Source organism: Cucumis sativus, chromosome 4, assembly GCF_000004075.3.
Source record: "Cucumis sativus cultivar 9930 chromosome 4, Cucumber_9930_V3, whole genome shotgun sequence".
NCBI lineage: Eukaryota > Viridiplantae > Streptophyta > Magnoliopsida > Cucurbitales > Cucurbitaceae > Cucumis > Cucumis sativus.
In genome coordinates, this window is record NC_026658.2 from 5518948 (window position 1) to 5774792 (window position 255845).

At 32.9% G+C, this 255845-nt stretch overlaps 30 protein-coding genes, 2 long non-coding RNA genes and 1 pseudogene across 54 annotated transcripts; 18 read left to right on the forward strand and 15 right to left on the reverse strand.

Moving 5' to 3' along the window:
* Positions 1 to 1987: 1987 nt before the first annotated feature.
* LOC116403331 lies at positions 1988 to 8707 on the forward strand (annotated as a pseudogene).
* Positions 8708 to 16113: 7406 nt separating this feature from the next.
* LOC101214864 (60S ribosomal protein L10) lies at positions 16114 to 18353 on the forward strand. The gene is made up of 2 exons (XM_004137201.3): positions 16114 to 16285; positions 17518 to 18353. The coding sequence occupies exon 2, from the start codon at positions 17539 to 17541 to the stop codon at positions 18199 to 18201; it is 663 nt and encodes a 220-aa protein (XP_004137249.1). The 5' UTR covers positions 16114 to 16285; positions 17518 to 17538; the 3' UTR covers positions 18202 to 18353.
* A 722-nt stretch (positions 18354 to 19075) lies between these two features.
* LOC101214623 (anaphase-promoting complex subunit 5) lies at positions 19076 to 31913 on the forward strand. 3 transcript variants are annotated; one of them, XM_011654976.2, is made up of 21 exons: positions 19076 to 19232; positions 19345 to 19610; positions 19754 to 19913; positions 20113 to 20234; positions 20525 to 20771; positions 23297 to 23474; positions 23660 to 23738; positions 23838 to 23923; positions 24346 to 24475; positions 24612 to 24644; positions 24866 to 25114; positions 26088 to 26165; positions 26360 to 26622; positions 27536 to 27595; positions 27710 to 27777; positions 28854 to 28959; positions 29035 to 29176; positions 29529 to 29627; positions 29975 to 30239; positions 30860 to 30927; positions 31512 to 31913. In XM_011654976.2, exons 2-21 carry the CDS (start codon positions 19440 to 19442, stop codon positions 31671 to 31673), a joined length of 2766 nt encoding a protein of 921 aa, XP_011653278.1. In that variant the 5' UTR covers positions 19076 to 19232; positions 19345 to 19439; the 3' UTR covers positions 31674 to 31913. The 3 variants fall into 3 exon arrangements, with proteins under 3 accessions (XP_011653278.1, XP_031739826.1, XP_031739827.1); XM_031883966.1 differs by having other exon boundaries at positions 19083 to 19232; positions 19389 to 19610; XM_031883967.1 differs by lacking the exon at positions 19076 to 19232 and having other exon boundaries at positions 19470 to 19610; positions 19722 to 19913.
* Positions 31914 to 42304: 10391 nt separating this feature from the next.
* On the reverse strand, positions 42305 to 54849 carry LOC101214382 (mitochondrial inner membrane protease subunit 1). 3 transcript variants are annotated; one of them, XM_004137199.3, is made up of 5 exons: positions 54659 to 54837; positions 54330 to 54554; positions 54077 to 54187; positions 53430 to 53503; positions 42305 to 42699 (listed from the first exon to the last, which is right to left on the reverse strand). In XM_004137199.3, the coding sequence occupies exons 1-4, from the start codon at positions 54767 to 54769 to the stop codon at positions 53465 to 53467; spliced, it is 486 nt and encodes a 161-aa protein (XP_004137247.1). In that variant the 5' UTR covers positions 54770 to 54837; the 3' UTR covers positions 42305 to 42699; positions 53430 to 53464. The 3 variants fall into 3 exon arrangements, 2 of the variants coding, with proteins under 2 accessions (XP_004137247.1, XP_011653280.1); XM_011654978.2 differs by having other exon boundaries at positions 54655 to 54822; XR_004216062.1 differs by lacking the exon at positions 42305 to 42699 and having other exon boundaries at positions 53462 to 53503; positions 54077 to 54221; positions 54659 to 54849.
* Positions 49637 to 50185, forward strand: LOC116403332. The gene has a single exon (XM_031884119.1). It carries the CDS (start codon positions 49637 to 49639, stop codon positions 50183 to 50185), a length of 549 nt encoding a protein of 182 aa, XP_031739979.1.
* Positions 54850 to 55900: 1051 nt separating the features above from the next.
* Positions 55901 to 60964, reverse strand: LOC101214140 (solanesyl diphosphate synthase 1, chloroplastic). Its single transcript, XM_011654979.2, has 6 exons — positions 60285 to 60964; positions 60049 to 60176; positions 58150 to 58277; positions 57946 to 58049; positions 56905 to 57032; positions 55901 to 56735 (listed from the first exon to the last, which is right to left on the reverse strand). Exons 1-6 carry the CDS (start codon positions 60511 to 60513, stop codon positions 56187 to 56189), a joined length of 1266 nt encoding a protein of 421 aa, XP_011653281.2. The 5' UTR covers positions 60514 to 60964; the 3' UTR covers positions 55901 to 56186.
* Positions 60965 to 61977: 1013 nt separating this feature from the next.
* LOC101213897 (mitogen-activated protein kinase 19) lies at positions 61978 to 66706 on the reverse strand. Of its 3 annotated transcripts, none has more exons than XM_031884369.1 (10): positions 66228 to 66705; positions 65098 to 65506; positions 64787 to 64914; positions 64655 to 64714; positions 63927 to 64076; positions 63650 to 63805; positions 63338 to 63549; positions 63131 to 63232; positions 62744 to 62886; positions 61978 to 62339 (listed from the first exon to the last, which is right to left on the reverse strand). In XM_031884369.1, the coding sequence occupies exons 1-10, from the start codon at positions 66249 to 66251 to the stop codon at positions 62326 to 62328; spliced, it is 1398 nt and encodes a 465-aa protein (XP_031740229.1). In that variant the 5' UTR covers positions 66252 to 66705; the 3' UTR covers positions 61978 to 62325. The 3 variants fall into 3 exon arrangements, with proteins under 3 accessions (XP_031740229.1, XP_004137245.3, XP_031740230.1); XM_004137197.3 differs by having other exon boundaries at positions 61978 to 62546; positions 66228 to 66702; XM_031884370.1 differs by lacking the exon at positions 62744 to 62886 and having other exon boundaries at positions 66228 to 66706.
* Positions 66707 to 73897: 7191 nt separating this feature from the next.
* On the reverse strand, positions 73898 to 76847 carry LOC101213654 (ribokinase). Its single transcript, XM_004137196.3, has 4 exons — positions 76068 to 76847; positions 74829 to 75014; positions 74432 to 74627; positions 73898 to 74234 (listed from the first exon to the last, which is right to left on the reverse strand). Exons 1-4 carry the CDS (start codon positions 76704 to 76706, stop codon positions 74143 to 74145), a joined length of 1113 nt encoding a protein of 370 aa, XP_004137244.1. The 5' UTR covers positions 76707 to 76847; the 3' UTR covers positions 73898 to 74142.
* A 1050-nt stretch (positions 76848 to 77897) lies between these two features.
* Positions 77898 to 80212, forward strand: LOC101213419 (ABC transporter G family member 10). The gene has a single exon (XM_004137195.3). It carries the CDS (start codon positions 78211 to 78213, stop codon positions 80050 to 80052), a length of 1842 nt encoding a protein of 613 aa, XP_004137243.1. The 5' UTR covers positions 77898 to 78210; the 3' UTR covers positions 80053 to 80212.
* LOC101213174 (cold-responsive protein kinase 1) lies at positions 78991 to 86183 on the reverse strand. Of its 3 annotated transcripts, XM_031883937.1 has the most exons (9): positions 86000 to 86183; positions 85763 to 85919; positions 84649 to 84766; positions 83618 to 83733; positions 83294 to 83507; positions 82973 to 83210; positions 82059 to 82209; positions 80664 to 81080; positions 78991 to 79125 (listed from the first exon to the last, which is right to left on the reverse strand). In XM_031883937.1, the coding sequence occupies exons 3-8, from the start codon at positions 84719 to 84721 to the stop codon at positions 80709 to 80711; spliced, it is 1164 nt and encodes a 387-aa protein (XP_031739797.1). In that variant the 5' UTR covers positions 84722 to 84766; positions 85763 to 85919; positions 86000 to 86183; the 3' UTR covers positions 78991 to 79125; positions 80664 to 80708. The 3 variants fall into 3 exon arrangements, with proteins under 3 accessions (XP_031739797.1, XP_011653284.1, XP_004137242.1); XM_011654982.2 differs by lacking the exon at positions 78991 to 79125 and having other exon boundaries at positions 80406 to 81080; XM_004137194.3 differs by lacking the exon at positions 78991 to 79125 and having other exon boundaries at positions 80406 to 81080; positions 83297 to 83507; positions 86000 to 86182.
* A 2753-nt stretch (positions 86184 to 88936) lies between these two features.
* On the reverse strand, positions 88937 to 94383 carry LOC101212934 (protein DJ-1 homolog A). Its single transcript, XM_004137193.3, has 8 exons — positions 94132 to 94383; positions 93816 to 94016; positions 93237 to 93386; positions 92953 to 93135; positions 92649 to 92729; positions 91455 to 91655; positions 91243 to 91383; positions 88937 to 89468 (listed from the first exon to the last, which is right to left on the reverse strand). The coding sequence occupies exons 1-8, from the start codon at positions 94270 to 94272 to the stop codon at positions 89262 to 89264; spliced, it is 1305 nt and encodes a 434-aa protein (XP_004137241.1). The 5' UTR covers positions 94273 to 94383; the 3' UTR covers positions 88937 to 89261.
* A 6549-nt stretch (positions 94384 to 100932) lies between these two features.
* On the reverse strand, positions 100933 to 102435 carry LOC116401666 (epidermis-specific secreted glycoprotein EP1-like). The gene has a single exon (XM_031884838.1). It carries the CDS (start codon positions 102417 to 102419, stop codon positions 101097 to 101099), a length of 1323 nt encoding a protein of 440 aa, XP_031740698.1. The 5' UTR covers positions 102420 to 102435; the 3' UTR covers positions 100933 to 101096.
* A 2959-nt stretch (positions 102436 to 105394) lies between these two features.
* On the reverse strand, positions 105395 to 106979 carry LOC101212696 (epidermis-specific secreted glycoprotein EP1). The gene has a single exon (XM_011654983.2). It carries the CDS (start codon positions 106921 to 106923, stop codon positions 105601 to 105603), a length of 1323 nt encoding a protein of 440 aa, XP_011653285.2. The 5' UTR covers positions 106924 to 106979; the 3' UTR covers positions 105395 to 105600.
* A 10935-nt stretch (positions 106980 to 117914) lies between these two features.
* UBC13 (ubiquitin-conjugating enzyme E2 35-like) lies at positions 117915 to 121941 on the forward strand. Its single transcript, NM_001280631.1, has 8 exons — positions 117915 to 118072; positions 118279 to 118306; positions 118512 to 118598; positions 119123 to 119181; positions 120849 to 120890; positions 120981 to 121054; positions 121366 to 121463; positions 121674 to 121941. Exons 1-8 carry the CDS (start codon positions 118037 to 118039, stop codon positions 121709 to 121711), a joined length of 462 nt encoding a protein of 153 aa, NP_001267560.1. The 5' UTR covers positions 117915 to 118036; the 3' UTR covers positions 121712 to 121941.
* A 1407-nt stretch (positions 121942 to 123348) lies between these two features.
* On the reverse strand, positions 123349 to 127209 carry LOC101212208 (uroporphyrinogen decarboxylase 1, chloroplastic). Of its 2 annotated transcripts, XM_004137190.3 has the most exons (6): positions 127008 to 127209; positions 126758 to 126900; positions 125005 to 125390; positions 124623 to 124907; positions 124138 to 124373; positions 123349 to 123753 (listed from the first exon to the last, which is right to left on the reverse strand). In XM_004137190.3, exons 1-6 carry the CDS (start codon positions 127031 to 127033, stop codon positions 123585 to 123587), a joined length of 1245 nt encoding a protein of 414 aa, XP_004137238.1. In that variant the 5' UTR covers positions 127034 to 127209; the 3' UTR covers positions 123349 to 123584. The 2 variants fall into 2 exon arrangements, with proteins under 2 accessions (XP_004137238.1, XP_011653287.1); XM_011654985.2 differs by lacking the exon at positions 127008 to 127209 and having other exon boundaries at positions 125005 to 125406; positions 126758 to 126896.
* Positions 127210 to 127961: 752 nt separating this feature from the next.
* On the forward strand, positions 127962 to 132089 carry LOC101211968 (tubby-like F-box protein 7). The gene is made up of 4 exons (XM_004137189.3): positions 127962 to 128504; positions 129073 to 129160; positions 130450 to 130579; positions 131253 to 132089. The coding sequence occupies exons 1-4, from the start codon at positions 128163 to 128165 to the stop codon at positions 131833 to 131835; spliced, it is 1143 nt and encodes a 380-aa protein (XP_004137237.1). The 5' UTR covers positions 127962 to 128162; the 3' UTR covers positions 131836 to 132089.
* A 1049-nt stretch (positions 132090 to 133138) lies between these two features.
* On the forward strand, positions 133139 to 137365 carry LOC101211733 (alpha-1,3/1,6-mannosyltransferase ALG2). Its single transcript, XM_004137188.3, has 8 exons — positions 133139 to 133284; positions 134198 to 134314; positions 134979 to 135172; positions 135248 to 135353; positions 135460 to 135607; positions 135785 to 135924; positions 136473 to 136639; positions 136715 to 137365. Exons 1-8 carry the CDS (start codon positions 133227 to 133229, stop codon positions 137006 to 137008), a joined length of 1224 nt encoding a protein of 407 aa, XP_004137236.3. The 5' UTR covers positions 133139 to 133226; the 3' UTR covers positions 137009 to 137365.
* Positions 137366 to 144787: 7422 nt separating this feature from the next.
* Positions 144788 to 146379, forward strand: LOC101211488 (pathogen-related protein). Its single transcript, XM_004137187.2, has 4 exons — positions 144788 to 145111; positions 145206 to 145338; positions 145578 to 145876; positions 146005 to 146379. Exons 1-4 carry the CDS (start codon positions 144944 to 144946, stop codon positions 146167 to 146169), a joined length of 765 nt encoding a protein of 254 aa, XP_004137235.1. The 5' UTR covers positions 144788 to 144943; the 3' UTR covers positions 146170 to 146379.
* Positions 146380 to 149595: 3216 nt separating this feature from the next.
* On the forward strand, positions 149596 to 151889 carry LOC101211238 (pathogen-related protein). Of its 2 annotated transcripts, none has more exons than XM_011654986.2 (4): positions 149596 to 149876; positions 150289 to 150421; positions 151112 to 151410; positions 151496 to 151889. In XM_011654986.2, the coding sequence occupies exons 1-4, from the start codon at positions 149721 to 149723 to the stop codon at positions 151664 to 151666; spliced, it is 759 nt and encodes a 252-aa protein (XP_011653288.1). In that variant the 5' UTR covers positions 149596 to 149720; the 3' UTR covers positions 151667 to 151889. The 2 variants fall into 2 exon arrangements, with proteins under 2 accessions (XP_011653288.1, XP_011653289.1); XM_011654987.2 differs by having other exon boundaries at positions 149741 to 149876; positions 150274 to 150421.
* Positions 151890 to 152876: 987 nt separating this feature from the next.
* LOC101210988 (ras-related protein RABA1b) lies at positions 152877 to 155585 on the reverse strand. Its single transcript, XM_004137185.3, has 2 exons — positions 155171 to 155585; positions 152877 to 153738 (listed from the first exon to the last, which is right to left on the reverse strand). The coding sequence occupies exons 1-2, from the start codon at positions 155389 to 155391 to the stop codon at positions 153306 to 153308; spliced, it is 654 nt and encodes a 217-aa protein (XP_004137233.1). The 5' UTR covers positions 155392 to 155585; the 3' UTR covers positions 152877 to 153305.
* A 5601-nt stretch (positions 155586 to 161186) lies between these two features.
* LOC116403459 lies at positions 161187 to 162471 on the forward strand. Its single transcript, XR_004216214.1, has 2 exons — positions 161187 to 161561; positions 161953 to 162471. It is a non-coding gene; the product is annotated as an uncharacterized LOC116403459 (long non-coding RNA).
* A 2489-nt stretch (positions 162472 to 164960) lies between these two features.
* Positions 164961 to 168386, reverse strand: LOC101210747 (protein GRAVITROPIC IN THE LIGHT 1). 4 transcript variants are annotated; one of them, XM_031884435.1, is made up of 4 exons: positions 168228 to 168386; positions 167759 to 167863; positions 166531 to 166651; positions 164961 to 166463 (listed from the first exon to the last, which is right to left on the reverse strand). In XM_031884435.1, the coding sequence occupies exon 4, from the start codon at positions 166433 to 166435 to the stop codon at positions 165251 to 165253; it is 1185 nt and encodes a 394-aa protein (XP_031740295.1). In that variant the 5' UTR covers positions 166436 to 166463; positions 166531 to 166651; positions 167759 to 167863; positions 168228 to 168386; the 3' UTR covers positions 164961 to 165250. The 4 variants fall into 4 exon arrangements, with proteins under 4 accessions (XP_031740295.1, XP_011653291.1, XP_031740294.1 ...); XM_011654989.2 differs by having other exon boundaries at positions 164961 to 166651; XM_031884434.1 differs by lacking the exons at positions 167759 to 167863; positions 168228 to 168386 and adding an exon at positions 166787 to 166927 and having other exon boundaries at positions 164961 to 166651.
* An 11463-nt stretch (positions 168387 to 179849) lies between these two features.
* Positions 179850 to 184776, forward strand: LOC101210502. Of its 2 annotated transcripts, none has more exons than XM_011654990.2 (7): positions 179850 to 180420; positions 180604 to 180684; positions 180800 to 180967; positions 181710 to 181880; positions 182270 to 182479; positions 183167 to 183255; positions 183811 to 184776. In XM_011654990.2, exons 1-7 carry the CDS (start codon positions 180336 to 180338, stop codon positions 184450 to 184452), a joined length of 1446 nt encoding a protein of 481 aa, XP_011653292.1. In that variant the 5' UTR covers positions 179850 to 180335; the 3' UTR covers positions 184453 to 184776. The 2 variants fall into 2 exon arrangements, with proteins under 2 accessions (XP_011653292.1, XP_004137231.1); XM_004137183.3 differs by having other exon boundaries at positions 180604 to 180681.
* Positions 184777 to 185422: 646 nt separating this feature from the next.
* LOC116403301 lies at positions 185423 to 187521 on the forward strand. The gene is made up of 2 exons (XR_004215985.1): positions 185423 to 186099; positions 187075 to 187521. It is a non-coding gene; the product is annotated as an uncharacterized LOC116403301 (long non-coding RNA).
* A 2764-nt stretch (positions 187522 to 190285) lies between these two features.
* LOC101210253 (ubiquitin domain-containing protein 1) lies at positions 190286 to 193998 on the forward strand. The gene is made up of 4 exons (XM_004137182.3): positions 190286 to 190481; positions 191682 to 191804; positions 193401 to 193520; positions 193601 to 193998. Exons 1-4 carry the CDS (start codon positions 190445 to 190447, stop codon positions 193666 to 193668), a joined length of 348 nt encoding a protein of 115 aa, XP_004137230.1. The 5' UTR covers positions 190286 to 190444; the 3' UTR covers positions 193669 to 193998.
* Positions 193999 to 201231: 7233 nt separating this feature from the next.
* On the forward strand, positions 201232 to 204952 carry LOC101210002 (BES1/BZR1 homolog protein 4). Of its 2 annotated transcripts, none has more exons than XM_004137181.3 (3): positions 201232 to 202012; positions 203558 to 204315; positions 204404 to 204952. In XM_004137181.3, the coding sequence occupies exons 1-3, from the start codon at positions 201797 to 201799 to the stop codon at positions 204405 to 204407; spliced, it is 978 nt and encodes a 325-aa protein (XP_004137229.1). In that variant the 5' UTR covers positions 201232 to 201796; the 3' UTR covers positions 204408 to 204952. The 2 variants fall into 2 exon arrangements, with proteins under 2 accessions (XP_004137229.1, XP_031740179.1); XM_031884319.1 differs by lacking the exon at positions 201232 to 202012 and adding an exon at positions 202852 to 203004.
* A 2903-nt stretch (positions 204953 to 207855) lies between these two features.
* Positions 207856 to 211619, reverse strand: LOC101209023 (cytochrome c oxidase assembly protein COX15). Its single transcript, XM_004137177.3, has 7 exons — positions 211343 to 211619; positions 210593 to 210888; positions 210044 to 210269; positions 209717 to 209962; positions 209520 to 209630; positions 208762 to 208893; positions 207856 to 208301 (listed from the first exon to the last, which is right to left on the reverse strand). Exons 1-7 carry the CDS (start codon positions 211508 to 211510, stop codon positions 208131 to 208133), a joined length of 1350 nt encoding a protein of 449 aa, XP_004137225.1. The 5' UTR covers positions 211511 to 211619; the 3' UTR covers positions 207856 to 208130.
* A 1493-nt stretch (positions 211620 to 213112) lies between these two features.
* On the forward strand, positions 213113 to 216516 carry LOC101208780 (trifunctional UDP-glucose 4,6-dehydratase/UDP-4-keto-6-deoxy-D-glucose 3,5-epimerase/UDP-4-keto-L-rhamnose-reductase RHM1). The gene is made up of 3 exons (XM_004137176.3): positions 213113 to 213267; positions 214062 to 215638; positions 215739 to 216516. Exons 2-3 carry the CDS (start codon positions 214076 to 214078, stop codon positions 216186 to 216188), a joined length of 2013 nt encoding a protein of 670 aa, XP_004137224.1. The 5' UTR covers positions 213113 to 213267; positions 214062 to 214075; the 3' UTR covers positions 216189 to 216516.
* Positions 216517 to 224680: 8164 nt separating this feature from the next.
* LOC101209512 (NADH kinase) lies at positions 224681 to 228758 on the forward strand. Its single transcript, XM_004137179.3, has 5 exons — positions 224681 to 224942; positions 225771 to 226016; positions 226763 to 226843; positions 227905 to 228056; positions 228162 to 228758. The coding sequence occupies exons 1-5, from the start codon at positions 224838 to 224840 to the stop codon at positions 228568 to 228570; spliced, it is 993 nt and encodes a 330-aa protein (XP_004137227.1). The 5' UTR covers positions 224681 to 224837; the 3' UTR covers positions 228571 to 228758.
* Positions 228759 to 228945: 187 nt separating this feature from the next.
* LOC101209267 (E3 ubiquitin-protein ligase CCNB1IP1 homolog) lies at positions 228946 to 233294 on the reverse strand. Of its 8 annotated transcripts, none has more exons than XM_011654998.2 (9): positions 233046 to 233291; positions 231544 to 231669; positions 231356 to 231428; positions 231018 to 231063; positions 230864 to 230894; positions 230414 to 230669; positions 230152 to 230315; positions 229705 to 229942; positions 228946 to 229320 (listed from the first exon to the last, which is right to left on the reverse strand). In XM_011654998.2, the coding sequence occupies exons 2-9, from the start codon at positions 231611 to 231613 to the stop codon at positions 229314 to 229316; spliced, it is 885 nt and encodes a 294-aa protein (XP_011653300.1). In that variant the 5' UTR covers positions 231614 to 231669; positions 233046 to 233291; the 3' UTR covers positions 228946 to 229313. The 8 variants fall into 8 exon arrangements, with proteins under 8 accessions (XP_011653300.1, XP_011653297.1, XP_011653296.1 ...); XM_011654995.2 differs by having other exon boundaries at positions 229705 to 229972; XM_011654994.2 differs by having other exon boundaries at positions 229705 to 229972; positions 231544 to 231718; positions 233046 to 233287.
* A 1006-nt stretch (positions 233295 to 234300) lies between these two features.
* On the forward strand, positions 234301 to 237423 carry LOC101209756 (B-box zinc finger protein 22). Its single transcript, XM_004137180.3, has 3 exons — positions 234301 to 234748; positions 235609 to 236040; positions 236701 to 237423. Exons 1-3 carry the CDS (start codon positions 234566 to 234568, stop codon positions 236977 to 236979), a joined length of 894 nt encoding a protein of 297 aa, XP_004137228.1. The 5' UTR covers positions 234301 to 234565; the 3' UTR covers positions 236980 to 237423.
* A 628-nt stretch (positions 237424 to 238051) lies between these two features.
* Positions 238052 to 239374, reverse strand: LOC101211650 (protein ROOT INITIATION DEFECTIVE 3). Its single transcript, XM_011656042.2, has one exon. The coding sequence runs from the start codon at positions 239372 to 239374 to the stop codon at positions 238052 to 238054; it is 1323 nt and encodes a 440-aa protein (XP_011654344.2).
* A 9545-nt stretch (positions 239375 to 248919) lies between these two features.
* On the reverse strand, positions 248920 to 252930 carry LOC101208540 (protein transport protein Sec61 subunit alpha). Its single transcript, XM_004137175.3, has 7 exons — positions 252686 to 252930; positions 251632 to 251989; positions 250809 to 251036; positions 250341 to 250695; positions 250125 to 250252; positions 249853 to 249988; positions 248920 to 249683 (listed from the first exon to the last, which is right to left on the reverse strand). The coding sequence occupies exons 2-7, from the start codon at positions 251973 to 251975 to the stop codon at positions 249444 to 249446; spliced, it is 1431 nt and encodes a 476-aa protein (XP_004137223.1). The 5' UTR covers positions 251976 to 251989; positions 252686 to 252930; the 3' UTR covers positions 248920 to 249443.
* Positions 252931 to 255845: the final 2915 nt, after the last annotated feature.

The window sequence follows — 255845 nt, forward strand, 5'->3', positions numbered from 1 at the left end:
TGCGGGTGTTTTTTATAAACAAAAAAAGAAAATTAGAAAATAGAGATAGGTAAGATAAAAACAAAGTATAATGCAAATAAAATTAGTTATATTCACATAATATTATGTTTTTTCTGTGATAAAATTCTATATTTAATTTATTACACACTTTTATACTTAAAAATTTAGGATGTAGTAATAGCATAAATAATTTAATTTATATTAATCTGTTTTTTTGTTTACTTATTATATTGTAATCTTCAAAAATAAAATATATATAAGGATTGTTATAGATAGCAATATATATATATATATATATATGTATATAATATAACAGTTTAGAATTGTGTAATTATATTTACATATAAATGTAAATAAAACGTACTTGATCCTTTTCTATTTTAGAGAAAGATAACTTTCAATGTTGTTTCTTTAACATATTTCAAACTCAATTTTTTTTAAGGAATATAAGACTATTCATATTCTATAAGTTTCTCATATTCCTTTCATTTCTCAATAATGATGTGTATAATTTTTTACAACACGTTTAAATTTCAATTAACTTTTGATATTTCAAAACATTTAAAAAAAATTTGAAATATTTTATTATATATATACAAATTAAAACAACTATGGAAGGTATGTGAGTGAGAAAATGATATATAATATAATATCAATTTCGAAGTCAAACACAATAAAAAATTGTTGTTATTTTTATGATCTTTTCTAATAGAAAGTTAACTGATCACCTAACGAAACTAGTAGTAAATTCCTTACTAAATATATTTTTATACTAATTCTTTTTTCTATATCTAGTAATTAACACATGCAAATGCACGTGAAATGTCACAGGTTAAATTTAAAATGGTTTTAAAATAGTATTTGATTATATTGTCTAAAAAAATCTAAGAAATCTTCTAAACATTTGCTTGAAATATTATGCCTCAAATGAATATTAATCAAAATTAATAATAAAAACAAAGTAAATATTAAAAAAAACAAAAACAAAAACGAAAGAAAATAATGAAAATTTTCAAAAAAATTATTTATGAAAGATAATGTAATTAATATTATTTTAAATAAATATATATATAATATAGTAAAAACGTGAAAAATGATATTTTTTTAAGAAAATATTAGAGGAATGGAAAGAATAGATAGAATTTATGAGAAGGTTAAAAGTGTCTCAAAATCTTGTTGAAGTGTGGTTAATACCAAATATTAGTGTGAAATATTATTAATATAATATCTGAATTTTCTAGAAATTAATAGTTTTGATACTCCACATTAAATTTTTAAATAAATTCAATGTAGAAAGTATAAAAAAATTTAAACCTCTAATTCCAAACTACATTTCAATTATATCTAAGCAATTGAATATTATTTTGAAAGAATAAATATTACAAATTTCAATGGAATAAATCACATATATTATCAAAGTAAAATAAAAAATAATAATAAAGGTCCATTGGTTTTGATGATGAAAAGAAAATAAAAGTAGAAGGTAGAGTGGTGATTTAGCACAATATTGAAGGATTAGTTTAGCACAAAGAGTATTATTTGTATGGTTCAATAAACATTTATTATATAGTACTATTTGTGCGGGATTTAGCTTTTTGGATTTTGTCATAAATTCAAATGAACCACCGAATTTCACTATTTTCTAATTAAAAAAAAATTAAACTTTTTTTGAAAGCTCAATTAAGCTCAAAATCTAATTAATTATTAATTAAGCACAAGAGCCACTAAGACTAAATTGAATAGATTGACTAAATTTGAAATCTAACCATAACTTTAATTTTAAAATATACGAAATTCACTTTCCCTTTTCCCTCTTTGGTTTTGGTTTCTCTATTCCTTTTAGGAGAAGATAAAAATAATTTTTTTAATTAATTAATTATATCTAATAAATATATATATTTCCTATTCCTTTTAGGAGAAGACAAAGAACTTTATAATATAAGAAGGAAGAGAGGGAATGTAAGGATCACATCCAATACTTTCGAGAATGGCAATGGAAATAGCGATTACAGTGATGGAAGATGAAGAACTCCAACTCAACAACAATAATGAAAATCTAAAAAATGTGGATCGCAAACTCATTCTTAATAAGGTTTTGACTACCCATCATCAAGATAATTTCAATCTCCTTTCTCAAATCAAACACCGTCTTCATAGGTATGAACATTACTATCAAACAATTTATAATATAGTTAAACTCTTACAAAATTCTTACACTAAAAACTATTTTGATCTTTGATTTACCGTAATAGGGCGGGAGTGGAAATAGATAAGGTTCAAGTGAGATTTGAGAATTTGAAAATAGGAGCGGATGTTCAAGTGGGTTCAAGATCTTTACCAACTCTAATTAATTTTGGATACGACGTGATTGAGGTGGTACTCGTTTTGTTTAACATTTTGAGTAGTATAGTATTGTTTTGTGTCTTAAGGTACAATATGTTATAATTATGCAGAATGTAGTAACAACATTAGGAATTATGAAATCAAAAAGATATCCATTGACCATTTTGAAGAACGTTAGTGGGATGATCAAGCCTGGAAGGTACGAAATCACATACTCACATACACACTTTAGTAAATAAAGCAATATTATATTTCATACATTTAATCATTAATATATGGGTGAAATTGTAGGATGAGTTTGCTGTTAGGTCCTCCAGGTTCCGGAAAATCAACTTTGCTTCGAGCTCTTGCCGGAAAACTTGACGGAAACTTGAAGGTTAAAACCCTAATTTCACTAATTATTTGATTTTTTTTTTTTAGAATTTCTTCAATTTTTTAAGTCTATAAAACTCTAATAATAACTAAGGTGAAATACATTATTTTTATAATTAGAGTATATTAATTATTATTGTTTTGAATACTTATGTTACAGAAAAGTGGTAACATTAGTTACAATGGACATAATGTTGATGAGTTTTGCGTCCAAAGAACATGTGGCTACATAAGTCAATCCGATAATCTCTTAGCTGATTTAACGGTTAGAGAAACTCTTGATTTTGCTGCTAGATGCCAAGCTTCAACTGAACCCTTTGCAGGTTTCTCTATTTTCATTTTCTTCTTAATTTCATTTCATATTATTTGGATATATATATATATACAAATTAACTCTCTAATCTATTCCTGTAGAATACATAAAACAGTTGGATTACTTAGAAAAAGAAATGAACATACAACCTAATCCGGATATTGATGCATTCATGAAAGTGAGTATAGTACTCTTCCTTAAGGATATGTTTTATAATTTAGTGTTTAATATATAACAATAATTATATCTATATTGGATATTGCAATCTAATACCTTTTTTTTTTTTTTCTGTTTATGATAATTTGTTCAGGCAGCATCAATTGGTGGAAAAGAGGAGAGTATTTTAAGTGATTATGTATTGAAAATTCTTGGTCTTGATGTATGCTCAGAAGTAATAGTCGGTGATCATATGGTTCGTGGAATCTCTGGCGGTCAAAGAAAACGAGTTACCACAGGTCTGTTTAATGAAACATTAAAAATTCTGGGTCGATCGTTTACATTTTTCCAATGTTATTAAACTTTTCTTTTTGTTGGTTGGGTGTTAGGAGAAATGGTTGTTGGTCCGAGAAAAATTCTTTTGATGGATGAGATATCAACCGGACTTGATAGTTCAACAACATATCAAATAGTAAAATGTATAGGGAATTTTGTTCGTGAAATGGAAGCAACTGTATTAATGGCTCTTCTACAACCTCCTCCTGAGACATTCGAACTATTTGATGATATTCTATTGTTATCTGATGGTTATTTGGTGTACCAAGGCCCTCGAGAAGGAGTCTTAGATTTTTTCAACACTTTGGGTTTTCAATTACCACCTCGTAAGGGAATTGCTGATTTTTTACAAGAGGTACGTAGTTGAGAATTAATACTTAATTTCTATTGAATTATATGTTTAGATATTTAAAATCAAATCGTTGTTAAACGGAACAACAATCACAGGTGACATCAAAAAAGGATCAAGAGCAATATTGGGCGGATCCATCTCGACCGTACACTTTTGTATGTGCTTCAGAATTTGCTGAAGCATTCAAAAATTCAAAGTTAGGAAAACATTTGAAGTTAGAGCTTAATGGTTCATATGACAAATCTCAAACACATCCTTTAGCTTTGGGAAAAACCAAATTTGCAGCCTCAAAATGGGAGCTTTTTAGAGCTTGCTTTGCTAGAGAAAGGCTTTTGATTAGCCGTCATAAATTTCTTTACGTTTTTAGGACATGTCAGGTGGCATTTGTTGGATTTGTGACATGTACAATGTTTTTAGGCACAAGAACACACCCAAAAGATGAAAATAACGGCAACCTTTACTTATCTTGTCTCTTCTACGGGATAGTCCATATAATATTTAACGGCTTCTCTGAGCTACCTCTAATGATATCTCGGTTGCCTGTATTTTACAAAGAAAGAGACAATTTGTTTTATCCGGCATGGGCATGGTCCATAAGCAGTTGGATTTTACGTATCCCTTATTCTATACTTGAAGCTGTGGTTTGGTCTTGTGTTGTGTATTATACGGTTGGTTTTGCTCCAAGCATCCGAAGGTACGTGTATATCTAATCCCTTCCTTTTGAGTATTTCAGAATCATTTGCCTAAAAATAATATTACTAACTTTATATTAAAACGATGATTAAAATTTTCAGGTTCTTTCAATTCATATTACTGCTCTTTTCGGCTCATCAAATGGCATTAGGGCTATTTTGTATGATGGCATCCATAACAAGGGATATGGTGGTTGCCAATACATTTGGTTCAGCTGCCTTATTAATCATATTTTTGCTTGGTGGATTTATCCTACCAAAAGGTAACATTATCTTAATTAGGTGAGATCATTATATATGTAATTAATTAATTGAATTAATTTTAATTTCAGGGATGATTAAGCCATGGTTGTCATGGGCTTATTGGGTGTCTCCATTAACTTATGGCCAACGTGCGATTTCTGTCAATGAATTTACTGCTACAAGGTGGATGGAGGTAAACACACACACATATACATGTATTAATTAAAACTTTATAATATAATGTTTTTCTATAATTAATATCTGACTTGATTTGGTAAATAATTGATATTTTGCAGAAATCAACATTATTGTTTGGAAATAATGAAACTGTTGGATACAACATTCTTCACTCACTTAGTATCCCTAGTAGCAACTATTCCTATTGGTTGGGTGTTGGTGTCTTATTCCTTTATGCAATTCTTTTCAATGTTGCCCACACTTTCGCTTTGGCTTATCTTCGTCGTATGTATATCTTTATTTTTCAAAATTATTCTTCATACAAATTCTTTAAAATTTTGTACCAAATGTTTTCCTAATTTTGTTGTCCTTCCATTATTTGCAGCTTTAAGAAAAGTCCAAACTATAATCCCTCTTGAAGATGCCAACTTTGCTGAAGCTAATGGTAAGTCATAATTCCAATACGTATGCGTCTTGAGAGACTTTACCTTGTTTATATACCAGTTCTGTGTATGTGTGTTTTTTTTTTAACAATTAAGTGGTTAATTTAATTTGTTAAGGTTCAGAAGAAGACAGTAAAACACCATCGGTTGCAGCAAGGAAGAAAGAAAAAGGAATGATTCTTCCTTTCAAACCATTAACAATGACTTTTCACAATGTTAGTTATTTTGTTGATACCCCAAAGGTAAGTCTATAAGGTTTAAAAACCCTTAACTACATTCATATGATATGTTTATTTGTGTATCTTAGGTCCCTTCATTTTCATTTTCTTCTTTTTTTGTTATAACAGGAAATGAAAGAAAAAGCTGGATCATCAATAGGAGAAAAGAAGTTGCAGTTGTTATCAAATGTGAGTGGTGTGTTTTGTCCTGGCGTTCTAACAGCATTAGTTGGTGCAAGTGGAGCAGGAAAAACAACATTAATGGATGTTCTAGCTGGAAGAAAAACCGGTGGTTATATTGAAGGTGATATTAGAATTTCAGGTTATCCCAAAGACCCAAATAGCTTTGCTAGAATATCAGGATATGTTGAGCAAAATGATATTCATTCTCCTCAACTCACTGTGGATGAAAGCCTCCAATTTTCCTCCTCTCTTCGTCTTCCTAACAAAATTACTAAACAAAAACGACAGGTAAATTTGATTTCACGACTCTTTGTTGTCCACACTTTTCTTGTTGACTTTGTAATGTAACGTTAGATTAATCGGTTCAGGAGTTTGTTGAAGAAGTAATGAGTTTGGTTGAGCTAGACACACTTAGACATGCTTTGGTTGGCATTCCTGGTAGCACGGGTTTATCAACGGAACAGAGGAAACGTTTAACCATTGCAGTTGAACTTGTTGCAAATCCTTCCATTATCTTCATGGATGAACCTACATCTGGACTCGATGCACGCGCCGCTGCCATCGTAATGCGAGCTGTTCGGAATACAGTTGATACTGGAAGAACAGTTGTTTGTACTATACATCAACCTAGTATCGACATATTTGAGGCATTTGATGAGGTTAGTTGGTCATAATCTCGTTTGAATCTTTTTAGCAGCATACTTGGGAATGTAGTAATTGGCATATTTTATGATTTTGCATTATTCTTGTGCAGCTAATTCTTATGAAACGGGGAGGAAAAGTTATATATGGGGGAAAGCTAGGAACACATTCGCAGTCAATGATCGACTATTTTGAGGTAAACATTTCAAAACTAACTCGTCTCAAAGAGAGAATTACTTTGTTTCGGTTTCAATTTTGATCTAATGGACTATTATTGGTTGGTTTTTGTAGGGAATTAGTGGAGTTACTCAAATACCAAAATCATACAATCCAGCTACTTGGATGTTAGAGGTTACAACACCAGCTTTTGAGCAAAGAATTGGGAAGATTTTGCTGACATTTACAAAAACTCAGAGCAATATAAGGATGTTGAAGCTTCCATAAAACATTATAGTGTTCCAGCTGAGGGTGAAGAGCCATTAAAATTTGAATCAACTTACTCTCAAGATAAATTATCTCAATTCATGAGTTGCCTTTGGAAACAAAGAACTATGTATTGGAGAAGTCCTCATTACAATGCAATGAGACTAGTTTTCACATTGATCGGTGCATTAATATTTGGATCAGTATTTTGGAATATTGGTATGCAAAGGAATTCAACTCAAGAAGTGTTTGTTGTAATAGGAGCTCTTTATACGGCATGTTTATTCTTAGGAGTAAATAATGCCTCTTCAGTACAACCAATTGTTTCCATTGAAAGAACAGTATTCTATCGAGAGAGAGCAGCTGGAATGTATTCTCCAATTGTTTATGCACTAGCACAAGTAAGTAATTCATTAATTTACTCTAAAACTGTTTGTTTATAACGACAACCAATTCGCTAATTAAGTTTTCTAACCCCTATTATTCAACAGGGTCTAATGGAGATTCCATACATTGGTGCTCAAACCATAATCTTTGGAGTTACCACATATTTAATGGTTAATTTTGAAAGAAGTTTAGGTAAGATTTGATTTTGTTGTACTAATCGAAGTCTTGCAAAATTATGTTAAGTGTTGGTTATATATATATATATGATTTTGGAATATGATTTGTTTTTTGCAGGGAAGTTTCTACTTTACATCCTTTTCATGTTCTTGACATTCACATACTTCACTTTTTATGGTATGATGGCTGTTGGACTCACTCCTACACAACATATGGCAGCCATTGTTTCTTCTGCATTTTACTCTTTATGGAATCTCTTCAATGGCTTTCTCGTCCCTAAAACGGTAAGCAATGACTCATCTATTAACGGAAAGATTGTCAAAAGTAACCTTAAAAACTTTTCGTTTTTCCTGGCCAGCACCCGTTTAATTTGGTTTTTGATTTTTTTTTTTTTTTTTTTTTGTTTTTGGATGGTAAATCAGAGTATTCCAAGATGGTGGATTTGGTTTTACTATGCTTGCCCTGTTTCATGGACACTAAGGGGAATTATAAGTTCACAGCTTGGTGATGTAGAGACAATGATTGAAGGACCTGGTTTTGAAGGAACTGTGAAGCAATATTTGGAAGTAAGCTTAGGATATGGTGATGGAATGATTGGAGTTTCAGTGGCTGTGCTTTTTGCTTTCATCTTCCTTTTCTTCTCAGTCTTTGCAACCTCACTTAAACTCATCAACTTTCAGAAGAGATAGATAACAACCTATTCCTTTTCTTCTCAATCATTTTAGAACAAATGATTGGATTCTTTTAGTTTTACATGTATTGATTTAATCAGAGTTGCAAAGGAGAATATTATTCTTGTATTATTAATTTATTGCTCTTTGAAAGGTTATACATTCTTAAAATAAAAATTAGTGTTATTGTTATCATTAACTTAGTGCTTCGTCATACTAAAGTAAATCTTGTCATCCTCTCTTTAAAAAAAGAAAGAAAAAAAGAAAAAAATATACTCAAGCTCACACACTTTTAGGATTAGTAAATAGTCAGTTGCCTTAGGTGATTAAAACCATTGGGTTCAACTAATTCCTAAGTTACAGGCAAAAATCATTCCTCCAAGATTCATGTAAAAAAAAGTTGGAAAATAATTAAATTATGGGACAAAGCACTCTTGAATTTCCTTGTAAACTAAAGTGGTCAATCTTTGACAAAAATAGCAAAGTATCCTTTAAGTTGCAGGGGATTTGTACCTTACAGGAAGTATCATCATCCCTTTTGGAATAAACCAGATGGCCACTTTCATCTTGATGTTACAGTAACCAATTCTTTGTCTGCTGCAGAAATGTTCTAGCCTATAAAATGTTATGTTAGCACATCTTGCAGGTTACGTAAGTTCGGTAGTTGCGGGGGGAAATGGTTAAAGATGCTTTAAAATTAAAACACATAAAAATGAAGTGGAAAGGAAAATGAAGAATAAAAACATACACTTTTGCATCAATATTTAAAATAAAGGACAACATTTAGAAACTATTCCAATAAAACACTTTGGGAATACACACGAAGCTTCCATCATAAACATGTTTCTAACTATGTACCACAAAGACCCAAGTAATTTGGAAAATTACATAAATACAGTATTAGATATTGAAATTAGACACACAATGTTGACAGGTGGAATGAAAAATGTCAGTCATATCACCAATCATCAAATCACCCCTCTACCAGGCATTACAAGCTATGTTTTAACCATCACTTGTAAGAAAAAGTCTTGTAATTAATCAGTAGTTTGAATATAGAACTTAAGTACAACTGAATTCTCGCAATTATTTGCAAGATATAACTTTTCTGCATAATTTTAAGGTCAACTAGCCTATCAGGTTGACTTTAGAAAACTCAAGTACATGTACCTTAAACAATACAACAAAAAATTAGATAATTCAAAGAGCAAGTGAGAACAAAACCAATCTACTCTTTCTTCTTTTTTTTCTAACAATTTGATACCATAGATTCTTCTAAGTATAAGAATTGCAATAGTTTGAATCATTAAAATGTCTAAACCACTACCAACATGTACAAAGAATAAATGATAAACTTACCTATGAGGAAGAACCGCTTTTAAGAGAGATTACCATCACGAAGATGAAGATGCCAATCATCAGGCTGGGTGCGTGTGGGCTGCATTTTTGGCCCTTGACGCCTTATGAACTTAACCCCTTCAAACTTTTGTGCAGGTGATTTCAGTGGCTACCATCAACAATGTAGCGATCAGTGAAATGAAAGCAGAGATCCGAATTTAAGTTTAGTAAATTGTTATTGGTTAAGGAAACTATGAAAATATCACACCGACGATGATGCTCAAAGTACATCCTACAATGCTTCAACTATAAAATGCCACATGAACGTTGCTCGAAGAAAAGTTGATGACAGACAGCAAAATGAACCAAATACAAATTGAATATAAATAGATTGGATTTTATTGATAAAGCATATGTAATAGGATCGGAAGGACCGGAGTCTGTGTCATAGTAAAATCCAGAGACAACCTTGAGCCTTCTTTAAAACGATTTTTCTTCTGTTCAAATGAAAATATAAAATCAGAATGCACAGCCAAGCGCCGCCGTCGTTCATATGTTTTCGTAGGTTACCTAGCGCCACTATAGCTTGTTGCCAAGAGAAGAAGGAGAAGAAGAACTGGGAGACGTCGCACGAGCTGTTCGTGGGTCACTTGCAGTTGTAGGATGAGTCACCACGGTCTGGCTCTTTGCGATTGAGTTGGACAACCTGAGGATAGCCGGAGAAGATGGATTCGCCGTCAGGTGCTTAAAGATGGGATGGGTAAGAGATTGAAGAAGGCAAAAAGAGATTGAAGAAGAGAAATGAAAAATGAGCACGAAAATGGATATGGTGTTTGAGTTGACGCCATGGTAGGAACGGAACATGCGCGAGCTATTCTCGGCTGTGTACTTAGCATGTTCTTCTATAGTTGACGAACGCATGGTGAATGATCGATTATGAATTTTCGTGAGCTTAGACTAGCCACATCTTTCCTTTCGATCATATTTGAGTTATTCTTGGCAGTAGATTTAGAGAGTTTTATTGTGATGGACTTGGATATGACATAGGTCCAATGTACTTATGTTTAAGCTAGGTGTGGCCCTTGTTGACATGGGACGTACGTGAGCTCGATCACATATTTGCCATAGCACATTATGTTGACTTAGATATGAACTAGTTTAAGATGTTTTTATAGCTTGTTAAGATTTAATTATAATATGTGTTAAAGATCTCTAATCATGCTTTATATATCAAACTATGTTCAATAGTTTCATTGTTAATATGGGACATCGTGTGCTATGCTCAGCATAATTTGTCATAGCATGTTGTGTTTGACCTGGATATGAACTAGTTTAAGATGTTTTTAGACAGGCTTGTTATAGTTTTATGGTCGACCGACTTTAGTTTGGTATATTGTTTTTATCATTTAGGGGCACTTTCCAATTAGTTTATCCTTTTAAAATTAAGTCTAAAAAACTAACTGCAATAGTTTATTTTTTCTTTGTTGCCACCCGTTCATGAGTGCTGGGAAAATTGTGCCAATGTCAATGATCTAGAAATTAGGGGGAGATGTATACTATATTTTTAATATTTATTTGCTAATTTTGAAATTTTCCCTTTAAGTTATTAACATATTTAATTAATATTTTTATTTTATTTTATTTTATTAACATATTTAATTAATATTTTTATTTTATTTTATTTTATTAAATTAATTTAAAACTATAAGATATTTAAGAGATATTCATTCAATATCATTTCAATGGAATATTAATTAAATATGACTTAATTAATTAATAGATTTAAAATTTATGTTAATTTAATATGTTTTTAAATTAATAAATTCTTATGATTCTCTTTTATTCTCTCGGAGAAAAGGATTTATAAATATATAGAAGAAAAATAGTTTTTCTGAATTAAGCTATCTCTCCAAAAATAGTTTATGTCTAAACTTTTTTCCATCTCAATTAGTTGTCACAAGTCAATCACATCTCAGAAGATACGAAGGTCTCCGTGTGTCTTAATTTGGAGTTTTAATAGATTCAGATGCGTCAAACTCATCAAGTTTTTATTCATCTAATTTATAATTAGAAAGCATTGTTAGCCTTTAAGTTATAATAAAAAAATTAGTTTATGTATTATCTTGCAAATATATTGGTATTTTGGAATTCTTAAATTAAATTGATAAATGATTCTGTAAAATATTCTACTGCCTAGGACTTTTATCCCTTTCGTTTCAAGATTTATTGAGCATTCATTACCACTTAAGGTGTTTTACGCTCTACTTTTCCATCATTTAGCTTACTTCTATGCCAAACGTGGCTATCTGGAAGATAGCGTCGATGTCCCATAAAAGCTATTTTTCTTCTTATCCTGAATGACGATCTATCCTCTATACAAGTGGAACATGCATGATACTCCTTCGTACTCTAATAAGATAGATCATCATATGTCAGAAAGTTGTTAATTGTCCACAACAAGGCTGCATACAACTGAAAATTCTAATTTGTAACACAATCATGCGTACGCACACCATAAGTCCATAGATTTTTTAGTTCCTCAATTAATGGTTGTAAGTACACATCAATTTTCCTACCACGAGATTTTGGATCAAGAATGAGCAATGACATGAAGAAGTTTGACTTTTCATGCATTTTCATGGTGGCAAATTGTACGGAATTACCACCACATGCCACATACTGGTACTCATATGATCGAACAGATTAAATCTATATGAAGCTAACCCCAAACAAACTTTTTATCGCTCTAGAGAGCAAAATCAGAAAATTCAGAATCAAAGTGCTTCTATCCCTCTACATCACTTGGATGTCTCAACACATCCTCTGTTCCCACTCGTTTATCCTTATGTCATCTCATGTATGCTAAGCTTTCTTGTGATACAAACAATTGTTGTAATCTCGACACCAGCAGATAGTAATGCAATACTTTTTGTGAAAATCTTTTCATGATATGTTATAACTGACCTTGAATCGAGACTCATGACAAGTCAGACATTCTTGCAAGTCCCCAAACTCTTTCGAGAACAATATAAAGTCATATTTACAGGCATGAACAGTCTCGTATCCCAGGCCCCACTCATGCAATTTTTTGTTTGGCTCCATATAATGAGCTAGGGATGTTGGTAGCACATATTAGAAACACATGTTTTATTATCTCCAATATCATGTCGAACAACTTGTTGCTCCAACCATTAAGAACCTTTACATGCATCATTGTAACCAAAAAGTTTAGCGATCAAAATTCTAAATAGTCGGGGTATAACTCACGACCTGCTTGGTTTAACAACTCCTTAAACACCATGTTTGTTTTATCTTCTTCTAAATCTACCTTATTTTTAAACGGTGTTTCACTATCTAAACCTTCCTCCATCTCTTCTACGTGTTCAAATACCAGTTTGTAAATCATGCAGTACACCCAACATTTCGATTTATTGAGGAAGTGGGTTACTGCTAGTTTCTTCATCAATTTTTTGCATACCTCTGTGCAAGTTCACGAATTCTCCATGATACATCCAATCTATATAGGAGGAGGCTATTTCAGTGATTATTAAATGTTGCTTCACACCCTCTGATGAATCCTAATTTGAATATATACATTTCTTGCATAAACACCTTATTTTTCTATAGTTATTAACGTGATATTTTACAACCTCTAACAATTGGAAAACTCCTTCTCTGTACTCAACAATAGAAAACATATGTCTAAGTTTCATCAAACTCTTGTCTCTCTCGTTAAAAGCCTTAACAAATAAATATCTTTGATTAGTTTTATATTACTCATCACAAATACTCCAACTTACTCTATGAATAAGCTATGTTCAATCTCTCATTAATTATAGCTGGCTATGTGACATTTAAAACACTCTTAATCTCAAACTCCATGTTGTATGAACACCCCTTTAATTATAGTCTATCTAACATTTTCAAAAATTCAAATTCAATTTGAAATTAAAATTCACATTCACATTAAATATCAATTTCAAATTCAATTTCAAATTGAAATTAAATAACAATCTCAAATTCAATGAACACCCCATCCCAATCTCAAATTCAATAAACATCTTCTTCTCCAACCTTCAATTCAATAAACAATCATCCTAAATTCAATATAACCCCACAAATCTCAACAATCACACATTCAATAATATTAGAAAATACTCAACAACAATCTTAAATTCTAAAACCAATTCAATAAACAAACACCTAAATTTAATGTGAACTCACAAATCTCAACGATCACAAATTCAATAATATTCGAAAATACTCAACATCAATCTTAAACCCTAAAACCAATTCAAATTTAATACTAAAATCTAAAATTTCTACAAAATTGTATCATATACATTCATTGTATCAATGCTTATCATATTCAAAATTTGAATACATACATGCATTTTTTTAATATTTAACAAATACACATTTGAATCATTTTTCTAATATTTAACAATCATACATTTGAATCTAAATCCTAAAAACATTCATTATATTATATACATTCAATTTTCTAATTCTAAAAAACAAATAAATAAAAAAGAATAACAACCTTGATTAGAGCCGTGGTGGTGAACGACAATGAAAGACGATGGATGGCAGTGACAACAGACGATATGAACGACGACAGCGATGACAAATGGCAAGCTCTCTCCCTAATCTCTCTCGACCATATTTTGTTTTGTGTGTGTGAAGAAACAAAGAAACAAATAGACCTGACAATCCCCAACGTTTTAAAAAACGTCGTAGGACGTTAAACCCTTCCCTGACATGCCACTAATGGTGTATGAGAAATGTTACATTTCAAATTTATTAGATACTTTTTCCCAATGTGGTCAATGCAACGTCAATCAAAGGGGACCTAATTTTGACGTGCCTCTACCACACGTTGAAAAAAGTTGACATATGTAATAATTGTGTTCCACTTTTTCTGATGACTATTAGGGACACATCGAGAAAAAGCGAAACAATTATTTAATGTAATAATTTTGACGTGTCTCTGCCACACGTTGGAGAAAGTCGACGTATTAAATAATTATCCCCATCTTTTCCGACGTGTATCTCTTGCACATTAGGGAAAGTGGCCTAATAAAATAAAAAATTTCACTTTCTCCGACGTGTATTTTCCAAAACGTCGGGAAACATCTCCAAAGCCGACGCAAGCAACGTTGTGCGAAATTTGGTTGGTCAAGGCCGACACCGTTTCTAGCTTCGAAATTCTTCTTATTCCTTGTAGTGACCCTTAATCCCAACTATAAAAAGAAATTGTGTACCAGACAAATCTTTTATATTTAGTACATGATCATTTAGATTTGGATATACCCAAATCTAAACTACCAAATATTTTTTTCAAGAAACAATATCGTTTAATGATGGTGTACATATATCTATTTTATATTTATGATTGATTGAAAACAAAACAAGAATCATGATTTCAAAAAAGTACAAAAGAAAAAATGGAGGAAAAGAAAAATTGCTGAAGATGAAAATGAAGTGTAAGCCTAAAATATTTATAAAATCACCGACTTCATGTCCTTTTTTTATTTTGTTACACGTATCCATCATTATTTTGATGTTATGTTATATTTATGAAAACTATTCATTAAAACAAATATTATAATATATTGTCGTTCTACTATATTTAGAAATAATTATAATTTTTTTTTTTGTTTAAAATAAAGTTTTGATAATAAATATATTTAAAAATATTTATGAATATATTTGCGGATGGATTAGTAATAAATTACAAAGTTTTTCTATATTTATTAATATTATAAACAATAGTTTTAGGAAATTAAAGCAATTTTACTTATTTATAAGTAATTTTAAAAATCGTAATAAAGAAAAAAAATGTATAGTATTAGCTTCACACGTTTGGTGGCGTCACTGCAAACGTGTGTATATGAGAGTCGGTTATGTGTTTCTGTTGTGTAGTTTGAATAATTATATATATATTCTTTATTCCGAAGTTCCCTTAAGCAAACATCCAATTGGAACAAATATAATCGTATTAGAACTTAGTTTGACCATAAATTAACAAAACCAACTTTTACTTTTCTACAAACATGTTGAATTTGGAAAACTATTTAATTGTTCTACAAACCAAACATTCACGTTAGGAGTTCTTTTACGTCGATTTTATTGTTTTTCTTATGATATTTATAGTTTTCTACTTATTCTTGTAGTAGTGACATGAGCTTGTGAGGTGTTCTCAGCTCGTGAAATCTTTTATCGATTAAAAGTGGTCAGTTTTTTTAGTGGGATTGTTTTGAATCTTTTCTTAGGGCTCATTACTTTCGGTTGATTACATCCGATTTGAGTTTCGTCTCTTTCACATGTTAGACACAGTCAAAATTCACAAGTGTATTCCCTCGCAAATTATGGTTTGGCTGAGTATACCTTGTCACTTTTGCTTCTTCCTTACTCGAAACGACTTGTGTTTGCTTGTTTCCATGAATAATATTTTAAATAATAATAGCATTTATAGATTAAAATAGTCGAAAACACTAATTATTATAACTGTAATTCTAAACCTAACGTAGAAATTTAAAAAACAAAATGAATGGAAGAACATAAATATTAAAAAAGGATTTAAACAAAAATGGTAAAATTAAAATTGAAATAAATGGAGTGTGAAATGAATTAGGTTGGGATATCAGCGTTTGTTCAAGCAGGCAATTTCTTTGACAAATTTAACCATTGAAAAAGGGTATTTGGCCCAACTTCTTCGTCAAAATCTACTATAAAAAGGGTTACATCCGCAACAGATCGTGAATCTCGTCGCGCCGCCGCCACTTCCACAGCTCATCTCCCCATCGCCCCTTGGTGGTACGAAAGCTTCCTTTATCTTTCTCCCTTTGTTTTGCAGCCCTTATTTCGTTCATAAATTTGTTTTATTATTGTTATTATTCTTTTTTGCTTTTTAAATTCATTTACCCGAAAACTAGCCATTGTTAGGGTTAATGTTGCCTGCGGGAAATCATAGTTTAGTTCTCATATAAAACAAAGAAAAATCTCATGAATTGGATTGAGCTATAATGATTAACGAAGATGAAGATGTTTGTCTAAAAGATGAATCAAACGACTTATTCTAAGTGAAAATGAAAAGGGGTTTCTATGGTAGCATTTTTTTGGCTTCTATTTCATAGATTGAAGGGAGGACCGTGAAGAATGAAATTGACAGATTTAGTGCAATCCATTACTGCGCAGATTTGTACTGCCGGTGGTCATATTCACTTGAACATGATGTTTGCCTTACTCATCTGAGTCTATTCCCAACACAATAGTAGACTTGAAAGCTTAATGTTTTATATGAAAATTTTGGCTTTAGTTATGGTAGGATTATGCTTTCGATTTGTCCTGAATCTGTTCATGTATTCCCCTTGACTTTAACGTGGGGATTTGAATGTTGGATCAGGGAATTATGTTAAGACATTAAAGTTTGGCTAGTGAGTTGACTAAATTGTGAGTTTCGTGCTATATGAATCCACTTAGCGTCATTAAAATCTATAATTATTTCCAACAACTTTTACATGGTTGATTCTGGGTCATAAGATTATGGACGAATAGAAGATGATGACTGAAGCAGGTACTTATGATAATCGGGCTTATCTTACTGTTCTCATGGTGCAGCTAATTGTAGTAGTGTGCCGAGTTTCAAGGATATGTCTGTATGATTTACAAGACTGCCGTCTGATTCATTCTCTGTTCATTATGTTTAATGGCCAAGAAATAGATATACCCCTTTCTGTACAAGCCCTATTGGTTATAACTTTAATGACCAAACTATAAGTTGGGCCACCTGTTGAATATTAGTTGATTTTAAGTTAAATCGAGATTTATATCTCTCAAGCTGAATTTCCTGTTCATCAACTGTTTTAAGTTATGAGGTTGAACGAGCAGCATTTTGATGTCACAAGAAAAGGGAAATAGGCTAGGTTTTGACAACAGGGAGAGAGAGAGTCGTGAAATTTGGGAGCAATTTCAATTAGTCATCTAGTTTTGTTTTTTTTCATATGAACTTTTGTGTCATATTATATATTTTTTCTACAACCATGCAGGTCAAATTCATTACATTCATAATGGGGAGAAGACCTGCTAGGTGTTACAGGCAGATTAAAAACAAGCCATACCCGAAGTCACGATTTTGTCGGGGTGTCCCTGATCCTAAGATCAGGATCTATGATGTTGGAATGAAGAGGAAAGGAGTTGATGAATTCCCATTCTGTGTCCATCTCGTGAGTTGGGAGAAAGAAAATGTGTCCAGTGAGGCTTTGGAAGCAGCTAGGATTGCTTGCAATAAGTATATGACCAAGTTTGCTGGGAAGGATGCATTCCATTTGAGGGTTCGGGTTCACCCCTTCCATGTTCTTCGGATTAACAAGATGCTTTCATGTGCTGGAGCTGATAGGCTTCAAACTGGTATGAGAGGTGCATTTGGCAAACCACAAGGAACCTGTGCGAGGGTGGACATTGGTCAGGTTCTCCTTTCAGTTCGCTGCAAGGACAACAATGGACAGAATGCACAGGAGGCTCTCCGACGAGCTAAGTTCAAGTTTCCCGGTCGTCAGAAGATCATTGTTAGCAGGAAGTGGGGCTTCACGAAATTCAGCCGAGCTGATTATCTGAAGTACAAGGCAGAGAACAAGATTCTTCCAGATGGTGTTAACGCTAAACTTCTTGGATGCCATGGGCCTCTCGCAAACCGTCAGCCTGGAAGAGCTTTTCTATCTCAAAATGCCTAGATTCATTTTGTTGTGTTTTATTGTTCTCTTTATTTGGAATCATTGTTGACATTATTACCTTGGTTGTTTAAACTCTTGTGAAACAAAGCAGAGATTCCTTTTCTATACTATTTTGATCTTTCATCCAAGTAAATCGTTGTCTTCTTTTGAAACTTCTCCAATGATTAGACATTTAGTTGGGGCCAGGTATGTTGATTGTTTTCTAAATTTCTTTTTACTGGGATACTGCTGGAAGTTAGAGATGGATATCATAGCTCACAAAAATTCATTGATAAGAACAATGCGGTTTGACACCTAAATATTTTTCAGTGAGATTAGTCAAAGGGCCTGTGATTTGAAAGAAACTTATTGAAACGAAAATAGGTTAAAAGTCACAAATCGATTCAACCAAACTCATTGACAGTTCATCAATTCTTCAACGAAATTGAGTCTATGAGCTGATTAGAGGTTGGTTTGGCTTGCCTACACAATAGAAAAGATCAACAGTTTTGCTGGATTTAATTGTCCACATGGTTGTTTTTGGACGGAATTAAACTTTCACTTTAAAACTAATTTACTTGATTTAAGTTCATGCTTTCCAATCTCATTTAGCATTTTTTAAAAATTTTTTGAATTATAAGTCAAAATATCTGTTTATTTAATATGAGTTTCGTTTCAATGTAGTTTAGATATTTGTCCCAACTTGGTTTGTATGACAATTTTTTTTAAATGGTCCATAAATGTTTAATTATAATGTAATTAGCTAATGCAGAAGTAGAGAAATTATGTCGACTAAAATGTAAAAAGAATATAAACATAAAAAATCAAATCGTCGGTAACAATGAAAAAGAAGAAGAAGAAGAAAAAATTGAAATTACCTTTGAGACCAAATTTGTAATTTCACATTGTTTTTCTTTTTGAAAACTCTCCTTTCTCCCTCTTCATCTTCTTCTTTTTCCTTCCCGCCGTCCTCCACTCTCCACTCTCCCCGGCGGTTCGGTTCGTTCCGAACATCAAAATTAGCTTCCACGAGCTTCGTCTCAGCTCTCAAGGTGCTAGCTTGCACTTGATACCCTCTTAAGGCTATACCTGCATTTGAGTTTTGAACTTTGTGGCTATCATTTTCTGTGAATTTTACCGTGAACATTTTGGTGCTGGTTGTAGATGGTGCACCTGGACTAACAATGCTTTGAAATTTATTGCCTAAGAGAAATCACATCTTCTTCAAGGCAGAGAAAGCAGGAGAATTTGGCTCTAAAATGGCTGGGATTTTCAAATCGCAAGGAGGATTTGCGGTTACGCCGCACAAAGTTTCTGTCTGCATACTGCTTCAGATTTATGCACCGCCAGCTCAAATCTCAGTACCCTTTCCTTTCTCTTCAGTGACTCAGCATAATCGTCTTGGTCTGTTCTTGTTGGCTCTCACTAAGGTACTTCACTAGTTCCAACGTTAACCTCTGCAAATCTTGGTTCTTGCCTTCATAAACATGCTCATATTTCCCGTGAATGCTTGTTGGTAGTATTATAAATTTTTGTTTTAGATTGTTATGCAGTGGAATGTTTTGTTTTCCAGTCGTGTGACGATATTTTGGAACCCAAACTTGAAGAGCTCATAAATCAATTGAGGGAAGTTGGTGGGTTACTAGATCACTGGTTGATTGATCACTTAACAAGTAGGCTGTCATCTTTAGCTTCCCCCGACGATCTGTTTAACTTCTTCAGTGAGATGCGAGGTTAGTTCTGCAAATTTGTATTGTTGTTTACCTTCAACCCTCGTTCATTTCTCATCAAACTTTCTAGTTTTCTTCCTTAAGTTCTAATTTATGGGGAATATTGTTCTCTTACGCTGTATAATGTGGTAATTTTTCTCCCGTTTTCTCAATTTCCTCAACCTTGCATTGCAATAATGTAGTTAAACGTCGATTTAATCAGGAATCCTTGGAGGTCCAGATTCAGGTGTTGTGGAAGATGACCAGATTATTTTGGACCCCAACAGCAACTTAGGAATGTTCCTTCGTCGCTGTGTTCTTGCTTTCAATGTATTATCATTTGAGGTACTCTAGTTTACATACTGTCTTAATAGTTAGTTAGTACCCCCTTCCCTCTTAACATCTTGAAAATTGGTTTAATGTATTGGTAGTTGTTTTTAGTGTGGAATCGGAGCTATGGAACAAATGGATAAAAGAACATTGAGTTTTGTTTTTGTTTTTAACTTTCTTGTTACACAATATCACCAAACATCATTTGATTCAAATCTCAATTTCTTTGGTCACCAGAAAGTATTGAACTTGTGTTTTAATGTTGCTTTACAAGTTAGATGTTCATTTCTGAAAATTCAATGCAGGGTGTTTGCCATCTTCTTACAAATATCGGAATGTATTGCAAAGAAACTCTTTCAAGTTGTCCTTATGGAGCATCTGAATTAGATGATACCAGGAATGATTTGGAGACATTGCCAGAATATGAAAGTATGGACCTGGAGAATCTTGTTTTTGAAAAGGTTAGTGAAGAAATTGAAGCAAGAAAAAGGACCGCTCAGAGCATCCCTTTTCATTTTCATGTGCCCGAAGCACTTTCTGGATTGGTTGAAGGTACAGGCACATGTTTACTCATTGGCTTGTTAGATGAAAAACAACTTGGAAAATTAAATAAACCATGTATATAATAAATGATCACATTTTTTTTTCTTAGACCATTTGATTAATTTTCTTGAGAGATTAAAATCTATGTATCATCTTTTGTTTCCATCATTAATTCCTTCGTTTTATAGTGGGGAATGAGGTACATCAGTGCTATAACATAATTGATTCGGAATGAAATAGCCCACTTTTAGATGAAAAAAAGGGAAAAATTTCGTCAGGAACCAAGTTGGATTTTCTTTATGTTAAGTTATGAGTTTTTTCTTTCTTACATTTAATTTTTCAGTTTAATCTTTTTATTTCTTTTTTCCTTTAAAGTTAGATCTAACATTCACTTTTTTTCTTAGTTATGAAGTTTATGTTTTTAGTGTTGCTTTTAATTTGTAAGTTAGTACTATTAACATTTTCACCTCTTCTACTTCAATAAGAAGTTTATTTGTGCTCTCTTTTTATTTAATTCTCCTTGTTTAACAAACATTGAGACATTGATTTGCCACTGCAGCACTTAATTTTTTTGTTGATTTCATTTTTTTCAAAACTTTAAGATTTTGGCTTCTCTATGGTATGCTCTCTTAATTTCTTTTTGTAATATAGCCTCAACCTGAGCTCCATGCCTTGACCAATTACAAATTACTGAATGGTTGGGTTAGGTTAGGATATATGTAATAATTTAGTCTAATTTAGAACACTTTATTTAGAGAATCAAAATGTGAAATAACAAAACAGAATGAGGAATGTGATTATTGTGCGGCAAGGTTTTCAACTTAGTATTGCTTTTTTGATTAACATATTACGAATTAAAACTACAAGATCTAGTCCCAAGCTTATGATAAATTATATTCTTTTTTAAATGGTCTCAACATTTGGCCTCAGTGAAGGGGGAGGTTAACTCTTGCCGATGCAGTTCTCTCAAGTATCCCCCTCTATTATTTATTTGTTTCTAAATGCCCGACAAAGGTTGTGAAAAGTCTTGAGAGGATCATTGGAGAATTCTTTGGAAGGAGCTAACCTTGAAGTGGGATCCCACTTTGGGAAATGGGATATTTCTTCTATGCCTATTTTGGAAGGGGGTTTAGGAGCTACTAGTTTGAAGCTAGAAACACAGCATCCTTGCAAAATATGGGTGGTGGTTCATGAATGAAAAGATTTTCCTATGAAGGAACCTTATATGGCTCTCATTACCTAAAGCTGGGCTCGTAAATTCAAAGGTTCTTCAGTCTTCATTGTTAAGAGTTGCCTTGTTTCTGAGGTGGCATAAGATTGAAATTGGTAGAGGCATTCCTTCCTTTTCGGAAGAAAATTGGCTTTCATCCCAGCTAGCTTGGACTTTCCCAGGCTATTTGCTCAGCCTCTTTGTCCAGTTTAGAAGGAAATTGGTTGATGCTGAAATCGAGGATGCACTTTGCCTAACCTCCTCTATTCCCTTTTCTCAATGACAGAGAAGACAAGATTTGGCTGCTTGAAGAACATGAAACTTTCCATATAAGCTCCTTGGTCCCTAAGGTCTTGGCCGACCAAGCTGGTATGTCATGTGTAAACTGAGCCGGGTTTTCCTGTGGATTTTTTTCTCTCTTCAAAGGTTGAATTCATGCTGTGAGTTGTTGGAAAGAAAACTTTATATGTTTTTGTCTCCCTTTTTTAGCTGGTGTGCCATGTGCAAACAATAAACATGGGGAGGAAGATCAAGGCCATCTCTTATTTGGTCGTTTCTTTCTTCTGGTTGCTGAGTTAGACTCCTCAAGTCTGTCAATACATGTCAGGCTTTCTCAATAACAGCGCTGATGTCTTCTTCCAGGTTCCAGCTTATTGCTGGTGGTCCCTTCAAAGATAAAATTGGTATCTTATGGTCATTGGGAAGGCTATTGTTTGAAAGGAATGCTAAAATGAAAAATCTTCAATGGAGAAGAGACAAGCTGGGAATTTCTTTTGTTCCTCTCAACGTCTTCCTGCCAAGTACTTTTATAGTTATCTTTTAGCTAAAATTTTCACCAACTGTGCAATTGGGAAGGCTTCTTGTAAACCCTTGGTGTGGTGGGAATATTTCATCTCCCCTCTCCTTTTATATTTTTTATATATCTCAGTTTCTCATTAAGGAAAAGATACATTTGTTTTCAAAGAGTATTTCCAAATTCTCCTCAAAATGTATAGACTTGGTTAACAATCTAAAGAGATAATTGGTAAACTGAAAACTTAGTACTGAATTATTAAGATATAAGGAAGAGAATGGTTACAAAATTCCCATACCATTTGATACTATGAGACTCGGTGCCTATATCATTATCTAAATAGTCACGTAACTTAGGGTCGGCAGGCCCCCTTGAGCTTCCTTGGATACTTGAACTTAATCTAAGATGCACTAACTCTATCACAATCTTATGTAAGTTGCTACTAATTTTGCAAATCCTCAGTTTTCCCATAGAATTAAATAATTTAAGCCTCTTATCATAGTGATTGATTTGTATTTGTCAAAAGTACAGATGTTGATGTTCCATCATTCCCAAAGTGCAAAAGTACTAGTAAAGCTAAAGAAGGTTATTCCTACTCCAACTCTCTTTCCAATACCTCGAGAGATATTGATCCCAGTGGTAGCGCATTCCTGAGGACAAATTGGCAGATGCAAGGTTACTTAGATGCACAAGCTGAAAAAATTGAGAAGTAAGAGTAAATAGTACTTAGTTGGAACTTGGAAGCTCTTTCTTTGGGGCATTTTTGTGGGCTTGGCTATGTTTGTATGCCCTTATATTCTTTCATTTTTTTTCTCAATGAAAGTAGTTGCATAATCAACCCAGAAAATGTTGTTCCTTGCTACAACACTAATCAGCTTTTTAAAATTGGTGCAGGTTTGGAAGCTTATTTTCTCTCAATGCTTTTGAATTGGTCCTCAAACAGCTCCAAAAAATGGCACCGGAACTTCATCGAGTAATTGGATCTTTTTCCTTTTATGTTCATGATTATTTATTCTATTAGATTCCATTTAACATTTAATGCGGTGCTTATCTCTTTGTTGTGCTGATGCAGGTTCACTTCCTGCGTTATTTGAACACCCTTTATCATGATGATTATTTTTCTGCTTTAGAAAATGTCCACCGGTATTTTGACTATAGGTAAGTGGCTAACCATACCTTTTCCTTTCATACGTTGGTTGGTGATTTCCCAAGCCGATATGGATACCCTTTCTCTGAATGAAGAGATATGCATTTTCAAATATTGTAATATGGAGAACTATTATCGATAAAACGAACATTTTCTTTCACATTTCTCTTCTATTATCTTTTCTCAACTTCTAGCCTCTAGACTTCTGGGGGATGGGGGAGAAAGTTATAAATGTTAGGGAGTTTCAACTATTAAAAAGGGTGTGATGTGTGTGTGTCTTGGTGGGGGTCGGGGGAATTTATCAAACAACACTTAGAACAACTCAAGGACACAGTTGCCTATAGAATAGATCCTGTTCAAGTAAGTTCTTAACATTTGATTACTATGTCTGAACTTTTTTCTTATTGTTTTCCCTTGATTTTGTCCACAAAAGTGCAGGGACTGAAGGATTTGATTTCATCCCTCCTGGATCTGGCTGCAACAGCTTTGGAAGATATGAAATTGCTTTATTATGTTTAGGGATGATGCACGTTCACTTTGGTCATCCAAAACAAGCTTTAGAGGTCAGTTTTTCTTTTCTACCAATTACCACGATTCAGTTCTCCTCTCTAATCATGAGGTTAGAATTTTGGAAAATGAAAATTTCTTGTTGCTCTAGTTAATTAATTGTTCTTCATTCTGTTTTTGGATAATTGTCAGGTTTTGACTGAAGCAGTCCATGTATCGCAACAGGTAAGTTTTGTATGCAATTACATTGTACTAATATGGAGGAAAATGAACTTGGAGCTCTAGAAATCGAACTAATGCTTTTCTTTCCAATGATTTTGGAGTCATTATCTTAATCTTTAGCTGCTCTATATTAGGACAGATATTAAAACCCATGATCATTGCTAAACTTTGAATTTGATTTTTTTTACTATTGATTCTTTTTTTTTTATCAATATTCTTTACAGCAAAGCAACGATACTTGCCTCGCATATACCTTAGCAGCTATAGGGAACTTATTATCTGAAAGTGGTTTCTCACGCACTAGTGGTATACTTGGGTCATCCTATTCACCTTTATTGAGCATGGGAATTTCACTATCTGTCCAGCAACAATTGTTTGTGCTTTTGACGGAATCACTAAGAAGAGCAGAAAGTTTAAAGCTGAAACGATTAGTAGCCTCCAACCATCTTGCTATGGCTAAGTTTCATTTGATGGTAAATATGGGTACAACTCTGCATTTTATAAAATCTTTCCGATAATGTATGTTTATTTTTACACTTGTGTGTGCATAGTTTCCCCCCCCCTGAAGATTAGTAATTGCGTATTAACAGTTCACTTCATGTTTCTGCCTTCATGACTTTCAGAAACCAAAAGAACCACCCAAAAATTCAAATACAAAACCACTTTAACCAAGACAACAAAAGCTGACCCAAGCCGAATAACTGAAGTGTTAGTACTTTAAAACTAATAAATCTGAATTGACCGTCCTACTTAGCCAAACTAACTAAATTGTATTCTTTATGTTTGCAACCACACTGGAATAATTCTGAACGGTAAGGAAATTAAAGTAGACATAGAGTGGTTTAAGTTATTTCTTTACGAGTAGATTCTCAACATTTGTGGGATTGGCTACTGGAATTTGAGATTGAGATGAAATCAAAGAGATTCAGAAATTGATCAATTTGGAACTCTCATTCAATGCTTGTCACGATTTCCTTATCCCATAGTCCTGTCAAAGGATTATGGAAGGTAGAACGTAATGGTATCTTCTCTAATAGTTTGTTTTGACAGCTTAAGAAATTGACAACCCTCCCCCCTTCCCATGTGCAAATATTGATAGATGATTTATTGCTTTACTCATAACCTCACTGTTTAATGCGTGAAGTTGTAGTACTCTTGTATTTGTTAGACTTATGCAAGAAGAAAGTCAGGATATCGTATTTAATCATTTGTTGGTTACTGTTAAGTTCACATGCTTTAGTTTCTTCATCGCTAAGTGGGGAGTATTTTTTTTCTGATCTACAGCAACTGTATGGATCCTTTATACCTATCTGCTGTGACTGAAAATAAAATCAGTGTTTGAAGTGTTTGATTGGAATGGAAATTTTAACCGCATGTTGAACGTACTGAGAGAGCAGGGAAATCTTTTTATTCATTAATTATTGACGGGTTGTAAATTGTTTGCAGCATGTGCAAAGACCTCTTCTATCATTTGGTCCGAGAGCTTCTGCAAAGCTTAGAACTTCTCCAATAAGTGTCTGTAAGGTAATGCCGAACAGGATGACTATCTTTCATTGTTTCCATAATTAAATACTATGTTGAAATTATTATTTTCATTTTTGATTTATTTCTCAAGTAGGAAAAAGGGATCATCTTCATTGTAGATTTATGTGGAGTATCTATATGTATTAGGGAGTTATTTTCTATTCTTTTCTGATACTTGCATTTAATTCTTATAGGAGCTAAGGTTGAGTACTCATTTAATTTGTCAATACGGCACTGAAAGTTCTACAAAGACAACAGATGGATCCTTCAGTACTGCATGGCTTACGAATTTACAAAAGCCTGCAGGTTCACATGTATTGTGCAGAGACAATGAATCAGGGAATAACTCCAGTGAATTACCATTTTTTGCACAACCCACCTCAATTCCTGGATCTGTCTTACAGTTATTAGGCTCTTCGTACTTATTACGAGCAACTGCATTTGAGATATATGGCAGGTGATCTTGAGAAGATTCTCTTTTTCATATAGTTCTTTTTCATGTGTAGATATATATTTTTGGACAATTTAATATGAACAACTAAACTAAGCAATTATTTGTAGATTATTTGTTACGGACATAACATTTCATATAAAGGGGGAATACCATAGAATTCTTTGTTTGGTACTTGTACTACATCTGTATGTTTAAAAATGGGGCACTTGCTTTACTGTAAAATGCCTTCTCTGATGTGAGTTACTTCATGTTTTCTTTTCATTAGCCACTCGATTGTCGATTATATACAGGACAGCTTATTTTTATATTTTGTATCCATTTGGTTTGTGCTCCAAAATGCATGTTTGATATGGGATAAACATTTTTTTTTTAAATACTGCATGTTACTGTTGAAACCGGTGTAAATATTTTATGTTGGGTGGCTTCTTTTGTTGACCCTACCTCCTACTACTGTCTGGAGAGAGAAAGTCATCTCAATGTCTTTTTTAGGCAAGAATAGCTCTCTGAGTAATAGTCGAAATGTTTCATGAGGAATAGCACATTCTTAAAGGGAATCATGTTATTATTCTATGTTCTAACAGTAGTTCCCTTACTCTTGAGCCAATTTTTGAATCACTCTCACGTTTGTTTTTAGAGTTTTGCAAATGCTTTCTTTCATTCTTTTTAATGAAAAATGAAATTCTGATTTCTTATTAGAAAAAAGTTACAGTCCTGTAGGTCAATTTGCTATACTGAGAATATCATCTCTGCTCTTGTACTTTTATTTTTAACTACTGTTTGTAATTGGAATTTAATTTTAGCTATCTATGTGTTATTTTAATTTTTCTCTTACGGGTTTTTCCCCAATCCCTCGAAATAATAATTGAGCTTGCAATTGTTTTACTGCCTGACCATTTTTATTCCCTGGCCCTCTCAGTGCTCCTCTTGCACGAATAAATGCCATTCTTTATGCAACTTGTTTTGCAGACACATCAAGGTAATTTCTAACTTATATGGGTATTTTTTAGTATTGAATATCTCTAAGATATTATAAATTATTCTAGACTAATCTTATTGTAAGAGCTTTCGTTTCTTTTATGGGAACATACAGTTCATCTGATGCATCATTAGCGTACGTGAAACTCATACAACATTTGGCAATTTTTAAAGGATATAAAGGTCAGGGAAAATGCTCTCATGACACATTTCATTTACTATTTCTCTACCTGCAATATGACACCAAGTTACTATTATGTCGGTGAGGTAGCTAGCTTAGCCACTTGTCATTTCATTCCTTATTAATCTCATGATCATAATATTTGTTATTATTTATTCTTTTCTATGCTGCTTGGCTTTATGTATTTTGGCTTTCATCACTCCTTTTGTTGTCAAGGAGTTCTGTAAAATAAGTAACGTCTTGAAAGATTTTCCAAGGATATCTTATGTTTTTTGCATGTGAAATTTCTGCTATTAAATTACGTGAAAGCGAGTACTTTTTTGTGTAACACCATATCTTGATAGAATGTTTCTTCAACGTTTCAATATTTTTTTTTTTTTTGAAAAGGAGACAAGCTTCTTTATTATTAATAAACTCAATGTACAATAGAGCTATACAATGAGAATAACAGAGAAGCCAAGAAATGGGGAAGAGAGAGAGATAGATAGAGCAAGGATCAGTAGGTGCACCCAGACATCTCAACTAGGTTGACAACCCTAAACCCTAAACCCAAAATACAAAGAAAAGACCAAAGTACAAAAACAATACTAAAGTCATAAAAAGATCAAAGTAACAACCAAAATTACAACAGAAGCTACCTACGGTAGATAAAAGCAAGGCTGAAAAGTAAAAACATAACGGCAGAAATTCATATCCAAACTACAGAAGCACTACACGTTTCAATATTTTTAGATAGTATTCTGTTAACTGTTAAGAAAGAACTTTTCAACAGTTAAGCCGGGCTGTCAGCCTTGTTATATATGTGTTTAGGGTATTATTATTTGTAACATGGCTATGCTGTTCATCCCAATCTGCCTCTTTCACGGGATCTATCTCTTCCAGGGGTGGAGGTTGGAGCCATAATCTTTCAATTTTGGAAGTTAGTGGATAAAGTGAGGGGGGCTTCCTCTTTTGCTATATACCTGACCGGCCCCACAATTTGATTGCACGTGCACCAACAAACTGACACTGGAACATGCACTTCCCTACCTTAAAATATGGTTGTCATGATTTATAACTCTGTTTTTTTCTTTAACAGAGGCTTTTTCTGCACTTAAAATAGCAGAGGAGAGGTTTTTATCCCTCTCGAAGTCAAGGATTTTACTACTAAAGTTACAGCTCGTTCACGAGCATGCTCTACACAGGTAGTCTATAGAAATATGATGAATATTTATGGTTTGCATAGTAACATTGCTAAGTTTCTCGTGTTCTTCTATCAGAGGTTGTTTGAAGCTTGCCCAGCAGGCTTGTAATGAACTTGGAGTTTTGGCCTCATCTGTTACTAGTGTGGATTTGGATCTGAAGACAGAGGCTAGTTTTCGTCATGCTCGGACGCTGCTTGCAGCAAACCAGTTCAGCGAGGTTTAAACTCCATTAAAACTAAGTTGATGTTTTCTTGTTTGGATGTGCGTAAATAGTTCTGTTTCATTTAATTGTGGGAACATATCATATTATTTTGTTGCATCTAAAAGTGAGTAGGAACAAGCGCATGATCTTCTAGAGTTACGAGGTAAGACAGATGAAAATAGAACTAAGATCTAGTTCATATAGTTGATGATTGAGATGATGTACGTTTTAATGTTCGGTGTTCAGGAGGGTAATATTCTTTCAATTTGTTTGCCGAAGGGACAAGGGACAAGGGAGTCAATTTCTAGATTTTTTTTCTCCCTAACTCTTCTTACAAATGACTATTATTGTTATATTATTTATGCAGGCAGCACGTGTAGCACACTCTCTTTTCTGTTTGTGTTATAAATATAATCTACAGGTCCAGAATGCTTCGGTTCTTCTTCTGCTGGCTGAAATACACAAGGTAAACTTAAAGATATAATGTAGGTAATGAGAACCAAGGCTTATGTTGGCTGAAGATTGTGTGGTTTCTATATGACACATATCCTTCCGTCTTGCCTGTTTGATTTGGATATCTCATGACACATGTAGTAAAATAACTGGGGCAACAAAAGACAAAATGGAAAAGATAGTAAAGGATCCTTGATAGCTAGCTAAGGGCACTGATTTTATTTCTAATTCATCTCTAAAAATTTGCTTGCTTATTATCTTTTTGGAATAAGAAGGAAATTCTAATTTCCTGTGTCATGTACGTTCATTTTCCTTTCATTAGCCTCCAGTATTGAAGTTTTTATTGCCCTCCCCCTCCAGAAATCGGGAAATGCTGTTGTAGGTCTTCCTTATGCTTTGGCAAGCCTTTCCTTTTGCCAGTCATTTAACCTTGATCTCCTAAAAGCATCAGCCACTCTGACAATTGCTGAGTTATGGCTCTCCCTTGGACCTAGCCATTCAAAAAGGGCTTTGAATCTTTTACATGGAGCATTCCCGATGATTCTTGGTCATGGAGGTTTGGAGCTCCGAGCTCGTGCTTTTATAGTGGAAGCAAAATGCTACCTCAGTAGTCCAACCTTTTCAGGTACTCCAGTTATGGTTTTGATCGTTCTTATGAAATTCTTACCTGCAATATTTATTTTTTTCCCCTTATAGAATCAGTCTCTTCTAAATTAAAGGGAACATACGGGATAATATTACTTCAGTATGAACCACTTAAATATATTTCAACTGTCCAGTTTTATTAATAAAAGCATTGTTGTTTTATAAAGCTAAATCTCATAGTGGAAAATGTTCAATAGAGGTTGAAAGTCAGTAGCTTTCCTCTCTATACAATCAATTATGTTGATTAAGGCCACATTCAGTAATCATTTGGGTTTTGGTTTTTAAAAATTAAATTCATTTCCTCTCTTTTTATTTATTTGATTTATTATGGTTTTTTATCTTTCTTAGTTAAAAAGGTTGAATTCTTAGCCAAATTCTAAACACAAAAACAAACTCTTAAAAACTTTGCTTGATTTTTTTAATACACTGGTAAAAAGTTGATAATAATGCAAGAAATTTAGGAGGGGCCAAAATCTTCCGCACTTTTAATGTGTTGAACATTTTAAACGTCTTAGATATTTGAACTTTGAACGTTCCTGTATACGATCTTGAATATTTGAAAAAATGAATTTACTTCTGGTTGAATTTCATCATGAACAGTTTCTGAAGATCCGGAGGTCGTGCTGGATCCTCTGAAGCAAGCGTCAGAAGAGCTTCAGTTATTGGAGGTATGTTCTTAATCACAACAGGATCCTCTTGGAAATCTCTTGATCGAGTTTTCGTCTCTGTTCCCTTCTGGATGTGTCAAAAAGACATGTTCTTGTAGTGCCATGTTTGGAAATATTGAATTTACAGGACTTGGGCTTGACAATTCTTTCATTACACTGAGGAATATCAAAGAGATATAATCAGTAACTTAAACAGAAGATTTGGGTTTGATTTTCAATTCTGTCATCAGGAAAGCCTTATCGATCAACTTCTTATATCACTTTGGTCCTTGTACGGTTGTACTTTCAAAATATTCCATTTCGTCCCTCTAGTTTTAAAAAATAAACGAGTATTATATAGTCTCAATCTTTTTTTCCCTAAACTTTATGTTTAAAATTTGGAACTTATGACCAGATTGGTGATCAAAATGGACATACGGAGAGTTTAAAGAACAAATTGAGCAAAATTTGGAAGTATAGTGACTAGATTGAACATTTTAGAAGTTCATAGATCAAATTGAACAAAAGTCAAAACTACAGGATAAAGTAGTATTTAAACCTATTTTATGTCCATGTTATTGATCAGAAGATCCTCTGTTTGTCAGTATCATGAAATGGCAGCTGAAGCTTTCTATTTGATGGCAATGGTATACAACAAATTGGGGAGGCTTGAGGAAAGGGAAGAAGCAGCAGATTCTTTCAAGAAACATATTGTGGCCCTCGAGAATCATGAGGAAGGAGAAAGTTCTTTGCTCAATATATCATGAAAATAAGTACTATGCTTAATGCTATTTTTGTATATATTTATGTTTATTTTCTTACACCATTTTGTATTTCTTCCTTTTTTAAAAAACTTTTTTTCTTCCAAAATTTCACCTCAGATTTACAGTTTCTGACAATTAGCACAGTTTAATTTCCACAGTGGCAAGAAAAAAAGAATCGTTTGTATGAAAGTACTAACACATCCATTATGTATTTTATGAAGTATTCACATACATCTTCGTTAATATAGATAAATCAGTAGAGGTTGGGAGTAGCTGTGGAAGTATGGACCATAAAAAATGGGGAAAAAGAAAAGATTTTCTGACCAAATTTGACTGATTGTAAAGAGATGATTCAGATGTTTATTACAAACACAGACATCATTGATGAATACAAATATGAAATAGAAATTCATGTCCACTGCTTATAACTGAGAGGATAGAGGATAGAATTTTCAATCTTAAAGAAAAGAAGTTACAATAAATATCGTCTTATGAAATGAGTTATGTTAAATATCGTTAATTTTAAAGGAAATGAGTTATGTTAAATATTGTTGAGTTAGAACTTAGTTATGGTAAATATCGTTGAGTTAGAACTTTCAATTTTTAAAGAATCTCGTTGAGTTAATTTCATTTTATTCATAGGTTGAAATCATGTTTTATTGGTAGGTTGAAATCTGACATTTTTTCATGTCATTAAAGTTAATCTATTACAATTTTTTTTCTTGGAATCAAAAGTAAATTCAATCTTTTTCACAAGTTTTGTACAAACTGTTATAATAGCTGTTTCAAGTTTTGTTGGATAAACAGTAGATAGTAAGAAATCTAGAGGTTGAAGAAGTCTTCGTAGACTTAAGTTTTTATTTTGAAATAGTTCTGAAACGAAGTTTAGTACGGTGCATCTATATTTGACTAGTTTTTCCAATAAAGAAATGAAACTTGGAGGTGGTTTCATTATTTTGGAGCATTGGCGTGTTGATGTTCTCATCACTCTATCCCCACAAAATCAAACTTATTTATAACATATCTATTTATTTGGGTTTGGAATAATTAGTTTGACCTTGTCTTTAACATTAATATTATTCTATTGAATAACCCATTATACTTTAATCTTATACATTATAATCAATTTAAACAATATTTTAAAAAACTTTATACATGTATGTACACATCATTTCAACCTTTCTTAATTTGTAGGAAATTCCTTAGTTTCTTACCAATAACGTGATCAATATCATAGACTTTGACAAAAAAAGTCGACCAAATATATATATATATATTTGTAGAGGTTGATGCCACAAGAGTTAATATCCACATGGAATTTTTTTTAGTATGGAGTAGGTGGTTGCATTTGGAAAAACTTCCATTTCTGTCTTTGAATAATAACTCTGATATTAAGTGGAGATGAGGGAATAATATTACCCTAATTATAGAAGCTGCCTGTTCATTGAAAAATATCTATCTTTTTATTTCCTTTAAATTAAAGGATGGAGATTAATTAGCAGATGTATAAACATATTATATTATAGAAGAAAACATATCTATAGTATAGGGGATATCCCACATCTACCTCTTTCAATCTTTACATATTATCCATTCCTACTTCCTCCTCACCTCAATTAGTTTTCATCTTATTTTAATGAAAAAAAAAAGCAACAAAGAGTATTTATCTTAAACGAATTATCATAGGTATGTGTGATTAAAATCAAAACCTTTCAAAGTTTAGGGGAAATAATTGAAAAACCTACCTACCACAAACTAGTATAGTATTTCGTATAATTTTCAATCTATTTTAAAGAATAATAATCTTTTTTTAGTTAAGCAATTATTACAAGATTGTAGATCTCCAAACCATGGACATTCAAGATAATAATGGAGTGTTTTATACTAGAATAAATAATAGCTTATGTCAAGTAATTGACTAAGAATAGAAAATAAAAAACTGACAGTGTGTTAACTACGTGATTAGGCTTAAGGGTAAAGAGGAAATACTTTAATATAAAGGGAATAATTTAGAATGGGAAAAGCAACCGTATAGAAATATGAAAGAATTTATATATATTTTTTGACGTCTGTACTTGATCATTCTTCAAAAAGCCAAATAACTTATTCAAGACATTCCAACCGTTTATTTAGAATCGAAAAGATTGTAGGGAGGAAATCACACTCAAATAATGATCCTTCTTCCCATATTTTCCTAGAAATTAAAATGAAACTCCCAACCCAATTAGAATAATATTTGGTTTTCTCTCAAGACTTATTCATCATTTTAATTCTCACTAATTAATTAATTAAACTTCCTCATCACTCAATCATTTAATTTTCGTTTTGACTTTTTTTTTTTTTTTGGATTTGGTATTCACCATTTGATATAAAAGGCAAAGAACAAGTTCTGAAGAGAGTACTTAATTGTAATTTAGTTTGAGTGTTATTAAGATCGTGATAATTTTGGAAGGAGAGACATGAAAACTTATGCCATCGTTCTTATAGCCGGGGGGTCTGTGATAGGGGCTGTGATGATTTTATGGTGTGTTTGTAAGTTCGGAAGAAGTCGTAAAAAGAAGACAATTACATATAATATGCCCAAACGCACTCCACAAAGGAACCTTGACATTGAACGTGGCCAATTACCTAAGAACAATAATAACGGTGGGATGACTATTCTCGGTGGAGCAGCTGCGGGTTTAGCTACAGCTGCTGTTGTAACCACTTTAAGCAGCAGTGGTGGTGGAGGTGGAGGTGATTCTGGTAGTGGTGGTGATGGCGATGGCGGTGGAGGTGGCGGCTGCGGAGGTGGCTGTGGCGGCTGCGGAGGTGGATGTGGAGGTGGCTGTGGATGAGGTGGAGGTTGATATATAAGTGATCAACAGAAGCTATTCATACACACTACATGACAATAAGCTAAGTTTGATGTAGAAGTGTTTTAGTTTTTATACTCTTTCTTTCTCTAATAAGAAAATAGGTGTGTGTATATACAATTTGGAACAGTACTTAAATGTTCTATATACTGGAGCTTCGCTCATCTTTGTTCAATTGGGTATTCCAATTGCACAACAAATAAACTGTCACATGCAGTAAACTGTACTTAGTTGCATGTACGCTTTAGATAATGGAGATGTAAAAAAACTGATACAGCGCCTAAAAGAATGCACTTCACTATTTCTCTTTATTTTCTAGTTAATTAATTTAGGTGTTTTAGACATATGGCTTTGTAGAGTGTGGTATTGAGTCGACAATTATAATTATTTCCCCCAATTGGTCATTTCAACTATCAATATGATTAAAAATCACATGTTTAGTCCATAATTCAACTTTGATATATGTTATGGTTGATTTTGGATTGAAAAGTTACCTAAAGAAAAGCATAGAAACGAGGACAAGAACGTAATTCATGATTATATAATAAAACTCTAACATTATATATAACAATAAGTGTCAAGATGTTTGAACTAGATGATTTTACAAATTAAACTAGATAAAGAATCATATACCTTAATCCATGAATCATCTTCTAAAGGATTGTGTTTCTCTCACTTCTTCTTTTAATCTTAATTTTAGTTTCTTGATGGAAAGAATAAACAACTTAATAAAGGCGGTAAGAAGACCAATTCCTAAGGTTCTATTTATAGACATTACCGATGATGGTGTTTAATTAGGGCATTATCTTTTTACCTAATTGGCCTAATAAAATAATAGACCCAAAAGAGATAAAATATGATTGATATAATACATATGGGCTACATTAATAATATTATATTTAAAAATAAATCTAACATTCTCTCATTTGGCTCATTGACATAATTTATCATATACGTTTATAGACATAATGCGAAAAATTGAACTTCATAACATATCATATTAAGTCAAAGAAACTACTAAGGAATCATGACGGTTATACATCATTGCATTAACATACTCCCTTTCATATATCACTGAAATAGTTCTTCTATTAACATGATCTATAATAAAGATAATCAATAACAGTCCAACAATAAGTGTTTTTATCAAAGACGATGTTATGTTTAACATCTTTAATTTATGTAGATACTAACCATAAGAACATAACCATGCGATAAAATCAGAAACAATAAATAAATGAGCTCAAAGTGTCAAATAACATAATCTTGATTTCAATAATGATATCTACTAAAGTTCATACGTTTAACATGATCATTGAATATCTTTAGTAGCAATCCTTTAGTTAGTAGATCTGAAAGCATAAGTTTAGTGTTAATGTGTTTGATTGACACTCTTTGTTTATGAACTTCTTCTTTAACAACAAAGTATTAATTCCATAAGTTTAGCACCTTTAGAATACTTGTTGTTTGTTGAGAAGAAAACTACTACAAAATTATCACAATAAATTCTCAACGGCTTGACAACACTGTCGACAATTTCAAGCCTTGAGATAAAGTTTTGTCACTATAAAACATGAATTATAGCCTCAAAGCATGCTACAAATTCAACCTCCATAGTAGATGCAGAAACAATACATTGCTTCACACATTTTCATGAAATTGCTCCTTTAGCTAATAGGAACAAATAGCCAAAAGTGGATTTTCGTGTATTCCCACATCTGATAAAATCTGAATCTGTAATCACCTTAAGATGATAAGATCTCTTGTAAGGAACTGCATATAGAACAAGAATTATAATTAAACTTACTCCCACTAATCCTTAGGTATATACATCGATCAACAACGTTTTCTTTAGAATTGAAAAATGTGATGGTATCAATTACACTTAAGATACCATTGTCTGGAAGCCTATTTAAGTCCATATATATTGACCCCTTTAATTTACACACCATATGTTCCTTTCCTTCAACCATAAAACTTCTTTTTGGTTGATCCATTAAGGAATAAATCCAAGTCTTGAAAAGGGGTCCCACCCTCTCATTAGTCCGAGAGTGATTCGGTTTATAAGTTGGACCTAAAACCAATTGTTCAATACTGAATCAGTGTGTAGTATCAGGGGTAAAACGGTATTTTGATCCAACTGAGGTTACAAACAACCTGTGAAGGTTTAAACTAAGTACGATCATGGTTATAGTAGATGGACACAAATATATTCATAGTGAAGGGAGTGCAACTACGAAACTTTAGTGGAATTACCTCTTAGTACGAATGTTGATTAGCTTGGCCTAAAATGATTTAGCTAGTTAATCTCATATCATTGGTGTCCATGATCTATAGGTCCATTAGGTTTCCCTACTAGCTCATATGGAATTAACTTTCAACAATATGTTGGAATCATTCGAATTGTCTGAATTAAGCAAAGAGAGAGAAATAGATGAATATATGATGTAGATGTCGGTTATAAGTTTGAGATAGAGCTTTATGTTTAAATATTAAAAATATGAATACTGATTCATATTCAAAAGCTTTGATTGATGAAAATGGTCAAATTGTAAAAAGTGAAACTTTGACCAACTTTACATTCAGATGTTGAGATTTTATAAATAAATTCCATGCATTTTTTTCATGTAATTTTCTTATAAATAGACATTACTTCAAATGGGTGAGAACTTTTTGGTAATTTTTGTAATTTTGAATTGCAAAATAAACCTAATATTTATTTCTCTCCCTAATCTCAAACCTAAGTTCTTCCTTTCAATTTTCATCACTCTCTCCTTATTTCCTTCACTTAACAGGTCCAACAACCTGATTCTAAGTTCAAAAAATAACGGGTAAATTCTAGTGGTGGTCTCCGATTTGAGTTCATGAGGAGATAACAAGGAACGGGAAGCTACGAAGGTAAGTTTTTCTTCAAATCCTAATTTTGTTTAATTATGGTAGTTTATGCATGTTAATCACTAAATAGTTTAGTTTCATTTAGAGTAGAATTTGATATGTAATTTCATTGCTTGGTCTCGTTTTTTCATCATACAATACATCATAAAGTTTAGAAATAGAATGAAAAGATTTGTGCCAAGCCACAGAATGCATTTCGTTTGCATTCCTTTGCTCTTTAATTTACAAGTTATGGGAAATAGTGGAAAAACTTCTCTCTCTTTAATCTCTCTCTAAAATCTCACTTAAATGTTCACCAAAGAGTGGAGGAAGAAATACTACTACAAATAATTAAGGTCTCTAAAACTAATCCTTCATTGGCATCCTTAAGGGATGGCCTCCTCTATCCATCTCTTTTTTGGTAGAGTTGGCTTCTTTTATAGGCATACTTTAGACAAATAATTAATTATGCTATGTTGCACATCCATCCTTGTCTATGTTGTACAATTGTCCTTGTCTACAAATATCAGTGCAGAAAGTAGTTGTTTCTTGTCACACCAGCCTCAACTACCACTCTTGTCTTCTACTGAATCATCTTGCATAATGATATGTTGGCATCTCGCCTTACGACTAATGAATTGTTAGGCTTCTATTCATCGTTGAGTGATGCGTTCGATCCTTGCTTCATTTCTTCTTTTCACTATCCTGCATAGAAAAACACTTGAAAGGATAGTTAATCGGGCATGATGACTTATGTAAAGTGCATTCTCTTGATATTATAATTTTGCACTAAAAGTTATTTGTTTTGATCATTTATCTCGCATAATTTTAACTCCATTGTTTTATCTAAACGGCTACAATAACTTCTATTTCTACAAGTTATCAATAGACACCTAGAGCTTCTTCACATTTGCAGGCCTATGTATTTTTTGAAAACAATTTTGGTCAGGTGAGGTTTTTTTCTTTTTTGCATTGTTTATTGTGGCTATTTTTCTTTCAAGAAGAGTTTTGTAAGCTTTACAATGTGAGTATTTTTGTCGAGAGAAAAGTGAGAAATCATTTCAAAGTTTTGTAAACTTTTGTACTAATTTCCTAACTATTTTAGTGGAGCTTTGCATCAGTGGCAAAAATTGGATAGCCCATATTAAGTGAACCAGTATCAACTAGGTGTCACCTCTCGTTTCTTAAACTTGATTTCTTATGTTGATTTATCTATTATTTTAATTAGATTGATGTATTATTACACCATCCATAAGTGATATGGTATTGAATCAACAATTATTCAATTTTCAACGACTAATTAATAAGATTATATATATATATATATATATTCAAAACAATCTATTCGTTTAATCTTTGATTTATAATTTGAAGCATAAAGTATCACAAAATTTTTAATTAAATAAACTTATATGAGTTGTGTTATAAGATGATTGGAGCACTAACATACTTAAAAAATGTAGCTAACTAATTCAATTATTTTATTTTCTCCAAATTCGACTCAATCTATCCAATACTTTCTTAAAACAATGAATAATCTTGAGTCGAATCTCGTCCTTTCTTATATCATTATTTTTTTTTCCGTTTCATTAATCAACATGGTATTAAGTTTGATTTTCTCGTTAAAAGAATTATAACAATCAATTATTTGATATCTAAGTCTCTTAACTCACAATTTGGAATTTTTTTGGTAGGCATAAGCCAAAATCTAACAGACATACATAAAACAAAACCAATGGAATAATCCTTCCCCTTCTTTTCCTATAAAGCTAAGGAATGAAACTTTAAAGTGGGATTCTTTCTAAATGCCAAAAACTTATATCCTCTCCACTTTTTTCAAGAACTACATACAATATTAAATTATTGGCTTATAAATATAGCAAAAAGAAAAAAACTGAAGAGTGTTGTTTGGCCAAGAGATATTGTACATATTATACTGCTAAAGTCCCAATAATGTTATTGGATTTGAAACCTTCCATCCTCATTGTCATAATTTGCACTTCTTTAGTAGTTGTTGCTGCGATTTTATGTTGCTTTTGTATAATTGGATGTGGTTATAGAAAGAAAGATGCAAATCAATTGCCTACTCCAAGTGTAAGTATTGGACGTTCAAGGCCATTGCAAACGTACCGGGATATTGAATTTGGACAAGGTATTCGAACTTATAGACAAGACTCGACTCCAAGAAGCGAACGAAGCATTTCTTCGGACACACGAGGTTCTCAAAGAGGTGAACAAAGCATTTTTACTGACGCACGAGGTTTTCAAACAAGTGAACAAAGCATTTTCCCTGACACACGAAGTTCTCGAAGAAATGAACGTAGTATTCTACCGGACACACAAAGTTCTCGAAGAAGTGAACAAATCGACCGACAAGATACTCGAGAAAGCAGAATCAAGGACGGTGGGATGGCCATCTTAGCTGGAGCAGGCGCTGCTATAGCTACTGCAGCTACTGTTCTTGGTTTAAGTAGTTATCAAGGGGGAGAAGATATCGATGGTGATTATGTCGATAACTGTGATGATGGTACTGATGGCGGTGGCGTCTATGGTGGTGGTGTTGGCAGCAACAGCTATGGCAATGGCTCTCAACTTTGAGGTTTCATGTAAAGCAAAACAAGGTGTGCAACACCACAAAACTCCTCTATTATTCCTTTTTGTTGCTTGGTACTTCTCTTCCCATTGTTCTTCTTTCCTTTTCCAAGGCCTTTCATCTTTTAGAAGGAACCGTATAACTTTTACTTTTATCACCACCTTATTGGTCACCTTATTTTCAATATTTCAGTGATTATGTAATAAGTTTCAAATCATAACGTTTATTGAGTATAACTCAATTTAACACATAATGTTCCAAGAGATTTAATCTCAGTTCTCATATCTTATCCAACTCAAACTATAATACAAAAAATATTGATAAAGTTATAAATGGTTTATAAGTTATAATTTAAATCGACATTTTTAAATATAGTAAAATAAACTAAAATATTTACGAACTAAAGCAAAATTTTGAATTCTACGCTAATGATAAAATTGGATAAACTTTTATTAATGTCTGTTAATGTCATTGATAAAAGCATATCAATGTCTATCAATATCTATTATAGATTTTTTGGTACATGATCGTTTAGATTTGACTATTTTTTTTGTACACAATCATTTTGATTTGATAGTTTATATTCGGATACCCAAATTTAAATGATTTTTTTTCAAGATTTTTTGTTACACAATCGTTTAAATTTGGGTATGATTCGTCTTGAATGAAAGACCAAAAAATGATTTTTAACGGTTTAGTTACTGAATCATTTACCAATGATATGGACTTGGCTATTCAATATCCAACGATTTTTTTTTGGCATACAACAACCAAATAACAGTTTTAAAAAAGAAAAATATTACTTGAAAAAGAAAATGAAAATGAATGACAAACCTGAAATATTTAAAAAAGTCGATTTCATGTCCATTTTAATTTTATTACAAAGCCTGTACTTTGATATTTTGGTTATATTCATGAAACTTAACCATTAGTTTATCATTGATTAAATAGAATTGATTAAATATTTTATTAATTAATACATCATAATTACTTACTTTCATCAAACTTATCCTATCAACTTACTAATTTTATTCTCTGTATATTTCATTTTTAAAATTATTCATAAAAACTCTATAAATTTTTAATATATTAATTGATAAACAATAAACGTAATTCAAATTGTTTTAGAAAAATTAATATGTATTTTTTAAAATAGCAAAATAAATTAAAATATTTATAAATTATAACAAAATTTTAGATTCTATCAAGGATAAAAACGGATAACATTCTATCACTATCTATCAATATCACTGATAGAAAGATATTAGTATCTATCAATATCTATTAGTGATAGAATCTAAAAATTTTGCTATATGTGGTAAATATAATCAAATTTACTATTTTTTACAATTTTCCAAAAAATTAATTATTTAACAACCAAATTATAATATCAATTAAATTATTAATTGCTAGTATTGATAAAATGAGTAATTATTAATTAAGTAATAATACGCAAATAATTCATTCTCGTACATATTCACATGCATAACCTAACAAAAAAGGATTTAGTCTCAAACACATTCTTATGCACAACAAAACATAGATATCTTTAATTTCGACCAAACTTATTTTCAAACTTATTATTCCCAACTATCCTTAATTTCCATTCTCATCTCAATTCTCTCAATCCAAACTTAATTTCCATTCTCATCGCTTCTTATAGTGTTCTTTTGTTTATATGCTGTTAATGTATGATAGAAGGAACATATATTTTAACATATATTTGTATAATAAAACTTTTTTAGAAGATATAATGAGTTTATGATTTATGACTCACCCTTCACCTTACAAAAACACTTATTTATAACCATTTGCTTCAACTTAAGTCATAACAGACCATCTCATTTTGTTAACATATCGTGTTAGAGACGGTCTCCCTAATATGATGACCATTGTTATGACAGTCTTTATTTTTCTTTTTTATTGTGTTGGTCTTTAGCACAAAGACTACATAATCACCCTTAACTCAATACATTATAAAACATTTGTTGTATTTCCTTATTTTTCTTGAAAAAATGAAGATCCCAGTAGAGATGGTCTCATCTAATTAGGATGATGATACATAGTCATTCTTAACACTATACATTAAAACAAATGAAATGATAGGTTGACACAAGAAAATGTTATATACCATAAATGTGAGGGATGAGTCATCGATCATAAAGATCCTCTCGAGATGAACCACCATACAAAAACTCCTTTAAAAATACCATGTCAAAACATGTAACTAGATAATTTTAACAGGCGGTTAAATCAATTATCATACAGTATGTATTAATGGCACAAAGATCTGTTTCTTTAAAAAAAAAAAATTAAGAAAAGACATTCCCATTCCATTAATATACACAACAAAGATTAACCTTTCAAAAACAAAATCAAAATGAAAAATTAGTTATGATTAGTACCTCATACACTGCTGGTGATTTGTACACAAAGTGCACTTTTTTTTTCTTCCAAAAAAAAATTCTCTAAAATAAACCTAAATTTATTGCCTTGAGAAGAAAATGAAACATCAAATTACACCTGTTGAATGAAAATGGTTGTAAATTTAGTCTGTAAAATCTGCAGTTCTATATCCTTCAGATAAACTTCAACCAACTAATAAGTTAACTAACACCTATTGAAGTACAATCAATGGCAAAGATGTATATTGGACTGGGGTCAGGTCTCAGCAATAGCTCATTTAGAATAGCCACAAAATGAAGTCCTGAAAATTTAAAAGCGAACTATGTGAATGGAAAAAAATATAGATCGCTAGCAAAAAGGGTGAAGTAAAAATGTGATAGACCTCCTATCATACACCACAGCAGAAGAAATAAAAAAAGAACATGAGAGTAGCACGTGCGTAATGAAGTAATGAAGTCAGTTTGTTAGTGTTGTGGTTAAGTGTTATTTTTGTAGTATAAATACTTCTTGTTTTTAGGAGGGAAAGTTAGTTAGAAATTTGGAAAATGAATAGAGGTGTTCTTTGTACACCTTAGGGTTACAGAGAAGGAGGGTTAGGAATTGAGATTTCTAACATTGTAGCGGATCGATTGCCAATTTGTTCTCCAGCAATAAAGTCTACTGATTGAATTCAAGGTTGAGTCCCAACATATAGGTATCAAAGCACGTTCATCCTAGGCAAGCGAAGAAAAATGGCAAAGAAAGTGGAAGAGAGATTTGAAATCGCCAAACAAGAGATCTCTAGTTTGCGAGAGGATTTGCAGCGGTTACCTGAACTTGAGGCGAAATTTACGAAGCATATGGAGAAGGTTGATTTACAGAACGAAAAGAATCAGCAGCAACAACAGTTAATTTTGAAGTATGATGAAGAAGCAGTCGATGACAACATGTGAATCGGAAGGATCAAGTAGTAAAATGAAATCGAAGGTGATAGAATTGATCGATGATTCGAAATCAAACGAAAAGAGTGACAAAGATAAAAACGGAGACCGAAACAAGTTTAAGAAGGTTGAGATGCCAATATTCAATGGTGAAGATCCGATTCCTAGTTATTTTGGGCCGATAGATACTTCCAGATTCAAAGAAGATGATCGTTGCGGCAAAGGGAGAAGTTCACGAATTGGAGTAATTTGAAGGAAAGATTGGCCAGGGAAGGATCAATTTATGGTCAGTTCCTGAGAATCCAGCAAGAAACTACGGCGGAGGAGTACCGGAATTTATTCGACAAACTCATGGCACTTTTATTGGATTTGCAAGATAGGGTGGTTGAAGAGACCTTTATGAACGGGTTGTTATCATGGATTAAGACGGTAATTGAATTCTGCCAACCGGTCGGTTTAGCCAAATGATGCGGCTGGCCCAACTCGTTAAAACCGGGAAATTATACGAAATGAGGCTAACCTAAAAGGTTACTCAGGAGGTAAGTACTCTTCTTATAATTCCAGTAGTGTAAAAACTAATGTAGTGGCAAACACTTTTGATACTAAGAAAACAATATATCCAATGAGAACAATCACATTGAGAGCAGGAAATGTTGGGGAGAACGAGAAGAAAGGTCCCACAAAAAGATTACCTGATGCCAAATTCCAAGCCAGGAAGGAGAAAGGTCTCTGTTTTAGGTGCAATGAGAAATATTCTCATGACCATAAATGCAAAACCAGAGAGCAAAGAGAACTTAAAATGTTAGTTGTTAAAAGCTGATAATGAAGAACTGGAAATTATAGAAGAGATTGAATATGAGAACAAAGAACTGAAAAGAGTGGAAATATTAGAAGAACAGGCTATGGTGGAACTATCCATTAATTCGGTAGTTGGCCTAACTAATCCTGGAACTACGAAAGTAAAAAGAAAAATCAGGGATAGAGAAGTAGTGATTCTGGTGGACTATGGGGCTACTCAAAATTTTATGTCTGAGAAGTTAGTGGGAGAATTACAAATAGCAACCAAAGAAACAGCACATTATGGAGTTATTATGGGTTCAGGCACATCAATTAAAGGCAAAGGCATATGCGAAGCCGTTGAAGTGATGGTCAAAGAGTGGAAAATAGTGGCTAATTTTTTGCCAATAGAACTAGGAGGAGTGGATGTAGTGCTGGGTGTCACAATCGTAATCCTTCAAACACGATGTGAACGATTGTGAGGCACTTGTTCTAGCTCGACGAACAAGTCAGCCGATCAAAATCCGCAAATCGCGGACAACTTTAACATATGCTTCAACCTCCCCTCACGTTCTTGGAAAATATTTTTAGAAAACGTGAAAGATGATTAAATTGATTGAAAACATTGTTAAAACAAGCATTGAAGACTATCAATTGCAATAAGAAAGCATAGGTTGCAAAGAGTACGACAAGGCTTGGGCGGGGATTCAACAGGTATGATTCCCCTATAGTACATTTTTAACATTTTCATATCTGGCAGGCTTGCATATGAAAAATGCCGAAACGTCACACCCAAGTATATCGACTTGAAATTGAAAACAACTTCCTAAACTACATACAAGACATAAAGACAAGATAAATTGGGGCTAATCGGAGCATACGGCCATAGGTAAACACACCTTGGACAAGTATGTCCGTTACACTGGGTACGCAATGGTTATATTCACTGGAAATTACAGAGGTAGATTGGAGAAATTTAACCATGACATTTATACATCAAGGCAAGAAGATAATCATCAAGGGAGATCGATCCTAGTCTGACTAAAACTAGAGTGAGTTTAAAGAAGATGATGAAGACATGGGCCTCATCTCATCAAGGGTTCCTAATAGAATGTCGAGTCATGGAAGGAAGTATAGAGTCTGAAGAAGATTATGAGATGGAGGAAGTATTGACAGTTGAAGAATCTGTATCAGTAATTTTAAAGAAATTTGAAGATGTTTTTACTTGGCCTGAGAAATTGCCACCCCGAAGAGATATTGAGCATCATATTCATTTGAAGAACACTGATTCGGTGAATGTACGACCCTATCATTATGCATTTCAACAGAAGGCTAAAATAGAGAGATTGGTTGATGAAATGTTGACAGCAGGGATAATTCGACCCAGTAACAGTCCCTATTCTAGCCTTGTATTATTGGTGAGAAAGAAGGATGCCAGATGGCGTGTGGATTATAGGGCTCTCAATAACGTAACCATACCAGACAATTTTCCCATTTCAGTCATTAAAGAACTGTTTGATGAGTTGAATGGAGCATCGTGGTTCTCAAAGATTGATTTAAAAGTTGCGTACCATCAAATTCGTATGTGTGGGAAGATATAGAAAAAACAACCTTCAGAACTCATGAGGGTCACTACGAATTCATGGTCATGCCTTTTGGGTTGACTAATGCACCTTCTACTTTTCAAGCCTTAATGAACTCGATTTTCAAACCTTATTTGAGGAGGTTTATATTGGTTTTTGTTATGATATACACTAATCTACAGCAAGGATTTGGAGGCCCATTTACAGCATTTGAGTTTGGCGTTGCAAATTTTGAGAAAAAATGTATGGTATGCTAATCAGAAGAAATGTAGTTTTGTCAAGGAAATGGTGGATTATTTGGGACATATAATCTCAGGCAGGGTGTTGAAGTTGATCTTGAAAAAATTCGGGCTATTAAAGAATGGCCAACACCTACAAATGTTGGGGAAGTGAGAGGCATTCTTGGCTTGACTGGTTACTACCGTAAATTTGTGCAACACTGTGGCTCTATAGCAGCACCAATGACCCAATTATTGAAGATTTGAGGGTTTAAATGGGCTGAGGAATCTCAAGAGGCTTTTCACATATTGAAGCATGCTATGATGACATTACCTGTGTTAGCCCTTCCGGATTTCAGTGCACCATTTGAGATAGAAACAGATGCATCCGGTTTTGGAATAGGTGCAGTTTTGATCCAGTCCAAGCGACCAATTGCCTACTTCAGTCATACATTAGCTGTGAGAGATAGAGCCAAACCAATGTATGAGAGAGAGCTTATGAGTTGTTATGGCAATACAAAGGTGGAGATCGTACTTGTTGGGAAGGAAATTCATGGTGAAAACTGATCAACACTCTAGTTTTTTATTGGAGCAACGAGTGATACAACCTCAATATCACAAATGGATTGCTAAGCTTTTAGGCTACTCTTTTGAAGTCATATACAATCCCGGCTTAGAGAATAAAGTAGCAAATGCTTTATCGAGGATGCCACCTTCAATCCATTTATGCCAGTTGACAGCTCCAAGTTTAATTGACTTCACAGCGATTAAGGAGGAGGTTGAGAAAGATGAACATTTGATGAAGATAATATCTGGGATAGAAAAAGGAGAGGAGGGCACTAAGCAGAAATATTCTATTCAACAAGGTATGTTGTGATACAAGAATAGATTGGTGGTTTCCAAGATATCATCTTTGATTCCAGTCTTATTACCTACCTATCATGATTCTGTCTTTGGAGGTCATTCTGGATTCCTAAGGACTTATAAGAGATTGACTGGAGAGTTATTTTGGGAAGGAATGAAGCAGACAGTGAAGAAATATTGCGATGAATGCTTGGTGTGCCAAAGAAACAAGATGATGGCTTTGTCACCTGCTGGATTATTAGTTCCTTTAGAGATTCCAAGCAAAGTTTGGAGTGATATTTCCATGAACTTCATTGAAGGGCTGCCTAAATCTAAAGGGTATGAAGTCATTTTTGTTGTGGTAGACCGCTTTAGTAAATATGGGCATTTCCTTCCATTAAAACATCCCTACACAGCCAAGACAGCGGCAGACTTGTTTGTCAAAGAAATTGTAGTCTCCATGGATATCCTAATTCAATTGTGTCGGATCGTGACAAGGTGTTCCAGAGCAGTTTTTAGAGAGAGCTGTTTAGATTGGCTGGAACTAAATTGAATCGGAGTTCAGCGTATCACCCTCAATTGGACGGCCAAACGGAGGTGGTTAATAGAAGTGTGGAGACATATTTGCAATGCTTTTGTGGAGAACGTCTGAAGGAATGGGTAGAATGGTTGCATTGGACTGAGAACTGGTATAACACCACGTACCAGAGGTCTCTGGGTATAACACTGTTACAGGCGGTATATAGGCGGTTACAACCCCCTTTGGTGTACTATGGAGATCGAGATACTCCTAATTCCACCCTTGATGAACAGCTGAAGGAAAGGGATGTAGCCTTGGGAGCAATGAAAGAGCCCCTAAGAATAGCACAGGAGAAGAAGAAAAAAAGTGCAGATTTGAAATGCAGAGAAGTAGAATACAATGTTGGAGATATGGTTTTCTTGAAAATCTGAACTTACTGACAGGTGTCCTTGCAGGAGAGAATGAATGAGAAACTCTCACCAAAAAATTTTGGTCCTTATGAAGTTATAGAAAGAATTGGACCTATGGCTTATAAACTGAAACTTCCGGACACTACATCTATTCACCCTGTATTCCATGTTTCACAGCTAAGGAAGATGATGGGAGAACATCAACAAGTGCAACTGGAAATGCCTTATATTACTGAGAATCATGAATAGCAGGCATGAAAACGATAGCCATTAAACAACCTAATTTGAGGCTGAAAATTAAACAAACCAGCAGGAAAACTAAAAAAGTAATGGGGTACAAATATGTTTAATAAATACCACAAAGAACAAAGGGGCATAGAAACTCCTGGGTTGGAAGAAGCAAACATAGTAAGAAAAGCTCTCAAACTTAACTAGGGATATGGGATACAATTGAAAAAACAGATGAAACCAATCAAATAGAGATGATAACTAGAAGAACAGGAATTTGAAATAGTGATACTTTTAGTTATGGTAGATTGTAATAATTGGAAACATTGACTATTATACTTGGACCCCAAACATGAAGTAGATAAATAGCCACCCACTTGAAGTTGGTAGCCAAAACACCAGTTATATGTTTAAGGGTCAAAATGACTGTCGCTTAAGAATAATAAAAATGTTTCCTACTTCAAGATTTCAAACTCTAATATGAAGTTATTTAAACTTTACTTTTAGATCTCAAGATCACCAGAGCCACCACAGCTCTTCATATACTTTTTCACAGAAGCCTCAATACTTAACTCCACCACCACGGTCCCATCCACCAAGCACCAAAAAACATATAAAGAAAATAAAAGAATAACAACCAGTTTGGCTGGACCAGCATATTTCTTCAGCACCTCTTTGCCTAAGAAAAGAAAGAGAAACTCCATTACTTCCTCTGAGATCCCTTCTATTGAAAACCATCACTGCTACATAACAGGATAACCATCAACACCCTCAATATCTAAGAGAGCCAATAAGTTTCCAAAATCCAGAGGTTCTGTGAAGCATTGAAGCTTCACCATTAAGGCTCATCATAACCAATTCTTAAGCCTTAGCTGTATCTCTACTGTAATTTGTACTTTTTGTTCCTCATAAACAGATTACAAAAGCTTCTTCCAGATTGTAGACCATCTAATCTAGCTCAATATTTGCACAAGCCAAGCATTACCCTCTTTCATAAGAACCTTATAAATTCCAAAAACACAAGTCACTAGCCATCCTAAAAGTATAAATGTAACGTCACAGATCCAAGATTCGAACTAGAATTTGAAATCCATATTTTGTAATTGATGGCCCCACATTCCCCTACATACTTGAAACCCAACTACATCATTCTTACTTGTGTTAAATTTTTCAAAGCGTGAAAGTTATCCCCACAAACCAACATAGGTCCTCTCAGCATGCTTTCTCCTCTCTCAAATGCATTCTAGGAAAATTCTCAAAAAGTCACCCAACTAGGATTGCTCGAAACTAAGTACGCTTAACTTTAAAGTCTTTATGATTGAGCCACCGAAAAGGAAGGTACACCTTGTTAGTATAGATAGTGACTTTCAATTCTTTCAAGAATTTCTTAATTATACTTTCATGTCCTCAAAATCTCTCTCATTCGAATATGATCTCGGTTCATTTATGACCCCTTCCTAAACTCGGGATGTTACGATAAAAGAAACCTCCCCGATTTGAAAAGGTAACCCAAAAGGAGTAGATTAAAAACCTTATCTGTGGAAGCCCACCGAGAATTATTATATTTAGCAAGATCAAACACCTACCTCCATTCCTTAGAAATACCTTTAAACATTGTACCCTTTCCTTTGAAGAAAGAAACGTACAAACACACAAAAGCTGCATGATTCTCTTCTTCTTTTTAATAAAATATAAATCCCCCAGGCTCCGATGGTGATCTATGTTAATTCTCTCCTGGAATGGAAGGGGTCACAATGCTCGCTACAAAAGCGGTTGTGAAAGAGTTGCTTGTGAAATTCAATCCAGATGTGGTTATTCTCCAGAAGTCTAAAGTTAGTACTGTCAATCGACATTTGGTGAAGTCAGTTTGGAGTAGTTGGTTTGTTGGCTGGGCAACTTTAGAGGCTTATGGTTCTTCGGGTGGTATTCTTATTTTGTGGAAAGAGGACTCGATCACAGTGGTTGACTCAATTCAAGGTCAGTTCTCTATTTCTATTCACTGGAAGTTTAATGCTGGCTTCTCTGGTTGGATCACAGGTGTGTACGGTCCTTCCTCTTATAGACTTAGAGACCAATTTTGGTGGGAGCTTTCTAGTTTATATGGCTTGTGCAACGAAAATTGGTGTGTTGGGGGTGACTTCAATGTAGTTAGATGGTTAAATGAGAAGAGCTCTGACGCTTGCCCTACTAGAAGTATGATTCGCTTTACTAGCTTGATTGAGGAATTGGATATGGTGGATATCCCCTTTCGAAATGGTAGGTTCTCTTGGCCCCCATTCAGGGATTAGGCTGGCTGCCTCAAAGCTCGACAGATTTCTTCTATCCAAGCTTTGGGTTGAGTTCTTTAGAGAAGTGGGGTCCTACCCCTTTTAGATTTGAAATTGCTTGGTTGTATCATCTTTTCCTAAAAAAAATTGAGAACTGGTGGGGCAGTTTGGTTGTTGATGGCTGGCCTATCTTTTCATTCATGAAAAAATTAAAAGTCTTGAAAGTCATCTTAAAGAGTAGGAATAAGGAGACATTTGGCAACATTTTCTCCCAAAAACAGGTGCTGATTGATAAGATTAACTCTTTTGATTCGCTTGAAGGGTCAAGTTGTTTCAATGAGAAAAATACGGCAGAAAGAGAACTTTGTAGAGGGGCCCTACTTGATTTGATTGTTAAAGAACAGATTCTGGATTCAGAAATCAAAGCTTCATTGGCTTAGATAGGGGGAGGAGAACTCAAGCTTCTTCCACATATGGGTTTCGGCTCGTAAAAGTAGAAGTCTTATCTCTTCTTTGGTTAGTATCGATGGGAAGGCTCTTGTCACAAAGAAGGAGATTGTGGATGAGATCCTTAGTTTCTTTTCCAACGTATATGGCACATGGATCTCCTCGCCGTTTATTTGTGACGGTCTCAATTGGAAAGGCCTTAGCTCACAGGATTCTAGCTTACTTGAGGCCCCCTTTATCGAAAAAGAAATTAGAGAAGTTATCTTTGAGATGGGTTGTCTTAAATCCCCTGGCCCTGATGGCATGACCGGAGAGTTTTATAAAAAATCTTGAAATAATCTGAAGTCCAACCTAGTAAGGGTGTTCCAAGATTTTTTTAAAAACAAAGTTATTAATAGAAGATGTAATGAGACTTATATTTGCCTTATCCCCAAAAAGAAAGAGATGGCCCGTGTCAGTGATTTCAGACCCATAAGCTTAGTTACCTCCTTGTATAAAGTTATCTCCAAGGTACTTGCAACAAGACTTAAAAAAGTCCTTCCTTCGATAATTAATGATTCTCAAATGGCTTTTGTGGAGGGAAGGCAAATTCTTGATGCTATTTTGATTGCTTCTGAGGTTGTTGACCAATGGTCTTCAAAAGGCAGAAAAGGCGTTCTTTTGAAGCTTGATCTGGAGAAAGCTTATGACAAGGTGGATGGGTCTTTTCTTGATATGGCCATGAAACTTAAAAGGCTTTGGTAAGAAATGGAGGAGATGGATATGGGGCTGTTTGTCGACGACTAATTTTTCCATCATTGTCAAGGTAGGCCTAGAAGAAAGATTCTTGCTAAAAGGGGCATTCGTCAAGGTGATCCTCTTGCCCCTTTTCTTTTTACAATTGTGGGAGATGCTCTAAGCTGCCTTATTCACTACTGTAATGAGAAAAGGAGTTTAAAAGGCTTCCATTATGAGAAATTGTCAGATGATTTAACCCACCTTCAGTATGTAGATGACACTTCTTTTTTCTTCCTGGGAGGATGGAAACTTGGAGACTTGGTGGAAGGTGATCAATATCTTTCTTCTAGGAGCCGGTTTATCCCTTAATAGATCCAAAATGTCCCTAATCAATATTAACCTTAATAGTGGTGACTTGACTCCTTATAGTAACTCTATGGGGTGCTCGGTTGATAGTCTTCCCTTTAAGTACTTGGGCTTTTCTATTGGAGGGGGTCGTAATAGAAAAGAGATGTGGAACACCCTTGAAGAGCGATTCAGGTATAAAATCGACAGGTGGAGGAATGTGTCCCTCTCTAAAGGGGGTAGGCTAACTCTGGTGCAATCAGTTCTTAATAGTCTTCCTTGTTAGTTTTTCTCCCTTGCTCAAGCTCCGGCCGGTGTTATCAATAGATTGGAAAAGATGATCAGGAATCTTGTTTAGACAGGAGGGTCTACTAATTCAATTGCCCACCTCGTCAAATGGGATTGTAATTCCCCCAATCTGTTATGGTGGTCTTGGGATTGGCTCGTTTAGGCAAAAGAACATTGCTCTTCTCACTAAATGGCTTTGGAGGTTTAGCTAGGAAGAAGCCTCCTTATGGAGACGTTTAATTGTGGTCATTTACAGCTTAGAGGAGAATGGGTGGTCTACTAAAGATCCGAACAGGGGAAAATCTTACAGATTATGGGCCGTATTTTGAAGCACAAGGAGACATTTAAATTTTCAGCTTTCGTGCTGAGAAAAGGAACCAAAATCAGATTTTGGAAGGACAATTGGTGTGGCGTGGAGCCACTTGCAGAAAAATTCCCTAACTTGTTCTCCTTGTCATTGAATAAGGATGCTTATGTGGCTGAATGTTGGTGTATTGTTACTCATTCGTGGAACTTGAGCCTTAGAAGAAATATGCTCAATAACAAGATTGTCAATGTGGCCTCAATTTTAGAAATTCTTCATTCTTGGGCCCCTCAGATGGGGATGATTGCCTTAAATGAACTCCTAACATTGATGGCAGCTTTACTACGAAGTCTACTTTTCTCAAATTAACCAAGATCCCTTCCATTGTTGTTCATTTGATTCGTCATATTTGGAAGACTAAAATTCCAAAAAAATGTGAAATTTATCTTATGGTCGCTCGCTTACAGAAGCCTTAACACTCCTGAGAAGCTACAAAAAAATTTCAGTACACAATGTTTAGCCTCTCGATGTGTTGCCTTTGCTTCAAAGAAGAGGAAACCTTGGACCATTTATTTATGCACATCTTTAGTAAGAAAGCTTGGAACACTTAGTTTAGAATTTTTTATTTGGAGCTTTGTCTTCCTGATAAGGTTGATAGTTGGATGATTGAAGGGCTCAACATTAGAGGTTACAGCCCGAAAGGAAATATCTTACGTAGATGTGCTACTCGGTCCCTTTTGTGGTGCATTTGGAAAGAAAGGAATAGTATAATTTTTTAAGATAGCTATAATTCTTTTGATTCTTTTTGGACTATGTTGCAACACACAGCTTCTTGGTGGAGTACGAATTACACCAAACACTTCTGTAATTATAGCCTTTCAATGATATTTAACAATTGGAAGGCCATCATTTTTTAGTTTCTTCTAGGGAGGGTCCTCTTGTCCCTTGCCCTTAGGTTGTTCTTTTTCATTATATACACATGTTTCTTATCCAAAAAATATACATATATATATAAATAAATAATCTTTTGTTTTTATCGATTATTATCACAAAAGCTGTCTATAAAGGATCTAATGTGAAGTGAGTGGTCAAAACGGCAATGTGTAAACTAAAAGGAAAAACAGATAGCCATATTGAAAAGGAAAACTAAGCTTAACATAATACCAGCAATTTTTCTTTGAAGTCAGGCCTATCTGAGTTCATTGATCCAATCGTCCAAAACAATCTGGTGGCCAGACCTAACATAACAACAAAGAAAATATTAAAGTAAGCAAAAGAGAGAAGAAATGCTTGAAATCCAGAGATGCAAAACTCCGATATAAAAGGAAAAGATACTATCTAGCTTCCAAGTCCTAAGCACCAATGTAACTAGAAAGTACTTTCATAATCCATTCGACTTCTTAAACAACTAGAACAGGATCCAAATCATAAACCATGAGAAAAAGCCACAAGAGATCTGAACTTTCTCGAAACCTCTTGCCTTTGTTCTTTTGACACAAACCATTTATAAACAATTGCATAGTCATGTGGTTGCATTAAAATCTCAACCCCCACATGACCAAATCACCTCCGACAAATTTGTAATGCAATATAATATTCATTCGCAAAGAAAATGGCAACCACACCCTTTTATTATACTAAAATCCTATCCAACCAACACGTCTCACGCAAGGATAACAATCATTTTTACCTTGAAGGAAGACACATAATTAAACAAAGTTCAAAAGCATTCAATTTCGCAACTACAAAATAAAAGAGGGGGAAACTAATAAATAGCAGAAGTAAAGATGATGATGATTGATATATCTTACTCTCAAAAACGCTTTCCCTTCAATCAGACCGTAAGGTACAGGCCCGAAATGCCGCGAATCACGAGAAGCATATACATTATCTCCTTGAATCCACACATGCCCTTTTGGAACCTAAGCATCCACCCCCAAAAAAGAAACCGAAAAACTAAACAAAAAAACGAATCAAACAACACCAAAAAACCCAAAATCAAAACCAAAACGAAATTTCAAATTTCAAACCACGATCACTAAATTCAGGTCCGTCAATCCATACCACAGCCGACTGATACTGGTTGGAATTGGCAGGGTCCGGATAGAAATTGACCTTATCACCCTCGACACCCACAATGCGCTTCGTCAACATCTTCCTCGGGTTCCGAGGGGAGCGAACCAGCACAACGTCGCCGGGGCCAACCCTGCCCACTCGGTGCGACACGTGCTCAGCCAAAAGAACATCGCCGGTCAGATTCAAGGTTGGGAGCATACTGGGGCCGTACACCTGCAACCGGAAAATATTGAAGTTCGCAATTTAAATCAAAGAGGGAAACATAAGGAGATAAAAGGTAGCAGAGGAAGAGGAAAGAGTAAGAGAGAAGTACAGACGAGAGTGGGAGAACAAATATAGTTATTGGTAACATGAAGCAAGCAGAGGAATTTGGCTATAATGACTGTGCGATCGATTGCCTCCTTCACTACGCTTCTCCACTGTCCCATGGAAGCTCTCTTTTCACAGTGAACTTTCTCTGTAAATCGCTTGGAGAAATGGTCGTCGTCGATCTATGCTGAAGACGGAGTTGAAGAGATGGGCCGGAACATTGGGCCGGCTAATAATATTGAATGAACATAGTTTCAAATTTAAAATAGTTAATTAGATGGATAGTAATTAAGTATATAGTAATTAAGTATATAAGCATTAGATTAAATTAATTAAATTACATAGGAACGTTTTAAAAATTTTACTAACTTCTCGACAATATCAATAGATTTTACTATATTTACAATTTTCTTTTAAATGTTGCTATATACTTAATTATTATTCAAATATCGTTATATACTTTATTATAATTCTTAAAATTGCTATCAATTATAATTATCTTTAATTATACACCAACATTTTAAAGTCTGTTTGAGTGTATTATCTACTTATTGACTGTAATCATCTATCAGAAATCCATTGATGCATTATAATTATTATTTATTTTTCGTATATATATATATATATATATATATCCTTATATACAAAAGAAAAAAAATTAGAGCCTGCTAGATGGATGACTTCTGTTAGGTAAAATTTTAGAGCAAATTACCAAAATACTCTCACAAATAGGATTCTCAAACTTGCTCTCTCTACAGTCTCACTCATCTCACCTCTTTTTCTCACTCACACGTAACTACTCTCGCTCTTTCAATTTCGGCCTCACCACTCTTGCTCTCAATTAGTCTCACTCTCACTAGCTCTCTGAATCAGTCAGTCTAATGTGCGACAGAGAAGAAGCCAGATAAAGTAATATCTCTCAATTAGTCTCACTCTCACTAGCTCTCTGAATCAGTCAGTCTAATGTGCGACAGAGAAGAAGCCAGATAAAGTAATATGTTTGTATCAATCACCATAGATCCCCTAAATTGAGAATTGGATTATGAATAATAAGAAAGTTATGAATTCCTACCTTATTGTCATCCATTTCTGTAAAATTGACTTCAATACGCAGGAAACGTCCAAAATCTCAAATTTATGGAGTAAAAGAACCATAGAAATTAGGAAATTCAGAAGAAGAATCCCAAAGTTAAAACGTAATTGAAGTTAGTTGTCATATAGATAGAATTCAATCTGTAAATAGGAGAAGATAGATGAAAGTTAATAAAATGTATAGATTTTATTAGAATTTAGTATACAGAGGCTATGAGAAATAGACATTCCATGTCAGACAACTTGCATCAAATCTACAATTCAATATAATACTATGAGCAGTTATTTTCAGCTCAACACGTTCAACCAATATACAACCCAACGAACCAGTAACATACCAGAGCTTGTCGATGGCAAAAGGTATAGTCTCTTTTTGTGATTTCCGAGGGATTCTGCAGACTGTATCCTTTGTTCAAGTTCCAACTATACTTTTCTTAAACTAAACTAATCGATTCGTTCTAGATTAAATGTTACCATATCCTCGAGCGCGAACCGAAAGGCACTTGGTGGTAGGCATTGAAGGTTTTGGATAGCAAGATCAGCCTTTTGTCTAGCTAATTCCATTGCTCTTTCAATGCCACCACTGCTCTTGACTAAGTGGATGGCTTCTTCGAGAGACCCTGCCTCACTGAATTCTGATTCGATAATGTCTTTCAATTTCGGTTCTCTCTCCAGAGCAAATATAACTGGGGCTGTAAGATTTCCTTTTGCCAGATCAGTGCCAGCTGGCTTCCCAAGCTGCTTTGTTGATTGTGTAAAGTCCAATATATCATCAACAATTTGGAATGAGAGACCGAGATTCTTTCCATACTCATACATCTTCTCAGTCGTATCACGATCAACCCCACTAAAGATTGAAGCACCTTTCGTACTAGCAGCAATCAAGGAAGCTGTTTTATAATAGCTTTTGATCAAATATTCTTCCAGTTCAACTTCACAATCAAACAGGCTTGATGCCTGCTTTATTTCACCACTTGCAAAATCTTTAATGACCTGTAATAGAACTAATTGAAACTTATATAAGCTAGAGGTTGCAAATCAAGATCCAGTTATTCTGATGCTTCATACATGGTCAAGAGAGATTGCTGAATTCAATTAATAGGTATACATACACATCCGCGGGATATTACAGACCTACTAAGTAAATGGGAACCAAATTTACCTGACTAATAAGTTTAATGACTTCGAGGTTTTCAAGATTTGCAAGACACCATGAAGACTGTGCAAACATGAAATCTCCAGCCAGCACCGCCACTCTGGTACCGTATAATTGATGCAATGTTTCCTTCCCTGGAATAAACAGCTTTAACCATCAGGAAAATATCTATGTAGCTGAGCTAATGGAAGCTGTAGGAGGCAAGGGGAAGTGGTAAATAAAGCGACATATTGCAAATGTATGAGAACATGCAAGACGGATAAACTTGGAAGTCTCATCCTTTCAGACAATCTCAAACTTTACACCAAATTATTGAACTTATTCTATCACTTGATGCTATTCTCTACATTTCAGTAACAAGCCCTTCTATCCTAACAAAATTGTATCCTGAAAAGGTATTGAAGCCAGAAAATGATATATGCATTTGGTAAAAATTAAACTAATTGCTTCCACGCAACTACCAAATTACTGTAGTCAGTATTGGCATGGCAAACAAGTGATGAACCAACCATATTATCATCATCATTTAAACATTCGAATGGGTAGCATATCTTCCAAGAGCTTAAGATTGATACGCCTTCATTTGGGTGAACAAAACAATGAGGAATGCAGGCAGTCTTTTCTCCAGAGTTCCATGATGGATCAGTGAGACTGTTAGGAGAGGACTTAGGAGTGGGAATATTAATTAGAAAGTAAGTAGAGGTTTGTAATTAACCAAGGAGAGTGTTGGGAGGATTTTTTATATATGAAGGAAATTATGATATAGAAATATGGTTCCACGTTGTTTTCTTAGAATTGGAATCCTTACAAGATCACAGCCTCAACAGGGATGAAGAAGAAGAAAACAAATGGAGTGAACTGAACTCCAAACCAAAGAGAAAATGGCCCTCAAATGCCCATTTCCAGTAACAATGAGGAAACATTTTAAATTCGCTAAAAATGACTTTCATTATTTACGACTCATACCAAGGTCACTCTTATTACATAGCATTAAACAGACAGCATTGACGAGTATCTCTGAAGTTTGCACACGTTAAAGGGCTATACCTCTCCTCATATCACTATCGTCTAAGACATCATCATGTATCAAGCTTGCAGTGTGGATCATTTCAATGATCTCCGCCAAACGCCTATGCTCCACAGTGAGTTCCCTGGAGACAATGCAAACCAAATTAAGAGCTGAATTTTTTTTAATGCCACATTAAGTTCAGAATTTGAGGAATGTGTTTATATCTGGTAGAAATTACTCACTCTAACCCAACCAACCCGGCTGTTGCTCTTGACACCAGGAATACTAAAGCTGGTCTCATCCTCTTTCCTCCGGCACCAAATATCCGCTGAGCAGCAGATACCAAGGCAGGGTTCTCCTTACCAACCATCTGCAGGGCATTTCTGTTAGTTGCCTGACTTAATTTTGAATTAAGTGTTAAAATAATAAAACCATTTTTAATAAAGAGGATAGATTGTATTACAGAATTCCACATTATACATGACCAACATATCCACCGATGGATTTAGTATTGGCCCAAGGAATCTCAAACCTCATCAACTTTATGTTTTTTTTTTTAAAAGGAGACAAGCTTCTTTATTATTAATAATCTCAATGTACAAGAGAGCTATACAATGAGAATAATAGGGAAGCCAAGAAAAGAGGGAGAGATAGAGAGATAGGATCAGTAGGTGCACCCGAACATCTCAACTAGGTTGACACCCCATAGCACCCTCATCATATCCAAAATACAAAGAAAAGACCAAAGTACAAGAACAATACTAAGGTCATGAAAAGACCAAAGTAACAAACAAAATAACTACAAAAGCTACCTACGGTAGACAAAAGCAAGGCTGAAAAGTAAAACATAACGGCAAAAATACATATAAAACCCGTCCAAACTACAAAACCACTAATTCTGAACTGGCAAACGGGGAAAACTACATTGTAACTCATCCGATGAAGGCAGTCCAATTGAGGCAGGTGTCTTGAATGGAGTAATCTTGAATGTAACTCATTAACTTTATGCTCTTTATATATATGTGTGTGTGAAAAACTGAAATAATACCAAAAACAACGGCTAGTCCAATGGTAAAACTGTTTTAGGTTCAAGCCTCATTCCTTACATTTTTTTCCAAAACTATTTTTACTGAATTATAAAATCCCCTCAATAAAAACTTTTTGGATCCACCACCGAACATATCAGAAGATAAACACTCCTAATACACTATTCTTAAAACAGTGCTCATTCAATTGTGAAATGCCATCCCTGACGTGCAACATCTATCCTAACACTTGAAACAGAATTCATAAAAAAAAATCGCACAAGTTCCCATCCATTATCAATTTGTTGATGAAAGTCAAAAAGAAGAAGAAATAAGAAAGCATACAACATTAGTGTTATTTCAATCAGCATTCAAACATGTACAGTCCTATTAAAACATAATACTTCGCAAACAAGAAGATGTAAGTTAGCTGTCCAGTAATACACCAAGAAAATTCATTCTTTAAACTTTCTTTGATGAAATACCAATTTCTTCTGATTTCCATCTACCAAATGTTTGTAGTACTGATTGTAAACACAACTTTTTTCTATTGAAATCGTTTAAATCCCTCGAAACCCTTTTCATATGAATGCCCTCCAAATTCTATGCTTTGATTAAACTTTATTCCAAAAGTAGTCTCCAAACTCAACCAAGCATGCCTTGTTTGATCTAGCTACAAGAAAATGTTAGAGAATCTCTGTGATTAGATTTTCAGCAAATTAATTTTGCCTATATATTTTTCTTGCGAGTGACATCAATCAGCACCAATTTATCAGTCGATTTCAGCCAAATAAATTGCAGATAAAAATTTAAAACTAATATCTCCCTCGATATATTTTACATATGATTGGTACAGAGAAGTAAAATGATATATTTTACATAAAAACATTGGTACAGAGAAGTAAAATTCAAATTAGAGGAAGTTGCCCAAAATTTAGGAAATAAAGGCCAACATCAGAAACTTATCTTAAACTCAAAAGGTTGAAACTAGAGTTAGATACTCAATAATAATAATAATAATAATAATAATAATAATAATAAACCATAGAAGGCAATCTCAGCCAGCAATAAAACCCCAAATCTACATAATATAGTGTGAAGTTCGGCACCACTTACAGACAGAAGATTTTGGTTAAGCTTCTGGAGATCATCAGCTACAACTTCAAACATACTTGTCGACGAGATTGGGCTTCTGGACTCCTCCTTCCTCAGTTCCAAGAATGGTTGAGGACCACCATTAATGTCTGTTTTAGCAAAATAAGAAAAAGAAACAGACAAAAGCTATTACCTCAAGCTTTTACAAATCAACCATTGAGATAATGGAGCTGGCTAAAGCCAGAAAGTTCACTTGCCATTTAAAACAGTTTCTGGTTTCGTAGTTGAAAACACTCTGCACTGCCCAACCTTACGTTGGGAACAAATCAAAGTTCGAGCTTGGTGTCTCCTCTTTCTACCCTTAGTAGACAGTTTGACATGACTCCTAACCGTATGTGGATCCAATGGAGTGTTGGAAGAACAACCACAAGCAACATAATCCAAAACATGCCTTCCAAAATCAAGACTCTGGCATATGACAGACATCGTTCCTAGTCAGACCCAGAAATCTAAAACCACCAAATATCAAGCTAAATTCAGAAACCCAGCTCAAAAAATCCGCTCAGCTTCTCATAGGCAAATCATCAAACACAAAATGTGCACGAAATAAAAGATGGGTATGGAAGTAAAAGAAGAAAAGAGAACCCAATGAGCTTCACAAAAGTCATTAACATGACAATTAACCGATTTAGAAGAGTGATAGATTACAAACAAGTGGGAAGTAAATTGAGTGGATAGAAGAAGCCCACATAGGGGACTCTCTTATTTTTTTTCTTATCAGTAGTTAAAGGACGGGGAAGCTATGAGGTAGGTGGCTCTCGTACCAAGAGAAACTTTTCTTTTGGTTTGAGAAGCAACCGTGAGCCGCGTATGATGCCTAAGCGCCTTGTAAGTAGGCGACAAATCTACAGCTTCTTCGGAGTTTAGTGGTGGAGCTGAAGCCAGCTACTGCCGCCTCTAATTCTAATTGGTGATATTCAAATCCCCCATTTCTGTGACTTTGGTGAATTCCTCGGTGTAGTAATAATACCGATACCAATCCATACTTCAAAGATTGACATGTATTTTTTAGATAAACTTGGAAACATTCAACTTTGATCCTGCCTTTTCAGTCTTGCTCTAAATATGTGTTTTTTAACTTAGTTTTTAAAATAATAAATAACCCTCTAATTTTTATTTTTTTCGTTGAGATAATTAGTCATCAGTTATAAAAGATTTTGTAACAAATTAACCATTTTATTTTCTATTACAACACTAAAATTTGAATTATTAAATTATATTGTTTACTTTAATTTATACTCATTTCTACTAGTGTGATTTATTTCATTGATTAGTACAAAAACCATACCTTGCTATTAATAATAACAATAATAATCTCAAATTTTAAAAATTGATTCTTTTCTGCAACTTTTTGTTTTCTTTTGTGGTATAGTCTTTTTTATAATTATTGTTCTTTTTACAAAATTACTGCATTTTAAGTTCAATTATAGCCAATAATGTTATTGAATAATTTCATTAGCTACAAACTTCTAAGTTGTTGACACACAATATCAAAGTGACGTCATATCCATTTGTTCATTCCTGTGTAGACTACAAGAAGCATTCTATTACTCTAATATCAAATACTTTAATAGCTTTACCTTTTTTTCATGATTCACTGTCTAAGACTGATTTGTGTGTTCCTTAAAATATAAAGGCTTGAAAAAGATATTTCAATCGATTTAGAATTCAGTTTTTATTTAGTCAAGTTGTACCTTTATCTATGAGCTTTTGAATCTAATTCTTGGTCCTGGAAGATCTTGCTTTTTACTAAATATAGTAGTGTTGATGTCTAATAGTTAATTTAAAATTAATTTATAAAACTAAATTAATTAATTTTTTTCAATACAATAGGTGAAAAATTAAAGGCCTCACCCTTAAGATAAAAGGTAATACCAATTACCTATAAGCTAAGTTCAAACGTCTCAACTTATCACCACTTTATTGATTTGATTATGATTCACATATAGTTGGCCCATATTACAATATACAAATCTTCCTTCAAATGTATATACAACAATTAAGAATTCATAATTACATGGCATGATAAGACGCAAATGAATTTAACAAAAAGACCATTGGAAGTAGGCATAAAGCCTACAACTACAGCAATTCCATTCCAACCAGAAATACACTACTGTTGGTTATGCCTATCTCAGTTGCTTCAATGAGCAGCAATGGCAATGGCAATGGCTGCCACTCCCAACTTAAGCCTCAGCCGCAATAGCTTCTCTTAGGTTCTCCAATGGATGAATCATTCTATGGATCTACTGCTGCTCATGCCAGGTAATAACGGTTAGTTTCAGAGCAAGCGAACAACTGTGCGAGAATATCATCAAACTACAATGCCGGAAAATCAGGGATTGAATTAAGAAAATTCCTCATTCAGAAATCCAAACTTCTAATTTGTGACGTTAGCTTTGAATAAACATCTTTTATGTTTCGGTGCTCATATGGGAGAATAGATCCAGCAACTCGTCCTAGATTTGCAGCAAAACCAAAACGAGCCGTATATCAGTAAACACAGTGGTAGTTGGGCTTGAAAGAGCTAAGAAGTAAATCTTGCATTATACAAGCTTACAAGATTCTCGCTCAAAAGATACTCTAGACAGAATTTGCCCATTGAAAAGAAAAGAGAGAAACTTTGAGGGGAAAACCATGAGAAATATGTTCATACCAGTAGGCACTTTAGGTGGATGATGAGCCTTTGATGGATTCCCAAATGTTCTATCTGGTAATCCCATACTATTATTACAAACTTTGGGATTTCGCCGAACGGGTTCATGATCAGGTGAAACCAAATTTGTGCAAACAGTGGACCTAAGAATGGTTAATAAAATGGTTGACACTGTGAGAACACGACCTTAGATTAAAAACTTATATGACACTACACCCGTCCCCAACCTAACTATATGCTATAGTAATAGTTATTTTGCTATGACACAATTATGAAAAGTCACCCTGCAGGAAAGAGAAACTCCACACTTGCTCCTGGGAGTGATTTAAGAGGCATGAGAAAAAATTGAATGAAAAAAAGTGCTTGGTTTAAAATTTAACCTCATACCGTGGCAGTGAGAAGTGTTTCCGTTCTAGAGGTAAAACAGGCGCGCTTTTACCATTGTTCTCCTTGTGGAAGGTGAATTGGCTTTTAAAATGACCTGTAACACTGACAACGATAGGAGACTGTCGTATTAGTTACTAAAACATCACCACAAAAGTACTCAAGAATCACTTGAAAATCATAAGGTTGAAAAGAAAAATTGATATGAACCTAGGATAGTGTAGCTTTGTAGTCTCAGTTCCATTCAAATAATCGTCACGAATTTGAGGATGATATTCTAATATTTCTCTGTACAACAATTCCCTAACATCATCCTTTGTTAATTTCCGTCTCTCAAACTCAAATTCCGATCTTGAGATTGGCTGACAAGAAGGCTCTCTTTCAACTTTGGCAAGGCCTTTAAAGTAAGGATCAGCCAGAGCCTGTCAACATACACATATGAGAAAGGGGGTTTAATTGAATTATAGCGAAACGAGGTAAGTAATTTCTTTGACCACAACAATCAAAATAGAGAATTTTTACCTCCACAGCAGATGGTCGATCCTTTGGATTAAATGCTAATAGTCTTTCCAATAAGCGGATGGCTGTAGGATCCACCTTGGGAAATCTTTGTGAAAATGGCACTGGAGATTTCTTTTTCATTTCTGTCAAATATTTTCTGACCTTTTCATTCCGAACCTAAACAGTACCAATAAAACATGACTACTATAATCAAAGCAGAGGATAGAACAAAGATCAATCAATAAACAAAGAGGGGATGGGAAAATAAGTGAGGAGAGAGAATACGCAAGGAACATACTCCTGCAATGGTTTCCATTGAGGGGGTCCCAAGAAGATCAGTAATCAAATCCAACTGATGTGCAACACTTTTACCCGGAAATAGTGGCTTCCCCATCAAAACCTCAGCAAATATGCAGCCAACACTCCAAATATCTATAGCAGGAGTGTACTATAAACAGAAGATAACCAACATTAGATAACCAAAAAAAAAAAAGTAACTTTGAACAAAAATTTCAGAAAAACATAGATAACCTTACACAGTTACCTGAATGAAAGATATTTCAACTTCCAGGACAGTTCAATAGTCCCCCCTGAACAAGAATTATTATAATCTATGCATTATTGTTTCCTAAAAAGCACTATATATATTACATACTATTCATAGATGATGAAAGCAAAAGTAATTCCAACTGAACCATGGCCAGTAAATCACTAGAAGATGGAAATTTGACCTTTTCTCCCCTTTTTGTGGCCTTTCTTTGTGAGTAAAGGAGGTTGGGGGGAAATATTTTACTTATAGAATTGAGAGAATCAAGAACAGCATAGGTAACATAAGTGGTCGTAACGATGCATTATCAAATTGATTTGCTATATATTGAAAATTAACATAACCATCAAAACTAAATGTCCAGGAAAGAATTCAAAATAAACAATTTCACAGTTACGTCAAGCAATTGCAAAAATTAGTAAAATAAAAAATCGATCACAAAGATAGTGTCCTCCAATGTGAATTAGTTTACTGCCTACCTTGGAACAGAACGATCCACACAACTCCGGAGCTCTGTACCATCTAGTAGCAACATAGTCCTGCAAACATCATCAGTTAGAAACACCAAAAAACAAATATAAAATTTACAAGTAGTAGAATAGAGAACATACTGTCCAAAATACAGTAGTTGGGGTATCACTGAAAGCAACTCTTGCAAGTCCAAAATCACAAATTTTAAGCTTGCAATTGGCATTTGCTAATATATTCTTTGGCTTCAGATCTCTATGATACACATTCGCTGCAAACATGATTTTTACCAGGTCGGTATACCCGATTTAAAACAAAACAAAAAATCCAAATACCATTTATACCAAAAATATAAGAAAGAAAAAGAAATATATACGTGAACAATGTTGCCACAGATAAAAAACAAGCATGCGGTCCACATGTATTATAACAAAAACAGAAACAGCTGAAGTACCTGTATGCATGAATTTCAATGCACGTAACATTTGATAGAGAAAGAATTGATGATGTTCACGCGTCAAGTCATCATTTGCTTTAATAACTTGATGAAGATCAGATTCCATGAGCTCAAAAACCACATAAATGTCCCTAAATTCCTTTTTAGAAGGTGGTAACATAATACGCTTGATGTCAACAATATCAGGATGCCGCAACAATCTAAGCAACTTAACTTCACGAAGGATTCGAATAGCATCAGATGCGTGATCAAAAATATCATGAATTCTCTTTATTGCAACTTTCTCCCCAGTTTGCATGTCAATAGCAGAACAAACAACTCCATAACTTCCCTTTCCAACAACTTCAAGAATCTTATATCTGTTAGCATCCCCATATTCAGTAAAAAAGTTTACTTCTTTGGCTTCCTACAGATCAAATGAATTATGTTGACGTCATCAGAAATAGAACACAAAGAATCACTGTAATCCAAATATTTAACTTTTGAACAAAACCAATCATACAAAATTGAACAAATGCAACCCAATATTGAGTAAGATGTTCCAAAAATAAAAAGTAGAGGGGAACTTATACCAATACATCACCACTGCAGACATAATAGTTAGACATAAAAAATGCTACTAAAACAGTGAGATCAAACACAGTATTTCTTAGGAAATCCTATATCCAAAAGGAAATTACAACAAGAATCCATCTCAAAAAAAAAAAAAAAAACAAACCAACTTTCATCGTCAAAGATCTTTCTAATCGTCCCTATCCATGGAAAAAAACACATCCATTTTTGTTTCTAAATCCTTGACCCTATAAGAATATCCCTCTATCATGTAATAAAAACAAAATTTGAGAGAATATAAAGCGCTGCGGAGATAACTCTACTACTGCAAAGAAACTGATTCAGAAAGGATCAATAGAATCCATCCAATAGCAGCATATAACCCTACGGTGAAGAAGATTGAACTGGTAGTAACATCGAACAAAAGCCCATTACACTAAACCTAATCCAAAAGCAGATGAGCTCATTCAGCACCAGGATAAATACAAGATTGAAAACGTTTCATGTTCCTTCATCATCTAGAAATCATTTCAAACCATCAAAACAGTACACAGAACAAAGAAACATTAAGGAACCTTCTTTGGATGATCTTGTGGCATCTTCTTCTTCCTCCTCGCTCCTATTTCACTTGTTAAATCTTCAGAAAAGGCTCGCCCACATTGACCAAACACAAAACCAGAGACAAGTAAAAAGCCCAAGATTGGTCCCAAAAACCCACAAACCAAAAACAAAAAACCCCAGATCGAAAACCCACTGAACCCTTAAATTTCCACAAACAAGACAACGAACAGAAACTGAAAAGAAGCTTCAAACGCCTCAACAAAAGAAGCCCAGCAAAATGGGCGGCAAAAAACAGACGCAGATCGGAGGGGAAGAGAGAGAGAGGGGAATTAAGAAATGAAATTGAAAGGCGAATGGAATATATAAATATATAGTGAGAGAGGGAATTTTAATTGGAGTGTTGCGTGGTTTCTTCCTTATCCACACTCGCAAATTCCTTCCTTTGTTTCTACTCTCTGTGATTTTTCAAATTTGGTTGCGGTGATGACTGACTCTACGCCAGTAGTGGTTTCCATTGTAATTTTTCGTTAAAAACGCCTAATTTTTATACCAATTCTACGTTATTTTAATTTCATTTAATTTAAGTTTAATAGAATTGAAAAAGCTTTCACTAAATATTGTTATAACAAAATTTCCCATTCCATAAATAATAAAGACTTTATAGCTACGCTTTTATGAATATACACTATTGGATAGAATTCAAAAATTTTACTACAATTTTAAATATTTTGATTTATTTTACTATTTTAAAAATGGTTCATAATCTTATCCCATTTTCTATACTAAACGTTCTTTTTTAAAAAAAAACAAATTTATTACCTCACATTTTGCAAATAAATCAACATTGTTAGGCAATTAAAGTTCTCTTATAGATAGTTTACTTTGTCAAGCGGTTTCACCATCTCATTTATCATCATGTTTTTTTTAGTTGAAAATGTGAACAACTTGTAGGCAGTCTAATTCAATGATTATTTGCTATCAGTAAATAGAATCAACTAATTTTATACCTTGTCAGCATTTTAGCTATTGGAGGGGTAAAGTCGATCTCATAACACATGGCAGTGGTAGTAGAAATATTTTCATTTGAATTTCCTGTTATCACTCCAATACTTGTGTGAGGGGTGGATAACCAAGCTGCATCAACATTATAGTCGCAAAATTTTGTGGAGGAGGATGCCAGCCTTTGTTCCCAGAACAATGGAATGCAACAACTGACAGAGTGGCCCTTCTTTTATAGAGCAAAGGATTTCAAACCTTTGTTCGTATAATGAACAAATTCAAATGCATTTTAATTGAGTGGAGCTAACTTATTTGTCCTTAAAAAATTGTTTCGGAACAGCAACTTATCGCGATTAAGCTTAAAGACTTAAGAGACAGAGAATCATTCAACGCTCTCCAATGATCGATGAAGCAATCAATGAAATTACTTTTTGTCAAGTAAGAGCTTGAAATCTTCTTTTAGATTGATTTAGACCTACAGCAAAAAAAAAAAAATACATGATCAGTGATTTCAAAATCCTGAGAACAAATAGTGCAAAAGGGCACATTGATTCGTTTTTCTCATAAACCCATATAAGTGGGTAAGATGTTTTTTAGAGCTCTCCATGCGAACATCCTAATTTTTTAGAGGACTTTTAACTTCCAAACATTGTCCCACACGATATTTTTCAAAATGCCTGATTATTTTGTCTTTTGGGAGTATCTGTGCACAAATATTTTTCTAATAATTTCAAAATCTTCATTCGTCACAACCTTTTTTTAAGTAGATCAAGATTCCAACTTCCATTTTGATGGATGAAATCAGCCACAAGCTGAGAATTGAAATGGTCATTTATGCATATTAGTTTTAAAAGTTGACACTTTAGGAATCCATGAATATGAGAACATCTTACTCGATTTGTCATTTGCAACCTCAAATGGAAGGCCCTCCTTTGTAAAGGAGCAACCCCAACGCAAGCTTTTCCATAAAAAAAATAAAAAAAAAAGAGTCGTTCTTCCCTTCCTTTGCTTGAAGGATATTACAAATTTTAAAGTAAATACTTTTTAAAAGCACTACCACCCAAGAGTTTGGGTTACACATAATCCTCCAAGCTTGCTTTTCCACAAGAGCACAATTAAAACATTTAAGGACCTTAAAATTCATCATTCCACCCAAAGCTTTTGGCTTACATAAGTCTAACCAATTGATCCAATGTATTTTCCTCTTTTGGCTTAAATTTCTTTTGACTTTAGAGCAGAGTTCGTTGGGTAATTTGAAAACTCATTTCATACACACGGATTGCTTAGCCAACACTCTATATTAGGACTTCTTTCCCTGCCATAGAGAAGAAAGAAGTTTTCCATCCTTGCATTGCCTTCCAAATTCTCTCAATTATGAATATGAAATCTTTGCATTTTGTTTTTGGAGAAGAGGGAAGGCAGACCAAGGTAAGAGCCAAGACTTTCCACCTTCTTGATAGGGATGATATCACTATGAAAGGCGCCCTTGTGAATAATGGAGAGAAGATAACAACTCATTGGAAAAGATTATTTTGGATCTCAAAGCTTTTCCATAAGATTGAAATAAAGATTTTATTTTTTGATTGATTTTCTAAAGGAAAGAAGTGTTTTGAAAGCATTATTTCTAAGTCTTGTGTTGTATTTATGTTTAACACGTATTGTATTGTTGATGTTGTTATTTAAAAAGAAAACTAAAGTTTCTATGTGATGGTTGTGATATTTGTATGCCAGTAAATCATTAGTCTTATTCCTATCAATAAATTAGTTAATATGTGCAAATAATGAGTAAAGGCAATCATGGTAACGTAAGGACCACATAGCGTCGAGAAGTTGATCAAATTGTGTTTGAGTCAAACAACCTAAACAACGAGAAATGAATCTGCAATGCTCCAAGGGATGCTAGTGAAATGAATCTCATGTCTATGCATGGACATGGTTCATGTTCTAGACGAAAAAGAATATGTGGAAGCTAATGTGTGATTTGTGATTTATGTTTATTTAAATGAAAAGTTGAGAGAAAACTTATTCTCACACACTAAGTATTTGACTTATAGTTCAAGTTTTCTTTCCTTAGATTATCCAGGCATGGAGGTCAAGTTAATAAAGGTATAAGACAAGCTGCTATGTGTTGAGACATTAGTCAAGTGTTTTAAGGGTGAAGCTATGCACGACATTGAAAGCCTTAATTTATAGTTTGTATCTAAGAAAACTTGTTTTGTATTGTATTTAGAACGTAATTTGTTAAGTTAATAAAGAGAAGTTGTTTGTTATCTTAGGTTGTGAAAGTTTAAGTTTAAAGTTGATCAAGCTTTGCATTAAAATTTGTTGTTGTAGTAATTCCGCTTTCTAAGCTTTCGTCCTGTTATCCTACAAGGAGATAGTCATTGAGTGTGTAGACGGTCACGTCCCACATGGTCGAGTGAAAGTGATCTTAGGGCGGAGCATGACACCTATTCGCTAAATTTATTATGGGGGTGTGTGGTTCCTAAAATAAACTTTTAATTTTAGCTTAATCCTCTCCTTCTTAATCATTTATTTTAGAAATATCGTCCGTACCCAATCTTCATTAATATTTCTAGTACAAACTATAATTAAAATCAAAGGATAAAATTGAAGAGGAATTTGGTGGCAATTTGCATAAATGATTTAATTCTCAGTTTTGAAAATCGTAATTATAACAAAATTTGGTAATAGATAATGTTTTTGTAATAAATTGCAAGACTTAAAGTAAAATTGAAACCGATATGACCAAAATTAAATGGTGTTATATTGACAAATGCATTTTGTAGGACCAAAAGTAAAATTTAATTTATGATAGCGAAGGAGAAATGTTTATAATTTAAATATTAAGAATGAAATAATAGTGTATGATTGGAGAATGATATATGTTGCCAAATAAAATATTAATATTGAAGAGTGAATTAGATGATAACAATAATGTATCCCAAATCTCAACCATACATTTAGTCAAACCCTTAAATCATCATTCCATTTGTTAAAGTTGCCTAATGGACCCAAACATTATATAGAATATTTCCTAAAAGATAACATTATATTATTTGATGCATAAAAACAATAATTTATAATTTCTTAACCAAAAAGAAAAAGATAAAGAAAATTATTTTTAAATTTTGAATTGAGAGAATATGTCATCCATAAGAAATTTTCTTTATTTTATTTTATTTTCATTAAAAAAAATATTTATTAATTGAAAGAGAGAGAGTAAATTAGAATAGAAAAGTGAAAGTGCATAAATATTGGATCCTATTATCCCAAATTATCATTTTCAAACCTTTTTCTGATTCCTTATACAAACCATTCTTTTATTTAATTAGGTTTGCCTTCTGATGATTTGGGAATTTTCTTTCCTGGAAAGTAATATAAACAAAAGAATTTAATGGGAAAATTATATATAAATATAAAAATGTAAAGTACCTTTCTGGTAAAGAAAAAGAAAGAAAGAAAGAAAGAAATTATTTCATAGCATGCGATATTATTTTGGGGATAAATTAAGACCATGTTTTTCAAGTGGTTCTGAAGCTCCCAATGTTTTTGTTTAAAGCATTCCACTTATTGGGGTGATGGGATCAACCCTACTGATTCAGTTCCTTTATATTTCAAAAAAAAAGAAAAAATCTTTAAAAATAGACTTTCATATTTTGGTATATTTTGTGAATATTTTGTAATATTTGTATTAATTAAAGAAAAGTGAGACTTTCTTTAACAAGAATCTGATTCTGGGGTTATATTCCCTATTTGACTATATATGAGATCAGTAGATAGGAAGAGAGATTTTGCCTCTCTCATTTTTATTTATTTATTTCTTTTGGATAACGACTTAATTATATATTATACATTATTTCTCTATTTTTGCTTCTTTTTTTTTAATTTTTTAATTTTATATTATAGATGGAAAATAAAGAAAATAAAAGAAAAACAAGCTTACATAAAATTGATGGGTTGTGACTTCTAAGCCATAATCTTAAGAAGCCTCAACTTTAGGAAAAGCATAAAGGCTAGTTGCCTTTTATTTTTAGATTCATTTTACACGCACCATTCTTTATAAAATTTTAATTTTGTTTACTATTATAATTTACATCTACTGTTTGTTTTTAGAAGTTTAATTTACTGGAAATTAAAAAATATATATATACATTCTTTAAATTTTAATGAATAAATAGTTTAATTATTTTTAAAAAATAATTAAAGTGTAAGTTACCTAAACATAAAACTATCTTGAAATAATGGACCATTTGAAATTTCAGTCAATACATTATTATTAGGTTCATCACCCATCCCACTAATTTCCTGTATGATGTGGAGAGGTTTCACCCACACCTTCATAAAAGTGTTGTATTTATGTGGTTTTTCAAAATTAATGAAATCCATATGCTAATAAAGTTTAATGAAACAAAAACCATCTAATTAAGTGTATATATATATGAGTCAAATAGTAAGTTAAGTTTCAACCCTACAATAACTATTGCCTCGTAACAAAAACTATAAAATTAAACTAAAAAAAAAACAAGAAAAGAAAAGTAAGAGACATGTGAAAAAAGTGAGTTGAATCAGATAAGAATGAGAGAAGAGTTAAGGAAAGAAAAATGTTTTGGTTAATATCATTTATTTTATGGAATGATGTGGATCCACATCTCAAATGAAACTTAGACATTTACAAGAGGTAGTTACGGTGTTATTAATGAATGAAGAGTTGGGGTTGGTGAAAGATAAATGAGATGATGAACAACGTGTAAGAAAGGACATGGATAGATGATGGAGGAAATGCCTTGCATCAAAGGGAAAGAATGTGAAGGTTTAAAGGGTTATAGGAGAGCCACACAGCTACTCTTATGTACCTCAACCCAGTGGTTGTTGGCGCTTTTTAAGTTGCGGTGCCCCAAATTGTCCAACACTGCATTCTTTCATTTTCATGCATTCATAACCATTCATAACCATATCTACTGTACACTATAATTCATCTATTTCACGACTCTTTTTACCTCTCTCTAGAGAAAATTATTGAAAGATGTATGTCATAGACACTATATCCAAAAACGGTATATAAAACTTTGACCCCTGTAAGGGATTATGTCAACTATCGATGTACTAAGCTCACTTTAATTGATATATAATCCATACTAATAATATAAAAGTAGAAAATAATTATTAGTGGAAGCTATTAGAACGTCAGTTACAATACACAAGTAAATATTTTGTTTTAGTACAGTAATTGAGAGGTAGAGAATTGGACCTCCAACTTTTAAAGAGAAGGATCATTCGACTCATTCCAATATCACGATGACAACTACGTCCAAGTGGCTTAATGAGTTAACTTTTAATAAACAAGGAATTCCATCATTTTCTAGGGTTCTAAAAGAATTTTTTTCCCTCTTTTTTACTCTTTGAGGTTTGTCATGATTTTGTGGTCCTCTTCTCCTCTCTTTTTCTCTAAGCTTTGCCACACACACACTATAGATTTTATGGTCCTCAAAGCTCAAAGCTCTCTCTCAACTGAGGCGTCAAATTGGTGTAAGATATTAAATAAAAATACATAGTTGGAAAAGAAATTCAGATGTGAAACAATAGATGATAACTACGATGTAATTATGAGCACAAAATCAACCAATATAAAGTAGTTTTAACCTCATCATTTTAACTTTAAATTAGACGTTTATATTTTAATTTGACAATATAATTTTGGTTACACTTTAATGTTGTGTTTGGCAAAGGGAATTGTAGAGAAGGAGTGGTAAGCTCCACCCTTTGTTTGGCTTATGAAGAAAAATAATAAAATATTTTATTGTTTGCATATCTAAACAAATTACAGTAAGGTATAATCTCCTAATAAGTTGCAACCTGTAAGATCTTTTGGTTTTGTGGTTACTTTTTTTCTTCCATATTTTATATTTAAAATTTATGAGATGATGTAATGATTTAAAGATTATAGCTTCAATTGAAGGGTAAAAGTTGTCTTTTTTCCAACTTTTTATTCTTTTTAGTGTTAGGGTATAAAGGGAGTGTTTTTTTGTTTTTCTCGGATTATTTTTGTTAATATTAGACATGTAATTAAATCAGATTACTTTTGTTAATCTTAGACATGTAGTTAAAACAGAGTTTAGTGTTTTCTTTTTCATATTTAAGTTACAGAGTTCACAGTTGAGATTTTCTTCTAATATATACATGACAATATGTGGAATGGAAGAAACATCGAATTTCTAATCTCTAGTTTGTTTTTAGGAACTTTTACTGAAGGAGAAAGCAATAGACTGTGGTTGTATTTTTTTCCTCTTTTTCTTTTGTGTGTATGTTTTTTTCTAAAAAAAAAACCAAAAAAACCTTCAATAGTACCAGCAAGTACCCTTAAGATAGAGGAGTAGCAACCCGACAATTGACCCCTCAAAAAGGATAGGGACCAAATCTATGAGCAGCAGAAACCATAGGTACGAAAGAGGAGCACCCTTTCAAACCCCTACCCCTACCCCACATTTATCAACTTAATGACCAAAACTATCACACACTCGTGCAGTCTCCAAGCAATTTCATAAATAACTTAATACCCTTAAGACGGGCGTATAAACATGAAAAAAAGTGTTTTAAATCTTCTCTTTATATCAAAAACATTTGAAATGTCATTATAACAATGCATTCTTAGTCTTCCAATAGGTTAGGATATGTGGCTGATGAATGTTGGTGAAAGTGCACAATAAGAATCTTTTTATTTGTGTTAGGTCTTACATTTTGTGTGTTTCTTCAAAAATAATATGAACAAAGCCCCCCAAAAGAAAAAAGAACTAAAGAAAGCTGACGGACCAATTGGTCTGGCTAAGAATACTCTTATCAAATAACTTAAAAGTTGAAAAGGGCAGCTCTGTAGATTGTTTATTCACATCAAGAAAGTTAGCATGTCCATTAAAAATTAAATATGTACCCTCAAACAGACTGAAGGAGATTCCGCACTGATTCCCTATCAGGCATGCTGGGAATGGCTCCCTTCACTTGAACACAAAGTGAGGCCGCAGCAGCTGTTCAAAGTAAGAACAAACATCAACCAATATAGAGCACGGTCCTAAGCAGATAAACAGCCCACTGCTTGTCATTTGCCGATATGGTCTAATTTTAATTTTATTGGATCAAGAGTTTTATCATGTAAGAAATGGATTCTTTCTCCCCACCCTATGGTGATGATGTTATCAGATAGACAATGTTATAGAAGACGTACCCGCAAATTTCAGGCATTCCTCCTTTGACTTTCCTTCAACGAGTGCCACAGCAAAAGATGCGGTAAAAGTATCACCAGCTCCAGTAGTATCAAGTACCTCCGCAGCTGATATGATGGATTGTCTGATTGGTTTTTCCCCTTGGGTAAAAAAAGCAGATCCTTTGTCCCCGAGTTTTACAAGAACTTGCTTGACACCCTGAAATTGAGCATTTAGCAAAGTCAAGAGAGATGGAAAAAACACTCGGGATCTGATCATGATCTTTGATGAACAACAGCCAAGCCAGCAAATCCTTGATTTTACAAGTTATCAGCGATTTGTTAAGACTAGAATAACAAATTCAAATTTTTAAGAAATATGAAATCAAGGAAAACTTTCTTCAGTGTATGGGTGACTAACCATTTTATAGCATTTTTCTACAGCTTGTCCAATTTGTTCGAAGCTTTCAGTTGGGCATCCTGTTAGGCGACTTAGCTCACTTTCATTTGGACTAAAAATATCAACATGGTCAAGCAGTTCTTGTGGGATAGGAGCGTCAACTCCACCAGCATCCAAAATAACTGGAACCCCAGCACTCCTGGCAGCCTGCAACCATTATGGCTAGTCAGATAATTTATTTTTCTTTTTTGAAAAAGAAAACAATTCATCGACCAATGGAACAATCCAAAAGGTCGAGCCATTATGGCTAGTCAGATAATATGAAACAATATCTTAAACAAAAGACTAAGAAGTTTGGAATAGCTCCAACTAAAACTATCGAATTTTGATCCTAGAACAAACAAAAATAATTGGGCATGCAAAAAAAAGGGGAAAATTTTGTCTAATGGAGGGATCAGGAGCAAGGAGGTCAAAATGATGCACAGGGGGACCAATTTTTTCTCATCCCAATTTCGTCAAAAAAGTAGTTGAGTGTGAGAATTCTGAACGACAAGATAAATTATTTACAGATCAAAAAACTTTGTTGAGCTACTTTTCTATTGCTGAAATTGAACTTAACAGCTCTAAATAAAAGGCCTCCAAGATGCTTCAGATAAGTTCAACACTCATGTATCTTTGACCTTTTATTTTTCATTTTAGTTTTTTGATAAGAAACAATTTCATTGATGAATGAAATAATCCAAAAGGATACCAAAGGCCCATATCACAGGAATACAAAAGATGTACAGTTGGCACCAAGAAAATTTAAATTGTGATCTTTCAGGGATTGGAATTCTTTACAACAAAATAGATCATAAAAATGGATGAATCAAGGATTTCCTTGTATGATCTAGTACTACCCTTGAAAATTATAGCATTCCTTTCTTCCCAAACCTTTTATAAAACTGCACAAAAAAGGATGTTCCATAAAGCCAGGGTACTGTAAACCCACTTCTGTAAATACTTCGAAATTGTTTTAAAGAAAATAGGCATCCATCACAGAAGGTCTTAAGCTTTCTATTACCAGAAAAATAAAAATCAAATTCTAACAAATGCCATCGTACTTAACTTCAAAACTAACTGCTTTTCTATAGCACAACAATTCAGCCATTGGAGTAGTGCAGAATCAGTCCAAATAATTAATCAATCATAAGAGTAATGTAACTGTAGAACTAACAAGTTAATGCAGAAAGAAAATCAATATTCAATCAAATCGCTGACCTTTGCAACTTGGATATTGACTGAATCAGGAATCTCCCTCTGTAGCAAAACGATCCCAGCATTTCTTATAACCTCCAAATCACTATCAGATAACGCATCAGGCCAACAATTCATATTAGCACCACCAACAATGATGATAGAATTCTGCCCGCCAGACTGTAACATCACTACCGCGTGCCCCGTCGGCGCTGCCGCCACAGTAGCCAAATGATCAAGCCGGACGCCACCATCCTCAAGCGCCGCCGTGATCAGCTTCCCATGAGCATCCTTGCCAACCTGACCCACAAAGTAAGTTGGGTACTCGAGCTTGCCACCGCAGCAGGCCTGATTGGCCCCCTTGCCGCCAGCCAGAGTCTGGCCACTTTTAGCGGAGATAGTCTCTCCCTCCTCCGGTAGCCGGTCGATCTCCACGTAAATGTCAGCATTGGCCGAGCCGACGACGACCAACGGCGGTGGCTCGACGGGGATCACTGGAGTTGGGGATTTGGATGAATCGATGGAGAAACGGGGAACTGGGGGTCTAGAATTGAAAGGGTTTTGTGGACTTGTGAATTGAATACGTGGGGAAGGGATTTTGGTGGACTTAATGGGTAGTGCGAGGAAGTTTTCCGGCAATGGCGAGCGTGAAATTGTGTTCATGATTTCGTCGGAGAAGGATTGGAGTTGACAATTGAAACTTTTTTTTTCTCTTGCTCTTTACCCTTTTAGTCGCTCAAATCTCCGGTTCCTATGCTACAGCTCTACTTTGTCTTGTGACAAATTCACAAGCTGTAAACTGAATGACAACATCTACCAATATCCAATCAACTAAATCTAATAATATTTTGTTTAATACATAGCTCAAAAATATATTTAACCGTGATTGATGGAAATGCTCATAAATTATTTGATAACTGCCGTATAGTAATATCGACTAAAGCGAACATAATTCAACTAATCGGATGCATCGAACATAATTCAACTAATCGGATGCATTAGCAACCAAGTGTTTTAAGTTTGAATTGTACAAAATTTTGAAATTGTATTACACATTAATTGAATAGCGTCTATAAACTAAATTTTGATGAGATACATTCACCAAGAAAGCCAACCCCTATCGATTGAATAACATTTATAAACTAAAATTTTGATATCTAAAAGTAAAATAATTATCAAGTATATGGACTTCTTACATATAAATAAATAAGCAATAGATTGTTCTCATTCTGTACAAGAAGATTCAAATTATATAACAAATATTAGTATACTTTGAACTATGTTTATATTTATATAAAAATATTGAAAGAAAACGATAATTTCCTTTTGGGGATTTGAATTTATGCACATTTAAATGAAGAGAGAATGAAAGAATGACGAAAAAGGAAAATAAAAAATCAAAATGGTTTTGGTTACGGAATCAAAATATTCCAAAAAAATAACTAACTCCAGGATAAGCACAGGTGTAGAGTCTTGAAGAATGGGTGTACGAAAGTTCCATGGCCTTAACGGTCAGCATAGAATTTTGAAAACAAATGGATGAAGTGTTAAATTAAGAGTTGGGGAAAAGATGGTGAAGCAACCCAACACACAATACTCTTCAAATTAGGCAGTCAACATGCAGCTCACCAGAAAATTAACTTCTTTTATGCATCTTCAACTGTGTTGAATAAAGTCACCTCTAAATAAATCATTTTATTTTATGCAAGTTCAAAATTCATCTATCCGAATGATCATAAAAATTTGTCATCCAACCTTGTCGTAGTGGTATAGTGTAGCTGATAATGTTATGTCCATCCATATATTCGTAAAATTGAAATCTTGATATCAATATCCGAATCCATGCTTCAAACAATATCTCCAATTTTGTCCTACATGTTAAATAAATATTTAAATTGATATATATCTCTTCTTTAGCCTAAAAATGAGAAATGAAAAGGAGATCATGCATGGTCAGGTCAAATATTGTTGTTCAAAAGCTGCCTAGCTTATGAATGGAAAATATCTATGTTTTTCCTCTTCTTGCCTTCCCATATATAACTTCTCACAATATTCATAAGTTTGGTGGGTTAGCTCATCTTCTTATAGGCATTCTTAGAAACAACTCTCTTTCTTTCTCTCTTTCTACAGCTTTATCTCTTCTCACAGTTTCCTGTCTATCTTCTTCATGGAATTGCCAATGAAGAGGCCTATTTCAGGTGATCAGAGAAGCCATTACAGAATAGAAGCAAGAAATCTTTGTTACAAAACAAGTGAGAGTTTTGATGGGTTGAATTGGGTGTGTGGTCGTGGTGGTGGGAGTTCAAAGCGAGGTCCAAAGTTCATTTTGAAGAATGTAAATTGTGAGGCCAGAGCTGGGGAGATTACAGCCATTGCTGGTCCTAGTGGGGCTGGCAAAACAACGTTGCTAGAGATTCTTGGAGGAAACATACCTTTGAAGAAGATTTCAGGCCAAGTGCTTGTAAATGACCAGCATATGCTTGAGAAAATGTTCCCAAGAATCTCAGGATACGTCACGCAGGACGATGCACTTTTCCCATTCCTCACAGTTGAAGAATCACTCATGTACAGTGCTCTACTGAGGCTTGCTGGTGGGAGAAAAGAGGCTGAATCTAGAGTGAGAAAGTTGATGAAAGATCTTGGGTTGGAACAAGTAGCAGGATCGAGGGTTGGAGGAGGATCAAACCGAGGCATTTCAGGAGGTGAAAGACGGAGAGTTTCGATTGGAGTTGAACTGGTTCATGACCCAGCTGTGATTTTCATTGATGAACCCACCTCAGGGTTGGATTCAGTCTCAGCACTTCATGTTATGTCAGTGCTTAGAAGAATGGTCGTTAGCCAAGGTAAGACTGTTCTTTTAACCATCCATCAACCCGGTTTTCGAATCCTTGAACTTTTCGATCGTCTAATTCTGCTTTCTAGTGGAGTTGTGATGCATAATGGATCACTGGATCATCTTGAGGAGATGCTTAAGCTTGCTAATCATCAGATCCCTCACCATGTAAATGTGCTTGAATTTGCCATTGATGTTGTGGACAGCTTGGCTATGCATGCTTCAGAAACTTTCAACAGACTCCATTACCTACAAAACAGGGTTGAGAATCAGACAATAAGAGTTCCACGCCTCAACAAGGACGAAGAACATATTTCTTACCAGAATTCTAGATCCAAGGAAGTTGTAATACTAGGACAAAGATTTTTCAAAAACACATTTAGGACCAAACAACTCTTTGCTACAAGAGTCATTCAAGCCTTGGTGGCTGGATTGGTACTTGGGACCATATTCTTCAAAACTGGGAATAATAATGGCAGAACTGCATTGCAAACCCGACTCGGGTTTTTTGCCTTTAGTCTCACGTTCTTGCTATCTTCAACAACAGAGGGTCTTCCAATCTTCTTGAGAGAGAGAATGATCCTGATGAGAGAGACATCAAGAGGTGCTTACAGAGTATCTTCCTATGTTCTAGCAAACACCCTTATCTTTCTCCCATTCCTTTTGATGGTCTCTCTTCTCTTTGCAGCCAGTGTTTATTGGTTGGTTGGCTTTAAAAATGAAGTTTCCGGGTTCTTTTACTTCTCTCTAGTCATTTGGATGGTCGTTCTAATGTCCAATTCTTTCGTAGCATGTTTCAGTGCTCTTGTTCCAAATTTTATTACAGGAAACTCAGTAATAGCAGGGCTAATGGGTTCTTTCTTTCTCTTTTCTGGTTACTTTATCTCGAAGAAGAACATCCCCAACTACTGGCTTTTTGTGCACTATTTGAGTCTTTTCAAGTACCCATTTGAGTGTTTCTTGATAAACGAGTATGGAGGAGAACAAGGGAAGGGAAGATGTATAGAGTCCAAAGAAGGAGTATGTACAACATATGGAGAAATGTTCTTAAGACAACAAGGACTAAAAGAGTCACAAAAATGGACCAATTTGGCAGTAATGTTGGGATTCATTGTTGGGTACAGAATCCTCTCTTTTGTGATCTTGTGGTACAGATGTAACAAAATCAGAAGCTAGATTTTATAGCCTATAGGGTAGATATTTGTTTTTGTTTCTAGTTTTTTTTCTTCACTTCATTCAAATTTATTTATATTTTCTTTGTTCAGATTTGTTAAAAATTTTAGAATGTTACATCTTTATAAAAAAGTAATAAGATACACAAAGCACATTCCATGCAGATCCTATATATCTTAATAGTGAGGAAGTACTTGGTTCATCTTTTAAGAGATTCATTTGATTTGAGAAAGAAATAAGCTTCTGTTTTTTTGGTAAACATTTGGTTGTGGTTTCATCTTTGGGATTTGTATTTGAGTTTCTCTTGTTCTTTGTCTAAAAAGAGGGAAAGGGAGAGAGAGATCAAACAATCAAAATGCACAACACACCAAGCAGCTTCATATCCTTTACATGCAAATATTGATACATTTGTTCATACTAACAGGACCAAAAATACAAAGAATAGTTCGATATACACCTCGAGAACACAACACGTCATGTGATTTTCAATGAAAATTCATCACTAAAAACTCCTACAATGACAAGGTTAGATACTGACACATGAAAGTGGAAAAAGTGCCAATAGTAGAATAGAATTCATGTATTCATGATAGAACAAAAAAATAAATATATACCTCCCGTTAATTAGAAGGCTTGCTAACCAACAAATAATTTATAACTCAGTTACTACGATCAAATATTGAATCGAAGGTTATCGTAGCATATGAGGTGTCCATGTGTCTTGATGATGAAGTTGAATCAATTGGCTTTCCTGAGTCTTCAGCTGTTGACTCACCTTTCTTGCATAGTACATCTTTTCGAAGCATGAACTCTGAAAGCATTCCTGGTCTAGATATTGTTTGATCAGATATATCGATTTCACCCGTTAGCATCTTGACAACAGTAGCCATAGATGGCCGGAGTTTTGGCATATCTTGGGTGCAGAGAAGACCGATTTTTAAGTATCTACAGGCCTGCTCCGTCACAAAGTCTTGACGTAATGATATGTCTACCAATTCCAACAATTGCCCTTTCTCATGATGCTCCCACACCTGTAGCATTTACATCTATTGTTAGAATTACCAGCACATTTAGCATAGAAGAACAAAATATTCCAAAAATAGCCATTGCATGATAAAATATTTTCTTCACATTTTATTGCAAAAGGATGCAGGTTCTACCCATATGCTTCAATATTTCCATCCTTGCTCATCAAAATTTATAGGGATAAGTATAATTCTTCTTAAAATAAATAGATTTTCCTCTGCTCTCCAAATTCCGTTGTTATATATAAATCAACAAGCAGATGCAGATGCATGGAGCGTTAAAAATAAACAAACGAAAGCACAGACCTTGAGGCCTAGGGAAAGAGAACTAGAAGCAAAAGCCGAAGTACTGAAATATATATATGTGAACCTATCAATCTTGATAAAAATATTCAATCATGTATTACCCGAAGAGAATGATCCTGGAACTTAAGGGATAATAGCATGGTCAATGATAACACCCAACTTTCTAGAAAATTCAACTAAAAAATGTAATGTAAATATTTTGCTGGATATTTAGACTATGATTTCATTTTTGTTTTAGTTGAAGTCTGAATTTAATATTACATCCAATGCCAGAAGAAGGGACTGTTTACCTTAAGTTTTGAACAAATATTGGAACGCATTTTAGAAACTATAATACTGCACTCAAGGGCAATATACATAGCAAAATACAATAAAATTTTGGATTCTTACGGCTGAGGATGGGTAGGTTTTAAAAGCACTACTATGTCCATCTTTGGGGGCAAAAACATGGAAGGAATCTAGAAGTTCAACAAACCATAGAGTAACACTAATACAGTCTCGTTGGCTAGATTTTGATGCCCATCATGATCAAGTTAGTGCACATGTTTATAAAGTAATTTGGTATCAATTACAAGAAATGCTCAGTTATGGAAGGTTTTTCATTTGAGTTGTACAGTCAACTCCAACTACATCCCTTCCCACTTTTTATTTTCATTTAAAACAGCAACTGAAGCATACCATTTCAAGAAGATACGGTTCTTCAGCAGGTAACCGTCTATTTATGTTGTACCTCCCACAAACAATTTCCAAAAGTAAGACACCAAAACTATAAATATCTGTTCTTCTTGTCGCTTGTCCCCGTATGGCAAATTCAGGTGCAAGATAACCTCTTCATAAACAATACAGCAAAAGAGTTAGTTTTAACATTTTTTTTCCCAAAAGAAAGTAAAACTGGTAAGTTTGCAAGGGGAGGTTGCAAGACTCGATAATAAGTGTCAGCTTGTCAGAATTTGTGGTTAAAAACAGGGAGAACTAAGGTTAGTGGAAGCAGAAGTTCTCTTGATAAGCAAGAGGTCTGTCAGATCGTTTCATACCTTGTTTAGTTACTATAGTCTGAATATCCCAAGGTTAGACAATTGCTTCTAATTCAAACTCAATGCACAAATAAGGGTTAAAATTATTTGGGTGTTAAAAAGGAAAATGGAGGAAATGTTCTGACTCCTAAGAGAACACATACCAGGAACTAGCATAGAACATACAATTTGTCAGCATCACCTTTTACTATCATTGCAAATTTCAATTAGATCATAAATTTTTTTATGACCAAAAGTATGAACTTCTACAAACATATGTAGTCAGTATATCTGTTTAGATTCTTTGATACACATTGCTAATTGCATACCGTCTTGTATGAATGTTTAATATACAAACAAGATAAACCTTCCTCCAGACTTGAACAGAACTTAATGCAACACAAGAGCAGTAACAGAAATATAGTACATGAAGACTCCAAACAGAAACAGTCATCATCACAAAGCTTTTCAGAAAAAAGATACTAAATAACATAGGGAGACTAAATATCATTTTCAGAGGATTTAGCTCTGCAATGTTCTGAGATTAAAAATTTAACATCACTAGCATGGACAACTTACACTGTCCCGGCAACACGTGTACTAACATGAGTCAAGTTAGCAGGGAGTAGTCTAGCAAGACCAAAATCAGAAATTTTTGGGTTTAAATCCTTATCAAGCAGGATATTGCTTGCCTTGATGTCTCTGTGTATAACATGCGGCTGAACTTCCTCATGAAGGAACGCTAGCCCCTGTGCAACGCCAATGCATATTTTACACCTTGTTTGCCAATTGAATTGAATATTCCTATGTCCTCTACCTATTGTATGAAGGTCCATTAGAATAAGTTGTTTGTGAAAAAAGTACAGAACTGAGAGAATAAAACAAAACAGGATATTTAACCACCAAAAAGCATCTTGTCAAGACTGCTATTTTCTAGGTAAGGATAGACCAGGATCCGGTGCTGCCCTTCCACACAACAACCATGCAACTTAACCAGGTTATCATGATTTATAACTGAGATCACATTGATTTCTGCCAAAAATTCACGTGTCCCTTGGCTTGAATCCATGGATAGTACCTTTATGGCAGCCAAAGTTCCATTTCCAAGCCTTCCCTGCTCAAGTGAAATAGTTCAAAACAGAACTCAGTACCAACGGAGCTGAAGAAATAACTTTTGGACATTAGTTATCAGCAAGAAACCACAAGAAGCTGCTTCAGCTGTACCTTGTAGACAGATCCAAAACCTCCCTGTCCAAGTTTGTTTTCAGACCTGAAATTTTCAGTTGCTTTTCTAAGTTCTTTGTATGAGTACAACCGAACGTTCGGAATATTTGAAATCTCTGTATCAATTATAGAGCTTAAACAACGTCATTTAAAAAGTTCAAATCATATGGCCATGAAAAAATTTCAGTGCCCAGAGAATATGACTAATTTTGATGATTTGTTATCTCTTCATCATCATGAAACCAGATCTTGTTTTCAAATTTTCTTCAAACGACAGACCATGAAACAGCTTGACTTCATAAAGAAGAAGAGGAAAAAAGAGAAATTTAATCTAATTTTAACATCAAAATTGAAGACAGAGTGCAGGCACATTAGACAAATAAGGATATAGAAAATTTGAGCCGTTTAGTATAATTGTGGGAGGATGCAGTTACAAATTGCAATTTTTCCACAAAAAGAGGATAAAAGAGAACATGAGAAAAATTAATGTAGAGACAAGATGTTCATGGCAGAACTTTGTTCGAAGAGTTTTTCCTACGAAAAATAAATCTTTCTAGTAAACAATTTGAAATTGAGTCCTCATATACTCGTAGAGAAACACTGCCACATAAGAGCAGTGAGAAAGAGAGATAAAAAGAATGAAATTCGTTTTTCTTCTCTTATTAAAATTTTGGACTCAGACAACAGTGCCCATTTTTTATCAACAGACCTTTCCTTTTTCTTAACAACAGAAGGTTGTAACTATGATTTCAAGCATCCAATAACGATGGTCATCTATGCTGCACTTAAAGCAAGGTTACACCAAAAAATTTCGAGAAATTTGACAAAAATTACATATAAGGAAGCCATTGATTACTGGTGTGTTAGATCCTCTTTCATCAGTGTAGACCTATTCATTTAAGCAAAAACTTGTGTTCTTGGTGCTGTGATAGAAGGGTAATGCAGCCAAAGTTCTTGCCAAGTATCTCATACAACAGCCATCATAAATTATTGCAGAATCAGTTGTGCTATATCAATCTAAACTAGCATACCTTCAACTACTGCAATTGTTTGTGCAACCGACGAATCACTATTTCTTTTTGAACCAAAACAGAAACAAGTCATCACGACTTATATTATGTTCAACTTCTGATCCAACAAGTAAAATCTCTGTCATTAAAAAGGAAGAAGAAGAAGAAGTAGAAGTAGTCAATTTTGGACACACCCAGTCGTATGAGTTTGTCTAGTACTCAAGTTACTTGTGGAATTATCTCATAAGCAAAACAAGAGGAACAATATAGGAATCTGATAGTCGTTTGACATCAGAAAATGAAAAATATTACTGGAACTAGTGTCTGATTCTTTAACAAGATATTATGCGTTTTATTAGAAGAAAAAGTTGCATCCTGAGATGTAAGAGAAGCTGGCCTACTAATGGTCAAAATCCAACCACGTAAAAGTAGAAACAAACGAATATACTGTGAGTACGATCATGATGGGACCCACTCGTTAAAATCTGATGTGTTTAAGCATATCAGAATTCAGAACAAGTTAGACGAAAAAATAAGATAAATAAACAGTTAAAAACAACACTGTCCATTCTATTCTGGCCACTTCGAGAATCTTGATTGATCCCCAATAAGTTTCCATTTCCGAGATAACGAACCTTCCCGTGTAAATTGGCACCGCTTATCAAATATAACCGTAAGAAAGAAGCGACATTAAGGCGCTCATATTTCAACACTGACCCATATAGGCAATTTAGAAAGACATGATAACATTCATTTGGAGATTCCTTGAAATTATCCCGATCCAAACAAAGTAATTAGAATTAGAAACCAAGAGCGCTTTTGTGTTTCACATGATTTCATCAGGATTGACTGAAAAAACCAACAGCTCTCTTGAGCTTAGAGAAATCCATTCAGGCGCCGATCTTTCTCAGTAACCAAGGATTTAACAAGCTTCTAATAAGTTCTAACGAAATTGAGCTAAATTCAACGCAGATTATGCAACACAGCCCCAAAAAAAAAACTACAGAAAACTAAAGAGCAGAACCTTGAGAATTCAGACTTAACGGTGAACGATAATACAAGGAAGAACATTTAAAATTATGTAAATTCTAACTCAATTCTCATCCAAGTACAACAAAACAACAACTGAACTTACCTCAACCGCCACAAGTCACCGCCAGCCCTGACCGGAGGTAGAGCTCGAAGAAATTGCTTCCTGCCTCACGGAAAGCAGGATAACAACAGAGCGTGGTTTAATTAGTGAGAGCCGCCAAACGCGAAAAGAATCAAACAGCAACACGAACAGAGTCCAACTGCATTTAAACAAAAAAACAGATATGAAAATTAGTTGTTGTGAAATGCAACAAAAATGGAAGAAAGAGATGGAGATTACAATTGAGAATATTAGCGCGTGGAATTCGTCGGTCCTAAGATGAACAGTGCGTTTGAACAAACCGGAATGAAGATGCTTATACTTCTACGCCGGCTACTCACATTTGCCAACCAGCCATAAATCCACTTTCTCTATCTCTCTCTCTCTCTTTCCTTTTTTCTAACAATGGGTTTTCTTTAAAATATAGAGAGTGGTCTCTATACATTTCATATTGATTGAAACATTTGATTATTACAACTATGATGGGAGTATACATTAGGCGTTAGCATAGATTAAATTTTATATCATAGATAAAATTAACAAAATCTTCAAAATAGACAGCAAAATCTCATTAATATAAATATATAATAGACATATTAAGTAGTCTTAAAATTTTATTTACTAATTTAAGTTCTTTTGTATTGAATTTTTTGTTTTTATAAATTTTTTCAAAAATATACATCATTTAGTAGACATTTCCATCAAAATTCCTGTAAAACCTTGAATATTAGTTAAATTAAACTTATTTCTACCTAGCAACAAAAAATTATATACACATTTATAACATAATTAAATTTTACCTTAAGTATTTCTTAACCAATTTAAAAGTGGTCAACTAATTTTTTTTTTGAAAGAAAAGTCTTTACATATTAGAAAATATCCACATAGATAGGATACTCAAATTTGACATTTCTCATTTTCTCGCTTGAAATGGTAGTCTTTTTATTATTGAAAAGACTCTTGAGCTACACATTCAACAAATTATGAAAAAGGTAAATTTACATTAATCTTTCAACTTTTGGCATGTACTATTTATTTCTATATTATACATCACATATCAACTCTTGAAATATTAGAAATAAAGAGGCATTTTTGTTTTTTTCATGTTGTTTCTCAAGATGGTTGATGGTGGATCCCAGTATATATATAATAAGTAAAAGAATTGGCTCAATGGCACTTTATTAAGATGAGATTTGATAATAAAGATTCTGTTTTAGTATGTTGATTGATATTTAATTAATTTCCCAAGTTGAGAAATCACACAAAATAATGACTAAAAAGAGTAAAAGTTACTAAAATGGTAGACATTTCTGTTGATATTTGATTTGAGTTTTTAACAATGTAATGGTAATGGGTGAAGACCATGGACTTTGTTGACATTATTTTTCCTATCCTTATTTAGGGACTGTAATGGACATTATACAGCATGGACTCCACTAATTTAGTTAAGTGGATGTATACCCTCAAAAGTTATATAGGTTAGTGTTTGAGATATTAAGTGGTCATCAACCATCAACATACTTACTTTTTTGCTTTACATGTATTTATGTATCTACAGGTATAACAAAATTTTGTGGTTGATTCTATCAATGTCTACTATTGATAAACAATGACAACGTACACATGATCGTGTACATATATCTAAACGATCAGTTGTCTATCTACATAGACAGAGATAGACCACTATCACTAATAGATTGTTTAGACTAGGTACAAGATCGTTTAAATTTGGTACAAGAGTACAAAATCATTTAGACTTGCTAAGAGATCATTTAGGTTGAGTACAAGATCGTTTAGACTTGGTACAAAACCATTTTTCACTCGTGTGTGACCGATTAATTGAGAGATATTTTTGTTATTTTACTGGACATATAGATTTTTTTTTCTTTTTTAAAATTGTTCTATACGGTGTAAATATTTTTGTGGTTTGTTCTACACCACTGATAAGCTTTAACTTTTTTTTTTTTTTTTGTGTTAGAGTGATAGTAAATATCTTTTGGTTTTGTTACGTAAATTAACCTAAATAAAAAGGTTTTTTTTTAAAATAATAAAAACAAAATAATCTACTTACCCTTTGGCCAAAAAAAATAGTAAAAGACAAATTTTCATTTAATTATGATTAAAGGGTAAATATTTTTGTATGGTATTTTTAAAATAACTCTCAAAATTCGACCATCATCTTCCCTCTGGATGACAATTTAACATATGTTGGATTAAAATGAAAAACAAACAAATTTGTGGCTATGATAAGTTATAGAAGATGTAATCAACAAGCAAAAGTCTTTAATTTAAAAGAGAAAATAAAGTAGTAATAATCTATGAATTTAAATAAATCTTACATATATGTAAAAATGATGGACTAGTAATTGTAAATGAAGACTAAATAAAAATCGTAAAACTTTAATTCAGTTTCTTCCAAATTTAGATGTATTTTATATTTTCTGTCTTACCAGATAATGGTTATAGTAATAATTAAATGCAAGTCTTCTTTTCTTTTTTTCTTTTTTTGGAAAGAAATGAGACTATGTGTGAAAGAAAATATTCGAAATTTGCGCCAATGGAGAGAAAATTGTGAAGTTTTCTAGACGTTTTGACGTAGTTGTTGAAAGGTAAATATAATTTGTTATTTATCCACAAATTCCACAATTGTATTTATTTTGTTCCCTTCTTCTAAGTTCCATAAATTATAAAGAACGTATGATGCTTCTTTCAACAAAAAATAAAAAAATAAAAAAGATAGCGATCTTACTTTATATTTACTTGGTTTAGTCTAAAAGATAATTTTGGAACATTTTGTAACTATTTTTTAAGAAATTAAAGAAAAACTACAAACCATGAAATAAACACAACAAAGTTACACCTCAAAATTCAAGATATAGATTTCATTTATTTACAACTTAAAATTCTAAAATGATGCCTGTTTGACTTTATCAAGTGATATTCTAATTTTGAATCTAATATCTATTTCAACTTCTATCTATTTCATTTGAAAATTTTGAGACATTTTTTTTAAACATTCTCAATACTCCCTCTCATGATGATGCCTTTTCAACTTTATCATTCTCGAGTCCATTCCAAATTTTGGACCAAATATCCATAAGTCTTCTAAGCTTTTTTACTACTATGATTACATAAACATGAAGTTCCACCTCAAAATCAATTAGACTGAGATACATCTTATCTCTCAGAAGACAATAGAAGAGAACCTATAATTTAGTCCTAAACAAGCCGGCATGAGAAGTAGCAGTTACAAGGATTCATTCCATAGTTACCGCAATATGGACTCGGGAAACGTAGATAAGAAAACCTCAAGTTGTGATCCAGCATTTCAGGCTATATAGAACTCATTATATTATTCCACAAACATATATACAAAATTTAGAAGTGGGATTCACACATTCAAATGAGAATCCAACTCTCCAGTTAATACAATGTTATTCGACTCATCCATGGTAGTTAAGAAGATGGAACACTGGCAGTGAGAAAAATGCTGGATTGACCTCTAATCCTGAATGAAGACCATTGTTTTTCCCAGCTGAACTGCTGTGTCTCTTCCAAAAAGCTTCTCTACAATCGCCAAAGAAAACTCCATTGTCGTTCCAGGTCCCCGGCTTGTAATGAGATTTCCGTCAACCATCACTCTGTTATCAATCTCGCTTTTGTCCGACAGTTTGTCACATAATGCAGGAAAAGCAGTGGCTTTCTTATCCTGAGCAAGGTTGTTAATTCGTCAAACGGAGGAGTATTAAAATCAAATTTTAATATATGTATCGTGAATTTCGTAAATAATATTCAAATATAAATATAAATAATTAAGTCTACAATATATATTAAAACAAAAAAAGAAAGAAAAACAGTAATTAACTTTAAAATAAGTGAGAAGAAGAAAATACAATATAATCTGATATGCATGTAATGTAAAACAAAAAACCTGAAATTATAAACCCAACTTTGTGATACATGTAGTGTACGGTGAGAGGGAAAAAAATAAAGGAAGAAGAAAAATAATAAATAAAATTTCCTCTCAAAAGAAGATTATCAGATTGTCTTTTCCATTTCCCTATGGTTTTTTTTAAACAACCATTGAGGAAAAATGAGAGAATACAACTGCATAAAAAATACAAAAAAGACAAACCCACCAAAATACCCCAACTAAAGGAAGGGGTTCAAAGTAAGGAAAATGTTTCCTAGAGAATAATTACAAAAAAGCTTCGAAACCGAAGCCCAAAGGGACATGATATCTCGCCAAGGACCAAACCTCACAAGGGTCCCCTTCACTTCCTCCTCTAAACACACTACCATTCCTCTCCCCCAAATATCCCAAACCACTGTACACACCCCAGCAAATCACAAAAAAATAGTCTCTCTCTGTGAAAGGAGGATGGAGAAGGAATTCTTCAATCACACAAATGTTTCCCTGCCCAAAAATGCAAACATCAAACTACTGCAAGAAAAAACTCCACACCCTTCTCCCATACTAACAGCCCAAAAGAGATTATCCAAGTTTTCCTCCGATTCAAGTCTTCCTCAGCCTTCCAACAAAGAACACGGAAAAAAGGCCCCACAAGTGAAGTTCATCTCCTAACAAGCCTATCAAGAGTGTTCCCATGACCAAGGAAGACTTGTCAAATAAAAAAACCTGACTCTTAGGGATCTTAATCCTCCAAATAACATGGAACAAGGACTCCCCAATGGGAGAGGGATCCAATAACAACCTGATGAAGTATTTACAAGAAAACCCTTCGCTTGGATTACTCTAAATGCAAACGTCTCTTCTTCCCTCCCTAAAAGTACAGGCCTCCAAAACCTAGTGCTTCACAAAATGGAATTCCTCTTGAGGACCCAACCAACTCAAAGGACCTCCCACTCAATCCTCCCTTCTCCTCCAAATACTTCCAACACTTCTAATGCAAAAAGAACTTCTTTTAGTCTCCATAAGAATGCCAATATCCGAACATTCTTCTCCAACAACCTCGTTAACAAGCCTCCTTTAACTTGTCCTTTCAATATTAGACACTACTGGAGTTTTGAATAGGCTATAGTCTAATCGAACTAACTAATTAATGACCATGGTCAAAATCAAAATTACTGGTGAAAATCCATGCATTCTTCCTATACCAGGTTGGAAATTAGGGAAAATAAGACTGGATTATGGATATCTAGGAGTCAACAGCTAAAGTTGTCAGCTGAACTTTTTAACCGATGATATGCAAAGGTTCAAATAAGAAGTGTTTTTCTGTAGATCATGTGAAGAATATTTCAAATTATTTCAGCGCCTCATTTTCAAAAATTTATAGTGCAATTTTCTGAGCTCACGATTGTATGAAAAAGCATGAAACCAATGGCTGATTGATTACAAGTGATGCACTGAGTTCATCTAAAATTGTGCAGTATGAGATTTATTATTTTCAATTTTGTGTGATCTTAGAGTAGATGAACGTAATCAGGAGAAAAAAGTAATTGAAAATATGTTCAGATGATACCTTCAGCAAGCCGTGAGGTTCTAAGACCAAAGCTGGGGATGCACATATTGCTCCATAGGGTTTGTTTGATTCTCTCTGCTTTTTTAGCAAATTAACCAGTTTTTCAGATTTTGCAAACGCTTCTGCGCCACCAAGCCCTCCCTGCAAGCATGCAGGTCCAAAATTAGTTCAACTCAATCGTCAGTACATACCATCCAAAAATTTAAACTTACAGGCAAAACAATTAGATCGTATGACTGTTCAGCAGCTTCGTCAAGAAGTAAATCTGCCTCCAGTTTAACTTTTCGTGATGCAAGAATCTCTAGTGTGTCCTCAACAGAAGCCACCACCACTTTCCCTTTAGCTCTCCGAAGAATATCAATGATCATAACAGCCTCCATTTCCTCAGTACCACTAGCAATAGGTACGAGAATCTGAAAGCAAAGTATGAATATTACTCACTATCACCCGGTAATTCTAATTTCAAATTAAAAAGAGGCCTATCATTTAGCTGGAATCATTGTTTTGTGTTAGTATAACATGTGAGATAAATTTAAAATGTACACCAACACTGTTTACATTAAATTATCTACTTAATAAGCTAATACCAATGTGATAATTCTTCACATTGTTCAATACATAAGCAACCCTCAAAAACACTGAAAATGTCCCATGATTATGGACTGTGAATTGAGAATAGTGATAACTAATGTGAATTGTGGACTGAGAATTGTGAATTTTGATAACTAATGTAAAAGATAGCTCTAAGTAACAATTGGATCCCTTATCTCAACTGAGGTGTTGAACTTCGTGTAGATATAACAATTTTTTCCGTGCAAAAGATTTAAAGTTCTTCATGCATGAATTTGGCTTCTAAATCTTGACTTAATCTCAACTTCCAGCCAAAGAATGTTACTTTCCAGCTCTTTGAAAAACCCCAGGACATATCACAGTGTTACACATCCCAAAACCAACCTAAAGCAGAAGAAAAAGATAGCTTGCCACTATCCAATAAGATTTCGCAGGTAAGCAGATGCTACTAGTTTAGTTTATTCTAGTAATTCTGGCATACATGTCAAATAACTCCCTTTCTCAGGTGCCTTGCAGAATGCTGTCTTGTTCTTCCGTTTATTTTCTCTAAAAAGACAACCAAGTTGCATTTCTATCACAAATGAGCTTCCAACCTCCAGAAGCTATGCTAATCAGAAATTATTTCCTAACTATCTCTCTCTTAGACCAATAGACCTAGCATCCAACGACTCCAATGAGATACATACTGATGTACAGATATTGAAATAGATATTTGCATCATATTTTAAACACGGGGAAAAACACTTGCTTTTTCAGTAAGCAGACGGGACAATAATTAGATGAATTAGTTACAATGATTGCAACCACGGTATCTGAATAGAAGATATAAACCTTACCCTTGGGCCATCATCAAATGTCCACTTCACTTGATTTTGCTCAGCTATGGTATATTCATGACCATGATTGGAACGCAACAACTGATTAGACATTAAAAAGCAGCATATGGATAAGCAAATGTACAGCAACTCAGGGTTTTTACAGGAAAAAACAAACATTATTCTGGGAACAGATGAATATCATGTGTGATGAGAAGGAAATAGAACTAAGAAACAAAGGAAGTGGACATCTCCATTACATTAGTTCAATGCACACACGCCATACACAAATATAGCAAAAAAATATTGGAGAAAAGCATTGTACCAGAGGTCCAGAAACTTCATCGGCTTTTTCTTTCCCATACAATTGATCGACGAGTGCAACAGCAAACTCCAAGGTAGTACCAGGCCCACGACTTGTCACAACTTGGCCATCAATCTGTACCCGGGATTCAACAGCAGTTGCAGTAGATTCCAGTTGCTCCATAAACGATGGATAGCATGTGGCCTTTTAAGGTCAAGTTTTAAAATAAAAATTCAATTGAGTAGCCGATTCATTATAAAATCAAAATATGACTTGAATCTCAAGAAAAATATCTGCTCACTTACTTTCAAACCCTTCAGCAAACCCCATGATCCAAGCACCACAGCAGGTGAAGCACAAATGGCAGCATAAAGTCGACCATCTGCAGCTTGCTTCTTCACTATGTTTTCCAAAACTGCACAATCTCTAAGACTGGTAGCACCTGGCATACCTCCCTAGAGCACGAAAATAGCAGAAATTTCATGCTTCAGTAAAACAGACAGTGAATGAACCAAACTCTGTGAAAAAGTGGTAAAAGAGAATCTGAAGAACCAGAGTAATTCATAATGGTAGCATCATTAGGCTTAAAATTTCAAAGCAGATAAATCATCCATAATCCAACCAATACAGCAATGTAGAAAACTGATAAGAAATATTTATGACCTAACGTGATGGATAGAAATGCAGTGGTAAGAATAGTCCCAGTATACTGAGATAACTTCCAATAAGATCAAACGCCTAATAATATCATTACTGGGAGATTCAAAATGTAAGGAATCGGACTTCCGATCATAAAGTTCTTGAAAACAAACTAGCCTGGAAATCACAAATGCAATACATAGCCAAAGCATAGAAATACAAAAACGAAGGAGAAAAATGAGTACAGGAAGTGCGATGAGATCGAAAACAGTATCTGCACAATCAGAAATGAGAGAATCCGCAACAATCTTGATCTGATGAGCAGCATCAACACGAATATGATTCTCCACGGAAGCAACAGTAACATCAGCTCCAGCACGTCGAAGCACGTCAATGGTGATGACAGCCTCAAGCGGCTCGGTGCCGTTCGCAACCGGAACCAAAACCTAATCTCAACCAACGACGAGGTTGCAAACACAAACAAAATGTCATAAATCAAACAGTACAAAAAGGCAACAGGTAAGAGAAGAAGATATTTCAATAGAGCAGCTATAATAGGACCTTGCGAGCAGGAGGAGACGCCATGGAAGCACGGATGGAGAAGAAGCGGTGTCTGTAAGAATGGAGTTGAGGAGTGAGCTTTGTCGCAGTGAGAGGGAAGCGTAGAAGAGGCAAATGAGGTACTAAATGGGAAATTGCCATATTTGATGGGAGGGCAGAACGGGTAATTTACAGTAGCTCTCGATATCGTAGAGCCTAGTGGCATTGGAGATACCAGCTTGAGCTTTTTGGCTATGGCGGAAATGATTCGGTGTATCATCGTCAATGGATGTTTCTCGTTGTAGGAGATCACGTTCACTATGATTTTGCCACGTCATTGACTCTATTTATTTTATGATGGTAAAATACCGATTTAAAAGTGGTTAAATTATATTGATAAATTTCATGGCTCTTAAAAAAAAAATAATAGCAATAAATTTCTTAGACTTGAAAATTGGAAAAATGACAAAAACAACCCAATTTCGTTTCATATTTCAAAAGTACCACACTTATTAAGAAAGTTACGTTTTCGTTCTTTTCAGACAATCTCGATCGAAATAGCTCCGAGATTTCAAGTGAAACGACACAATTTTGGTTTGATATTTTAAAGTGCTAAGTGGTCGAGTTCCATTGTTAATTCATGCTATTCTCAAGGGATCTTGGGGCAACTTTGCTCTAAGTTTGTCAACATAAATCCGTACATGCCAATTTGGTAACGTTCTCTCGTTCTCTGTTTCATGTTTCTTCTTTTTTTAGAACAAGAAACAGAAATGTATTTGATAACTGTTTTTTTGTTTCCTATTTTTCTTATTTATTGTTTTCTTAATAGCTTGCTCCATTGCTTTAGGTTTATTTTTTTACTTTATTTACATCCAACTCAAATATCTAATTTTCTAAAAAAAAATTTGTCTTCTAATTCTTCTTCCAAAGAACTTTCTCAAAAAAAAAAAAAAAATTGAGGAGTCGTTGCTTCCTCCAATTCAAATGATGTTACAAATGAATCAATTCAAAATGCAAAAATAGAAAATGATTTTCTCAATGGAGGAATTCCCAAACTTGATTAAAAAACAATTTACTTCCAAAATAATTTTAATTTCAAAGAAAATCTTTGTGTAAATATCGTTGAAATAAGAGTTCCAGTTTATAGATAAATTGATTACACACAGTTATTTCCAAGGAATGATATTGAAAGGCATCAAAAAGATTTTTTATTTCTCCATATAGGTGTTGTCTAAGTAGCCTTAATTCCAATATTTAGATATGGACTGGTACAACTGTCTTAGCAATTTTACGTGACAAACATCACAAAGATTTTTCAAATTCTTTTATACGAATAATTGAATCATATTTGGTCAATGACCCTGTCTATTTTAATTGTTTTCCAAACTTTTATGGTGTCTCTTGATGACCCACATATTCCCATTTAAGTTTAGATGTACTAGACAAGGTTTGAATTTTGAAGAAAGTGTTAAAAACTAACAATTGTTTATAAAGTCACTTGCAAAGTTTTGACTACAACCATGCATCCAAAAGCTTTAATGTTTTCAACTAAAACAAAAATATTAAATAAATCTTCGGTTAGTATTCCAATACTTTTATCTTGAGATGAAGTTACAAAAAATCCCTACTTGGTTTTAGATAATGCTTTCATCCCTCAAAAGAAAGAAAAATAGGTTTCTTATATTATAAAACATCATGCTGGAAAAGTAGAGATCAAATTTGAAAACGAATTACCTAGCTTCCATGTTGTCAAAGAAAACGTGAGTTCAAGACCTAGTACATCTAGTATTAGGAGTGAGTCAAAACCTAATCTAAACCGACCAAATTCTCTAAAAATAAAATATGTTAGATTAGATCAAGGAATACCAAATATCATTTATGAAGAAAAACTCTTTGATTTTCAAACTCAAACAAAAATGGATATCAGTTTTCAATTAAACGTAATTATCTTGAAACCAAAGTTTGAACTTGACAAAAAATCCCTACAAAAGGAGTTTATGTCTAAAGCAAATTGTACAGAAATAATTGCCTTTTCCAAAACTTATTCCAAAACTTACTCTGAATAAAAAAGGAAACTATTCATAGAATAGTATTTCAAGACTCTTGAAATACTTCAAGAACATACTGCATTTTTTAGATTGTTTAACCAGAGGAAAAAGTTTGATCATGTTTGCAAAATCAAAGAGAAAGAATCTTGAAAAACTCAAATAGGAGAAATCAAATCTGATTATCCTCCAATGGAAGATGTTGAATTCAACCGTTTTTATAATGAAAATGTCATCGCAAAAACTTTTCAGATCATCCATGATTCCGAAGAGCACAAGGCTCCATCTAATAGAGAAATAAATAGCATCCAAATTCAAAATAATTATTTCAACGGAATGTTTTCTTCCATTTCCTAGCCGAAGTCTTCAAGTTAGAATAAATTTTCAACTCTCCTACTCTTGAAGAAACCCCTAATCTCTTAGAAAAGGTTAAAATAAAAACTAAAAAACAAAGTTTCTCAAAGAAATCAACAAACTCTAAACAACCTTAGGGGTGAAAGTTCAATTAACTTTCTTAACAAATAACATGCAGCTCAATTCTTGAAAGATTTTAAAAATTTTCAATCAACAAAGAATCGAAACAAATCAACAAAATAAATTTTGGAAGATTTGTTAATAAGAGAGATCAAATAAATTTTCATCATCGGCCTTCATTTATAGGAGAATGAATAGAGCAAAGACAGAGGTATGTCATAAATATCGAGTTCAATGGAGAATCCATGAATTAAACAAATAAGAACATTTTTCATATTCATCTTATATTTTTAACTATCAATTACATATTCAAAAATTTCGAGTCAATCTTCTTCATATGAGGGTCCAAGAGTGTGTGGTTGTATATCAGACCCATGCAAATATGATTTAAATTAAAGTTATTTGAAGAGAACTAAAATTTATCAAAATCTTCTCCCTCAAAACGAATTGAAAGGAAATTGAACTTTTATTGAATGACTCTTATACCAATTGTTCGATGCTAAACGCAAAGAGAATTAGGATCGATAGTTTACAAAGGAAGCAGTCGAAATATTAGAAGCTCGATAATATTTTTCGATGTGCTTTGTATTAACTTTAACAAGTAAGTGTCATTATTATGCATATTTACGCAACTACTATTTATTATTAACATTATCATTATCTACACAATAAGTTGGAAGATTACAAGGATTTGTTGACCATTGATCCAAGGAAGATTATTGAAGCTCTTTTTCCATTCTCAAAGAATATTTGTTGTCCTTTTTTCGTATATCATTAATAGTATTCCCTACAGCAAATTATTAATTGAGACTAATATATTAATCCGTACTTCGTCATTGCAACTTACAGTAGAGACCATCAAACTTAGTCGAACACTCCATGAAATATACACAATTTCATTTTAGCTCTTGGACTTGTTCTTGAATTGCGCTTGTTGTCTTCAAATATTTTCTGAATTTCTGGATGATAGAACAATACTTACAAAGTAAACTAGAATACCTACAAAGTTTACTAATGAATTATACTAAAGATGCGAATATACGTTACATTTTTATTAATTTTTATTAATTAATTAATTAATTAATAATTATTTGTTAATAATTAACATTTGAATAGAAACCTTCTTTTAGAAAACTCTATATTAAACCTATTTTTCTTTTGAAATAGGTATATGCCATCCGAGCTCACATAGACTATGAGTCGAGAAATGGGTCATCAAGATCGTATTAGAGATCTGCTTGCTTGTTGTCTTTTTTGTATAGAAGATGATGTTGATTTTGAAGATGAAGATTGTTGTTGATAGTAATCTTTAAAAATCTGCATCAGTTGTGGCCTAAGCAAGTGCTGCAAGAAGTTTTGATTTGTCGTTTAAGAACTCGATGTTCCTTCTTTGATTAAGGTTTTGAAGATATTCGTTTTCTACGAACCATTCCTTCGTATGCTTGATGGTGCCATGTTGAAAATTGTATTTTTCCTACCATTTGATTTTGAGATTTTTTTACCAATATTTTGTATTGAGGATATGAAATTGTATTGTAGCTTCAGCAAAATATTCATGAAATTTGTGAAGGGATTAAAACTCTTGGCAACGAAAGATTTTACGTAACCATTCCTCAATTTTATTTGGAAATCTCAAAATAGCCGTACATTGACAAAAATAATTTAAAAACTATTTTTTTTTTATTAAGCATGCTTTAATGAAATATAGATTAGAGAAACAAAAACTTATGTAGTTTGACGTCTCTAAATTTACTAAATCTATATGGGAACCAATTGAGATGAAAAAAAAATTTAGAGAAAAACTATTTTGTAGAGAGCAAAAACATCTCTTTTTTTCTTAATTGATTATTTTGAAGAAATTTTTTTCCTTCTAAATATTTATAACTTCATTTTCTTCATAGTGTAGGAGAGAATAATGAAATTCTATTAATTTAAAAAATACTAAATTAATAGAAATTTCAAATCTGGTTAATTACTTAATAACTTAATTAACTAATAATTAATCCAATCATATTTAATTAATATTTTAATAACATCTAATGAAATTCTCTCCAATATCGTGTAGTTTTAAATTAATTTAATTAAACTAAACTATTAATTAATTATCGAATTAATTAATAACTACATTAAATATCTTATATTATATTTAAATTAAATTTGAATTATATTCAAATATAAATTTCTCTCATAACCAATATAATTTTAATATGAATCCAATTCACATCAAACTAATATTTGAACTCATTCAAATATTTTACCTCTCATAAGTTAATTTTGAATCATATCCAAAATTAAATTTATATAATAAAGTTTGATTAACATATAAACTTTATGTTATAATGTATCACTATACATTATACTAATTTCCAAAGTGAATTTGAACATTTCAAATTAAAACCAATATAAATAAATCATATTACCCTTTACAAGTTAGAAGGGGGCCTAATTGACCTAAAGATTAGAAGCTACAACGATATGAGATTGATTGACTAAACTCATTAATCACATTAGTCAATATTCGTTAACTATGTGTACACTCCATTATAAACTCACAACTGAACTTTTCTCACTGTAAATATATTTTTCTGTCCATGGATATAAACCAATAACAATAAGTTAGTCCTTCAACCAACGAGCATCTCCAAGTTGGTGGAGCAAAATAAGCAATCTCTCTTGTTGAACAAAATATAGAGGGATACGTAGTTTTGCTGATTAAACATGTTGTGTTGGATAAGAAAACTAACAATAAATAAATAACACTTTTACATGGAAAAAAAATGGATTAATTGAGTCAAGTATAAACAAGAAATTTGGCTTAGTTAAAAAATGATGAGTAGAAAAATAAACTCCATCTAAAGTAACTAATTAGTGTATTGGTTGATGGACGGTTTAGAAACTTGAAACTAGTTTTAGTATTTTCTTATAAAATTAGCTTTTCTATTCATTATATTTTAACGTTTTGTTACACATAATTCTTGTAACAAAAATGTGCTCTTACAACACTGTTTTTGTGTAAAAATGCTTATATGTCGACACTTGTTTGGTGTTGTTGTTTTTCAGGTTCACACATATTTTTCTGTCATAGATTTACTTATTTTGACAATTTTCTGCGGTAAAAAAATTAAACTCATGATTCAATATTACCCACATATGTTTAGAAACATATTTATATTAATAAAAAAAAGTTACATTGTCGGTAAAGGTTTTGCAATAATCCAAAAGATAAATTAATTGTAATATAATACATGTATATGTGACCTAATCTAATCAAACTAACACATAAATGGACTTGATCAATCTCATGGCTAGCCACAGATTCTTCAAATGCCTGCAAATTTTCTAGCAATGTTCTACTTTGCATCATGTTGAAACTTAAACATAAACTTATGACTCCTTTCAAAGTCATTATTAAACTTGAACGTAAACTTACCCCTCCACAAACCCTTAAACTTAACAAACAAAACACATATATATGCTCTAAAGTTATTACAAACAAATTACAAATGTCATATTTGTATCTTTGTCACGAATTTTCCCATATCTTTGTTTGTTTGTGCTTTATTCCATACTAAAGCATGGTCGAGCAACCAGCTTTCTCTCGAAGTGTTGTTTCTAGTGTGCTGCATGAAGTGACACGATGTTTACGGAGGAGGGAAGAAAAACAAAGAAAAATACTTCAAATTACTGAAGACTAACCAAGGCAGTTTGGGAAATTTGATATTTTATGGTTTTGTGGATTAGATTTTAGTATCTACATTCAAAGTATAACGTATCCGTATAGCATACAGTGTGTTTGTGCCTGTGCTTCGTAGTCTAAAACAAAGAAACGAAGAATTCATTTTTAGCTTTCTTGTAAGAGTAGATATAAAAGAAAGGACATTTTAATTAATTTCGAGTGCTTTGGCAGACTATTCACGTGGGGGAGAAGAAGAAAATTGATACTTGTTTTTGTTGTTAAAAGAGAAATTTCTTTTATTTATTTATTTTATTCTTCAACTTGGGGCTACTTATACTTACATATCAATAATTTTCAAACAACCTATACAGATTTTAAACACAAAGAAATGGGGGGAAAATCCAAATGATTTCAACCACCCAACTCCATCTAACCCATAATATCACTCATAGTTAATAATATCTATAGAAGTTGGGTAGAGATATAAATACAGATGGATTCATTGTAAGAATTTAGATGCTTCTCATACCTTTTTATCCTCTCTACTATCCATTTTGCATCAAGATCTTTATCTTTTCTAAATGAAAAAAATCAAGAAAATTTGACACCAATATAAAAGTTTGAGAATTAGAAATTAAGTGAGTATTTGGTCTTGTCATATTCAAATAATAAAAGAAAGTAATAGTTTGGTATGCATTATAAGATGCACTCACATCACAAATTAAAATTAAAACATTTAAAAACATACACATACAATTATATATAATTAGATTGCCTAATCTTCTCGAAGTCTACATATTGGGTGTTTTGATGAACCCCAAATGAGTGGAGTTATCCACTTTGATCAACGTCTTCAACTCATTTGCAACCCAACAAAGTGAGCCTTTGGTTTGGTAAAAATACCCCAAACACTTACAATCCAAATTACACTTTTTCTCGCAATCTTTTTGGCGAAGCCCTTCTCCTTTGTTATACTTTGTCAAGAAATGATCCACACCTTCAACTTTGTAATAATGGAAGCTTTTGGGGTCACATGAACTTACCTTCTTCGCCATACATGTCTTGCTCCATCCCAACAGCCCCTTCTCCGTTGGGCAGGCCACACATTGGTTCTCCTCACACAACCCGAACTGCCCGCATCGCTCCGGCCACTGGCATTCGCTCTCCGTGTTCCCTGTATTAAATTCCCTATCGAACAATGTGAACGTAATCTCCGACGGGCTCCAGTCCACTTTGTCGTTGTATGTGAACAGCCGGAGGTTTCCGTCTATTCCTAATCGGAGGAATGTTAATGTGCTGTTGTACTTTGGCCGTGAAAGAATTGGTCCCCCGTTCTCTGTTCCTGCAACTTCGTAGTTCAATGTCAACTCGGTGGCAAATCCTTGACGTGGATCTACCTCGGCTCGGAGAGTGACTCTTGTGAGAGTGCCTTTCTCGACTGTGAACCAATTCGAAAATCCGGCGAAGTAGCGCATTGGTTTTGGAGAGTTAGGGCTTTTGTAATACAGAGACATGGCGTTTGGTTCCATTACAAAGCTGTAAGGCCCATTCACGTTTAATTTCGCGGATGCGCGGCTTACTAGCTTCGTTACGCCGCCGAGTCGGAGCGATTGGCCGACTAGGAGTGAGTCCGTAGGTGAATCGAAGCTCTGCCAAACGAATTTGCCGTTGGAGTCGAGGAGCACCATGTTGCCATTAGGGAGCATTTTGAGTCGGACGACCCCTTTGTTGGCAGTGTTCGATTGCCAAATGAGGGTGCCGTCAGATTGGGCGAGGACTAGGTTTCCGTCGGTGCCGAGAGAGAGGGTGGCATTTTCACGAACCGGACGGCCGCGATTGGCTTCCCACACCCACCTGATGGTCGATTCGGAGCGGCGAATGGCCATTCGAATAGCGAGTGTATATGCATTGGGCGTGGTGTTGTAGAACATGAGCTGAAATGGGGAGTTGGAGATGGGGAGGGGTCTGTAAGTTGCTTCATACTCGACGCTGAATTCGCCGAAATCGCCTTGGTTGACGAACTTGATAGTCTGGTTGGAAGGAACGAGAGCAAGAGAGAGGGAAATGAAGAAGAAGAAAGAGAGGAGTAGAGGTGTGAAGAATGGGTGTCTCATGTTTAGAAGAAACTCAGTTTTTATGGATGATGAGAGGATAAAGATGATGTTTATTTATAGAAAAGCCCATAAGGGTATTTAAGTAATTGTAGTAACAGCTTTATTTATGTATATTTTTCATTCTCTGTTGGGTTGTAATTATTATTATTATTATTATGTATTTTAATTTTATTTTGATATTTTGCAATTTCTTTGATCATTGAAAAAAGTCAGGACTGGTAGGCTAAGATTTGAATTTCCTCTGTAGTGTCCCAATAACATCGACCACACAACCCTTAAGAAGGAAATCCATTAGGAAGATAAGTTGGGCATTCAACCTGATAATGACTATGACCCCCGCACTCCCTACACTTTGAATCATTTATTATCTCTAGCACTTTGTCGATCAAGCTCTCTTTTTTTAAAGTTATTATGTGCATGGTTGCTTGATCCATAGTTGTTAAATGTGAACTGCTTCGTCAATATGACAATCCACTAATTTACTTGATCATTAGACAATTTTTATTTCTCAAAAGATTCATCTTCATGTACTAATTGAAAGTCAATACCTTTTCCCTTACTTTCTTCTCTGTCTCATAAGGTAATTTCAAATGTACATAAGGATCCAAACAATTGATCAAGAGATAGTGTAGTGATGTCCTGTGCTTTTTCAATGACTATTACTTTCATATCAAACCTTCTAGGAAGTGATCGCAAAACTTTCCTAACAAGTTTAGAGTATGAAATTCCCTCACCAAGATTGAAGGATTCATTGGCAATTTCCATAACTCTCACATTGTATTTAGTTATAGTCTCTTCTTCCATCATTTTTAATGATTCGAACTTAGTTGTTAATAGTAGCTTACGAAAAGTCTTTACTTTAGAGGTACCCTCAAATACCACTTCAAGTGATTTCCAAGCATCTTTTACTATAATGCTATAATTGATTAATTTGAACACGTTCAGATCGACTCCATTATATATGACATTGAGTGCACGAGAATACCCCAACAACTGCTGTTCTTCTGCATCTGTCCAATCTTTTTCAGGTTTTGGAACAGATTTACCATCTACAGTAACCATCAGTGGTTTCCAATCAACTTTAACAACTTTCTAGGAATTTGCATTAAGTGACTTTAAGAAGAAGGTCATACGAGTCTTCCAATACAAATAATTTTTATCATCCAATATGGGTGGTCTTGTAGTTGATCCACCTTCTCTTGGCATCTCCATTTACCGAACCCGCTCTGATATCAATTGAAAAAGTAAGATAACAAAATAACATTTAGCTTTATCTAAAGCATTTAACTATATAAATAGCTAGAGTACACAAGTGACAAATAACATAGAACACTTTGGTAACTCAGTTCGACAAATACGACCTACATCTAGGGAGATTCGTAGCTCAAATAATAAATATTATTGAGATTCAAAGTTTGTAACTTATCACTAAGTTTACATTAATAAGTTATCACCATAATTTAAAAATAAACTCAGACTCTTCCTGAAGGTAATCATGAATCTCTTCTAAAACTAGTTTAGGCTCCCTGTGACTTAGTGAATTGAACTCACACTCCTGTGTTCTTCAATTCATATTTCTTATCTTTCTAGTTTTGTCAGATAAGCAGACTATCTTCAATGAAAATTTAAATACCAGAAGGCAACCATCATACCTTCAACAAGAACTACTTGAAAATACGAGATAGTATTTTCCTAGTAGTGCCAAATTTTTCGTCAACCCAAAAAGCAATCCATGGTCATATACCATCTGATATTAATATTCACAATAACTCCTTCCCAATCATGAGCATAACAACCACAGGCACCAAGATTCCTAAAGTAGAGGAAAATAAAGTAACTTAATTGAACTCCATCATCTTTCAAAAAAAAAATTCTTTAATAAAACGTTTAATTATTTTTTATAAAATATCTTAACAATAGGAATGAATGAACAAATTTTATTAAAAAAAAAAAAGTTAGTCTAATAATCCATCCTTAGTTTCACTTATTTATTTTGTAATAATATTTGTACGATTGAGAATCTTTCACCAGAAAAATCAAATAATTTGCACATTTTTTATCGTATATTATCGTAGTATGGTCACTACTCTTTACAAATTGGTGGTTATGAGATTTATTAGTAACATTTTTATTGTTAAGTAAATATAATTTGTTTTCAAATTCTAAAAATAAAAAATGAAATAACATCACATATTTAGACATTTAAAGATACCTCATATAAAATATTGCTCATAAGATATTTTTTTATAATAAAAAATGGTTTTATATTAGTTTTTGTGTATATTTTATTTAAGATAATGATATTAAGAATGTTAAAAAGATTAAAGGATAAAATTAGATTAAATGTTTGATGAAAATTTAATAGAGCAAAACGTGCAAGAATCAATTAACAAATTTTATTTAGAAAAATGGTTTTCTTTTTTACAAAAGAAAATTTGAGTGCATCATACCTACCTCACTCTCATCTAATATTCTATTTATAGTTTTTTTAAAATTTTTCAATCTTAGTGTTAGAGCCAAGGAGTAATGACTATTCAAAAGAAAATGTTCCATTATTATTTTAAAAGTGAGCTTGGCTAACAAAATGACTTTTGACTTTACATCACATTGTTGATGTACTCAAAACAAATCCAAATGATCTTATTTCATTTTCATCACCGACTAATTTATTATTTGGTCACAACCATTTGTTTAATTCAATTATCTTTCAAATTTACGTTTATCATTATTTAATAATACTATATTTAACTATACAAATTTCTCTCTTTTTTTTTCCCTCTATGATCTATTTCTGTCCACCTTTACTAGATAATAGTTATTCCCTATTTCCTAAACGTAGAGCCAAATATCATGGTGAATAGCGAGCTATTGAAATGTACTTTTTTTTAAAAAAAGATTAAAAACTCAAATTTTAATTCTTTATTAGTCACAAACATTTGACAAAAAAAATATTACACGGAAATTAATAATAACAATAATAAAGCAATATCATCCATATTATTCCAAAATTCACTTAACAAAAAAATAGTACACAATCACTTTTTTGAGTTAACCATCAACCTCTAGAAATATACTGCATATCAATACAACTGAGTGAAACCCATTATCTTTATTATGTAGTTTTGAAACACACGTATTTGGAAATTACATACGGAAAGAAAAGGCTCGATCTTTTCAGAGTCTACTTATTGGGTGTTTTGATGAATCCCAAATGAGTGGAATTATCCACTTTGATCAAAGTTTTCAACTCATTTGCAACCCAACAAAGTGAGCCTTTGGTTTGGTAAAAATACCCCAAACACTTACAATCCAAATTACACTTTTTCTCGCAATCTTTTTGGCTAAGCCCTTCTCCTTTGTTATACTTTGTCAAGAAATGATCCACACCTTCAACTTTGTAATAATGGAAGCTTTTGGGGTCACATGAACTTACCTTCTTCGCCATACATGTCTTGCTCCATCCCAACAGCCCCTTCTCCGTTGGGCAGGCCACACATTGGTTCTCCTCACACAACCCGAACTGCCCGCATCGCTCCGGCCACTGGCATTCGCTCTCCGTGTTCCCTGTATTAAATTCCCTATCGAACAATGTGAACGTAATCTCCGACGGGCTCCAGTCCACTTTGTCGTTGTATGTGAACAGCCGGAGGTTTCCGTCTATTCCTAATCTGAGGAATGTTAATGTGCTGTTGTACTTTGGCCGTGACAGAATTGGTCCGCCGTTCTCCGTTCCGGCAACTTCGTAGTTCAATGTCAACTCGGTGGCAAATCCTTGATCTGGATCTACCTCGGCTCGAAGAGTGACTCTTGCGAGGGAGCCTTTCTGGATTGTGAACCAATTCGAAGATCCGGCGAAGTAGCGCATTGGTTTTGGAGAGTTAGGGCTTTTGTAATACAGAGACACGGCTTTTCGTTCCATTACAAAGCTGTAAGGTCCATTCACGTTCAATTTCTCCGATGCGCGGCTTACTAGCTTCGTTACGCCGCCGATTCGGAGCGATTGGCCGACTAGGAGAGTATCCGTCGGCGAATCGAAGCTCTGCCAAACGAATTTACCGTTGGAGTCGAGGAGCACCATGTTGCCATTAGGAAGCAGATCTAATTTGACGACGCCTTTGTTGGCGGTGTTAGTTTGCCATACAACGGTGCCGTCAGCTTCAGCAAGGACTAGGTTTCCGTCGGAGCCGAGAGATAATGTGGCATTTTCGCGAACTGGACGGCCGCGATTAGCTTCCCACACCCAACGCTTGGCGGATTCAGAGCGTAGAATGGCCATTCGAAGAGCGAGTGTATATGCATTTGGCGTTGTGTTGTAGAACATGAGCTGAAATGGGGAGTTGGATATGCTGAGGGGTCTGTAAGTTCCATCATACTCAACGGCGAAATCGCCGAAATCGCCTTCATTGACGAACTTGAAAGTCTCATTGGAAGGAACAATAGCAAAAGAGAGGGAGAAGAAAAAGAAGAAAGAGAGCAGAAGAGGCGTCAACAATGGCGGTCTCATGTTTAAATGAAACTCTGTCTCTCTGTAATTGGAAGAAGAATGGATGATGAAGCTCAGAAGAAGCTGATGTTTATTTATATAATCTGACAATGGCATTTATGTAATTTAATTTAAAAATAATTACAACTTCATTTAATCCACTGAAATTAATTTTGGATCTTGGCGGGCGCTTTGGTGCTCTCATTCTTCTAATTTCTTCTCCTTTCCTTTTATTATTGTTTTTATTTTTTGGGCATTTGCACTTTCTTTGACCATTGAAAAAAGTCATGGTTGGTTGGCTAAAGTAATGTATTCTTTCATTGCACTTTAATAAAACATTTCATTACATTTTAATTTCCAATCTTAAATATGTCAACTTTAATTTTATAAATGAAAAAACCATTAATTTTGAATGGTTGGGTTAATATAAAATTTCAAATTGTATAAAATGAACATTAAGAATGAATAAGAGTTTGTAGTGTATAGATGTATTTTGAAGATTTAAATATTAAAATATAAAGTTGAGGTGATTTATTTGTGAAATTATTAATATAAAAAAGGATATTGAAATTAAAATTAAAAAATGGAGAATAAAGAGAGAGACAATGAATGCATGGTCTGTTGTCCCATCATATAATTATTATCCAAATATTATTATATTAGTTTATTAAAAGTGACAGCTGGCTGATTAGTTGCCAAATTATTATTTTATATCAAAATCAAAATTTGACTTTATCTATATCTTATATTATGTGTTTCACGTAACTTTCACAATTTCTTTTATTTTCTTATTTTTAATTTACAATGTCATTCTCTTCTCTTCACTTATACCTAATTTTCATACTTTGTTTATTTTATTTATTTACTCGATTATGCCTAAATTTGGACTCAACATGAATTAAACGGTGTATTTATTTGATTCGTGAGGACGAAAACTGCCAACTATAACCAATGTCACATCTACTCTAATACTTGAGTCAGAAAATCTAGGAACGTACCATCAAACTTAAACTCAAATAATTCACTCGTTTTTCAATGAATTTCTATGATATATTTATAAGTTATCATACCCTAATGTTCCAAATATATTCAAGAGACCTTTTAAGGTCTCTCACACACTAGGGATTTGGGATATAGAGAAGGGTTCTTTTAAAAAAAATATATAATAAATCAATTAAAATATTTAAACAGTATAAAACAATTCTAAAAATAAAAAAAGTCTCGGGCCTACAGCAAAAAATACATTCATTGACTTTAACGGTGCTTTTTTTGTTCGTTAAACTTCCAAAATGTGACTATTTTCTTTCTCTAAAAATTGAAGTGAAAATGAAAATATAGGTACCATAATAGAATGTTTTTGAAAGTATGTGATTAAAAACAAACCCTTCTAAAATTTTAAGATAGAAAAACACAAATAAAAAATATATAAATGAAAATAAATATTTTAAAAAATTACCGAGACAAAACTAAACCAAAACTAAAAATACATTAAACAAAAATAGGATACAAACTTTAAAGGAGTGTTTGGGATAAGAAGTGAGTTATTATAGTTATAGATTTTTATATTTGGATTAAAATAGTTTGTGTTTATAACATAGATTAATTTAGTTTGGATTACAATAGTATGCATTTGGTGTGTATATTATTTTAGTTTGATAAAGAAACAGTAAATATCGTAGCAAAGAATAAAAAAATGATGAATGTCAAATAATAAAAATTGTTGCAAATAGTAAAAATAGTAACAAATTAAGACTTTTGAAATAATGCTCACATAACTAATTGAAGACTTTTAAATAGTATTAATTGTAGCGAAAAGTAATTATTATAACCATACATAATAATCTCTATCTCAAAAATACTATGACTAACATGTATTTGGGTAGAAGAATTGTAGTTTGTGATCGTGGGGTTGTTAGGAGATGGATATGCTCTCTTGTTTCAGATTAAAATTTCACGGTTTGAAGGTTTGAATGGATGATGGGTTTGAAAATTTTGAGAAATTTGATTCAGTGTTCTAATTTCATCCTTATCAAAATAGTGGATATAGTCATGATTGAAGGGAGAGAGAAGTTAAAAGATGGGGACAAGGGAGGGGAGGGTAAGGGATATGTGGAAACAAGCTTGTCTTTTTGAAAAAGAAAGGACCATTTACAAGCTTGTATGAATTAAATTTGAGGACTCAAATAGTGTTTTTCCCAAAAAGGAAAACCAATTTGATAAAATGTATTATGAAAGGTGTGTATTGAATACCTCTCCAGCCCAAAGTTTTATTTAAAACAAAGTTCCTTTATTTGCTAGAGCTGGATGCAATATTTTGAACGTTGAATATCTTAAATATTCTCACCTAATCAAATATTCAAAATAATCAGATAAATAATAATATAAATCCATCTTGACTGGATTTCCATTGACTACAGGTCTACAAAACTCACACCCAAATTCATTGCCATGAAACCATTCATCTTCAACCCCAACCACAAACTCACCGTTAACAAATTCTAAATACTACCGTAATTAAAATTTTAGATTAACTTAGTTCAATCGACATGAAGTATGTACGGTAACTTTAAGGTTAAATGTTTGGTCTATTGTATTGTAATTATTCAATGATGATGATAACAATATTAATAACAATAAAGATAACGCGGTGATAAGATTTTGGTGTAGAGACGATTTCATACCAAATTCGAAGTTTAGCACTTCTAAATTTGTTTTTTCTTGTCAAAAATAAAACTTAACTTTACGTGGAATATGTCCTATTAATTTTTTTAAAGAAAATTATTCTTACAATCTATTATTTAATAAATTACAAAATTTAAGGGTGAATAAGATTGAAAATTGTTTTTATTTTCAATATAATAATTTATCATAAACTATTTTAGTAAGGATAGGTTCTATTATATATAAAAGGGATTTATAGATATTTAGACACGGTTCTAAAAGTCTTAAAGATTAAACTAATAATAATTTAATTTTTTTATTAAAGTTATTATATTAATGAAATGGTTGGGTCACTTATATTTTGATTTTGTTAAAACAATGTAAATATTGTTGAAATTTATTAAATATAAATAAAAGTAGTAAAATGTGTAAAGCAAGAAATATTAGTCTTTCCTTTAATTTTTTACCTACAAAATCATTAAAAAATTATGATTTCATAATTTCAAAAGAATTATGAATTTTGTGGATGTTTTACCCTTTCATTACAAGTTTTTTTACTCCGATTTAGTGGCAATTTTATATTCAGATTGATTTAATATTTGTGGTCATTTTCACATTCAACAAGATAGAAGTTACACTTTATTAACTTTTCATCTCCTTATTTAAAAGAAAAAAAGTTTTGATCATAACCGATATTAGTTAATGCTCTATGTTATTAGAGCCATAATGTTACTTTTCCGTATTCGATAATTGATTATTACATAATGCTATATGTTATTGCACAACTAACAATCTTTCTATCTTCCACTTTATTTGGATATATATATAGCTTAGATGGTTAAGTTATATGTTATTGCACAACTAACAATCTTTCTATCTTCCACTTTATTTGGATATATATATAGCTTAGATGGTTAAGTTTACAACGTATAAGCTCAAGATATTAAGAAATGGATTTTTAATTGCACAAACAAATCAAATTCAAAGATACATTCAAAAGATGACAACACTGTCTCTTTACTAAATAAATTCATTTTTCATTTATTACGTTGTGAATATAAAAAAGATATAAATATGAAAATATTGAAATGAGTGTTCCAATTTTATAAAGTTAAGTTAAAACTATAATTTTTTCATGTGTCATTTTCACATGCATCGCACGTGTTGTTTACTAGTATATATAAATAACCAAGTCGTTAATGTTCAAAACTATTATTGAGAGCAAGCAATAACATGTGGACAACAAGATTAATATTTTAAAATTGAATTTTAAGTATAACAATAACTACAAATATTAATGTATTAAAAAGATGAGGCACAAGAAGCTATATAGAAACGAACGACTGCTGGGTCAAAGCCAACTTTTGTTATAACAAGTGAACAACCATATATGTATATATTAACTTGGATCAATTGGCGGGGACAAGTGCCCCTTGTCTGCACGAGCATTTTCCTCCAGAAAAAAGCAAATAAAAGAATATCGTGGTTACAATATCATTAAATATGAAAAGAACATTTATGTAAATGAAAAATATGGTGACTACTTAAACTCTTCAACTTTCAAATTTCAAATTTGAATAATTAAAAACTTAAAAAAATTATACAAACTTGGGTTTTGTTGTGTCAATTGATATCAATGTTTTGCATTTGTATTTAGAGATGTAAAGTAGATACATTGGACGTATAGTATTGAAAAAAATTATGTTCAATGGCAAAAAGCATAGAATTACCTGATGCTAGCATGCATGAGAACTGCAACGTCGTATAGGAATGCAACATTAAAATATATGTATAACTAAGATCAAAATGGGGAGTTAAACCATTCTCTCCTCTCCTAATAGCATATTTTATATATGTGACATAAAAAATAAATAAACTTTGAATAAGTCAGGATATGTTTATGCTCAAATATATATACACATATATCTGCATTTTAAGAGCATAGCAGTTATGCAAATCGATTTTGCGTAATGGGCCTCACTTAGTTGTGATAGGCCCATTTGATCGCTCTTAGTAATGGGCCTCTCTTAGTTTTAGCCCCATTTACTGACTCCTAAAACCCGTCAGTCTAATTTATTGATTAAAAAAAAGATAACGGTAATGGATGGTCATTTGTCGAATAATAATTAAAGTTATAATAATATTTTAAAAAATATGCAAATATAGAAAAACTATCATTTATAAACTTGTATGATCTATGAGTTATAGACCAATATTTACAATATAGTCTATAAGTGATTGACTTGTATAATTTGACAAATTTTGTTATATACTTAATTATTTTGAATCTAATCGCTAAAGTTATAATTATCTCATAAAATATTTACAAGCTATAGCAAAATTTTGGATTTTATAAATGATAGTCTTCTATCACTATAGCATATCAATGACTATCAGTGATATAATTTGCTATAGGTTGTAAATATTTTATAAAATCAACTCTTTTTAAAAAAGTTCCTAAATTAAATATCTTATATTTAACTCAAATTAAATTTGAATTATATTCAAATATAAATTTCTCTCGTAACCAATAATTTTAATGTGAATCCAATTTCCATTAAATTAATATTTGAATTCATTCAAATATTTTATCTCTTATAAATTAATTTTGAATCATATCTAAAATTAAATTTATATAATAAAATTTGATTAAAATATAAACGTTATATTAGAATGTATCACCATACACTATACTAATTTCCAAGGTGAATTTGAACATTTCAAATTACAACCAATATAAATAAATTTCATCACTATTTACGAACTTGGAAGATGATCTAATGGACCTACAAATCAAAAGATGCATTAACCACATTAATCAATATTCGTTAATTGTGTGTACATTCCACTAAAGACTCACATCTGAACTCTTCTCACTGTAGATATATTTTTGTCCATGGATATAAACCAATAACAGTAAGTTAGTCATTCATGAGTGTTCGTAACACCAACTGGGTCAAATTTCCATTTTACTCCTAGTCCTTGAATATCAATGTTCCTCTAATGAACAACCTATTTATGGTCCAACCAATAAACATAAATCTCTCTCGTGTCATAGAGAGGGCAGAGCCATTTGTTCAAGTTTTGGAGACATCATTTAAAACAAACACTCTTCTACTTAACCTAAAGCTGGAAAGAAATGAATTTTATCTTGTGTAATTATATTTTTAGCTCCCCACTCGGTATTGTCCTCAAAATGATAAGCATATCGAGCCGAAAATCTGGCAATTCTCACTCGTACAAATTAAATGATAATCCCTTGCGAACAGAAGTTCATAATATACTTAAGATTAAGACCAAGGTACCTAGGTCATCCTAAAGAAATAGAAGCCTAACCAGTTAACAAAGTTACATCTAGTGGTTACTATTTCGTGGTATGATCTTATGCAAACTCATTGCATATGATACCCTCACTTGTATGTTACTTACATGAACGTGTTGGATCATTGTATTTGTATCAAATACAAAGTGAGTCGTATTCATAGTCGTATCAGGATAAGGTACTCAGACTCATCCCTATATTATAGAACATTTAAGCTGATCTCAAATATTGATACTTATATGTTCAACATTGATACACAAATTTATCTACATACTGTTCAAGACCCATCAAACAACTTAGAATGTTAGTTTATTGGATTTGGGTTATTAAGACAAAATTTAAAATATAACTAATAACATTTGTTATAATAATAACACTTTATTAATAACGGTCAATGAATTATACTTACAATCTACGTGTTTTAGGACATAAATCACAACAAAATGAAGGTGTACCTTATTGGTATAGGTAATAATTTTTAATCATTTTAAGTATTTCTTAACATTACTTTCATGTTTTTAGGATCCTTCTCATTCAGTTGTGATATTGGTTCATTCATGTCCCCCTCCTAAACTCGGGGTGTTACATGTATTACCATGCTTTTTGTTCTTGTTTTATTTGGAGGATCATTGACTTATTTTCTAACTTCATCTCTCTCTCTCTTTTCTTTGTATTTATGTGAGTACAACGTTTTACTACTAATGATCCAACCATTGTGTTTTTCGTTTTTTGTTGTACAAATATTGTTAGTATGTTCGTTTTCAAAATCATTGTACGTAGAGAATAAAACATATACGGCCTCTTCTTCACTTGTGTTAGGATATTTTGTCAAATATATTATTCTTTTTATTAAGAGATAAAGCAATATTATTAAACTACCAACCTTTCCTATTATCTATGAATCTTAGTATGAGCTTGTTTTCTTCTTATATGGAAAAGATTATCTACATAAGAGATCTTGAGGGAATATATATGGGTGTGATTATCGATGGGTGTGAGTGCGAGCAAAGAAATCAAAAGTTAGAAGATCCGTACAAAGTGAACGTTTAATGACTATATCATATGTAGCTTGAAATTGAAGGCTTCTTGTTGTGATGTGAATTTTGAGAAGATAAGAAACATATTTGAGGGATCAATTCACAAAGTCAGAGGGAGCCTGAACTAGTATTAGAAGAGATTCCTTTTACCTTCAGGAGAACCTGAGTTTACTTCTAGTTATGGTTATAACTATTTTATGTAACTTGTGAGATAAGTTATAAATGATGAATCTCAATAATATTTCTTATATGAGCAAAAAAAAACTCCCCAGATATAGGCCGTATTTTTTCCCTCAACTTATTTCAGCATCCCTTAATCTTTCGTTGATCCTTGCTCTTCCTTTGTTACCTTTTTTCATATCTCTAAACTTTCTTTATATATATTAGATTAAATAACCTTGCTATAAACATCTAATAGTCGGTGTTATATGGGTGAATCAATTTGTAAGATATTAATTTAGTTTTACAAACTCTTTCAAATAATTTTCCATTTAACCTTATTTCTTTAACATGTAATAGCTATTTTCTAGCAATGTATCTACAATATCAAAAATTTTAAAACTTTCGAGGCATTGTTTTAAAAAGAAAAATTGATGGTTCAATCTCTAACTAAACGGTGAACGACGGAACAAATAGTGGACTACGGTCTTTTAGATGACAGATGAATAAGTGCAACAGTAGAACATGGTTCCGGCGAACAAGCAAACGACAGCCTTATTGACGGCTGCTTTGACAAACAAACGACGATTTTTTGGACAACTGCTTTGATCAACGAATGATAGACAGCTGTTTTATGGACTGCAAAGGATGGAATGAGATTTAGGAAAACGAACTAATGGATGTGATTCCAACGAACAAATGAATGGATTTAAATTTTGGATGGCATAGGACTGCTTCAATGGATGGCTTCTTTGACAACTCATCTGCGACAGACAAACTAAATGATTCCAACGGATGGTTGCAAAGAGAGTTCTTTGTCTTCAGTGAAAGCTTCTTCATCTTGGTTCAAGCCTGAAAACATAGGGTAGGAAGGAACTCAAGAGAATAATAGGAGATTTAATTAGGTCATTAATTGCTTGCCTTGGTATTCAGTATGACTATAATGTATTGGGTGCTTTTTTAATTGTTTATGTGGTTATTCAATTTAATTGAAAGTTTAGGTTTTAGATTGGGTGGGGTTATTTTTGACCATTTATATTATTCCTTTTTCATATATTTTTTATTTTTCCATTTGTATAACTTTATATTTATTTTGCTATTTTTTCAAACTAAAGTTTCTACTTTGCTATTTTTATTTGTGGTCGTTGATGATAAAATATGAAAAGATTGCCTTTTAATTTTTTTATTTATGAACTTCTGCATTAAAAACTTGTTTATATAGATAGCGAATACGATAAAAAATCTATCGCTAACAAAATAATGGTTATATTTGTAAATTTTACCTTTTCTTTTATTATAGATGCTTAATTATTATACTTAAAATTAGTATCTACTTTAATTACCCTAATTTAAATGAAACTAAATAAATGATGAGAAATAAGAGATCTATAGCGTTGGATCTACGCATACACAAACCCACTGTCATACTTCAATTATATTATTAGCATAATTCAATTATTCCTTCTTTTTCTTTTTTTCTTTTTTTATCAAATTCAACTATTCTGTGTCCAATATAAATTCGCAAATTTAATTTTAAACTGTGGATCCAAATACAACGTTGTACTTTTCATTTCTATTTAATAGTTTTTGTAATAAAATATTTAATAGTTAAATTATGAAAAATTATCAAATAAATAATAAAATAAATAAAATATTTGCCATTGGTAAAAAATATTAGTGTATAAATATTTATTGTTTTATTATTTTTGAAAAAACTCAAAACTAAATCGACACTTATACACAAATTAATGTTTATAGAGTTATTTAAGACAACGATTTTAAAATTTCAAGGACGCTTTCTAAATATATTTTAATGTACTTTTTATTCTTTTTAGTCCAAACATTTGATTTATTGATCGATAATATATACTTAAAAACTAATCAAATTATTTCTTGTTATTTAGTATTCGGTAAACACAAACCAAAATAGTTTCATTTAGGACAACAGACTAACTTTTTAAATTTTAAATTTTCTTTTTATATTCATATCTATTGTATATGAACGTGGTATTTCAAGTATCGTGATTAAAAAATTAAATGTTGAAAAAAATTTTTGGTTTATAAGCTTTCCTAAAATAACAATTTAGTTAATGAATTTAGTCATTGTATTTTAATTTTAGATTAATTTAGTATATGTAGCTTTAAATTTGTAACTATTTAATTTTAATATTTAATAAATTCATCAAATTTTGATGTCGCCTATTATTGTTGTTTTACAATGTATACGTTTGTATTTTCTAAAATTAGTGAGATTTAATTAGTTTGTTGGTTTATTTATGCAATAACTTTGGTTGATTTTTTACACTATAGACTAAATTGTTACAATTTCTAAAGTTCGATGACAAATCGTAACATAGTCATTACAATGACTAAATTGTTACAAAATTAAAAATTAAGGGACTAAAACGTTACAAACCAAAGTTCAAATACTAAATTGTTACTTCTATGAATGTTTAAACAGTGTAGGTGATTTTTAACTAAGTAGAACTAAACCATTATGCATTGACCTATTGGTAAAAATCAAGACAAAGGCTGATCAATAACTTAAATTTATCAAAAATAGTTTATTTAACTTAAATTTATCATAAATAGTAGATAAAATATTTGAAAGGTGAAAAACGAACCGAATAAGAGAAATAAACAAAAGACATGAAATAATAAAATTAAAAAAAATAGAGTTAAATACGAGGGTTAAATGTTACACCAGCCAAGTCATAATTAGTATTTAATTAAAAATAATTTCGTAAATAAAAATAAATTAAAAATAATATATCTTTTAAAATTATTAAATTAATTAAAAACCTATGTCATTTTATAAATAAAAGTGTAATTTTTTTAAAAGAATTAAATAGAACCATGGAGAGTTGAATAGGTTTATGGGAAGTTGAAAAGAGATTGAAAAAAAAGAGACAGGGAATAGAAGTTATGATAAACCTAAAACAAGGGTTATCATAACCCTTCTCGGGTCTAGTTACCATAATCCTTGGGTTAAACGACCTTTAAATGATTAAGAGGACACAAATTTAATTCTCGAAACGAAGAGTGCATTCTTTGATTCCATCCTCGCTTATTTCACGACAAATTCTTTCTCCACTCACTTTCCTATTCCCTCCACGTCTCTACCTATAAGTTGCTTGACATTCTTTAGCTTAAGCTTTTTAAACTAGTTGGTGATTTAAAACTCTATTGTCCTTAGTTTTTATTAAAATGTTTGAGTTGACACCTCATTCTTCCTTTTTAAATATGTTTTATTTCTAATACTCAGAGCTTTGTTTTTTTCTTCTTATAACTCATTGAATTTAATACATAATTTTCTTACTTGTTTTGAACCTATTAAAAATATACAACAAAAATATTTTATTTGGCATGATTTTTAAAGTACAAAACTTTCACTTTTATATAAATACATCTGTTAATTTCTTTCAAAAGTCTAATAAATCAAGGAGTTATTAGTTAAAGTTGAAATGAACCCTAAAATATAAAAATAAGAAAAAAAACAACTAATCTTCATGACATAAAATTTAGTTTAATGTGTAATAGAACACTAATTTTTAAATTTTTGTTTTATAGTAAGTTAATAATTTAAAAAGAAATACAGAATAAGCAATAAGCCAAAAATCGTATGGAGAATGTATTGGTTAAAGGACATAGAAAACACAAATTTGATAATAAAAAGATCTATTAGATATTTAAAAAATGAGGAGAAAATTTGAAATATAAAAGAAAAGGATGGAAAATATAAATATATATAACCGAGTGGTTTTTATAATTGATTTTTTGCATAATGAGGCAGAAAGATACAAATAATTGGGTCGTGCATCAGAACCTTCTTTACCTCCGAAGCTTTCCTTCAACTCTTTTATAATCTAGAGAGAGGAAACCTTTCTTCTCTCCACAATTTCTCTCTCTTCCTTTCCTCTAAACCCTATCGCAACCTTTCAATCCAACCTTACCAATGGCGAACAGTAATCTTCCCCGAAGAATCATCAAGGTTACATCCCCGATCCTCTTCACGATCTCCTCTCCTTTTTCCCGATCCCTTTTGCTCTTTTTTTCATTTTTTCATTTCCTCAAGAAATTGTCTTGTTTTCTTGTTTGGATTTCGCCTTTTTTCTTTTAGATTTATATCTTACTGGAATTGGGTTATTCTTCTTACTTCAATTCATTTCCTTCCCTCCATTTTGTGATCAATTGCAGGAAACTCAGCGTCTTCTGAGTGAACCAGGTGAGTTTTGAGGGCTGCGGGTTGTTTAATTCCTGATCTTGTTACTGGGTTTTTTTTTTTTTTTTTTTTTTTTTTTTTTTTGTGATTTGGGTTTTCCTTGTTTTTGATGACTTTTATGGTTTGGTTTAATTCGTTGGATAATTATGAAGTCTAAGTTTGTATTGATTTATTTGATCTCGATCTTTGATATATTGTGTGATTTTAGCCCCTGGGATCAGTGCTTCGCCATCAGAAGATAACATGCGATATTTTAACGTCATGATTCTTGGCCCGACCCAGTCACCCTATGAAGGTAATCTCGAAAGTATGTTGTGGTTGTAGGAGCGTCGAATTCTTTTGACATATGAATGACTATAGGACCAACTATGTATTTAAGTGTAGTTTCGTCTAAGTTTTATTGGTATCGATCTTTATAAATGACATTCACAGTGATGATCAACTATGAGATTATCTTTTACTGAATGAAAAAGATGTCTTATCTTCCTTTCTAACTTTGGTTTCGTGTGTACTGAATTTAGAAAACGGTTAAATTTTAATAGTAATTTCAGGAAATACCCTTCTGGTTTCTTCATTCCCTAAGCTGCTAAACTCGGGAATGTGCTTGCTTAGATTTTACTTAACATGGAATACATTTTTATTTAGAGATATAATCTGATTATCGTTTCACTGTTTTTATTGAAATAATGTTATATGAAATCCTTCACTTTGGGTTCCTTTTCTTCTGACCCTTTGGCAAATCTTTGTCGTTAGTTTAGTCCGTTTCTATAAGCTTTTATTCTATGTGTCTATTTGTACTGACTTCAAAGTACTTCGCAGGAGGTGTTTTCAAATTGGAATTATTCTTACCTGAAGAATATCCTATGGCTGCTCCCAAGGTGATTTGTATTTCTTTCTTCTGAGCTTATTAGGAAGACTTTACTGTCATTTCTTCCACTAACATTCTTAAAAAGAAGTAATTTTTTTCATTAAATGCAAAAAATGTATTAACAGAAGTATCCAGTGGGTGGGGAGCTCCAAATACCGTTCAAGATAATTTGATAATTTCTGTCCTCATACGTGCTGTTAAAATTTCTTATACTTGTTTAGTTACTTATATTTCTTGTATTTACTTCTTGAATTATGATTTCACTTATACATCATCAGGGTGGTAAAACTAAAAGCTTCATCATATACTGGATCTTCCATCATTATGGGTGTTCCCTATCTTGCACTCATACAACATAAAAAGATCAGAAGTCATCGTAATTTACATAGTTTTTTCTATTTCATGAATCATGATATTGACATCTACGAATTCATCTCAATTGTGGTTGATCTATGATAAACATGGGAGCAAATTAATATTATATGAAGGGAGTGTTCAGCAGGGTGATCCTCGCAGTTGGAGATCGAGTAGCTTATTTTATGACTTGCTTTGTGAGGCATAGTTTCAAGCTTTGAGAAATTGAGTGGAAACATGTTTGGTCGGTTCTTGCTAGAACAGTTGTGTGGGATAAAATTCATGACAAACTCTTTTAGGCAATTGTTGCGAACTTCTTCCTTTTCTCATTTTGCATCAAAAACTAACTTTCATAAAGAAGATGAAAGAACAAAACACAAGGACAGGCCCACACTAAAGGGCCTGAACGAAACAGGGAAAGCATTCCTCTGAACTTTTACAAAATTGACACCTATAGCATTGTTTAGGCCCCCAGTTATACATGGATATCACAGGAGATAAGGCAAGAAAGAGAGAAACGGGTAAGCATGGGAATCACTATGAGGGAAGTTATAAATAGAAAGTTTGAGAGAGGAAAGGGTGGTTAGTTACTGAGTAGAATCTTCTCAAGAGTGAGAGGTTGAGGGCAGAGACAATCCATTGTCATTGTGCTAGAGGGAATGTACTTAGGGTTATCAATCTATTCTTGTATTCGCAATACCTTTCAGCATCCCCTGAACATGTAATTAAATTTGGCTAATATTAGAACAAATCAAGCTAATTTTGATTTTTGGAGTTTCTATTATTTATTGTTGTAGAATGTACCTAGTGATGTAAGTATGCTTGAATGTTACTTTATTTTCTCTATTTGATGTCTGACTGGGCTGTCATGGAAGAAAATAAGCTGTTCAAGGATTTAATGATTTACTCCATACTGACGACATTTCAATTATCATTCGTTATTGCTTATTTCTTGTAGTACGTATAGACAAGTATTCAGTAGGAGTGGGCTTGTATACGTGTCAAACCTGTTGAGAGGGAGTTTATGCCTGAAACAATTGACACTCATAACTCATAAGCTTACTAATTTAACTTGAAAGGTTAATCATATTAATGGAAAATTGATCCGATAAGAACAAAGATGTAAAACAAGGGAAATATTTAAACATTGTTGAGCTATATTTTAAGTTCAATCAGATTCTGTATCCAGTTACACTAGGTGGTTTTTTTGGAACTTATCAACCTCTATTGATTGCCTCCATCACCATTTTCTTTTTCCACTGTTTTTTTTCTATTTGAACTTAGCAATCTTCTTTTTTCGTGTGATTATTTTTTGTGGTGCAGGTTCGATTTCTCACAAAGATTTATCATCCGAATATTGACAAGGTATGTGTCTACTTACGTGGTTCCTCTTATTGCCACCCCCACCAACATGCTGCAGTTTTGTTATTGATAGTGTGATTTTCTGTAATTTAGCTTGGGAGGATATGCCTTGATATTCTGAAAGACAAATGGAGTCCAGCTCTACAGATACGAACTGTACTTTTGAGGTATTATATTTATAATGTTTAGTGTGATTTTCAGACCTTTCAATCATCTAATTAATTCGAGGAAATACAGATCTGACAATTTGACTGGCATGCATTTTATAATGCACATATTGGTTTAGAGTACTGAAATTATTAACTGCGGTCATTTTCTTGGGAAATTTTTTCTTCTATCTACAAAAATTCAGATAATTATACAGAAGCTGAAGAAATTCAATTACCAGTGGGATCCATTTCTTCTCTTCTTGTCTCCTGCGTCCCAATTCTATGAAAATCTTTGAGTAACAGTTACCTTCTCTATTACTTTCTATCAGTATTCAAGCTCTTCTGAGTGCTCCAAACCCAGATGATCCACTTTCCGAGAACATTGCCAAACATTGGAAAACGAATGAGGCGGAAGCTGTTGAAACAGGTGAGTTGGTCTAAATCATTGCTTTCATTAACCTTCTTTGCTAAATAATTAACCTTCTGTAGTCTTAATTTAGCTTTGTGGCAATTTGGGTAGTATGTTCTTTAAAGTCTTAATATCATCTTGAGCTTCTGATCAGAATTTTGTTACTCCTAGTCATTAGCACATATACTCTATGTGGACTGACACCATTTTGTGATTGGATGTTATCAGCAAAGGAATGGACTCGATTATACGCAAGTGGTGCCTAAAGGAAAGTGCAGAAGGCTTTTACTCTTTTCGGTTTAATAACATGAATCTAATGTCTCTATGGTGCCATTTGGTGTGGATTTTAATGAAATATTTGGAAGAATTTACAGTGTCAAAATTGTCTCTAAAATTGTAACGATCTCTAAAATTGCGTCTCTTTTGGCAGGAGTCTGTGCCCCCATACTTTGTATGATGATATGATTAGATGAATTACATTCTTCTCTTAAGTTCTATTATCTCCCATCTCTAAGCCCTTAGCTACCCCACGTGACCCTTTTTTTCTTTTAAGTTTATGACCAATGAAATCCAATTTCAAAAAATTGATAACATTTGTATAGTATATCTTTTTACCCTCTTTAAGTAAAAAGAAAAGTAGATACTAACGTAATATACTGAATCGATGATTGTTGACTGCATTTTTACAATTGTTTTTAGTACTTTTAGATCCAGTCTAATCATTTGTATGATAAATTTGGTCAACTCAAATAAGTCTTATTAATATATTAATTCAGCTCAATTAAAAGTTTTTTGTGGTTGGGTTTGTTTGGTTACTCAAGTCATTCGAATTTTGGTTTTAAAAGACGTGGAATGTTATTATTTAAAAATTGCGATTTGATTTGTTTTATAGATTGAATCAATATCAACGTATATAAATGAATTTTTATGTTTTCTCTGACGTGTTGAAATCTCTCTGTATGAGTTGTTGGAGAATTAATTATTCAAGTATATATGTATATATTGGTATATAATTATATTATAATAAAAATAATACTTAATAATAGGTTTGAATTGGTTGGTTGGGATGAGTTATTTCATGTGAATTCGTCAAATCTAACTCATAAAATTTTTATTTCTTTGAATTTAACTTAGACTACATGAGTTGGCTATTTTTTAGTCATCGGTTTTTCTAACATCTTATTGTGTCATCGGCTTTTGTAGACATCCCAAAATAATAAAACACTTGGTGCTTCGCATCCATACAAATGGTTAGGTTATGTGAGAATATTCGACCAACTATTATCGTTAATTGTTTTTTCAATAAGTTTCTAAAGTTTTATTTCGTTCATGATATATAAAGCAAATTTATAAGAGGCACCCTAGAAGAAACTTCAAGATTTAAAAATAATGTCACAGCTTAATACTATTTAATATCACTTTTAGCAACAAAACCTGTGGACCATACTTGATTTTAATAATTCCAGCAACTGTCCCAACAAACTTATACGTAAAGATGTGTAATTTAGAAATTAAAATAGGACTGTTCTTTGTTAGAAACGAAAAGTCAGGAAGAGGTCAACGCCCATAAATTTGAGCCAAACCAAACCAAAGTGAGTATTAAATAGTCTATTTGACTTGTTACACCAATATTTTATTTCTCTTTCTTTCCCTTCGTTGATGGCAATTTGCAAGTACCGTGAAAAAGGGGTGGAGTGAAGTAATTTTAGAGATGTATGATTGCCTTTCTCTCTCTTCCATTCATTTCATACCAGCCTTTGGAATAAAGGTTACGTGGGATCCCACTAAGAGGAAAAGGGAAAACAAGATAAGGGTTCTTGGGGGTGTGTGTGTGTGAGAGAGAGAGGGATCCCACTAAGGGGAAAAGGAAAACAAGATAAGGATTCTTGAGAGAGAGAGAGAGAGAGAGAGAGAGAGAGACTATTGTTTCAAAAATTGGAGGGTTTTACTACAACTGACACATAATTTCACAAAAAACACAAACAAACTAAAAACAGGCCAACCCTTGAGCATGTACACAGAAACTTCAGGGCTTGAAAGCCAAAAATGTTAAATAAAATGTCTGTGCTGCTTCCAACAGGGTTATAAAAAACTCAACCAATTCTAAACAAAAAATAGTTGAGTATTGCTCTTCCTCGACTATGCTACCAATTTCGGCTCTTGGGCGGTCAAATCTTGAGACAAGGTATTGAAGTTCAAACTTCTAGCTACATCGAAGAAATGTGCAACTGCTTCTTCTGGTGTACCGACAAGGACGCCATGTCCGAGGTTTAGAATGTGTCCTCTTGGTCCTGCACATCTCACAACCCTACAAAGAAAACCATATGTTTAAATCAGAGATAACAAGGTTAAGAGGCCAAATCACGTGAAACCCCTTATTAATAAGCAAGTGGAAAACAAGAACAAGAGATACTTTTTATGTATCTATATGTAATATGCTACTTCTGTCACAATTTTATATGCAGCGAGCAATTGAATAGGATTTTAGGATAGGGTCTCCATTCTTAGCCAGTTACCGTTACTTTGTCACACAGCTTGTACGGCTCTTCCTTAAAGTGAGGCAGACAAAGTTACACAGAAAGGTAAAAAAACAAGAAACGGATTCTCCTGGCACTTGAACAGTAGATTGTAGGCCCAACTCTCTAATACTTAACAGTCATGAACGAAAATGACAGGAAGCTCAATGACAAACCTTTGAATTTCTTCAGTTAGAGCCGGAAGAGTAGAAAACAGATAAGCAGGGTCAACATTTCCTTGTACACTGATATCAGTTCCTAATCTGTTCCTTCCGTCAGCCATGTCTACTGTCCAGTCAAGCCCAATAACATCGACTCCTGTTCCTTTCATGCGCTCTAGAAGGCCTCCATTTCCGTTGATGTACAGAACAAGTGGTGTTTCAGGGCACTTGTCCCTTACTGTACTCACAATCTGCCAAAAACGACCCCGATTAACAAAGCATAAGAGATCGTCATTGCAAGTTACTGATATTGCAACGACATTTTAGGGACTCATCATTTTATGTTAGGTTGAAATTGACCAATTAGGCGAGGTCGTCAAAGAGATGGAGGTGGTGGATTTCTTTGAACTGAGTTCTCTGTACCAGAAAATTAGCCAGCTAAAGAAAAGAAGTACATCGAATGGACGAGAGGAAGTTTAGAAAAGGAAAAGACAGCTTACTTTCTGAATATACGGCTTTGACCAGGATTCCCACATATCAGGTGGTAATTGTCCACCCCATGAGTCAAATATTTGTATGCAATGAGCCCCATGCTCTATTTGGTAAATGATATATTCTGATATTGCCTGTGTCAAATGAGAAAGGAGAGTCTTCAACACATGTGGAGCCGTGTGGCACATTCTCTTGATCGTCGTATATGTTCGTGTTGTACCCCCTTCCACTATATATGTTGCAATTGTCCAAGGAGCTCCTACAAAACCCAAGACAGCAGCACTGCCTTCAACCTATACAAAATGAACACAAAAAAGTGACTTCAAAATTATTTACTATCACAAAATATTGTTGTTTTTCTTATAAGCACAAAACTGTGACAAAAGCTACCTCCTTGCGTAGCAGTTTAAGTGATTCCCCCACAAAGTTGAGTTTGTCCAGGTCAATGGGATGAAGAGCTTTTAATCCCTCCTCAGAGCGAATAGGTGAGTGAATAACAGGGCCTCTTATGTCTTCTATGTCGAAAGGAACGCCAAGTGCAGGTAGAGGGGTTAGGATATCGGAGAAAATTATAACTCCATCAGGATGGAAGGCCTCCCATGGCTGCAATGAAATTTCTACAATGAGATCAGTTGTTTCTGATCTCTCTCTGAATGATGGATATTTCTCTGCAAGTTTTCTGTAAATTGCCATATACCTTCCTGCCTGGCGCATCATCCATGCTGGTGGGCGACTAACAGGATCTCCTCTTGCCGCCTTCACCAATAGTGGAGGATCTGATCAAAATATTCACTGAAAAGTGAAAATAAGCACCGCCCATAATTCAGAATTCAAATAGAAGGAAATAACTGTAGTGTTAAACACAAGCATAACTATGTAAGAGATAATAAAATAAAAGTGAACCTCTAGTTGTTTTCATTTCCTTTCGAAGTCATGTAACAAAAAATTTCAAGAGTTAAGTATTCCTAAAGAATCAGAAACTGTCACGTCTTAACAACTAGCAATGCATCCTTAAGCAACTAAGCTATTTTTTTTATCACATGGGAGTGTCAAAGCATGCGAAACACGAGCTAACAAATATATATGGGGATAAGGCTGCTTGGGTAGAGTAAGTCTATCATTTTGGAGAGATGGAACTAACTTCACTTCTAAAATATGAACGGTAATTTTCTCAATCAGCTGAAATAGATTCTTTTTCGCGTTGGACTTTGGAGTTGGGCGGCTTCTAAAGGAGAACCAAGGAAAACAGCCATAAATCTTCCTCATTAGAATGGACTAGATCAGCAAACATCTGCACCTCATGGGAAGGAATGTAAGTACCAACCAAAAGTAAAACTAATCAGATTAACCTTCAAACCAGAAAGCTTTCTCAAATTTTTTGATCACGTTAAAGTGGTAACTGGCCTAGGCAATCTGACTCCATAAAGGAGAAAAGAAGACGTCATCTAGAAAGCAAAGGTAATTTAAACTAAGATCATCTCTACCATTTGAAAAGTACTTCAATTGAATGGTTTCTAAGGGATTAGCAACTCACCCTTGCATTGACAGTGGATGTTCCGACAATGGATACCATCAAGTTGGGTGATTTCTAAAGGAACAGCCCGAAAATGAGTAATTAAATGGAAGTCTACCCCCCCCCCCCCCCCCCCTTCCTCCAAACCAGGAAAAGAGGGGTCACCTTCTACTCATTTTACCTATGAACGTGAGCATGGTGATAAGAGCCTAAGGATTTGCTTTAAAATAGTTTTAAATCACAAAGACCACGTTTGGCAAGGTTAGCAACGCTTTTACAGTGCTAGTCATCCAAAAATTCCCCCATTATAACAGCACCCTACCTCCAACAACCTGTTCGTAGCTCTAATTGAGATTTCGTATAAACAAATATCAACAATTTCGAAAGAATCCAGTAACCACGAACATTGAAATTCATTCCGAAATTCCACTCAGTTAAGTCAACAAAAATTCAACCTCCCACTAAAACACCAAACCCCATCCATATTCAAGATTTCAAAAGTTTCACATGAATTATGAACCTCCATATACAAAAACACCACATTACTCAATGAAAAAACAGAGGGTAACCCAATTCAAAATGAAGAGTAACTAAAACGGAAAAGAAGCTAATTGACAAAATAAAGCATACCAGATAAGGAAGAGGAACAAGTAACAGAGATGGGTTTATTAGAGACCCGTCTCGTGGAAAGAAGGAAGTTAATAGAATTGGTGGACTTCAGGGGGGACTGGAGTAAAAAGCTCGAAGATCTCCATCCCAGAGAAGTGCAAGCACTGCAAAAATAGGAGGCAAAATGGTTGGCGCAAAGCAATTAGACGCAAAAAAAAAAAAAAAAAAAAAAAAAAAAAGGAAGAATTGGGAAAAGAAAAGAGTGAATAACCTGGCTGGGGAAGCGAAACAACCCATTGGAGAATGAGAAAGAGAGGAGGTTGAAGGATGAAAGCAGACCCCTCTTTTTCTTCTTCTTCTTCTCTGATGCGTTCCTTATCTAACTCTTCTCCTTCTGTCCTCTTTCACTATTTTTCATCCACTTCTTAACTCCCTTCCAATATTTTACAAATTACAAATGCAATCAGGATCTTAACCACCTTCTTATTGCTTAAGCTTCTCTTCATTTCCTCTAGGATAAAATCACTTCACACACCAAATTAATTTTTAAAAATTGTTTGAGTTAAAATCACTAAATATACTTACCTTTTTTAATTAAGATTTAAATTTTTTTTTTTTGTTTGAGAAGAACTAAGATTAAAAGTTAAAAACAACTTGAAATAACCTAAAATAGTATGACCATCTAGATTTTAGTTTTATGATTTAAATAGTTAATAATAAGAGACAACAAAAATAACAAAAAGAATACGGTTAAAACTCAATTTAAATTAAAGAATGTGATTAGGTGAATGAGAATGCACTGTCAAACTGCTTGTCAACCATATGGCATAACAATGTAACTATTTTTTCTAAAAAGAAAAATTATGTTATAAATGTTTAAATATTTTTCATTTTATATAGAACATGAGAATTGAGATTCTCAAAGTTAGTATTAAGTTTATAACATAATTTAATTAATTATTTTTTTCTTTTAAAATAAAAAAAGATGGTGATGGCTACTTAAATGAAAGTGGACCAAATCCAAATTGTCATACCTAATAAAATGAAAGTAGTTAAATTAATGAAATAAAAAGAAAAGAAAAGGCGAAATATTTGAAAATAGAGACAGAAAATATTTATAATTGTCAGATGAGAAAATTGAGTTAGTTTGATTTTGAGTGTGATGGACCGAGTCGTGAGAGTGGAAAAGCCCAAACTCTAATTTATCGCCTCATCACAAAACCGCTAAAACTGAGAGGGGGCACTGTCTGTCTCTCAACGCCTCATCGCATCTTCCGCTTTTTCCTTTGGTTTCCCCTTTTCTCACAGCCCTGTTTCTTTAACATCTCTCCCTTTCCCCCCTCCCATGCTTTCTCTCTCTACAATCTCTCTCTCCTCTTTCGCCATGTGAAACTCAAAGCCTAAGCCCTAATTACCTCCACCCGCCATGTCTCTTCGCCGATCCTTTCTCTCTCGGAGGTTCTCTTCCAAGTCTTCCTCTAGAGGAGATCTCAATGCTCTTCCTGGAATTCTTCCCCTCTCCTCCGACTTTGATCATTCCTCCCCTCTCTCTGGAGCTTCTCATCCTCAATCCTCTTGGTCTTCCATGCTTCCCGAGCTTCTTCGGGAGATCATTCAGCGGGTTGAGGCTGAAGAACACGGTTGGCCCAATCGCCAGAACGTTGTTTCTTGTGCTTGTGTTTGTAAACGTTGGCGGGATATTACTAAAGAGGTCGCCAGGGCCACACCTCATTCCGGAAAAATTACTTTCCCTTCCTGTCTCAAACAGGTATTTCCTTGTTTCTTCTTGTTCTGATATATTTGTTGGTCAAATTGTGTGCAAGTCTCCTCATACCATTTCGCTCCTTCGCGTTCATCTGATTATTGTTTTTATTTATTTCAATTACTTTTTTCATTTCATCTGACAAGTATTTGGGTGATTAGATTCCATAACTCAGCGTTAGTTTTTTGAAAAATGTGCGGTGTTGTGCATATTTTCCTGGTTCCGGATGGATTTGGAAGTTGTTGGGGCCGGGGGTATAGATTAATGATAAGCTGTCTGGACGTTGATTACATACAGCTATGAATGTTATATAGAGACTTCTATTTGTTGCGGATGGGCCACTTCACGACTTTTGTTGTATTGAATGATTTATGACACGTACGAGATTAAATAACTTATGAATCGTAATTAATTCTGAATCATAAGGTTTGTAATATAGTTCTCTTCTGAATCTTACCAGAAATCATTGTCTTATGAGTTGTTGAACGAAAATTTTATCTTAATGTAATTATTTGGTACATGGTACACTTTTGCCGTCTGAATGTTTATCTAAATATGGTAATGTCTAATGCAGCCTGGACCAAGTGATCTTCCACATCAGTGTCTTATAAAAAGGAATAAGAAGACTTCAACATTTTTCCTTTATCTTGCCCTTACACCATGTGAGTAACTTCTGGTGTATTTATTCAATTTGTGGAGTAAAAAGGGTAAAGTGTGATAGCACCGAAATTGGAGTGAAGTTTCATATTTCATGCTATATTTCCCTCATTTTTGTTGCATCTGACTTACGGAAGACTAAGGAGATTTATTTAGTTTAGTCAAGTCCATTGGTCTATGCTCCTCTTCCCACTTGATTCACCTTGAAAAGAATTGAAACTAATTACATTTCTTTTTCAAGGCATGAACGTAGTGACAGTTCATAAGTACTTGAAAATTCATTCAAGCGGGTGCCTAAACACTTGCAGAATTACCTAACATAGATAATTTGATGGAGTGATATATCTTCTTTTGAATGTGGGTCCAAGATCGCATTTGGATTTAAAAATTTTATATCATAGTATTAGTTAATCAATGAAACAATCTGAGCATTCTTGAGGGTTTTATGGTTGAAATGGAAATGATGATTATTGTTGAGAATGTAACGCTCATGTCTTGGGTTCTTTTATTATAAATATCTGTGCGTTTTGTACATGATTTTGATTTTTCTTGTTCTCTTAAACACTCATTTTGGTGGATGCAATACTTCCCTCTTTTTAAGTTATGGTTCTTTTATCCGGTAGTACGTTTCTTAATCCTTTTGTTTGTTTAGTCCTGCTTATCATGAAAGGCCTGGTCAAGATTACAAGTTTTTCTTGTCCTCTAAATAAGGATTCATTGAGGCTGGCATGGGCAACCAAGGAGGCTTATGTTTAACTTCAGTTAGGATTGATAGCCATATGGGATTAATTGGTTAGCTTAATTTCTCTCCCTTGCGCACATGCATGAACTCATCAATCATTAATTGAATTTATGGAAGTCTAAATTTTTCTAACCTCCTGAGCATAGGCCATGGCAACTGGTTTAGGCATTATAGCTTCAACCAAAAGGTTAGTTTGACTCTTAACCAAGAGAAAGATTAACTTTCTGTTTTCTTCTTTTTCAACTCTGGATTCTAGTTAAAAATCCACAAGTTCAACCTTTTAAAGTTATAATTTATATATACAACTCTTTGCATTTAATTTGCAACTTTTGTGTTTCTGTGTGTCTGCATTGTAATTGGTGACTGGCATGTCTCGCTTCTCTCTCCTTCTTATATATATATATATATATATATATATTTATTTATTTATTTATTTTGTAGTCTTATCATTATGTATCTTACCTTACTGTTGTTTGTCATTTCCTATTAGTAACAGAGAAATTTGTATGTGTGATATTAGCTCATTTAATATTTTTTCCCCTACCTTTCCAGCATTTACAGATAAGGGAAAATTCCTCTTAGCCGCACGGAGATATAGGCATGGAGCTCATACTGAGTATATCATATCCCTTGATGCTGAAGACTTATCCCAAGGAAGCAATGCTTATGTGGGGAAGTTAAGGTACGATACCTGTCATTGAGAGAATTTAGTTGGAACAAATTGATTGTTTTGGTGCATGCTATTTTCATTTCTTTTTGATACCTGATACACTGGGATGCATGCTGTGAACTAGTTTTACTTCATTAATATAATGGTGGGAATATTTATATCTGCTGCCTGATCTTCCTTGCATACACTGTCAAACATCTTTTGAGGATTACAAGAATCAGAACTATGAATCTACGAATCATTAGTGTGATAACGTCATAGAGCTATTATTTTTAAGTTCAACTGAGAAAACCAGCGACAACAATTGTTTGGGATACTAATTTTGGGGGAATATTCCTGAACAAGAGGGACGAGAATTTCTCCTGTTGAAATAAGGGTAGGATGAACAATAACTTTAGAAATGTTTGTGCCTATGAGAACCATAGTATCGAATACAGTTTTTGCTGAAAGAGAAGTCATTTAGATAGTTTACTCCTAAACTACAGAGATATTATTAGTTAACACATTTTTTCATTTTAATGCAAAAAAAGGGTATCCTTTTTCTCTCACTAATATGTGCAAAATGATTTCACTGTTAGCTTGGCAAATTTTCTGCTTCAATTTTCTGGTTACAAATTTTAAATCTAGCATGTCTTTTCCTTTTAGCACGTGCACTAAGTTACACCATTTTCCGATCACCTTGCAGCTCCGATTTTCTTGGCACAAATTTTACCATTTATGACAGCCAACCACCACATAATGGTGCAAAGCCATCAAACAGTAAATCAAGCCGCCGGTTTGCAAGCAAGCAAATTAGCCCACAAGTGTCAGCAGGTAACTTTGAGGTTGGGCAAGTTTCTTACAAATTTAATCTCTTGAAATCAAGAGGCCCAAGGCGAATGATATGCTCTCTAAAATGCCCATTATCCGAAGACAATGGAAGCAACAAACCTTGTGAGAACTCGAAGATGAAGAAATCTGAGTTTCTTTCTTCCTCATCTGGGTTGACAATCTTAAGAAACAAGGCACCTAGGTGGCACGAGCACCTGCAATGCTGGTGCTTGAATTTTCATGGTCGGGTTACAGTAGCATCTGTTAAGAACTTTCAACTTGTTGCTACTGTTGACCATACCCAGCCAGGAGGCAAAGGGGACGAAGAAACAGTTCTACTACAGTTTGGAAAGGTAGGCGACGATACGTTTACTATGGATTATAGGCAGCCATTATCAGCTTTCCAGGCTTTCGCCATTTGCCTTACGAGCTTTGGCACTAAGCTGGCGTGCGAATAGTAGTATATTTTACCAAAATTTGTTTAAGAAAATGGGGGGCTTCATTGATACAAGTCTTTTTCTTTGTACATGGTGTTGTTGTTATTGTGTAATTGTGACCACTTGAAAAAGAAAGATTGAAGTTCAAAGCAATCAAACAATACAGTATTGTGTGGTGCTAGCAAGCACTATGGCTTCTTTAAATCTTTATGTATATGTAACATATATAATTAAAAAAGGACGGAGAATTGTTTATTCACCTCAATGTTTTGATATTGTTGCTCTTGTGTTTCTCTACTCATACCTTAACTTTTTAGGTTCTTTTCTTCCCTTTTAGTGGTGGAAATGGCAGTTAAGATGTTTCCTTTGGTTTGTACTGCCAGAAATTATGTTTGTTATAATCACAACATCATCTTTCAACAACGTTTTTGAAGTCATTTTGATTGCCCTTCTGGGGAAATATATTACTAAAATCATGTTGTTTTGGTGGTTGCTTTGAAAATTTAAGTTATTGAATTATCATTCTACTCATTTGTTCGGTGTTGTGATCTTCTTTATGTTTATGTTAACACGTTTTTTATTTCTATTTTTATTGTTTTTCGTTAAATTACTTCAACTAATGGGATGGGAGGGTTTGCACATCCCTTAGTACACAAGTTTTTTTTAAAAAATGAAACCAACAAAATATTACTCATTTTTAAAGGTATGAAACCTTAATTTGTTAACAAAATATTACTGAAAAAAGTTCAATTTGTTATTTTTTTCAGAATATATTAGTCATACGTACGTATGAAACCATTATGATATTAATTATTTTATTTAAAGTTTCTTGTAAAAGTAATGGTAACTAATAACTTCAACGTTTTATTTTATGAATACTTCAATTGATATTTTTATAAAGATTTAGTAATTTGCAATTGAAGTATGTCTAATCTACAGAATGGTTGCGAACCCTAGTAAATCAAAGCTCAACTCTTACAAAATGTTTAATAAAGAAAATCTGGCATTATGGAGTATGAATTACATGTATAAGTTTAATATAATTAAAAAAAGAGATATGTTATTTAAGAAAGAGAGTATGTTACTCATGCCACTTTAATTTATCCATCAAACCAAAGCAAACATATAGAATCAACATTCACGACAAAAATGCATAATAAAAACTTTTTGAAGTCTATGATACAAGCATCAATATTTCAAGGATTGATATTACAATCAAAACTATGTATAAAAAACATGTAATATTTAGAGTTCATCTTCTTAAATATGGGCCTGAAACAGTCTTCCTTTTTGGGCCGAAAGTGAAAAAGGCTGAAGGCCCACTAACGGAAAACTCCCCGATCGGCAGAAGCTCCGAGGGATCTTCTTCTCTCTTCCGAGCTCGTTTTCGTGACGCCGAAGTGGAGAAAACTATGGAACAAAGGCGATCGAAGATGAGGATCGCCATAATCCACCCAGACCTTGGTATAGGTAACAACATCAGTTTTCTCTACTGTTTCAATTGCTGAATTTCGATTAACGTCTCTCTTTTTCATTTCTCTGTATTGGTTAGAATTTTGATTTATCGAAGATGATAAAGTATTCCTGTAAGCGCATTAGGATATTTTTATCGATTTTTGGCGGATTGCACCGGCACATTATGTGAATTTGGCTCTTGTTTTGTGTTGATTCGTGTTGTTACTCTTTTCTCCTTAGATGTATGGAGTGCTGGCCTGTTCAACTTAATAAATTTAAATTGCTAATTTTTTATTTTTTTTTATGTGTTTGATTCTTTGGATGGTAATTCGTTAGTAATACATTGGAAAAGGTGGTATGACTTTTTTGAGCATGTTAATCTTCGAGTTACAGGTTGAGAATACATTGAAAGGATTAAACTTCACATAGATCTTAAATTTTAAATTTTGATATCAGTGGTGATTTAACATACATTTTGATGGAATTTCACCAAAGGAAGCTATAATCAGTCATATTTTTCTAGTTATCATCTCCCCGTCTGTTTCTATACAATAATAGTCGAAAACAATGAAGGGTGTTAATTTCCCAACGATTATCCAGAAAACGGAAGAAAACTAAGAATGGATTTCTTATTTCTTAGCGTGCAACTTAGGCAATAAACTTTCCAACTGACTGGAAGTCGAGTCATGCAAATAATAATTCTGAGATTCAATCCGAAGTTTCATTTTTGATTTCTTAATATATATTTTTTTATATCTTTGTTCAACTTTCATCTATTAAGATAGAAGATATTTAAAATTAGAATCAATGGACGACAATTTCTTCCATTCCATGCTTCTTCTTGTTCTAATTTAGTATCTGTAAATATATTTTCTAACCTTCCGAGTTCATCGCCATAGAAGTTTGTAACTGAGTATAGTGTTTACAGGTGGAGCTGAGAGATTGATTGTAGATGCTGCTGTTGAACTTGCTTCGCAAGGACACAACGTCCATATTTTTACATCACACCACGACAAAAATCGGTGCTTTGAGGAGACCCTTGCTGGTGTGCTTTACTGCCTTTTCTCCTATGGATTTGTATCGGGAATGATATACTGACGAAAAGAGTTTTATGTAGTTTAAAAAAATGTGAAATATGAGGAACTTCTAGTGTCTTTAAACTCAATTATCTAACAGTATCTTCTAAACTATATCACAGTCTTAATTTGAATGAGGCATTTGTGTAGCATGGGGCTTTGATAAAGTAATAATGTATTTTATATATAACATATCAACTCCTTTGCTGTTCAAAGTAGAAACTTCTATGCTGAGAAATTGTGATGGCCCCATGTTGCTTTAGTGATTGCTTTAAGGATGTTCATTCAATGATCAGGGAGAGAAACAACAAAGTGTTTCGTGGTGTGGAGAGAGACTCTGGTGTGGTTTGGTCTTTAATGAGGTTTCATGGGCTTTGGTTTTGTAGACATTTTGTTATTATGAGTCAATATCTTAGTTGTGAACTCTTTCTCTTGGAGGTTTTTTGTGGGCTTGGATTTTTGTATGCCCTTGGGTTTTTTCATTTTTTTTCCTCAATGGAAGCAATTGTTTTTATCCAGAGAAAAAAAAAAAGGGAAAAAAGCAAGTGATTGCTTATTGTAATTTTCTTCAAATTTCTGCTATAGCATTTCTCAGCTTTTCATTCTAATACTTTCATTTGTAATTTTTCCCAGGAACGTTTCCTGTTACTGTGTATGGTGATTTCCTACCTCGCCACATATTTTACCGCCTTCATGCAGTTTGTGCATACCTACGGTGTATTTTTGTCACTCTTTGCATGCTGTTCATGTGGTCATCGTTTGATGTCGTACTAGCAGATCAGGTTTCTGTTGTTGTTCCAATACTCAAATTGAGAAGGTCATCAAAGGTATGGACCTTTTCCCAAAATTGTCCAGACGTCACTTTTATCATGGTTGACTAAAGAAGCTACATTCTTATCCAGGTTGTATTTTATTGTCATTTTCCGGATCTCTTACTGGCCAAGCACACTACAATTTTGAGGAGGCTGTATAGAAAACCCATAGACTTGATCGAAGAACTGACTACCGGTACAGTTTCTGACAATACATCTATTTCTTTCAATTCTTACCTTCATTTAATATTATATTCATCCTACTCTTTGATATTTGCATTTATCACTTTTCATAATCACAGGAATGGCAGATCTGATATTAGTTAATAGCAAATTTACTGCATCCACTTTTGCCAAGACATTCAAACATCTTGAAGCACGAGGAGTTCGACCTGCTGTTCTCTATCCAGCGGTTAATGTAGATCAGTTTGATGAGCCCCATTCTTCTAAGTAACGGACATGTTTGTATATCTCTTGTTCCTTTGAGTTGAAAAACTTTTTATTGTGATCTGCAGTATGTAAAATAGTTTTTTTTCTCTCCATTTTAAAAAATGATTATTATAATAATTATTTTTTTAATGTTCTCTGTTATATTTGTTTCAATTCTTATAAATTCGTTTATATCAGGTTGAGTTTTCTTTCTATCAACCGTTTTGAAAGGAAGAAAAACATTGAATTAGCTATCTCAGCCTTTGCCAAGCTTGGCACACTTGAAGGATGCACTCTTCAAGATTACAATGTAGCTGATGTTTCCTTGGTCATTGCTGGCAAGTTTCAACTTTTTCCCTTAGTACTAACGTGTTTTGTGGGTGTGAAATTAAACCCTGGTGTTTTGTCGATTGTGTCTCCTACCATGTTAGACTGGGGTGTGAATCCTATTGAAAAATTATTATACCAAAAGGAGGCTTTAAATTTTAATGTTCAGTAGAAGTAAGTGATTTGCTTGCATTAACTAAGAGGACTTTACACAAGCTTGAAAATGATTTCATTTCGAGAAACTTCAGTTATGCATTCATTTTGTTTACTGTAATGGAATGAGATGGGATCTGCTTGGAGATTTTACTAAATAGTTTAATACCTCAGCTCTTCCAAACACCAAGCATCAAATGTAGAATGGCTTGGCTAGCTAGTTAATGGACTCAACTCTTTATCTCGGTTCTGCGTCCCATTAATAACTGTGACTCGATGAGTTCAAGCTTTTGATACAGTCCAAATTATACATCATAGATGATTCTATTTTCTGAAGATCTCCTGCAGAGTAATTTTACCATCGCACAACTTTTTAAAACATTTTTCTCTTCACATTTTATTGCAGGAGGTTTTGATAAACGGCTTAGAGAGAATGTTGAATACTTGGAGGAGCTCAAGAATTTAGCTGAAAGAGAAGGTGTATCAGAACGTGTTACCTTCATCACATCCTGCTCAACACTCGAAAGAAACGCGCTCCTTTCCCAATGCCTGTGTGTTCTCTACACGCCGAAGGTTTGTGCATCTCCCCTTACACGAACTCCTCCTAGACCCCACGTTTCATTCTTACAGTCATATGAATTAATCCAGGATGAGCATTTTGGCATTGTTCCTTTGGAAGCCATGGCAGCTTACAAGCCAGTTATTGCATGCAACAGCGGGGGTCCAGTTGAAACCATAAAACATGGCACCACAGGATTTCTTTGTTCGCCTAATTCTCAAGAGTTCTCTGTGGCAATGGCGAAACTCGTTCAGGATCCTGCCATGGCAGCAAGAATGGGTAGGGAAGCCCGACAACACATTGTCAATTCTTTCTCTACAAAGATATTTGGTCAGCAACTGAATCAATACGTTGTGGATATCGCTCGACTTAAGAGAGACTGAAACTGAAGATCAATTTAGTATGAAGTCAATTCGCCACTAGGTACTGCACAACTCTTTGAACCCTAACTTATGGATATTTTGTAAATTGGTAAAATCAGAAACACCATTTACACATGCTGCTTTGTTCTATATATATATCTTTTGAGCACTTGTTTGGTCTGTCAGTTGAAGATGTGAATTAGAGCTCATTTGAGTTTGAGTTGTTTAGATTTAGAACTCATTTATGAGTGTGATAATAGTTATTAAAAACTGAAAGCTTTGGCCGGAGTTATATAAGCTTGAGAATTTTGGTTGAAACAATTTCTGTTTGCTGGAAATTTTGATGGGAATTCGAATTTCCTGTTCAGTTTATGAGTATCTTTGTTCCTGCTTTTTTTTTTTTTTTTTTTGTAATTCTCTAAATTCAATATTGTTGTGTGGAATTATCGACTTTTGATGTCTTTTCTACTTATTTATTAATTCAAAAGTCTTTTCTACTTATCTATTAATTCACTTCAAACACGAAGATGTTATATTTTCATGACTTTATTATCTTTGTTTTTTTCCCCTTCATATAAATGACCTCTTCTTTTTCTATCTTTGTTATTATTCATTTTTATTTTATTATCTCGTAATTTTTGAATTAAAAAATAATAAGAATCACAATATTTTGCTCGAAAATATTTTCCCAAAGAGTTAAATATTCTAAATTATTGTACGTACTACTACTGTGAATGCTATTTATTATTGTTGTTCTTTTATATAAACGTCCACCTTAACAAAAAAAAAAAAAATTGGTGTAGTGAGAGAGTTTCAATTGCAACGAGCATTGTGTCTATTTAAAAGTATGAATTTTGTTCAATTTATTGTTATCATTACATTTATCTCTACCTTTAAGAGTAGAGCAGTAACGAGAAGACAAGTAGTATAGTGTTTAGTCTCACCTTCTTCCTTTCCTATTGATCTATAACAGTTCCATTGGGGTAAATGTAGTTTAAAATGGAGCCAATGAACTCAAGAGATTATGTTTCGAGGTTTGACCCATTTCAATTCCTTGTTATTGTTTTGTAATTGTATTTCAATCCTCTGGATGGAAAGGCCTAAAGTTTTATTTATAAATGTAGAACTCTATCACTTTCACTCTTTCATCTCTTTAACTTATCATACCATACAATGCTCACCATGCTTGCTTAAAGATAGACTTCTGTAAAGAAAACATATGTTTGGCTAAAACTCCAAATAAATTGGAGTTAGTAGAGAGAATTTCTTTTCTTTAATTTTCTTAATTAACTCACTTATATGTTTTATTTGATTTATTATAATATTATATTTTTTCGATATTCGTGTTTCCGTTGTGCCTTATTTTCTTAACACTTTATTAGCATAAACTCTAATTGTCTTCTCCGCTAAAGGTAGGTTGGATTTTTCTCACTTTATTATAAAAATGTTATTTTGCATATTTGATGTATATTAAATTTCTAATATAATTATAATATTTTATGATGTTGTTACCATGACAAATCTTGTAAAACTAGAATTTACGACCATTCACATCAACGGTAACAATGATTTACATGAGTTTTTTTATGCTGAGATGTATCTCGACACCTTGAATCTCGAAGATACAATTAAAGAAAGAAATGCAACGACCAATCAAGAAAAAGCGAAAGCCATGATTTTACTTCATTATCACATTCATGAGGACTTGAAGTTAAAATATTTAACAATAAAACATCCTCATATGTCATGGAGTAAATTCAAAGAAAGGTGTGGTCATTAAAAATTAGTTCATCTTCCTCAAGCTCGTTATGATGGGATACATTTGATGCCACAAGATTTTAAACCAGCAAGTGATTACAATTCTGAATTATTTAGAATTAGTACAAAATTGTTGTTATGCAACGAAAAACTTACTGATACAGATATATTGGAAGATATATTTTCTACTTTTCATATCTTGAATATGCTTCTGCAGCACTAATATCGAGAGGAAGGTTTTACAAAATATTATGAACACATCTCATGTTTTCTTGTTCTTAAACAAAATAATGAGTTGTGATGAAAAACCACAAATCTTGACCAACTGGAACAAAACCATTTCCTGAAGCGAATGTTGTGAATTTTAATTGTGGACGGGGACATAGTCGTTGTCGTGGTTGAAGTAGAGACTATGGTAGAGGAAGAAAGAATTCTTATTTTGTGGTGGTCGTTCTAATAATTCAAATTTCAAAAGAACCACATGAAACGATTATCATAAAATGAAAGCTACACAAGATAGGAATTCAAAAAGTGATAAAGAGATATGCTACATATGTGGTATGGCTCGACTAGACATTATGGTCACATGTAGAAGTCATTTTTGCCTATCAAAATAATGATATATTTGATCAATCTAACTGACTAATTTGGATGTGGTAAATTTCTTTAAAACTCCTAAAGAAACGGACACAGTTGAAGCAAAAAATGTTTCTTTTGACTTTGAAAAAATATAGAATAATGTTGTTATTTTTTCTTTTTATCTATCTTCATGTTTTGTTTTCATTAAGATTAAGCATTTTACATTTCAAGTGTGTTGTACTTATTGTACTTATTTTCTTTTAAAGGAATAAATATGCATTATTTTCATACGTTGGGTGATTCATAAATGAGCAAAGAAGATCTGTCTGGCAGATGGTACAACCACACATACAACACTTACAGATAAAAAAAGTATTTTTTCAATATGATAATACTGGAAGCAAAAGTCAATACAATATCAAGTTTTGCAAACTTAATTGAAGGGTTTGAAAAAGTAAATGTTATTTTGCCTAGACGAACAAAATTTACAATTGATATAGAATTTTTGGATGTGTAGCATATGTTTTATTGCTCACAATATACTAAGATGGATCCTCAAAGGAGGCTAGGAATATATGTTTACTTTAATTCTCCATCAATTAATAAATATCTTGAACCGATGTATTTACACGATTTGCTGATTGTTATTTTAATGAAACAAAATTTCCACTATTAGAGGGAGAAATTAAGAAGTTAGAAAAAGAAATTACATGAAATAAATTATTATTGTCTCATTTCATTTCGATCCTCGTACAAATTGTTGTAAACTTAAAGTTTAGAAAATAATTCATTTGTAAAATTAACAAATCAGTTTACCAGATGCATTTGTAGATGCAAAGAAAGTAACAAAGTCACATTTAAAGGCTGCAAATGTCCCATAAAAATTGATATCTCAACCCAACAAGTTGTCATTAAGGAATATGAAACACACCAGAAGCGTTGTAAACCTGTGGGTTCCAAAGATAAAATTCCTCGAAAAAGAAAGAGAGTCAATAATTCGATTATAGATATAGATGTTTTAAAAGAAAGTGAAAATTTGACTCCTGACAAAATATCAAAGGATAAGACAAGTGAGGATAATAATGAGTTTTCGATATACTCGTCCTAACAAGAAAAAGATGAAATTGAACTAATATAGTTGTTGACAACATTTTTGCACATAATGTTGCTCTTGATATTATAACAAAAAATAAGGATCTTGGATCAAAATCTATTGAAGAATGCCGATATAGAAAATATTGGTCTTCGTGGAAAGAAGCAATTGAGGCATAATAAATTTACTTTCAAAATGTTAAGTTTTTAGACCAGTAATCCAAACACTAAAATGTGTCAAACTTGTAGAATATAAATAGGTATTTGTGAGAAAAAGAAATGAAGATAATGAGATTATGAGATATAAAGCAATATTAGTTGTACAAAGTTTTTCACGAAGACCGGGTATTGATTATGAGAAGACGTATTCTCCGATGGTGGATGCAATCACCTTAAGATTTTTAATTGGTCTGACTATTATGAAAATCTAGACACGCATCTTATGGACGATGTAGGCATAGCATATTTGTATGGATCTTTTGATAATAATATTTATATGAAAGTCCTAGAATGATTTAAGATGCTTGAAACATATAAATCAAGTTCTCGGAAATTATATATTCCATAAAGTTGTAGAATCATTATATAGATTGAAACAATCATGACGAATATGGTATAATTGTCTGAGTGGATATTTGTTGAAAAAAGGATATCAAAATAATCTAATTATGTCCATACATTTTTATAAATAAATTACAGTTAAGATTTTCTATTATAATTAATTACATATGTTGATGATTTAAATATAATTGGAACTCCTTGAAGAACTTTCAAAGACAATAGAGTATCTTAAGAAAGAACTTGAGATGGAAAACCTCGAAACAATAAAATTTTGCCTTGATTTGCAAATTGAGCATTTAACAAATGAGATATTTGTTTATCAATCAACTTACACAAGAAATTTTTTGAAAAGATTTTATATGAATAAAACACATCCATTTAAACATTCAAATGCATGATTGTTCACTATATGTGAAAAAAGATATATTTTGATTTTGAGATGATAACGAAGAACTCCTTGGTTAAGAAGTATACCATATCTTAGTGTAATTTGTGAACTTATGTATCTTGCTAATAATGCAAGACTAGATATTACATTTTCAGTAAATTTATTAGCTAGATACAATTTCTCTCTAACAAGTAGACATTTGAATGAAATTAAGCATACACTTCGTTATCTTCGAGAAACAACTTATAGGAGATCATTTTATTCAAATTAATCAAATTTTGACTTAGTTGGTTTTACAGATTCTGAATATTTATCTGATCCACACACAAGTAGATCTCTAATGGGTTATCTATTTACATGTGGAGGAACTACTATATCATATCGATTAGTAAAATAGAAAATAACAATCACTTCTTCAAATCATGTTGAAATTCTTGCAATGCATGAAACAAGTCGTGAAACATGTGGTTTGTCTTCTAGTAAAAATCTTCCAATGATACTATATGAAGACGACACAACATGTAGAGCTCAAAGCAAAGTAAGGTTATATTAAAGGCGATGGAACAAAGTACATTTCACTAAAACTTTTATACACTCGTGATCTTGAAGAAAATGGTGACATCACGTCACAACAAATTTGTTCATAGGATAGTTTGGCAAACTTATTTATAAAATTATTACTTACCGCAACTATTGAAAAATTGATGCACAACATTGAAATGCGACAACTCAAAGATCTCAAGTGATGTTTCCATGACTTTGTAAGTGTATAAATTGTATGAAATATGTACATTTTTTCCTTCACTTATTTTTTTCCTAGCAAGGTTTTAGCTAGACATATTTTATATAAATTAATGGACATCTAACCGAGAGAATTATATATATTATGATAATATGTGTTAAATAAATGTCCATCCTTAGTGTTTATTGCCAAGTGGCAATTTATAACTATTTCATTTGTTATCCATGTGTCTCAATATGACACACATTTAGTGTTCATGTAACCCACCGCCTACGTGCAATTTTGTCTCTAAATAGAGGTTTTTATTGGGTTTGTAAGTGACACGCATATTAGTTAAAATTCCAAATAAATTAGTGTTAGTGGAGATAATTTCTTTTCTTTAATTTTCTTTCTTTCTTTATATATCTTATTTTATTTTATTTTATTTATTATAATATTATATTTTTTCGATATCCATGTTATCATTGGGCCACATTTTTACCATAATTATAAACTTTTAACTAATAGTTTTGTAATGAAATAATTTAAATAAATAAACAATCCATGAATGACTTTAATTAAATATAGTAAGTCAAAACTTAATTTTTTTTTGAAAAAAGTAACACTTCTACTAAATTATTTAAGTAAATTGGTTAGTTAGTAAATTAGTTTTATAGTTTCAATACATAATTTTGTTAGAGTTGTTGAATAAATAACAACTTATCAATAAAGTATTGAGTTAAGTAAATATATGTCAACCAAACAATCAATAACAATTAACCTACTAGTTTGTTACAATTATGCATATTAACATTCAAACATTATATTTTTAGAGAGTTTTAATTTAAGTATATCTTAAAAAGATTTTATATAAATAGAAAAAAAGTTTGGTGTATGTGAAGAAAATATTTGGAAAAATAGAGGGACACCCATCAACTATATGTTTCAATTATGATTATAAAGATGATATATCCAACCTCTAACTTGAAAAGGGTGGAAACAAATTATTGAAGTAAATGATAATTAACCTCACTTTAACTTTTTATTAAAAAAAAAGAAAAAGTTTAGGTTGCCTCCAATATAATTTTCCAATCACATTAATTTGGGAGTGTGGAAATTATTGAATTTATAATTGAATGTGCATCATAAACTCTATTATTAGAATAATACACCATTAATTATTTTAATCTATATCGATAATATAAGGGTTTTTTTTTTAAAAAAAAAAGAACACAATCCAAAAATATTTATATCGTATAGAACAATTCTAAAAACAAAAAACGTTTAGAAGCTCACAACGTGAAACAACAAAAATACCTCGTTATTAATTTGCCACACATGCAGACGAAAAGCTTGGTACGTGATTGTTCAGATATTGGTAAATGATCATTCAGATATTGGTACATGATTTTGTATTCTAAACGATCTTATAACAAATCTAAATGAAATGATTGTGTACTAATATCTAAAATCTTAGTACAAGATTTTTGTACCAATATCTAAACGATCTTGGTATACGATCTTGGTATACGATCTTGTATTAAATCTAAATGATCTTTGTATATATACGATCCTATACCAAGATCGTTTAGATTTTGGTGAACAATTGTTTAAATCTATCACTTATCTATCTGCGATAGATGATGATCTATATCTGTCTATTTGGGATAGATAGACAGAGATAGATAGTGATAGTGTGGTGATCTATGTATATGTCTATCTGGAATAGATGACCGATCATTTAGATATTGATATACGATAGTGTAGTGAAAAAAGAAGAAATTCTTGAAGAGGACATGAACAGATTGAAAACAAGAAGAAGTTGGAATATGAAGAATGAGAAGTAATGTTATGAATAAGAAGATGCACAAGCATTTATTGTCAAATTCAAAACCAACAAAGACAAATATAAAATTTATAAAAACACAATGAAGACTTCACGAGCTTTTATCTTTTTGTGTTACATGAACTGTAAACATTTTTTAAATTTGTTCTACATGTGTAAATTAACTTGATATAAGTTTAAAATTTGTTTAACTTCTAAGTGAAAACTGGCTTTAATTATGTTGGTCCATTGAAGGATTTTGCCACCCAAAAGTGAAAATCTGGAAAATACATATAAGCTATTTCATTTTTAAAAAAGAGTTTGAAAAATGAACAAATTCAATTTGATTGTGTTCCTGGTTATAAAACTGCTTTAAAAGACAAAAAAAAATTACCGAAAATATTTACAAATATAACAAGATTTCATAATAAATCAAGGATAGACACTGTGTCTAATCAATGTAAATGTTGATAGTCTATCAGTGCCAAACAACATTTATCGGTGATATTTTGCTATATAACTCTATAATAATAGTACAAAATTTATAACAAAAGAACAATGATCCTAAAGAAATTGATAATAGCTTATCCTATATCAAAATTTTGTTGGTAGTGACTCGTTTTATATGATTGACAAATATGATCAATATCAAATACATTTTCAACAATTGTTTAAATTAATATCGAATTTCGAAATTTTATGATTTACTATATATTCTATTTTCTTTAAACATATTGTTTCCAAATTTTTCTTTTTTTTGAAAAGGAAGAGTCTTCCTTTTTTTCTTTTTGGGGGTAGAGACAGAAAAACAATAATGGGTTTAGATCAATAATTTTCCTATGAAAATTATTCCTAGAAGTATAATATATGAGAAAAAAAAAATCTCCCCATTCCCCTGGTTGTATTTAATTAATTATGGTATAAAATCCTCCACACCCCTAAATGGGCTCCTTCACACCATTGATATTTATATATATATATATCTTTATATATTTTGATTTTGAGGAAGGAAAACAAAAGATTAATTAAAGAATGGAATCCAAATCAATTAATAAAAATGAATGTGAAATTAGCAAAAGTAATATTGGTGATAGGTTCAGAAAATCTTTGCATTTGGAACATCCTTCTGTTGAATGGAGGTATGGGAAACCTCCCACTTATGCATCTGCTAACCAGCTCTTTGAACAAGGCAGAACCAAGGTCTGTGTTTTATTTAATTATATCTTCTATATATTTAATTAGCTCATGTGTTTCATTGATTTAAGTTTTGTTTTATGAATAATAATGGTGTTAGGAATGGCCAGAAGGATCTTTGGAAGAAACTGTGCAAAATGCTGTTAAATCATGGCAAATGGAGATCAACAATAAGGCTAGATTACAGGATTTCAACACCATTAATCCTCACAAATTTAAGCTCTTTGTCAATGGTAATTAAAATTTTCTTTTCACATCGATTGCAACCCACGAAAGGAGAGTTTTTGTTGGTTCGAGTGAGAAAATTTTCCCCACTCGATTGATTAAATTTAGGTCAAGGTTAACCCCATCAACAAAACCGAAATCGAAACACAAATAAATCTACCGTTGATAACATAGTGAGGAATGAATGATTTTGCAAAATTGTCCAATATTATAATTTTGATATATTATTATTATTATTACTACGTAGGAAGAGAGGGATTGGCAGGAGAAGAAGTATTAAGGATTGGAAGCTTCAATGCAATGTTGAAGAGTTCTTTACCAAAAGAATTTCAATTTTACAAAGCAGAAGAAGAAACACATGAATCAGCTCATAATGATTTCAAGACATGCTTTCCAAGAGGTTTTGCATGGGAAGTTATTGAAGTTTATTCACCTCCTCCTTTGATTGCTTTCAAGTTTAGGCATTGGGGTTTCTTTGAAGGACCTTACAAATCCTATTCCCCAACTGGTGAATTGGTTCAATTCTATGGCATGGCCACTCTCAAGGTACTAATAATTATACTTCAATTCTTTAAGCCCCTTTAATTTGCTAACTATTTTGGTTTTGTCTACAAATAAGTTTAATTAACGGTTTAAATTTTTAACGATGATCGTATATTTCGAGAGACGTACAGGTAGATTCATCAATGAAGGTTGAAGAAGTTCATATCTTCTATGATCCAACAGAGCTATTTGGAGGTATTTTAAAGGGTAAAAAAAGTATTATGGATTCTGAATTATCCAAAATAAGTGATTCTTCATCTGCTTCTGCTTGCCCACTCTTCAATACTAAGAAGTAGTTTCAATAAACAAAAATAATGTAACTATTGAACTCAAATATGTCATGTGAAATTATTGTGTGTATTTTTCAATAAATCTCTGTCCATATACATGAATGGAAGGGACCTAAACTTTTACTTTCTATTAAATATATGTGTGTATGGCTTCTAGCCATTTTAGTATGTATTATGTTTGATATAAAGTGGTACAAAATGAAACTTTTTTTTCTTTTTCTTTTTTTAAAGGAAATCAGTGCAAGATAAACTAAACTAAGAACAAAACATGTTAGAAAGAAATTAAGAAGGTTGAATTCACCTATAAAGAAATATTTTTAATTAAGCTAGATTTTCAAATGGCACTCTCCCAGTGTGGATTGCTAACTCATGTGCAACTCGATTACAAAGGCGATTAACCAAAAGAAAATCGTGATCTAATCCTCGTTGGTGAACATTAGTACAAATATAATCAACAAACACCTGAATCTCATTAACATATGTGACTAATTCTTCTAGCCAAAAGCTTCCGTAAGATTTGAGTATCAGTTCCAGCCTGGAGGAGATGCCAACTTTAATAGTTCTAAACAGGCCTTCAAGTTAAACATGACTATTGCCTCAACAAGCAAAACTAACTTGTGAAAGGAAAGTGGCTCTCCATAGAAAGCAAAATATCATCCTTAGAGTCACGAACAAATAACAATGCTTCTGATTTTCACCTCACTATTTAGGACAACTGCATCATTATTCATGTTGGATGAGCCATGGAGAGAGGCAAACCAACGACTAACATCCATTGAAGATAAAGTAGAATTAAGAACCTAAGGAAAGGCAAGTTGACGATCAAGAGATTCTACTACGTTCATTACCCATCTAACAGGGTCAAACTTGAAAAGGATGTGTTGGTCGAAGACAAGAAGTAGGTTGGGTCGATGCCAAATTGAAGGAAGTGATGACCAAGGACTTACTCTGTCAAGCTATCTTCTCATCTGATGATGTTTCATTTTAGGACTTGAGATCGGGGAGGATGATGGCACTGCCCGGTGTTGTAATGATGGAACTTGAGATATACACAACGGAATAAGGATTTAAAAACAATTTAATTGCGCCTAATTTAATATAGATTAATATGCATGAACCACTAAATTACATAGTTAGTTTATAAAAATTATACCTTTGTAGCTCTCGAGTACTTGCAAATTATGTTCAAAATTGACATAAAACCGTCACTAGAATTTACTCGCTATCCTCTGAACTCACATCGGGTTGTGAGACTCGATGAGTGAAGAATTGAACAAAGAAAGAGAATGTATTTGGAGGATAATCAAAAACTTCTAACAGATGAGAGTTGTAATGTTTTTCTTTAGTGAAACTAAGTGAAAAAATCCAACAACAAAAAAATAATTTAATTTCTTAAAGTCCAATTTTTATAAAGAAATTACATACAAATGTTGGATTTTTAATGGATGTAGTTATTCTCCAAAGCCCACACCCCCATTAAGCACTATCTTATAGTTAGCTAGGTGTAAATACCACATGCATCCACTAATTCCCACTAGAGGTAGTGGAACTATCCAACAAAATATTTTATTATTCTACTAACTTTAGTCAAATAGTAAAATGGTCATTTCACAATTTAGTCAAAGTCAAACTCTGACTTTTCAAAGCTGACTTGTTACCATTTTGTTCTTCTTGGTTAATTTCGACCTCTCAAACATGAATCTGCATTCGTTTTTTCAAAATACAAATCACACTTGAATATAGAGTAAGTGCAAGTTTAATTTTTCAAAATCAAAAGTTAGTTGTTTGACTTTTTACAACTTTGACAATTTCCATCATTTTCAAGCTTTCGAATATGAATCTATATTCATATTCTTGATATTCAACTCATATTAAAACAAAGCTTTATCTTTTAACTAATAACCGACAACTATATCATATATACTTATTGGTTTTACTCTCCTTTCTTAATTTAAATAATTTAAATTAATCCAACATACTGTTCTAAGTTTATTCTATATGAACTATCAGAGGAACCTAGTAGACCTACAGATCATGAGATCCAACTATTTGAGATTAACTGGCTAAACTTTTGAAATCGAGTTAATCAATATTCGTTAACTAACGAGTCATTTCACTGAAGTCTCGTAGTTGCACTATTCTCACTATAGATATAGTTGTGTCCATCTCATATAACCATTATTAGTAAGTCAATCCTTCACCAGTTGCTCGTAATCTCAATTGGGTCAAAATATTATTTTACCCCAAGATCACATCATATTTCTTAAGTCCCACCGATCCTCTAATAAACAATTGGTTTAAGGTCCAACCTATAAACAAAATCCCTCTCAAACCAATGAGATGGTACAACCCCTTGTTCATGTCATTTCAAAAACCATAAACAAAATATGGTTAAGCTTTTTTTGTTAAAATTACTTAACAATAGTTTTCTATTATTAGTAAGCTTTTTTGTTTTTGTATAAATGGTTGAGTTGTAAAAAGAAGAGTAAGAGCAAAACAGAAAAAGGTAGATTATCGTACCTCAATAATAAGGGTTCATCTTGTTTTGGGGGTTCTTTCAATGAATAATATCAATGGCTGATTTCACATTGGATGTAGGCATTTTATGTGTCGAACACTTAATCTTGAGTACCCTCTTCTCTCTTTATCTCTACACCTAATATCTTGATTTCGATTATGAGTTCTTGATGTGTTGAAAGGGAGTTCAAGGTGAGTCTTTTGCATTAGTTGCATGCTGAAAGTGATTTTTTCCATCCAATTTTGGTAAAGTTAATACTTCTAGTTGTATTCAAAACTTTATGCCATGTGTCTTTCATGCTAGCTTCCTCTTGCTCCATTGAAAATCTTTAGTTTGTGAGTTTTCATTATCCACCTCGATAGTCGACATTAGAAGTTTGCTTCTCCCACTATACATATTGTCATGGAAAAATGGAAGAGTGTATATGTAAATATGTAAAGTTGTATATACACATAAACCATAAACTTAATACAAAACTCATTGAAAATATGCACATCTCAATATTTTTCTTTTTTGATCTTTTTTAAAACTTATTTATCATTATTAAAATGTTTAAACTATATATACAACATCTCGATATTTATTTGACATTAAAAATAACATTTTATCTCTTGAAATATATCAAACAACATTTTAAGTTTAACTAGGCACAATATTAATTTATGAATAAAAAGTGTTCATTTGAAACGTCGAGCATGGTTTGATGAAAAAGACATCAACTATCATTTCAAACATAAATATCCATATAACAATGGTTGGAACAACAAAATAATAAATAAAGCTATGGATGGAAAGTGACATACAAGAGTGGACCAAGTTATATGTTAAGAATTCATAGAAATTTGAAAAGTAATAATAAAGAAGAGAGAGGTTTTAAAAAAAGAAACGTCAAAATGAAAATAAATGGAAGAGGGGAAGGTGTCACATTATCCACCTATAAAACCACATGTAACTGACTACTCTTTACGCAACACAACCACACACACACACACAGTAGTGTTTAGTTGAAGGATAATTAATCCCATCAAAATTCAAAAACATGGCCACTGAGGGAACTTCAACAACAATCCTTCCTGATCTTCCTGATAAATACAGAGTTTTCTTGCATTTGGAGCCTCCATCTATTAGTTGGAGGCATGGTAAACCCCCAACTTATGGAATTGTTAACCAGCTTTTTGAAGAGGGAAGAACCAAGGTTTTTTCTTTTCTCACTTTTTCCTTTTCTTTCTCTCTAGATCTCATTCACACTTCCCAAACAAACGGATTTTGTTAGTGCTTCTACTTCCATATATATTGACTCTCTTTTATCTTTATAGATCTATCTAGTTAAGATGTTGCTTGGACATGGTTGAGTTATGAAGTCTAGAATTTTTTAGTATATGAAGTTAACAAGTCTGTTTTTGTGGTATATAGTCTAAGATCTAATTTTCAGTTGCATGTTTATTTATTTATTTTGTTACTTATTTGTATAGAGATATATTTGAACAAACTTCCAAATGATCTAATGGAAACAAAGTTGGGTGGGGTTTATCAGTTCCCTTTCATCTCAATCAATTTCTCCCTCAAGTTTCATATTTTTATCTGTTACTCAGTTTTGTTTGTGGTAGGAATGGCCAAAAGGATCCTTAGAAGAAATAGTTCAAAATGCTGTCAAATCATGGGAAATGGAGCTTTCCCACAAGATTAAATTACAGGATTTCAACACCATAAATCCTCACAAGTTCAAGCTTTTTGTTAATGGTAACTACTTTAATTTTCTTATACACACACACACACACATATATATATAGCATGTAATTAAATTGGAGAGAGAGAAAGGAAAAAAACAAACACTGAATAACTGGCAGTTACATGCACATATTCAAAGTAAAAAGGCTTTTTCAACTAACCAGCAAACTTAAAAGAGATGGGACCATGGGTATTCATAGAAATACAAGTTTCACTTTTCAGAAAAACAATTTTGAACAAAGTCAAGTGGGTGACATAAGTCGATGATAAAATTTTTATCCAAGTTCATTTTTCCTACAAAAAGTGCTTTGAAGATCATTTTATCATTCATATAGAACAAGGTCCACAAACCTGTTGATAATGATGGGTGGATGCTGGATATTGAATCCCATTTTAAAATAACCTGTATCAAAGAGTTTCTTTTGGATATTCATGAACGTTTAGCCTAGTTTGTACATGCAATTGCCTGGCCTCAACTCAACATTGTAACAATTTCTAAATCATGTCTGCTAAAACATGTCATTTTTGTCATATATGTACCTATTTAGTATTGATAACAAGAAGAGTTTGATGCATGTATGACAAATGTTGATTCTGTTTTCAAGTATTCAATACGTGTCTGTCATGGACACGCTGGTCAAACTAAAATTGTCTGTATGTGTGGTTGTTTGATATAAACTGAGCTTTGTGTCTGACATACAGGAAGAGAAGGGCTTTCAGGAGAAGAAACACTGAGAATTGGAAGCTACAATGCATTCCTAAAGAGTCCGTTACCAGAGGAATTTCAATATTACAAAGCAGAGGAAGAGACATTTGAATCATCTCACGATGCATTTAGGTCTTGTTTTCCAAGAGGATTTGCATGGGAAGTTATTGAAGTTTATTCACCTCCTCCTTTGATTGCCTTCAAGTTTAGGCATTGGGGTTTTTTTGAAGGACCTTTCAAATCACATTCCCCAACTGGTGAATTGGTTCAATTCTCTGGCTTGGCAACTCTCAAGGTAATTAAACTTGTCTATATGATTCTCCAAACATTTGGGTTTCTTATGTTGTTGACAGTTGGACGTGTGTATGATATTTGGGCAGGTTGATGAATCACTGAGGGTTGAAGAAGCTGAAGTGTATTATGATCCAGCTGAGCTATTTGGAGGTCTTTTGAAGGGAAAAATTACTGCCTCAGAATCCCAAACCAAAGACAATGTGAAAGAAGATTTAGCAGCTTCAGTTGGCTGCCCATTCTTCAAACCAAAGGAGTGATAAGATGTTAATGCAACCTTCAATAATAAATTCTATGTACCAAATTCCGAAAGGGAAAACTTGGCTTTCCAGATAGGCTCACACATCAGAGCATTATCTATTTCTGTTACTTTGTTTAGTAGATGCAGTAACACAAGTACTAATATAAATCTTCCATTGCTATTAATGATTATATAAGTTAAGCTAGCAGGCTACAACCAACATAATTCACAAACTTCAAAAATTATTGTTCAATCAACTTTATAACGCACTGATTTCACAACTCTGATGTTCTCTCGAGTAATTTGAAGTTGTAAAAAAATTTAGTGCATTAAATTTACCTTCTGTCCCTCGGTGTGGTCAGTACTATATATTGTCAGGCAGCAACATGTTACCCTTTTAATTAATTATGTTGGTTGATTGGGGCCTCTTTCCTCCTCTCTGGTTATATTGTTTTATCACATAACATAAACACGAGTGATCAAACTACTTACAAATTATAACAAATTTTTCTATATTTTTTACCGTTTAGATAGACATTAATATAAGTTTATTAGCTTCTATCCGAAAGAAAACCTTGTATAAGTCTATTATTTATATATGTTCATTCCAGTGTTTATAAATAATAAAAGTATATCATTGATACTATACATGATACAAATTATCAAATTAATATAGATTTATTATTGGCCAGAGTTGATAAAGTCTATCACCATTTTCTTCTTCTTTTTTTTCTATTTCCAAAATTAGTTTGATATTTTTAAAACTTCTCAAATCATTATTATTTAACCTTATCTTATATTCCATATACATAGAAGTTAGAATATTGATAAACATTTCTATCATTATTATTATAAGTGGATGCATGCACATATACACATAAATAAATACATGTATATACATATAATTTATAACACATATATAACTGACCTACACTTCTTACCGTTAATAAAATTTGTCAAACTTTTATGACTAATTTTCACACAAAAATTAAGGCCAAAAATTTTATTTGCAAAGGACTGTTGTTAAATTGTACTCAAATTGGAAAACCTAATCAAAAGAAGAAAAAAAAGATGTTAAAAATCATTTTTTGTTCCTGCTAAATTTAAAATATACTAAGAGAACAAATGCTAAATTTAAACATTTAGAAATGCTGTGACTAAAGTTGACCGAAAGTGGAAGTACACAAACCTAAAATATATTTGAACCTAAAAGAACATGGCAGAATAAATTGAATAAAATTGAAGCATGGAATTAAAACTTTAATGTAAAACTATTACAAATATGAAGTTCACAGCTCAAAGAGCCATCATAACTGACTTAACATATGAATGAATATAAGGGTTCATCATCATCTTCATCATCATAGCACATCATGAATGCTTAAATAAAGCTAAAATGGAGGAAATTTACCAAAGAAACCAAACTTGTAACCAAGATTTTTTTTTTTTTTTTCTTTTTGGGTAGAAGCTAATAATGATGGACACAACAGCAACCACAAACCAATCATGTGGCTCAGGTACTCCTCTTTTTCTGTAATACAGCAAGATTCAGGGTCTTGGGGGATATATCTTCCTCTTTCTTAACCATCTTCAAGGGGGAAAAAAAATATTACACAGTACATCGAATTCAAAATCACCTACACAGATTATTACTGAAGTTAGCTCGAGCAACATTTGATTCTGTTTAAACCCGATTCGTCTTTGATGTTTATTTTCTCCCCCTGGGCAGGGACAGCGGAAGCAGATCCATTTTCTCCTCCTTCAACGGCCTTCTTGCTTACAATGTGATAGATCTGAGTTAGGACCTCAGCAAATGCTTTCTCCACATTGACTGCTTCTAGTGCAGACGTTTCGATGAAGTACAGTGATTCCCTCTCCGCATATGACTTACCATCTTCCGTCGGAACAGCAACAAGGTGGCGAAGATCAGATTTGTTTCCAACAAGCATCACGACAATGTTGGAATCTGTGTGGTTCTTCAATTCTTTTAGCCACCGGTCCACGTTCTCGAATGTTGCATGGCGAGTGACATCATATACAAGGAGTGCACCGACCGCTCCACGATAGTAGGCACTAGTGATGGCGCGGTACCTACAGACACAGAAGCCACAAAGATCTGAACAGCTCATTCAACTTAAAGAAAACCTGTGAGATTGTAAACTAGATTGTACAATCGAAATAGAGCAGAATTGTATTGATGAATAAAGAAGCGATCTTATCAACTGATTAGAAAAAGAATTGTAACCCACCACAGAAATCGCAATTTACTAACAACGTTCATAGGCATCATTACATTTAGAACAAAAATAAAAAGTAAAACCGTTAATAGAGAGTTGGAAAACTCATAAAGAACTGCATGCAGATCATTTTATTTCCTTTGTCAGATGCTTATTTTGTGGAAGGAGAGTGCTGAGAAGTGGTAGTGAGGATTTTATAATTTTAAGAATTCACACCTTTATTTCTTCTAGACAGTCCATATTTAGAAGGTTCCCATTTATGAGAGCTTGGGCTAATATCACAAAAAACAATAGAAATTCATAATAGTGGAGACTAGGAGCAAGTAGCAACACATATGTTCTATAAGTTGTACACGGTACCCTTAGGTTCTAGTAAGAATAGAAGCCCTAGAACTTATGACAAAAGCTCCACACACAACAACAATATTCCAGTAGATGACATAGGTTCACTTGTTAGTAGGATGCTCTAAAGTACTTCTAAGTAATTATAACACCAGTTTAAGCTTCTCTTACAATAGGAAATCAATTGCAGTAGTTGTGATGAGACCCTGTAAATTTCATTGAAATATTATGAAATCTTGGTTCCATTTTTTATTCAAATCAATCCCTTCTTGGAAAACAGGAAACGAATTCATGTAGAAGGAAGCTAAATACCTTTATACTTTTCTCGGGAGACAGGGAAACGAATAATTGAAAAAAATCAAACCACTCTCTGTCGCTAATATAAATTATAAGAGTTTTTTTAAAATAAAAAAATAAAAAAGGAAAAAGGAAAGGAAAAAGAAAAAGAAATGGCTCAGAACACACGATCTACAAAACAGAAGAAATCCAAAGTCTTCCTCAACAAGGGTCCTCAAGTCCCAACTACTTCATTAACATCTAATAAATGAATTCTTCAATGCCTTCTGAATCTAAGTTTACAGCAAAATTACGTACACAGTCATGGAAGCTGAAGAACAAAGCCGCAACATAACACAATAGGAAGATATGAAAACGAACTGAACGAGTATTAAAACACTGAATTAAAGCAGAACAACACAAGATTGAGAGGAAAACGCAGTTGCCATCCTACAGATCTAGGTTATTACAACCCTCGAGACGAAAAATAACATGCTATTCAACCAAACCCCAGAAATCAGAACACTCAAATCAACAGAGCAGACAGTAAGCAGAAAGCAGAATCGAAAAGGGAAAGAAGCAACAAGTGAGAGGGAAATCAAGGGAAGGGAAAACGAAAGAGAAGGCAAGAAAAGAAGAGAAATCCAAGGAAAGAGAATAAAGAAAACCTTTCTTGGCCAGCAGTGTCCCAAATCTGAGCTTTGATAACTTTGCCATCGACGTTCAAGGTCCTGGTAGCAAACTCGACACCAATGGTGGATTTGGACTCGAGATTGAACTCGTTCTTAGTAAATCTGGAGAGCAAATTGGACTTTCCAACGCCGGAGTCCCCAATCAAAACCACCTTGAATAGGTAGTCGTAATCATCATCAGCTCTGTAACCAGCCATTGTTGCTTAGATTTACCTCAAACTTTATGGAGGAAGAAGAGGAAGAAGAGGAAGAAGAACAGAGAAGGGGAAGAGGAAGGAATGAATGTGAGAAAAAGAAAAGAAAGTGAAAAACAATGAAATGCAGAATCAAGTGGGGGGGAAGAGTGTGAAATCAACAAAGGAATTATGTTTTCGGAAAAATACACCTAAACTATGAAATTTTGTACATATGACCTTAACCCTTTTTTTTTCTTCTTTTCTTTTTTGCAAAATGGAAAATTTGTTGGAAAATTACCTACGATAACATTTTAAGAATATAATATAGTAATTATAGTAGATTGTTTTAGAATTTTGTAAATATGACAAAATTTTCTATTTTCGATCTTAAATTTGATATTATTCATAAACTACCCTTCAATAATTCATTTCTCTTCTTCTTTTTAATGTCCTACTCATTATTTATTTATGCTCCAACTTTTTTAAGGCTCTAATCATTTGAATTTGATTCCAAATGATTTTGTTTGATTTTTTTACGTTAATTTTTTTTACTTTGTCTCAGTTTTGTATTTCAGTGTTGTGATATACTTATATTATATGTATTAGTTGGTTAATATACTTACTACATGATTTTCATTTTTTCAAATTTTTTACAGTTCATTGTAGTATTATTAAGTATATGAATGATGTAACTCAGTATATCATTATCAAATATATCAACAATATATTGTTAAAGCATATCAGTAAAGTGAATCATTATCAAGTATATGAATCAAATTTACAAGTATATATCAATAGTATATCAAGTGTATAAGTAGGACTTCAAGCATATCAAATGCATTTAATCAATCGATTGTGTAAGTGAAGAATACTAAATGTATCTGCAGTGTATCAGGTGTATCAAACATATATTAGTAATGTTTAAGTATCGAGTGTATCAAAGAATATCAGGTGCATCAAGTGTATCATGAAGTATCATGTGTATCAAGGGGTGTATTAGGTACATCAGACGTGTATAAGGTGTATCAAACGTATATTAGTAACAAGAGCATTTATGACATTTTACCTCTTGATGTGTGGGATGGGCTTCGTTTTTGTCATTTTTGCAAACAATAAAATGTGTGTTCTTAATTATTATAATTTATTTTGTCGTTTTTGCAAGTGCCCCAAAATTGTTTGGGTTTTTCAAAAGTGAATTTTTAAAAAGTAGAAGGAAAAAAAACAAATTATTTACCTCTATATAACAAAACCACAAAATTTATTATATTTAATTTTTGTATGAAGCGTAAATATTTTATTAAATGTTCTATTTTAATATTTTTTTTTATTTGTTGGTATCACCCACATTTTTTCTTCTAATTATTATTTTTTTTTTTTTTTGTTTTGTAGAACACTCTTAGTTTTATCTTCTTTCAACTATTTTCTTTAGGGTTGTAACTCTATTAACTAGTTAGGTTTCTATTTCACTAGGATGACGTAGGTAACATAGTCTTTAATCTTGAGTGTATTATGAACTCCTGCTCATGAGGGATTGCCCTTTGATTTGTACGGGTGAAAGTGGTCAGATCGCCGACTCAATAAGCTTATCATTTTGGAGACAAGACCGAGTGGGGAGCTGGGAACATAATTACACAAGATGGAATTCACTTATTCCCTACTTTATGGTAAGTAGATAAATGTTTCCTTAAATTGTGTATTTGGGTCTTGAACAAAGGACTCCACCCTCTCTATGACAAGAGAGTGGTTTCTGTTTATTGGTAGAACCATAAACAAGTTGTTCATCAGAGGGGCACTAATATTTAAGAATTAGAGGCAACATAGGGGTAAAACGGTAAATTGGCCCAGCTATTGTTACAAACACTTATGAAAGACTAACGTATTATTATTGATCTATATCCGTGCACACATAAATATATCTACAGGGAAAAGAGTTCAACTATGAGTCTTCAGTGAAATGTACACAGTTAACGAATATTGATTAATGTGGTTAATAAAATTAGTCAGTTAATCTTAAATCGCTATAGTTTATAATCTGTAGGTCCACTAGGTCCCCTTCTTATCCTAACTCGTAAAGAGTAATGAGATTTATTTATATTTGTTGTAATTTAAAATGTTCAAATTTACTTTAAGAATTAGTTTAATGTATAGTGATACATTATAATATAAAGTTTATCAAACTTTATTGTATAAATTTAATTTTGGATAAGCTTCAAAATTAATTTTCGAGAGAATATTTGAATGAGTTCAAATATTAATTTAATGTGAATTGGATTCATATTAAAATTATTGGTTATAAGAGAAACTTATATTTGAATATTATTCAAATTTAATTTAAATTAAATATAAGATATTTAATTTAGCTATTAATTAATTAATAGTTTATTTAATTAAATCTATAAGATATCGTGGAGATATTCATTCAAATAAGATTTGAATTAAATATTATAAATCTATAAGATATTGGAGATTCATTCAAATAAGATTTAAATGAAATATTAATTAAATATGATTTAATTAATTATTAACTAATTGATTAATTGTTAATTAATTAATAGATTTGATAATAAAATCTCATAATTCTCTCTTACTCATTTTTCTATTCTAAAAAGGTATGAGAGTTATAAATATGTATAAGAAAATAGTTGTCTTTAACGAATTGATCAAGAAAAAAAAGTCAAGGTTTTTGCTCTCTACAAAAAGAAAAGAGTTTATCTCAAATACCTCTAAATTTTTTCTTATCTCAATTGCTTACCACAAACTAATCTCATTCGAGACGATAGGATTCGACGAGTGGTGTCCGAATTTGGTGGTTTACAAATTAAGAGACGTTAACATAAGTAAGTTCTCTGTATTTCTTAAATAAAAACCATGCTTAGTTTTATTTAGAATTTTGATTCTAAATTTTTGTCAATGTATTTTGAAATTTTCAAATTAAATTGAGTAATAGTTCTACAAAATCTTCGGCTGTCATAGGACTTTTATCCCTTCAAATACAATTTAGGTTATTCGGGTTGTCAATCTAATATGAGTTATGTTGGAAACGTCCTCCAACCCGCTTACACCCTTTTTGTCAACCAAATGCATATCTACTGAATTTATAGTGAATCTGAAAACATAAAATATGATTTAGATTCTGAAAACATAAAACATGATTCAGACTCTCTACCAAACGGCATTTTGAAAAAAAAAATATTTTATTGAAAAACTTAACGAAGAGAGACTAATGTTTTAAAAAATAGTTCTAGACACAACACCAAAGATAAACTAAGAAATATACTAACAAAAACAACTAAAAACCAAAATCCAAATTAGAATGAAGGAGAACAAAAGAAAGTGTAACTTATGTTTATTGCTACGAAAATATAAAAGTATGATACAAGTTGAAATATGTTTATATAGCTAAATTAAGAGACACTTTTTAAAAATAGTAAAATAAATTAAAATATTTACAAGCTATTTTACTAATGAATTTCATCAATGATAGAAACTGATAGACTTATATCATTGTCTATCAATATCATTGATACAAGTAGATCAGTATCTATCAATCTATATTATTGATAGAATCTAAAATTTTGTTATAGTGTAAATTTGATAGAATATGAAATTTTGTTATATTGCAAATATTTTATTATGTTTAACATATAATTGCATCTTTTTTTAATGCAATAAAGTATTTATATAGATTTGATCTCATGGGCATTGGCAAGAGTGTAAAAAAATTAACAAAAATTAGGTTTATAGTCCAACCACAATAGCAAATATGTTAAAATTAGTCGGTCCAACCCAATTTAATTTAAATGAACATTCAAACCAAAAAGTAAAAAATGCCCTCATGATTTCATTTGATTGTTATATGTTTACTATCTGATTACAATTTAATTATCTTCAAATTTTTGTTTTTGTTTATTAGTTAGTTGTTTCAAATAGTCACATGATTGTCTTTCAATTGTTGTAAGATTGCTTTTTTTGTCAATTAGTAAGTTAGTTTTTAATATTGTCTTTTATTCTTTGACCCATAATTAGTAGTGTATGATATTGTCGTAAAATTGTTGATTGACGTCTGATTACCTTATATTATTTGATAGATTATTAGTTGTTTATGATTTTGTTACTTTTAACAAAGACAAATTTTCATCTAATTGTCTGTGATTACCTTTTAATTGTCATCATATTACCTTCTATTCTTTTATATGCCGTAGTTTATGGTATTAGTATTTATTTTAGAAAAAAATAGTCATTAGTTTTTTTCTGTAGTATCTTTTGATTGTCTTCTTTTAAATTAAAATGAGGCATTAAAAAAGAAAAGTAAAAAATATTCTTATTGATTCCCTCACATCAAATTTGATTGATGTGTGATTGTTATTTGAATATTGTTTGATAATTAGTCAATAATATTATATTTTTAAGTATTTAATTTAGAAAATAAGTTGTTTTTTTAAAAAAAAATTAAATGTTTAGACTCAACATAGATTTTAAAGTGTAGTTTAAACAATTTTTAGAAAAAATGAGTCTAAATAAAAATGAATTTTTTCAAAAATATTTTTACTTAATATTGATGGTTATTTGATTACATGAGACCTCAAATAGAAATCACACGATAATCATATAAAAAATCATGCGTATAGAAATTACATGACAATTTGAAAACTAAGTGAATGTCAACCAAAGTGAAAATTCTCAACAAAATAAAAAAAAAAAATTATGCAAAAATATGCTTGCCAATATTGCCTAAAAACTTCATAATCTTAAAAAAAAAAGAACATCATGAGATTATATTAAGATATATAAATAAATGATATAAAATATGGTAACTAGATAGAAATCAAACATCAATCAGATAAGAAGTAATTAATAATTGATATTGATTGCTATAATTAAAACAGGAGCATTTTCTTAATAATACTAATGGTTACCCAAAACATGCTAGAAGTGATGATGAAGCTATGGCTCCAAAAGACTCGAAGTTTGTCAATTCAAGATAAAACCCATGAACTAATATATAATATAAACTCAACAAAAACCTGAATGAATATAGTCTAAGAACTCAAATGCAAGAATTGTGGCCCTAAGCCACCTGAAGATGCATGATTCATGAAACATATATGTCCATAAGGAATTAAACCTCATTACCTCTCTCTTTTTACATCTCAATATTCTTTGTTACAGTCTCCCAAACCCTCATTTTCTCTGCCAAATCTGACCTTCCTCAGCTTTGCTGCCACCACCGCCACTTTTCTCCTCCATGCTGAAGCTTTATCCACCATCATTAATTCTTCTACCTTCTAATGACTGTGATGAAATCAATTTAGTGTGAATGTGAAAACTCGACTCTCTACTTTCGAAAGAAAAGTGAAAGATATAGGTCGTGGTTTTTGGAGCAATGGTGGAAACATAGATGCATGAAAGAGGAGATGTAGAGCGCATCGGATGGAAACCTTATGTTGGAGGTAACGTTGATGGTGAGATTTAGTAAGTCGTCGATGCAAATGCAATTAATCAAAGAAAGTTCCTCCTCATTAGTTGATATGCAAATCAACTTTAGATTGTTTAGATTCATAACACAAACACTAATTATAATTTATATAATTCTCTACTTAAACCAAATCATTAGTTGTTATTTCATTTGACTGACATCAACGAGTTGTCAAATATGGAGTTGTTTAGAAAAGTAAATTAAGAGCTAAAAAGTATACAAAAATGAATCTCTCTCTCCCTTTCTTTATGGTTTACTTCACAATCACTCCAACATTTTTAATAACTGTTTCCATAACGGTCTGTAAGCATTTTTAAAAAACCACAATTTTGAACCCTTTAAGTATTCTATTTTACATTTTCCCAAACGTATCATTCAATCTAAACCCTAAACCTTTCTCTTCTCCCTCGTCTCTCCGATGCCAATCTCCCTCCATTCTTCTTCTTCCCCCTCCTCCTCATTTCTACAATGCCTCACTCCCACGAGTCCAACCATTCAAATCGTTTCTAAATCGGCGTCGGATCGTCTTCTCGCCAAGTTCTTCGACGCCTCAAAATTCGACTTCGATTACCTACAGAGTAGCTTGTGGTCTCCGCCAATTCAGCGCCGACTGTTTCTCGATTCTCCGGCCGATGTTTGCTCCGGTTCCAAGGTCGTTCTCTCAAAGCTTGAGAATGCGAAGAAGGCGTGGAGGAAATTCATTATCTGTTTCAGAGTAAGTTCTTTCATGGATTGCTTTTGTTTTGTTTTATCTTGTATTCGAAAATAAATATATTCGGTCCAATATTGTGAAAGAACCTGAAGTAGATTTAGGACTGTTTAAGAAATCGTGAAGAAATTGCGTTACATGCTTGAGGAGAAAATGAAACGAAAAAGACTATATTAGTTTCGTAATTGTCAAAGCACAAAACTAGAATCATACACAAGATTTACGTTTTCAATGTATAGATATGAACCCTAAAAAAGTATAGAAGAGAAATAAGGTTGTTGTTCTTTTCGTATAATTCTTCATTACCATTGAAGAAATGAAAATTGAGTAATCTCATAAACTTTTGGGGTGAAGAATAGTCAAATTTTGAATTTGAATTTGGTATTATATAATACAGTGACAATTCAAACTCAAGCAAATGGGATTTCTTAAGAACATACAAAAGGGAATTTTCACATAAAAACTCTGGATTTCTCTGCTAATCAGCAGGTAAGGCCAACAATATCTCCCTTTTACTTTACTTTTTCTCTGATTATAATCCTCATTTTGTATGTTATAATTACAAGGTTGGATTAGATTCATACACACAACTTTTGCTATGATTGGATAATTATTGGATGTCATGGATGTTGACAAACGTAACCCAAAATGTAGTAACAACATCTATTAGAAGGCTTGAATTGTGTAGTTGAATACTTATTGTTATTTACTGTACTATAACATACATGTCTATGTATATCTAAAGATATGTAACACTTGTTAGAAAGAGTTTGAGTAATTTTCTAAATAAAAAAAGAGAGAGAGATGAAAGGATTAATTGTTCTAAAGTTTTATTGGAAGTGTAACCCGTTTAGGGATCTCCTTTTTAAGTAATATGTGTACATATGTCAGTAATCATCACATATAAATTTTGGTACTATAATGCTACAAAATTAATGTGAATTGTTTTATTTGATATGGATAAATTGCAATTGAAAAACAATTAGTTAATTGGAACTTATTAGGGCCCAATCCATGGTGTATTGGGAGCAAGGCCCACGGCCACGTTCGGTTTTGTTGCGCTCTCTCGAAATGAGACACATGGTTAACCTGGTTTGCAGTTTTGTGATCTTGAGGTTCACCGATCTCACTAAATTGTGATCAATCACTATTTTATGAATAATAAGGTATAGACTTTTATTTTTAATTTTAATCATAAAAAATAAAATAAAATAAAAATTGAATTAATTTTAAGATTTATTGAAAGTAGGAGTCTAAAGTAAGATATTAAGGTTGAAAAGATGTATGATTCAAATTCTTCTTGTCTAATGTACTAAGAAATGTACGAGATTAATATCGAGATTTACAAGAATCTTAGCTACTTTTATTATCTAAAAACTTAAATGTGTTTTAAAATTGTAAAGTAAGATTAGCAAAGAACAAGTGAAACAAAATGAATATAACCGATCCAAAGTTAAGAGTATACGATATTTGAATGATTGGCAAACCGAAAGTTTCAATAAATAAAGAATGATTACTTCAAAAACTAAAGCACCAAAATTTTATTTTTAAAAGTTGAAAAAGAAAAGGGAAAAGAAAAGCAGTCTTGAAAATCATAGTGTTTGTTTGTTTGATATCATCAAATCATTATTGTTTTATTTTATTTTTAAAGAAAGGTATATTCCACATCATGAGAATTTCTTTTTTAAAGATATGATAACTGAGAATTTAAATTTTGGAGATTACTCAACAACATTTTTTCTAAGGATTGGAGTTTATTCAAATTACATCATATTTTTCCAATCCTCCAATTCTAATCGACTTCCTTGCTTAACTTTTTAATAGTTCAAGTTTATGATTGATTGGTAAAAATTAAAATAGTTATAAAGTTTACGTTTAAAGAGCAGAAAGCTTATAATAAACAAAGACAGATTTAAACTTTGATTATGAATTGAAAATATTTGGAAAGGGAAAGGTTTTCTCTTCAAAGATTTGAGTTAAAAAATGGATTCTTTTTAAGATTATCCTATCCATTCACCTTTTCATCATAGTTCTCAATTTGAAAAAGATGGAATTAATTGTTCTTTTTTAAAAACAAATATGATATTTGTACTTATTAGAATTTAATTTGATTAATTAGTTAAATACTTCTCTTAATATATACAAGATTAAACACTCAAATACATCAATTTATTTTGGTGTATTTTAAAATATGATATTACACATAGAGTGTGTTTTATTTAAAATGCAATAAGCAATTGAAGAGGTGTGTTTGAATCGTTGTAGAAGTTGAAAAATTTATAAGTGTAGAATTGATGGGATAAATGCATTAAAGATGAAAACAAAATTTAAAATTAAGGAAAGGTTGAAAGGTAAAGGCCCCCATGATATGTTCTTACTTTTGAGTGTCCATTCATAATCACACATTCCCCAACAAAACATCTCTGACGCAAAATAAAGAAAGTGGCAATGAGTTGGTTTTTCGTCTTCATTTTACTTGCAATTACTTTTTTCCTTAGGGACCATTCTGCAAACACAACACACAATTCCTTCTTCCTATCTGGGTGGGACCCTATACTTTATTTCTTCAATTATATTTTCTTTTTCTAAAACAAATATTGAGCAACCCAATGGCATACCATATCGTCACATTGCTACACAAAATATACAAATATCAATTATATGTACATTCCACATATAGGCACAGCATCCAAGGTCAATAACTTTTTCCCAATCGTACAATTATGTAATTCAGATTTGATTCCCTCTATTTTCTTTATTACAAAGAAATACATTTATTATTAGTTATGGAGGAAATGGAAAAATAACATATAAGTTATGTACATTTACTCTTATCTCATTCTACTTCTACCTACCTCTTTTAATGGGTACATTATGTACACTTTCTTCTATATACTATTATACCATTCTTTCCCAAGAAATGCTCCATTCTGCTTCATTTGTATTTTAGAATTACGAATTAATGTTAGATACATTTTCTAAACTACATGTCTTTTCGTCAATTTCATGATAGTTAAAGTTAGAATCAAGCTTAAATTATGAAGTAAGCTTTATGTGTACATATAAACTTCTAGAAAGTTAGTTGTGTTTTGGAAGGTGAATCTTCCAAAGTTATTTTTGGTGGTATTGTTTCTTCAAATGAGCACTTAAATCAAAACCACCTTGTGAACACAACTTTGCATAAACAAATAAAGTATACATACTGTACGAGTTGTTCTTTGAATGGGTGGCAGATCAAATTGAATCCATTATAATAATGTTATGGGGATGAAAAAAAAAACTAATTTTATAATATAACAATTTAAGTTTATTTAGTTGTATCAAAATGATATCAATGGATGCTTATAATATGTAACTACCAAATACCACAAAATGTGATGGAAGGAATAGAAAAATGAAAGGAAATACAAACAAATGACAATTTTCTTTTCTTTATATATTATATACAAAAAAAGAAAAAAAAGAAAAAAAAACCAAGATGCAAAATAGTTTAACAAAACTGAGGGCAAAAAAATTGAAGGTCTTGCATCTTGCTGTTCTTTAGCATAGCAAAACAATATAGCATTTAAGATTGTGTTGTCCCCAAAGAACAATCTGGTTTCAAGTTTTTTACTTCTTTTTTTGATCCCACCAGATCTTGTAATTTTAACAAATCTGTAAGAAGAAGAATTCCCTCTTTTTTTTTCTTCATAAACTTACCTTTGTTTTGTCTGGACAGGGTTATGATGATGATGATGTTGTTGTTGTGATTGAGATAGGTAAACTTGGCATTGTATTATAGTTTTACCAATGAAGAATCCGGGTACGACGGTGAATGCCACTCCAAGGTCGGGTTGTGTGGAAAGGAAGAAGATTTCTTCCGTTACAGCTTTCATGTACACGTCGGTGAATCGACATCCTTTGTTTACTTGAAAGATTGATGCCTCCGGTTCAAAGGAGAAGGCTAAGCAATGGAGAAGCCACACCCATCTAGCCATGTCTGCAAATGTGGCAAAGAATGCAGTCTCTGGGATTTTACCTGCACTCACTAGGCTTCTTTGGTTCAAGTTCCCGAACAACGACGACTCCATTTTAGGGTGTATTAGCTGCAAATACTTGACACGGCAGAATTTGGCGAATGTCGAATTGGGCTTCTGGCCATGTCCAATGAGCTCTTTGGATTTTAATGATTTTGTTTCGGCAAACCTCCTCAAGTATAGCTTCTTCTGCTGATTCTTGTCGGGTGGTAGGGACTCGTTTGGAAGAGCAAAGTTGGGGAAATGGAAGCCCTCAAACATTACTCGGCATACGAACGCCTCGAAAGCGTAACATTTATGCTCTTCTTTGAAGTAAACTATGTGTGGTTCGATTGCAGAGGCAGCTTCACCAATATCCCAACCACAGCATTTCATCTCATCAATCAACAATTGGACAAAACTTCTAATGGTTTTAACCGTATGACGAAGGACTCGAGCCATGTGATTCGAGTTTATAGCAGAAAGCTGAAGGTTTTCGAGTGGTCCGCTTTGATTCATCCTCTTCTCTAGAACCTTAGTGTTGCTCTTCGCTTCCTCCAACTTCTCCTTGAGAAATATAATCTCAGAGTCCTTAAGTCTCACCTGAGAGTTCAGCTTCTTCACTGAAATTTCATACAGTTTCACAACACTCTTTTGCTCGACAAGTTCCGCTGACAACATTGCAGTCTCGGGCAGAAGAAGATCAAACTGCTTCTTAACAAAACATCGTTTAAGTTCAGACAAACTCTTCAACTCCGACACGATACTTCGATCCGCAAGTTGGATCCCATCAACATCAAACGGACATTGTGCATACTGTAATTGAGCATAAGCAGCTTTCAAAGCTGTAATATTAGCAAACAATTTTGCAAGGAATGCTTCCATTGCACCTCTCTCTTGCTGATCTTCATCACTGCAATCAAACGAATCCGATTCACTATCCGCTACACCATTATTCTTAACCACCGGCATCCGTTTACCTTTCTCGACTCCATCGACTGCTGAAACTCCACTCAACATTCGAATGTGAAGAACTTTCGCAAAAGTACGAGCGAGCTTGCTCTTCTTCGAAGATACAGCAGACGGCTTTACCGAATCCATCTGCATAACAGAGGTCACCAAAGATCTCAAACTCGAAAAAAGGAGAAAATTTTGGTATGCAATGCAAAATTGAGATGAGAAAGATGAAAGTATGTTAAAATGAAAGCAAAGAGAGGAGGAAAAAAAGGTATTTGCTTTTGCACTTAGACCAAGACCATTGATGGGAGAAGGAGAGCTCTTTTTCCCATTTCTCTCTTTAATTTCTTTTTCTCTCTTTATAATATGAAAAAGAACTCTACAAATATCTAAACAAATAAGCATAAATTGTTTTTTCAAAATATTACAACCCCCCAATAAAACAAAAAAAAAAAAGAAAAAAAAAAGTATTGTTTTTTTCTTTCCATGTGTTCCAAACATAACTCACAAATCAACATCAAAAAATAAAAATTTTGGACATTTTTAATTTTATTTTGAGATATCCTAGATTGGGCCTAAAATTATTTTCTAAATGGGTCCCCTATTAGAAATTTGTTTCCAAATAATAGATGGAAAAGCAAGATATTTGGAGTTTAAATAATCTCCACTCAGAAAAAAAAAAAAATATATTATGTATATATATTTTGTAGGGTAATTATGTTGTTTCAATTTTTTAGGCAAATGAAAAGAAATATGGAAGCAATGGGACCATAATTTAACAAACCATTCCCTAAAAATCAAATTCAATTCAAAAGTGCATAGTAACTATAATTTAATGCAACTAAATAATTCAAATTTTTTTTTTTAAAGTCAGTTTTGTTGGAAGAAAAAATTGGGCATTTGGAAAGTTGATAGTAAAAACAACTTTCCAAAAAATGAGAAAAAAAAAGACTAGAAAATCAGGAAATAGTTTGGGTATATATGAGAAAATGAAAAGAGCATTAAAGGAAGTAAGCTTCCCAGAAATGAAATTATGTATTGAATCAAAATGTGACTCCCATTCCCATCCCAGAAAGTCAGCAAATAAGAAAGGAAAGCAGAGTAGCCCCATGCTCCGTCGCACACCCAAGAGATAACCCCTTTAAGTCGGTTCCAATTCAATTATAATTCTAAAACCGTGTGGGTATATATCATTAAACACAATATATAATATACTTTTGTTCCAAATTATCAACAAAGTATTAAACGTACCTCTTAATTAAATTCCACAAAATCTCCACCCCTCGTTTCGATATCTCTTAATCGAAACCACACCGTAATCCAGAGAGAAACACAGAGCCTCCTTTTTTGCCTACTCTGTAAAAACAATCCCCAACAACCATACATATATAACAATCATCCTAAAAACAGTAATTCAAATTCTGTTTTCTTTGAAATACAAAATAATGCAATCGATCGATCTGCGAAATATAGAATAAAGAAGAATAGGTTTTATTATTTTATATTTATATTTTTTTTCTTTCCTGGGAATTCCAAAATTACGAAGCGATCAACATAAAGAACAAGTCACAACGGGCAAGACTTAAATATATATATATATATAGAAAGAAAGAGAGTTAGAAGATCGAAAAGGGAGGGGGGGGGGGAGAGAAGAAAGAAGGAAGAGGAAAATGAAGATATAAAAATGAAAAGGGGGATTTGAGAGATAAATAGTATGAACCTTCCTCTAGTGAATGTATGGTCGTCGGAGATAGGTGAATCCGACACGTCGTTTGCCCCTAAACAAATAGGAAATACACAGATTATAGAAATGGGAGAAGAAGAAAGAAGGGGGAAAAGTCCAACGAGGACAGGGTTCCCACAAAATGGTCTTTTCGAATTTCTTAATTTTATATGTATACACAGATAGAGATGTATTATTTATTTATTATAAATATATACTTTTCTTTTTCCTTTTTCATTTTTTCAAATAATAAAATAAATTAAAATATTTACGATTATAGTAAAATTTTTAGATCCATAGTCAGTCCCTTGTTATAATATTATATAATATAGAAAAATGATTAAACAAAAGAATTACTACCAAACTTTTATTAATTTCTATAAAAAATATTTGTCGATATTTACCATTATTAGACTTTTACGTTAATAGACATATTAACATGGAAAGGCTTGTATCATCTCCGATCATTTATAAATAATTTTTATTAACATCTATTTAAGCTAAGCTAAAAAATAAGGTATATAAATTTTGGAATAATTTGTAATATATTCAATTAGTGTAATCTTTTTTATTTTAAATAATTTTAAGAAGACACTCACCAGATAAATTATACGAATTCTTCTATGGAAGATGTTCTTTTAAAAGCCGCTTTCCAAAAAAATTGCTTAAAGTCAAACAAGTATAATGGTAAAAAGTTTGAGTGACGAAGCTATTGAAAATTAATTTACACTTTAATTTTAGATCGCTGATTTTTGTAGTTGACTATAGAAAGAACGTGTTTTAAAAAAGACCATTTTCATTTATAACTATTTGATACAACACTTCACATTTTTGCCTTAAAAGTTATTTTGCGAAACATTTTGAACTTTTTCAAAATGACATATTTTCAACATTAAATGATGAAAAGTTAAACCAAATACATGTTTAATATGATGAGTAGAAGATTTAGAAAATCACGTGTGAAAATGCATAGAACTTATCCTTAAAACATACATAATTAAGTTCAATATATCTATTCTTTCAAATAGAATTATATTCCTGATTTATTCATAAATGCATCCAAACATTTAACATTTTAACAAAAAGAAGGTATGCAAATGAGTTAATTTATAAAACACTCATACAAAGTATGCACAAAAACACACACGTAAACGTACACACACAAAGGAAATCTATAGATCAAACATATGTGGTTTCAAATTTTGGATAAACAATTAACTTTTATATCTATTAGAACTCTTAATTGTTAAAAATATTTAATATATATCTAAACTTATCAAATTTGTATTTAATAAATCTTTTAGTATTATTGTTGATGATTCTAATTGAAAAAAAAAATTAAAAATGAAGGTGTGTTGTGTAGATTTCACTTTTATTCTTTAAAATATTGTTTTGGTCGATAGTTAAGGTTATAATTATAAAAAAAAAAAAACTAAAAACAAAATAAACAACAATTACCTAGTTGAATTTTTACAATTTTGATGGGTCAAGATTAAATTTATAACTATAAAAGTTTAAAAATAGAACAATAACATTAAATTAACTTTACATATTAGAAAACAATTCAATTATTTGTTTAAAAAAATATTTTTTTCAACTTTACATATTTGGGCCATAAGCTACAAAAAAAGAAAAATGATATGACATAAGAAGTAAAAACACGTACGATATCATTTAAAAAGGAAATCACGTAGAACTATATATATATATATTGAAATTGGTAAAAGGATAAAAGATAAGACAAAAGTGATGAATTCGAAGAAGCAACACACAAAAGTTCAAACTTTAGTTTTATAATACTAAGTTTAATCTTAAATTAAATTAATTGTTCATTTTTGTTTTGTTTAATTCCATAATTTCGCAATTTTTTAATTTGATTCTGTAGTTCTAGAGGTCTAAAATTTGATTTTCTTAAAAAAAAAAAATTCAATTTGTTTTCTAAAACTATTTTTTTTAACGTACAAATCTAAACAATAAGTATATTTTAACATTAAATTTTTAATAATTCAAATTGTTTCTTTTATATTGTTTTATAAATTGTACCTACAATTTTTAAATTTAATCTCTAAGTTAAAACATATTTAAATATCTCGAGTTTAAACTATATGAGCTTTTAAATTAGCAAGTCTAAAAATATTTTCACGGAGAGGAAATAATTTTTTAAAATTTGTTTTCCTAACAAACCTTTTAGTCCTAATTTTAAAAATCAAGAAATCAAACGGTCACATTTTAAAAATTTTACGAGTAAGAAGATGGTTTTTTGTTTTTTTTTTTAACTTTTTTTTTTATTTTCTAATACATACATACATATTTTCATCAATGAAAATCACGTAAGATCTCTTTTTAGATTTTGATATCAACATTTTTTATTTACTATTTATGAAATGTGACAAAACTATCAAACTTATATAAAAATTATTGATGGAAGGAGGTGTTTGGCTTTGACATTTATAAAAAACGAAGTTATGAATTTCGAACACTATTTAATATAAAAAATTTGAAACTGACGACTATTCCAATGGTGTATTTGGCTTTGACATTTATAAATTAGCGTGTTGGTAAGTCATCAAAATTTTAAACCATTTTTTGGATCCAAAACTTGAAAACTTCATGTTCTTAAACTCTTAAATTCTAAAATTGAACATATCCAAAGTAATGTGAGCAATATATATTATTAATCTATATTTAATTTGTTAACAAAAGAAATTAAACAAAACAAAAAAAGTGGAAAAGACAGAAAAGGACAAAATTAGGATGTGTCTTCCACGAAAATCCTCGAGGGGAAACTCCAAAAAGAAAATGCAACGTGGCTTTCACTTTAAAATACTTTAGACTGATTTAACCCTACATTTTTCTTCACAGTACGTTGCCGTTTAGGAAGAGGAAATAATTAAAATTGGGTGTGAGTATGGGTATTTTGGGAAACTTATATTTGATGTGAAAAGTGTGACCCACGGAAGGAGATTTTGGTTCTGTGTGAACGTTAGGACTTGAGTATTTTGTATCTGTTGCCGACCTGTTAGCCACGTGTCTCAATATCATAAAATACACATTCTTTTTTTAAACAATATATTAGGAGTCTAAATCAATCGATTTACTAGATTTCTTTTTAACCAAATTAGATTTTGGGATTCATCAAATTGACATGTAATTCTTACGATTTAGGTTAGATAGTATTTCCGGGTTCATCAAATTGACATGTAATTCTTACAATTTAGATTAGATAGTCTGGATTGTCGAGCTATTTGAACACATCTTACTTAATTTCACAAATTTTTATTTATTTATTTTTTAGTTTCTAATTTATTTATATATTTTATTTTGATTATCATGCAATTTAATGTTTATTAGTTAATCTAATTATAACTAAATTAGTTTCTTTTTTTAATTTTCATCCCTATTAATTTTTATTTCAAAACCTCATATCAAAATCATTTTAAATCAATTAACTATAAAAGTCAAAGTGAATTACAGAAGTGATAATCAATAAAAGTTTGAAATTAAATTTAAAATTTTAAAAATAAACAAAATATTCAAAACTTTCAAATCAAAATTTAATGAAGCCTTTCACTTTCAACTAATGTTATTGGATGAAATAAATATACATAAGTTCATTTTATTCATTCACTTTGAAAATCTTCATTTTTACTTTTCAACTTTCTAATACTTTACTTTTAATTCACTAATATGTTTAGATTTACTAATAGATTTCCACGATTAGATTTAAACTATTACCAATCATTTATCGTGTGTTAATTTATGTGAATTATGGTATGATAATGTACATATATGACTTTCTATCTATATTTTATCTTATGTTAACCAATCTAACCATTGATGAAGGAAGTTGTTTAATGAGATCTTGTTTGGGAATATATATTAGGGGTTAGGTGAGTAGTCAGAATCATGCATGCATTTGAAAGAACAATTAATGTTAAAAAAAATATGATAGTTTCAATAATCTTATACTAATTGTTTGTTTCCAATTAAATGCTTTAGATTTATATTCTTTTAAGGGATTTGCCACTGCTTCTTTTAAGAACCTTTCTCATCAATCAAACACTGTAACAAAACTTGAAAGATTATTTGAATCAATCAAATGATTGGACTCTTCTACTGCTTGGAAAATAAGTTAATCAACCAAAACAAATCCTATTGATGGTCGTACTCTCAAGTCTTCAATTTAAAGATCCATTCAATAGTATAGATCTGAATAATTCAAATAAAATGTTTATAAATTTCATTTTAATTTCTCATACATTTAAACCATTATTTCATTTTTCTTACAATTTCTACTTTTATTAATCTTAGTCATTTTTATTTTATTTTATCTTGAAGGAAAATGGTTAAAAATTAAAAGATTTTTTTGACAAAATATAATAAATAGAGCAAAGTTGTGTGTAGAACATTTTTACCAATAATTTTGTTTGCTTTTTTTTTTTTTTTATTATATCTAGAAAAAAAAACCCTTTCATCATATTTATTCTGTTAAAATTTTAGCATGTAAAAGGGGAAAAAGTATATTAGAGGGAGAATAGAATGAAAACATTTTGACAAAAAAACATTAAAAAAAGAAGAAGTGAAAAGTAAGATTGGTGAAAAAAGTTAGCTCAGAGAGAGAGATAAAATGATTTTGGTCGAGATTGTGATTCAGTGTGCCCGAGATTGGGTTTAGTTCTTTATTCTTTCTGTCTTTTGACTGCACAATTAGAGATTAACACAAAAAGGAAGGATAACGAAGAAAGAAAAGAGAAAGAAGGAGATGGAGAAGAATCAACACATGAGAGTTTTAAAGTGGTTCGGTTATCAACAACCTATGTCCCCAGTACTTAGAAGCAAGTTTCTTTATTAAGAGAAAAGTTCTTGATATTTGATACAAGGTATATCATTCTTCTACCCCTAAGACTCTACTTTAGTTATAACTATTTTTTTGCATATGTAATTCTTTTACAATAAAGGAAAGATAAACTAATTATTAGAATATTTCATAAATCTCCACATAAAAAGACATCTAGAGTGCAAAAAGAAAAATTTATTTGTCTTGACTCCCAAGTCTTTGATGGAGTCACTCCTTCTTGGGTTTTAGTAATCTGATTCATTGAAGACATTTGAGGAACTTCATCCGATTCGATTGACACAACTTTTAGAAACTTCAATCATTCTCAGGTTTTAGGAACCCAATTGATTGCAGACATTTGAGGAACTTTATTTGAGTGACAACGTTAGTAAACATATTAGTTGCCTTCTCACTCGTATGGACTTTCAGCACTTAATTAAACTTCTTGTTTTTCTATTTTTGTTCTATGATGAAGTGAAACTTAATATCTATGTGCTTTGTCCTACTATGATATTGTTGGTTTTTGGACAAGTGAATAATGCTTTGATTATCACACCAAATCTTTAAAGATTTTGTTATGTGTCAAAGTCCTTTTATTTCTAATAGCTTCTTTAATAGATTATGAAAGAGTTTTATATTCAGGTTCAATAGATTATAGGGCTACAACACGTTGTAATGAGGCTTTCCAACTTATTAGGTTGCTTTCAATTATGAAACAATATCCTGTTAGAGACCTCATTTTGTCCAAATCCCCTACGTAGTCAGAATCTACAAAACCATAGAGTTTAAATAGTTCTTTAGGACATATTTTATACATACGTTGAGCATTCATAGATCCCTTTACATATCTAAGAATCCATTTGGTTTCTTTCTAATGCCTTTTGCCTGGGTTAGCCATGAACTTGCTTATCAAACTAGATAAGTAAGATAAATTAGACCTATTGAAAATCATTAGCTGCTGATAGTTTAAAGTGTTGTATAGAGAGAATAGCCACTTGCTTTGCATCTAATATGTTAAACATTTTAAGTATCTTATAGCAGTAGTTACTTTGGTCTATAGTCAAAGTTCTTTGTATTTTGTCTCTAATAATCTCAATTACATGCAATTTTGCATGTAATTATGTTATAAATAGGGACACTTGCAAAAATGACAAAAACAAAGCCCAACGTCATCAAGAGGTAAAATATCACAAATGCCCTCATTACTATTATATATTTGATGCACCTTATACACGTCTGATAGTACACTTAATACCCTTTGATATGTCTAATACTTCTTGATACACCTAAATACATTTGATAGATACACTTGATACACTCAATACCTTTTGATACACACTTGAAACATCTTGATACACATAATACTCATCGTTACACTTGATTCTTCTTGATACACTTAATACCCCTTAGGCCTTGATACATTTGATTAGTTTGATACACTTGATACACTGTTAATAAACTTGTTATGCTTCATTTGTACACTCAACAAATTTGATACTTTTGGTGTACGTGACATGTTTGATACACCTGATGCACTGCAGATACACTTAGTATTCTTGACTCAGACATTTGATTGATTAAATACACTTGATATGTTTAAAGTCCTACTTATACACTTGATATACTATTGATATACACTTGTAAACTTGATTCATATACTCGATAATGATTCACTTTACTGATATGCTTTAACAATATACTTTTGATATACTTGATAATGATATACACTGAGTTATATCAATCAATACTTAATAATACTATAATGAACTGCATAAAATTTGAAAAAAAATGAAAAATCACGTAGTAAGTATATCAACAAACTAATACATATAATATAAGTATATCACAATACTTCTTATACAAAACTGAGACAAATAAAACCAAAACAAAATCAATATAAAAAAGTAAAACAAAATGATCATTTGAAATCAGATTCAACTCAAAATATACATTGAAGAAAGTAAAAAAAAAAAAAAATTACAAATGAAGTTAAATTACTCTGATCAACAACCATTATATTTCATATTGCAACTATTGTACTATTGATATTCTAAAATCAAGATTAAAGAGAGAAATAACAAATAATTGTTCTCGTATAAGAATAAATAAATAATTAGGTCCTTAAAAAAGTGAGAAAATAAATAAATAAAGATTAGAACATTAAAAAAAAAGAAAAAAAATAAGTTATTGAAAGGTAGTTTAGGAATAATAACAAATTAAAGATGAAGAATATTTTTATAAGTGAAAATTTTGTCATATTTGTAAAATTCTAAAATAATGTGTTATATTTGGTGTATCATATTTGCAAAATGCTACTCTCCACAATTTCTCTTATAAATATGGTTCATTTGAAATTGAAAAAGACTTTTGGCCAAATTTGTATTTTTGTTCTTACAAAATTTTTTGACCAAATTATTTCTTTCTACCAAATCTCAACCCTAAAGTATCACCTTCCAATTTCCATATTTCTCTCATATTGCCTTCACTTAATGGATCCCACAATCCAGTTCTAATTTTGAAGAATAGCGGGTCAACTTTAGTGTTGGTCATCGATTCGAGTTTGTGAGGAGATTACGAGGAATGAGAAACGACGAAGGTATCACTTCTATTAATCTTAATGTCATTTAATTAAGGTAGTTGTTATGCATGTTAATCTCTAATTAGTTAAATGCAATTAGAGTAATTTTTCGATTCGTACTTTCTTTGTGCCTGTATGCTTTCCATCAAAGTCCCCATGTAAGAATTCTGTCTTACATCAATAAGAAGAGCATTCTTATGGAGGCTTGTTTAACCATTGATGAAAATATTTCATTATAATCAATTCCTACCCTTTGAATAAAGCATTTGGCAACAAGCCTAGCTTTATATCTAGGAGGTTGTAAACTAGGTAATCATTCTTTAAGTTTATAGAATCACTTACAAGGTATGGTCTTACATCCTCTAGGTAGCTTTACAAGAATCCATGTATCTTTGTTGATTATAGATTCCATTTCATCATTCATAGCATTTATCCAATGTCTAGCATTAGGGTAGCTTATTGCCTCATCAAATGTTTTAGGTTCATCACCATTCAGATGATTCATAACATTTAGGACAAAACTTACAGAGTCTGCCTCACTGTATTTGGAAAGAGGAATGATAGCTCTTTGTTGCCTATCTCTAGCCAAAGAATAATTTGATAGGTCCTCTTCTTCTTGAAAACTTTTTTCTCCTTCTTCTAGAGTAGGTGGTAGAGAGCTACTCAATCATGTTTCTTCCATAGTGGTACTAGGAAGTTCATTTGATTCTTGGTTTGGTGGGTGCTCCACTTCAATCTCATTTGGTTTATGATTTGAATAAAATGTTTCGATAGGTTTATCAAACATAAACATGTCATCTTCCTTACAGATCACATCTCTACTTGTTATACACTTTTTTCCATAGGATATCACATTCTAAAACCTTTAACTCCTTTTGTAAAATTTAGGAACATGCATTTTATGGCTCCAGGTTTTAGTTTTCCCTCACTTTGATGGACAAACCCTATACTGTTGGGATTCATATCATAAATCTCGTAGATTGTAAATATAATATATTGACCGTTGTTAATAAAATATTATTATATTGTAATAATTGTTATTAATTATATTATTAGTTTTGTCTTAATAACCTAAATCCAATAAAGTAACATCCTAAGCTGTTTCATGACGCTTGAATAATATGTAGAGACATACATGGATCAATGTTCGAGATTAGTTTAAAGGGTCGATAGTATAGGAATAAGGTTGGGTACCTTATCCTGATAACACTATGGATACAACTCACTTTGTATTTGATACAAACATAATGATTCAACGCGTTTGTGTAGTTGACATGCGAGTAAGGGTATCATATGCAATGAGTTTGGGTAAGACCGGATCCCGAAATAGTAATCACTAGATGTAACTTCATTAACTGGTTAGGTTTTTATTTCATTAGGATGACTTAGGTAACTTAGTCTTAATCTTAAGTGTATTATGAACTTCCGTTTCCAAGGGATTGTTCTTTGATTTGTACGGGTGAAAGGTAATTGAAACTCTTTTCTTTTTGTAGAAGCAAAGCATTGGCTTCCTTTTCTTGATGAATTCGTTAAAGAAAACTGTTTTATTCTAAATATTTATAACTCTTTTTTCTTCTTGGAATAAGAATAGGAATAAAAGTAGGAGAGCATAAGATTCTATTATCAAATCTACTAATTAATTAACAATTAATAAATTAGTTAATAATTAATTAAATCACGTTTAATTAATATTAAATTCAAATCTTATTTAAATAAATATCTCTTCAATATCTTATAGATTTATATTAATATAATTAATTCAATCATATTTAATTAAATGAACTAAATTATTAATTAATTCTTCAATTAATTAATAATTAATAGCGAAATTAAATATCTTATATTTAACTTAAATAAAATTTGAATCATATTCCAATATAAGTTTCTCATAACCAATAATTATAATTTTAATATGAATCCAATTCACATTAAATTAATATTTGAACTCATTCAAATATTTTATATAAATTTATATAATAAAGTTTCACAAATTTTATATTATAACGTATCATTGTACATTAAACTAACTCCCAAAGTAATTTTGAATATTTCAAATTACAATCAATATAAATAAATCTCATTACCCTTTACGAGCTAGGAAGTTGACCTAATTGACCTACAGATCAGAAATTACAACGATATGAGATTAATTAGCTAAACTCATTAGCCACATCAATCAATATTCGTTAACTATATGTACAATTCACTAAAGACTCATAGTTGAACTCTTCTCACTGTAGATATATTTATGTGTCCACAGATATAGACCAATAACAGTAAGTTAGTCATTCATGAGTGTTTGTAACACCAGCTGAGTCCATTTACTGTTTTACCTCTAGGTTACCTCTAATCCTTAAATGCCAGTTGCTCCTCCAATGAACAACCTGTTTATGGTCCTACCAATAAACAGAAACCTCTCTCGTGCCATAGAGATGGTAGAGCCATTTGTTCAAGACCTGGAGACACCATTTAAGGGAACACTCATCTACTTACACCACAGTAGGAAAAAATGAATTCCATCCTGTGTAATTATGTTTCCAGCTCCCCATTCGGTTTTGTCCTCAAAATGATAAGCTTATTGAGTCGGCGATCTGACCACTCTCATCCATAAAAATCAAAAGACAATCCTTCACAAGCAGGAGTTCATAATACACTTAGGATTAAGACTAAAGTTACCTAGGTCATCCAAGGAAAATAGAAACCTAGCTAATTAACGGAGTTACATCTAGTGGTTACTATTTCACGATCGGATCTTATGCAATCTCATTGCATAAGATATCCTCACTAGCATGTCAACTACATGAACGCGTTGGATCATTGCGTTTGAATTAAATACAAAGTGAGCTGTATCCATAATGTTACCAGGATAAGGTACCCAACCATATCCCTGTAATATTGATCCTTTAAGCTGATCTTAAACATTAACTGATTCATATATATCTCTACATACTGTTCAAGACTCATTAAACAACCTAAGATGTTAATTGATTGGATTTGGGTTATTAAGACAAAGCTAATATTATAATCAATAACAATTATTACAATAATAACACTTTATTATTAACGGTCAATTGATTATATTTACAATTTACGAGTTTTAGGATATAAATCCCAATAGATACAAAATCTATTGTTGAGATTATCAAATTCTGAAAAATAATAATTTTGTTATTTTGAAATTCAATTGTGTGATTTTGAATTCAAATTCAAGTTGGTTATTTTGAAATTAGTAAGATTGAATAAAATTATTAAATTGTTGAATCAATTAGTTGAGTTGATTATTAAATTATTAAATTAACAATGTAGAAATGAAATAATGAGAGTTGAGGAAGGTGAGTATTTTGGTATTTCACAAAAAAAAAATGTTATTTGCTAAAATAAAAAAGAAAAAGTAGTTTTGACATTTTCCAAAATGACCCCTAAAAACGTTGCTATATTCTTATTATTACCTAATAACCTTAATCTTCATTTATGGTAAACCAAGGCCCAAACAGATATTGGGCTTTACAGTCGACCCTAATTGTCCATAACCTCTCCCAAACACACCCTAAGTGTGTATTAATTAATATTTTATTACATTTTCTATTTGACTATTAAATGTAAGGAAATTGCAATTGATAATCATTTCCGCAATAATAATTAAGAATATAACAAAATTTAAAGAATAATGCAAATATAGCAAAACTATCACTAATAGACTTGTATCGCTGATAGATCAATATTTGCAACATGGTCTATCAGTGATAAACTTATATCATTGATAGAATTTGACAAATTTTGCTATATTTGCAAATTTTTTAAAATGTTGTTATATACTTAATTATTTTGAATCCAAGTGCTAAATTTGCAACTATTCCTTAAATGTATGTTAATTATAACAGTAATCATAAAGATGAATTATATTCATAATCTATGACGTTAATAATAGTCAAATAAATTTAAGACTATGGTTTTAAATTAACTTTTAAGTTTTTATTTTGATTGGTGAGAAAATTAGTATAAAAGTTGGATCAACAAAAGTATTTTAGAACTTAACGTATTTATAAAATTTCTTAAATAGTCACGTCGTTGAAGTTAAATATTTTTGGACCTTTAAAAGTTTAAGAGCATTTTTTTTTTTGAGCTTTTCTTGTCATTTAGTTTAACCAAAAAAAAAGAAAATGAAGAAGACAACTCAAAACGACAGTCCCAAATTCGAATTAGCAAAACAATTTGTGCTTATGGCTTAAAGAAAGAAAGAACGAAGGAACGAAAAAAAAAACGAAGATAATCCAATACCAATAACTAGAAAAGCAATTATGTTTGCATTTTCGAAGATACGTGGCTTAGCTTTCCTCTCGGAACAGTAGGAGGGAAAGTAGAGATCGGAAAAGGAGAGTGAAGAAAGGAGAAGAAAAGGAAAAGAAAAGGATTATGATTGGGGGGATGAAACAATTCACCACCAACCCAAATTCCGGCTTACTCTACAAGAGCTCTCGGTTATGATGCTTTGTTTGTTTCTGCAGCTGAAGAGTTGTGTAGAACGAATTCCATTTCGCTATTTTCCCAATTAAAACTCCATAGCTACTAATTCTCTCACTACCCATTTACCGAAAATGGCAGAATCCGGTTTCTGCTTCGATTACTGAGCTCAAATTTTCGGTCCCTTCTCTTTATCCTCTATCAATTGCTTCTATTTGTCGTCTGTGCAATGAGGAACCCGTTCACATTTGTCATTTCTATAATATTTGTACTCTTTCTCACTCTTCAAATCCAAGTAAATGCTACTCCTGCAGGTGAGTGTTTTCTTTCATCATCTTCATTTTCGATCTGTTTGCTTGATGGGTTTGTTCAAATAAGCTTCAATTCTTCATTTAGCTTATCTGAAACGATTGTGATGCTTGGATTGACTGTTATCTTTTGAGAGTGATTTGGCTATTTTTGATGTTTTGGTGGATATTTTTTGTTGTTTACTCCAGGACCATTGATAAAACACTTGTCTTCTTTTGTCAAATGGACCAGGTCTTCATATAAATCCCTCCCAGCACCCCCATCAGGTAGTTGTGAAAAGAAAAGAAAAAAAACTGTTTCTATCTTTTTGGTACTTACTGGTTACCTTTGTTTATTATGGCTGCCGATTTTCTTTTTCATGTGATGTGAGCTTCTGTTTGGCAGATGGGAATGTCCTTCAGTTTGAGAATGGGTACTTGGTTGGGACTGTAGTGGAGGGCAATGAAATTGGAGTTCTTCCACATAAGATCCATGTCTCGAAGGACGGTGAACTTTTCGTTGTCGATTCAGTTAATAGCAATATTGTGAAGATCACTCCTCCGTTATCTAAATGTATGATGCCTTTGCTGTTTGTCGCATAAATTTTATAAGTTGTCTTCTTTCGTATAGTTTCTATTGTGAATGGTAGTCTAGATTTGACTTGCAACATTTTACTATTTAAAATTGTTCCTTGCTTGACCTGAAGGAAGGTGAACTTTTCACTGTTGATTTAGTTAATAGCAATATTCTTCAGTTGATCACTTGATTATCGAAATGCACAGCATTGTTCATCTGATGGTCTCCATAATTTTTCTTCAGATGCAGTCCTTTATTTCGAAAGTTGTAGTCTATATTTAAACTTGCAACATTTAGTTTTGAGAGTTGTTCAATGCTTGATCCATAATGTTCATACAGAAGGCAAATGCTGAGCCTCTGAATTTACTAGTTGAGATTTTTGGAATGCTGATTTTGATTCAAATACAAGGTGTCATACTTTATTCTCACATCTGTCTGATATGATGTGCCATTTTTCGGACCCCATAAAGTCATCACAAGACAAGCTGTACAAGAAGTATGAAGTATTTAATACAGCTCAGTTATGTTTCCATTTACATGTGTTTTATCTTTGATTTGATGCAAAATTATACATTATTCCCCGTGCCTTTTTAGTGCTCCTATTTTAAAAAAATATAAAGTGTAGTGTATGCACTTGTGATGATTCATTTTTGTTGAATAATATTTGGAATCTTTTCATTTATGAATTACTAACTTTATTCCATTTTTTGCTTCTGTGTTATTCTGATTGCCTTCGAAGATACTAGAGCAAGATTGGTTGCTGGGTCATTTCAAAGCCACACTGGACATATTGATGGAAAACCTAACGATGCTCGCTTTAACCATCCAAGAGGTGTAACCGTGGATGATAAAGGAAATGTGTACGTAGCTGATACCTTGAATTTGGCCATCAGAAAGATTGGAGATGCTGGTAGTAGATTGATTCCTTTTGATTTAATAAGGAATACATTAACTCATTACATATCAATCTTCGTGCATGATAGGACTCATGAGACCTAATGGTTATTTTCTTCTTTCTTACAAAGTTGAAGATCACTGTTGTCACATGCGTGTTAATTCTTTATATGAAAGATTAAACATATATAACCTATTGGCCAGGTTTTTTAGTATAATGGTAGTTGACATGGTAAAACAAGAGGTTTTGAGTTCAAATCTCTTCTCCAATTGATTTTAATTGCTGACTTGTTTAGACCATTTGCATTTTTTTATGGCTTTCAATCCAAGAATCTAAGAGACAATATATGTGACAGTTGACCATTATATATAAAGAAGCATGTCATAGTTAAACTTCTTTTGCAGGCGTGACAACCATTGCAGGGGGCAAATCAAATGTTGTAGGCTACAGGGATGGACCGGGCGAAGATGCAAAATTCTCAAACGATTTTGATGTAATGTATGTCCGTTCTACTTGTTCCTTGTTGGTTATTGACCGTGGAAATGCTGCAATTCGTCAAATATCTCTAAATCAGGAGGATTGTGAATATCAAGACAGTTCGATTTCCAACAGTGGTATGGAAATATCCTTGTGTTTCTTTTTGGAGATGAAAGGGATATATACATACATACATATAAATATATATATAACCTCCTCTCTAATAAGAAAAAAGCAAATGTGATACCTTCTCATGGCATCATGTTTCTCAAGAGAGTAGTTTTTCGATTTGGTTTCATGACTATTCCTGATGCTTTCAATACTATTGAACAAAAATAAAATCAATATTGCTTAAGGTTGAAAGACTTCAATCCTACTCTGAACTCTTCCCTCAAAGTTGATCTAGAAGAAGGAAAAAACATACCCTCCTTGTTGCATCATTTGAATCTTTTGCCTTACGCGTAGATTATTGTTCATTACCAGATTCTGATTATGTAATTGTCTAGAATTTCATCAACAGTTGATCTATTGTTTCATGAACAGTCCCCTCCTCCTTGATATTCTGGAAAAGCGGTTTGTTTTCTTTGCATAGATTTTAAGGATAACAATGTTAAAACTGAAGATTTTAGGATTCCATTCACTGCTTCGTCCATCATTCATCAAAATAATGAACTGTGTCTCCCCCACTGACGTTTGGCCTCCTAGTTGTTGATCTATGATAAATGAACAACATTTTTGCCTTCATGACTCACACCATCGTTTATGCCTTTGGTTACTTTGAAGGGTATATTTTGTTTCTTACTGTCCTAAACTTTTATCCCCAGATGTTCTTATGATCATCGGTGCTGTTTTGGCGGGATATGCAACATATATGATTCAGCGGGGCTTTGGAACCTCGAATGTCTCTCAGACAGTAAGTTTCGATTTGATCTATTTTTGAGTTAATTGGCCAACGAGATATTTTAAAATACTCTAATCTACATAGTACTAAGGAGAGCCTAACGTATCCTCAAAATATTCATCCAACAAGTTGACATAATTTTTTTAATTAATTAATTTATTTATAGCACCTAGGGATGAAACTTTTTAAAACAGAAAATGTCTTGTTTGGTAACCATTTGGTTTTTGAAAATTAAACATATTTCTCTCGTTTTGTTACATGGTTTTCATTTTCTTGAGAAAAAGAGTTGAATTTTTGCCAAATTCTAAAAACAGAAACTTCTTTTATTAGTTTTCAGATTTTGGCCTGGTTTTTGAAAATATTGGTCAAAAGTATGTAACTAAGCAATAAATTTGGAGGTGAAAGAGGTGTTTGTAGGCTTATTTTTAAAAAACTAAAACCAAAATTAATCGATTATTAAATATGGCCTAAGAGTCCAAAATGATATCAAACAGTTCTCTTTTTACTTTGATTATACTTTGAATTTGTAACATTTGCCTGGCCTTATGAAATGCAATATTCTTGCAGAATCCTCCTTTAGAAACTGAGTATAGAGAAAAACCATACAAGCCAGAGTCAAGCTCGGTCATGGACAGTGTAAAGGAAGACCCAGGATGGCCTTCATTTGGACGACTCATCATTGATCTTTCCAAACTGGCTCTTGAAGCTGTGGCTAGCATTTTCCTTTCTGTTGTTCCCGCTCGTTTCAGAGCTCGTAACACCAGAAAAGGTCTGACTCCGTTGAAAGATTCTCTCAGGATGCCTGAAGATGAACCGGAGCAACCAACAGTTCAAATGCTGCAGAGAACTCCTGTCCCTTTGACTGAAACAAGACAAGCTCATGTCAATGCAAGAGATCCCTTTCCTGAGCTGATGAAGCCTTCAAAGCTCAACTCAAGTAGTTTCAAAGATCCCTCGCTGCAAAGCAAGCACCGATCCTCAAAACGTCAAGAGCATGCTGATTTTTACAGATCAGGTGAGATTCCTCCACCTTATAGCAGGTCCAAGAGCCAAAAAGAGAGACCTCGACACCGACAGCGTGAGAAAAGTGCAGAGATTAGTTATGGAGCTGTAGGATCTGAGCTAAAGCCAGCTGATTATGACAATCCAAAGTATGAACATTATAATATCAGGAATAAGTATGGACCAAATGGTTCCTTCGGATTCTAACTACTGGGAATCTTTCAATTCCCCTCCAGTCTAGCTTCCATTTCTGGCACGATTTTGACCCGCCTTACATTGACTCATTGTTGCAAGCAACTCAAAACGAACTTCCGACATCGCTAGAGATTGATGTATAATTCTATACTTGGAGGCTCCTGTAATGGTAAAAGTTGAATGTTGAGGTGGAGAAACTTGAGAGCTCCTTGATTGTTTTATTTTTAAAGTTTTACTTTGACCTGGGAATCTTAGACCATTGTAATTTATTGTTTCATAAATGTGACCAATTAATCAAAGTTCGTTTCTTGAAGGCAATGAATTGTAGTAATACAATATCATCTTTTTAAAAATTTATTTTCAATAAAGTGACTTTTAACTTTGATAGATACACAGAACAAATGTTATACAAAGCGAGATATGGTTATGGTAGCAATCTATATTCACACCATATTTTTAAATCCTACCTGTATCTCAAATTTTTTGGATTTAAATCATATCTCAAATTTTAGGATTTAAATTTTAAACCTGAGAAAAAATAAATTTTTTATTTCTATAATAAAAAATTATTATAAATGACAAACATATTGATAATAGCAAAATTTTTATAAATTAAACTTTCAACGAACGAACATAAGTTTCAACAAAATTAAACATGGTATAGTTTTCTTTGTAATATACAAATTTTATATTCATTTAATGGATATGAGAATAGTTTCATTCACAAATTTTGTAACAAAAGTTTATTGCAAGGAAAAAATTGTAAAAAAAATAAAGTTTGACTTAGTGATATTAACACGAGGTGGTTCGATCCTAGGTGGAGTCCTGAAAAATTCGAAAAAAAAACTCAAAGTGTCAAAATTTTCAAATTCGCTTTAGTTCAATTCTCAGGGTTCTGATCAAGTAGGAAGCTCCCATTACAGGCAACCTTCCTGTAAAGCAGGATGACGATCCAAGTATATGTTTACTATCCCTTATTCTATATAGTCTAGTATATTTGACCATGTTATGCTAGATCTATAATCTTCTATAAATACCATATATGTTCCTATTTACCATGAGTTCCAATCACATATCATGCACCCTTTTGATATTTTGGTGGAGTTAGTTGATCTCTCTTTAGTTCGACCTTTAGGTTTGGTTAAGGATGTAGTTGTTAGGGTCGATAGTCTGTCATTTCATGTTGACTTCTATGTAGTGAATGTTAATACTTCCACTTCTCCCTCTGAATTATTTGTTCTGTTAGGGATACCCTTCTTAAAGACAGTGAAAGTTGTAGTTAATGTTGACAAATGGTCTCTTAGGATCAAACATGGAGACCAAATCTTAAACCTTTACAATGTTCCATGATAATTCTTCTGCTAATCCTATTTGTTTTAGTTCTGTTATCTTTCAGGATATTAGGCCACCTCCTAATTTGGGGGTGGAGGATGTCAGCTCCGATCTTCCAAGAGATCATGGTTGATGAAGCCGAGTAGGTTGAGCATAGCGACTTTAGAAAATTGTGCTCCCTGGAGGCAGCCATGATTTTGTAGGTTCCTTTCAATTATTTTTATTTTATTTGATCTAATCTTTTTCTGTCATTCTTGATTTTAGGAAATTTTGGAAGAATGCATCTTTTTGTGAGTTAAACGTCCATCCTCAGTAAGCCAAATTCCAGTAAGCTTTTTGTTTCTTGTTTTTTCCTTTGTTTTATTGTTTATAACATTGAGATAATACATGTTTTTAAGTTGGGGTGGAGTGTGTCTGTATTCTGGCTGGAGCCCTTGAGCATCTGAAACCAAGCTATTGTGTGCTTTATTTGCTTGCTTGGTTGTTTTCTGCTTTTTGAGACAGGCATATGATCCACTTTTAGAGTTTTTTTTAGCATGTATGAAGTATTGCATAACAAAAATAGGTATGATTTTGAGCATAATTTAAAATTTTTCTTCCATCTCTTATGCACATTTGAGTCTTTAGCTTGACTATCCTAGGTCCTACATGCTTAGAGTAATGTTATCAAGTTCATAGGTTTGCTGTCACCTCAAAGGTCTCCCAAGAGTCAATTTAGTCATGCATGTGCAAGGACTAAACCAACTTATTTGTCCACCTTTCGTACAAAAAAATAAGTAAAAGAAAAACCAACTCTACGTTAATGCCAAGAAAATCCAACCTAACATGAATTGGACTTTGAACGGGTCTCGCCTAAAATCTTAAACCCAAACAATGAGGCAAGATTTTGAGATAAGCAAAGAAAAATAAAAAGGAAAGAAAAAGGTACAAAAAGGAATAGAAAGCAAATTGGGGTTCCTTTAAATCTGTTCCAAATTTTGTTTGAGCTTAAGTGGAAAGGATTTAGGCTCATTTATGTATGGATAGATCAGAGATTGAAATTTCAATCTTTTGCATCAATTGATTGCTTAGATTTTGATTGGAATATGGATGGCATGTTTTACTCTTATTAACTCTTAAAGCATGAGAAAATCATGTAGATCCTAACAAGCTATTTTTGTGTGATTGTGTGTTTTGTTCGACTTTGCTCGAAATGATCAAGGATTACGTTAGTGGTGATGATATTGTATGAAATACACTATCTAGTTCCGCTTAATTTGAGCTCATTCCATGATTTTACGTTGTTGAGTGAATATTTTATAGGTGTTTAGCAATTCAAAGAAAGAATGTGGTGATTATGCCATTTTAGAGCTAATTTAGGCCGTTTGGAGCCAAATGGCGTCAACCGAGGCAACACAGAGCAAAAATCAAGAGTTTGTCCATTGGAGCCTCGACGTTGTGGCGTCAAAAGATAGAATGCTTTTTCCTTGTGACGGAATTTGCTAAGCATCGTGACGCTCCGAAGTAATGTCGTGCGAGTTTTTTTGTCAGCACCACGAAACTCCCCTCAAGCAAACCCTATTTTCATTTCAACCAACTTACACATATTCTCTCCCTATATTCTAAGTCTTTTCATGTACTTTTGGTTTTCAAACATCCTTTCATTATCCGACATGTGGATGAGAGGCTAAGGTACTCGTTTTCTAGTTTGAATTTGTTAGATTCTCCTTTTATCCCTTTGAATGAAGTTTTGCTATATGTCTAGATGCATGAAAAGTATATAACTCTCGTTTTGCATTCGATCCTTGACTCGTGACAATTAGATAGGATTTGGTTAGAAACAATAGGTTAGGTTAGCTTGTAAATCAATTTTGATGCACATTGATTTTAACCAACCTAGAACTGAATCTATTGAATGTCAATTGGATGCAAAAAAAAAAAAAAAAAAAAAAAAGCTTCCACCTAAGGATCTCTAAAACTTAATGCTTATTGGGAAATTCAATATTGTGTACTTAATCGTATTGGGTTAGAACAATTAGAACCTTGGGACAATTTACCTTACAATTCCAATTAAATTGATTAGGTGAAGAATGCACTGTAGTTAGGTAACGATGATGAATGAATTCTTTGGCTAAAGGAGAAATAGTCACAACCCAAGCTAGATTCTTTAACATAGAATTTTTACAATCATCTCTTTGTTTCTTGCAATTTATTCTCTTGCATAATTTCAAATCAAACCCCCTTTCAGTTACGTGGTCAAAATTAGTTTGTTTGAGAATTATCGTGCATCTTGTGATTGCCTCAAACTTGCTACTAAGACTAGTGTTTAGTAAATGAATTCAGTTAATTATTTAGCACGGATTTGGGTGACGAAACCTACCAGTCCCTTAGTAAAACAAGGAGTTTGGACATTAGTTCCTTTACCTACCAAAAGAAGTGTCATTGGCTATAAATGAGAATATCAAATCAAGAGACATCCGGATGGCTCAAAAACTCATAACAAAGTAAGATTAGTTGCCAAAGGTTATCAACACGAAGATATAATCAACTACGATGAAAATTTTAGTCCAGTTGTGAAGAAGCCCACTGTCAGAATTATATTACTATTAACCTCTCAATTTAACTGGAAATTGAGATAACTGTATGGCAAGAATGCTTTCTTGCATGGTCAACTATACGAGGGAGTCTATACCCAACAACCACAAGGATTCATTGACCCTTCAAAGCCCCAACATGTCTACAAATTCATAAAATACTTAGGCTTCAAATAAGCACCAAAAGCATGGTTTGAATGCTCCACTTTCCATTTACTTACTCTTGGCTACATAGCTTCACATGTTGACTCTTTCCTCTTCATCGTAAGTACAAAACAATTCATTCACTTATCGTTTACTCTATGTGGATAATATAATCATCACTGGCAGCAATTTCTATTACATTACGTTGAGTTGATATCGCTTTTACAGACTCATTTTAAAATGATTGAGTTGGGCACGTAAAAATACTTCCTTGGTTTGGAGATTACTCGATCCAACAGTAGAATCCTTGTTACTCAAACAAAATACATCAAAGATTTTCTCATAAAGTGTGGAATGAATGGGGCAAAACCGTGCAACACTCCTATCACTTTGCAATCCAACAGTGAGATCTCAAATATACAATACTCCCTTGATGATGCTCAATCCTTTATAGCAATAGTTGGAGCACTACACTTTCTTACTTTTAGAGGGCCAAACATAGCATTTGCTATTAGCAAATTACGTCAAACTATGTATAATCCCTCAACATTTAACTTAACTACAACAAAAGGAGTGTTACGATATCTTGCTGGTACTTTACTTTAAGTCAAGGACTTTTCTTCACAAAGTCTTCGCAGTCATTTTCTCTCACTTCATACTCAAATTCTGATTGGGCTGGAGACCAACAAGACAGACACTACACCACAGGTTTCATTGTATACTGGGATCCAATCCCATTTCTCAAACAGCACAGAAACAAACAATAGTATCATGAAGTACAACTGAAGCAGAGTATCAAGTGCACTTGCTACCACAATTACTAATATTTCCTAGTTAAGACAACGTCTCAAATATCTTCATATCTTCTCCTCTTCAGCTCTTGTTCACCTTTGTGGTAATAACTCTGCTATTCAACTTGCTTGAAACCCTGTTTTAATTTTCTTAACCGAACAAAACATGTGAAAATTGATTTCCATTTCATCAGAGAACAAGTGGTAAGGATAGACATTGGATTAATTACACTCCAATCCAACAACACAACACAACAACTTGTTGATATGTTAACAAAACCACTTACCTTCAACCGACTAAGCCTTCTTAGAAACAAACTTTTACCTTTTCAAACCTTTGTTTGAGGGGATGTTATTAAAAGTCAGTTTTATGGTGTTTTTTGAATCTGTTATTTGAGTAATTAAGTAATGAAACTGAATTAAACTTCTCTAAATGATCATATTACATAAATCAACACAATTGCATTATAACAGAAAAGAAAAGAAAGTAAATGAATTCACGTTTGAAAGGATAGAAAAGGGAAGTAATAAAGAAATAAAAAAGATGGTCTGAGCTTGAAGGAACGTGACAGCCAACTGCCCCATTCACAGCCCTCAACTCCCTCTCCCTCATTTTAACCTCACTTTTAAAAAAACCACATGATTTAATAATTGTACATCTACCCATTCATATAATATACTTCAACTAACCTACTATTCTTGACGAAGACAAATACAAATGTTATCGATATTTTTATCTAGACGTTCAAACAAGTTTGTTTTTGAAACTCATGAGTAAATGTAATTTAATCTTTAACAAATGTTGGAATATCATAAATTTGTTACACGGTGTTTCGAACAATTAAACAAAGATATCGTTTGAGTCGGTGATTTTTTTTTTTTGTAGGATTTTGTATTTCTTAATTTTGGATTTTGTAACAATAAATAACAGTCTGCTTGTACTATTAAAGAAAAAAAAGGTTTATTATTTATTAGAAAAAAAGTAAATTATTTAATTGGTTAAATTCAATATTCGGAGTTTCATCTTCAGAAAAAAAAAGAAGCTTATTCCTCAGCTCTGCAGAATTCTTCCATTTCAACTCTCGAGGAGTTTCTGCTTTTTCTCCGGCCTAATCTTTCTCTCCATCAACCTGTCAGTTGAGTCTTGAGTTCAAGCGAAGCGCAATGGGCTGTGCTGGATCGTCACAGACCAAAGCAGACGGTGAGGTTCACTTCTTCGCTTCTCTGATTCTTTTCTTTGCTCCAGCATATTTTGTTTTAGACGAATATTTTATCATAATCACTGCAAGTTGATTTTCTGTACTAGGGAGAGCTGGAGTGTTGTTAGTTTGTGAGTATTCAATTACTTGGAAATGAATTTGATTGCTCTTGATTTTCTTCGTTCGTTGCTTCTGTTTTCCTTGATTTTCTCTTTTCCTGCCTTTGTTTTGTTTTGTCACTGTGACAGGAAATTCTTGAACTTCACTTGTGATTATCAGATATTGTAATGGTGAATTGAGTCGGATGAACAGTTCTCAAATTCGGTTAATTACATAGATTATGGAAATAATTATAATGGTCATTTTATTTAGAGAATGATAGTTTTTCGAAGGCTACTTTCTCACAGATTCACTGACATTTCATGCTGGTGATTAAAATTCCAGCACAGATTATTCTTTCAGATCAATGAAGTTGTCAAGATTTGCAGCCAAAATCGTGGCATAAGTGTGGCTGTAAGCTAGTTTCGCATTCAAAAAGTTTTAGTATAGAATAATAGTGAAGCTGTGATGTTAGCATTTTATGACTAAAATGTCAGCAACTAACCCATAAATGAAGAGATGCTAAAAGAATCAGAGTAAAAATACAATATCTCTCCTCCTATTATTGAATGAGTCAAAATAGATACTTATATGTGAGATTACAATGAGAGAGAGAGAGAGAGAGAGAGAGAGAGAGAAGATACAAAACAATTTAATTAACCATTAAAAGAACAAAACCAACTCATCACCTATAAACAAATATACTCTATTATTTCCTTATATTTCTGTTCTATAATGAAATTAAAAAAGAAAGTTATGCAATGCTAGTTTGTGTAAGGTCCATTGCCTTTTGACTCTTTTTTATATCTGCAAAATGTATTCCTCCCTTTCCCTCTCTATAATTTTCATGACAAGTTTATAATTATGAGGTACTGAAATTGAAAGAAAACACTTCAAAAAAGTGAAGAAAAGGAAAGATCAAACAGCAAAATTTTAGGATGAAGTTTTGTAATTCTTGTTGTGTATTTTACAGTGCTGGAGGTTTAAGGATTTCATTTGAACTCTTCAAGGCTACATTGCTGCTAGCCGCAAATCTAGTTTTGTTGGTTTATACTCGATTGAAGCTATTGAGATAGGATGACTGAGATTGCTTCTTTATGTAGGATCCATAAAGAAGATACGGAAGCCAAAATCTTGGAAGCATCCTCAGCCAATTACAAGGTCTCAGCTCACACAACTACGTGATGAATTTTGGGACACTGCACCTCACTATGGTGGCCGGAAAGGTAGTTTTGTCTCTAAATATTTTTTTACCAGTGTTAAACTTTTCATGGATGATTCGAGGTTTGCTGATCAAACAAGTTACTTAGAGTTTATATCTAATTAGGAATAGGCCTTATATTATTAATGTATCATACTGCGGAGTGGCTCATGATTTTCGGTCTCAGAATCTACTTCTATTTCTCGAGTAAAATGTAAAACTAGTGATAGATGACCACTGTTGTTGAGGGAACCCCATAAAGGTTGAGATGAATTATCCCTTGGAAATGACTTTGATATCTTTCACGGCTATAAGAACAGTTATTGGACCTATTTTCAATTTCTAGGATCTTTCAATTCTTTTTGCTGTTTCCCCAACTCAGTTCTTGAGTTTGGAGTGAGAAGGTTTTCTGTTTTTTGGTGATTCCTGATTGCCGTTACCAACCAATGTGTATGATTTTCCTCTTGTTTCGTTTTTGTATGTGCCCAACTCAAACAGGATGATGAAATGTGATGCAAAGAGTTTTTGGCATTGTTGGTTTATGTTTTTATTTATTTATTTATTGTTATTATTTTAAATTTGTGACTTTAGATTTATTTTCAGGACTCTTTGTGAGAGCTAAGGATTATGGAACTTGATTGACTTGAAAGTCTTATGTCTCGACTTCGCTTTTCTAGTCCTTTTTCTTTCTTTCTTTTTCCAGTCGGTTTCCTCTTATTCTATATTTCTTGGAGTTCCTTTTACCCTTTATCTCCTAAACCTTTAGTATTTTTGTAAAACCTAATGAAAGCAGTTGGGAGTCGTCAAACATTTTCAAAGTGACCTGCCTCATTTAAATTCCCCATTTATTGATCTGTGGTTAAAGCCATTAGTTCTTATTTTTCTCCAACTTTCTGCTTTCTGCTTTCAGTTCCCCCAAACGATTTTTCATTCCCTTGTTTGCTAGATAGAAAGCAATGCTATTTGCAATTTAAGTCAAAACTGTGTTGGCCCTAACTTCGCCTTAAGACTATGTCCTTGCTGTGCTGTTGTTTGATTCACATATTTTCCCTGAATGTACATGAAGGTCTCTATTTTACCGCACTATAATCTGTCGATTTTCACTTTCATTAAATAACTACAAATACAATTGATTTTAGTCACCAATTGAAATTCATTCTCCCAGGTATATTGTTGTTGTAAATGGCCAAACGCTCCAAAAATCCTTCAATCTTCCCCTGGTCAATTTTCTAACATGTCTCCCCAGTCCCCAAAATACTGGATCACTTCGAAATTTGAATTTTTGTACTTGTGTTGGATTTTGTATCAAGTAATCACATGAGAAAAAGATGATCGACTAATTCCTGGGCCTTGAAATAAACAGAACACTCATACAATGAGAGGGGCTCCGTGTTTAGCAACAAATTGAGAGAAGTATGTGAATAATTAAAACCTTAAAATAAGATTTGGAAATGGTGAGGAACATGTAGGCTAATAGATTCCTAAGGTGAATATAAGAAATTCTCTCCTTTTGTTTTCCCCATCTTCTACATACCCTTCAAATCTTTAACATCGACTTCATCTTCCTTATGCATTTTCCTTTACATCCTGTGCTTAACTAACGATTTTCCATGGTTACCAGAGATTTGGGACGCACTACGAGCAGCTGCCGAAGCCGAGCTTTCTCTTGCGCAAGCAATTGTTGACAGTGCAGGGGTCATCGTTCAAAATGCAGATTTGACAATTTGTTACGATGAGAGAGGTCCATACATACCATTGCTTTATTTACAAAATTATTATATGTTATTTTTAGTTTAATCATAAATACCAATCTTACCGCAGGCGCAAAATATGAACTCCCCAACTATGTTTTGAGTGAGCCGACCAACTTAATTCGTGACAGTTCATAAAAGTGGTAACCGTAGATCTTATTTTCTGTCATCTTTTACAGAGATGATCGATTTAATGCATTCATTTCTTTCACTTGGCCTTCCTCTAACTTCCTGTAAGTTGCTTTTCACTAAATGGGCAAAAATGCAACATCAACCATTATCTCATTTCTTTCTTGTACAAAAAAGATGGAAAAAAAAAGAAAGAAAAAACTGAAAATGGTGGGGGGAAAACCCTTTTGCCAGTTCAGCATTGTCATAAATTACTTAATTACTTGTGATGAAATTAAAGTTTGAAACCACAGTGATTGAACGTCGTATAGAGGGGGGAAAATGCTCAATATTATGGAATGGTGATTTCTCTCTGAGTTTTTCCTTTTGAATTTTGTTTGATTACGAGCGATTTCTAGGGTTCGTATTTTTAGTTCAAATCTTGGGCTGGTTCCCATTAAATTTTAAATAGAAACTGCTATCAAAATTTGTATTTTCTCTTTTATGATTTATATTTTTAAATATTTACTTAAAATAACATTTCACATATATTCTTTTTACTTAATTTTAAATTTTGTTTGCTTTATTATTATTATTAATACTACAAATTCTTATTTAGTGTTATATATACACATACATTATGTATGTGTATATATTATATACGCTTAATAAAAATTACGTAGAAGCAAACAACATATTTAAATATGAGAATAAGATGTGAGAGGACTCAAAGTAGAAACTAGAAAGTGCTTTCAACGATGGCCTTTTTCTGGAATCATTTGTACAAGAGAAAAGGTTAGGTTGTTTTTTGTCCCAGAGAGTTGAATTGAGTATGCAAAAATAAAAATCAATCCACTGTTTGATTTACTAATAATTAAAGAAATTTATTACTTTCTTATTTTTATCTACTCACAACTTTTATTAAAAAATCTCATCTATTATTTTTCTATAATTATTACCACACTCAATTCTTTGTGAAATTGATTGTTACAAAGATGATTCAAATACATGTGACCCTAAAGTTTTTTTTAAAAAATAATAATAAATTTTGGTCAATTATATTATTCTCTCCCTCCCAATTGAAAGAAACTTTTATTCTCACTATCCATTTTCAATTATTTTACATCTTTTAAAAGTTTTACATCATCTCCCACCCCTCTCTCATCATGTTTATAAATACTATACCTATCTATTAGTATAAAATTGTAGATAGGTGAAGATATTTGAACTATGATTCTCTTATTCTTAATATATATATATATATATATATATATATATATAAAAGTTGAACTAAGTTCTCGTTGACAAAAGAAATAAGTTGAAATAGCACATGAAACAATGATTATCGTTGGTCCATTGATAAATATTTAATATTTAAGTTAGAGGTATAACATCTGTTTTTCTTCTTCTTTTTGTTAAAACAGTGTTATTGTTATGTATTTTTATTTTAGGGACAAATCATTTTTTTTTATACACATCTGTCTTTCATTTTCTATCATTATTGAATTCTGAATAATAGATTTTGAATCATCATTGAAGGGGATTGAATAATTATTGATTTCTGCATTTATCAGAAGAAGAAAAGATTTATTATTGTTGTAATGATAACATAAAATCTTGGTGTTGTAGTTTTTTTAATGATGATAATGATAGCAAGTACTAAGTAAGAATAATATTACATTACACGACTTATTTCTATATAAAAAGATTGACTTGCATTGATAATATTAGAAATTTATGTAGGAACAAATTGAATAATGAAAATAACTAAAACATTCTTTTCTTCTTTCTTTTTAAGAGTTTAAAGATTGAAATAAGGTATTTTAAAATTTTAAATCAAAACAATATCTTATTTACTAAACTAAAATAATATCACAAAATTTTAGGTAGTCACAAGTTGACATGTCGTTAATTATAATTAATATTCATTCATTTGAGATAAGTTACAAATTTACACATGTGAAAGAACCAGGTGTTAACTTGGCAACTTAAGTTTTTCCTCTCGTCAATGTAAATAGCATATATAAGCAACAATATGAAAAGACAGAACACAACCAAGTTGATAACCAGTTTGATGTAATCACACCTACACCTGGAGGTCTTAAGCTAGATTGAAAAGATCATTTACTAAGATTCAAGAAGTTCACAATCACATCACTTATCAAGAATATTTAACTAACTTGTATTACACAAGTTTCACGAGATAAATGTTTAGACTCCCCATAAACCTCTTGATGTGTGAACAAGGGATTCGATCCAAGTTTCCTTATATTATATGCTCCAGGCTTCACCCTTACGTCTCAATGTCTATGCTCTCCCTAATAGAGACTCCTCAAAATAACTTTCAACGTTAGGCACCCCTAACTTGCACAAATCTTCTCAATAAAGTGAGTTCAGTAAACACGATGTTCAACACTAGACACCACACATATGATATACGAATTGTTGTATATATGTATATATAACACTACAGCCACCAAGCTAATCTCAACCTAGTTAAAATAATACTTTTTCAAATCTAAATAAAATTTATTTAAAATATTTGATCAAGGTTAAGTTCAAGAATGAAGCGTAAATCCATATGGATCTCCTAAAACTCTAGGAATAGAAGGTGTCGCCATTTGTTTGAGGATAGAGTCGAAGATTTGTAGGAGCTTCAGGGATTAAAAAAATCCTTTGAGTTATTATCATCTTTCATACACGAATAACATAAGTTAGATCACTTTTAAATTGATATAATATACACAAAACCCAAAGTTTAGAAACTAAACGTATATTTAACAAGGAAATTGGAGTATTTGAAAAACAAACAAATAAATAAAGACTAGGAGGATTCAACCTTTCTTTTTGTAAAAACTTCCCTATTAATTTTCAAGTTTTGAAAAACGTGTTTGTTTGGTTATTGAGTTTTCAAAATATATATCTTTTCTTCGTTTGGTTGCAAAATTTTTTAAAATATAAAGTTTTATTTCTAAACTTTTTTTCAATTGCATTGAATAGATCTCGTAAACAAAAAGTTACTTTAACGACTCTTTGACAAAATATAAACTTACTAATTAAATATATTTATTCTCTAAGACTTGACTAAAAGATACTTGTACTTGTTTTTTAAAACTTATTTTTCATTCTTAAAATATGTTTAATAAAATGTTGCAAAAGTGAGCCTAATGTAAACACAAAAATTGAAAATATATAATATTAAAAATATATAATATATAAATAAAATCAAAATAAATAAAAATTAAGAAAATAGAAAATCTCTAAAATTCCACTTTCTTCCATTTATATGTAAATTTCACCGATATGTGTGGCTTATAATGAGGTAGATTACATAGTCACTAAGAGTCAGTATCTTCAAGACATATGACAAAGGAGTTAGACTTGGGGTGAATGACACATGACAAGGGACACTCACTAAGCATAATTGACATCTATTATAACATTTTTATTCACAATCTTATTCTAAATATAATCTTGGTATTTTGATTTTTTCGAGTTGGAGGGTTGAAAATTCGGTTTAACCAAACCCAACCCGAATTAATAAAAAATAAATTAGGTATATAAATCACCATTCTATATATATTATTTAATAAAAAACAAATTAGGTATATAAATTATTTGTGAAATTTTAAGTTATATATGTTTAAAATTTAAATGTAACAATTTTGAATTTTCATGACTATTAGAAACTAGAAACAAAAAAAAAAAAAAAAAAAAACAATACAACCTGACAACCCAACCCATATTTTATGGGTTGGGTTATAAACTAAATTTGGGTTATTTGGGTTGCCAACCTCTCAACCCGAAAATATGAGTTGGGTTGAGAATGTCTCATAATCCAACCTCTCAACCCGATTTCACCCTTAATCAAAAGGTCCTTTATGGCTGATAAATTGGCTGACTGCATTTGTTGTAAGAAATTGTCCATCCGATCTAATTTCACTTCTAGGCAACGTACATGCTGGCTGCAACTATGTGTCGCTTGGGGTTTATTAGTCTCAATAGGCTGCTCCGTAGATGCAATGGGGTAATTGTCGTCCATAGGAAGAGAATGATGATGTTGGACATGAGGAGGAGGAGGGGGAAGCTCGACATGAGTGCGTGCGAGGCATGCTTAACATGTTAAGGAGCAGGGTCATGTGGGCCTTCCTCGTAACCTTCTGTTGTCGAAATTTCAAGTCTCTAATCAAAGTAAGCATGATCGTCATCCATCAGTTCAATCTCATGTTTCCGTGCTTGAAATTGGAACATCAACAGGTGCTAATTAAGACCCAAAACCTTAAAACACTATAATGAATGTAGAGGAAGAAAATGAATCGTACCGTACCATTTGCATCCCGAAGACCTAAGACTCAATTACCTTCAACTCAAGTGAATGTGCGCAACTCCACTGCATGATGCATGGTATCATAGATGATGACTCCCTATGGACAACCTGCGTATAAATACAATGATAACGTTAACACAAGCATAAAACTACTAGAAAAATGAACATAATGAGCATATAATCACAAACCTGAAAGGCGAGGGGAAATCCATAGAGGCTATACGACTCTAGGGACTTGTGTTATCCATAGGTTTCTTCTTGTGCAAGGCTACTTTTTTTTATTAAGTGTCCCTTTCACACTAGCAATGGTCTTGGACCATACCAACTTCCCCAGTCGTAGCTAATGAAGTCCTTCCAATCGTCAATCAAGCCCAACATCATCCATTCCATGCGTTTACTTCTCTTCCTAACCATCATTGCAAGCTCGATGAAGTAGAATACATACGTATCACGCATCCTCGTCGCTCTTAAACTGAAGGGTTAGGTAATCTTTGTTCAACTCGGACCCATTCATGTTTGTCCTATCCCCCAAATATAACTTTCTTAATCGAAGGGTCTTGCCCTATTCAAACTAAACCTCACATCTGGGCATATACCTCAACCCCGTTATTATGTCAAAATCCTCTTGCCCGAAAGAGACTTTCTCACCATATAACTTAAAACTAATTATGTTGTCTCGTCTTTTCTTGACCTCTCTCAACAAAATGTAGTGGCACAAAGGTCCACTGAACACTAATTTTACATCCAAGATGTATCCAAAGATGGTTCTTCGAAACATATGAAGTAGTCTGGGTGTTAACTTATTTTTTATACCTGACACAGTTTTCGATAGATGTGAACAAAAGTCAAGTTTGCAAGGAATAAGTCCTTGGAGTTGATTTTGGTGACAAGAGACATCTGGAAAAAAAAAAAAAGTATTATGTGTTAAAACTCGGGGTGATCTCGGGGCAATCTCGACCGAGAACCAAATGAAATACTAATTGAACTTAGACAACATTGCTCGGAATGACATGACATAAGGTTTTACATGCATTATGTGAGATAATCTCGCCAAATCTTGGGTGAAATTGTTCTAGAGATTATCCCAGAAAATGCATGTGAAATGCAATGATCTCGGGTCTCCTTCAACAATTCTCCAGACAATTTCATATATCTCAATCGAGATTCCTCATTTGCATCGAAGGAGGACATGCATTGACTTAAAATAAAGTCCTACATCTAACTAAATCATACCACCAACTACAAAGATTTCCATATGCCTAAGATTTCAAACTAAGAACTAAAAACTAAACCCTAAACTATGAAATCGTTAAAAGTACTTCATCTTAAGAGATTTAAGTTTGATGATGAGTTCTTCAAGTTATGCGGAGAAAAAATCATTAAACTTCGTTCGAATTTAAGAGAGAACTCATTCACTTCTCTGCCAAAATGAACACACCTTTTGACATTTAGTGTTTTGTGAGAATATGTAATGTTCGAGCTTCGAAGGGTATTTTGGTAGTTTGATAAATTCATTTCTTTCAAATTTTAAAAATAAAAAGCACAATCTCGGTGCCTAACTCAATCGAGAGGGACTGAGAAATTACATTAAAATAGTTTTTAAAAATTTGTGAAGAATCTCGATGTCAAGCTCGACCAAGATTGAGTGATAAAAATAAAATTACGATTTTCCAAAGGTGTGCTACATTTTTAAATGTAAAACAAAAAAAATTGTGTTATTTCTAAAATAAATTTGGAGAATCATAGTAAAATTCACATTTGTTTATTGTTAAGGAATAAATGAACACTAATTTTAAATATATAAAAAGCTAAAATAGAATGAAATGAAAAGGGTTAAAAAGTAAAATAAAAGAGTAATTTAAATTAATATTATATTAAAAAGAAAAGAGTAATAAAAGAGAAAAAATAAAGGTAGGGCCCAGAAGTGAAAAGTCGTGCTAATTGGCGTGATCTGAGGGTGGGGTCACGTTAAAAAGCAAACCCAAACACCACTCGCGTCCCCATCATTATGTGCTGCTCCTTCACACACTTCAACAACAACAACAAAAAAACTATACCCACCCGACCCGACCCGTAAAATATACACACCCACTATCTTCTCTCACGTGCGCCGAACTCCGACACGTGTAGAATCTCGACAGTGACCGTTGAGAAACGCCTGCCCCCGGGCAACGGCCACGTGTTGAAGTCTCTTTGGTTCCTCTGTCACAGACGGTTATTCAAACCCTCCCTCCCCTTTCTTTCCTTTTTTTTTCTTTTCATTTCTCTTTCTATATGCCTATGTTGCCCACTCCCATTTTCACTAATTACGTTTTTGCTAATTCCTTTTTCTCTTTTCTTCTTTTTTTAATACTAATTACATTTTTTCATCACTTACAAATTCTGTATATCAATTAATTCAATTCTACCTCAATTTTATATCTTTTTTATTTTTTCATCAACTTTCATTAAATAAAATGTTCATCGATCATTTAGTAAATGTTCAAATCCTGATTGATCGGTTGACACTTTTTCATGGTTGTGATCGATTTGATTCGGTTTAAGCATTTGAATTTTTTTAATACTATTGTTAATTTGGATTTTTCTCAAACTGACATTAATTGAACCTCATCTTATCTCTAATCGATCGTCTTTTGATTTAGTGAGCTCAAAATTTTAAACTATCATGCTCATACCATGGATAGAAATACTCCATCTTTTTTTTTCTTTTATAGTTATAATCCTAAAATTTGTTTGGGTTCTATTTTCTTGTTACTATTATTTACTCAAAATGTACATATACCTACATAAGTTTATAAATAAGTAACACAATAACTATTTTATGGAATTAAATAGACAAAACAATTAAATTTTGAGATTTAATTTCCTATTAAATAAAACAAGTCTTTATGAATTATTTGAATCAAAATGCTCAATTAGTTTTCTAGACATAAAAATATCTATTCTAATTAGAGACTCAATTTCAAGCTCTTTTTTAGAAAAAATATATATATATGTGATAGTCGAAAAGAAAAAAAAGAGAGGATATTTTATGATATTTTACAAAATCACTTTTGGCACCAAAAAAAATTAATTTAGAAAAGAAAATTATTATTTACTTTCCAAAATAAAAAGTTGAAAGGAAAAAAAAGAAAGAGAAAAATGAAAAAAGTTAATGTAAAATGAGAGAATGTGTTTTTACTTTTAACGAAAAAGGGAGGAGTGGCAGAATTGTAAATAAAATCGTAATTTTGGTTAATAAAAATGGGAACAGCTCATTTAGCTTCCTACTCTGTTCATCCCCCCCTCCATTTTTCACGGAAGTGTTTCTTCTCTAATTTCCCGGGCTTTGTCAAAGAAAAAGAAAAACACTTTCCTCCGCCGTTCACGGTGGTCCATCTAAGATCCGATCGCCCTCGCCAATCATCTCCTTCGGCAACCATCTGATTCTGATATCTATTACTCTCACTTCTTCTTCTTGTTCGTTGTTTCTTCTCTGATTTATCCAGCGGTCTTTGATTTTCTTTCACTTTGTTTCATTGATTGTTACGGAGTTTAGAGGAATTTTCCGTTTTCTTAGACTTTGTCTTTCGTGTCCGATTTCTTTACCTTGAAGTTGCGAAAGACGTTTTCACACTGTCAGTTTCTTTCGTGTCTCGATCCTTGGACTCGAGCTGATTTCTATTAGAAGATTTATCTCTGTTTCCTATGAAATTTTGTTTGTGACTGTAGTTGAATCTTATTCGTCCTGAGATAGACGGAGGCAATTCGAAAGAATTGCTTTCTGATCTATCAGTTGAAGCTGTGTGAACTTTGATTTGTTGGTTCAGAGTGTGTGTGTGTGTGTTGGAGATGACGTCGGGGACTCGGCTACCGACATGGAGGGAGCGGGAGAACAACAAAAGAAGGGAGAGAAGGAGAAGAGCTATTGCAGCAAAGATCTTCGCTGGACTCAGGATGTACGGGAACTACAAGCTTCCCAAACATTGCGACAACAACGAGGTCCTTAAAGCTCTCTGCAATGAGGCGGGATGGACCGTTGAACCTGATGGCACCACTTACCGTAAGGTAGCTTTCTTTTTAATGTTTGGCGTACATTTTTGTTTACTTGAAGCAGTTTTCGTTAGTATTTCTTTGATGTTGATGAGAATGGTGATACCACTTTCTTTAGCTTCGAATTGACAGTATGCATTTTTTAGCTTTGGATTTGTTGAGCTAATCAGATAAATTCCTTATTAATCGTTTTTTAAAATTTTATATCATTTTTCTGGTACATTTGGGGGTATGGCCATGGCCCTTGTTGAGAGTTCAAGTAATGAAAAATGGAGCCATCTGGGTGTGAAGTTCCTAGTTCTTAAGGGCAGTTCATGTCATTTTTTAACAACAAGAGGAGCGTTGTTGAATACCTTTTTGACCCATTTCTCCTTTAAATGTTCCTTTCCTTCGTCGGCGTCGGTTATATAATTGCGGTGAGGTAGAAGTTTTGATATCTTTTTATCCCTTTTACGCGTGAAGCACAAGATTCTTGATGCTTCTTTTTAGGCTCTCGATGACTAATAGTCTGAGGTACTGGGACTGCGCAGATCTCGAGGACGAGGTGTCCTTCCTCATTTTTTAAGCTCTACCATATGGATCTGTGATCCCCTTCAGGGATTTGGCCCTGATAACTGCTCTTCCTTTCTACGGTGACAGATTTAAATCAGAGGGATCTTTCTCTTTTTTGCTTTTCTTTTTTTCATTGTCAAGTTGGCGACACAAACAGTCCTTTTTCAGCTCTGTCCCTTTCCTTCCTTTTGGAGTTGGCTCTACTCCTATTTCTCGTGATGGATTCCTTCTTTTTATTGAATTTTGCAGTTTTATTATTTTAGGCTCAGGAGGTAAAGTACACGCTGACATCTATAACCTGTTGAGTAGCTCTTGATCTTGGGTCTTGGGTCTTATGGACTTCTGTTTTTCTTACTTCTTTGTCGACCCATCTCTTTGAGAGTGAGAGTTAACTAAACATTTTTTTGTGGTGCATGGAGTATAAAAGTTGTCTTCCAACGTTCATATTTCATTCTGTTAGTATCTCTCTCCAGTAAATAGTACAAAAAGTTGTCTTCCAACGTTCATATTTCCTTCTGTTAGTATCTCTCTCCAGTAAGTAGTACGTATGGATCATGACACGCGTGGTTTCTTTTTTCTTCTTGCTTGGCATCGTGTAGCAATTCTCGTCAATCGAACCATTCCTTCTTCATCATACTTCAAACTACAACCTAGCAAATTATACTTGAATTTGAGAGAATTCTAGGTTGATTATTAGTGGACATATAAACCCTGAAATATTTTCTCACTACCAGCTAAAGTCAAATTCACGAAATGGGGTATTATTGAGATCAAGCATGTTATGGCATTAAACTGTTTTATATCTTGGTTTATATTTGGGTGACTAGGATTGAAAAGATTGGTAATGCTTTTCTATTGATTGCTGCCTGATTTTTTAGTGTTCATCATTCTTTTTTACTGTGACTAGCTCGAGTAAGATCTGCAGCCATACGTGTTACATAATCCTTCAGATTACATCTTCTCTTTTAGTTTTTCCACACTCGACAATGTTATCTCATCTGTCTTCAGGGATGCAAGCCAATTGAACGTATGGATGTGGTTGGTGGATCGGCAGCTGCAAGCCCGTACACATCTCACCAACCCAGTCCTTGTGCTTCCTTCAATCCAAGCCCCGGTTCATCTTCTTTTCCTAGTCCAGCATCATCCTCATATATCGGTAATCCAAATGCTGATGGAAGTTCACTTATCCCCTGGCTCAAAAACCTTTCAACGTCATCATCTTCGGCATCCTCATCTAAACTTCCAAATCATTATATTCATGGAGGTTCCATCAGTGCTCCTGTTACTCCTCCTCTAAGTTCCCCAACTGCCAGAACGCCCCGACTCAAAGCTGACTGGGAAGATCAATCTGTCCTACCAGGATGGAGTGCACAATACTATTCCTCCCAGCCATCTTCCACTCCACCAAGTCCTGGGCGTCAGATTGTTCCCACTCCAGAATGGTTTGCTGGCCTTAGAATTCCTCAGGGTGGACCCAATTCTCCAACATTTAGTCTTGTCTCCACAAACCCATTTGGTTTCAAAGAAGCAGCAATCACTGGTGGAGGATCTCGCATGTGGACCCCTGGTCAAAGTGGGACCTGCTCTCCTGCCATTGCAGCAGGTTCCGATCACACTGCAGATATTCCAATGTCAGAAGTGATCTCTGATGAGTTCGCCTTTGGAAGCAATGCAGCAGGCATAGTGAAGCCATGGGAAGGAGAAATAATTCATGAGGAATGTGGTTCAGATGACTTAGAGCTCACTCTTGGCAACTCAAGGACCAGGTTTGTTATTACTTTTAAATCACCTCTTAAACTATATCATTTCAGAAATTGCTTCTCTTTCTAAGTTCCTAACCCCATGTTTTTACAGGTAAATGTAATGGATGGATAGCACATATTACCAAATAGTTACTTCCAAATCCCTGGTGAGAACTATCACATTGGATTCAAGGTGAGCTTTACTGATTCAGGCTCCCTCTTCCACCAGCACCAGCACCCATTATTATTCTTTTTCAAATTTTCATTTTCCCTCGTTAAGAAGTTATATATACAGGTCTCTTTCCTTATGGAAACTGAATTTTTACTGTTAGTGACGTATATGTATGAGTTGTTTGTCTTCAGTATTTGGTTTTCCCTTTATAGATTACCAAAAAAAAAAAACAAAAAAAAAACAAAAAACAAAAAAACAAAATGCTGAATGAGGTGATGAGATAATCCATATGCAACAGCGTTCTAACTTTTGTGGATATCGAGAGAGTGGAACCTTTTCCTTTGGCTTTTCTTTCTTCAATGATAGTCATTGTTGTTATCATTATTTGAGCTGCCAGTTCAAACACTACATCAACAGCTCCTCAGCCTTTAGTTTGTTCATCTCTTTTATTGCAACCTCAAATGAGAACTTCTGTGCCTATCTTCTCAACTTCATTTTACTTCATACAATTAATTTACATCTTTAGTTTATCTAAATGTCTGTTCATAGGGCATGTGTGACAAGTAACTTTCTATGCAAACTTTAAGGACTGAAACATAAACATAGAGTTTAGGTGTTATTTAAATATCAACCAATAAAACAAGCAATATGGACAAAAATAGGTGTGGAGAAGAAGAGCACACCCAATTTTGGTTTGGGCCTTCCCTCAGACATAGAGAATGGAATAATGAGATTGGTAAGTCACTCTCAATCTCAATTATATTGTTACCCCTTTGACCAGACTGCTTGGCCCCTTCCATGTTTTTTGTTTGTGGTCTCAATTTCAGTATCTATCTTGACTACTTCTTCAATCCAAACACTACTCATGATATATATATATATATATATATATATATATATATATATATATATATATATATATGTGTGTGTGTGTGTAATATCCTTGACCTTTAAAAATATCTTTATGATTTCAAATGATGTTAAAAGTTATTTGAATTCTAGAACAGAAAGTTGGACATTGAATGTTTAGGTTTTTAATTCCTATCTATCTACTATCAAATGTTTATGAAATGTCAAAGGTGGTATCGTAATTTAAATAGAGTGCTTTTGAAACAAAGGACAAAGTTTAAGGTACTTTTTTATTTTTTTCAAATTTAAACTACATGAATTCCAACTGGTATGTAATTGAAGACTTCTACTCTTTGACTCACCTGTCATTATTTCATCACTGTTGTTATTGGTGCACCTTTTAAAATTTTCTTGTTGTATCATGCATTGACTTCATACCACTAACATAGGAGTCTTGCTTTCAATATTGGCTTTATTATTTGCTTTAAATGTTGTTGAGATTATGTTCTTTTCCCCGAAGAAAATTAAATAATAAATAATTGTTGATTTTATTGGATTACGACATCTTTATTTCACAATTGAAAATAAAACAAACTAGTTGATTGATTGTATAACCTAAGAGGCTCAACTACACCTATTCTCAACTTAGGTTGCTTTTGGAGAAAAAAGAAAAATATCAATTCATGCCTTTAAATTCCAAGTGTTGAATCAATTAAAATACTTTTGTAAGTGTATTAACAATATAAAGCAATCGCGCAATCTAAATGCGAATGATTTTATACAAAAATGGTGACTAGTGAAATACAAACAAACTAAGAACGAGAGTTGATAAACGCTATTGTATTGGAGTAGTTAAATGTTAAATGTGAAGGTAAAGAGGTAAAAGAGGGCAGAGCAGAAACATTTAGTTTTTAAATTTTGGGTCTAATGATGTTAAAATATAGGTTACTAATTCCTAAAATTTCACCAAATTGTCAAATGCAAGACTTTGTATGATATTGCAAAGTGTCAACAAAAAAAGAAAACTTGAGATTTAAAATAATAATAAAAGAATTGGATCCATGTGGTCAGATCTAAAGCCTCCCCCTCAATAATTGTTTAGTAACTAACCCAATAGAGGTGACCCAAATCTATTTTTAAATCATTTTTATTCGATTATCATCTTTTTATATCTTAAATCTAATTATAAAAAAAGTGCCTAATAATTCTTGTTGAGTTGGATATATATATATATATATATATATATATATATATATATATATATATATATATATATACATATATTTATATATCTAAGATATGAAATTGAATTTGATTTTTAGCTTATGGCTACTATATTTAATTTCAGGGTCAAAAGGGGAAATGGGGAAAGATAATTATACATACAACCTTTTGAAATGAACCCAAATAATTAATTATATTATTAGGTTTCAAAATTTGATAATATAAATTAATAGATTGTTAGAGTAATTAAAGCAAGTGGATGGACCAATTCAACAAACATATCAGAACCAAATAATCAAAACACCAAAATATAAGGCTTCTATGATTGGAACTTCTAGATAAAAAATATGCACCTCACCTGACCAATTCACTCAAACTTAAATGGATACATATAATCCTTCTCTCAAAATAAAATAACCAAAATGTCATTTGACCCAAGTGTGAAAAACTAGGATGCATAACTTTCATTCAACTTATCCAATACAGTAATACCCTCCCCTCTTCTGTCTTACGTTCTTGCACTCACACTTGTCCTTTGAAAAAATGGTTGATAGATAGTTCGTTATATTGAGAAAGGCTTTATTACTAGTTAGTTCAAAACTTAGGTTAGACAACACTTAGCATGTAAAAATTCAAGTCTTCCATAAGAACAATTCCAATCCAACAGTTTCATACTTTGTGGTTTGACATACCAAAGACCAAAGCGGTTAATGTAACTATTTGGCAATTGGCACTACTTCATTTAGACTTCAAAATCTAATGTTTAGCTTCAATCTCCTACTTTACTCACATTCATATTCATGGGATTCACTGCTTCACAATTATTAAAAAAAATTAACTAAGTTAAAATATCATTTTCATCTCGATACTAGTAAATTTTTTGAAATTGGGTTAAATAATAATAATTAATTTTAAAGTATATGGGAATATGTTGTTTAGATTCAATAGTAAGAATGGTAATAGATGATAGAAAGTTTCTACAAAAATTAACCAAATAATAATAGTAGGGACAAAATTAAGATTTATTGAAAGTAGGGTGACTAAAGTTTAAAAAATATATAATTACAAGGACTAAAATAATATTCTAAAGAAAAAAAAAGGTCTACAAAACCTACATTTATCATCATCTAGTAATATATACTTGATATATTCTTATGATATAAACTTGAAAATTAATGAAGAGCTATTTTTCAAAAATAGAAAAAAATGACCTAACTATTTACAATTCAATTCATAGAACCAAACATAATTTATTACCTGATTTCTTTATAAAATGTAAATATTTTGTAAAAGTATTTTATTTATGAACATTTCTGCAATAAAAAAAAAAGTGGGGCCATTAAATATTGATCAAATAATTATAATAAACATTGGCACACAAGTTTAGAATAGCTAATAAAACTATCTGTCTATGCATTCCAAAATACAATTTGTTCCCCCTCTCCCCAACATCCGACACTGAATAATATGAATTCATCCTTGGCAAAAATCACAAAAAACAAAACCTAAAGGTCGAGATCATCAACAGATGCATCTGACTTTAAACCTAATTTTGTAGTCGGAAGCAGTGTACCTGGAAAGTTTGAAATTTCGTCTAGGCTGTTTTCACAACTTGGGGAAGAGACTTCAAAAGGGACATTGATGGCCTCCTCACAGTGTGATTAAGAAGAATTACAAGGGTCAACAGTGTTAATGCCCCGGCTTGATGTGCAGTTCCGAGGGAAACTGGGACGTAAGATAGAAGCGTTGATACGCCTAAGGTGACCTGAGCAGTACACTTACAATAGTTAACATTATGCAAACTATATACCAACAAAGAGGATGAAGATACTGACAAAGCTGAGCTGGAAAAGGGTGAAAGAAACTGTGATCCATGAATAAACATTGATAGAATGCTAAAGATAAAGGAGAGAGAAAGAGGCTGAAGTTGATATTTGAAGAACGGTAATCAAGAGACTGAATGACAAATCACATTGCACTAATCTCTCTGATTAGTGATTACTATGTGTGGTATACTGAAGGAAGATTTTCAAGTATAGCAAATAACAGCAAACAGAAAACGTGAATAGTTTTGTTTTTGTATATCATTTCATCTATCTCAATGAATGTTTTGTTTTTCATTAAAAAAAAACAATAATAAAAGGTTCTAAGAATAAGAGAGATGATAATGGGCCATTTAATACTCGGGAAGCCTCCACAAAATCATGGAAGGAAAAAAAAAATACCTGAAGAGCGGCCATGCCAAATGTACTTCCGATCAAAGAACGAACTGCAGGATGTATCTCCAATTTCCTCGTCGACCACCACAAGGTACCAATTGAAACTAAGGTCGCAGTGGCGAGTATACGATGATCAAGCTGTAAACCAGATGAAGGACTTCATTGCTTCTTTTTTGAAGATGGTAAATTTATAAATGCATTTTGTACTTCATCAAAAACATAAAGGCATTTTGTGCATAAGATTTGATTATAATACATAACATCAGAATGTACTTGTTCAAGTAGCTCAATTGATATTAACATCAGAAAATCGACATTTAAAAAACAAATGCTATTAAAACATTGGTAGATTGAAATGCGAAATAATATTAAAATAGCATGAATAGCAACACTGAACCATCTAGTTAAAGTTAGTATTTCAAAGGGGTACTTGTATTTTGTGTGTAGCGACCCCTTTGAAATACTAACTTTAATAGAGAACCTGAATGCAGGAAAAATGGCTCTTGACAATTGCATGCACCACGTTTTCTAAGTGAAGGAAAAGCTATTCAAGATTTTTCAATTTGAAATATAAACAATCACTGAAGCATGGTACTGTTTCACGAAGCTAAACCCCCCCTTGATATAATCACGAGGTGATACTAAAATAATTCAGTTTCGCACAAAATGATATTAGCATATAATACAGTCATTGAAGCATTGTAAGATTTTGCAAAGCCAAACACCTTGATCTGATCCACTAATTAACAAGTATGAGAAATTACCTGAACTGTGGATGTATTTTCAAAGAAATTTCGAATTAGTGGTTTCATGTCAAAGATATCATCAGGTACCCACGTATCACCCATCTTTGGAAAGGTGTTATATGCATGCCCCTGTAATCCAGCATACAAGGAAAAGCATGACCTCTTTGGAATGGGAAATAAATTTAATACACAATAAGAAAAGAAGAATCACATACTGCATCATTTCCAGCGACAAATGCTCCTGAAATGGCAGTAATACCAACAAGTAAGCTCACAGGAAGAGCAATTCGTCTAACTTTTGCTGCACCACGAGCCCAAGCCACAGATTCAACAGGTGGTTCAGGCATAACAACAGAGAGACCAGTCCAGAAAAGACCACAATATATAATAAATGCCGACGTAAGATGCGCTGCAAGACGATAAGGGCTTACTCTTGGCTGAACATACTCAGATGCTGGCTCCTGTGGGATGAACTCCTTTAGGAACTCTCCACTCTATCATAATTGGGAAAGCAACAATCAACAGGGATAAAGTGGATCTACCTCTAAACCGCTCTTTACCATCCACCAGCCGATTAAACCCTGCCCAGCACCAAGGGCAAAAAGTGTCGACAATCTCAGTCCAAGACGTAAGGTTATATAACCCTTACGAAGAAAATATGAAAAGGGCAAAGCAAACATAATACCCAGTGCCCTTCCCCACATTCGATGAGCATATTCCATCCAATATATAAATTTGAAATCTTCAATACTCATGCCTTTGTTAACACTGTAGAATTTAACATAAAGTCTTAAAATCCATGGGAACTATTTCTATTCAAAAATTAAAATCAAGCCTAAAAAATATATAACCACGCACTAATTAAAAAAAGACAATATATGGCTTCCAAAAATACTAATTCCTCGATTCAACTTTCCTTTTCAATGAACCACAAATTACCAAGAATCTAAGCAAACCATCTACCAACATGCCAATCGGAATTAAACACAGAATTATTGTACATGCTGCAAAAGCAAGCAAGCAAACAGCATAATTAGGAAGTAAAAGACTATCTCCAAAGCTATAGAAATAATCAATGTTGATACACATACCGCCTATATTCAGGGGACTGCTTATACTTTTCAAACTCCTGCAGCCATTCTTCATCTGTTAAAGGGGGAAGGTTCCCAGTGAACTTCCAGTCAGTCATGGAAAGACCAGATCGTGTGAGACGTGTAACACCACCAAGAACCACCATACTGAAAACCCATGCAGCAGAACCAAAGAGCCATATCCCGACCATTTTCTGAGCACGAGGACCAGCAGTTACAAGCAACTTCAGGCCCTCCTTATTCGAGCCAATTGAAGCCACCGTAGACATATTCCTAAATAACGATGCCTGATGAACCTGAAAACAGCACCCAAAAGGAAAAAAAAATATCTGTTATCGTGAATACAACATATAAAGTGCACAACTTTTGTATGAAAATGTCTAGAAGGTTGAGAATAATTTACCAATGACACAATGTAGAGCAAGTATCAAAATCGATATAAAAAAAAGACCACAAGAGGTCGAGCAAAAGATCACAAACTTAAAACCCATGATTTATCAGCATTATTATTAGACATTCATGCTAGATATAACTTGCAATCAGGCCGTTGATTGACTTATAGTACAAGTTCAAATGGAATTCACACGGATGAGAGATTGATAATGTTATAGAAAAAAAAACACACCGACATAAAAACGACCCAAAGCTAATACATACAATGTAAGTAGAAATCGAAAAAGTGGGAATTAAAAAAGAAAAAGAAGATAAAATCCTGTAAATAAAACAAAATGGAATAGTGAGAAATGGAACCTTGGAGAAGGATGGGTGAGCAGAGACGCGAAAGAGATAGTTGTTTGAAGATTGAGAAGGGAAAGTTGATCTGAATGGTTGGTGGCGATGAAGAGAGGAGGGCTTTGAATGAAGAATAGAATTGTAAATACGGCTTAAAGCTTCCTTCCTACGAAGAAATGAGGCCATCGCAGACTCTGTTCTCAACCAATTTTTGTTTCTCTCTATCTCCTCCTTTGAGTTCGAGGGTTTATCGGAGGTTCCTGTAACTCAACGCTAATTGGGTTGGAACTTGGAAAGGGCTAAGGGGATAAAACGACGGCGTTTCGAGGTAGGGGTCAGGAGTTCTGCACTCAATAGTCAATAATATTATAAACTCTTAAATTATTTTGGAAATTATTAAATTTAAGGAATCTAAATCTGTGCTTATGAAATTCGATTCCTTTATTGTATTAAATTAATTTTTATTACCAAAGTTTGTTGAGCTGTCATCTTCTTATTACTCTAACTTTTGGAAAGATAGGTATTATAAAAACACACTTAAATGGAATATTGTTATTCGATTTTCTTACACAAACTTCAACCATTCTTAATATGAATTATGAACCCACTCACTAGTTTAAATTATAACTTTTAGAAAACCATGCAAATAAAGATAAATTTGAAATTTTAGACAAAAACGTGTCTTGTGGTATTGAATTCCTAATTAGTTCTTTTTCATAGGTTACGCAAATTCTTCTGGTAAATTGTTACATGAATGATATGTTTGAGTCTAATCACACTCATGAAGGATAGTGTCAAGATATTCTACAGCTTATCTCGAATGTAGGGTAGCGTTTCACGCATTTGTCTTGTAATCATGTGGTATAATTGTAAAATTTGATTGTATCTTTTTATCAAATTGAAACTATAAAATAAGGGACACGAAAATAAAATAAAAAAATATTATTAAATTTATAAATTTAACGATGATTTTTTAAATTTGCAAATCACTTACTAGCAAAAATTTCTTTAGAATACGAAGTTACAAACAACCCAAATTTCTGGAAAAAAATTCATAAATTAAAGAGGTTTAGGATGAAAAAAATATTGGAAGTTTAGTTTAGACTCCAAAAAGTCGGAAACATTGTCGATCAATTTTTTCTTTTTCGAAAAAATGAATTAACATTTATATAAACTCACAACATTAATACTCTTCCTCTATTTTTATGGTGCTAGTAGGTGATATAATCTAGATAATCACTTGAATGATTGGTTTAAATGAAAATTTCATATATTATTATCTGCTTAAAAAATTCAATTTTAATTTTTTTGAACATTCATAAAGAGTGTAAAAAAAATGGTCTATAATTTGTAATAACTATGAGTTTGAATTTTTATTAAAAAATGTGAGTATTTGATTGTAAAAATATTATAGAAACAAAATTATGGAAACTCATGACACATTCTATCATATGTGAAATGTATATTTGAAAAAAAAAAACTGTATTTTTGAAACAGGAATGGAAATTTGTGGGTAATTATAGAAATATATAATACATTTTTGGAAAGAAAATGAGTTATTTATTTATATATATATACATAAATAAGTGGGAATGGGAAAATTGAAAGGAGAGGATATGAGTGTGTGAATCCAGGAAAGTTCGTGAGGGTGTGGGTGAGGGCGGAGAATTATTGTTGAAGTTCGGGGTTGGGGGTGGGAAGGACGGATGGAGGTGCGTACATGTAGTCAAGTAAATAAATGGAAGTGATAGGGCTAAAGTCGTCATTTCATCTTCCATTGGCTCCCCTTAACTGTCTCCAGCCTTCAAAGACGTATTTATAAACGAGAAAAAACACCATTCTTTCGCCTCATTGCTTTTCGCAATTCGTCTCTGCTTTTCTTTTCATTTTCTTTCTCCCCGAAGATCTCTCTCTCCCTACTCTCTCTTCTCTTTCTACAACAGGTACCTCTTTCTCTTTCTCTTTCTCTTTCTAGATTTCTCATTTTGATCCCTCCATCCAAGTCTATGTAAGTTGAATCATCTTCCTCATTGTGATCACATATGTTGTTTTTGTTGTTTGGGAACTGGGGATTTCTTATTCACTGCCAAATGTGTATTGAGATCTGCGTGTTTCTTGTTTCCGTTTGGATCCGTGATAATGGGTTCGGTTTTTTTTTTCTTTTTCTTTTTTAGTTTTATGCTTGATTTCTTGTTTGTTAAGCATTTTCTTGTTCTGACTACGTCTGTTGGATCCAATTGAGGTGATTTGGATTTAGATCATGGGATATATTTTGGACGTTCATTTTGAAATTGGATTTTAGGTTTGGGAATATTCAGAGATCTGATCTGATGTGATGGGTGGTTGTTGATCAGGAATGTTTTCTTTTTTGTTGTTTGTGAAGGGAATTGAAGTTCTATTGATTATGATGATCTGCGTTTTTTTTTTATAAATTAGTTGGTTTCAGTTTCTTCAGCAATGAAGCTTAGTAATGAATAATAATGTACTTCTGGGTTTGTTTTTTTTCCTCTTTTGCTACTTCTTTACTACTGTAACTGCCATGGAACTGCATTGTTGACTTAAGTTTTTTTAGATCTGCAACTTGTGAAACTAGTTTCCATCTAATGAAAGATTTTATTTTTGTTTCTTCCACTGTGGCTAAGAGTTTCCAATTCACTATATATATATATATTATACACACAGTTTAAGTTTTTGTTCCTGTTAGTGATTTTATGTTTTTATTTTTTTACTTGTGTAGAAGTTGGTTTTGACATGGCTACGCACACTCCTAAGAACATCCTCATTACCGGGGCTGCTGGATTTATTGCATCCCATGTCGCTAACAGACTTGTGAGAAACTATCCTGGCTACAAAATTGTTGTACTTGACAAGCTTGATTATTGCTCAAATCTGAAGAACCTTCTTCCATCTAAACCATCTCCCAATTTCAAATTTGTTAAGGGAGACATTGGCAGTGCTGACCTTGTCAATTATCTCCTAATTACTGAGTCCATTGACACAATTATGCACTTTGCTGCCCAGACTCATGTTGACAACTCGTTTGGTAATAGTTTTGAGTTCACGAAGAATAACATCTATGGTACACATGTTCTTTTAGAAGCATGCAAGGTCACTGGACAGATTCGGAGGTTCATCCACGTTAGTACGGATGAAGTGTATGGAGAGACAGACGAGGATGCTGTTGTGGGAAACCATGAGGCTTCCCAACTCCTCCCAACAAATCCTTATTCTGCGACAAAAGCTGGAGCTGAAATGCTTGTGATGGCCTATGGTAGGTCATATGGATTACCTGTGATCACGACCAGAGGAAACAATGTTTATGGACCTAATCAGTTTCCTGAGAAGCTAATTCCAAAGTTCATTCTTTTGGCCATGAGAGGTCAGCCTCTTCCCATTCATGGAGATGGTTCTAATGTTAGGAGTTATCTGTACTGTGAGGATGTTGCTGAGGCTTTTGAAGTCATTCTTCACAAAGGAGAGGTTGGCCATGTTTATAACATTGGGACAAAGAAGGAGAGAAGGGTTATAGATGTTGCAAAGGATATATGCAGACTTTTCTCGATGGATGCAGATGCAAGCATCAAATTTGTAGAAAACAGACCTTTTAACGATCAGAGGTATTTCTTGGATGACGAGAAACTCAAGAACTTGGGATGGTCAGAACGTACAACATGGGAAGAAGGGCTGAAGAAGACAATTGAATGGTACACCAAGAACCCTGATTGGTGGGGTGATGTCTCTGGGGCTTTGCTGCCACATCCTAGAATGCTGATGATGCCCGGTGGAGTTGAGAGGCACTTTGAAGGGTCTGAAGAGGGAAAACCAGCCGCTTATGCTTCAAGTAATACTAAAATGGTTGTCCCAACCTCCAGGAATCCAGGCACTCCTCACCAGTCATCCTTCAAATTTTTGATATATGGTAGGACAGGGTGGATTGGAGGCCTTCTTGGGCAGTTATGCGATAAACAAGGCATTGCCTATGCGTATGGCAAAGGGCGTCTAGAGGATCGAGCCTCACTTTTGGCGGATATTCAGAATATTAAACCAACCCATGTTTTTAATGCTGCCGGCGTGACAGGCAGACCCAATGTTGATTGGTGTGAATCTCACAAAACAGAGACTATTCGAGCTAATGTTGCGGGAACCTTGTCTTTAGCAGATGTTTGCAGGGAGCATGGACTCTTGATGATGAACTTTGCCACTGGCTGTATATTTGAGTACGATGCTAAACATCCAGAGGGTTCTGGTATTGGATTTAAAGAGGAGGACAAGCCAAATTTCATTGGTTCCTTTTATTCAAAAACCAAGGCCATGGTACATATTCAGTGCAACTTTTATCCTTACCACACTTCATCTTTCTTCATCTATCTGTTGTGTGATTATTTGGCTTTCTAATTTTTATTTCTGACCACAGGTGGAGGAGCTTCTGAAAGAATATGATAACGTCTGCACCCTCCGAGTTCGGATGCCGATATCATCTGACTTGAACAACCCACGCAACTTCATTACCAAGATTTCTCGCTACAGTAAGGTGGTTAACATCCCAAACAGCATGACCATCCTGGATGAGCTTCTGCCCATTTCGATCGAGATGGCAAAGCGTAACTTGAGGGGCATCTGGAACTTCACAAACCCCGGTGTTGTGAGTCACAATGAGATTCTGGAGATGTACAAGAAATACATCGACCCTGAATTCAAGTGGGCTAACTTCACACTGGAAGAACAGGCTAAGGTAATTGTGGCTCCCAGAAGCAACAATGAGATGGATGCTTCAAAGTTAAAGAATGAGTTCCCGGAGATGCTCGGGATCAAGGAGTCGTTGATCAAGTACGTCTTCGAACCAAACAAGAAAACCTCTGCCTAATAAGTTTTGATCTATAGAACTTAGGATTCATAATTGCATTCTGCATTAGTTTACATGTTTATGATTATCACATTTCATCTATGATGATGATGCTTCATTTTCACTCATAATTAATTGTTATTGTTTCTGCTCTGCTGCTATAGAAGGTGAGATTAGATTCAAATCCACCTGATATGATGTATTTTAGATTTTTTTTCTTTTTTGGTCCTGGGTTTATCAAAAGCATTATTTTAGGATACCAGAAAACTGTAGTCTGCATTGTGCAGAAGAACTGCAAGTTTCAAATCCTATAATTGAATGGTATTAATTTTTGCATATTATTATTTTATTTTCCTACGTTTCCAAAAGTTCAAATAATTTTCTTTTAACCTTTTATTATTTGGCAAGTTGCTTACGGTTGTATTCCGTTGTAAGTATCCAAATCTAATATGCAATTTGGGCTACGTTCCAAAAACAAAATTTGTTAAATTTTACTTTTAAATATAATATTTTGCTTTAATTCTAAAGTTAATTAATTAAAATAATGGGATTATCTATAATAAGACGACGATGATGATGAAAGCGAATCATTAGTTTAACTTTAGACATGGAAACTGAGAATAGAATTTTTTTACGTCAATCGAAGGTATTATTTAATTTGTGTTAAGTAACCAACCAGATTAGATTAGTTACTTTCTGTTTTGATTATTTTTTGTTAAACAAAGTCGTTATAAAAGTTGCCATTTGTAATCATCTGAGAGATTAAAGAGAAATAAAATCAAGCTTTCATCACTCCTCAAAGATACTCCTTAATTTGTGAAAGATTCTCAATTTTAACATTTTGTAATTTGTTTCTATACTTTTTGTCTTTTATTTCCAGGATGAATCGCCATCCTCAATTTTAAGTTTATCAAATATATACATAAATATATTTGTTTGGAAAATTACAAAATAGTTTGGTTTTGGTTAATTTTTGGTTAAATGATATATTTGGTCATTAAGGTTTGGAGGAAGTTAGAAGATTTTTTTTGGTTTTTTATCCCGATAATCCATCGTTAGGGCCTAACTAAAAAATGGTCATATTGGAAATAAAAGTAGTCTTTTATTTGCGTAGGAAATAATGCGAGTAGGACTCGATTTAGCTTTAAAACTTTGGAATCGGTCTTTATGGCCTAGCTTATTTCCAACTCCTTTTAAACTATCAATCGAAACTCAAAATGCAACGGGAGTTACCTAGAATACAATGCAACTCTAAACCAAAAGTTTACAACTTAAACTAAAGCTTTAAACGTCTGACAGCATCTTGCCTTGAAAACTCCCCTTCCTCTCTACTTGACCATAACGCCAAATCCTGGAAGATAAAATTTTAAAACGTAAGTCTAAAAGGCTTAGTGAGATTTTATAAAATCATTTTTGTAATACTCTTTGATAAAACCTTTTCACCAAAACGTAAGGTTCAACACAAATCAGATCATCAATGAACACATCATTTCGCAAAATATTTTGCATAAAGCATCATCTCACATAAAGACACATTAGACACAATCATTCCTTTCGTGAATGATCCTAAATCGTTCTCTACGCTTAGTCTCACTACAACATGTTTAGACTAATGTATCAACAACATTCGAGAATATACAGATTCATCCTTGTTCTTCAGGCTGCCTAACACCATGCAATCCTTTTTTACATTGGCCGACTTCACTCCACCATGCAAGCCTTCTCTACATGGTTGCCTTTTACTTTATGTGCACATAATAGTTAGCTCATAATAGTTTTGGTCAACATTTATCATGGGCTAAGTTCAATAACTAAAGCCTCGAATCTAGTAGGATGCATGGACTTTCGCTTTTCCATGCATTACGTCCATGGCTGGTTAGCTCATTATTTTGACACTCATTACCCACTTCCGAAAAAAGTTTGAGGTCCCAAGATGGCTAACTTCTTTGACGAAGGCGAGTCTACTTATTTTGGAGAATATGAGGCGCGAGAACTGATTTATAATGGTGCAAGAATCCAGTGGCACACAAGTCTTCAAAACTAAAATAAAAATGAATGCATGATTGATACTCGTAATTCATCGTTTCTATAGACTTCCTTTTTTGCAAACATGTGTTCCTGCTACGTGTCATCCCGTTATGGGAATATTTGGATTGTAACATCATATAGTCTGTATCGATTTGAGAGACAGTTTGACTTTTACCAGGATATTTCCAATGATATAGGGAGCATGCCACCTATGATCTCACTAAATAATATATATTATATCATTGGAGGTTGTGTGTGAGGCGTAACACTTCATCTGAGTTATGCTTGTCTGTCCGTTCGTTAGAGACTTGCAAGCATGTTACACAACGATTTAAAAATTGGTGGACCACAAAGCACGAGACATATTTTGAGGATAATAGACACCATTTGGTGAGTAGTGTCATTCCTCCCCTATCGCAACCAAGAACCAAGGGAGCAACCAGGGTGGCAAACAAATTCGTTTGGTTGAAGTGATGGCTCCTACCATCGAGAAGGACGTGGCGGAGCATAAATAGGATAGTGACATCAGCAAAAGTGATCGTCATTGGAAAATACCTTTGAAGAAAGTGAAGATATCAGGTGATAATTCTTGCGGAAGAGGGTTGATCGGGTACTATGAAATTTTTTTATGTTCCACCACTATTTTGCATATTTTCTTTTATTGTTCATTTTCTTCGTGAGCGATTTATCCATTGCTTATTTCTGCAGTCACATTTAGGCGATCATCTTGAATGGCTTATAGATGTAGACAGTGATGAATCACTAACTGGTCCTTATATGGTTGATACGGCTATTGAAAAAATTGGTATTTTGAAGACACCACCTGTAAAACCAGTCGAACTATCCTTATGTTCTTCTGCTCTTCTCGAGGAGATTCGTCGAGCCAAGATGAAAGTGGATGGCAAAGACATCGAGAACCCTCTCTCCAAAGGAGGTGTCTGTCCTACAGTGCCTTCGACGAAGGTTACATCCATGCATGCTCTCTCTCAAGATTTTCGAGCCACCTCTATGAAATAGGCAACAAAACACTATGAGTCTTCTCAGTGGGTTGGTGAAAATACAGTTTCAAACTTGTTTCAGAAAACAACCATGTGTATGTGGAGGGACATTCAAGACAAGATCATGCGCACTCCTTTTGAATATATCCCAAGACTTAGGCCAGAAATAACAACAATTCTCTCAGGAATTGCAAATATTCATTAGACGACTTGACTCCTCTTGAAGAATACTTGAATAGTTACCTTAAGAGGGTAGACAGTTTCAACGATGTACAATCTTCATATTCTGCACAGTTGTTATCAATAGATAAGGCTCGTTAGTTAGAGGAGAAGACTTCTGCTATTAAGGAAGCCTTAACTTTGATGGAACAACTACGAGGAGATGTTGAAGTCATTCATGAGAGGGCTGCAAAGCTATCTTTGGAAAAGAAGGAACTAGAGAGCAGACTTCAGAGTATAAATATTGAGTTTGAACAACTGATGCTCTTATCTGCTGAGAAAATGAGGCCATAAACAAGCAAGAGCTAACAGTTGCCAAGCTTCAGGACGAAGTCAACGTGCTCGAAAGCACACTTGCTATAAGTGAAGCCATAGAGGTCCTCTCTATAGTTCATAGAGTATAGAGGCTGCACGTGAAGAATTTAAAAACTTCAAGTGGAAGCTTTGATTTTTGCCCCTCCTTTGCCCCTTTTTTTTTTTTTTTTTGCAATCTTTGTAAATGCTAGATGATTTTTTTTTTTTTTTTTATATTCAAATGTGATTGCCCATAAATTTTGTATTATTAAGCCATGTTTGTTTGCGATGGCTACAAAAGGTTTCTTTTGACCTCTTGAAGGCAGATTCTCTTGTGTCCGGAGTTGGACTTGCATATTGTGTACTTTCTTTGAAGTCGTATTTAACCTTTGAAAGGAAGATTCCCTTACGTCCGGAATTGGACTTACAAATTGTACTTTCTTTGAAGTTGTATTTAACCTTTAGAAGGCAGATAATCGAATGGAACCAGAAGTTGAACCTTGACTTTTACTTTCACTGTTGATGTATTCAATCTCTGGAACACTGAAGGAGTGCAACAGTAGAAGTAATGCGATAAAAAATAGAACTCCTTTGACTTTGACTTTTTTCGCCCTCTTAAGAGTCTTTGCTTTCTTCAGCAGTAATGTGGTATGTGTCTGCAACTTTTACTTTTTTCCTTATTTGATATTCGAATCGATTAGAAAGAATTAAATCCAACTCCAACTCTTAAATTAGGAATATAATATCCTTGTTTTTTAAGCTTCTTTTGTGTAGGAGAAAGTTCAGTCCTTTCATCGAATATTTTCACGCTTTAAGTTCAATGCGAGTTGTGAAGTCATAACCCACCTTTGCCATCAACTTATATGCTTTGCCATCAACTCAGTTGTTCGTCTTTTTGGAAGGAATGTCTCTACGCCTTTTCTCAAATCTTTTTGTTTCTCCTTTGTCTATCTTGGTAAGGGGTGTGGTGAAGCTTTCCTTTAATATTTTGATGCTTTCAATCGTTAAGTTTTCTGAATATTCTGATTCTCCCTTCTGATGTCGAGATAAAGGAACATAGCGTAAAATAGGGGATTTTATGGCTTTTTCTTGTGGGATTGTCATCTTTTCACTCTTTGGCACCTCAGACTTAGCCTGAGTTGTTGACTCGTCATTTTTTCATCCATTGAGTGTATCACCTTCATTTGACTTCTTTGTTATGATCTTTATTTGCTTGAGCTTATAAGTGCCTTTGGCTACAGGAACTTCAGATGATATGACTTCACTTACATCATCATCTTTTGTATAAAATTTGGCATCAGCAAAGTGCGACTCAGCCTTTGAGAGTGGCTTAGTGACGGCATCAACCTTTCTAACTCCCTGTTTGTAAAATTTAAAACATTGATGGAGCGTGGAAGTTACGACTCCATTTTCATGTATCCATGGACGCCCTAACAACTTCTTATAAGTGGTCCTCGAATCGATCAAATGAAATATTGCGGTTGCCTACAAATCCCCTATGACAGTTTCCAAACGAACAATGCCTTTCGCTTGTTGTACTCCTTGATTAAAGTCGTGAATCACCAATTTACTGCTTGATAACTCCTCAATTGAGATACCCAATTAATTCATGGTTGATTTTGGCAGAATGTTGATGGCAAAACCATTATCGATGAGAATTCTATTGAGCTTTTGCTCTCGAACATCTCTAGACACGAATAAGGGTCGGTTATGAAGCCTTGACCCAAGTAACAAGTCCTCATCACTTAATGCTATCAACATACAACAGGAATCACACACTTAGTTTGTGGTGCAGCAATAGTCGAGACATCATCATTTTTTAACATCTCGATAATTGTATCCTTGATTTCTCGCAGGAGTGATAAAAAATCATTTACGTCAAAAGAAGGCAATTCCTCTGGCTTGGTGGCTACTTCCACGGGATATGAAGGAGAAACGTCCTCTTTAGTCGTACCGATCGCATGACATGAAGCTATTTCAATTTGAAAGTTTTTAGGGAAGAAGTTCATCAGAGTTATTGGCTGTCGTGGTCGAGGAAGTTCCTCACTTTCTTCCGTGATTGGCTGAAACTTTCTCGCATTCATTCTTGTTTTTCTTCTATGATACTTACTCTTTCTTCTGTACTCACGGCATGAGCGAGATTCTTTTGTAGCAGAATATTGTTTGTGCTTCTTTCGATGCGTCACTAGCGTCCATCCCTCATCAACATCCTCTACCTGCTTTTCTTCTTCTTTGGAGCCAACAATTTGGAGGTAATCATTTTTTGTAAGGTCTCCGGTGAAGAATATATGAAGATAGGCTCTAAAGACCCAAATTGGATCAAATTCCTTGCACCAGGTAATCGACCATCCAGATGAATTATTACTGCGACATGATTTGTTTGTGTCACATCATCGAGATCTAGCTCAATCTTTTTTGTCTAGAGCTAATTTCAAATTCAACTCCTTCAACACAAAACATTTTCTCATCGGGATGATCAATGACCCTATGAAATTTGCAGTAATTGTGATCTTTTACCCTTCCCATTTTTGCAGGTCGTGTACATTCAGAAAGTTGAATGAGTTGTTTTTTCCAGTAGTTGCTCCAACATATTAGGTAAGTCGAAGTCTGGAAAAGGATAAACTTTTTATTGTCTTTCTTTCAACGTCGGACACATTTTTCGTCTTCTTCTTGGCGTTTCTCAAATTTCTTCTCTTTGGAGATAAACTTCAAAGGGGTCGTGCTGACGACCATAGCCTCTTTGGTAGCACCTTTCAATACCTTATAGGTGCTCTTCACTTCTTTCTTCTCTTTTCTAACTTCTAGAACCAGTAAATCATTGTTCCTTCTATTAGCAATACTTAGCTCCATATCGTGAGCTCTAGTTGCTAACTCTTCAAAGGTGCGGGGTTTTATTCCATGTAAGATGTACAGGAGTTCCCAATGCATTCCTTGAGTACACATCTCTACAGCAGACAATTCAGTTAATATATCTTTGCAATCAAGGTTTAATGCTCTCAAACGTTTAATATAATCGACGACTAACTCACCCTTTCGCTGCTTGGTGACAGTTAGCTCTATCATGCGGACAATACGACGAGTGCTGTAAAAACGGTTGAGAAAGTCCCTCTCAAGCTACTCCCAACTGCTGATGGATTCAGGCTCCAAGTTTGTGTATCAATCAAAAATATTTTCTTTGAGAGTTTGGACGAACTGTTCGACCAACAAAATCTCCTCATGTACCAACAGTTTCACATGTTTTAATAAAATGAGCAACATGTTGTTTTGGGTTGCCATTTCCATCAAACTGTTGGAACTTGGGTGGCCGGTACCCATTCGACATTCTTAGGTTGTCGATCCTCTTCGTATACGATTTGGAATACAAAGAGAAAGTTTGAGCGAGTCCACCATATTGAGTTTTGATGGAGTTTGCAATCATCTCCTACAATTGCTAGACAGAGAGAGATGCAATTGAAATCAAATTTTGTGGTTGACTTTCTTGTATAGTTGTCTTTCTTTTGTCAACATTCTTGATAGTATGTGTATGACTTGATTCAGCAGCGTCACGATCTGATTATTTAGAGATTCAATCTTATAGCCCATTTCTTCAAGTGCCTTCATGAGCATGTTGACCATCTTTCCAAACTCGACCATTCTATTTTCGCTTGTATCCACGCCAGTCACCATAACTGACATTATGTTTGGATGAGGTACCTCCTCATTTGGGCTTTCAGAAGATGAGTTGTGTTCATCAATCATAGGATTTTCTTTGATTAAAATTTCACCTTTTGGTGGACTAGAGATTTGTTCCCAAATATTCTTTGCGACCTCAAAGGGTGACATATCCTCAGATGAATGAAATTCCCTTGAGCGACTACGAGTATTTGGTTGCTTGCTGATGTCACATAGATCTTTGGAAATGTTGCTTTGAGATGTCATGATTTCCTTAGAGATGTTCTTCAAAAAGAGAAAGAGGTGAAAGGTAGAGATGATCCCACTAGACGTGCCAAACTGTTCACACGAAATTTCGAAGAAATGTAATTCGTGGAACTGAATTTTGTATATTTATGAATATAACGAATACAATCACTAGTATATACTCATTTGATGTTTTTTCTCGAATACCAGTTAAAACTTAGGGCTTCTCGATCTTCGATCTTTAGGATGTTGTAGTTGCAAGTCGATCTGCGATCTGAACTTCGATCTTCTAGAATCCAAGTAAAGTTTAATCTTCCAAGTCTTCCAAGTCTTCCGTGGGTTGCTCATCTTGAGAACTTATAGAAGTTTAATATTCAATTTTTCAGAGCTTAAATTCTTCCTCCAATCCAAGATCCCTTAAATGGATGACAAATATATCTATTTATAGAGAAATTTCATGGACTTTTACTTGTTGGGTTTGGACTTGGGCCAATTTGCTTGTTGAGCTTGGGCTTGAGTCAATTTGTTTATTGAACCTGAATTGGGTTTGGTTGAATAAACTTAATTATCCAAAATCCAATAAAAAAAATAACTATCACAATATTTGTTGTGATGAATTGGCAAAATTTAATTGACAAAAAACTGCATACTCAACCGTATGAAATATAAGAGTAAAAAATTATTGAATTTATCTTTGCCATTATTTTAAGGGTATTACCTAAAATTTGAATTCAAATCGTTATTAAACATATCTAAAGAAATAAATCGTTAATTAATTTATTTAAATCATAAGAATGCGAAAATCTGATAAAAATAATCGCCATTTCTTTTAGATGTTAGTGTCATATTCTCATGCAATAAAATATCATATTTAGTTAAAAGATTTACAGAAGTCAAATATTTTTTATAAATGCACTATATTCGTAAATACATGATATTGTGTCTCATTTTTTAAATACACGATATATTCTATAAAAAGGTATAATCGAGTATAAGTCAACAACTTTGCTATAAATCTTAATATTTTTTGGAATGAGCTATTGTGAGTTTGTTATTTAGATTTATCTCTTAAATTAAAAGGTGTGAATGCTAATGTTCAAGGCCCTAAAACCCTGACCCGACCCGAAAGATCTTGTAATCGGCCGAACGTATCAGAAAGGCCGACGTCGATCTCTGCACCGTCTTCACTTCCGTTTGTCCCATTTCCAAACTTTCTCCTTCGAACCCCATTTTTATGTGCGAGAGAATGGCTATGAAGAGATTACTTCTGTTTCTTAAGCCATTTGATGCCAACCCTGTTCTCCATTCTGATGCCTTTTCTCGCGTCACCACCCCACAGGTTAATCCTCATTCGACTTTTATTCTCATCCAAACCTTCTATAGTTGTGTGGAAGTTCATTTATTGATGCTTCTGATACCCATCTTCTTTCTTGATGGGTTTTTGCGTTTACTTTTGATGGTCATTTGCAATTATGTGTGGGAATACTTCGAACTTGCATTGGATTTTTGTTCCTTTTAACTCTACTTCACGTCGGATTTCATAGTGATGCTTTAGATAGTGAAAAGAAAAAACAAGTAATGAAACTTTGAAGTATGGGTTCAAAGTTCCACATAAATTCCAATGCTCATTGGATTAATCAAGGTGCTTGCCTTAATATGGGAAAAATGTACATAGAGTATTATTGACTGTTTTAGTTTTTGTTATCAATTTGTTGTAATTTACCTAACAATAATGTGGTTTATGCATGTATGTATTTTGATTTCATCTATCTCATGTGTAGACATATCTATGGACAATTATTGAGAACTATCATATTTTGAAATTAATTCAAAATTTGATAGAAGATTGATGGCAATGACTAAAATGGGGATTTTCTTCAAATGGGCATTATTAATTTTTGAGGAAATGTGACTAGTGTCTATTTCTGCCTTCTTTGTGAGCATTCAATTCTTCTTTGTTCTGTTCAAGTTTAAAGTTAGACCATTTGGAATTAAATTATATATGTTGAGAGCAGCTAGTTTGGTTGTAAAATTAACAGATTTGTGTGAGGCCGTTCTCTTTGTTTATTTCTTCTTTTGGCTCCCATATCGGAAAATTTTAGTTATTTTTATTATGTTCTTAGTTGATTCATGTTTTGCTTTATGTTGGATGTTTGTGTCATTGCAGATCTTACGCCACCTCGAGAACAGGCAGGAGGTACACAGGGAAGCTATAGATGTTTGTAAGGATATTTTGCAGCAGAAGCATGTGGATTGGGAACCTGTATTACGCAATGATTTATCTGAGCCAATTACCAACGTAGACCTTGTTGTTACGGTTGGTGGTGATGGCACCCTATTGCGTGCCAGCCATTTCTTAGATGAGTCCATTCCTATTCTTGGAGTAAATTCTGATCCTACACAAGTGGATGAGGTAACTGTGTGATTTGATTATGCATTACTTTGAATCCCTTGGAAAGGATTAACTATTGGTGGAGATTTATTTTAGTTAAACCACTCTTTCATTGAAAATGAAATCCCGGTTTCAATTATGTCATTGGCCTTTGAACAACGAGTATGTGGAATCACTATCATTGTCAATAATGATATTAAACACCGCATTGGTCGAGTTGGTACAAAATTCTAGAAAATTTGCATAATGGTGTGATCAAAGTTCTTTTATTAAACATGATACTGTATTATATCGAACTATCCTCCATGTATCATAACTTCAAAGTTCTAAGATGTCAATGAAATGTTTTAAGGTTGGGGAATAGATAGATACACACATCTTTAAATTTGTAATTTAACCTTTTACAGGGCATTTGGGGCAAGGACTATCTAAAACTACGATAGTGATCTCTTGCTACAATAAATATTGTTTAAAAGTCCCCAATTAACTATAGTAAACAACATTTCAAAATCTCCATTCGCTACCGTTTTACTATTTTACATTAATATTTTTTGTATTATGCTACAGTATTTACTATTTCGTTACCAAACTAAAATAGTTTACTCACATAACACATACTATTATTAACTAGAACTAAAACAATATACACCCCAAAAACAAACTCTTATAACCCAACCATAATAATTCAAGATTATAAAAATTCACTCATTGCCCCAAAGTTGCCCTTATTACTTTATACAGTATTTACCAGATGTTTTCTGGTCTAGGTTGAAGAGTTCAGCAATGAGTTTGATGCTTCAAGAAGCACAGGCCATCTATGTGCTGCCACTGTCAATAACTTTGAGCAAGTAAGTCTGCTTTACCTTGGATTCAAATGGTGTTTGGCTTTAGATTTCAATTTGCCCTCTCTCTAGTATTGACAATGATCTATGTATGTTAGTAATAGCAGGATTAATCTGGTTTTGGGAAACAATATTTAGCTCTAAAGAATTTGTGCCTTCAAATGATTGAGTTGGCCAGTATCTTATTTTGAGTAGTATAAGTTTTGACGCCTATTCTACCTGTTAAATTTGATGTTGCCTTATTCAAAAAATGGTATATCATGTTTGTTAGCAATAGCAACTTCGTTTCAGTGGAACATGTAAAGGATCTTATGAACTTTCCAAGGCACTGTTTGAGGCATTTAGCAAGGGGTTTCATCTTTATATAAATGTGTGTAGGGAAGACCGTTTATAAGCCGAGGGAAAACCAGATAGAGAAAACCATCAAATTAGATTACCAGCGAAAATCAGCAGCGAGGGTAAGAACTAAGAGTTTTGTAATTGTGGGAAGTCTAAAAAAATTGAAAGATTTAAATGATTCTCTTTGTATAAAGTAGCACGGTGGACAACAAGATGAATGAAAGTATAAGAGAACAGGGCTTGGGAAGAGATTACTTAGAGAAAGGAAAGGAGGTGTCTGGGAGAATATTTCTTAATTTATTCATTAAAAATTTTAGAAAAGGTTAAGATGACTAAGGGGCTACGAAGAATTAAAGTCATGGAGGTAGATTCAAATCCTTGGTCTAGTGGTCGAAAATATAATGCTTTAACCAATTAAGCAAAGCTCGAGCCACATCATGGAGTAAGGATTAAGTAAAATATTTGACGAACTGCTGCTGCAACATTAATTGAATAGTTATCGCTCAATTTTATGGAAATGATAGAGATTAATAAAAATATCGAATATATTGGTTGTTGATTTAATTTATATTCTATTTGAAGAATATTGTAGCTGTAGTCGGAAGAATGGGATACAAGGAGTGAGTGTAATGGACACCTTAATTTGCTACATAGTTGGATTCTTGTAAAATTCAATCCTATAAGGTCAGATCCTTTTAGTTATCACCGGAAAATACAACTACATACAGGTATTAGACAGCATCCTTAATGGTGAGGCAGTTCCTTCCAAGTTGTCAAGGATATCTTTATCTGTAAATTCGGAGCTGCTCTCAAAATATCCTCTTAATGACGTACTAATTGCACATCCGTGTCCTGCATCGGTCTCTCGATTCTCGTTCAAGTAAGAAATTGTACTCTCGCATTATTCTACATCCACATGTTGGTTCCTCTTTCTACCCTCTTCCTTTTGTTTAAGTTATCTTCATTAACCTCTTCCACTCTACAGAATTAGGAACGAGCAGTCATGTTTGCCTTTGTTGAACTGTCGATCGAGTGGTCTAAGAGTTTCGACTGCTGCTGGATCAACAGCTGCAATGCTATCTGCAGGTGGATTTCCTATGCCCATTCTATCACAGAAGCTTCAGTACATGGTACGAGAGCCCATTGCCCCAGGAAAGCTGTACAGTTATATGCATGGAACAATATCGCCTGATCAATCGATTGAAATGGCATGGCTTTGTAATGAGGGCATGATATATATCGATGGTTCACATGTTTGTCATCCTATCCAATATGGCGACATTGTTGAAATATCCTCAAAGGCTCCGAGTCTCAGAGTTTTCTTGCCCCATCAGATGATGAACACAGTTGGGGCAGAAGAAGTTTCAGAGCAACATACACATTCAAAATTGTAGGTAAATGCATATATGCAGCTTCATCGGCAAACATAAGATTTTATTTTGAGTAAGTGATTAAGTATGAAGTTTAGGTTATCTTCTAATTCAAGATTTTGAATCAACTTGTAATTATATAAGAATTAGTGGTTGTAAATTGACCTCTAGTGATGCGATGGAAACGTTGATGTCTCAGCTGACTTTTTTTTTGTTTTTGAAATATTAATTGGTAGGTAAACAAACCTTAAACTAAAATAGGTTTAAAAGGGCACTTCTTCAACATTTTAAAGGTATAATGAAATTGTTAATTCACTCTTTATGTTAACATCAAACTTTTGGGTAACATATCAAACTAAAAGTTAAGAAACCCTACGCCAAAAAATTGCTCTCTGTTCAGGAAAGGAAATGAGGGCAACCCTTCTTCAGAAGAACGCTGTTTGCATAATGTTGCATCGAATTAGTTGATAATGATTTCTACATTTGTGTCTGTTGGGGGGTTTTCTTTTTTCTTTCATGTAGTGAAGATCAAAGCTCACGCAAGAAATAAAAAATGTGTAGGTGTTGGGAGTTAATCAGTGTAATATTCCGTTGGTTCATGAACCGAATGATTAAAAACAGCAAGAGAGGATAAAAGGTGCATCCTATTTTCTTCTGTAATCCTTCAATAGCTTCAAAACTGCCAAACGAAAGAAGAGAGAACCGTCGAGGAAGCCAATTGATCTGTGCGCTTTTGCCCACCAAATTTCAACTACTTAACTTCCATCTCACAATCTACAATGACAGTATTATAAATCAGCTACAGAGAGTAGAAAGGGGTGAATCTACAAGTTTAGAACTCTCTTTAATTTTAATTTGAAATGAAAAAGGTTTGATATGAATGTATTTAACATTGTTTTTGTGTGGTAACTGAAAAAGGGAAGAAAGATTTTTTTTTTTCGACAAAGTGTGGGGGTGGTTGATTGAACCTAGATGGCTTGTCTTATTCTTCAACTCAAAAAAGATGAAAAAGTTTTATCGAAAAAAGAAAGAAAGAAAAAATTTACTAATATAATGAGGTTATTGATTGGAAATGAAAATAACAAGAAAGTTAAATGAATAATTTAACCCAAATCCTGTAAGATCCCTCAAAATTATGAGATTTCAAATATTACTTACGTGAACATTTGAGGACGACGAGAGAGCTGAGGTCGTTTGATTGGGGACAGAATCAAGTTTCGGAGAGTCATGGAGGGATTTCCAGCTCCACTTCCAAATGCAGTGTGAGCTCCAGCTCTTCTGTTCCCAGCTTCCATTGCCATTGGAGCAGCTTGTTTTGCCGGTGACCCAACGGAGATGTCGAAGTGACCAGAGTTCCCACTATTCTGTCTTGTCGGCCATATTTCTTCTCTTGGTCCTGGAGTTTCAGGAGCAGAAACCATCCAGTCTGCAAGAAATAAGTCAACTTGTTTCGGAAAAATACTAGAACAGTAACATGAGATATTATTTCGGAAAAATACTAGAACAGTAACATGAGATATTATTAAACAGTATTTATGTCACAACTGAAAAGCATGATATGAAAGAAATATCGATTGTGTAAAATTAGAAAGAGAAAAAGTTTACCTTTCCTCGTAGCTTCTCTGTTATCCATCAAATTAACGGGGTTTGAGAACAAATCAGACTCATTTCTTGTATAAAAATTAGTCACGGGCTGGATCGCTGAACGTTTTAGTGATTCATGCTCATTCCTCAATTGATCATACATTTCATCTAGTTTCCTCTTCTGCCTAACATGCAATTGAATTTTCTGGATCAGGATCTTGAAAACAGAAAATGGCCTCTTGAATCAGTTAAAAAGTTGGAAGAATAAATGAAAGGAGATGACCTGGATTTTTCGGCAAACTTCTCCTGTAGCTCTTGTTTGTCTTTGGATAAATTCTCCATTTCTCGTTCCATCATCTGGCATCTCTTGGCCATCTTTTGGTATGCAGAATGTACCTGCTCTAGTTTCTCAGTAAACTTTTCTTGCATTACCTCGCATTTCTGTCGGCATTGCGCCATGAGTCTGTTCATCTTGTACTGCATCTCCAATTCCTTTTGTCCATTATAGAACATTACGCTTCTATATGCACTTTTCATCACTGGGAGCAGTCAAGGAGAAGTGACAGACAATTTATGTTTCATATTGTTCCTATGTACAACGGGAATGCATCACCACTATAGTTACCTTCTCAACTGTTAAAAAAATGACAAAGCAGTGTTTTCCAGACTCTGGAGACTGGTTTATTATTAATTATCATAATTTTGTATAATTGATGATCATTCCAAAAGATACATATCTGGGGTGATATGCCAGCCATGGCCATCTGCAATATTTTGTGCAGTGAATGTCAGCATCAAAATAACAGACATTGAAAAAGTCGAGAATGCTAGAAGAGTTTTAAAAGATATTACCAAGCTAAATGCAATCCTTTTAAGAAAATACTTACATTTGCCCATTCGTCATTTGGATTGATGTCCACAGGTTTCATGAGGCTGCTAAACAGAAACCGAATGTAAGAGAATGAAATCATTTTTGTTATTGAATCTGTAAACCATGGAAAAATAATTTGTCTAAATGGCGCTCTATTTTCTAAGAAGATGATAGGTATGATAGATCTGATGTTGGGTACTATAAGACATTGCTTACATACTATTAATAAAATTACGTTTCCTTTTTTAAATCAAACGTGCACTGGGTCTGGGGCCTAATGCAAACCTTGTCTAAACAGTACGTAAGTTGAGCAATTGCTGAGACTTGAAAGCGTTATAATAACAAACCCTTCACCTTTTAGAAAGAACTTGATCACAGATGGGGCATGCTCCATCGTTGCTAAGGATCTTGCTTGCATCTTCTGTGCCTTTACACCGTTAAGGAACAATTTATCCAACCAAGCCATTTGCATTGACTAATAATAGTAGGTCAAATATTTCACCAAATTAAACGATGGTGAAACGAAAAAAAGCTTAGGATACACAATAAGTGACCACAAGTTGTGGTGACAGCTCGCCCTTCAAGTTCCCTCCAGCAAGCATTGCATTTCATAATTAACCCTCAGAAGCACCCTCTAAGTCCATGGAATGCTAGGAATATCATATACCCTGTAACGAAAATATCAGCGATCCAAGCTTTCAATGTTCACTGTAAGTCCTGAAATAAAATAAATCACTTTTTGACCACCATCAATGATTTTGAGGACTTCAAATTGTGCATAAAGTTTATAAATGTGAATAGCAGAAGCACTTTTCATAACAAAAGGATATCAGAGGATCGCGTCCACTTAATGCTACCACCCTCTCCACAAAGACAAAGTTCTACTTCCTAAAAGAAATCTAGTGGTTTTATGATATCTTAACACCAATCACTTACCATCTGAACGATGGATATAAAGATACTTCAGTTTTCTCACCTAAAATTCAATAAATTCGCCTACTCAAAAAAATTCAGCAAACAGCATATCTTCTAAAGGTTCAACACCCATATACGATTAAAGGAAAAAAATTCCACGAGAATGAGAAGCAATAGATCCAGCAACGTCTGTCAAGTGATTGCATTCTGGCAGAAACAGTTACTCATAATCTAAATCGGATATTGTTGTTTTAAGATGTACAGGGCAGGAGAATATGTCGAGTTCTTTGCATTGGATATGTAAGATACCAGCCAAAGAACTTGAATGCAACAGCTGTACTTGTTCCCTTCAGAATTCCATTTTTCTCGGCTTATATTATATATCGAAAATTCCAGTCCACATGAAAAAAAAGAAAAAAAAAAAGAATATAGAGGACTAGCACATTAAAAAATCTTGTCTTTTGAACATGCAGAGAATCAAGAGATAAAAACAAACCATTTGCAATTGCCGGAAATACTAGGCCCACTAAAGGCAGAAAAATCCTTCATAACTTCAATTAGAGGACAAAATACTATGATTCTACCTCACGTTCTGAAGTTCAGGAGAGATTTAATGTGAAACAATAGTAACAAATGGTGGTAACTTACGTTAAAATCCTAAAAGCAAAAAACTGAGTAAACTATAAGACTCAAAATGAAATAAACAAAAAATTAACGGGGAAGCTACCAGGTTTTGATTGATAGTTTCGAACTTTTTGATAAAGTAATGAGGTTTCTCAATATCATTCTTGTTTTTTTTTTTTTTTTTTCAATCGGTAAAGGGTGGAAATCCCAAATATCAAGAGGGGAACTGGAAGAACAATAATTTCCAGACTACGAGCTAGTTAACAAAGAAACAACAATTAACTTAAAATGAAAACAAAACACACGAAAATATCTAGCTCGCATGACTGGAAAAAAGAGAATATAAAATTCAACCGAATAGAAAATGGAACGTGAAATCAGGAAATAACATTTCACTCGTAACAAGTCAAAACTCGGAAATACTCTCTAATATCATAAACGCTGCTTGAAAGAAAACTCCAGTGAGATTATGAAGCGCGAGGAAGTTAAAAGATAGCAATTATACCTCGAAATCGTAGGGAAATTCTTCAGTGCAGAGAATGCCGGTTCCGATAGAAATGTGAATCTGAACAATCTAAATAACATAAACGCTTGAAAACACAGAAGAAAAGAGAAAATCGAAAACCTCAAAAAGGACGGATGAATTGAAGATCGAATTTGGCGGGAAATGTCCTTCGAAGTTGATATTTCTATTACTACGCGAATACACAAAAAGACAAACTTCGCAGTTTGGTGATGTGAGGAATGAAATTTGAAAAACTGAATTTATACGAAAAATAAATGGCCATTTGTGGGGGAGAAAAATATCTTTCTAACCCCTTGATTTTTAGTTCCTAAATTTCAAATACCTTCTTTTTCTTTTCTCTCTCTCAATAGATTTTAAAATCTTATAATTTTATTTTTAATTCAAACGTGTGATTATTTACAGATTTCTAAATTTAGGTTACCCTTAATTTTTTAAATACATATTTTTAGCCTTTATTATTAATTAGTTTAAATAATAATGAGTATAATTAGTTATGTTTAACTATTTTTTACTACATATACACGGAGTTGTTGGATACACTCGTTAGTTGTAGTCAATACTCTAGAGTCGGTTTTTAAAAAATAAGTTCGAAGTTATACATTTTCTAGTTGAGTTACTCTTTTGATGGATCTAACTAGTTGGATCCTAATTGATCAAAAAGTAATAAAAGAAACCTTAGAATTGATCGTTATGGATAGATTCTTAGTAAGAGCCTAAAAGAGCTAAGAAGACTTGTAAAAAGTAAAACGTTCAAATGAGAAAAAATCTATAACTTAAACCTATCACAATTTAGAATATTTTGTATGACTTAACACCACATCGGTATTAAGTTTTTATTTATTTGTAGTATAAATTTACCGTTAATGGAGATTTGAATAAGTAATATTTAATTTTTTTAAAGAAAATAAGTTAATTTAAAATTTGGATAGAACCAATAATGTGAGAGGGATAATGAGTATAGTATGTATTGGGTTGCATAGAATTAACGTCATATATAATTTTCTAGAAAAGTATAGAAGAAAGAACCTGAATTGAATGAGTGAATTAATTAATTAATGGTAGAAAAAGTTGGATTTGTGGACATAGCAAGGTCACTATATGAATATGATATGATATTAGGAGGGAACGACATGTCGTAATGGGAGTGAAGAAGTACGACAGGAGCTCAGAGGTGCAACGTGGACAAAATTGGAGGGAGGAATTGATACCAAAATATCAATCTGAATTCACATTCCGAATCACAAATCAAATCCCCTTCTTAAACCTCTCCTCAACTTCATCCACTTGCTCCCCAAGGAACCTTATTCCTTTTGATTTCCATCTTCGCTCAAAATAATATTTTCTTTTTTCCTTTATCAGCTTTAACTACCGCTTTGATTCTTCTCAAAACCAGGTAATAGGGCCAAAGTTTTCTTTTTCTTTTCTTGGGTTTTTCCCACAGAGATTCAATGATTATGAATGGGATTTAGAGGATTCGAGAGAAGGTTAGATATTTGAAGATGAAGATTCAGTGCAACGTCTGTGAGATGGCTGAAGCCACTGTTCTGTGTTGTGCTGATGAGGCGGCGCTGTGCTGGGCCTGCGATGAGAAGATTCATGCGGCCAACAAGCTTGCAAGCAAGCACCAGAGAGTTCCTCTCTCTGGTTCTTCATCTCAGATGCCTAAATGCGACATCTGTCAGGTATGAGTTATAGTTACTCACTCTCTTTACCGTTTCATCCATTTCAGTAATTGAGACAGATGGGTTTGGAGAGTTGTGATGTGTTAATGAAATTTTTGGAATAATTTTTTTTTTTTTTTTTTGTGGTAATACTTAGATTGGGACTTAGCTTCTACGATCAAATTTGATTGTGTTACTATGAATTTGAGTTCCATAGACTGAAGTAGATTGATTATGTATACACCCCAAAATAAAAGATCAAGGAGTAATTGAATATGCTTGCCAAATCCCATGAGTTTCTTTATATTTTTGTTTTAAATTTATTATAAATATTTATGTCCAGATCTTATAAAGGGCTAATGATAATCCTACTGGCAAATGAAAGAAAAGCTGGTTCCAGCTCAAGATGAATCTATGGGCAGTTTTAGAAGTTTGAAATTATGGTAAATAGATTTTAAAGATTTTCTAGGGTGTTGAATGTTTTCCAATCTATTAAAAGAGGAAATCGTACTTCATTTTTTAGGTCAGTGATGTCTAAAAGAGAGTCTGGAATTGAAACATTCTTACAGGTGGACAGTTGAGGGGTAATATAAGCATTGCAATTTTCTCCTCTCTCTCTCTCTCTCTCTCTCTTTCTCCTTCTTCTCTGCCGTATTTTTTATGTTTGGGTAGTCTGTTTTATGTAGCATTATTCAGTTCAAGTTCATGGTGCTGTTAAGAAACAGGCATAGTCCCTCCTATCTTTCTCATGCATAACTGGGTAGTATGTTTGTTATATGTTCTTGGGAGAATGTCAGTCAATAGTGAATTTTCTTTCTTTTTCAAGCCCCTTTATCTGTTGAGAATGTTACTCTTTCTGAATTATCTGGGATTTCTTGCAGGAAGCTAGTGGATATATCTTCTGTTTAGAGGATCGGGCATTACTTTGCAGAAAGTGTGATGTTGCTATACACACGGCAAATACTTATGTAACTGGTCATCAACGCTTTCTGCTTACTGGTGTGAAAGTGGCACTCGAGCCTACTGATCCTGTTGCTTGTTCTTCCATGGCTAAGTCACATTCTCGAGAGAAGTCTACGGAGATTAAAATTAGACCACCATCTGAAAGGGAATTTGCGATGCCTTCTCCTTCTGAACTCAGCAGAAGCCTGTCTGTACTAGGTGGATCTGAGGACTTTATGGCAAATAGAACGTTGCTTACTGGAAGCGGAGATTCTGGTTCTGGTGGCTTTTCACAGTGGCAAATGGATGAGCTTATTAGTCTGACCGGATTCAATCAGAACTATGGGTATATGGACAACGGATCATCCAAGGTATGATCATGGTTTTTTAATGCAATGAACTTTATATGATGGTTGGCATTTACCATCCAAGTTGAACTCTTGTTTACATTTATATGGAATGCCAGCCCCAACCTTGTCGATTTTGTTTACAGTCGCAGAATCTTGACCACTCTTAGCTGTTGATAATGCTTGGTGTTGCTTCTGGAATTTAATAGTCCTTCTATTCCTTGGATGCCACTCACATGGCAAATCTCTTATAAGTAAACATCTTGTGTAGCCTGAGTACTTTCTCCATCTATACCATACACCCTTCAACGCTGACGGAAACTGGAAAGATATAACAGATGCTTAGGCGTGGCACACAAGTAAACTATTCTTTCCAGAGTGCCGATGCTTTTTAGTGGAGAATACTCAGGACTTGAGTCTGTAATCATAGATTTTGCATAGGGTTATTCTAAATAAGTAATTGCTTGATGATCTCTAAGATGCAAACTTTATAGGGCGTTCATAGATTTCTTTGGGGTTGTGGGTGGATTTGTGTATGTAATGTTACTATCCCGTGATCCCATCCTCGGAAAAGTTAACTTCAAGAAAGTGGACTGATTGGGGAAAATATGCTTTGTAAGTTCATACTATTGCCAATACTGATGCAAAAACTTTCTGGTTTTCCTTGCTGGTGAAATGTATCAGGCTGATAGTGGAAAGCTTGGGGATTCCGATTCATCACCAGTTTTGAGAGCTGCTGACATCGAACTGGACGATGACGATGAATGCTTGGGTCAGGTTCCAGAAGCTTCCTGGGCTGTGCCTCAGATTCCCTCTCCACCTACAGCATCAGGCTTATACTGGCCAAGGAGTTACCATAATTCTATGGATGGTGCTGTTTTTGTTCCTGACATCTGTTCTTCAGAAAAGGTTCAACATTGCTCACGTAATGGTACATTTTCAAAACGAAGAAGACAGTTCTAGACGTTTGAGCTCTAGCATTGGAACTTCATTGCTAGCGTTGTGAACGAACCCCTGCTCGGTTTGTTGTGTGTTTATAGGCTTTCATTTACAATTGAATTATAATAAGTGGACACGACCAAAGATTATTGCTTGAAATATATACCTTGTAACGTAACCACTATAGTTTAGGATTTGTTACATTGATGTAGAAATAAAACCTGTGCATTAGTTGACCTATTAGGTATTTTTTTCAGATTTATTTCAAACATCATATGATTATGTTTCAAATCACGTTGACCTTCTTGATTATTTGTAGTTTTACATAAATTATGAAGAATCAATGTTATGTCTTGGCCATTTTCAGGCTTGTACCCCTTCTTTCATTGTGCACATGTAATTGGCTTTATTCCTGTTTGTGTAATTGAAATCTCTCTCAACTTCAACTGAGATCATATTATTTCTTCATTGTGGGTGTCATCATTAGATTAAATATGACGATTTTGTTTTAAGCCAGGAGATGGACTTTGCTTTATCCCGCTATTATATACTTTTGATTCTTGTTCCTTTATGTTAGTCTTTTCATTCAAAAATGTCACCAAATGGGTTTACGTAAATCTTTTTCTTAAGTCCTTTGCAAATAGGATAACCTCTTTTTTTTCATCTTTGTGGAGTGGTGATTGAATTGAATGGTCGAAATTTAAGATGATGGTTTATGATGCAATTTGGCTAGTGTTAAATTCTCTGTGTAGGATATATAGGAAATTTGTCATTGCAATTTCATGTAACATACTTCCATTTAACACTTCTTTTAATTAAAAAGAGAAATATATACTTGTATAAGTTATATGAAGCAAAAATAATCGGAGATATTAATAACATTAATTATTTCATAAGCGAGCGAATTACATTCAAATGACATTATATTATACTATCAGTTGAGGGGATCAACGTCAGAAGTTGAGTGATATTGATTTGACTCTAAATTGTAAATATGGTCGATTTATGTTTAATTATGAATAGTATTGATCCATGGAAGTAAAAATTTGCAAAATTAGATGTTGGGGGAATGGATTTGCATGACCTTATATTATCACTATCCCTGTGTTTCTTCTCTTTGATTGTAGCTTGCCTTGGCTTCCTTGAGGATTAATTCCAACATCTTCTCATACACAGCAATGGCAGATTCCAGCATCTCAATGGCTCTACTCACGTCGCTTCCGGCCGCCCCCACCTCGCCTTGCATTTCAACTGTTTGTTTTATTGACAACCCCAACATTTTAATGGGTAATCTAAACCTTTCACTGATTTCCATTGCTCCTCCATGGCTGTCTGTTTTGACACACTGTTCTTTACCATGGCTTCTTTCTGTGGCCATCACCAAATCGCTTATGCTTCCCATCTCATTTTCAAGGGCCATTATGACCTGCCCTTTCTTCACTTCCCAGACCCAGATGCTCCCATCTTCTGCTGCAGATATTAAGTGCTTTCCTTCGTTTACTATGACTATAGAAACAACTGCAGCCTCGTGCTTTGTCGACCATGGAATTAGTTCAGAGCTCGTGCCTGTTAGGTGTTTGTTTTTATGCCTCAATGAGCGCCTATACACTAAGTCATTGGAGATTTGTGGAATTAGTTCATAGTCTGTGCCCCTACGGCGTTTGTTGTTATGTCCCAACGATCCCTTGTACACCAAGCCATCAGATCCTGCAGCGAAAAATTCTGTCTCTGATGGTTCTAAGACCACACTGAAAATGGCACAAGGGAATACCACGGTGTGCAAGATGGTTCCTGAGAGCAAGTTCCAAAGTTTGCATCTGCCATCCAATGAGCAGGAGACTATTTGGGTACTGGATATCCCCATGCCCGAGTAAATGGAAGTTACTGAATCAGTATGTGCTAAAAACTGATGCAGAATGTGTTCGGTTGCATTTTCTCGTGGTTTGGCTTGTACAAGTTGAAAGATTGGCATGACAACGATTGTGCCATCATCCCCACCTGAAATGAGAAGTGACCCATCGGCACTAAGTTTAAGGCAAGATACCGGCTTTTTGTGTGCAGGTAGAGAGTTGAGAACATCCCCTGATGGAAGAGAGAGAATATGGATGTAGCCTGAAAGGCCACCAGCAAACAGATAAAAACCATCAGGAGTGGCTGTGAGAGGGGCAACGGGTTCAGGGACAGTTAGGCATTGGAAGGCAGATGAAGTCCACCAATTGTAAATATGGATCGAGCCCGAAGCAGTGACTGGGCAAATGTGGGAAACAGCTATGAAACTTTTCCCGGCTCGGGTAATGCCACGGCGAGGCGAACGGCTACTGTTGAAGCTGGCCAGATGGGTGCCTGTGGAGGCATCATAGGCAACAATGGGTCCATCAGGAGAGCTGGCAAGGACAACTTCTTGTGGAGAAGATGGCATGGTCATGTGAAAGGTATGAAAGTGAAGAATTTGATAAAGCAAGAAGCTGCAAGTTTTAATGGTTATGGGCGTTGAAAACAATGCATTTTTCTTAAAGATATGTCTGCCTCTTTTTCCTATTAGAGTAATGACAATAAGTGGAATTCAACTATGGCAAGATTTGCTATAAATTCATTGGTTTTGGTTAGGTCATTTTGGCTTTATTCTAACTCGGTTTGTTTCCTTTGATAAAAAAAACGGTTTAATTCTTATTTTGATCTCTCTCATTTTTTGTTGTGAAAAAAACTATAAACAACTCGTTCAACGTTATATCACCGAAAGTTAGAACTTCACATTTTCACTTTAGATATGAGTTAAGGAAAAAAAATAACTTACAAAAGAAGACTATCAAACCTTGTGAAGTGATAAATTTCATGTGTATTTAAGAATTACTTTTATGGATTAAGTTTTAGCATATAATTCGTAGAGTTGGTCATTCAGTTTTTATTAGAGATGACCGACGAAGTTGGTTGTTGTAGGTAGTCGATTATGGTGTAATTGATCATCAGTAATTATTATATTTGAATAAAATCTAGTTAGAAATTCATATTACTACAACATCGACTCATTTTTCTTAATGTCACAAGGTTTACTTTTTTTTATTTGATCACGTTTTGCATTCCTATTAAAATTTTAGATTATTAAGAAAAATAAGTAGATGCATATTATTTTTCTAGGAGGGTTAGACTTTTCTCTTCTTTGTAGGTTTAGGAAATATTTAATTAAACTTATCAAATTCAAAATAAATGAAAACATTGGGGTGTTTGGCTTTTAAGAGTTAAAAAAAGTGAAGTTAGGAAGTCTACTCTTTATTTGACCTAACTTTGATCTAAGAGGTTCCAAGTCACATTGGCCGTCTCCAAAAGTAGCAAAAAATTTATTGATAATAGGGTTCATGTCACTACATTTTCTAAATTGCAAAAGTAGCAAATTTAAAAGTAGATAACTCTCTGATAATCCTTCAATAGTCTTCTAATAGTTGTATGATATCATTAATTACTTGTCATATTTATTACATTCGCAAAATGTAAAAAAAAATGTGCTATGAGCTATTTGTTTCTAAATTTTTTTGTCATATGATTGCAGTTTTCCTTTAAAATACATCAATCTTATAACTGGGGAATTGCAACAAAAAACAATAATAATAACATATTAGCATCTATATCATCATCTTTTTCAATATTGCAAATATATGGTAAAAAATACATGAATATGGTAAATCATGTTGAATTCTTTTTAGGGGTTTTAACTTATATAACTTAAATATATAGCCTTAATTACATCAAAAAGTTTAAAATCACCATTTTTTTTCTTCATAAGGCACATTGTCCTTCAAATTTAAATAAACGTAACGTTCAAATGACAACACTATCCATCATTATGATTAATATTATTAAAAAAAATGAAAAAGACAAAGAAATTCAGTACGACAAACATATGAAGAAAAAAAAGTTTTCTTATTGAGTTAATTTTAAATTTAACTTTAGTTATTTATTATTTATTTTAGTTTGGAGCATTTAATGTGAGATAATTTATATATACTTTTAATTATATGAGATTCGATTTATTTATCGTGAAGTATTACATATTTATTTTTTAAATTGTAAATTTTTTGTATTTTTCTTTTCCATATAAACTATATTTATAAGTGTTTACTATAAAGAGTGCAAGTTGAGGAATGTTTCGTACATGAACAGAATCTAAGATTTCATTATTGTTTTGTTTTAGTTAATTAGTTTAACTAAATTATTATTATTGCTTTGTTTTAGTTAAATAATTTTAGTATTTAGATTTCAAATTAGTATTAGGTTTTAGATTTCAAATTAGTTTTAGTATTTAGATTTTGATTTAGTGATCGATTTAGTATTATTAGGAAGAGATATAAGATTGAAGTTAAAACTGAAGTCGAAATTCAAAATTGAAGAATGGTTGTTCTCTGTCTGTTTTTTTTATTCAAAATTACATAAAACTATATTAAAACTTTGTATTTATATTGTATATATAGATTGTATATTGTATGTATATTTGATATTAAATTTGTTGTATATTTCATAATTACAATATGCTATTGAAGCAACAAAGAAAGAAAAGGAAGAATATGAGAAGACTATATAAGAGTTTAGGTGCAAGAATTTTCTGACCGTGTATAAGGACTTCAAATCCAAAAATTAAAAAATGACAGAATGTGCAAAGACGAAAGTTGAACATCATTATGAGTTACGTCGAAAGAAATATGAGGTTGCTTCACATGTAAATGACCCTTGCTCTGGTGGTTCCAGAAAAATTGATTGACAAAAGAGGAGCAAAAAACTGACGAGATCGAGAACCGAACATGTAAGCCATAGAAAGTTCCATTTACATAATATGTAAATGAGAAATTTTCTGTAGCTTACCTGTTTGGTTCTCGGTCTTGTCATTTTCTGCTCCTCGTTTTTCAATCAATTTTCTGGAACCATTAGAGCAAAGGTTGTTTCTGTTTGAAGTAACCTCATATTTCTTTTAATATAACTCGTATTAATGTTCAACTTTCCTCTTTGCACATTTTGCCCATGTCCTATGATTTTAGTTTTTAGTTTTTATTATTCATGTAATTTCTGAACCTACAAATATGTACTTTTTTAATATTTGAATTAATTTTAATATAATTTCGATTTGATATGTTAATAATTTTTTATTAATTTTACGTTAATCGTTTTTAAAAGTTGATTGAATTTAAATTAAATTTGATTCCAATAGCGAAAAACTTAAATAATAATATATTACAAAAATTACAAAAACGTTTTCCCAATGCACAAAACATGTCGAGCATGGACACCTATTGCTGACGCTTTAACCAGATGTCGAACGAGGCTTTCCCCGACATCTCACGCAAGTCGGAGAAGCCCCCATCAGGCAAAAGTTTTTACTGGCATTGTTGGGTTTACACGTTAGTTTTGCCAATTTTGATGCTGTAATGGAGACGTTCTACTCGACATGATTTTGGCATCGTGATAGGTATTCTATACGTGTTTTAGTGAATTTGTCGATGCATGTTTGCATCGAGCGAACCCTTACTTCTTGTAGTGAGTATACCAATCAACAATATGGTAGTGTTCTTAAGTGTACCAATCAATATTTTGGAGCTTGAGTGACAACTCTTCTTTCACATTCCCGTCGATGATGACGATAGTGCTGTCATCGATGGAGGGCATTGTCATCTGACTATAACTCTTTTTCAATCTACATATTTTGAAGCATTTCAGCATCTCCAGATTTTGATTGAATTTTGAAAATACTCCTTAAGATATCGACAACAAAACCTATAAATCAATAGGTGGAAGTGATGTTTATAGGCTAATTTTTAGAATCCAAAAACAAATGGTTACCGAACTTTCCACTTATAAAACACTACATAAAAGCGAGGTCTAAAATTTTAAAGTGTACTATAAGTACTGTTTCAAGTAGTAATAACTTTGTGCATTAAAAAAGGAGTCATGAGATAAGATAAAAATACAATTTATTGACAATGTTATTTGCTTGAAGTAATTCAACTTCAATTCAGAAAAACGAGAAGTAGTTTTTAGTTCTTGGAGTATAATTTTTAAAACAAAACGAGAAAATCACAAAGTGAGTACTCAATTTCTATACAACAGACCAACAGAAGAATCAAGACTACAATGATCATAACTCATAGCAGAACAAGGAATTCAGGAACAACTAAAATACGTAACAGAAGGAGTAATTGATACTATTCCAATTGCAGAAGCTCCAGTTAAGCCTCTCCAACTCGAAATTCACATAATGGCATAACTTAGACCCTATTCTTCTCAAAATATACAAACATTTCTATTTGATATGGAAGAAAATAAATGTGAATATATAAATAAAAAGGAGAAGAAATACTAACCTGCAGGTGAAAATAGCCTGTGAGAAAAGACCTCTCGAGGTTCCAAAGCATATCCAAAGGAGCACGACTGACGACATAAAGGAGAATGGAAAGGCGGACGACGTGAAGGAGAACGATGATGGAAGTTAAGGTTTCGTTTGTGTTTTCTTGCGTTTCAAGAAGGCAAGGAAACATGTGTCAATTTTCGTCCCAGGGCTTCAATTAATTAATCATGTCTTTTCTTTTCTTTTTTTATTATTTAATAACACTTGACATTTCAAAAACGTCAAAAAATTCAAAAAATGACTCTCCCCTGCCTTTTCATTAAAATTCTTGATGTTTTAAAACATCAAGAATTTAATAGATATTACTTGACGTTTTTAAAAGGTCAAAGAAAAGTATATATCACTTTACGTTTAAAAAATGTCAAGAATGTTGAATTTATAAACATTCTTGACGTTTTAAAAACGTCAAGAAATTAATTGATATTTAAACGTCAAGGAAAAATAGATATTACCTGACATTTAATAACTGTCAAGAAATATAAAAATTTATCTACCTCCGTCTTTTCATAAAAATTCTTGACGTTTTATCTTTGGAATCACTCATTTGTTGATGTTTTTTTAATAAAAAAACGTCAAGAAAGAAAAACTACAACCATCAAGAAAGACCATTTTTGTAGTAGCCTCATTTAGTTTAGTTATTAATTTCAAATATATACCATGTTTATATCAAATATAATTATAACAAATATAGGTTTTTAGTAAGTTATAAGATATATATTTTATATACTTTCTCATATATACACATGTATATTTAAATTTTTTTCATATATATATACCTCATATTATATAATAAACAACTGTAATAATGTTCTATATAAAACACGGTATATCTTGAAGATCCGATTAATCTGATCCAGTAATATACATGTAACAAAATTAGTTGTTAATGATTGTAATATATTCGTTTCACACACTGTATATATCGATTTTTTCATAATACTAATATATATTGAATGAAAATTATGAACAATATACATGGTTGATTTAGAAACAAAATTTTTATGAACTATTGTGTAACTCTTGAAACGATATCTATTCATTGACTAAAATATACTGAAATGTTGGTCATATATCTGGAAATGTATATATATATATATATATATCATTGTACGTAACGTATTATACACAATATGCCACAATATATATAATGAACAAACGTGTAAGCTGAAGCCAACTTTATATACTGTAAAAAAATCTATGATAAGAGCAATGTGTTGCTCCACATTTGTTGTTATTATATGGTAAACCCATTTAACATCGTTATCTATCATTGCTAATAAACAAGTCCTTCTACGGACATTCTATAGGACTTAAACAGAGGAATACGTCTAGAATATACATATCAACAAAACTGCCAAACTTGAATAAAAGAATATTGTGTAACTCTTAAAAAGACATAATATTCATAAACTAAAATTTCCAATACTCTAACATAGTTGTCTGAATCGTTGAAAAAATCATCATAATATACTCCAATGTTGGTCATACATGATAAAAGAAAGAATATATATATATATATATATATATATATATATATATATCATTGTATAGTATTGTCGAGAATATATCTTGGTATATAATGATCCATGTAAACCGAAAACAATTACAAACACTATAAGAAATTCTGAAATTAAACTTTCAATATATGAAAAAACATTGTAAATTGGATGTAATATAATGAGATAAATCGAAATACATTACTCTCAAATTTAACAAAAATACTTATTACTAATGTAGAAAAAAACAAAATTGAAAGTAAAATGAGCATCTCTGTAAAAAACTATCGATATTGGCACTCCATGCAGTCTTAATTTCTCAGTCATATACAATTGTGCCTATTTACTAGCAGTATAAGTAAATTTTCCTGTAATGAAATGTGCTGACTTCGTGGGCCTGTCAACAACCCAAATTACAGCATAACCCTTCAGGGTCCTAGACAATCCTCTAATGAAGCCCATAAACACATTCTCCCACTTCCACTCTGGTACACTCAAAGGTTGCCATCATTATTTCAGTACTCATGTCTACCGTTTCCATCATAATAGTATTGTCTTTACTGATAAATTGATCAAAACTCTTGATGCAAAATTTCCCTTAAAAGACTTAGGTCCCTTGCACTACTTTCTTGGATTTCAAATTCATTATCTTGAATCTTGGGGCCTTTAAAGCACATACATTTTAGAACTTCACTTAAATAACGTTGTGTGTGCAATGCTACTAAGAGGTAAAGTTCAAAACCAAGAGTTACTTTACAATATTTTGATCATTGCTTACTACATAAAGGTTCACAGTGTAAGACATCTTTGCTTAAGCACAATATTACACAGATAGACACTGCTCGATGAAAATGTTTTCAAATTTTTTCTAATGGGCGATTGTTGGTGAAAAATAAAATAAAATATATTCGGGCCAAAAATATGTTAGGGTATGAACTTCTCCTTCTTTTTTCATGTTTTGAACGTTGAATTAATTGTGGCCATTCGTTGGATTTTTTATTACATTTTTACCCTTCATCCCTCAACTATAAAAATTTCACTTCTCCTCTCTTTTTAACACAATAATAAAAAAAAAACTTCAGCCCCTCTCAACTCTCTCTCTTTCTTCCTCTTTCTGTACAAAAAGTTTTCAAAATTCATTTCTCTATTAATTTTGAGTTCTCAAGCATAGTGAGTGTTTATTTTGAGTTCTCAAGCGTAGTGAGGGTTTATTTTGAGTGTTAGTATTTCGGTGGGTCCAAGAGTTGTTTCAACCGTCGAAGAAGATTGTTGTAAAACACAGTCAAATCCAACAAAGAAGCAACTCTAACAGATTTTGTTTTTTCTCCTAACTAACTTGTCAATGTAAACACCTATAAATATAAAGGTGTGGTTTAATAAAAAAAAAAACTCCATTATTCAATATATGTATAATGTATACTCATTATATACTCATCTTCAATAAATGTTTGATCCTTCCCCGTGAATGTAGGCTTCATTGGCTGAACCACGTAAATCTGCATTGTGTATTCTATTCTCTTCTCTTCTCTACTCTCCATTCTTCATATCACTGTGTATTCTACTCAACAAAGCTACAAAGAAATTTTAATTAGGGAGAATGAAAAACAAAGGAAGAAGAAGAAAAGAAAGAAAGATATTTTTCATTTTCTCTTTTTCCGTATTTTCTTTTCTTTCACGTGCACGGATAAGAATCCCCTTTCTCTCACGCGTGTACGGTCTCAAGAGCCCCTACATGGCTGCTTCTCCTCCAAAATTAAAGGCCCAACAATTGTTTTATACTAGGGATGACGAGGCTATATAACAATTGCTAGTGCTTAGAGAATAGCCGTGAAACGTCTTAAAGAAAACAAGTTCTGCTACTCAGTCCAACAATTAACGAATTTCTTTTTTGCAGGTTTTGTTTTTCTAACAAAGTGTTGCAATGAAACGATTTCATCATTGAGACTCAATTGAATGATAGCAAACATGTCAATCTCTCTCTCACCGCTATAGACTCAAGTGTCTCTCTCTAGATGTTCTCTTTCATTTATTTTTACTTTTTGTTTCAATTTTGGTGTTCCCTCCATGATTAACGCATTGATTTTAGGTTTTGATTTTTTCTTTTTCCTATAATTCAACTTAAGAAGTTTAGAGAAGATGAAGTGAATGAGGAGATAAATGGCAGAAAACATTTATATGGATGAGATTTATTCAGTTGGATATGAAATTGATGCAATCAGTCATCATTGCCTTTTGTGTCAATTTCAGATGCATGAATGAAACTCTCCTTTTCTTTCTATGTTTTTCTTATATTCCATTATTATAACAATCAAATACAATATAATAACTTTTAAACTCCATGCAATAAATTTTTTGGACCAAATCAAAACGTTTTAGAGCTTTAATGACACACTTTATACCAAAGTTTGACATGAGTCTAACCATTCATTGTTTAAAGACAAATAGGATGCAAATATGATATCTATCATATTCATATTTGATTTCTATCTGATTATCAATTTAATTGTCGTATGATTGCTATAATATCATGTCAATATGATAGATTACGTGATATCCAATAACTAACTATAAATTATATACCCAATAAATTATACACGCAGTTTTAATATATTGTTAAGTGATGTCCAAATAAGTTGTGCATATAGTGACTCGTAAACTTGTAATTAATAACTAAAGTATAAGATATCAATTATATACAATATTGTTTAATATGTTATCAATAAATAAGAGGTAAATTGCTTGGGGAAAAAGCAACTTAATAGTTCATCTTCAACATCAACTTCATTTGTTAATATGCCTCATCAATAATTCAATATTGTAAAATTAATAAAAAGAAAGTAATCAAATGGCAATCAAAAGTCTAATAAATTGACAAAAAAATATAAAGTAATCATATGAAAATCATATAACAGTCATATTATAATCAGACAACAAATGTAACGTTATTAGAGAGCCATCGATATTATTTGCAATTGGATAATGATCAATATTAAATAAAATAACCATATGTGATAGTACAATCAGTATAAGATACAAATCAAATAGCAAGCTATATATAATTTATCATTCTTGCAATGTTAGATTATATCTCAATTTTCATTTTATATCTTGGGATAAGTGAGAGTGATTCCTTACACTTTACTTTAAAACTTGAAACATATACATTATCTTGTCAATACGAGCTTAACTCAATACCTTCAGTTGTTTAATTTGCCTGAAACCTTTCTAAAGAGAAAAAAAACATATATTATTTCAAACATTCATATAGAATCGAAATTTGAATATGTGTAAATTAATGCGACCAAATTTGTTATTAATCTATAATTAATTTGTTAACAAAATAAAATAAAGAAAACGAAAAAAAAGTGGAAAGGAAAGAAAAAGACAAATTTAGGACGTGTCTTCCACGAAAGGCCTTGATAATGTAAACTTCAAATTTTGTAAAGTAGCTTTCATTTTAAAATATTTAGACCGATTTGGCCCTACGTTTTTCCCATAGGGTAGAGGAAATAATTAAATTTGGCTGTCAATAAATATGGGTATTTTGGGGAACTTATAATTAATGTGAAAAATCTCATTTCCAAACAACATTTGTTTCTATATGAACGTTAGGACGTGAGTATTTTGCATCATTGGCCGACGTGTCAGCCACGTGTCCAAGCTCTAGTTTCAAGATTAATAATATACACTTGTATTATTCTCAACAAAATATATACTCATTTTTATTTTAATCCCTGTTCGTTTGAACAATTTTACTTATTTTCTTTTATTGATGTTAGTAATTTTTATTTATTTTATTAAAACTTTAGCATGAAGAAAGAAAGAAAAATCTTAGAGAGAGAAAATATAGATAGTAAATAAAAAAGACTTAACAATTTCCACTAATTGTGCATACCAAAGCATCTTCCACAACCAAATTCAGTCTAAAGAAAGCCAACAGTTGTTTATTAGATTTTCAAAAGCTGCATGGATGATACTTGAAATTAAAATATATATGTGTGTGTGTGTATATATATATAGAAGAAGCAATTTAAGAATGAAAGAGAAAATAGCAAAGCAATGCAGTTAAAAGACTAAAAATAAGACGTGTGAATGAAATGGTTCTCTAAATACCAATTGTTCCACATATAAAAACAAAAAAGGCGAAAAACAAATAGTCCAAAGTGTTACAAATTGAAAAATTGGAACTTCAAAAGCCTATAATCACAGTGGTTTGCTTTCCTAATCTAACTAACAATCCACATCCTTTCAGCTACCACACCTTCAGAGTTCATACGATAACCTAGATAACCTACAAACCCAACTCGTTCTTTTTTCCTGTTAAATCTACGACTGTATTTATTGTTGTTGCTGCAAAAAAACAAATGAACATGGAACTATGGAAGTAGAAGTACATGAGAGAAAGACGTGGAGATTCAGAGTCTCAAGGATGTGATATTATCTGTGCTCTTACAGTGAACCAAAAGCTAGGAGTTTTCCTGGTTCTTCGACTTCAGATCTTAAGGTTTGTTAAGATTAAGAGAGTTGTGACAATCCCTAGGCACCAAAATTGACAGGGAGCTCTTTGGCACCACCAAAGTATAACTTAAACCAGATTAAAAAGTTTAGAAACCAAACAGACCCAGTTCACTGACTTTCTCCTTCTCGAAGGTCTCGAAGTACTGATAAATAATTGTCACTGCAAGCAAAATTCCCGTTCCAGAACCGATTGCACCCATGAAATCAGCCAACACGGTCAGTGCACCAATACACATTCCTCCAAATGCTGCCGCTGTGGGTATGTAACGGTTCAACTCTTTCTGTAAGTTAGATTCACGGTGTCCAGGCATGACCATTTGTTGTTCCTGCAGATCAAATCATTGGTAAATCAGGAATCACTCTAACTCCCTTCAATTCTTAAACTACACAACAGTGGGCAGACTTTTTATTTCAACACTTCATTTTGTGAAATAAATTTGACATAGGCCTGAAGGGTGAATTTGTGAAAAGAAGCACACGGGATCAAAATCATACCTTCAGCTGCTTGGCTACATCTCTGGCGGAGGAACCAGAAACTTCAATCCAAGTTTTAGAGAAGAGTGCACATGCTGATAGCATGAAGACGAGATAAAACAAGGCATGGAAGGGATTGGCTGCCATATCAGCTAAGCTGCAAGAAGAAACGTCACATGTTACATAGAGAGGGAGAGAGCATCACATGTTACATAGAGAGGGAGAGAGAACATATGTGGTAGGCAATATAGTGTACATGAGAGGGAGATTACAACAGGAACAGAGGATATTACCTTGATGGTGGGGTAATGTAATAAGCAAGGCCACCAACAGGGATGGTTTGGCCGTTTGAATACTCGGATTCCTTCCATATACCCAGAAGATTCACCAGGAAGTTCCCACTGTACTTTCTGTACAACAACTGCAAATACAATTCCATGCAATCAGTTGGGGGGAGGCATTCGAAAAGTGTATATCATTTGTGCATCAATGGAGATCAATCAATTTACCTGAGAGATGAAATAAAGGTTGGACACAAGAGCAGAGTGAAGAATGATAGGCATGTTGGAGGTGTAGAAAAGCTTAATTGGGTAAGAACCCTGTTGTCCACGGGAGTTCTTTGACCTCACAGGCAGAACCACCCGGAATCCTTGGAAGTAGACAACAATTAAGAAGATCAAAACTGTAGCTAGCAGATTTGTCACGTTCGGGAGATTCTGTCGATAGAATGCTTCCCGCAATGCACGAACCTTGTCCGTTCGAGTAATCAGCAGGTGGAACAAAGCAATGACAGCTCCTTCAAATTCAGCTCCTCTTCCACTGTTAATGGTGGTCGGACTAAATGCTTTCCAAATAATGTTCTCACTGCAGAATCCGGACAATTTTGAGAAGTTCGTTAATGACAGCAACGAGAAAATATATCAACATCTAAGTTCAATGAGAAAGCATGACAGAAAGGTAGGAGAACAAGAACTTACCACATGTTTGTTGCTATGAAGAGGGAAATTCCAGATCCTAAACCATATCCCTTCTGGAGAAGCTCATCCAAGCATATGACAACAATACCAGCAAAGCACAGCTGAACAATTATAAGAATAGCATTTCCCACACCAAGTTGGCTAACGCTACCATACATTCCTGAAAGAACATAAGCAACTGCTTCACCGACGGCTATGAGGATGCCCAGCAATTTCTGTGCACCGTTTCTGACATTGGAAAATAATTGGGGACAGATATATAGAAGTTAAATTAGAATGCAAAGGTGACTATAGATCAGAAAAGGAATCAAACTAGCAATATGGTAATCCAAACAATAAGGAAACATTACCATAAAGAATCAATGCATTGACAATCAACTAGAATAACAGTAACTTTATGAAAAATGAAATGCTACAAATGTCATCATTGTAAGTAAATTATATCAGACGTCATCGCACTTGATCAACAAGAAAAGCAGTCACAGTAATTCAAGCCATCATTGTTCAACAATACGCATAAATAACTTAGAAAAAATAAACTATAGCATGCATGATCCTACAGCTTTGTAACAATTATTTCTTCAAACAAAATGTTTCATAAAGGCTATGATTCTAAAAGCATTTATAAAAGATAAATTAACAAATATCAGCAAACGAAAAATTTGAAATGAATACAACAGGAGAACGCATGGTCAACACAAGTTATAAAATTACCTACCCATTATCAAACAATATCTCCGTCTATGAACCTCAACAATCAGCAAGCATGGTAAATCAACAAACAAATATGCGTGTGTGTCTGTATGGATATATAAGAACTTACAAGAGAGCACGGTCCTCCCGCACATTGTTGTCGACCTCAATTATCTTGGATCCAACGAGGAGTTGCATCACCATCCCAGATGTTACGATGGGGGTGATCCCAAGCTCCATGACAGTACCACGATTGGAAGCTAGGATAACACGCATCCAATAAAACGGATCTGCGCCCGTGGTGGAGTGAATCCCATACAGAGGAAGCTGGCTGCATACCAAGAAGATGAAGAGTGCGATGACAGTATAAATGACCTTCTCTCTGAATGGAATTTTCCGATCGGCACTCTGCACCTCAGGAAGAAACGAAAGGAACGGCCTGACCAGATGAAGGACTCTAAACCCACCTCCCATCTTGCTTCAACCAACTTATTATCAACAAAAGGAAAAGAAAAAAGAGTCAATAATCGAACATTACATTCAACAGATCTAGACAATTTCAGATCTCTACCGATTCGTAGAACAAAAATTGACAAAGAAAATCCCAATCGCGGATATATGCAATAAAAATCATGGAACATGCAAAAAACAATAGAGATCTGGAGATTGGAAGCTGTGGATGTTTGTTAATGAAAATTAATTTGTTGAGACTATCTGGTAGAATCATCAAACAGAATAATTGGTTTCAACTTCAGCAAAATTTTAATTATCAAACAAAATAACAAAAATAATAAACAAAAGAAAAAAGTTAGGAGCTCCAAATGATCTCAAAAGACAACACAATTACGTCAAATAAAAACAAATTAGAATTTATTTTCAACGATCCCATTAAGACATTTTCACAAACACCTTGTAATCAAATCCATTTGACCAGCATCTCCCGCCATCTCCAATCTTTCCCCAACACCCCACAAAGAGAAACCCAACCATTCATTACAAAAAATCAAACAAGTCAAACCAATTGATCGCTCACACTTAGTTTAACAAAATTGATTAACAAAACGGAACATGAAGTAATTGAGGTGGAGCCGTGAGGTGAGAGTCAGAGAGATTTTGTTAAAAAATGTAAAATAAAAAATAAATAAAAAAACACCAGATAAACAAAATTTGAACAAAGATCTAACCAAGAATCCAAAACCCGAACAAAGGGTTTGTGTTGCGTCGCTGTACGGATCCGAAGGCGGTGGAAACGGTGCTGGACGCCGGCTGTAGGAGGAGCCGTGAAGTGAAAGTCAGAGAGGTGAGACGGAGGTTGGAAGGGTGGCGGGTCAAGGATGGAGGGACGTGAAAGTGAGTTGAGAGAAATGAGATCTGAGATGGATCGTGAGTCTTTAGAGCGATGGAGGTGGGTAGCATGAAACGAAAAACATATAATGATTTTTAAAGTAAACCGGTTTGGTCCGATTTTATTACTTATTTTTAGTTAAACCGAACCAAATCCAACCGTATGAACTCGATTTGATTTGAAAAACCATACGATTTTTGCGGTTTCGATGAACACAGCAGCCAAGGCAAGAAGGATTTGTTCCAACACATATATATACATTAATATATATAGAAACGTATAAAATTGTTTTCAAAATTTATAAACATCTTTCCCATAAATTTATAATTATAAAAGTTTAAAATCTAAATAAAATACAAATTATAAGACATTTAAAAGTTATACAAAAAGAAAGCAATTATATGTTGAAAATTTATTATTTGATTATTTTGTGTCAAAAGAATTGATAGGACATAAAAAGCAAGAACACCATAGCATTTTAAAATAGAGACACGTAAGAAGTTGAGAATAAAATACAAATTTTTGTTTGGAAGTGGTAAAAGGATCAAAGATGAGACAAAAACGATGAATTCGAAGAAGCAACCCTAAACTTGAAGTTTTACTTCATAATTCTTAAGTTTAATCTTAAATTAAAATAATTGCTCACTATAATTTTGTTTAATATCATTTTAGTTTATTTAATTTTAAAACTTTTTATTTGTTTTTATAGTTCTAGAGGTCTCAGTTTTGATTTTTTTTTGTTAACAGAAAATTTTTGGATTTTGATTTTTGAAAAGGATCATTTTAATGGAATAAATTCATTTGCTATTTCTATTTCAAAACATACCTTTTGAGATTTTCGAATTCTCAATAACTATATTTGAAATTTATCATATTAATCTTCAAGTTATAATATATTTAAAATGTCTTTAACATCTCTTACCAATATAATCTTTTAATAATTATATGATAATTTAAAGAGAAATTGCATAAGATAGCATTTCGAGAATATGATATAACAATTGTAGCATGTTGTTTTAAAATTTTATTAATATGACAAAATTTTCACTTCTCCGTCTTAAATTTGTTATTATTCCTAAACCACATTTCAATAACTTATTTATCTTTCTCTTTTTTAATATTATTTATTTATTTTTCCACTTTTTAAGGTCTTAATTATTTATTTATTCTTTTTGTCTTAATCTTAATTTTAAAATATCAATAATAAAATATTTGCAATATGAAATATAATATAATTGTTGTTATTCAGAGCAATTTAACTTCATTTGTGATTTTTTTTTTACTCTATTCGATGTGTATTTTAAGTTGAATCTGATTCCAAATGATTTTACTTTATTTTTTTACATTAAATTCTTTGTTTTACTTTGTCTGAGTTTCGTATATGTGATTTTTGTTTTTTCAAATTTTATACAATTTATTAGAGTATTATTAAATATATTAATGATGTAACTCAGTGTATCGTTATCAAGTATGTTAATAACATATTGTTAAAGCATATCGATAAAATGAATCATTATCAAGTTTACAAGTGTATAAGTAGGACTTCAAACATATCAAGTGCATTTAATCAATCAATTGTGTAAGTGAAGAATATTAAATATATATGCAGTGTATCAGGTATATCAAACATATATCAGTAATGTTTCAGGTGTGTATCAAAAGGTATTGAGTGTATCAAAGAATATCAGGTGCATCAAGTGTATCAATCAAATGTATCAGGTGTATCGAGAAGCATTAAGTGTATCAAGGGATGTATTAGGTGTATCAAATGCATATTAGTAACGATGACATTTTTGACATTTTACCTTTTGATGTGTGGGTTGAACTTCGCTTTTGTCATTTTCGCAAATAATAAAGTGTGTGTGCTATGGACTTAATTATTATAACTTATTTTGTCATTTTTGCAAGTGGCCCTAACTTAAATTGCAAAAATATTTGTAAGAAGAGGAACAATTTTTTAATTTAAAATAACAACAATAAAATTGTTATAAATGTTATAAAATAGAGAACACAAAATAACATAAAGAGAAGAGCAGAGAAGAGATGGAGTAGAGAAAACAACTTAACTCGATTGCGGTGTGTTTATAAATGATTTCTACCCTTCTATTTATAGGGTTGTGAGAAATAATGGTTACAAAACCAAACATAAAGATGGGACAAAAAAGTTACTAAAGATTGATGGTGTGGACGAATTTGTAACCTGATGAGTTCATGGACATCTAATACTATAGAATTTCGATATACATGGCGAAAAACATATATAAATTTTACCCTAATTGATAGGATTAACCTGCAAATTAAAAGTTTTAAACCCTAAATTAATTAGAAAAAGAGTTTTTTTTAGGAAACTTACGTTCGAAGCTTCGATTGTTGCATGAACTACCACTAGGGTTGATCTAACCAGGTTGTAGGACCCCATAAGTGAGAAAAATGAGATAAAAGTGTAACGTCCCAAAAATAAAGTAATTTTAAAATTAGTTAAATTATTAATGATAATTATTTTGGGGTGAACTTTGTTTGTTTTTTTTTTTTTTTTTGAGGATTACTATCTTGTGAAGATTGAGATTAATTAAATATTTATGAAAAGAATGTTTAATTAATTATTGGAATTAGAAATTTTTTATATTGTTATAAATTGATAAAGATTGATTGATATTTGGTAATTTAGTTTGGTAAAATCATGGAGTAATTACGAATAATTATATTATTGGAAGATAAGAATAATTATATTATTTGAGATAATAATAATAATTATATTAAAGGTAATATAATTTTTAAGTTGATATATTGTAATTTCATGGAAAGATATTTTTGGTAAGTTGAATGAGATGATTTGATTGGATAATTAATTAGGAGAGAAAAAGAGTTGATTGGGTTATTTGAAAAAGAAATATATTTATTATCATTGTTATTTTATTTTAGAAGGATATTGAAATGTGTGCACTTCATCTTCATCTTCTTTCCCATTCCTTCAGACAAACCTAGTCGTCGCTCCTCTT

Excerpts from the sequence above, each read along its gene's own strand:
- LOC101214864 (XM_004137201.3), top strand. The coding sequence starts at position 17,539 with ATGGGGAGAAGACCTGCTAGGTGTTACAGGCAGATTAAAAACAAGCCA.
- LOC101214623 (XM_011654976.2), top strand. The coding sequence starts at position 19,440 with ATGGCTGGGATTTTCAAATCGCAAGGAGGATTTGCGGTTACGCCGCAC. Across the intron at positions 28,960-29,034 it reads CACGAGCATGCTCTACACAG|AGGTTGTTTGAAGCTTGCCC; the intron begins GTAGTCTATAGA and ends TTCTTCTATCAG. Across the intron at positions 30,240-30,859 it reads CAGTAGTCCAACCTTTTCAG|TTTCTGAAGATCCGGAGGTC; the intron begins GTACTCCAGTTA and ends CATCATGAACAG.
- LOC116403332 (XM_031884119.1), top strand. The coding sequence starts at position 49,637 with ATGGAAGGGGTCACAATGCTCGCTACAAAAGCGGTTGTGAAAGAGTTG.
- LOC101214382 (XM_004137199.3), bottom strand. The coding sequence starts at position 54,769 with ATGGGACAGTGGAGAAGCGTAGTGAAGGAGGCAATCGATCGCACAGTC. Across the intron at positions 54,555-54,658 it reads ATATTTGTTCTCCCACTCTC|GTGTACGGCCCCAGTATGCT; the intron begins GTCTGTACTTCT and ends TTCCGGTTGCAG. Across the intron at positions 53,504-54,076 it reads AAGGGAAAGCGTTTTTGAGA|GTCTGGCCACCAGATTGTTT; the intron begins GTAAGATATATC and ends TTGTTATGTTAG.
- LOC101214140 (XM_011654979.2), bottom strand. The coding sequence starts at position 60,513 with ATGTCTGTCATATGCCAGAGTCTTGATTTTGGAAGGCATGTTTTGGAT. Across the intron at positions 60,177-60,284 it reads ACCAGAAACTGTTTTAAATG|ACATTAATGGTGGTCCTCAA; the intron begins GCAAGTGAACTT and ends TTGCTAAAACAG. Across the intron at positions 58,050-58,149 it reads GCCGGGTTGGTTGGGTTAGA|GGAACTCACTGTGGAGCATA; the intron begins GTGAGTAATTTC and ends CATTGTCTCCAG.
- LOC101213897 (XM_004137197.3), bottom strand. The coding sequence starts at position 66,251 with ATGCCACAAGATCATCCAAAGAAG. Across the intron at positions 64,715-64,786 it reads CAACTACTGTATTTTGGACA|GACTATGTTGCTACTAGATG; the intron begins GTATGTTCTCTA and ends TGATGTTTGCAG. Across the intron at positions 64,077-64,654 it reads GTGGATCGTTCTGTTCCAAG|TACACTCCTGCTATAGATAT; the intron begins GTAGGCAGTAAA and ends TTCTGTTTATAG.
- LOC101213654 (XM_004137196.3), bottom strand. The coding sequence starts at position 76,706 with ATGAACACAATTTCACGCTCGCCATTGCCGGAAAACTTCCTCGCACTA. Across the intron at positions 74,628-74,828 it reads TAGAAAAATGCTATAAAATG|GGTGTCAAGCAAGTTCTTGT; the intron begins GTTAGTCACCCA and ends GCTCAATTTCAG. Across the intron at positions 74,235-74,431 it reads GGAATGCCTGAAATTTGCGG|CTGCTGCGGCCTCACTTTGT; the intron begins GTACGTCTTCTA and ends TACTTTGAACAG.
- LOC101213419 (XM_004137195.3), top strand. The coding sequence starts at position 78,211 with ATGGAATTGCCAATGAAGAGGCCTATTTCAGGTGATCAGAGAAGCCAT.
- LOC101213174 (XM_031883937.1), bottom strand. The coding sequence starts at position 84,721 with ATGACTTGTTTCTGTTTTGGTTCAAAAAGAAATAGTGATTCGTCGGTT. Across the intron at positions 83,508-83,617 it reads GTTTTGGATCTGTCTACAAG|GGAAGGCTTGGAAATGGAAC; the intron begins GTACAGCTGAAG and ends TCACTTGAGCAG. Across the intron at positions 83,211-83,293 it reads TGACAAGATGCTTTTTGGTG|GTAGAGGACATAGGAATATT; the intron begins GTTAAATATCCT and ends TTCATACAATAG.
- LOC101212934 (XM_004137193.3), bottom strand. The coding sequence starts at position 94,272 with ATGGCAATTTCCCATTTAGTACCTCATTTGCCTCTTCTACGCTTCCCT. Across the intron at positions 94,017-94,131 it reads CGTCTCCTCCTGCTCGCAAG|GTTTTGGTTCCGGTTGCGAA; the intron begins GTCCTATTATAG and ends GGTTGAGATTAG. Across the intron at positions 93,136-93,236 it reads GTTTGCTGAAGGGTTTGAAA|GCCACATGCTATCCATCGTT; the intron begins GTAAGTGAGCAG and ends TGACCTTAAAAG.
- LOC116401666 (XM_031884838.1), bottom strand. The coding sequence starts at position 102,419 with ATGAGACACCCATTCTTCACACCTCTACTCCTCTCTTTCTTCTTCTTC.
- LOC101212696 (XM_011654983.2), bottom strand. The coding sequence starts at position 106,923 with ATGAGACCGCCATTGTTGACGCCTCTTCTGCTCTCTTTCTTCTTTTTC.
- UBC13 (NM_001280631.1), top strand. The coding sequence starts at position 118,037 with ATGGCGAACAGTAATCTTCCCCGAAGAATCATCAAG. Across the intron at positions 118,599-119,122 it reads GACCCAGTCACCCTATGAAG|GAGGTGTTTTCAAATTGGAA; the intron begins GTAATCTCGAAA and ends AGTACTTCGCAG. Across the intron at positions 119,182-120,848 it reads ATCCTATGGCTGCTCCCAAG|GTTCGATTTCTCACAAAGAT; the intron begins GTGATTTGTATT and ends TTTGTGGTGCAG.
- LOC101212208 (XM_004137190.3), bottom strand. The coding sequence starts at position 127,033 with ATGGGTTGTTTCGCTTCCCCAGCCAG. Across the intron at positions 124,908-125,004 it reads TTAAACTGCTACGCAAGGAG|GTTGAAGGCAGTGCTGCTGT; the intron begins GTAGCTTTTGTC and ends CATTTTGTATAG. Across the intron at positions 123,754-124,137 it reads CTAACTGAAGAAATTCAAAG|GGTTGTGAGATGTGCAGGAC; the intron begins GTTTGTCATTGA and ends TTTTCTTTGTAG.
- LOC101211968 (XM_004137189.3), top strand. The coding sequence starts at position 128,163 with ATGTCTCTTCGCCGATCCTTTCTCTCTCGGAGGTTCTCTTCCAAGTCT. Across the intron at positions 129,161-130,449 it reads TTATCTTGCCCTTACACCAT|CATTTACAGATAAGGGAAAA; the intron begins GTGAGTAACTTC and ends CTACCTTTCCAG. Across the intron at positions 130,580-131,252 it reads GCTTATGTGGGGAAGTTAAG|CTCCGATTTTCTTGGCACAA; the intron begins GTACGATACCTG and ends ATCACCTTGCAG.
- LOC101211733 (XM_004137188.3), top strand. The coding sequence starts at position 133,227 with ATGGAACAAAGGCGATCGAAGATGAGGATCGCCATAATCCACCCAGAC. Across the intron at positions 135,173-135,247 it reads AATTGAGAAGGTCATCAAAG|GTTGTATTTTATTGTCATTT; the intron begins GTATGGACCTTT and ends ATTCTTATCCAG. Across the intron at positions 135,354-135,459 it reads GATCGAAGAACTGACTACCG|GAATGGCAGATCTGATATTA; the intron begins GTACAGTTTCTG and ends TCATAATCACAG.
- LOC101211488 (XM_004137187.2), top strand. The coding sequence starts at position 144,944 with ATGGAATCCAAATCAATTAATAAAAATGAATGTGAAATTAGCAAAAGT. Across the intron at positions 145,339-145,577 it reads ATTTAAGCTCTTTGTCAATG|GAAGAGAGGGATTGGCAGGA; the intron begins GTAATTAAAATT and ends ATTACTACGTAG. Across the intron at positions 145,877-146,004 it reads ATGGCATGGCCACTCTCAAG|GTAGATTCATCAATGAAGGT; the intron begins GTACTAATAATT and ends AGAGACGTACAG.
- LOC101211238 (XM_011654986.2), top strand. The coding sequence starts at position 149,721 with ATGGCCACTGAGGGAACTTCAACAACAATCCTTCCTGATCTTCCTGAT. Across the intron at positions 150,422-151,111 it reads GTTCAAGCTTTTTGTTAATG|GAAGAGAAGGGCTTTCAGGA; the intron begins GTAACTACTTTA and ends TCTGACATACAG. Across the intron at positions 151,411-151,495 it reads CTGGCTTGGCAACTCTCAAG|GTTGATGAATCACTGAGGGT; the intron begins GTAATTAAACTT and ends ATATTTGGGCAG.
- LOC101210988 (XM_004137185.3), bottom strand. The coding sequence starts at position 155,391 with ATGGCTGGTTACAGAGCTGATGATGATTACGACTACCTATTCAAGGTG. Across the intron at positions 153,739-155,170 it reads GACACTGCTGGCCAAGAAAG|GTACCGCGCCATCACTAGTG; the intron begins GTTTTCTTTATT and ends CTGTGTCTGTAG.
- LOC101210747 (XM_031884434.1), bottom strand. The coding sequence starts at position 166,912 with ATGCTTATTTGTTTAGATATTTGTAGAGTTCTTTTTCATATTATAAAG. Across the intron at positions 166,652-166,786 it reads GTCTTGGTCTAAGTGCAAAA|ATGGATTCGGTAAAGCCGTC; the intron begins GCAAATACCTTT and ends TCTGTTATGCAG.
- LOC101210502 (XM_011654990.2), top strand. The coding sequence starts at position 180,336 with ATGAGGAACCCGTTCACATTTGTCATTTCTATAATATTTGTACTCTTT. Across the intron at positions 180,421-180,603 it reads AGTAAATGCTACTCCTGCAG|GACCATTGATAAAACACTTG; the intron begins GTGAGTGTTTTC and ends TGTTTACTCCAG. Across the intron at positions 180,968-181,709 it reads CACTCCTCCGTTATCTAAAT|ATACTAGAGCAAGATTGGTT; the intron begins GTATGATGCCTT and ends TTGCCTTCGAAG.
- LOC101210253 (XM_004137182.3), top strand. The coding sequence starts at position 190,445 with ATGGGCTGTGCTGGATCGTCACAGACCAAAGCAGACG. Across the intron at positions 190,482-191,681 it reads GTCACAGACCAAAGCAGACG|GATCCATAAAGAAGATACGG; the intron begins GTGAGGTTCACT and ends TTCTTTATGTAG. Across the intron at positions 191,805-193,400 it reads TCACTATGGTGGCCGGAAAG|AGATTTGGGACGCACTACGA; the intron begins GTAGTTTTGTCT and ends CATGGTTACCAG.
- LOC101210002 (XM_004137181.3), top strand. The coding sequence starts at position 201,797 with ATGACGTCGGGGACTCGGCTACCGACATGGAGGGAGCGGGAGAACAAC. Across the intron at positions 202,013-203,557 it reads ATGGCACCACTTACCGTAAG|GGATGCAAGCCAATTGAACG; the intron begins GTAGCTTTCTTT and ends ATCTGTCTTCAG.
- LOC101209023 (XM_004137177.3), bottom strand. The coding sequence starts at position 211,510 with ATGGCCTCATTTCTTCGTAGGAAGGAAGCTTTAAGCCGTATTTACAAT. Across the intron at positions 210,889-211,342 it reads CTCACCCATCCTTCTCCAAG|GTTCATCAGGCATCGTTATT; the intron begins GTTCCATTTCTC and ends TGCTGTTTTCAG. Across the intron at positions 209,963-210,043 it reads TGGTAAAGAGCGGTTTAGAG|GAGCCAGCATCTGAGTATGT; the intron begins GTAGATCCACTT and ends TTCATCCCACAG.
- LOC101208780 (XM_004137176.3), top strand. The coding sequence starts at position 214,076 with ATGGCTACGCACACTCCTAAGAACATCCTCATTACCGGGGCTGCTGGA. Across the intron at positions 215,639-215,738 it reads ATTCAAAAACCAAGGCCATG|GTGGAGGAGCTTCTGAAAGA; the intron begins GTACATATTCAG and ends TTCTGACCACAG.
- LOC101209512 (XM_004137179.3), top strand. The coding sequence starts at position 224,838 with ATGTGCGAGAGAATGGCTATGAAGAGATTACTTCTGTTTCTTAAGCCA. Across the intron at positions 224,943-225,770 it reads CTCGCGTCACCACCCCACAG|ATCTTACGCCACCTCGAGAA; the intron begins GTTAATCCTCAT and ends GTGTCATTGCAG. Across the intron at positions 226,844-227,904 it reads CTGTCAATAACTTTGAGCAA|GTATTAGACAGCATCCTTAA; the intron begins GTAAGTCTGCTT and ends AACTACATACAG.
- LOC101209267 (XM_011654995.2), bottom strand. The coding sequence starts at position 231,613 with ATGAAATGCAATGCTTGCTGGAGGGAACTTGAAGGGCGAGCTGTCACC. Across the intron at positions 230,895-231,017 it reads CAAATGACGAATGGGCAAAT|ATGGCCATGGCTGGCATATC; the intron begins GTAAGTATTTTC and ends AAAATATTGCAG. Across the intron at positions 230,316-230,413 it reads AAGTTTGCCGAAAAATCCAG|GCAGAAGAGGAAACTAGATG; the intron begins GTCATCTCCTTT and ends ATTGCATGTTAG.
- LOC101209756 (XM_004137180.3), top strand. The coding sequence starts at position 234,566 with ATGAAGATTCAGTGCAACGTCTGTGAGATGGCTGAAGCCACTGTTCTG. Across the intron at positions 234,749-235,608 it reads CTAAATGCGACATCTGTCAG|GAAGCTAGTGGATATATCTT; the intron begins GTATGAGTTATA and ends GATTTCTTGCAG. Across the intron at positions 236,041-236,700 it reads TGGACAACGGATCATCCAAG|GCTGATAGTGGAAAGCTTGG; the intron begins GTATGATCATGG and ends GAAATGTATCAG.
- LOC101211650 (XM_011656042.2), bottom strand. The coding sequence starts at position 239,374 with ATGCCATCTTCTCCACAAGAAGTTGTCCTTGCCAGCTCTCCTGATGGA.
- LOC101208540 (XM_004137175.3), bottom strand. The coding sequence starts at position 251,975 with ATGGGAGGTGGGTTTAGAGTCCTTCATCTGGTCAGGCCGTTCCTTTCG. Across the intron at positions 250,253-250,340 it reads ACCTTTATTTCATCTCTCAG|TTGTTGTACAGAAAGTACAG; the intron begins GTAAATTGATTG and ends TTGTATTTGCAG. Across the intron at positions 249,684-249,852 it reads ATGTAGCCAAGCAGCTGAAG|GAACAACAAATGGTCATGCC; the intron begins GTATGATTTTGA and ends TTTGATCTGCAG.